Raw genomic sequence first — 285,968 nt, 5'->3', positions numbered from 1 at the left:
GCACAGGAGGTGATTCTTAAAAGGTGAGGAGGATTGGACGTGGGGAGATGAGGTAGGGAAGTACATGAAGAAAGCGGAGCATGAGCAGAGGAAACCTCAGGGCATGAACAGAAGCACTGAATAGTGCAGCCTGACTTTCATGGTGTGTAAAAGAGAGTGATGGGAAAAATAAAAGATTGGCAAACAGCCAATTCATCCCCCTATCCTTCTTTCTAGTTTCAGTTCATCCTACCTCAGCTTGGTCATGTGCTCAGCCCCTCCCTTGCAAACAATGATTAATCTAAGCCAATAAGAGCCATTCCCCTCTCCTCACCACTGATTGGATTAGAAAGTATCATGTGACAGTTCTGGCCAATAAAATATAAAGGGATAATTGTTGGGAAGCTTCTGGGAAAGTTTTTTACTTTTTGAAAAGAGATGTCTTGAGAAGAAACATTTTTTTTGTTTGTTTTTGTTCATGTGTGAGGAGGTGACAGCTGGAGCTACAGCAGCCATTTGGGGACAGTGAAGGGAGCCATTCCAAGAGGCCGAAGGAACCTACCAAGCAAAGATGGAACCATCTGTGTCCTTGAAGACGTGATTGGACCACTGAATCCCAGGCCCCACTTCCTACAGACTCTTCCTCTCTTTCCTCTGAACGGCCTCCCACCTGGCTGGGTCTTCCTCTGGGAGCCCTGTCATCTGTGATGAGAAGCTTGTGGAGGACAGAGACCATGCCTTTTCCTTCTTCCCTCTCCCCCCACCCCTTCTCGCAAAGACCTGGCAGAGCTGGGGCCTGTGAGGGACTCAGGACAGTCTTGCCTCCAGCAGATTTGGGGAGCTGCTTGGGCAACATGTCTTCCCTGTCACCGAGAAGCTGCCAACCTTGCCGATTTGCTGTGGCCTCGCCAAGGCTCTGGGCCTCACCGCCACTGTCCACACTGTGTCCTTCCAGAGCCTGGGCTGGATAGCCAGCATGTCCTTTCTTGATTTCTCGGTGCCTGGGTACCACTGCTGCCAAGGCTGTACGACTGCCAGCTCAGTGGCTCCAGGCCCTCCTTTGTCATCTGGCTGTCTCCCTGGGGACAAAGGAAGGGCTTCTTATCCTAGCCATTCCACATTGGTTTCCCAGCTCTCTCTCTGCCAAGACCAAGAAGAGGGGTTGGGCACGGGAACCCCCAGGCAGGAGAGACTTTATGGGGAGCCTGGAGCTTCTCATCCCTGCCTCCTGCGAACTTCCTGATAATCTTCTAGCCGTGTCTCTGGGGCAGAATTTAACATTCAGGGGACCTAAGACCATGGGATGGGGTCCAACGTCGGACCAGGGTTTGAGTTGAAATTCCACTGTTTGACTGTATGTATGATCTTGGTAATTGGCTCCATTTCTCTGAGCCTCAGTTTTCTCACCTGAAAAATGGGAATAATAGTGCTCATCTCCTAGGGCCAATGTGAGAACTAAAGGAGATGATGCATGCGAAGGGGTCTTTGGCAATAAATGTTAGCTGCTGGAATGATAATGATTCTTGGTATTATTATTATTTCTGGTCCCAAATATTACTGGATACTATGTGCAAAGTATTTTGACCAGGTGAAAGGGGTTCACAGATACTTGTCTACTCAGTCATGCATTTATTCAGTCATGTATTTATTTAACAGCTGCTATGAGGCCCATGAGTGCACCTCATCCCAGCAAGAGTGAAGACTTGTACAGGGCTGACCCTGTGGTTGCCTCCTGCTCTGGTGCTGAGCTGGTGTCTTGGGGGAGGGCGATGCAGGAAGAGGCAGTTCATTCATTTGTTCATTCATTTGTTCATTCACTCCCTCCCTGCACACTAGCTTGGCACGTACTAGCATGTCATGTCTCCATGCTCACCTGGCTCCCAGGTCTGCCAGTCTGGCTCCTGTCTGCCCTGTCTGAGTCCCAAGGGCACTGTGCCCGCTGGATCCTGAGCCCAGAGCTCACTGCACTGGCTGCTGCCTTCTCCCTGGGGAAGTGCTCTCTCCCTCCGGGCCAGAATGGACCCGTGCAGTGCGGGATCTGTTGAGCTATGGAGGGATGCTGGGCAGAGGCACCAGTCTCTGCTCTCCTCTCACTGCCCTGCCCCCAGTTACTACCTGGGCGTGCCTCAACATGCACAAGCATGTGTGCGCCTGAGCACGTGTGCATTTGCATCACTAGAGATGTGTTTAAGGGCAGGGCAGCACACATGTGCTATATCCCAGTACCTAGAACAACTCCCTGCACACAGTAGGTGCTCAGTAAGTATAGAGTATCTGCTTGGGGCCCTGTTCCATACGGGCTTTACATCTCTGAGTGTGTTTGTGTGTGAGGTCAGGATGTATCTGCCAAAGCTTATGAGCTTGGTAGCCAAACCACTACCCAGGGAGGCAAAGGTGGGAGGTCAGGGGAGAGGGGATGTGCAGCCTGGGGCCATACACACCCTATATACATGGTTATCCCATCTGCAAAGGCTGGTCCGAGGCTCCCAGTCTTGCCCCCGTCTATGCTGAGCCTGCTGCCAGGTGTGCCTTCACGAAGCCCAGCTTGATCTGTAATGTTCTCCTGTTTAAAATCTCCCGACTCCCTTTCAGCTTTAAGATAGAGTCCAGATTTGGACCTGGCATTCCTTAGTTACCATTCAGAGCAGCACAGGGTTTTTCATGCTCAATGACTCCACATATAGTCCTCTGAGTGGGTACTGTTATTTGCCCTCATTTTTCAGATGAGGAAACTGAGGCACAAAGAGTCCAAGTGACTTGCCCAAGGTCACACGAGTTGTATGTTGTGGAGCCAGGATTTGAATCCTGGCCTGTGGAGTTCCAAAGCCTGTACTTTTAGCGACTACCCACACAGCTGCTCAAGGCCCTGCAAGATGTGGGCCTGCCCACTGTGCTTATTGTCACCCCCATCTTCTCATGTATCCGTCTCTCTGGGCAGATGGAACCACAAACTGTTTACTACTTTCATGTCTCTGGGCCTCTGCTCCTGCTGTTCCCTCTGCCATGAGTGTCCTTCTCCCTTGTTGCCCCACTTCCAACCCTGACCCTCCTCTCAGGGCCCAGGCCAACTGCCCTCTCCTCCATTAGTCTCTCTGCCTCCTCCCCGTGACCCTACTGAGCTCACTCATGAGCCATGGCTCAGAACCACGCTCTCCCTGGGCTTGGTCTCAGCACCCAGCGTGGAGGTGCTGGCTGCAAGCACCTCCATGCCGCTCTCTGCCTTCAGCTCATACGTCCGTGCCGTGCTCAGAGTGGGTGCTACTGAATGTGTGAGTAACGGACAAAGGATGGGTGAATGGATGGATGGAGGACAGGTGATGGAGTTGCTTGGTTACTGCAACTGTAATGTCTTTCTTTGGTATCACTTCCTCCTGCTTGTTCCATTTATTGATTCATCAAATATTTATTGAGCACCTACTACTGGTATATGCCGGCACTGTGCTAGAGGCTGAGGATGTAGCAAGGCCTTCCATTCTGTGTGTGTGTGCACATGCGCGTGCATGCACTCACACGCAAGGGGGGATACATTTATTAATGCAATAATATCACAAGTGAATGTACAATTACCAACTGGCCAAGTTCCACAAAGAGAAAGTACCAGGGACCCCAGACTTAGTAGGAGACACAAGTCACTAGGGAGGGATGGGTGTGGTCAGTGAGGGCAATGGCCTGAGAAAAGGGTTTTGGAACGGAAACCAAAAGGATGCGAGACACAGATAACGAACGTGCAAAGCCACACTCAACGGACTGAATGTTCGAGGGCCAGAGCTCCGAGTGTGAGGGGGAGCGGCTGATACAAAGAGGCTTAGAGATTTAGATTTGGCTCGAGAACAGGAGGAAGGCATTAAGGGGTTTTTAGCAAAGGAGAGGTGATCAGATTTGTGTTTTTAAGGCGCTCACTGTGCTTGCCACTTAGAGGACAGACGCCACTCGAAGGACTGGAAGCAGGGGCCAGTGAGGAGGTGGGGGCAGTGTCTGGGAGAGAGAGTGGTGGAGGCGCAGATCAGGAAGGCCGCCGTGGGAAGGAGAAAAGGTGACAGGTTTGATATATTTAGGAAGCAAAATGGACAGGGCTGGCGATGAATCAGATGTAGGGAAGAGGGGGAGTGACATCGAGAATGACTCCTTGTTTGGGTTTTGGTCTTAGCCGACATGTACTGATCACCTACTCAGAGCCAGGCACTGTTCAAGCACTCTCTGTGCCTTACCTTGCCTACACCTCACAATTGTAGCCCCATAAGGTACACTGAGTATCACCCCGTCACAACTCCATTCCACTTAACTAAGAATGCTGGGGCAACGGGGCACAGTGGGGTCTGTCCCGAGCTTTGTTCCTTTGGGGAACAGCCTTGGCAGATCAAAGGAACAGAGAAGGAGGAAAGGGAGGCAAGGTGCGTATACTGAGCTGATTCTGCGTCAGTGAGATAGATAACATTTATAGAGCCTTTACCGTGTGCCAGGCATGGTGCCATCCAATTAGCTCATAATAAGAGGCAACACTTAGTTCCATGCAGGCGCTTTATATCAAAGGTCTGATTGAATTCTCACGACAGCTCTTTTTCAAATTTCCGTTACAGAATGAGGGACAGTGGCTCAGAGAGGTTGCAGGACTTGCCCAAGGTCACACAGCTGGTTGGTGTGGATCTGACATTCACACAGGCTGTGGCAGGAGGAGGGCAATGAGGATAAGCAGAGAGGTGCTTAGTGGCTGCTGGGAAGGAACGGCCTGCACTTGGCTCTGAGCATGAACCATGTCCCTCCTGCAACACCTGTTGACACTGCTCCCGGGCCTGACCTCAGGGCCTGACCTCCCAACAAGTTATGAACACACACATGTATGCATGCATGCGCGTGTATGCGCACGCACGCGCGCGCACACACACACACACACACACCCCTTGGCTGCCACTGCTCACCTGACCAGAGGTGGCCCGCCTGGCACCCTGCGCCCCAGGTGCCCCCAGCCTGCACCTGTCTCCCTGCCCTGCCCCCGCCCTGCCCGCCCGCCGGTGCCGCAGGCAGAGCCCGCTGTACATCATGTTGACAGTAGAAATTACATCCCGAGCTGCTGTTTTACACCGCGCCCTGTCAGAACTCACCGCAGCCCAGTGATCAGGACAAATTGAATACCATCCTGGCCGTGTCAATATTTATTCCATTTTACAAACGTGGCCGAATGGGGGGCAGGGCCCGCTGTGTTGCCAGCCAAGCAGAGCCCCAGGAGGCCCTTCTCCCTCTCACGGCTCCCTCCCCTCACCTTCCTCCTCTTTCTGGACTTCTTTTGTAATCAGTTAAAATGGTAAAATTCAACATTCATAATGAAAAGTGCATAAATCATAAATGCAGAGTTTAACAAATAATTACAAGATGAACCCCACGGATCCACCCTTTGATCAGAACACTGAAGATCAGCTCCTCTTCAGAAGTGCCCCACTACGTCCCTTCTCGACCATAACCCACTGCTTCCCTCCACCTGGCTTTGATGCTACCCATTGCCTGCCTTTCTGTATAGTTTACCACCTAATTATGCATTCCTACAGTCTTAATATAGCCGTGCTGTGTTAGAGCTTGACACAGCTAGAACCATATTGCAAACATTCTGTTGCATCTTGTTTGCATTACGCTTTTGAGATGCGGATTTGTTCTTGCATGCATTCCTTTTCACTGCTGTATTGTATTCCATTGCATGGCTGTGCCCCAATTTATGTATCTATTGTATCCGTTCTCCTTTTTCCTCTCCTTTCCCGTCTCCTGCTTTTCCTTCTAGTCAATCTTTCCCTTTCCTTCCATCTTCTTCTCCCCTGTTCTGACTCCTTGGTTGTCTGTCTCCCATTGTTCTGTCTGCTGCATCTGCTCACAGCACACGCACGCGCGCGCACACACACACACACACACACACACACACAATTCCAGCTCTTGGATGCTGCCTCTGGGTCGCTTCCTCCCTGACCCAGCTCCTGGAATACATAGGTCCCGCCAGAGGGAGGGCCCCCCAGACTTGAGTCTATTAAAGCTCATCTGTGCAGAGGATCCCTGGGGACAGAGATTGGGGGTCGTCAGCAGAGCCCTTTGCCCCTAGAAACCTTGGGGAGAAGGCCTCACCTCTCACCCTTACCCCAGAGGGTAAAACACAACATTCCAGTGGTCCTGCAGCCACCTGTTAGATGCACAAATGAGTGGGGAGGGGAAACGGGAACTTGGGCTGGACAAGGGCCAAGCCCCACCCTCAGCCCTGCTCGCTCAAAGTCTTGTGGAGCACCCATCTTGAGCATCAGGTCTCACCCAGGCCCCAGCAGAGGACACCAGCAGGCTGGTGGGGGTCCTAAGAGGGTGGGGCCCTCCAAAGAGTCATTCGAGAGCCTGCGTGGATACCCCAGGAGCATGTGTGACACATTTCATTTGTCTCCCTTAGTCCCCTCTCTTGGAGCTGCGTTGATGATGCTCATATTCAGGGTAGTTAATTTTTATTGCAACCTGAGCAGAGGACATTAGGAATCTGTCCCTCTGCGGTACAGGAGAAAGCTCTCTAGGCTGGAGGGCAAGGAGACAGGCTGAAGCCTGGCTCTGATCCAGCCATGCTGGGTGACCTTGGGCAAGACCCCTCCCTCGCTGGGCTTCTGTACAATGGGAGGTCAAACTGTGGTTCCTGAGGCTTGTCGGAGGGCCGGGGTCATGCTGGCAGCATTGCAAGGAGGACTTGTTCAAAACACATGTCCCCAGGTCCCCGAAGCATCTGATTCAGTAGCAATGATAACACTAAAAGGCACATTTATGGGTGCTTCTTTGTGTCAAGACTCAGATTTGATGAGCTCAAAATAAGAGGCTGTGCTTATTAACCACAGCACTAAGCACTTTACATGAGTTACCAGGTTTTGTCTGTGTCACAGTCTGTTTTATTATTCTTATTTTACAGATGAAGAAACTGGGGCACAGAGAGGTACAGTAACTAACCAACGTTACGGCCAGGAAGTGGGAATCCGGGACTCAAACTAGGAAAGTCTGACCCCGGAGCCGGCCCCAAGTCTGGAGGAGCTCCCTCGCAGACTCCCATGCTGACCGGGGAGCCCCCAGACCAGGTGGTTGTAAAACGGAGATCAAGCACTGGGCACCTGCTATGAGCGATACATCTTCATCGCGATTCATCAAGATGTATGTGAAGCGCTCCTTCCACACACAGCCAGTGAGAGGTCTTATTGTCATTATTTTAGGCAACCCTCACCCCATCCTCCTGAGATGGGCTTTACTGGTAGTCTCTCCAGTGACTGATGAAAAACAGAGGCCTGAGACCACGTGGCTGGGACCCAACTCCAAAGCTGTGAGCTTTCACCCCAGCACACTGCCTTCATTACCTACTCTGCCCTGCGCCTTGTGATAGATGGTGAATCACATCCCTCCCCAACCCTCTGGGCCTTGGTCTTCCCATCTGTAAAATGGAGGAGTTGGACTAGTGGGCCGGAGTCTGACATCCCTGCTTCTGCCCCTAATATCATGAGCTCCTGGATAAGCGTCTTCCTTCTCTGGGCCTCAATCTCCCCATCAGGGAAGAAGGCTTTGTGACCCTAACCCAGCATGACACACAGATGCTGCTTTAAAACAAGCCTCTTGCCCTAGACGGCTTGGCTCAGTGGATAGAGCATTGGCTGCGGACTGAAGGGTCCCAGGTTCAACTCCAGTCAAAGGCATGTATCTCAGTTGCAGGTTCGATCCCCAGCCCTGGTCAGGCATGTGTGGGAGGCAACCAATCAATGTGTCTCTCTCACATTGATGTTCCTCTCTGTGTGTGTCTCCCTCTCATTCACTCTCTCTTAAAAAAAAAAAGGAAAAATATCCTCCACTGAGGATTAACAACAACAACAACAACAAAAGCTTCCTGGTGATGGAAGGCCTTCGATCTGGCTCCCTGGAAAAGGTTCCTGGACAGAGATCCGCCTCCCGCAGGTTCACTGAGAAGAGTCTGGGCCACACCATGGAAGGGGCGAGGGAGACAGGGCCAAGCAGAGGGAGAAGCTGAGCTGTGAGGCTTCAGCTGGTCCCATGGGGCACTCTGTGGCTTCCAGGCCCCACGTTTGAGGCAAGGGGCCCAGCCTTTGAATCCTGCAGCTTCCAGACCCCTCCCCACCCAGGTTACCCCCACCCCCCATCCAGGGGGCGTGGCCTGAGTGAGACAGCTGACGCTGGCTGAGTGCAATCCCTGAGAAGGGGTCGGCTGAGGGCTGTCAGCAGCCACTGTCACAGCCATCTTGGGCTGCATGTTCCACTACATAAAATCTGCTGGAAAAATCAGGGCCTGACCTTGGCCCTGGAGATGACAGCAGACAAGCCGAGGCCTGAGCCCTGGGCTTAGCCAGCCAGGCCCTGGCCCCTGCTCTGAGCCCTGTGCCCCTGGCTGCCACCTGCTGTGATCACAGCGGGATCAGCTCCGGGATCTCGCTGAAAGCCTGGCTGCCACCGCCTGCCTCGCAGCTCATCTCCCACGGTTCCCTGAGGTCCAAGCGATTATGCCACTGAAAATTCTGCTTTCATGTTGTCAACCTCGCAGTAAATTACAGACCCCGGGAAGGCGTGGGCCTCCTCCTTAAATAAGATTCAATTCCACTTAGCTGCCCCACTTCCCGCCCCTCAGACGGGTTCGCTCCCTCCCGCCACCCAGGCTCAGGATTTATGGCCTCTCCTTTCAGGCGGCTGGTAACCATGGCAAGCTCCTTAGGGAGGCTTTGAGCTGGAGCCTGGTGAGCCCCAGACTCCAGGGTGTCCACTTCCTCCTAGGATCGGAGAGAGGAGAGGCCAAACAGTGGGAGGGGTTTCCGGAGGCCAAGGCAGAGAGGTAATAGTAACCCCAGCAAGAACAAGCGTGTCGATGCTGTCACATCTATTCCACATGCTCAACATGAAGCAGACACTGTCATCAGCCCCGTGTTGTAGATGGGCAAACTGGGGCCAAGGTCAACCACCAAGGTCACACACAGAGGAAGCAGCCGATTTCAGGGCTGGAGCGCTGAAGTCCCACTTAAGCCACTGCCTCTTCCTCCAACTGCTGCTTTTGGAGGGTTTTAGAGTCTCTTAGAGGGTTTCAGACCCCACAGCGGTTCTCAATCTGTGTGTCGCGACCCCTGAAAATACATCCTGCATATCAGATATTTACATTACGATTCATAACAGTAGCAAAATTACAGTTATGAAGTAGCAATGAAAATAATTTTATGGTTGGGGGTCACCACAACATGAGGAACTGTATTAAAGGGTCTCGGCATTAGGAAGGTTGAGAACCACTGCAGGCCTTGTCCCACCCATCTGATGTCTGAATTCTCTCTTGGGCCTCAGCCTCTGCTTGAATTCCTCCAGTGATGGGGAGATCACTGCCTCTGCAGAGGGGCCCATTATCTCTCTAATGATTGGACACAATCTGTAAATAATTGATCAAGCCCTGTCATCCCTTAGAAGCATTGTTTTATCATTTAAGGTCCTCCATGATGCAGCTGCTAACTCCCTTCTACAAACCGACCTTTTGAGGTTCATGGACACTGTAGGCTGCTTGGGGGTCTCCTCCCTGCTCCGTGCCCAGCTCTGCCCTGGGTCTCTTCCCTCTTCTTTTCTTTTCTTTCTTTCCTTCCTTCCTCCCTCTTTTTTATTGTTGACAGTATTACAGATGTCTCCCATTTTCTCTTTTTTTGTCCCCCTCCAGCCAACCCCCGCCCCACCCCAGGCCTTCCCCATACTGTTGTCTGTGTCCATGCATTATGTATATATGCATATATGTTCTTTGGTTAATCTCTTCCTGTCCCCCCACCCAAGGTCTGTTCTTCTGTCCCATGCATCCATACCTCTAGACCTATTTTGTTTGTCAGTTTATTTTGTTCATTAGATTCCACATATAAGTGAGATCATGTCTTTCTCTGACTGGCTTATTTCGCTTAGTATAATACCCTCCATGCTGTCTCAAAGGATAACAGCTCCTTCTTTTTTACAGCCCCATAGTATTCCATTGTGTAATGTACCACAGCTTTTTTATCCACTCATCTACTGATGGGCACTTGGGTTGTTTCTAGATCTTAGTTATCATTAATTACACTGCAATGAACGTAGGGGTGCATATATTCTTTCTAATTGGTGTTTCTGATTTTTTAGGATATATTCCCAGAAGGGGGATCACTGGTTCAAACAGCAGTCCCATTTTTAACTTTTTGAAGAACCTCCATACTGTTTTCCACAGTGGCTATACCAGTCTGCATTCCCACCAGCAGTGCACTAGGGTGCCCTTTTCTCCACATCCTTGCCAATTGGTTCTTTCTTATATCATCCCTCCCTCCCCTTACAATTGTCCACCCCCAGTCATTCATGTCCCTGAATATCAGAGCTGGAAATCTACTACTTGCCTCATTTTCTGATGGAGACAGGCTCCGAGAGGGGATGAATTTTCCTAGTGAACAGGGGAGCTGATAATGGACCCAAATCTTCTGCCAAGTAAATTAATACATAGTAATAAAATAGCTAACATCTATTGAATGCTTGATACCACCATTCTGAGCATCTCACATGTGTAGTCCACTTAATTTATGAGCAACCCAAATGAGGCAGGTCTTAGTTCCAGTAACATTCTGTGGAGATAAGGTCCAGAGAGGTCAGGTGCCTTGTCCAATGTCACACAGGCAACCTGGATAGAATCGAGTGCTGTAACCGGGGAGCTTGATTGTTATCATCCACAGCCATGCTCCTAACTCAGTGCTCCCCTTGCTCCACACTGCCTCCCTCCAGCCCACGCGTCTTGTTTAGATGAGCAGACAGAAGACACTCAAGACACGTTCACATACCAGGGAGACACGAGGGTGGCCAGGGAAACTGCTTGCCACTTGTATTCTTGGGTCTGGGGCCTGAGGTCAGCACTTGCCCTGCCCCAAGCCTGCCCACCAGGAGTTATCATGACCCACTTCCTCTGCAGCTTCCCATCCACATCCCCAAGGGACCTCCAGCTTTGTCACTTCTTCCTCCTGGATTGCAATCCTGAACTCTGGAGTCAGGGCCAGGATCTGATGCATAGCTATACCCCAGAGCCTAACCCATGGACCAACACATAGTAGGTGCTCAATAAAGGCTTGGTTTTATCTAAGGGAGTCAGTAGGGCTTCCTGCAGCAGGTAACATTTGAACTGCTCCTTGAAGAGTAAGTTGGAGCTCACCACATAGAGCGAAGGGGGAAGGGAATGCCAGGCTGAGGGAACTGCTTGAGCTAAGTTTTGGAGGAAGAAATATTCAGAGTGCGGGTGGAGGAGGGTAAGGGAGATGGGGAAGAGGGTAGAAAGTGATGTGGCCATGTTGAGCACCTCGGGGAGGAGCTAGGTCTTACTTGGAGGTGGGAACACTCATTATGACCTAGTTTTGCCTGAATAGATAGGAGGATGGAGGGAGAGAATATTTCTCACGGGTCTTACATCCCTAGGTCAGAACAGCTGGGGCTGCAGACTGCAAACTCCTTTGGCCAAATTGTGCCCCAAGACGGAGCAGGGCCCTGTCTGGGTGACAGATAGGCAGCAACTGCTGGCAGGTCTTTATTCTCTCTCCTGACAAGCAATGGAGCTGGCAGACAGGGCATCTTCTCCCCTAATCTCCCGCCCCAGGCTGAAACAAGAAGGCAAGCACCTTGTGCAAACCTTCATCCCCTCCTTCCTGAATTTAAAGCTATAGCTTCTAGTCTTGGATCCCTCCATCCCTTTATCCACGGGGCACTGCAAATATTGAGGAAAACGGAGTTCACATACCGGGCTGTACCGCAGGGGCCGCACAGTGGTGGGGAGGCTGCAATGTGCATCCATCTCTACAGAGAAGGCGTGGGAGAGCGTGGGCTTGGGAGTGGGACCTGGACTGAACCCCCGACTCTCCTGCTACCAGCTGTGTGACCATGGTCAAGGCGCTTCCCCTCTCTGAGCCGCAGCGTTCTCGTCCATAAAACCGGGAAAATAAATCTTCCCAGGTTTATTGTGAGGCGCAGGTAGATGACGAATGTGAAAGGAATCCTCTGGAGAGAATCAAGTGCTGTAACCAGGTGAGGCTTGATTATTATTACCCACAAGTGAGAGTGGATCAGAGCTGTGAGAATGAAAGATAATAACAGCAGCTGATGTTTGTAGAGCTTTTACCACCTGTAATTATCACCCTGGGCTGAGCCCATTATCAGCATCCATTCATCAAATCCCTACCCCGCCTGAAGCACGCACTATTATCCCCATTTTATAGATGAGGAAACACATCTGTGTCCGTCCTCCATTCTCGCCCTTTGCAACAGAGAAAATGCCCCTCCTCTTGTCTGAGGTCAGTCCCCTATCTGCGCTCAGGAGCCAGCTGACACCTTCTGGCATCTGTAGATTGTTCCTTCTCCTGCATGAACTTCACCTCTCTCTAATGGGCTCCTGAGCATCAGAACTTGCATGTGCTCAAGTAGACTCCATCTTAAAAACACAAAACAAAACAAAAGAAGCACATCCTTCCTGGCAGCTCCCAGCCCCTTCCCTTCACAGCAGAACTTCTCCGAAGACCGACTGCACTCACTCTCTCCTCTACTCGCCCCCACTCTCTCCTCCACCCGCTGCCACCTGGCTGTCATCCCCAACACGGCATCAAGATGGCTCACAGAGGTCACCGGTGACCGCCATCTTGCTACACTCAATGGATGTTCTCCACTCTTCCTTTTCCTCAACCTCTCAGCAGCATTTGAAACACACAACTAGACAACTGTTGTTTTTTCTCTACTGCTGTAATAATGCCTTCTGCAGCTCTTTTGTAGGCTCATCCTCCCCTATCCCACCTCCAAACTCCTCAATCTTTTCCTGGGCAATCTCAGCCCATGCCAATGGCTTCAATGACTATCAATACTATGGTAACTCCCAAACTTAGTCTCAACCTCCCTTCTGAAGCTCAGGTGTTATCCCCTCAATACCCCCACTTAGATGCCTCTGGGAAACCTCCAACCCAACCCATCCAAAGTCAAACATATGCTCTTCTTCCTCAAAACGTGCCTGTTCTTTAGGGTGCCCATCTCAGTGACCACATCTGTCAGATGATCCAACCAGAGGCTGGAAGTCATGATTGACAGCTCTCAACCCTGCACCCCACAATGGACAATCTATCAAGTCTAGTTCACTTTAATTCTTAAATAACTCTCTATGTTGACTACTCTGCATCATGTCTATTACTACCTGAATTCAAATTAGGGATTCAGGATGACTCAGATTTTTGGCTTGACACTGGATGGTGTGACACCATTATGGAGTGAATTAGGGGAGGAAAGGTTGGGGGAAGAAACAATACCTTTTCGGGTATGTTACGTTTCAGACATTCACGAGACATGAAAGCAGAGATGTGTAGCAGGCAGTTGGATGGCATAGTATGGAATCCCAAAGAGAGGGGATATAAATCTGAGGTTCATCAGCATGTAGGTGATATTTAATGCCGAGGAAATGAATGAGATCACTTGGGGAGAGATAGAGGGCAGGCCCAGAAGTGATCCTTGGGGCATTCCAACGTCAGAAATGAACTAGAGGAGAAGGAAGCAGAAAGACTGAGAGGAAACTGCCGGAGAAGTTGGAGGCCATCCAAGAGACTGTGGTGTCATGGAAACCAAGAGCGGAACTAGAGGTCAGCATGTTGTAAGCTGCTGGGAGGCAAGTAAACTAACGACAGAGAAGTGACTCTGCTGGGCAATGCAGGGATTCTTAGTGGCCTTGATACAAGGCCCATGAAGCCCCATGAAGCAAGGGACGTCATTTGTTTGCTTACAATATAGCTCTAGTGCTTAGCTCATTGTTTTCTGGAATGTCTGGTTATCTTTGACTGTGTGTTGGCCATTGTTCTTGGATTATTTATTTATTTATTTATTTAGGAAGAATTTCAAGCCCAGGATGAAGGTATTTTCTCCTAACAAGGATTTGCACTTGGCTGTGGGGTTACTGTTTTGGACAAAATTCAAGGTTGAAGATGAAAAAAGAAATTCAAGGCTTGAGGTTTCCTGACATACTCAAGTAGTGTGGAAGAGGCTGCCAATCCATGATCCAAGACTGGGTTACCTTTGGTTCACCCTTACCCTAAGGGTGAAGCCCTCTGGAGTCCTAGCTTCTTTCATTGAGGGTCTCCTACTTGACTGCACACTTTTTACAGGCCATGGACTTTGATTTTAATTCCCTTTTTGCTGTGAGATCATCAAAAACAAATTCAAAATTTCCAAGATCAGCAAATACCCTCAGGACAAAAGCAGATTCCATGTTCTTTAACTTCTCTGGGTTTCTGTTTTCCCTTCAGTTTTGACCTGATAATTCCTGGTAATTCCTTACAAAGAGCCTACTTGTCAGCTCTTTGATGCTTTAATAAGATGCTTTTTCTATTTTATCCAGCAGTCTTAGCTCTTTTCAACTGAAGTGTTGGTCCAGAAAACCTAGCCTCCTATTTCTAAGCATAGAAATTGCTAATCCCTAGGGTTTAGCAAATGCATGGCTCAATGAATATTTGTTGATTGAATGAATGAAGTGAACCCAGGTCTCCAACATCCCTGCTCTTCCTAATGCATTGAACATCAGATTCCCAGGCCAAGATTCCAACAAAGCACTGGTCAGAGTTCAGTGAGCTGTGCAGAGAGGCTGGGCTGTGAGCTCAGAGGACAGAAAGATCCCTGTGAGGTGGGGAGAGACAATGGCCAGAGGTAGTGGAGAGGACTAGAGTGAGCACGAAGATGGACTTGAATCTTAGCAGAAGAGCCATTGGGTTGGGAAGGGAGGACTCACAAGAAGTCACATTGTAAGTAAACGGCCGAAGTGAAGGCTGGAATGTATGACGAATCTAAGAGCTAAGAGTGGGCAGAGAAGCCAGGACTGGCCAGGGAAAAGTTTTGAAAGCCAAGGGAGGCCCCTGGGCCCTCTGTGAATGCAGAGGCAGAACCCAGGCAGGGGCAGTTTCCAAGGAGGGGGGAGGAGAACTGCTTTTGTTGAAATGCACACATGGTAATTGCTAAGAAGAGTATTTCCCCTGGTTTAAAAAGCTTTCTCCTCTGCATTTTCCTGGGTCCCAGTTTCAAAGGAATTTTAATTGCAAAGAAAATTTTGTCATCTCCCTGAGGGGAGAGGGCTCAGTAGCTTCGAACAGTCATGCTTGATGCTGATTCTTCTCCAAACTGGGGATTTTCACGCTTCGGCTGCGTGGCAGCTGTCTGGGGGTTGGGTGGTGCGGAGGGCGAGGTGGGGGTGAGACAGGCCTTCCGAGCCTTCGGGAGTTGGGAAGGCTGGGTTTGCAGGCGGGGGTTCCTTGGCCTGGGTTCCCCATGAGAGTCTTTGGTGCCAACCTGGTGACAATCCTAACTCCTTTCTCTTTGAGCCCAATGGGTTTATTTAATTAATTATGTTAATTAAACAACTGGTCTCTCAGCTTCCATTCCTGCTCCACTGTAGACTATTCTCCACATGGCAGCCCATTTGAAAAACAGTTAGGTAGGTTCTTTAAAAGTGAAACATAAATTTACCATATGACCCAGCAATTCCACTCCTAGGTATCTCCCCAAGAGAAATGAAAACATATGTCCACACAACGGAATACTATTAAGCAATAAAAAGGAACACACTGCTGATATATGCTATAATATGAACACATCTTAAAAACCATTATACTCAATGAAAAAAGCTAGATGAAAAAAACAGCACATATTCTATGACTTTGTTTATGTAAAATGTCCAGAAAAGGCAAAACTATATATATAGAAAACCGTTTAGTGGTTGGCTGGGGCTGGCAGTGGGAATGGAGACGGACTGCGGATGGGCATAAAAGATCTTTCTGGGGTAAAATAAACATTAAAGCTGGATAGTGATGGCGGCTGCACCACTCTGTAATTTACTAAAAATCATTGAATTGTATGCTTACAACAAGTGAATTTCATAGTATGTAAATTATATCTCAGTAAAGCTGTCAAAAGAAATGGCTCTCATTTCTCTGAGAATAAAAGCCAGCATTTCTACAAGGCCTTACATGATCTGTGCCCCCAGCCTCTTTGGCCTCATCCTCCCCCCCTACCCTCCCCCTCCCTCTCTCTGCTCCAGCCCACTGGCCTTTTGGGTTTTCCTTGAACACAGCCCACGTGCTCCTGCCTGACAGTCTTTGCCTTGGCTGTTCCCTCTGCCTGGGATGTGCTTCCCTAGACATCTGCAGAGCTCCCTCCCTGCCCATTTTAGTATCTTTGTTCAAATCTCACTCCATCTAAAATTGCAGCCCCTCTCCAAGGCTCCGCCAGCCCCCTCTTCTCATCTCCTGATTTTTCACAGCGTTTATCACTCTCTAACACACAGTTTTCTTATTTAGTGTGCTTATTGTTGGTCTCTCTGTTCACTTGCATATATGCTTCACAGGGATAGGATTCACGATGGTTTGATTCACTGATGTACCTGGCGCAGAAAGGTGATTGACAGATATTTGTTGAGCGGCTGAATTAGTAAGTGAATCAACAAATGTTTTCTGCATGCCCTCCTCTGGGCCAGAGCTGAGCACACAGCAGTAAACTGGGTGAAAGGCATCTAGTCCCTGGATGGCTGGCATTTTAGTGGTAGGAAAACCATAGGCAAGAATGAATTTTAAGTCAGAAATGGAGAGGAAACACTCACCAAGAAATTGCGAGTGTGATCAACTTTACAAGAGGCTGTTATGGGAGCAGGATGAGCGAGGGTCTTTTCGGAGCATGACCTGATGGGTAGTTAAGTAGGAATTAGCCAGGTGGGGAGGAGGGAAGGAAGAGCTTCAGGCCCAGGGAAGAGTATGTGTGAAAGCCCAGGGGTTAGAGAGAAAGTGTGTCCTGTTTGGAGACATGTAAGATGTTGGCTCCAGTTGAAACATGAACCATAAGGGGACCAAAGAGAGATGGGGTTGGTGAGGAGGCTGGTGGCGGACTGCACAGAACCTCGGGCCCGTCAAAAATATGACCCGTCAGTTCAGCAGGGCACTAACCAATCAGAAAAGACACTGGTCATAAACAGCTGGGACATTCTTGCTGGATCTCTGCTGTGCCCTGAGCCAAGGGAGTGACAGCGTGGATTTAGGATCATGCCAGATACCAAGAGCAGAACAGAACGGAGGGGCTGGTGAGGACTGGGGAGGCTGGGCAGAAGGCTGAGAGAATGGACAGTTGCGGGTGATTGAATATAGGTTGTTGGGCAAGGGAGGGGTCATGGGTAACAATAGTAATCACACCAGCATTTGCTGAGAAGATACTGTGTCCAGAAAGGGCTCTGACCACCAGCAGGAACTATCACTTCACAAGAATTCCCCAGGAATCTGAAGCACAGGGGGCTCTAATGACCTAAGGAACACACCCTGGACTCAGAGACAGACTACAGGTGACGTCAGTCTTTCAGGGGTGACTCTCAGGCTGCTAGCTTGGGTGAATGGTAGAGCCTTTTGGGGAAACAGGGGTGGGCGGAGCCGGGAGAAGTAAGATGTGGAGCCCGTTTGTGAGGGAAGATGCTAGACCCCCCAAAAGTGTGAGGCTCTGGAAGCCACCCAAGTGGAGATGCCAACCGGGCAGTTGAATATGTAGGTCTGGAACCCAGAGGAGAAATTCAAGCTGGCAACCAATGACTTGGGCGTTATGCCCACAAAAACACCACCATGGCTTGAGACAAGAATGGGGAATACAGAAAGGCTGTTAGTGTGATTGCTTCAGGGTAAATAAAAAGAACATACACACACATGTGCTGGAGTAGGAGCAAAACATTTTCTGGAAGGAATTATGGGAAATCATAAACAGGGTTTACCTCTGGAGAGCAGCTGGCAGGGTGGGGGTCCTGGGAGGCTCTGTACCCAGAGCACATGTGGGACACGTGCCACATCTGTTTCTTAAAGAATATCAGAGGGGGAATAACTGGTTGGTGAAATTGAAAGTCATTTGTGTTTATTTTTCTCTCAATACCTCTTTGTATTTTTTTAACTTAATAATGTGTTTTTAAACAAATTAAACAGGTGGAGGAGGAGATGGCAACTACGATGGAGAATGAGCAGATCAGGGAAGCAGAAGAGAAGCAGGAGACGGGGGAGGGGTCAGGGAGATCAGCGAGGAGGGATTTGGAGGATGGTGTGACCCCTGGGTTTCTGATGTTGTAAGAGACCAAAGGTGGTGACCTGAGAATGCAGGGACCAGAGTTGAGGAACAGAAGCATCGTGGTGTAGTGCCGGCCATGGTGGGGCCTGTGAGAGTTGTGATGGGGAAGGGGGTGGACACCAGCTTGGAGTGGGCTGAGGAGTGAGTGGGAGGGAATGAAAGGAGACACGTTGATAAGTTGGGCTGAGAAGGGAAGGAGGGAGGGGGCCTCCTGGAGAGGAATGTGGGGGGAGGGAGGGACTGTTTAAAGGAGAGAGGACTGTGTTCAGTGCTGATGGGGAGGAGCCGGCACGGCAGGAAGATGGTACAGAAGTGGAGAGCAGGGGTCTGGAGCCCAGGTAGAAAGGGGACCAGGATGGCTCCTCTGCCATAACGGGTGGTGAGGACAGGGGGATGGTTGAAGGTCCCGGGATACACCCCTCCTTCCCTTTCCCGTCTAGCTGTGGCCTTCTGGGACAGTGCCTGGCTTTGCTTCTTTTTTTTATTTTTATTTTTTATTGATTTTTTACAGAGAGGAAGGGAGAGGGATAGAGAGTTAGAAACATCGATGAGAGAGAAACATCGATCAGCTGCCTCCTGCATACCCCCCACTGGGGACGTGCCTGCAACCAAGGTACATGCCCTTGACTGGGTTCGAACCCGGGACCCTTGAGTCCGTAGGCCGGCGCTCTATCCACTGAGCCAAACCAGTCAGGGCTGGCTTTGCTTCTTGTGTTGGCCACTAACTCTGGACCAGGCTTCCAGGCTCCTTTGCTCAACTGCTCGGGATCCTGGACAGGGGCAAGGCAGCCTCCCAACCCTGCTCATCCCCTGGCTGACCATACAGCCTCCCCACCCCCACCCTACCCCTGGGCCTCAGTTTCTCCTCGTAGGTGGGCCAGCTCAGGATCCTAAGATTCCATGGTTCAATGCCCCTGCCAGTCCCCGCCTCTGCTGCCTCAGCCCCTGATGTCTGCCTCAAGAAAAACTCAAGAGAGGTGGTCCTCCCCGCTGACAAGATGAGTCCCCTGGCCCGGAGATGACATGGACACCTCTCCTATCCCCAGAAGACACAAGCCACTTGGCATGTTATGGGTTCTGGACTCTAGGTCCAGAATGGTCCAGTTAGTTTTTCCAGATATTCTGCCCTAAACCCCCATGAGCAGAGGGAGAGATGGCTGTTGGGGTAGCGGGTGTGCTGGGCTGAGAAAAGCCAGGTCCTGGTCCAGACTCTGTCCAACCTTGCCGTGTGGCTCCAAGTGAGTCCTGCCTGTCTCTGGGCCTTAGCCTTCTCATCTGAAAACTGGACATGATCACTGCTCCCACGTGGTCTTACTGCGAGGGTTGAATGAGATGATGTTCCTAGAACATGGGCAAAGCTCGGCATATGATAACTATTATCATCATTAATAAGCCCCACCCTGATCTATTACCTGCCCTGGAAATCCTGCTAGAGAAGCTCCGGCCTGCGTCCCAGGAGATGTGTGCGCAGACAGTCACCACGGCACTGCTGGCACTAAGGGGGACAGGGAAACAGTGTCCGCATCTGCTAGGAAGGGACCGACACACAAAAATGGAGTATGCTCATACGATGGAATACGGCACTTAAATGAATGAACCAGAGCTATATATATCAACATGATAGCTTTCAAAAACATTGTTGGAGAGAAAAAAGCAAGTTGCAGAGTGATGAAACATCTAGTATGAATCCATTTACATTTTAAAAAAACAACAATGCTGCTTATTTTCGGTGGGTACATATAATGTATGCTCAAGTATAAAAATGGTATGCAATCATGCACACCGAAGCTCATGGCCACGTGACTGCTGAGGAAGGGGGAAGAGACCAGCTTGGAGAAGGTGGTAAAAGGGGCTCAAGCGTCATTGAAAAGTGTCCTGATTCATGTATGTCTTACAAAATTAAAATTAATTTCTTAAACGAAATCAACTTTAAAAAATTCCTGCCTTGCTGGTTTGGAGGACTGAATTATACTAGTATGTGCATAGAGAATGTGTAATTCATTTTCTAGTTGACAGCATTTTTTGCCCACGTGACCTTACTCCATCCTTTCAATGAGACTTTGAGGGATGGGTTTTATTTTCTGTTCATTTGAGGAGGAAAACGGGGTGCAGAGACGTGAAGCGATTTTTCCCAGGTCACGCATGTGGTGTGTGGCCACAGAGCTGGGAGTCAAACTTGGGCCTGTCTGGTTCAGTAGCCCAGGCCTCTCTTTCTCCTGCTTCAGGCTCCTTTAATCCATTTCCCAGCCACTGCTGTCATTAGGGGCTCCACCCTGCCTCCGAGCTCTCCTCAGGGGCGCCCTCAGTCTCCAGCCAGGCGTCCCACAGCCCTACTTGGGCTGGCCCTGAAGACCTCGGCCACGTGGTCTGAGGCTGCCCTTTCTCTTGAGACCCTCACTCACTCGTTTCTGGGAGGCAGTATGTTGCTAAGGATAGACCTTGGATACCAGCTGGTGACCTTGAGCAAGCCACTTCCTTGTTTTACAAAATAATACCTAGTTTGCAGGTTGCTGTGGGCAAAGTGTACTCAGTAACCACTCCATGAACATTGGTTCCTGTTCATTCCTCATCCTACAGCTTTTTTTACTCTAAGCAGGGGCCAGACTCAACCCAGAACCTGTGCCAGACACAGTGCCCAACAGAAAATAGGTGCCCAGGAAAGTCGTGGCTTGGCTTAAATGATCAGTGGAGTTCAATTATCAATAAGAGCAGGAAAAGTCACCACAATCGAGCTGGGGTGGCAGACCCCACTCACAAGCCAGGGTCCTCTTGATCCCATGTGTTAGTTCACTAGGGCCATCTTGAACGTGACCTCTAGGGCAGTGGGGAGCCACTGAAGGTTTAATCAAGAGAGTGACATGGTTAGATAGGTCTCCTACAGAAGATGCTGCGTGAAGTATGGCTTTGAAAGGGAGGCAGGGAGACCTGTGATGAGGCCGTGGTGGATAGCTCAGGTGGCACGTGGGGCCCTGAGGTCCTTCTAATCTAGTGAGATGCCCGGGGAGCTGGAGGAAACTGAACTGGATTTTGAAAGATGCTAGGATTTTATAGGAGATTGACATAAAACACACAAGGCATATAATAATGTGTTGGATAAACTAAAAAAAAAAAAATCGCACACACACCTTTCGTGGGCAACAACACCCCTGCCTGCCCCTTTGTATGCAGAGAGCACTGATTGACACAGGTCTGAAGTTAATTCCCGGCTCCCTGAATCACTTGGCAGAAACAAGTTTTCATGTCAACTCACAGACCGACCCGCGTGAGCCCTCTGACAAACACGGGGCATTATTGGGAAAGCAGGTAGCCGGCACGAGGGAGGGGCCAGCTCTTCCTTTTCTGGTCGGTCAGAGACCCATCTGTTGACCTACACCTGGCATTCAAGATCCTATCCCATGTGCCCCAAACTTCAGACTCAAGGGAGATGCAGGAGGGGCAGGTGGGAATCTGAGCAGCATGAGAGAGGGGTTTTTATCTTAAAAATCACAGCTGCCATTTTTTGAATACTTACTGCGTGCTGGGCACGTGCACTCATTCTTATATTAATCTCTGACGAGGGTGCTGTTTTTATAGATGCCTTTTGCAGGCGAGGGAATGCGGACCTAGGGAGCTGAAGTAGCTTACCCAAATCCACACAGCTGCTAAGTGGCAGAGCTGGGGCTTAGGGCTTGTCTAGCTCTCAGGTCCACTGTGACAACCTATTCTCATCGCCAGACTTGATGAATGCCAATACTTTCCTTTTGTCCCCAAAGACACTGACACTGATGATTTTAATGATGCTTCTTCATTTATTCATTCACAAGATCATTGCTGAGTGCATACTTTATGGTTGGCAACGAGAAAGAAGGATGGAAGGGGAAAGGCAGGTGCAGAGGTCGGGAGGCAGAGATGTGTGCGCCCAGGAGACCCTGGACTCAGCAGATTAGATCCAGAGTAGACTAGCCTGGGTGGGTGGGGAGCAGCCTGGGGAGTGAGGGGTCTATAAACAGTGGGCGGAGAAGGGGGTGGGGCACGAGTGTACAGAGAGAGAGCCAAGACGGAGTCTTGCTTCCTTATTTATTACCTCTGGGCTCTCAGATGCAAGACTACCCAGCAGAAGTGACAAAATAAAAAGGGAAAGGAAAAAATGCCAGCTACAGCCAGAGTAAAATCAGGGCAAATAGAATAAAACCTGACAGCCAAGTATAAATAAATATTCGTAAAAGAGTTAAAGGACAGATTAAAATAAAAAACACCAAATGCAATTCTTACCCCTTGACAAATGCAGTGCGAATTGGGTTCTTTTAATCAAATGTTTGGCAGGTGTATGAATTATTTATAATTCAATACTGGGTGGTTAAATGGAAAATGGAAGATGTTCTCGGAGCTTATCCGCCTCCCTCAATGAGTTCTCCCCCAGGAGGGGGTGGGTGACGGCCCCTCCCCCACATCAGGTTCACAGGCCTGGGCTCTGGAGCCAGTAATCCTGGCCTCACTCTGGGTGTCACTATTTGTCAACTTGCTCCTTTGTTACAAGCCTTCATGCCTCCCAAGGCCTCGTTCAGGAAGGAGGCTCTCAGTGCTGAGGATGGGAGTGGGGACAGCTAGCCAGGTACAGAGGAGCTGGGGTCCAGATACCTGGGTTCTTGTCCCTGCTTCCAGACTCCGAGCATGCTCTGTGCAAGTCTTTGCCCCTCCCTGGTCCTCCTCCCTCACATGAGCTTCAACTTCACCACCCTTTCTTTGCCACCTCACTTCAGGTCGCGTTCAGAACGCATTCCAACATGCAGGCCTCCCCACACCCACCTATAGCAGGAAGCATGATAACTGTCCCCAATTTACAGAGGAGAAAACTGAGGCTCAGAGAGATGCTGGGATGTGTCTCTAGTCACACCACTGGCATGAGTTCGAATTGGGGTTGGAGCCCAGGTCTTCAGACTCCATGTTCACTGGGAGAGCCATCCTGGGGCACTCGCTGTCTGCGTGATGGAAGCACGTCGCCTAACCTCTCTGATCCTCCGATTTCTGCTGTGTACGCGGCGTAACGGTAATAGCTACCCTTGGGGCCACTGTGCGGATGAGGAGTGGGTGGGGTCGGCTGTGCAGTGCCTGGTCTCCCCGGGAGCAGGCATCACTGCACACAGTAACAAGAACTTAGAAAAACCACCGTCATTTTACCGACCAGGAAACTGAGGCCCAAAGAGACAAAGTGACTTCCTCAAAGTCATTCTGTGAGTCAGTGCAGGGAAGCTCACACCAGCACAATCCGGCCCCGACTCTGAATTGGATCCCTACACACACACACACACACACACACACACACACACACACACACAGCCTGTGAGTGGAAGCAGGAGCGGGGAATCCACCGCAGCCTGGTGCCAACTGACTTTCCTGAGCCGCAGATGAATGAGTCCTCTCAGCTAACAAACGGCTGTCGGAAAGGTGGGAGAATGAAGGTAATTAGTCCCCTTAATGCCGATTTCAGACTAATCTTCCACACTTAGGGAAATTGTTCCAATGATTTTCTTATTTTCAGGGGAGCACGTTAAGTAAGAATAAGAAAAATAGATATAGTAGGAGATAAGAAAATAGATTTTGTAATGACAAGCTGCCTAAACACACCGAGAGGGGGCCTGGCTGAGCCAGGATGGAGGGACAGATCCAGGTCCTCCCGGGATGGGTGGCAGTTTCAGGCCCCTGGGCAGGACAACGACCCCTGGGGGCAAGGCTCCAGGGCCCAGAGCCTTCAGCAGGGGCCTCTGCAGAGTAGTTCCTCAATGCACGTGGGGTGCAGTTGATGTATTTGGGTCCAGTGCACCTCTATCAGCCTCTGTGCTCCTCGAGCCTGGCCAGAGGGAGGCCGCTTGTTAGACAACTTTCCTCAACGCCTGGAAAGAGAGGTCTTTTCTGAGATCCGGGGCCCACTGCAGGGAATTCAGACCTGAGCACCTTCTGAATGCTCTGGGGAAGTTAAGGAGTATTTGTCAGTTGCCTGCAGTATGCAAGGTGCATGTTGGGTACCTCACTGCCATTTCACCCCCTTGCCCCACGGGGTGGATGTGAGTGTGGCCACTTTTATAGACGTGGAGATGAAGGCTCGGTGGCAGGGCTGCTCCAGGCTCAGCCAGCCCTCCTGGTTGTTCTCAGGTGTCGTCTCTTCTGACCCATCAGTGCCTGTGCTGTGCCGGTTGTTAACTATTTTGAACATCGCCCTTGGCCATGTGACTCGGCCAAGACCACAAGTTCCAGTGTGCGCTGGAGCCCATGGCGTCTCACACCAGAACATATACCACTTCTGCCCCTCCAGCTGCCTCTGTGTCATGAGTCCGAGGGAAGGGGGCTTAAAGGGAATTGGCTGGGAGCCAGAAGAAACTGTGTCCCCTGCTGAAGGGGTCTGCCCAGGTGGGAACATGCGAGGCTGTCCTTCTGGAACAGGCACAGGTCATTTCCCCCCTCACTCCTGCCTCCCCATCTTTGCATTGGTGGCACCAGCCCCAGACCTGCCTCCTGCTTTCTCTTTCCTCTTCAAATTCTCCAGAGCATCCCTAGAGCTCAGCCCTGCTCAGCCCTGGCCTTCACCCCAAAGAGCCTCTGATCTCTCACCTCTGAACTTAGTTGGGACCCCGTGGTCCCTGCTTTTAGATGCAGTTCATTCTGGGAAGCCTAACCTTGCATGTCCAGTGACCTTCTGTGCCAGTGTCATCAGCAGAAGCTGCCAGGTGATTGGCTCTGGCAAGGAGAAGAACTGCTCTCTAACAGCCAAGCAGGAAAATGGGACTTTCTGAAAATGTCAATGTGACATTTCCCCTGGGGTCACGGGCCAGGTCATGCATTCAAGTTTTGAATGCCCCCATACCTCCAACCACAACAGAAACCTCTGCTGCAGAATTTGTGCGACATTTGGAGAGAGCCCCCAGGACAGTGGTTCTCAACCAGCAGTGATTTTGCTCCCCCCACAGCACATTTGACATTTTCTACTTGTCACAACTGGGGAGAGGCTATGGGCATCTAGTGGGTGGAGGCCAGGGACACTACTAAATATCCTACTGTGCTCAGGATGGCCCCCCAACAGAGAATTATCCAACCCAAGATGTCAGTAGTGCCACTGACATCTCCCTGGAGTCATTTGATCCAACGTCCCCATTTAACTTATCTAACTTCTGACTGTGCCTACCCCTGGGACTAAACAGTGAAAAGGGCATTAGGCCTCCAAGTCAAGACTCTAGGTTCTGACACATTTTGTTTTTAATTCAACAAATATGTATTGTGCTCCTATCATGTGCCAGGTATGGAACAAGATGCTGGGTACACAGTAGCGGACAAAATAGACACAATCTCTGACCGTTTGCAACTCACAGTATAGTGGACTTTGAGCTAGGTCACCTTAGATTTGTCTTTCTCTCTCTTCGAGCCTCAGTTTTCTCATCTCTAAAATGGGCCCAATACTATGTCTCTCTCCGTGTTGTTGTGAGGCCTTCAAAAATGTAAATGTTAACTACAACGGCAGATCCTCAATAACATTTGAGTGGAGTGGATGCTTCTTTTTGGAGAGGGCTGGGCAGGTGGTGGGAATGACTTTCCACTGAGAAAAGAGAAGGGGAAAAACTAAGACCGTACTGAGCATTTACTCCTCACAGATCCTCCCATTAAACTGCAATGCAGGTGTTCTTTTACTCAGAGTGCAGATGAGGAGAGACATGCTTCAGCTGGTCAAGTGGAGCTGCGGGGATCTGGACCCAGCTCCCCTGGCTCTTTCTGCTTCCTCCTGTTGCCATCTCTAGGGCCTTTTAAGGGAGTTGAGGTCTGAGCCTGACCAGGTCTGGCTTTCATGCCTTATTCCCCAGCATCCCCTGGGGTCTTGGTCTCACCCCATTAGCGCTACTTTAAAAAGTGCAGACCGACCAGGGCACATTATTGCCCACATAAATCAGGCGGCTCTGAGTACGGAACACCTTTAAACAAACAGCTGATGGGAGTGAAGTTCCAGGATCATTATTAATAGCTTTTCATTTCGGTGGCCGCTGTGCTGTGACATGCCTTCCCAGCAGAAGCCCCGCGAAGCCAGCCCCAATCGGCTGATCCCCCGAGTCCACCAGTCAGAATGAATGACTGTACCTTTGTGTTAATTGTGGAGCCCAAGTCACATGTGGAATGCTAATAGGGCCAAGTGGGAGGGGGCTGGTGCCAGTCTTGCCTGGCTGCTGGGCAGGGAAGGAGCCCACCTCTGGCCCTCCTCCACCGCAGCCAGCAGCCAGAGCTTTCTAACACACTTATCTGAGCTCCACCCTCCTCTGCTCAAGAAAGCCCTGTGGTACCTGTGGCCCAGGGCCAAGTCTGGACTCATCTGGTGCCATTTGGGGCTCTTCATGTCTCATCCTATTGCTCCAGCCTCCTTGCTTGCACCCCCACACCACCAACTCTGTACTGCTCAGACTCCTATTCGTTCATTCACTCTTTACTGAGCCCTCTGAAGGATGCAGGGGATGAAGCTGTGAACAAAACAGACGTACTCCCTAGTTCCATGGGGGTTTCACATCAATTAGAAAAGACAGATGAGTATGGGTTCTGACCCAGGCTGCCCGGGTCCACATCCCAGCTTGCTCTTTATCTGTGCAACCTTGTGTGCAAGGTCTAACCTCTTCTGGGCCTCAGTTTCCTCCTCTGTAAAATGGGAATATTAATAGTCTCTATCACATAGGGTTGTGTGAGGAATTAAATGCCTAAAAATATATAAAAACACATAATATACTTATTTCACTTACTATTGAGCATGAAATAGTCAATAACTATTAGCTATTATTATCATTAACTTATGACTTCATTAAAACGTATGATAATGACCACAAAAAAAGGACCAGGGAGCAAGGACCAAAGGACCAGGGTGCTCCTCTTCCCACTTCCTCCATTTCAGTTGAGCCCCTGGCCCAACCTGGGGCTCTGGGAAGGGTTCCCTGAGGAAGTCCAATTTTCTCAGATTGGAGGGATGAGTGGGCGCTAACTGAATTGGAGGGGGAGGGAAGAGCATGTCAAGTGGAGGGAACAGCATGGGTAAAGGCCCCGAGGCTGGATGGGTTGCAGAGCTGAGAAACCTGAAAGGTAGCAGGAGGCTGGTGGTCAGAAGTGAAGGTGAAGGCGGACCGAGACTGGAGGAGCAGGCAGGGGGCCACACGCAGGGCCCTGTGGGCCTTGTTAAATTTTGAATTTTGTCCTGAAAGCAATGGGAAGCTGTTGTAAGCTTCTGAAGCAGAGGAATGGCATGAACCTTATTTTATATTTAAACCCAGGGCGCTGTAGGTGTGAGGCTGACAGATCCCCCTCATTGTGCTAGCGCCCCCAGAGGGAGGCTGAGAAAGAAACAGGAGATGGGAGAAGAGGCTGTTGTCCAGGTGAGTGATAATTGTGGCCTGGACCTGGGTAGGGGCATGAGGGTGGAAGGAGAGGGCTGTCCCTAGAGATACGCAGAAGGCAGAATCCTTGGGGCACAGTGGAGTGCTATGGGGAGGTGAGAAAGAGGGACCTGTTGAGGGGGATGCCAAGGTGGGGAACAGAGGGGGAACAGCAGATTTAGAGGGTCTGGGACCATGAACTCAGTTTGCATGCCCTCGTGGTCACAGGCCTCTGAGTCTCTGTATGTACTGTTCCTTCTCCCTGGAATGTCCTTCCTGATCTTGCATGATGGGGCCTTTTTTTATTAATCACTCAAAGCCAGGCTCCAATGTCACCTCCAGTATATGAAGCCTGCCTTGGCTATCCCAGATCGGGTCTCTCCCTCTTCTCTGTATCTACTTCTCTGTATCAACTCATGACTTATTAAAAGGTATGATAAAGACTGCAAAAAAAACAACCACCAAAAAACAGGAACAAGGGAACATCCCATGCCCCTCCCAGCACCCCGTCCTTCACTGACCTCGCGGCTCCTTCAGTCTCCTCTGCTGTTTCCACCTCAGCTCCTTCCGTATGTTGGAGGGTCCCAGAGCTTTGTTACAGGTCACTCCTCTTTTCTGTCTACACCCACTCGCTAGGTGACCATGTGCAATCCCATCCACTTGCTGATTCCACTCAGTGTGTAAGTCCAACTCAGCTCGCTCCCTGCAACCCCAGCGGCTATATCCATTGGCCCGTCAGCATCTCCACTTGGATGTCTGAAATGCACTTCAATCTCATCATGTCCCAAACCGAACTCCTGACTTCTGCATCCCTCCCAACACACACAAATAACCATGAGATAAAATAAAGTTAAAACTGCTCCTCTTCCCACTTCCTCCATTTCAGTAACTGGCAGCTCCATTAGCCCAGCTGCTTCTGCCAGAAGCCTTGGAAACGCTCTGGACTTTACTCTATCTCACACCCACGTCAGTCCATCAGCAAATCATGCCAGCCCCGACTTACAATAGACCCAGACCATTCTCACCACCTTTATTGTTACAACCTGGTCCGAGCCACTGTCATCTCACCTGGGTTATTGCAGCAGCCTCCTCACGGGTCTCCCAGCTTCTGCCTTTGCCCCCTACAGAATGTTCTCAGTTGTGGTGCTAAAACATAAATCAGATCATAACATGCTTCCTCTCAAAACTCCTTCAGCTTCTCGTCTTACTCAGAGTAAAATGGCTCATAAGACTCAATATGACCAGCCTCTCATTACTTCTCTGACCTCTTCCTACCTCCCTCCCCATCCCCTCCTTCCAGCCACACTGGCTTCTGGCTCTTCTCTAAATATAACAGCATGTTCCCACCTCAGGGCCTTTGCATCTGCTGGTCCTCTTGCCCCTGATATCTGCCTGGCTCCCTCTCTCCCTTCCCTTGGAGGGCTGAGCCCGTGAGGCTTTCCCTGACCACATGAGATAGAACAGCTCCTGCTTCTGCCAGTCCTCCCCACCCTCTCACTCCTTCCCCGTAGAACTCATCCCTGTCTGATATATCATACTCTTCCTTATCATTATTGCCTCCTTGCCCTTCAAGGGAAGCTCTATGTGTAGGGGCTTGTCTTTTGTGCTCGGCATATAATTGGTTGCTCAGTGGCTATTTCTCAGATGACTCTGAAATCATTGTTGTTAAGTATTTGCCTACTTGTCAATTTCTCTGTCTCCCCCAGTAGACTGTAGGTGGCAACTAGGTCCAATACTCAACTGCTTTCCTGGTGTCCTGCACAGAGCTCATTAAGTGTTTGAATAAACAATGAATAAATGATAGACTTTCCAGATGGGTTGCCTGAGGTGGTGTGAAGGAGGGGTGATGAGATAAGCAGAGTGGCCTCCTCGAGGCCCTTCCTGCCTCTCCCGGGGGACTTGGGGCTACCTTGGAGGGGAGGAGGCAGGAAGCCTGAGCCCAGGGATCTCCACAGACCAGAAGGGACAGGGATGGAGATTAGGAGCTGGTGCTGGATCTGAAGTGTAGGTTTCCTTTGGGGCTAACCTTTGGATTTAGAATTCTGTTTGACGTTAATGAATCTGAAGTTCTGAAACAAGTCAAGGGTTTAGGATGAGAATTGAACGAAGGCTTGAGTTTGGGGAAGAGATCCAAGTTTTGGATTTAAGGTTATAATTCAGGGTTTCTGGTTAGGGCTGAAAGGTCGGCAGTTGGGCCTGATGCTCGTGGCCGACTGGTTTTGAGAACGGGTCAGAGGTTGGAAACTAGGCAAGAAAATGGGATAGAGTGGAGGGTAGCATCAGGGGGGCCCAACTTGAGGGCATTCATTAGGTTTAAAAAGCTTCTCAGCCAGGGCACCGTAAGACAGAAACGGACATGGGATAGCCAAGTTCTAGAACAGGGGACATTTGGCAATATCTGGACACAGTTTTGGTTGGTTCAACTGAAGGAGGGAAGTTCTTGGTATCTAGTGGGAAGAGGCCAGAGATGCTGGTAAACATGTTGTAATGCACAGAAAAGCCCTCCCCAGCAAAGAATTACCTGAGCCCAATGTCAATAGTGCTGAGACTTTATTCTCTGAAGGGTTACCCAAAGGCTAATCCAGGTGAGCCAGGGCTCAGGACATGAATGTTTGGGGCTGAGAGCTGGTGTGATGGGGCCTGAGTTAAGAGTGAGGTGTAGGTGCTCACATGTCCCCTCCCTATGAATTCAGTTCCGGTGCTATCTCCAGCTCTGGCCTACTCAATGGGAGAGAAGGGTGAGGGCGGAGATAGAATACATGCGGTTGGGGGAGGGACTGGCCGAGAGCTATAGAGAGATGGCATCTGGAAAGGCCAGTGTCTAAGGCAACTTGTGTGAGTGCCTTGTTCAAGACAGAATCAATCCCATCTAATAAAAAAGTAATATGTAAATTAACTGTCACTCTGCAGCAAAGATGGCGGTACCCATAGTGGCCGGGGCGGGATGCTGGCAGCATTCGCACCCTGACCGCATAGAGGAAGGGGAGGGGCCCCAGCCATGTGGAGGGAGAGGGGGGCCCTGGCCGTGTGGAGAGAGGGGAGGGGCCTCGGGCCAGAGGCTGGGGCAAGGAATGCTGGCTTCGTTGCAGGCCTGGCTGAGGGACCCTGGCCCTCCCCCCCCCCTGCACAAATTTCATGCACTGGGCCTCTAGTAATAATAATAATAATCAATAGTAGCAATAGTAGTAGCTAACATCTATATAGCACTTATTCTGTGCCACTCTAATGCTTTAAATCTGTCAACTCATTTTACATCTTCCCACCAAGCCTATATGGTGGGTACCATTTATAACACAGATGAGAAATTAAGGCACAGAGAGGGTAAGTACATTGTCTGAGATCCAATAGCTCTGAGTGGCAGAGCTGGCTCTGGAGTTTGTGCTTAAAGGCTCATAGCTCCTATTTGCAGCAGAGGGACTACCAATGGGGGTCCCCAGGCCTGTGGCGCTGCCTTGTCCTCCATCTGCATATGTGATATCTCATCACACCCTCTCAACGCTCTCCTGAATGGGCGCTGTTACTATTGCCCTGTTCCAGTGACAAAGCAACCAAGGCTCAGAGAGGTTAAGTACCTCTTGGCACAGCCAGTCCACCTGACATCAAGGCCACTCTGCTTCTCTATGTTCCAGCGTGGGGGCACCTCTGCACAGCCCTCATCTGATCTTCACAAACAGGGCTCAGACTGCCAGGCTTTCCTCTTCGGCGCCATGGACACTGTGACTGGATAATACTGTGGTGGGCCTGATCTGTGCCCTGTAAGATGGTCAGCAGCACCCCTGGCCTCTCCCACTAAATGGGGGTAGATGAGGCAGGCCAGTAGCACACCTGCCTCCCAATTGTGGCAATCCAAACTTTGTCTAGACACTGCCAAATGTCCTCCAGGGGCCCAAATTGTCACCCCCCCCCCCCTAATTAAGAACAACTGCCCCAGAGAGTAGGCATGGAAGATGCCCCTATGATACAGATAATTGTGGAAATTAAGGCCTGGAGAGGAGTGTGTCTTGCTCAAGGTCACTCTGAGAATCAGGGACAGGACTGCAAGCAGGACGCAGGTCCACTCCAGCCAAGAGCCTGCCTGCTGGAGCCGTGCTCCTCCTGTGCAGGTGCTGAGTGCCAACAATGTGACAGGAAGCTGGCCAGGCTGCCTGTCCCACCTCATGGTCCCACTGGGCAGCCTGTCCTCGCCAGAGCCCTCTGCTCTCCAGCTCAGCCTGCTCCCAGCTTTGGTGCCATGAGAATAGTGTAGGCTTTGATATCAGATAGACCAGACTTCACATCCCACTCTGCCATATCCCGGGCACAGCACTGAACATCTCTGGCCCTCTGTTTTCCCATCTGAAAAATGGGCAGTTTGGACTAGAAAGAAATCTGTTTTTTAAAAAAAATCTTTTGATTAAAAAAAATCTTTCTGATTTTCTGACAAACGAAGTTATCTTGTGTTTCAGTCCTAACTGTGCCCCAACTCAAAGTGGCACCTTGAGCAAATTAGTGTCTCTCCAGAACCCGGTCTCCTCAAAGGCAGTCAACACTGGAGTCACACAGAACTTCTCACTGTTCTCTAACCATGAGGACTTCCCTGTCTTTGCTTACACTGTCCCCTCTGACATGTTATTCTCCCTCATTATCCACCTGGAGAACTCCTATTCATCCTTCAAGACTGAGCCCAAGCCATTTGTTCCAGGATACCTTCCTTATTCCTGCAGGCAGAGTCAATCACTCCCTCTCTGTGCTCCCTTAGTATCGGCCACCCTCTAACCCTCTGGAAGACTGGTGGCCACTGCTGCGTGTGCATGGGCGCGCGTGTGCGTGTGTGTGTGTGTGTGTGTGTGTATGTTTCAGTCCTGTAGACTGCAAGGGTCCTTGAAGACAGAGACCGGGTCTCCCTAATCCTTAAACCCTCATGGCCCACACAGTGCCTGGCATCAAGTAGGCGCTCAATAAATGTTGCATAAACAAGAATGAATGAATGAGGGAGAGTAGATGATTGCCAAGGACCTTAGCCCTTAGTGGTTCCAACACTCTAGAATCCAGGGAAGAAAGCCAACCTCTTGCCACCATCACCCAGTCTCACATTAAAAGGACTGCTCCCACCCCCAATCCTAGCAAACACCTGCCGTCCCTGCCACCCACACAATCTGCGGACCCAGCAAGTACCTTGGACAGCGACCAGACAGTTTTTAAAGAATGCTTTTATCCTCTGTGGCGCTGCCACTCCAGGGAGCTGTCTGTGCAGACCTGCATTTCCATGTGTGCACGGAGACATGTACTCGTAGGAGGGGCCCTGCTTCTTTCATTTTTCAATCCACCCCAGGAGAAGGACTGGGCAGGGATCTGCATTGTTCACATTTATGCCTCTGACTATGCAGCCTCTGACCCAAGCTAGGGGTCAGTGGGATCCGTACTTTAGAATTCATTCCCTCTCCTATCTCCTCCAGGAATCCCTCCTCCTCTTTCTCTAGCCACATGACCCCAAATTGCCCTCATCCCCTCTTCCAGAAAGAACTCTGAAAAAAAATAGGCCTCAGTTCCTGGTTGGAGAAAAGGGGACATGAAGAGAGAAAAAGGTGGTCTCTGCTCTTTGAGATCCATCCATTCAACAGGTATTTTCAGAGCAGTTATAAAGACACTACTATTAGACTTAACCTCTCAGGGCCTCAGTTTATTCACCTATAAAATGGGGTAAGGATTTAACAAGATCAAGTCCTTAGAAGGGAGCAGCTCTGTGGTTTTCTATCAACCCGTCAAGGCAACACATCAACTCCAACTTCTACGGAAAAACAGAACTGCATGTTCTATTCAGCTGGCTCCTTACTGTGCCACCCTGATGAAGCCCCTTCCTTCTCTGCACCGCTGGTTGCAAAAGGAGGGGGTTTCTGGTTTCTAAGTTCTGGGTCAGCTCTGGGGCCTGAGTTTCTAGGATTCTATAATTAAGCCACCTCCTCTTCCCCCCCTCCAGCCTAAGGAAGGGGTTGGAGCTGAGCTCAGAGAGAAGGTGGGGAGGGTCCTGGGGTGGGTGTTCGGAGAGGAGGATCTGTCCTAGCCTGGATGTGAGAGACGAGTTAACAGCTCAATTGTTGTTTCAATTACACGGATTATTTGAAAACAATGTTATGAGTTTCATCACTGACAACTCCAGGAAATGGCTGCTATGGCAACCAGGGAAAAGAATGGGTCTGACCAGCCAATCAGAAGTTCCAGTCATGCCCCCAGTTTGTACAAACTCTCCCTTCCTCTATGGGGCGGGCCCCTCTCATCCTCTGCTTGGAGAGACACCTTGGGAGGAGAAGGGAAAGGGCAGGTGGAAGGACCACCTGGCAAAAAGGAAGAGGACAAATGAGGAAACTGAGGCCCAAGGAGAAGAGGGACTCCAGGAATTGGCCATTTCTCCCAAGTTCCTCAATGCAAGGGCCATGTTCATTCCATTGTACCCTCCTGGCGCCTTGCTGGACACAGAGCAGACACTCAGGAACAGGGCTAGTTCTAGATTCCGCTGCGGTTGAGGAGGGGTTTCCAGGACACCCCCCTACACACACACACACACACACACACACACACACTTCCTGCTCTGCTGGACTGTGGGGGGAATACTCTGAGACCCCCTGACAAAGTGTCTTGGTCCCCTTTCAGCAATCGGCCTCACTTTCATTGACAGGGAGAGAATGGTTAATGCCAGGAGCTCCACTGGGGCAGAGAAAGGGAAGGTGAGAACTGTGGAGGCTCTGAGAACCCCAGATCCTTTCCCTGCCACTCTGTGCAGAGGCTGCCCCTGCGTGCAACCTCACTGGGCCCCTCCCTCTCCAAATGAGGCACCCTAGTGGCCTCCAGAAAAAAACATTTTTTACTTTGACAACATTCCATGCTCTCCTTATTCAAAATGAGGCCAATTTGACGGGCAGCTAGCTGGACTCTAGCTCTGTAAAATCCCAAATCTGAAAGCCCGTTTCTTATCTTGCTTGAGCTCCCCTGCTGTCCACTCCTGTGACCCAAATCTCTCATCAATTTTATTTGACAAATACTTTTATGGGGTTTACTAGTTGCCAGGCACTGTTCTAAAGCATTTCCTAAATATTCATGTAATTGTCACCACAACCCTGTGAAGCAGGTACTGTGATGATTATCCCCATTTTATAGATTAGGAAACTGAGGTGGTTAAGCAACTTGCATGAGGTTAGACAACGAGGCAGGGGCAGCACAGGAACTTGAACCCAGGCAGTCTGACTGGAGAATCCAAGCTCTTGGCTATTATCCTAACTCCTGACAGGAGATGGTCTGGCTTGAATTTTGCCTGATGGCCAGCAGACTCATAAAAATCCAACTTTTATTGCTGTATCTTCTTGTATCAGGAACCCAAGGGCTTGCCCTGAAGCTCATTCGGCCTCTTTGTGTATCTTCTTAGTGGGGGCCTAGTGGACAGGCAGGTGGGGACACTGCTGGAAAGTGATGTTCATAGGTAAATGCTGGCTCTCACAGCCCAACATTCTGATCTGTCTGCCAAGTGGGGCGGGCAACTTCATAAATTTCATGCCTACTCTGAGCAGGACACTGTGTGCCCGCGACCTCATTTGTTCCCAGAAACAACTCAGATGAAGAAACAGGCTCAGAAAGTCAAAGGGATCTGCCCAAGGCCACCCAGCCAATATGTATCAGGTGAGGATCGGTGCCCAGATCTGTCTGTCATTGGTGTAAGAGGTGGCTCCTGTCCTGGAGGGACCTTCAAAGAAACAAGACAGGTCACAATGGCTCCTGAAGGGCAGAAAGGGGGCTCTCAGACCAAAAGGATGGAGGAGCGCAGCCCAGCTGAGCAAAGCTCCGCAGGCAGGAGAGACCCTGAGAGCAATGGCTGAGCTGGAGCAGGTGTGTCGGGGCTCGGCAGGTGACCATGTCGGATGATGGGGCCTCGAATGCCAAGCAGATGGTTTAGAGTGGATGGGTGAGGCCACGGGGAGCAATTGCTGGCTCAGGAGCACCTTTCCTTCCCTCCGGAGGCGGCCTCCCTCTCACGCAGCAGAGCAATTTCCCAAAGCATTTTCTCTAATTTGTGATTGTTTTCCTAACCCAGAAGCGGCGAGTCTCCAGCTTCTCCCAGCCCACAAGGGGAACCAAGCTGCCAAAGCTGCTGGTCTCCACCCCCCAGTCCAGCCCACTTGGGGACCGATGCATCTGCCCATCCCAAAGGCCCCCTGGGATAGAGAGCAGGCTGCCAGGAGAGTCTTGGGGGATGAATGGGTTGATGGAGAGACGCAGGGGTGGCTTTAGAGCTGGAGCCATGGCCTGCTGGCTGACAGTACCTGAGGAACAGCAAGGTCTGGTCCCTGGGACCGGGGTGGCATGAGGCTCTGCAAGGGGCCTGGGGCACTCAGGAGGGAGGAGAGCTCCGTGAGGGAACTCGGCTCAGAGAGATGAGGGCTCAGAGAAGAGACAGCCTCTGTGGGAGCAGGGGCTCTGGAAGGGAAGTGTTTCCCAGAAAGGGGCTAGGCAGGGTGCTCTGAGAGGAGGCTTGTGTGTGTGTGTGGGGGGAGTTTAGGGGCTCTGCAGGGGCCCAGGGCTCTTGTAAAGGGGAGCAAGAGCTCTGTTGGGGATTCTGGGGAATGGAGGCTCCCCACCATGAGAAAAGAGGACCACAAGGTGAGGGGCCTCAGAGAAGAGGTGTGGGCTTTGTGAGAGAGTGGGAGTGTGGCAGGGGCTCAGCGGGGGGCCTGGGATTTGTGGGGAGAGTGGGGGTCTTGAGGGCACAAGGGCTCGGAGGAGAGAACATGGGTTCAGTGAGGAGACCAAGGCTAAATGGGCGGGGGCACGGCTGTGTAAGAGAGCGGCTCAGAGAGAAATGCTGGCTTCTGAAGAGATGGGAGCTGAGTGAGGAGAATGGAGGGGCCTCCTTCTAAGGCTATTTCTTCCCAACCCATCACCTGGGTGCCCTATTTTAGCCTGGCTCATTCTGGCCATAGGTTTGTCTCCTTGGCCCACACAGTCCTGTTCCCCGAAAGGTCCCTCTGCTCCTCCACTCACCCACCCCCACATTTCTTCAAGGCTAAGTCCCAAGTCCTAACTAACTACCTCATGAATGCCCCAGTCTGCACCCATCCCCTCTAAACCACCCCTATAGATTTTGTATCCCACTACAGCCCAAACACATGATCAGGTAGGCACTTCAGACACCAGAGATGATCAGTAAGGTAGTTCTCCCTCCAAGCTGACCTCAATCCCTCCAGCTGCCCATGCAGCCAATTTTCTTGTTCTGTCCTGGGAACAGAACAGGCAGATCTGCAGACCACCTTCCATCAGGGCTTCTGTCACAGCTTTAGAGACATAAAGTCTCCTCTCAAATGTCTCTCTTCTAGGTAAAATAATTCTGGTCCCTCCCAGAATTGGCTTTTCAAATGACTATATTTATTATCAGGCGTCTCCAAATGCTTGCAGCAAGATTTCAGCAGAACCTCGAACACTGTAGGGCTCACAAGAAATGTATCTTGGATGGATATTAAGTTGGTGGCTTCATGCATGAATGACAGTGGGCAGATGGGCAGCAAGAAAATGAAAAGGCAGTAGTACATGGTGGTGGCTGACAGGTGAATGGATGGAGGGGTGGAGGTGGGCGAAGGAGAGGTGGACTGTCGGTAGATATATGTTTAAACGAAGGTGGGTGATGAGGAGGAGGATGGATTGGATGATGGACGAATGATGGTTGAATGGATTGGATGATGGATGGATAAATGGATAAATGGATGGATGGATGGATGGATGGATGGATGGCTTAGATAGGATGCTGGATAGATGAATAATCTCAACTAGCATCTCAACTTTTCCCTACATTTCCCGAGTATAGATTCCCGTAACTTGGTTAATGGCACCCCAGTTGTCCTAGACATCCAGGCGTAACACCTGGTCATATTTCACTTCTCCCTCTTCCTCATCTCCCTCCACCAGCAAGCTCTGAGTCCTCTTGATCCTATCTCCTTGGTGCCTTTTCCCTCTGGCCCCTATTCTCTACTTATCTCCTGGATGATTTCAGCTGCCTCTGCTCCCTGCTTCCTTTCTCTTTCCTTCAAGTCAATCCTAAAATAGTGCCATCAGCATGATCTTCCTAAAGCTTACCTCTAGTCAGCAATCTTCAATAGCTCCCTATTGCCTGCGTTCCTCAGCATGGAGCTGCACACTTCTGAATTCAGCTGACCCTCCCCTTTCTGGGCCTCTCATTCCTTCCCTTTATGTACTCTGTGCTGTGGTCAAACCAGACACTGGCTGTCACCCCAAACATTCACCAAGCTTCTCCCCTTTTGGCCATGCTATCCCCACTACCCGGAATGCCCTGTCACCTCCAGCCGTAACAATGCCATTTCAGACATCAACACACAGCTCAAATGCTACCTCCCCAGTGAACCCTTCCCTGATCCCTGCACCAGATATAATTCAGTGAGCCACTTCATCAAGGCACATTTATTGAGCACCTACTATGTGCCCAACTGGCTAGAGGGCCCTGATGGTGGAAGAGGGAGGAAACAAGATAAGAAAGCCACGATCTTTGCCTTCAAAGGGACAGCTTGCTATGTAGGTGTGAGTGAGCATGCACACACACACGTATAGAATTCAAAGGAAAAATTAGGGTAAAATAGTGTAATAACAACAGTTAATACTTATAGAGTGTGACAATGGGCCAGGTACTGTTCTAAATGTTTTACTTCTATTAAATAATTTAATCATTTTAACAAACCTATTAGATAGGTACAGATGAGGAAACTGAGGCACAGGGTTTGGCAACTTACCTAAGATCACTCCACAAGTAAGTGGCAGTTTTGGCCCTGGGTCTGTGCTCTCAACAGAACTCTATAGTGTGGTGTAAATAAAATCAGAGGGAGGTGGACAGAGAAATGCATGACAGGCCTCTTCCAGATCGCCCAGTCCCCCTCCCCTGCTGTGCTGTAATCTCCCAACCCAGTCCCCTTCTTTTCAAGCCAGGTGAGAGGCTTCTTGGGAAAAAATGGAAATGAAAATAGATTGAACTAGGGGCAAAGGCCTCAGTGTGCCGCTGAGACACTGCAGTATCCTGGGCGAGCTCCCTTCTTCCCCTGGGCCTCAGTTCCCCGTCAATCTATCTAGCTACATAAACATATCTATTGATGGTTGGGCCCATCAACCCTCAAAGGCCCTTTCAACTCTAAAATGCATAATCCTCAACACAGCTGCTCGGTGATAGAAGACAGAAGCTCAGAGCCTCTTGGCCTCAGGGCCTGGCTGCACGTCCCCAAAACTCCCTGTAGTCTGTGATTACAGCATTTTAGTCCCTAGTTCCTGGGGGCCCCACTGTGTGGCCATCCTACGTCTGTCTGGTCACCTGAATCTGTCGGGCTCGTCACTGCCCATCATCTTGTCTGCCCACTGACCTGGATCCATCTGCCTCTGTTACCCATCCATCAGTCTGCCGGGGCCCATCCACCTGGTGTCTCCCGCCTGCCTGGTGTCTGTCACTCTGCCCATCACATAACAGAATCCCCATCCCCGGGTCCCTACTTTGCAAGCACCACAATGGTAACAGAAAGACGAGGTGGGGCTTTCCCCTTTTTCGATTACAGAGAAGTCCAGTCTTAACATCAGAACCTGCTTTCCAGGAGCCAAAACAATTCTCTGCCATCCAGCACCCTCTCCCTTCTCCAGGGACCCCCCAACCCCTCCTCGCTGGGCCCAAGGGCTTTCTACTTGAGGAATCTGGTCAGGGTCACATGCCTCCTGCCAAAAATGTCCAAGTGGTCCCCGAGGAAATCGTCGGACAAGAGCGTGGAGATGTGTGTACAAGGATGTTCATCACAGAATTGTTTGTAATCGCAAAGGATTGGAAACAGCCCAAATGGCCAGCAGTGGGGGCTGGTTAAATAACTTATGGCCCAGCCACACAATGGAGAAGCATGCAGCTCTTAAAAAATGATGATGTAGATGTATATTTATTGAAATGGCAAGACATTCACAATATATTAGCGAGTGAAAAGAAACAGGTTACAAAGGCATATATATAAAGCAAGATGCCATTTGTATTTTTTAAAAATCTGTATAGGTCAGGAAGGATATGCACTGAAGTGGTAGCCAAGGGGAGGTGGGATTATGGCTAATTAAAAATGCTTTCATATATAAAAAGACACATACAAATATATGCATCATATAAATTTACACACATACACACATATGTAGTCACTCTGGATTGAACACTTCCTACGAGCCCAGCGCCACGCTAAGCCCTCTGTCTCTATAACCTCATTTATCTTTCCTACGATCCTACAAGGTGGGTTCATGAAAACCATTAAACAGATGAGAAAACAGAGGCTCACTGGCCTCGTAAGTGGCAGAGCTGGGATTTCAACTTGCTCTCTCTGACTCCTGAGCCCACACTCTTAACCAGTAGTTGTCGCATTTCTCATTTTGTTTCTCTGTAACTTGCCTATTTTAAAAAATAACATATTTACTTGGGTGATAAAGAAGTGACAAGTTAACAGACAAGGGAAAAAATGAGGCGGGTGAACTATACGCAGCAACATGTCCTCAACCTCTGGGTGTTTGGCAGCTTTTCAGCAGGCTTTCTCCATGGGCCCCTCCTACCCTCCTCCTGCTCATCCATCCTCCATCGCCCTATACTGGCTATGAGGCTGGTCCAGAATATGGGGAGGGGCAGGGCAACACTGTGGAGGGCTGGGCCTTAAGCAGTGTAGGCTTCAATGTTACGTGGCCGAGGTCCCCTCCTCCAGCCCACATTTAATTCAGCAAGTACCTGCTCTGTGCCACATGCGGCGCTCATCACTGGGGAGGCCAAAATGAAAAAAAGAACAAAAACACAACAAAACCCAAGGCCTGCCTTCAGGGTCTTCTCACCCAGGACTGGGTTTCTCAACCTCCACACTATCAACATTTTGGGCTGCATAATTCTTAGCTGTGGGACTGTCCTGTGCACTGTAGGTTTAGCAACATCCCTGGCCTCTACCCACGAGATGCCAGTAGCAGCTTCCTACCCAGTTGTGACAATAGAAATGTCTCTAGACTTTGCCAGATGTCCCCTAGGGGGCAAAATTGCCCCTCATTGAGAACCATGGATCTAGTGGATGCTAAAAGGCAGGAAGTAAAAAAGAAAAAAAAAACTAAACTAATTACTATGGGGCTGAGTAGACAGTCACATGTACCTGAATGGGTCAGAGGAGGCTTCGTGGGATGCACCTGTCCTTGAAATTCCCTAGAGTTATCCTGGGTGATCTCATCCATCCTGTCACTTCCAAGATTGGTTTCTGGCCTAGAACTCTCAGGGTGAGCGCAGCATTGCTGCACACTGTCCAAAGGGTAGCTCCATGGCATGTCCCACCAGCATCTTGCATGCACTCTGTGCACAGCTGGTCTCCACCTCTCCTCCAAAGCCCTGCTCCTCACACCGCCCACACAGCCTCCCAAGTCAGAAACAGAGACCCCCCCCCCCCCACCCCACATCCACAGGATCTTCCAGCTCTGCCCATTCTATTCCAACCCTCACAGGGCCTCCTCTTGGCCCCCTGCAGAGCTGGACCCCGTCTTCCCCACCAATCCATCCTCCACCCAGCAGCAGGGTGAAGAGTCTAAAGGCAAATCACACCACGCCTCTCCCCTGCCTACAACCCTCCGGTGGCTCCCACCGCTCTCAGGATGAAGTCCAAGCTCCTCTTGCAGCCTTCAAGACTCACAGGATCCAGCAGCCACCCATCTTGCTGGCCTGGTTTCCTGTAACTCCCAGACCCGCACCCTAGGCTCTATGTGCCCCACTTCAGCCAACTAAACTTGTAGTTCCTCTAATATTCCCCCTCACCTTGGGGCCTTGGTCCTGCGAACCCCTTGGCCTGGAGCCTCCTTCCCCTGCTCCCATCCTCCCTCACCCACTTCAACCCTGAGATAGCTGCTACTCAACCTGCAGCACTTCCTCCAGGCAGCCTCTGCTGTGCCCTCCACTCGTTCTTTCGTGGCTTATGAATTGCTCAATTGTCTCCTTCCCAGGAACACCAGGCTCCTGTCGGCTGGGATCCTGTCTGCTCATTTAGCACAATGCTTAGCACCTAGTAAACACTTAATACGTCTGTGTAAATCTATATTTTAAACTGGTTAACGAATGGATGATCAGACAGACGGAAGCGTGGGTGCAAAGAACAGAGACTATCTGGGTTGGGTCTTTAGTGCATTGAAAGATCTCCAGGGAAAGGACGTTCAGGTAGAAAGAAGGTGTGGCTGAATGCAGGAGTCTCGGATTGGAGGCACAGTGGGAGATAAAGGAGGATGCAGACGGATTACAAAGACCTTGAATGTCACGGTGCGGAGTCTGGACTTAATTCAGTAGGCGATGGGGAGCCATGGAAGGGTTTTAATCAAGCAAGTGACATGATCCCACCTGCGTTAGAGAAAGATCGCTCTGGCTGCAAGCAGGATTGTGGAGGGGAGGGGATCAGAGGCTGGGAGGCCAGGTAGGAGGCTGCCACAGGCTTTTGGCAAAGCCACTGAGTTCTGAGCCAGCGGAGGGATCATGGGATGGATGGGAGGGGACAAAAGGTAGAGGCTAAGGTGAAATGAATCTGTGGGAATCTAGAACATGCTCTAACTCCCCAGCTGCTTGCAGGAACTGGGAAGTCCCTTGAAAAAGCCTGAGGTTAGAGACAGATTCTGGTGGTCCTGACTCAACTCTGCCCTTCTGCAGGGGTGCAGGCAGCAAAACCAAACAGGAGGGGCACCTTCAACCCCGTGGGAACCAAAGGACACAAGTAGGGATAATAACCATCACCATACCGCTTCATTTATGACGAGTCCGGTGTGCCAGGCACTATGCTCAGCGCCACACATGCTCACGCATATCCAATCTTCACAACCACCCAACGAAGTGGGTACTACTTCCCCCTCCATCTCACAGAGGAGGAAACTAAGGCTCAGAAAGACAAAACAACTTGCCCAAAGTCACACAGCCTTCAAGTCACAAACCCAGGCTGGTCTGATCCCAATGCCCATGCTCTTAGTCAGTTATTCATCGTACACAAAGGAGGGAGCTGGTGACAGGTGGATGGCCGATGAGGAAGCAGGAAGTTCTCAGCCTAATCCCAGTGGCCTCGCAGCACATTTCTTCTGTGCTGATGGGGACACAGAGGAAATGGAGAGGAGGAAGGGTATTCCTCCTGGTCCCTGATCCCCATGTGTTCAGACCCAGCCTTGCCTATTCCGATAGGTGTGTCCCCACTGTAAGAGAACTGGGCTAAGGAGTGAGCAGCGTGTAGAAGTCACCCCTGTGGGAATTAAGGAAAAACATCCTCCTCTGGGGACATGCACCCCCACAGGCCCGTGGCTGGTAAGTATATGGAATTTTTTTTGCCAATTAGAACAACTGCCCCTTCCTCTGGGAGGACACAGGCTGCTTTACGGCATCTGATTTGTGGAGTGGAGCTTAAGTGGATTCCAGCCCCTACTTCCCTTCCGCACTGAGTGCTCCTGGACAGTCAAAACCCTGCCCAACTGGACATGCCAGCCATGCCTTCAGCCCCATGCCTGTATCCTTGTTCCCCAGCAACCACTCTGCCTCATCCTCAATGAGAAAAATGTCCACTCTGGTAGATATACAGAGCTCAGACCCTTCCACAGACTTAAGTTTCTTGTTAGTCCTTGCTTCTGCCATGGGAGAAAAGTCGAAATCCTATTATGCCCATTGCTCTGATGAAAAAGTTGAGGTCAGAGCCTTTCCCGATGATGGGGGAAAAAATCCAGGCTTTCTCTAGAGAGGCCTATATCAAAACATGGGTTCCAGGAGGCAGAGGCCTCTAGCCAAGAGCTCCATCTTAAGGGCACTCTGAGGAATTCAGAGGTGGAGGGGACGGCCACCCTCAATGGGGACATGAACCTTCTCCCCCTGAGCCTGGCCTGAGGCCTGGGTCTCCTCTCAGCCTGACAGGGGTGGAGTCCCCTTCCTGTCCGCCTTGAGTAAGCTCTGGGGCAGGATGGGAAAGACCCCAGGCCTGAGACCCCAGCCCAAGCCTCCTCCTTAGGATCTCCTCTTCTCCTGGAGGCACCTGACTCCATCCTTGGCGCCCACCCCTTCTCAGGCTGAGCTGTGCTGGCTGCTGCCCGAGTTATATAAACAGGAATCGTCCTCTTTCGGAATACCTGAGGCTGCATTTCCAAGTGGAGCTTCCTGATGGAAGAAAAAGGGAAAGGAAAAAAAAGAACAGGGAGAGGAGAGATTTAATTGGCCGACTCCTGCAGCCCATGTGGTAAATAACGGCTGCTCCAAACTTTGCTAACTCCGGAGGAGACTGGCCCTCCTGGGGCCCCTGCCCAGCGCCAGCCCAGCCCAGGTGGCTGCTAATGGCCTCAGTCAGGAATTGGGGAGGAGGCTCCTCATCTCCAGAGAGCACTCAGGAGGGGCAGCTGCCCCTTGGCTGAGAGAGACAGGGCTGGCTTTGCAAAATGCCTGGCCCAGAAGGGCCGGCAGACGGCCCCAGGAAGCAGTGTTTCAATGTCCACAGTGGCCTTCCCTTTCAGAGGAATGGCAGAGGAGCGCCCCAGACACTGGGAAAGGAAGAGACACGGGGTGAAGTGGAGTGGGGAAGTAGCTGGGGCAGGGAAACGGGTCGGGAAGCGGCAACTGCCACAGAAAGAAACTGAGGCAGGCAGGATAGAAGAGTGGAGGAGGAAATGGCAAAGACCAAAGGATGCATAGAGGCCAAATTCAAAGGAGGCGGTAGAATCGGGGTGATTAAGGGTGACAGAGTGATCACTGACAGACGAGTAAAGGGGGAACTAATGAGGGACAGAGGGCATGATGGTCAGGGAGGCAATGGTGATGCTAAGATAGGGGATAGGGTAGTGGGCCGACTAGTGTGGGAAGAAGGTTGGAATCCAGACCTACACCCGCCCCCCTCAGTTGGAAGGGCCCACAGAGGGCTGGCAGCGAGCCAAAGGCTTGCTGGGGCACCTTGGCCAGTCCCGGGCCTGGACGGAGAGGGCTGAAGCGGAAGGTTGGAAGCCTTCGATGGCTTCAGGCGGCGATCCTCTACCCGCCACCAGGGGGTGCCCTGCAGCTCGGGGAGACCTCCAGGAACTCCGGGTTAGCTCCTCCCGCCGGGGAAGTGGGGGGTCTCCGAGCCAGAGGAAGGGAAAAGGGAGGTCTATCCAGAGCTCAAGAGAGACGGGTCCGGACAGTGCCCGCCGGGCGGCGCCCCGCACTCAGCGCGCCGGCACATCCACGCCTCCCCCTCAGTGCCCGGCCCAGAGAGCAGGTCCCAGTGGCGCTCCTTTGGACGTGAGGCCGTCGGGCCGGTCCTCCCGCGGAGAGGCGGTGCTCCCAGAGCCAGGTGCTGGGGACAGGGCAGCGCCGCCCCTCGCTCGCGGCCAGTCCCCCACGGACGGCCCGACGGCAGCGGGGTCCCCGCAGGCCAGCTCCCGCTCCCCCCGAGGTGGCCGCAGCCGCGCGTGTCGGCCGGGCCGGCGTCGGCCTCGGGTGTCCCCGGACGCCGCACGACCTCGCACACACACGCGCGCACACGCTCACGCCGTGCGGTATTTCCCGGCCGGGACCCCGCCTCTGGGAGGGGCCGGCGGCCAGCCCGGGCAGCGGGAGTGGGGGCGCGGGGGACGCCGGGTCCCGGCCCGTGTCGAAGCCGTGTGCCCCTTCCCCGCCCTTTTCGGCGCGTGGGCTTGGCCCCCGCGCTTGACCCCTCGGCCCGCGGGGGTCCCGGAGGCTCCGGGGCGCGCGGCGGGCGGGGAGGGGGTGCGGGTGGGGGCCGCGGGCTCCGGGCCGAGAGGCGGCTGGGCTCCGCGCCGGGGAAAGTTTGGACGTGGGAAACTCCCTCCCCGCCCGCCCCGCCGAGAGGAGGGGGCGCACGGGGGCGGACACGGGCACCCCGGCTCCCCCTGCGGCCGGAGGCTCGCCCCCCGCGCCGCCCGCTCCCGCGGGCCAGGGGGCTCCCTCCGGCCGGGCAGCCTCCCCTCGGCGGCGATCCGGCCGCCCCTCCCGCGGCACCCAGCGCGCTTACCTCGGGGAGCGGCCTGGGGCTCCCCCGTCCTGCCGCCTCGGGGCGCTGCGTGGGGCCGGGGCCCCGGCGCCGGCGGGCGGGCGAGTCCGGAGCCCGGCGGCGCCCGGAGGAGCCGGAGGGAGAGCGGGCGCGAGAGCGGGAGCCGCGGCGGCGAGTGCGCGCGTGTGTGAGCGAGAGAGCGCGAGAGAGCGAGGAGCGAGCGAGCGGAGCGGGAGGGTGCGTGTCTGACTAGGGGGGAAGTGTGCGAGGGACGGATCCCTTCCTTCCTCCGCAGCCTCTGGTGGAGACTCGGAGAATGCAGCGCCCGCCGGGCACAGGCGCGGCGGAGCCACAGGCGGCCGCCGGCCCCAGGACCCCGCAGCGGGGGAGCCCGGCCCCCACTCCTCGGATCGCGCCCTCCCCCGCGGGAGGGGCCGGCCTCTCCGTCCCACCAGCGGCCCAGTCCCAGGAAACCCAGCGGGCAGGGTGCCCCTCCTTCCTGCAACCCCAGACCCTTACAAAGGGAGCGCCCCCAGGAGGGGGACCGGCTCCCTCCCCGCTGGGCAGCTTCCCAGGAGACTCCAGACCCTTCACCACATGAATTACTGCGTCTAAGGTCCCCTATCCCCCCCGCCCCACCATGGGAGCCTGGCTTCAGAAGAGGGGGACACAGGAGAGGGTGGGGGCAGGCTTCTCCAGGGGCTGTTCAGAAAGGCCTCTGCAGACCCCCCAGTTTCAGAAGCAGTCACTGCCCATTGGGGGGGGGGGGGGTGCAGAGGCCCGCAGGTCTATAGACAGTTTCCAGATCAGGTGTCCCCAAAAAACCGTGTAGGCTTTTTATTGGGGGAATGGGGGAGTCATTCTGGACATCCCTGCAGCCAACAAAGCAAGCAGGCAAAACAGCCCCTCCTGAACTTAGTGCCACCTTGGCCCACAGAGCCTCCCAATGAGGTCCCTCCTTCCCTCCCCACTTCCCAGAAACACCTGCCAGGCTGATTTTCCGTTCTCTTTAAAATCCAGCTAACCAGGTGCCTGGGGTCTTTCCTCTTGGCTGCATGGCTTTCTCTTCGGTCTTTAGGATGAGGCCTAATTGAGAAAACCCCTGACCCCCATGCGAAGTTTTTGCTGGTGGGCTAGGACCTGTGACTTCCACAGGCCTACCCTTTGTCTTGGGGTGGAAGTCCCCTTAGGAGTCCCCCAAGGGTAGATGGGTGAAGCAGAACAAGAGACAGGACTGCCGTTTCCCTCTGTTCTGCGCTGCTGTGACTGACCAGACACAAGGTGATGCCTGGTCAGCTGCTGATGTTCACAGCAAAGAGAGCAGGCCCCTGGACTCCTGGGATTTCTCAGGGACCCAGCCTCTACCTCACCCATCCTGCTCCTTCCTCAGTCCCTAATTTCCCTCTGCATCCCCACACCCTGGTCCTTCTTTCTTCTGGATGATTACAATCTCCTCTCCTGCTGGGTGCCCCTCTGACCCTCCCACTAACTCCATCACTCTTTTATTTATTTTGAGATTTATTCTCCATGTGCCAGCCTGTTCCCTCCCCTAAGCCCTTCTCTCGGTTTATTCCCCTTCATTGATCTCTCCCAGCCCTGCATGTGTGTCCAAGTGCTCCTTCTCCCGGTCTCTCTCCTCCCCTCTCCTCTCTATTCTCAGCTTCCACTCTTTCATGCTTTCGGAAGCCAGCCCTTCCAGATGCATCTCCTCACTTGCTGCTCTCTCCCTCCCCTCAGACTCACTTTTGCCATTTGCTCCAGCTCTCCCTCCTCCCCACCCTCTCCCTCCAGCCAGGGAGTGTGCAGTTCATCTTAGGTGTCAGACCTGCTTGATGGTCCACAGGTTGTTCTGGCCTGGGACACTGTTGCTCTCACATCTGCATACACACAGTAGGTGTTCAACAAACATCTGTTGAATGAACTACTCACACATCTTTTTTGATCTTTTTCCCATGACTCTTTAGATCTCTCGCTTTTCCTCTCTCAACACCTCCTCTTCTCAGACTCACTTCCATCATTGTCTCTAATTCTCCCTTCCTCCAACAAACCTTCTCTGAGTGTCCACTCTGTGCTAGGCACTGTGTGAGGCTCTGAACTCACAATTATTGAGCACTTGCTATATGCTGTGTAAGTCCTCACAATTATCAGACACTGGTGTGAGCCCCCCTTTACAAATGAAAAAAAGTGAGGCACGGAGTGTTGAAATGTCAAGATCACACAGCTGGCAAAAGGTGAGGTCAGGTTGGTACATGGCACGTGGGCCTGACCTTGCACTCTGGTCTGGGAGAGGTAAGTGGGGACTTCTTTGCAGTGTGGCAGGTGCAGCAGGGGGCCGTGCAGTGTGACAGAGGAAGCGCTGGGCAGAACGGGGCTGAGGGCAGCTTTGCCTCCACGCGAGCTCTGTGACATCAGGCAAGCCACTTCCCTCAGGGTTGATGTACAGATAAGATGATAGGATAATAACCATAATTAGCATGTAGCAAGCACGTGCCATGTGTCAAAACCTGTGTTCATTGTTTTACAAGGATTATTTCATTTGATCCTCATAGTAACCAACATACAAATTTATACATGGGGAAACTGAGGCACAGAAAAGCTATAAACTTGCCCAAGGCCACACGAGGAGTTTGTGGCACAGCTGAGATTCAAACGGATGCACACTGAACCGGTGTGCAATACTGCCCCTGGGCAAGTACCAGGCCTAGGACATTGCAGGCGCTTAGTTAGAGGTCTGGACCTGTGCACAATTCTATTATAGCAGAGTGGATGCACAAATAAGGGAGACCCTGCTCTTCCAGGGGTGAGGATGGGGTGAGGACGGACTGGGGAGCTTGGCTAGAATGATTCTGGAGAAGGGGCTTATGCCCCTCTTTCGCCTCCATGGGAGGGAGTCCAGCTCCATCCTGATGCACTGACATGTTCTTCCTTTGGAGCAGTCTCCTGGGCCCATGGGTGTTTCCCTTCCTCTAGCCAGGCTTTCCCCACCATGGCACTGTGGACATCTTGGGCCAATTCTTTGCTTGGAGGACGCTGTCCTTTACAGTGCATAGTGGCATTCCTGGCCTCTACCCACTAGATGCCAGTAGCGCGTGCGTGCACACACACACACACACACACACACACAGTTGTGACAACCAAAAATGTGTCCGAACAGTGCCACGTGTCTCCTCAGAGGCAAAATCACCCCCCATGGAGAACCCCTGCTCTAGCCTGACCGCCTAATAGCAGGGTCTGCTCCAGGTCACCTTGAGAGTTTAAAGAGGTGAAGGGCATGGACGGGTGGCTTCTCGCAGCTCCACGCCCTGCCGTCCTCCTTACTCTTCTCTCCTCTTCTACACCTTGCTCCCACTCTGTCCTCACGAGCAGCCCTGTCTCTGCCTTTCTGTCTCCTTGTTCTTCTCTATGCCCCTGTCTGTAGTTCTCTCACCCACTGTCTGCTTGTCTCAACTCCCTCCACCTCTGCCTCCTTTTCACCCTCAGTGTTTCTGGGTTTCTCTGACCCTTTCTCTCTGAGGGTCTGTCTTCTTATTTTACTCTATGTCCCTCCATTCTTCTCTCTGGCTGCTCTCTCTCTATCTTCATCTATTTCCTTCTCCATTTGTCTACCTTTCTCCATTCTCTCTGTCTCCCTCTCCCTGTGTCTTCCTATTTCTGTTTGTTCCCTCCTTAAGTCTCCCCAGTGCCTGTCCTACTACGACTCTCTCTGGCCCCTTCCTCCCCCGCCCTCTCCTCCTGCTCTCTCTCCCTCCCTTTTCCCTTTCTACCTTCTCCCCACACTCCCTTCTACCTCTTTCCCCCTTCTTCCTTCCTTCCCTCATCCTTCTCCTTTCTTTCTCTCCATCCTCCTCCCTCCCGCCTCCTCTATTCTCCTCCCTCTATTTCCCCTCCTCTCCCTGCTTCCTACCCCTCCTCCTGCTTTGTCTGTGGAAGCTGGAAGTTAAAAGCTTTTCCGAACTTGCTCTCCAGTTGCTGTTCCTGGTGCTTTCATCTCGCCAGCACATTTGTAAAACCGCGCAGGCTGAAGGGCCAGTGACATGAACAACCAAAGAAATGTCAGCGCAGGTACTGGACTGCCAGCCCGCCGGGGGGTGGTGGTGGGCAGTCAGGGTGCACACCAGCCCCTCCCAGGAAGGGACCAGGGACAGAGACAAGGATGGAGGTCCCTCGCAAGGGGCTCTACACCTCTGCCAACCCTGGCTTCCTACACTAGGCAACCAAGCACAGGGGTGGGGAGGAAAGCGGACCCCCTGGGGGAGAGGGGGCTGCCAGCCCGGGAGCGATCCCACCGGCTGCCAGAAGAGGGGGCAGAGGGAGGGGAGCAGCCAGCCTGCAGGGAGCCACCTGCTCCCAGAGCTCAGCTTACTGTTCGCCTAAACACATCGCGTGCATTCTGGAGCCAGACAGTCTGGGTTCAAATCCCATCGCCCATTTACCAACTGTGTCATCCTGGGCAAGTGACTTTACCTCTCCATGTCTCCGTTTCCTCAAAGATACTAGGAAAATGGGGATGATGATAACAGTGCCTACATCCAAGTGCTGGGGGAGGACTGAATGAGTGAATCGATGTAGGACACTTAGAATGAGTGTCTGCTGTAATTATTAAGAATAACAACTCCAGCCCAGCCAGCATGGCTCAATGGTTGAGTGTCGACCTATGAACTAGGAGATCACGGTTCGATTCCCGGTCAGGGCACATGCCCAGGTTGCAGGCTTCATCCCCAGGGGAGGTGTGCAGGAGGCAGCTAATCAATGATTCTCTCTCATCATTAATGTTTTTCTTTCTCCGTCTCTCTTCCTCTCTGAAATCAATAAAATATATATTTTAAAAAAGAATAACAACTCCACAAAGTGGGGTTATTAGCCCTATGTTCCAGATGAAGACACCCAGATTTAAAGGGGGGGGGGTTGCCAGAGGACTCAGAACAAGTCAGGGACAGAACAGGGATTAAAGCCTGGGTCCCACTTTGGCCAAGTAGCTCAGTTGGTTGGAGCATCGTCCAGATACACCAAGTCTGTGGATTCATCCCCCAATCAGGACTCATACAGGAATCAACCAATGAATGCATAAGTAAGTGGACCAACAAATGTCTCTCTTTCAAAAATAAATAAATAAATAAATAAAAGCCTAGATCCCTCCCAGTGCTCCACCTTTCTCCTCAAGGCAGTGGGCACAGGAATGGAACACAGTTAAGGGGGATAAGGACTGAGTCTGTTTTGTTCACTGCTGTGTCCTGTGGATACAGCACATAGTAGATGCTCCGTAAAACCTTGTTGAATGAATGAGTGAAGGAAGGGGGAAAAATGGCTGAAAAGGTGCCAAAGCTACAAAATTGAAAGGCTGCTTAGTTTTCAGGGGTCTGGTGGGCTGAGGCAGAAGCAGGAGCCCAGGTTTAGGGAACTTCTAGGTCAAGGAGGGCAAGTCCAGCATGGCCATCTAGGACCCAAACTGCGGCAGCACCATGGACAGCGGACACAGCCAGGCAGGGAGCCCAGTTTTACACCTGGAGCCATCCAGCTGCTGGGGCACCCAGCCCTCCATCTCTACCTGCATCCCACCTCCCTGACGGGGCTCCCCAACCTTCTGCCTCCCACACACGCTCTGCCCCTCTTCTCTCTTTCTAGAACCAAGTCCAAAGCCAGGGCAGTCCACTGGGAAAGGCATGCCTCCCCTTCTTCCAGTCCCTCCCCCTCAGCCCAGCTAGCCTCTGGAGCCGAGTCTCACCCTCAGGTGGCTGCGTGGAGATGGAAGTAGGGCTCCTGGGGCATTCTTGAAGGGCCCTACAACACAATGAGAGGGGAGCAGGCCCTGAGTGCCCGGACCATCCCTCCTGAACCCCCTTCCCTGGGGTGCAAGGTGAGTCAGTCCTGCCACACTAAAGGCCTCCCCCCCACCACCCCAACACTTCAAACACTCCACTCTCCCTGCATTATTCAACTGCCTCTTCCCAGGGCTGCTGCAGAGCACCCAGCCCAGGTGCTGAGGAGGAAAAAAGGAGGAGGGCCCATTAAATTTAAACACCACTGAGATTGTCAGATGTGAGGTTCTATTCCTGGCCTGGAGAAGAGCAGGAGGGGAAGGGGGATCAGCAGGGGCCTGGGAGGGAGAGACCTGCCCTGGGAGGAGTGACTCGCTGAGTACCTGCAGGGAAAGGCCGTGATGCTGGGGAACCTGGCCTTCCCCCATGGCAGGCCCTCACCCACCAGGAAGAGGACCTCGCTTGCCTGCTTCTGATGAGACAGGAGGGCGCATCTAGAAATAGCTCCTCTGAGGCTGCCTGAAAGCCCACCATTATCGTTTCAGCGCGAGGAGCAGGGCATCACCTCTCTGGCTTCATTTCTCATTGCTTTCTTCTTGCCCCTTACATCCCAGTCATGCCAAATGCTTTTAGTTTGCTTATCACACACTGAACTTTTATAATGCCACTCCTGCTCCTTGGAGATCTCCTCCTTCCTTTCTCTTGCTGGAAAACTCCTATTTACTCTTCAAAACCCAGCTTAAGTATCACTGCACCAGTTGGCATTAAGCTCTCTCTCCCACCTCTGCCCTTCACTGGACCTGAAATACACATCCCTTATTGCTTCCCTCTCCCTGCCCCACATGGGTGGCAGAGTCCTTGGCTGTCAGGCCTGATGGAGCCACCAAGGATCATGACCCTTTAAGAAGCAGCAGAGAGGGGCTGGGGAGCTTGGGGGAAAAGGTGAAGGGATTAAGAAGTAAAAACTGGTAGTTACAAAATAGTCACGGGGCTGTAAAGTACAGCATAGGGAATATAGTCAATAATATTGTAATAACTATGTATGGTGACAGATGGGTACTTGAAATACCAGGGGGATCGTTTTGTAAAGTATATGATTGTCTAACCACTATGCTGTACACCTGAAACTAACACAAAACAATATTGAATGCAAACTATAATTGAAAAATAAAATTAAAAAAAGAAGCAGCAGCAGAGAGGTTACCCTGAGGAGTCTGAGCTCCCCTCCCAGTCCTGGCTCTGGCTCCAACTCTCTGCGTGTTTTGGGATAAGTCCCTGGCTCTCTCCTGGCATTGGTTTTCTATTCTGTGAAGTCAAAGAGAGAGGCAAATTCATAACGACTGAGGACCCTTCCAGTTAGTAGAGTCCAGGAATTCTCTGCTCCATATATACTTCTTCCAACCATTTCTTGCTCTTCCCCTATATGGATGCCATCTGGCCAGCACCCTTATTTGGTACCCAAAACCGCTGGAGCTGGCTTGAACTGGCTCATCAAAGCCAATTATTGGATTTTTCAGGAATTTTCCAAGCCAGTTTTCCAAGCCCTTGAAATTGGCCCTGTTGAGAGTATTTACACCATGAAAATTGGCACACACTACAAATCAGTGCTTCTCCCCTCCCTCCCCGAGAGCCAGTTTACCTCTGCCTGCACCTCCCCGTCCCCACCTCCAGGCCTTCGCTCCTGTGTTGGCCCCCACTTGAGAGGCTCTTGCTATTGGTTATCTCTCCCCACCGCCCAGGTTTCAGGCCCCAACTCACATGTCATCCACTGAAAGCGAGTGCCTCTGACTTCACTTGATAGTCTCCTCACTGTCACCTCCCTCCTCACCGAATGCTCATTTTCAGTGACAACACAGTTCAACTGGGGAAGAACACACACTGCGGAGCAGACTGATGTGAATGGAAATCCTGCTCTGTGTCCACAAGGCTTTATTCTCGTCAGTGGGGTCTCTGCTCAGGCTCCTTCTTACAGGGGCTTCCCTGGCCACTCAAGTAAAATGACCCCCCCGCCCCCACTCCACCTCACCCTGGACATCGCTCTCTATCTTTTCCCCTGGTTGGTTTCTCTTCTTGGCTCTTGATTAGCACTGACACTTTCACTGATTTGTTAACCAATGCCCAGGTCCCCCTCCAGACTGTGAGTGCTGTGAGGGCAGGGCTCTTACCTGCCTCGGTCACTGGTGCATCCTCATCTCCTAGAACTGAGCCTGGCACAGGGTAGTTACTCAATCATTTCGTTGAATAAGTAATTGTATGACCTTGGGTGAGACACACCATCTCCCTGAGTTTCAGTTTCCCCAGAATCCTGCCTGGATGGAGGGGATTCTAGTCCCCTCTCCATCACTAACTCATGTGTCACCTGGGCAAGTCAACCCCGACTGCCTGCACCTCAGTGTTGCCTACCTCTCAGGGGTCAGGTGAGCTGATGAGCTAGAGTGAGGTATCATTTCAATCCCTGGGCTCCATCGGGTCCGTCCTCCCATCCCATCCCCACCTTATTCATCCATTCACTCAGCAAATATTTACTGAGCATCTGCTATGTGCCAGGCCTGAGGGTACAGCAGTGAACACAGAGATAGAGCCCATGGACTTCCATTCCACTTGGGGAAGACAACAAGATAAACTAGTAAAACAAATAGTACATTAGATGGTGACAGTGCTAAGGAGGCATTTAAAGCGGGAAAGGGGCACAGAATTTCCAAGAAGGAATACACGTTTGGTAAGACATATAAAGAAAGGCACGAAGGAGGTGGCTCTTTAAAGAAAAAGCCTTTGCCCTAGCCGGTTTGGCTCAGTGGATAGAGCATCAGCCTCTGGACTCAAGGGTCTCGGGTTCGATTCCGGTCAAGGGCACATGCCTGAGTTGCGGGCTCGACCCCCAGTAGGGTGTGTGCAGGAGACAGCCAATCAATGAATCTCGCTCATCATCGATGTTTCTATCTCTCTCTTCCTCTCCCTTCCTCTCTGAAATCAATAAAAATATATATATATATATATATATATATTTTTTTTTTAAAGAAAAAGCCGTCCAGGCAGTGGGAACAGCAAGTGCAAAAGCCAGGAGCAGGGGTGGGCCAGGTGTGTTTGAGGAAGAGCCAGGAGGGAGGCAAGTATGTCAGGCCGGGGAGCGCGGAGAGCTGGAGACAAATGATGGAAGGGCCAAAAGAAATGACGGCAGGTTCTGTCTCCCCGTCCTTCCCCGCTGGGAGTGTGGCATAGAAAGCTCAAGAGGAGGCTGGGGGACTCCCCTTCCTCCTGCTGCCCCCCCCTCCCCTCCCTGGGCTTCTTCTGAGCAAGTGGGTGCCCAGGCTCCCTGCGTATGCCCACAGCTTTGGGGTGGGTCATTTATCTCCTGGTGCCAGGAGTTTCTGGAGCCGGGCACTTCCTCCCCACTCAGCCCCGCTCCCCTGAGTGGCAGAGACAGGTGTGAGGAATTAGCTGTGGGGACTAATGCCGTGACAGGAACCGGCACAAAAGAAGAGGACAGAGTGTAATGTTTATTATGTTTGAAGCAAAGCAAACACGCGGCCTATTTATGTATCTATAGAGAATTAATTGGCGAGCGGCAGCAAGAAGCAGATTATAAATTAGAATCATTTTCGCCAACTGAAACCCATTCATCTTGCTTCAGAATGGGCCTGTCACCTCCTCCTGACTAATTCCTTTTAAATTCATTGCTTTTTCTCACCGGCCCCCCGCAGCTCTCACCTTGAGGCCTGAACCCCACCAGATTGCACCTCCCTCAGGGAAAGGCCACGTTCAAGCTCTGTGCTTTTCGGGGCGCCCACTCTCTGCCCACCCCAGGCTCCTGGAGCCCCATCCCCACCCCTGGCCCATCTTGGGTCTGAGTCCCTAGTGCCCTGGTTTTACACTGTTTCCAGTGGCCCAGAGCCTCCCTGTGGCCCAGAGCCTCGCTCAGCTTCTCTCCTGCTCTGGCCCGTCCTGAGAACCTGGCAGGAGGGGAGCCCTGGCAGCGGCCCAGGCTGGGCAGGTGGAAGTGGGCAGCTTGAGGCTGCTGTCCTGGGGGCCCCGGAGCACTGGCCACCGCTGGCTGCTTATAATTCTGGGCTCAGAGCAGGCAGCCTCCAGGGAATCAGAGGAAGCCACGCTGCCCAGTCCCCGGAGGGCCTGGCTCCCTCTCCTCTCACCTGGAGCCCAGGGAGATGAGAGGCTAGCCAGGTGCCAGCGGCTGCCAGGCCTGAGAGTGGTGCCATGACTGTCCTGGGCTATGGCCCAATTCACTCTTCTCCTCCTCCTCCCACCCAGGCTGCCGACCTTTGAGCTGGAGACTGTAGCTGGAAGGACTATGTTAAGGCATTTGGGAGAATAGGAATACTTACAACATGAGTCCTCTGGGCTGGGACAGGGAAGTAAACATTAGGGGCCTAATAATGAAAAGTATGAGCCTGGAGTGAGCCCAGCCTAGGTCTGAATTCAGGTAGCCTGCCCTGACTAGAGGTGCAAGTCACCATTATCTCCCTGACCCTCAGTTTCCCTCACTGTGTAGTAGACACGATGCTGACAGTGCTGGTTATCGTGACCTGGTATTCCGCCGGGCTTGTTAAATGTTGTAAATACTTTCATGGTGGTTGGCAAATAGCCAGTGGGTCTAGTGCTCTTTCCTGTGACTACCCCTGTCCCACTTAGGGGCACCTCCCATCTCTATGACCCAAAACCTCAAGGTCAACCCCGCTGGGGGCCTCAAGGGTCTGCATGTTCTGACGGACCCACACATGCTGTACTGGCTCTTACATATTTTGCACCTACGCCCTGCCTGCACCCCAAAACAGCTTAAATAAGATCCTGGGAATACAGTGCCTGATGTCTACTAGATGCCCAACAGATGCAGGTATTAGTTGCCACTGTTATTAATTTGGACCAGGTTTCTAAGCCTGTAATCCTGGCATCCCAGGCCACCATTCTTTCCTCTGATTCCCCACCTTAAAAACAGACAATAAATAAACAAGCAATAAACAAATAAACAAAAACCCACCAATAACTTTCAGCCTCCACCAGGAGTCGCCCACTGCTTGCCGCCTGCTAGCCTCGGAGAATCACTGTGCTGAGCCGCCCAGCCTGCCTGAGCTTGGTGCTACGGGACCTGCAGGACCTTGGCCTTTGGGAATCTTGAGCCTCAAGGGCAGACCTGGGAGCCCGGAGAGGGCCAGACCCCAGGTTGACTGACCTCTGTCTCTCTCCTCCCCAGATGGACTACAGCTGGGGCCACCAGGGCCCATCATTGAAACAGAGGGACAGCCTCGGCCCAGTAACTGGCAGGGCCCAGGACCACATGTGACGTTCAGGTATTCAGAATAAACAGCCCTGGATCTTCTTGTCAAGTCCCTATCTAAAAAAAGTTCGAGATGTGAATGAAAAAAAAAAAAAAGATTAGCTCCAAAAGTAATGGCAAAATCTAAATTATTGAGTGTTTAAATATCTACACAACATAGCGCTGTGCCAACTAGTCAAGTGCAATCCAGATCATCTCTCCCATACTCATGCATAAAAGATGTGTGAGGTGGGGGGCTGGCGCATTTTACTGCATGTGGTGTGGTGTGGAGTGGAGTCCCCTCAAACTCCCTTGTCCTCTCCTCACTCACTTTGTGACCTTGGGCAAATTACAGTCACTCCCTGGGCCTCAGTTTCTTCATCTATCAAATGGGGAGAACCACTGCCTAGCTCTCAGGATTATGCGAGGCTGTTTCCAGATGGCATGGCAAGCCCTTAAGTGCTGGCCTCCTGCTGCGGGAATCCAGTAAGGGGAGAGAGCTTGCCAGAGACTGGCTGGGGTGGACTTGACCTTCACCTCTGGAGCCCTTTTCCAGCTCTTTCCCTTACACAGGGTCATGGACAAGGATGATATTCAAAATGTGTCACAGTCAAGAAAGGACACTGGGAACTGGAGCAGGACCCTGGAAGGCCTTGCCGGGTCAGATGTAACCCATTCCTTGCTGGATCCTGAGAAAAGCCAGGGGTTCTGGGAGGAGCTGGGGTTAAGGAGTTGAGGTGAGCCCTCAGGAGACTTGGATGACAGAGAAGCAGCTATTTACCCACCAGAAAGGAAGGATGTCAGCATTTTAACACCTGGAACAGCCCCACCCGTGCGTCCTGTCGCTATATAGCTTATGACTCTTGTGAGTGACATAGGATTTAGAGATCATTAGGTATACACTGACCCTAAGCCCCAGGGATCCTGCTACTGGGTATAAATTCCAGGGAGATGTTTGGCATGGCTCCTGGGGACAAGTATGGGGTGCTCATCTCAACGTTGTCCGTGGTGGGGAAGCTGGAGGTGACTCCGGTGTCCTCCCAGGGAAGATGTGGGGACACACCATGGAGGTCTGGGCAGCTGTTGGTGCAACAGACGTGTACACAGTGATGGTGTCTTTAAAACATGAAATGAAAGGAGTCGGAAACTGATGGGGATTTATAGTATAATATTATTTATGTGGATTCAAAGTGCAGTCAAATGGTAGTTACATGAATCTATATATGTATTGAAACAGAGCTGAAGACCAAAAAAAACCCCACAAAACAACAATCTTCTATATATATATAAAAAGCCAGCTACCATAACACCAGAACAACGAACGACCAGAGACCAGAACACCATGCCCCGCCCAGGCTGGCCCGCCCCCCAGGGAGCGGTTAGGGGCGCCTCTAGGCAACGCGATAGGGTGCGAGTTTGATGGGGAAAGTGGAAGAAACTGGGGGGAGGTCTTAAGGGTCTGCGGGGATGGGGTGCTTGGCCCGAGTAGGTGTGGAGTGTGCTGGGGAAGGAAGAAGAAGACCCGATTGGAAACGGCCCAGCACAGTACCTTTCTCCTTGCGAACCGGGACGTGGGCTGAATGGCGGTTGTTTCACGAGTGCGCTTGGGACCCACATGGTCACGGCAGCGGCAGGACTCCCGACACTTCACCGGTTCCAATAGTAAACAGCTACCAAGGCCAAAACAGGAAAGTCCTCTCCAACCAGAGGCCCTGGACGAAGGAAACACACTTAAGGAGGCGCTAGAAAAGCCAGAAGTACGCAAGCAGAGGATTGTGGGATTGTGGAGGAAGCCTGGGCACCTAGAGGATTATGGGATTGTGGAGGCCGCCTGGGCACCTAGAGGATTATGGGATTGTGGAGGCCGCCCTGGTGCCTAGAGGATTGTGGGATTGTGGAGGCCGCCTGGGCGCCTACCGCTAGACCGTGAGCTGTTACTGCGCATGCACAGAGTCAGCCTGGAGTCTTCAGTCTCCAGTATTTGGAGGTGGCTTCTGGCGGGAAGTTATTGGATTGAGGTTTGCTGTTCCCTTGCGAGAGGAAGATCAGAATTGAAGGTTTCCTTTGTTACCTTGCTTTGAAGCGGAGGAAAATGGGAGAATGACGAATAAGAAACCTTGGACATAGATAGTGAAGGGCAGTTTGTCCAGACTGTTGAGAGCTCAGAATTAGAGTTTAATTGGGATAGAAATCCTGCGAATAGCACCTGATGCCTGAAGTCTGAGCTCTCTACTCTTAGGTTTTCCAGTGCAAGCTTTTGGAGACTCCCTATTAAAACAATCCTGGTTGGGGAGGTCACCATGAAGTTCAACCCCTTCGTGACCTCGGACGCATCAAAAACCACAAATGCCACTTCAACGCCCCCTCCACGTGCCCCGCAAGATCGTGTCTTCCCCGCTCTCCAAGGAGCTGCGCAGAAGTACAGTGTCCGCTCCGTGCCCATCCGCAAGGACGACGAGGTCCAGGTGGTTGAGGACACTACAAAGGTCAGCAAGGCAAGGTAGTGCAGGTGCACAGGAAGAAACATGCCATCTACATGGAGCGGGCGCAGCGTGAGAAGGCTACGCACACTGTCCACGTGGGCATTCACCCCCGCAAGGTGGCTACCACCAGGCTACAACTGGACAAAGATCGGGAAAAAAATTCTTCAACGCAAAGCCAAATCTCGACAAGATGGAAAAGAGAAAGGCAAATATAAGGAAGAACTTATTGAGAAAATGCAGGAATAAATGTACCCTGTTGTGTAACCACGGTGTAGCTGTAGGTTTTTAGCCTGGTGTGTATTCCTTTAAAATTGTTCAAGATGTCTCTGGAATATTTTGTTACCTTCTTGGTTTGTTATTGATATGTGGCTCTGTATATCTATTGTTGCTGTTTGGATTAATTTTATGAATAAAAATTGGAAATGCTTCTTAATTCAAAAATAAATAAAAATTAAAAATAAAACATTCCTAGTTGGAAAGTGTTTGTATAGAAGCCCATAAGTATTAAGTATTTGCCGTGTTTACCATGCTTAGCTCTCTGTAAGGAATGTGGAATAATGTTAAACACCTCATGTTCTCAAGAAGCTTGAATTTTAAAATAAAAAATAAAGAAGAAATATAAATATTAAAAATAAAAAAAGAAGAAGCTTGAGTTTTAGGGGCAAAATCAGGCAGGCAGGTGAGCGGTTAGGGGCGATAAGGCAGGTAGGCAGGCGAATGGTTAGGAGCTAGTGATCCTGGATTTCGAGAGGGATGTCCGAAAGGTCCCAGATTGTGAGAGGGTGCAGGCCAGGCTGAGGGACCTCCCCCCCCCCCCCCCCCCTGCGCCCACTCCGTGCATGAATTTCATGCACCGGGCCTTTGGTGTTACTATAAAAATGCACTGTAAAAATGCATTCATGCAAAGTTATCCTCATTTGTGAAAACACATATAAACAAAGGACTTCTTGTCACCTTGCCCCTGCAGGAGCTCCCAAGCTAACGCAGGGGACAGACTGAAAAACAACAACAAACGAACAAAACCCTAATTCTAATATCCTCAGAGCTGAGCAAACGTAGGAGGCACTCTGGGACCACAGAGGAGGGAACAATTTATTCTGCCTGGAGGGCCCCCAGAAAGCTGCCCCTGAAATAAGATTATATGTAATTTGAGTCTTCAACGCTGAGTAAGAGAAGTTTAAGGCATAATACGATCTCCCATCAGAGAGCAGGCAATGCTTTACCCAGGGAATGAAGCTGCAATGGTGGGATTTGAGGGGCTTTTCAGGCTGGGGCACTTCTTGCCTTATCAGCTCCTGGCGGCTGGGCCCTACAGCCCAAGCTGGGGTTGCATCTGCAGGCTGTGAGGCCCACAAGGCTCCCAGGTGCCTGGGAGAAAGGCAGCCCTCCTCCTGTTCCCCTGGGCCCTGCTGGGTCCCACCTTCTGGGTCCTCCCTCTCCCTCTTCCAATCCAATCCATCATCAGCTCTGCCCACCCTTACCTCCAAGTCACTTATTGAATTTGCCTCCTCCTCTCCAACCCCAGCAGCACAGGGCCTGAGCGCAATCCCTGGCCAGCCCTTCCCTGGCCTATCACAAGTCTCCCGTGTCTCCCCTTCAATCCTCCTCCATTCTGTGACGGGGGTGGGGTTGGGGGCGGGGGGGGGGGGGTTGAGATGGGGGTGGGGAGTCGGGAGGCTTCCTACAGTCAGGTCATCTCTGCTGCCCTCTTGCATGGCTCCCATGACCCCCACATAACATCCAGTCCTTGCGGTCTTCCCAGCTTGGTCTATCATGGTTCCTCTTACCCTCAATCACCGCTAGCCCTTGAATTCTGCCCTTTCTTACCTGGGTACTTTGCTCACAATGACCTACCCTTTTGGAATTCCTTTCTCCACCCTTCTTCCCTTAGCTAACTCCTATGCACCCTTCAAGGCTCCCTCCAAGCTCACCTCCTCCTGGAAGCCTTCGATGATCACCCAAGACCACATGACATGCTTTCTCTGGGTTCCTGAAAGTACCCTATTCCGACATGGCTCACACCGAACTAAAACTATCTTTTTACTTCTCTGTTAGAGGTTTCATGGTCCTGTGGGCTTCGGATCCCCTGAGTTCACAGCCTGGTTCTGTCTTATTGTGACCGTGGACAAATTACTTGTTTTTTCTGTACCTCAGGTTTCTCACCTGTAAAATGGGGATAAAAAAAGTACCTACCAAAAACTAAAAATTCAACCCAAAAAAGTACACATCTCATGGGTTTACTGGAACCAATGAAGGCACATAAGTTCTCAGCACAGTGCCTGGCACATAGCAAATGCTCAATAAATGCTGGCTGTTAGTATCCATTTCCCATACCAAGCTATGAGTGCCTGGACATCGGGGCAGCATCTGATGTGTCTTTGGGAGCCCAGTACCTCCCAGGACCGGCCTGTTGAGTGGCCATCTGCCAGAGACCCAGAGCCCATGCACTAAGAGATTCTACATCAGTGCCTACCATCAGCTGCTTCTCAGTCCTGATCTCAGAATTGACTGTAGAGCACACTTGGTCCAGGATTTTCACTGGGGTCCTGCAGTGCCTGTGGTGGTGGCAAAGGGGCCACCACTAGCCAGAGCTCTTCCCCTGCCTCCTGGCCTGGTCCCAGCACCCCTGAACGATGTAGCAGATGGGGCAGAGGACAGAGTCCTCCATGGGAGGAGCTGTCCCTGGCCAGACCACTCTCAGTCCAGCAGGCAGACCCTTCTTGGTGCCACAGCCACGCCCGGCTCCCACCGACTCCCCAGCATAGCTACAGCTCTTCCACGGCTGCCCCCACTGGGCTCTCTCCTGCCTGGGTGGTCCTTGGCCTTGGTAACAAAGGCGTGTTTCTTGGCAGCGTTACTAATTAGCTGGGAAAGACGATTAGTGTCATTAACAGACTCAAAACGTTTGCATTATGAGCTCCTTGCTGGCTGCGGGGTGCCCTGTACAGAAGTAGGGGTGGGAGCCTCGGAGAGAGCAGGCTTGAGAGGGAGCTGCCCAGAGAGACAGCGAGACAGAGGAGGGAGGGAGGGCGTTGGCAAGAAAAAACGAAATTTAAAGTGGATGAATTATTTACTGCAGGAAACAATCCTGGACTCACTTACTCTCACTCGGAACATCCCAAACTGTAATCCACGGCATTTTTCACATCTCCCTAGCGTGCTGAGTGATTTTCTTTATGACTGGATACCAGAGGCCGGGTAATCTTGTAAGAGATTGGCTTAGTATCGATCATGTGTGTCTTCCAGGGCTCCCGCTCCCACCCATTCTGGATGCTTCGGTCCCCAGGTCCCCAGCTTGGGCCACACCCCAGGTGGGATCTTAGTAGGTGGTCACTCCCTGGTGAGAATTGGGAGCCACCAGGGTGGGCCCCTTGCCCACCAATGAACCGGGTCATGGCTGCCATGTTTGGTCTCGCCCAAGGTATTTTGCCAAATGCTTCAGACACATTGTGTCATTGCCTCCCAGCAAGAACCCTCAGGTAGATATGATTAAGCCCACTTTTCAGATAATAATAGCAGTCCGCTCTTAAAAAAAGTTAAATAGCAGTGACTCTTGATTGACCTCCCCATGTCCTAGGTCCTGTGCTAATACTTTTCATTTATTAGTAATTGCTTGCTCACAACACCCCCGTTTACCGAAACACTCAGAGAGGTTCCATGGCTTGCCTGGAGTCACACAGGAAGTGGCGGAAGCTGGCCCAAACCCTGACCTGCTCACTGCCAGCACCTGGCACACAGGCTCCAGCTCAGAGTCATAGAAGAGGAGTCGTTAAAATAAAGGATGTAGCCCAACCAGTGTGACTCAGTAGCTGAGCGTCCACCTACGCACATGCCCAGGTTGCGGGCTCAATCCCACGTGTGGGGTGTGCAGGAGGCAGCCGATCAACAGTTCCTCTTATCATTGATGTTTCTATCCCTCCCTCCCTCTCCCTTCCTCTCTGAAATCAATAAACACATTTTTTTTTTTAAAAAAGATAAAGGATATAAAGCACGTGGTGAAATAGAGCAGGTGTTCAGTAGTGCTTAGGTGCCCCTCCGGGCACTGCCTGAAGAGGGCAATGCTGCAGCGGAAGGGCCGAGTGGCTGAGAGATCAGGCAGGGGTGGAGAGCGTCCAGCTGCTCACTCAGGGCCGGGCTGGCTGTCTTCAGAGCAGAGACGAAGGGGGTCCAGCCGGCTGGGGGACACTGCTGGCTGGACCAGACTCGCCTCCTGCGAGGTGAGACCGCTCTGAGGGGAGGGACCCCCAGGGAATCAAGGAGGAGGAGAGGGAGACTGGGACGTGAGGACGCCGGGGCAGAGAACTCCTGAAACACAGGACCCCAGCTGTCCTGGCCTCTGCTTCTCTTTCAGGGAGAAAGAGGAGGAGTGCAGAGACCTGGGTTCTAGTCCTGACAGGGCTGAGTGGCATCCCTGCTCCTCTCTGAGCCTCTGGCTTTCCATCTGTAAAGTGGGATCTTTGTCCTGAGTCACCTTAAAGGCCTCCTTAATTGAGTTCCAGTTAATGAGGTCAGCAGCTGCCCTTCCAACTAGGGGTGGGGCAGCGAAGATGGTAGGTGCCAAATCCCCCGCTGCCACTCACCCCCACCCCTCACCCCCAGCATTGGCAGAGATCACACAGCCAGCCAAGGGCAGGGCCAGGCTCCCAGCCTAGCCCTTCCTGCCATGCTCCTCCTTGGTCTGCCCCATCCGAGCTGCAGAGGCAATTTGGTTTTAAGGTCACTTGCGTGGGACTCGGGGACCAGAGGCACAGGGCTGGGGGATGGGCAGGAAGTGGGTCCCACCATGGGGCCGTGGCTCTGGCATTTGGCCACCTTCTTCTGCTATTGTAACTGTAAATAAAGCATCTGGGAGGATTTCCAGCACTTTAACGGGTTTAACAAGCAGTAATGTGCGACCCACACCACAAATGGATCTTTTAATAATGAATAAGCCTTTATTTAACAAGTAATAACAGTTTTACCACCCTCCGGAGCCGCAGAGGTTCAAAGCTCTGGCATCAGCTCCTTAGATCTCCTTAGATTGGCATCTCCTGCTCATCTCTTTTGTCCACTTTTGAAAAATGAATGTTTGTCTTTCTCTTATTGATTGGTAAAAGCTCTTTGTATGTTAAGGCTATTAACCCTTTATCTGCTATATGCCAATATTTTCTCATAAGTCTGTACCTTTGTTCCCCCCTCAGGTTGTACAAAAATTTAAACATTTTATGTGGTAAAATCTGCTCCTTTTTTTTTTTTTTTTTAACTTGGAGGCTTCTGGGTTTTGAGAATTGCTACGAGCCTGATGGGGCGTCTGGCTGTCTTGGGAAGTTGCAGGGCAAGACCAAAGCACAGCTTAGGGGGCATGGTGGGCGATGCTCAGCAGAATTCCAAGACAACAGCCTGGCCCTGGAGTCTGATCTCCAGGAAGTCCCTATCTCTTTGGGGCTTCAATTGCCTTGTCTATAAAATAAGGGTGTTGAAATAGACAGTCCCTCAGATGTCTCCCAGCACAAAACTCCCAAGACTCTAAGAAGAGAGTAGTGTAAGAAAGATGCTGCAGTGCATTCTGGGAGGGGTCCCAGCCATACTGTCTCTCATGCATCCATCTCCCCCACCCGATCTCAGCCCTTGGAGATCAGGAACTGCAGCTTTTCATGGTGGTGTCCTTAGCACTTTGAGAAGGCGGCCCAGTAGGAAGCCTCCAGGTATGATCTACTGAGCTGATGATCACACCTGCAGGCGAACCCTGCCTCCAGGTCATGTCTCTCCCCAGGACGGAGAGTCCAGGGAATGAGATGGTGTGCTGCCTGAGTTTGAAAAGTGACTCTTGTTTGCTGGCTGTGTGACCTTGGGCAAGTCACTTCACCTCTCTGAGAATCTGTTTCCTCATCGGTACAACTGGGACAAGGCCTCCCAGAGATGTGTTCCAGCTTGAATGAAAACTGACCCAGGAGCAAGAAACACACACGCCAAACCTCTTGCTGCACCTCCATTGCTGACTGGAGTGCATCCCATCACGAGCTGCTAGAAAGTGCTTTGTGAGTGTCTTATCGCGGGTTCCTGCAGACAGGACCCACAGAAAAGGGCTCCAGGGCAAATCACTGATCTGGGAGGTGCTCAGAGGAAGCACCAGCAGTCAGGCCGGGAAGTGATGGGGCAGAAAGACAGCCAACGAGGGGCGCATGATCGAGCCCCTTAACAACTGGAGCTTAACTCCACTGGGGAATTCTGGGAGCCGGTGAAGAGCTCACAGCTCAGGGTGTCCACCCCCAAAGGTCAGCAGGTAAGAGCTGCTCCCTGGACAGTATTCCGTGGCTCTTCTGGCCGGGCAGCGGGCAGCGGGCGGCTCTGGAAGCCTGGGCAAGCCTCCGGTGAGGAAGTACCGGCTGGCAGGCGGGAAGGTGTGCGCCGCGATGCTGAGAGCCAGGGCTGGGCCCACACCTCTTCTGAAGGACAGGTGATGGCTGCTCTAGAGGGCTGCTCCCCTGGGTGGAGGGAAGGCTCAGGCGGCAGAAGGGGTTAGAAGGGCCAGCCTGGTTCTTCATTGCTCTCCACTCCGGTCACCGCCTGAAATTGATAGCTGGTCCCAAAGGGCAGAAGTGTCACCTCTCTATAAGATGAGATCTATGTCCCGGGCGGATGGAGGCGACAGGAAGATTTATCAAGGCCCTGGCAAAATTAACATTAGGACGGGGGACACGGCAGGAGCAGCCTCCAGAGGGGGCCTCTTTGCATTTATCCAGGCTGGTTCCTGCCAGCAGCTGGGCGAGAAAGGACTGCCAGGGTCAGTCCTCCAGCTGGCCTCCTAGGGGAGCGACGCCCCGCCAGACAGATGGGGACGCACGGGGCAAAAGGAGACCGGAAGGAGAACCATCACCCGGCTGGGCAGCGAGGCTGCTGGGAGACCTGGGCTGCGTCCTGGCCCTGCCACTCACTCGTTGCAACCCCGGGCCTCAGTTTCTCCATCTGAAAGGAGAGGGCGTTGCACGTGGTGCTTTCCCATGTGCTGCTCCCGCAGTCTTGGGAGGCTGGTGTGGGCTTTGTCCAGGGAAATGATGACCAGCCTGGACTGAACACCTACTATGTGTCAGGCACGTGATAAGTGCTTTGTTTACACTTCCTGTCATATTCCGTACAACCACCCCTCAGGTAGGTACTATAATTATCTCCATTGCCTTTGATCTCAGAGAAGTAAAGTACCACACACCAGTTTGGGGCCGAGTAGAGATTTAAATCCAGGTCCCCTGGTTTCCAGCCCGGAACTCCTTCCACTGTCGCCACATCCTTGGGGCCATGGTCCAGGGCCTCCATCGCTGGAACTTCCAGGTCCTGACTTCCCTCTGGCACAGGAGACCACAATGTTAAGAGCTCAGGCTTATGGAATCAGACAAACCATGGGTTTGAATCACAGCTCAACCAGGTCCTCACCGTGAGACCTTATACTAAGCTCTGCATAGGAGACTCAGTTTCTTTTTCTGTAAAATGGGCCTGGTTCTAGGGTCGCCAGGGAACAGGCTCCAGTGGAGGTCGGCTCTCTCTCCTCTCTGTCTTTCCACTCTGGATCTGCAGAGGCATGGGCTTTGCATCTGGGGGTCCTCTGGGGGTGGGTTTGTGCTCAGGAAGTGAGGCCCTCCCTCCACCTCAGCATAGGTGGGGCAAGGAGCCCCAGCAGGCCTAGAGGATGCTGGGGTGAGGCCTGAGGCAAGGAGAGCGGCCCGGCTGATGGAGGAGAGGCAGGTGTTGGGAGTGTGGACCCCTGTCCCACCTCAGATCCTGGCACCAAATGCACCATCTGAAAACCCAGCCTGCTACCCTGGGCCCTGAGGTGGGAGGGAATGGCAGGGAGCCTGCATGGGAGGAACTTCCTACTAAAACTTCAAGTAGCTGTGGACGGGGCCTCGGTGTCCCTGTTTGAAAAATGGGCACAGAGAGCTCTCCACACCCCACCTGGGTCTATAAGGGTGTAACTAGGATTTAAAAATTGGGACTCCAGGCACTTTGAAAGATTCATGGTGGGCACTGTCTAGTGGGCAGGTTACTGATGCCGCTGTGCCTCAGTTCACTCATCGGGACAGTGGAACATAATCCTTACCGCGCTGGGCTGCTGCGGGGACTAGAGGAGAGCTGACATGTGTCACACTGAGAAGAGTGCCTGGTGCCTGGGAAAGGCTGGTTGAGCAATGGGTGTGTTGTTGCTGTCGTCGTCATCACGGCAGATGAGGGAATGTGGGCATCCGGAGAGGGGCAGAGGCTTGCTCGAGGCACATGGCAGTCACTGTGACCAAGGGTCTGGACTCTAAGACCACAGCCACCATCACGGAGCCCAGCCCAGCCCAGGTCCCTAGCATCTCCTCCCCCATCAGGGCTGCCTCAGCCCATCCTTCCCGCCCCGCCCCCCACCTACCTTGCCCAGGAGAGAGAGAGGAGCCCAGATCCAATTAGCCTGGGAGCCAACTGTGGAGCATTCCCCTTTAACATCGCTGGAGAAGCTGCAGAGATAAATGGGAAATTAGAATTCTGCTGGGGTCTTCGAGACCAGCCTGGGGCCGCCCTGCACTGGGGCTGCAGTTCTCCAGGGGAAGGCATGGCTGTCTGAGCCGTAATGGAGGGGTTGCCCCTTGAGAGGTGCTGGTGAGGGTTCTGTCCACACCCAGCTTCTCCCACCAGCTGCCTTCCCACCGTACCCCCTCCCACTGCCTCAGCCACCCCCTCGCTCCCCCACAGACAGAATTAGCCTCTTCCCTCTTGGTTCCCCCTCCCCTCTAGTACTTGAGGGCAAGGGTGTTTGGGGGGAACGAGGGAGGGCATCATGTCAGGGGCTGACCCTCAGCTCCTGGCGCACCCCTTCCTCTAACCAAACCCAGGATCCTTCCCTCCTTGCCGTGTCTGGACCCTGGGAGGAGCAGGGCCTGGGTCAGAACGGACTCTGAGGCTGAAGGCTCAGTCACTTCGGGGGTGGGGGAGTGGGGAGGTGGGGGGTGGGGGGAGGTGGTACCTCTCTAGTCATCCTCAAGAAAGAAGGGTCCAAATAGGAGTGCCTTCTGAGGGTCGCAGAGGGGAACACAAATGGGGCATCGCAGCCCCTCCTCTAGAGGGGCCTGGGCTATCCCAGGAAGTCCCAGGTCACCGTGCCTCCTGCAGCCCCTGCCCTAAGGTTGGGGCCTGGACAACCCAGGCCGGGCCCTGGGAAGCAAGCAGGCGCCCCCTAGCATCAGCCCCGCCCCGCCCCTGCCTCCCAACTCTCTCCCTCCAGGGACACATTTGCTGCTGGGAAAGTTAATCCATTACAGTTTAAAGGCTCTGTTCCTCGCTGGCAGTAAATTACCTGCTTTGCATTTTGCAGCAACAACTTAACGGTATTAATTTATTGTGCTCTGTCTTTAACAAACATCATTATCATATTGCCAGCCAGGATTATGCAAATGGGAGGGACAAGGGAGAAAGAGGCCCATTCTTGTCCCTAAAGTCACCTTGATTTATTAACTTCACGGCCCTGCCATTGGCCAGGTCTGGGAGGCACAGGTGAGCAGGTGGCCGGAAGAACCTGGAAAGTCTGGGAAGAGTCCTGGAGCTGGTGGGGGCTCTCCGGGAGGTCCCCCTGGAGGGAAGGACTGGCTGGGCTTAGAGCAGTGGTTCTCAACCTTCCTAATGCCGCGACCCTGTAATACAGTTCCTCATGTTGTGGTGACCCCCGACCATAAAATCATTTTCGTTGCTACTTCATAACTAATGTTGCTACTGTTATGAATCATAATGTAAATATCTGATATGCAGGATGTATTTTCATTGTTACAAATTGAACATAAAGCATAGCGATTAATCAGAAAAACAATATGTAACTATATATGTGTTTTCCGATGGTCTTAGGCGACCCCTGTGAAAGGATCGTTCGACCCCCAGAGGGGTCGCGACCCACAGGTTGAGAACTGCTGGCTTAGAGGGGCTTCCTCGTCATGTGACTTCGGATAAGTTCATTCCCTCCCTGGACTGTTTCCCCACCTGTAAAATGGGGGTTTCATTAACCAGTTAACTGCCATGTGTCCAAAATGGAAACCATCCCCACACACCACAATATTTTGAATTTAATTTAAAAAATCAATTTGCAATGAATATTATAAAAATAAATATATTACTCACAATTTGGGAGTTCATGAATATTTTCAGCTGAAAATTCTCATGACAAATGATTTGAAAGTTGGTCAGGGCTGCCACTTAGGGAAAACATTTTTTTTATAGACGCACGTGGCATGTGGGGAAGGTCCCGCTGCTTGGGTCTACAGACGCTTATGGCATACAATGGGTTAAAAGGTCTCTGGAGCTGATAATATGTGAATTTGAGATTCAACAAGACATTCTGAATTATCTTGAAGGTGTGTGTGCGCATGTGTGTAATATGTGTGTGTACACGTGTGCGTGTTTGAGGAGAGTGGCTGAGTGGAGAAGGTAGGGCCATGACCTGGTCTTCCCCAGGTCCCCCGGCTCCTGTGACTGCCTGCCTGCCCACCCCAGGCACTGCACTAGACTAGTGATGGGTGATGGGCAGTACAAGGGGGTGGGAGGGTGAGCTGGGGGTGGGAGGGAGGCTGTGGAGAGAGGGGTGTGAGGGAAGGGGCTGATGCCGGTTAGAGGCCAGGTGCCCCTTCAAGAGAGAGTCCTAGGCTTTCGGTAGAGGGAGATGCTGGCGTGGGAAGGGGAGTCAGGACCAGCTCAGGCTGGGGCAGCAGCACCTTGCCTCTGATTTTCATCAGGCCTGGAGGCTGGCCTAGGCCGCGCCAGGGGCCCCAGTCTCCCGCTGACTCCTGCAACCCCTCCTGAGTTTCCTGGGCAACAAGCCCAGGCCCCAGGCCTGAGTGGGGCGCTGGAGGCAGGTGGGCTCGGCCCTCCCTCTGCTCACCCTGCTTCTGCTCTGCCCACCCCCTGCCTCCGGCTGGCCACTCTGAGAGCTGCCTGATTACACAGCTGGCTGCCCCCTGGCCACCCCAGCCCATTCCCCACCACCTGCACCCTGGCTCTGCCAGGAACTCACTGGGGCTGCTTCCAAGCACCCGCGGGCTCCCGCCCAGGGTTCTGCCCCGGCCATCAGGGCCCTGCCTCAGGCCCTGCAGAGGCGCCAAGGTAGGGACTGGAGAAGGGCCAGCAGGGATGAGAAGGCAGCAACCTGGCCAGCTGGGTGTAGGGGCAGGTAGGGGAATGAGCAGGACGGGGCCATCCTCCTCTCGGCTGAAGCCCCCGGTCACTCAGATGTCTCCCATCCCTGCCTTGTTTCTGCCTCTGCTTCCTGGTCCCCCAGAGCGTGTGGTCTCTGCTCGGCTGCTCTCCTCTCTACCTTGGTGTCTCCTGCATCTGTCTCTTGGTCTCTCCCAACAGGGCTTTCAGAGGGGGTGGGGCTGGGAGGGAACTAGGAGCAGAGGGAAGGGGGTAGTGGAGGGCAGGGGGGAGGGCGGGAGGCAATTCAATTTTCAGAGTTGGTCCTGGCAATTCAGGTTGTGTGGTGATAAGAAAGCCATTTCTGCGCAGGGCTCTAATCCACGCCCTCCTGCCTGCCTTTGCATTCTGAGGCTCCCTCCTCCCTCTGCCCACCTCTTTCCACTGCCCCGCCTCTCCCTCACTGGCCTGTTGGGTTCCACAGGGGGCAGAGGGGGTAGGGGGTGGGGGGGGGGAGGAGGTGGGAAAGGCTAGGGCTGGGACCTCCCTGCTGTGGGAGCTCAGCAAACAGCTGGCGGCCCTGAGGCCCTGAGCGCAGGGCCGTGGGTGGTGGCGAGTGGGGACTTGCTTAGCAGGAAAGCTAATCTCATTTGGTTGCTGCAGCCTACACAGCCGGCTGCATGCTAAGTGGCCAGAGGCAGCAGCAGGACACAGGACAGACCAGAGGGAGAGGGAAGTGGACACTGGCCCTGACCTGGATGAGGAGCCACACTGGGCAGTGGTAGGGGGCCAGTAAGGGGGCCGGGTATCCTGTGGGGTCAGAGGCTACTCCCTGGGGGGACTGGCCAAAGATGGGAGCAACAGGGTCATTCAGCTGCGTTCTCAATTCCATGTCCTCCCCACAACTAGCCCTCCTCCTGCGGGGTCCGGGGCGGGGGTGGGGGGGAGAGATCCACAGGACAGCAGACATCTGGAGAGTGAGCTGCAAGCGGCTCTTTGGGGGTGACTGCAGGGGAGCCGGCTGTGGGTGCAATGGAGCTGATGAGGGGCACAGGGAAAGTGCTGGAACAGAGGAGGAGGAGGGACACTGGGGGTGGGTGAGAGGGGCCTCAGAATCCTGCTCAGTCAGTCACTGCTCCGAGCCTCCAGGGCCTTGTTTGGAGAGAGGCCCAGTGAGGTCTGCAAAGGGCCCTGGCTGTTAAAAGATGACCAAGGCGACAGCTCTTGGGAAATGGTCAGAAACCATCTTTAGCTCAGAGGGGGAGGATGGAAGTGCCGAGATGTGGGGCCTGGGTTGGCGCCAGGCTGGGAGTCAGGGCCTCCCAATGGCATCAACACTCCCTCCCCAGCCGCCACCGCTCAGGGCTGCCAATCCCCTCCTCGCTCACTGGGAGAAGCCTGGACTCACTCAGGTAGCTCGGACAGTGGCTCCTACGTGGGGGGTGCGGCGCCTGCATCATGAGAAAGATGGAGACCCGTTGAGGACGTAAACCTTGACACTCACTCACAAGCTAGGGGCTGGGAGCCATGCATGGATGCTCTGTGACTGCTTCCCCATGGGCACCTGAGGGGTTGCTGCTGAAATGAGATGGTGCATGTCCAGTGTCTGGCGTAGGGTCCAGTATGAAAGAAGCCCGTTATCATTTCTCAGCATCACATCCCCCACAATGTGGGGCACCCAGAAGGTGCCCTAAAATGCCCAAAGTACCACAATGCTCCATCGCTGGAGTCAGATGGGCCTTTAGAAAACGGCTCTGCCCTCACTTGCTGTGTGCTGTGGGCAAATACCTTAACCTCTCTGAGCCTCAGATTCTCCATCTGTAAATGGGAACAGGAGTACTTACCTTACAGTAATGTTTTAAGGAGCTAAATAGAAATATAAACCTAAACATGAATAAGACAATAAATATAGAAAGAGTATCCAGTATGCAATAGGTGCTCAAGAAACATTTGTTCACTCCTGTAGACGCCCCCTAACGAACTCTCCGGGGATACATTGGGTCCAGAGAAGGCTCCAGGGCTTCCCCCTGAACCAGGGCTGGAACAAAGGTCTCCTGACACCTGCCAGGGGGACAAAAGTGGCGAAATCTCTGGCCCTCAGTTTGCCGCCTGTAAAAGAAGGCTGGATTGATCTACCGATTACAACGTGGCTCTGGGCTCTCGGGGTCCACCGTTGGGGTCATTGCCAAGCCCATGGGGCTCCAGGATCATCTTGTCTAATTCACCCAGACCACTTCCCTTTTGCTCATTGAGTGGCGGGGGAAGACTTGATTTGAAGGTGTTTTAGCTGCTTCAAAGACTCAGATATGTGTGAAACCCCTGACTTGTCTATGTTTAAGGGTCCTGACAGCTCAGCGTTCGTGGGATGGGACCACTCCCCACACCCCTGCCCATGCAGACCCTCCTTATCTGTGCCTGAGTCAGGGTTGGCTGGCCTGCCTGGGGCGGTGAGTGAAGGGGGAGAAGTGACCCCACCCACCCCAACCAGCTGGAGTCTGAGCCTTGGATGCCGGTTCCATTGGCAGTTAAAGTCCCCCTGGTTGTCTAATTTAATCACAGCTGTGTGCACGGTGACTCTATAAATAATTTTTAGTGCGACATAACCATTATTTCACTAATTGCTTCACGCACACCCCTGGCCTGTGAGATAAATTAAAGTTTGCTGAGTCAGCACCTTTGGCCGCTGCCACTTGGGGGCTTGGGAAATGCAGCCCAACAACTGGGTGGTTCCCATGGCAGCTCAAGCTGGGACGCTGTGGGGAGCTGCGGCTCAGGTGAAGGGGATGCCGTGGGATGGAAGGGGTGAGGGGGAAGGAGGAGAAATGGGCTAACAAGGGTTGCCATGGGATACTTGGCCCAGGGGACAACTGGGGGCTGAAATCCAGCCCACAGAACGCTTTACCAATTCACGTGCCCTGACAAGGGATGTGTTGACCCCTGAGAAGGAGGTGCCTTTTTGTAATGTGCTCAAAGGCCCTGCATGGCTAGGAGACCCGAACTAACCCCCCCAGCAAGGGGGTCAGGCTTTGCCTCTCAGAGGGAAGCACAGGACGCCTCTCACGTTAACAGTAACTCGAAGGCTGGGCTCTGGGCCTGGTGCTGAGTGACCTTGGGCAAGTCACTTCCCTCCTCTGGGTTATAACGTTTTGACGGTTTATCACGTGCAAATCACATCTAAGACTGGGCTTCGAACCCAGGCCCCTGGCTCTAGGCACTATGTCCTTCCCACTGCCCTGGCCTTGTCCGAAGTGAGTAGGTGTGGCTTGAAGTAAAGGTTCACTTGGTCAAGCAGGTGTGGGAAGCATCAGGTGAGGCAGGTCTTTCCTGCCTGGCTTTCCCGAGAGCCTGTAGCATGTGCCAAAGCGGCCTGACTCTCAGAGTGGCTTTTCCTGAACGCTTCTGGCCACAGAATCCTTCATTTTAGAGTTCTTGTTCATGCTAGGCTCCTCGTGTCTACCTCTGGGTTTATTAGTGATTTATCCCCAAGGGCAGAGAGCTCTTCTGTTCCTGACCTGCTTGCTGCCCCAGGTGGGCACAGAGCCGGGACCTGCACGCGGGGCACTTCCTGAGCTGTCACCACGAGCAGACATGGGTCTTCCTGCGATCAGTGGAGTGGGAAGAAGCCGGAGGCCGCCAGGCTCCAAGTTCCTCGAGAGCAGCGTCGTGTCTGCCCAGTCACTGCCGCATCCCAGGGCGCAGCTCGGGGAATCCATGTTGAATGAATACACACCCGAGTGGCTGATCTGAAAAGAGACAGCGACTGAGCCACCTGGCTTCCCAGCCCCCCGGAATCTCATGGCTGAGTGGCCTCCGAGCAGAGAGCTCTGTGAGTCCACCCCCACCTGAGCTCTTGCATCCAGTGGTCAAATGTGGATCAGACGCAGCCCTGTCCATCCTGAAGTGCTGGAGTGAGGCTCCAACTCATGATGGGTGTGAAGGAGGGCTCTCTAGCGTGTGAACGGCTGCACGGGCTGGGACTGTGATCCTGTACTCGCGGGCACTGTGGTGCGTGTGGGCCTCGGGGCAGGCCCTCTCCCTGCGGCCTTTCACACATCGCTCCTGTCCCATAATCCTCACAGACAGACGTGGGCACTAGGGGAAGAAGGCGCCATCCTTGTTTTTGGAACTGAGGTTCAGAGAGGTGATGCGGCTGACTCAAGGTCACACAGCTGGGCTTGAACCCAATCTGCTGTCTCCAGAGCTTGTTTTTTCCCTCCACTCTGGTCTTATTGGCTTCTGTGCCACCAGCTTACACTCAAGTGGATTATTATTACAGTAGTGCCAGCTAGCAGTAGAGGGACTACTGGCCCCGTTGGCCAATCATCTGCTATAGGTTAACAGTGACAGGGCAACCGTTTGTTGATTGTCTACCACGAACCTGGCATTGAGTCGGCTGCTTTAGATCCAGGATGTTCCCCATTGGATCCTCATGCACCCGCACTTACAGACGTGGAGAGGCATGGAGCGCTAGATGACTTGTACGAGAGCCTACGATTAAAGAGCAAGTGGCCATTCCAGAATTCCACCCAGTCGGTCTGATTCCAAAAGTTTGCTCTTCCCCCGGGTTCTTGGGTCGCCATAGAACCAACGGCCCTAAAAAGCCAGCTCAGTCTGGGAGCGGGGCTGGTCTCCTCCTTGGCTTCAGGGTCTGGCACACCAGGTCCCTCTGCGGTAGCGTGGAGCTGTCCCCAAGGTGAGCCATGAGCCTTTGGGGCTCCCCTTCTCTTCCCTTCTCTTCCCAGCCCCCACTGCCTCCTCAGCCCCGCGGGCCTGCCCTTGCTGCCTGGCACACCATTACTGCCCGGGACTCTCTGGAGAATGAAGACGGTGCTTTGGGCCGGCCTCTGCAAGCTCCCTGTGTAACATCCAGGAAGGCTGGAAGGAGGAGACAGGCCAGCAGAGAGTGAGGTGGCTGCCGACATTCACGATTGACGTGGTTTATGCCTGAGCCTCCCTCAGAAAGCTGTCTCCGAAGGCAGGCTCAGTCCACTCACCTCCCTGTCATCCTGTCAGCCTGGCTGCCCTGGGAACAGTGACCTGCCCAGGGCCCATCTCCCCTCCTGGGGTCCCAGCCACACTCCTGAGTGTGACATTCAAGGCCCTTCACATCTAGCTCCAGCCTCCCTGTCTCTCCAGCCTTATCTCTCTTGCTTGTTCATTTAAAAAAGAAAAAATATTTATTGATCACTCATGTGGTCTGGCAGTGTTCTAGGTACTGAAGAGACAGCAGCGAGCAGAACAGATCCAATCTCTACTCTCCTGGGAGACACTGACAGTAAGCAAGTTAACAAATAAATGTGTAATGTCAAGCAAAGAAAGAGACTTAAAAAATACACAACAACCCAGACTCCCCCCAAGGGATCCATAGACAGAATTCACGGAGTTGGTGAAGTTAGGTATGGGGGGGTGGAAGTGGGGGAGGAAATTAGCTTTTTGTTACATTAACCTTTAACTGAAATACAGCGTTTCTCTCCAATGATAAATGTTGGCCACACACCTTGGTCGTATTAGCAATGCCTGTGACTGTCGCCAGCAGAAATCAGATACCTCCTATCACGTTAGAGTTGTGGATGTTTCAAAATACCACTGACACTCATCATTGCTTCAAAATTGTGGTGGTTACGAGAGCTGCCTCCGGATCTGGTTATTTAATGCATTAATAAAGAAGCACTGTAGCACTACATCACACATTTGTTTTGCAAATGTTTTGAAAACTGTATTTCAATATAATTGATTTCCGTTGTAATTCTACATATTTTCTTCCCCGCATCTGGGAAGGGGTCTCTCGGCTTCACCAGAGGCCTAGGAGCCTGTGGTCCCAAATGGGTTAAATCCTGGAGAAGAGAGTGATGGTGGGGAGGGGGCTGGGTAGAATGGTCAGGCGGCCTCTCCGGGGAGGGGATATTTGACCTGGAGGAGGCAGAGGAGCCTCCACGTGAAGCTTCTGAATGATGTTCACTCGGGGCGTGTGAACAGCTAATGGCGTGGGAAGGAGCCAGAGGCAGCATGGCTGGAGTGAAGTGACCAACGGGGAGAGACAGAGGAGTTGTAGGCAGTTAGACAGACGTGAGCAGAGCAAGGACGATGGGCCAGGTACAGAAGGTCACCTGGGTGGAAAGCCCCAGGTGCCTAGCAACGGACAATCAATTGTAGGTGGGACCTCACCCCCAGGGTGACTCTCCTGACCCTTCCTCCCTAGAGATAACATCTAGGCCTCAGTTGTATTTCAGTTCCAAGCCCAGAAAAACAACAAAACCAGACTCAGGACCAGCTGCATTGAATAATCACCCCCTGCCCCGGTGCTGACCAATCAATCGGTGGAGACCACAACTCTGAAAGGACACTCCTGGCAAACTGCTGAATATTCTATGGAGACCTCCCCCTGGGACCTCCCCTAAAATCTCTACCCTTAAAACCCTTAGGGGGAGGACCCAGTGCCTCTCCCTCTTGGGAGCACACCTGTGCCTTCGCCTTCCCCTTAGCCTTCGCCTTCCCTGCCCCAGGCACTTACCATTAGCTTCCTCACTCCTCAAGGGCCCTTCCTCTACCTCTAGAACTTGTTTGCTAAGACCATTTCTTCTAGGACTTACTTTTTCTACCTCTGTAATTTATCCAATAATTGTTCTCTTACAGTTTGGGTCTAGACCAGCCGTGGGCAAACTACGGCTAGCAGGCCGGATCCGGCCCGTTTGAAATGAATAAAACTAAAAAAAAAAAAAGACCGTACCCTTTTATGTAATGATGTTTACTTTGAATTTATATTAGTTCACACAAACACTCTATCCATGCTTTTGTTCCGGCCCTCCGGTCCAGTTTAAGAACCCATTGTGGCCCTCAAGTCAAAAAGTTTGCCCACCCCTGGTCTAGACTCTGAATTCTTTCCTTGCCAGAACCTAAGTACTGAGGTTGCTGAACCCAGGTTTGTTCTGACCCCAAGGGTCAGACACCTGGTGCCATTCCAGCTGTCTACAGGAGAGGAAGCAGGGGTTATGTCAAGTAACCCCTTGCAGGCCTTGGTGAGGGCTTGGGGTCTCATTCGGAGTGAGATGGAAGCTACTGTAGGGTGTTGAGCAGGGAGCCAGTCTCCAATGTATGGATCAGGAGTCACTGTAAATGTTGGACAGAGAACCGGGCACTGGGCAGTGGGTCAGAAGGGAGCAGGGAGACCAGGTATAAGGCTGCTGCTCTGATCCAGGTGAAGATCATGGTGGCTTGGACTAGGGCAGGAGGGGAGAAGTGGTTCCTTTCTGGAGAAGTTTAGAAGCTGGAGCCAAGTGGACTTAGCCGGAATGTGAATGCAGATGCACCCGAGCTTTCACACCTCTGTGCCTTAGCATATGCTCTTCCCTGGGTGCACCTTCCTGCTGTGTCCATCCACAGGCCAGAACTCTCCTCTGACTCTCCACCCAGGTAGAGAGGCTGCTAGTTGCTGACTCTACCCAGTTCCCTTTTCCTCCTTACTAATATAATAGATCCACAATATTATCTGGGAATACTGTCCACACCTCAAAAGCCACATATCCCATGCCCTGGCTGATTTGGCTCAGTGGATAGAGCGTTGGCCTGGGGACTAAAGGGTCCTAGGTTTGATTTCAGTCAAAGGCATGTACCTTGGTTGTGGGCACATCCCCAGTAGGGGGTGTGCAGGAGGCAGCTGATCAATGCTTCTCTCTCATCGATGTTTCTAACTCTCTATCCTTCTCCCTTCCTCTTTGAAAAAAATCAATAAAATATATTTTTTTTAAAAGCCACATATCCCAGTCCCCTTTGCATCTAGGAGTTGCCAGGGAGATATAATTAAAAGTCACTGGGTGGGACTTCCAGGAACAGGCTTTCTATAGGAGGTTGACTCACCCTTCTGCCTCTCTTCTTCTTCTTTCTTCCTCTCTAGAACACAGACGTGATGGGGAGGCTCCTTCCCCCAAAAGCTCTTTTGAGACCATGAGGGAAAGATCAAGGGCATCACAGTGACCTCAACCCTGATATCCTTGGGGGCTATACCTCTATTAGAACTTCTTATCCTGAGAAAAAGAAAATGGATTCAAGCCATTGTAGCTGGGTCTCTGTTAGCAGCAGAATAAAACTCTTACCTGACAAAACCACAATTCGGCTGCTTATTGGATGTCTCCATCTGAATAACATAGACCCTTGAGATTCAACATGTCTAATGCTGGATCTGCCATCTTTCTCTGAAGGAACTTCTTATTGGGGAACACAGACATCTGGGGGGGTGGGGGGAAGAGCTGTACCTATCCACCTACCTGCCCACCCAGCCCTCCATCCATCCATCCATCCATCCATCTACCCACCCACCCATCCACTAATCCATCCATCCATCCATCCATCCATCCATCCATCCATCCATCCATTCATCCATCCATCTATTCACTCACTCATTCACCCATTCATCCATCTATCTCCCATCCATCCATCATTCATCCAACCATCCATTCACCCATCTATCCAGCCACCATCCATCCATCCATCCCTTCATCTATCCATCCATCCACCTACTCATCCACCCATCCATCCATCAATCCTGCATCCATCCATCTATCCAATCATTCATTCATCCATTTATCCATCTAACTACCCATCCATCTGTCCATCCACCATTCATCCATCCACCCACCCACTCATCCACCATCCACCTATCCATCCAACCTTTTGTTTGTGCGTCCATCTATCTGACAAAGTTTTATAAAGTATCTACTATGTGCTGGACCCTGTGCTAGACACAGGAGCTAGGCATGTGAATAATGTATTTGATACCCATTTGCCTCTATCTGAACAGAATATCTCTGGAAGGATACATTGAAAGCTGGAAACCATGACTATCCCCCAGAGGGAAAATGGGAATCAGAAGTCGTGGATATTTATTCCTTTAAAACCTTCTGAATTTTGTATCATGCATATGTATTCACTAAACATTTTTTAATTAAAAATATATGTACATCTTATCTGGATTTTCAGAATTTGCCTCGCTCCTGAAAGGATTTGAGGCAGTTTACAAGAATGCACAGGGATGAATAGACACAGCCTGCTGTTGCGGGGATGACAGTCTCATGGGGAAAAGGAATGAGTTAGCAATTCCAGTGCAATGGCACATAAGGGGCAGAGGGACACAAGGTACCACTTGGCTTCCCCCAAGCAATGACCATGACCACCTTCATCTCACTCTTGGCTGGGCTCCAGAACCAAGATGCCCACCTGTTATATGGCTGACCCCGTGGCCCCCAGGATCAGGCACTTCTGTGAGCTGACCCCTAAGTCACTGAGCCACACGCCTGTGCATATGGCCATGTGGCGGGGGGAGGGGGGGGGGGCTGGAAAAGCAGCCCAGGCCCGGGGAACATGGATGCTCCATGCGGCGTGAGCCCTGCTGGGCCTCGGGGAGAAGGCAGAGAGCACAGGAAGGAACTTGTCTTTGGTGCCCAGTTGTCCAGCACGGCTGTGACCATCCCCACTGCCTGGGGCTGGGCAGTGCGGCTGAGGGCTGAGGGGAAGCAGGACTGGGAACGCACAGCAGGCCAGAGGAGAGAGAGGACCAGCCGGGCTGCTTGGACAATGCAGTCCTTTTCAGAACAGGCCTTTGAAATGGAACAAGAATAACTTTAAACAATAAGATGCTTCTCTCTCCCCCTCAGCTGTTGCCCAGGCAACACCAGAGTGCTCAACACTGTTTAGTTTTTTAAGGAACCAAATCTCCCTTCTTTTGGTCAGCAACTGCCAGGAAGATGAAGAGGCAGCGGAGGCGCCCCTCGCGGCCCATTGTGTGGGGACCCGGGTCAGCCGCCTGCAGCAGTGACATTTAAATCTGACGTTACATATTATATATGAACCCAGAGCCGCACTCTCTCCCGGGGAGGCTTCAATCTCCCGCCCAGGACTCCTCGCCTACATGTGGCTCTGGCAGCTTGGGGGGAGGGGGGGATCACAGCAGAGAGGCTGACCTCCACCTGCAAAGCACCTGGTGGCCAGTGTGGGTTTCTGAAGGTGCTCTGTCCCCAACCCTCCACATCACCTGACCCAGGAGAGCCCTCCTCCAGGGTCATTGCATCCACCGGGGACAGCATTCAACCCCTCCCCCCTCTCCCCCGAGGCTCCCCAACATCCCTGCCCTTGGAGGGGCCTTGACCAGGAACACCTGCCGCTCGCCAGTTTCCAGGTCCCTGCTTGCCAGGCTGAGTGATGCCCATTATCTCCGCGGGGCTCCAGCAGACCAGCACGCGAGGCTTTTTGTGATCCCCGGGTTACATATAAAGAAACCAGGTGCAGAGTTCTGAAACAAGGCTACCAGATGTTAGGCACTTTCAAACAGAAATCCTTCGACTGCGAGAGGAGGTAGGTGTAATCGGGACCCCACTGTCAGAAGTGGAAGCTGAGGCTCCGGGTCCCTGTGACAGGTAGCGGGTGTGGCAGGATTTGAACTCGGCCAGGCTGACTGCAGAGCCTGTGCACGCTGGCGCTGCCCACCAGGCTGCCTGGGTGGGGCTGGGGCCTGGGCACAGAGGGCAGATCTTTCCTGGGTCCGGACTTGGTCAATGTGCTCTTCTAAGGGCGATTGACCGCCCCACTTTGCCCCCTTAGGAGGAAGTGATGAGCTTTGGCAACATGGAGTTCTGGGCTATGTGTCCTTAGGCAACAGAATGCACCCAAAACCTCACTCTGCTTACCTGTAAAGTGGCAGCATGGTGTGAAGATCATAATAGCTGCCGCTTAGGGAGGATTTGTGGTGGGCGGTGTACCCAGTACTTTACTTCGTCTAATCATCACAATAATCCGCACAGAGGTATTGCTATTCTAATTCCAGACGAGGAAATGGGCCCAGGCATGCAGTTGCTGGCCCAAAGTCACACAGCTAAGAATCGGAGCTAAGGAGCATGAGCCAGAGGGCCAGGTCCTGGCACATGGTAGGTTCGAAGCAGGTGTTGGCTCTGGGGTCCCAGGACGATGAACAAGGGGCTCCTGTCTTCTGGGAAACAAAACGTGGGAGGAAGTTACGTTTAGAAAAACCAAACCAGGTCAGAACGGCCCCTTTTCCAGCTCAGCGGCAAACGCAGGATGGGAAACTGGCTTCAGCCACAACTAAAGCCGAGGAGGGGACACCCGTCTCCGCACTGTGAAATGAGGAAGGCCATCACAGGGGAGGGGGTGCTCCTGTCCCCTGGGCCGCAGGAGGGAGCCCACACCTGAGCCAGGTGGCCTTGCCCTGTAGGGGACTCCCTGGAGGCTGTGCTGAGTCCCAGAAGTGATGAGGAACACAGTCTGGCGACCAGCTGCAGGAAAAACATCTCCAGCGGACACTTCCGCCCTGCCCCTCGGGCCTTTCTCTCCCAGGAAACTGGTGAGGTTCACTGTCCACATCCCAGCTCCACCCTGGGAAGGTCCCTGTCCCCACACCCCTCACCCCTGCATCTCCTTTAGCGCCGCTAAATGGCAAACCCAGAGGTGCAGCGATGGGAGGGGCTGGGTAATGAACTCCCATTGGCTTTTTCACGAGATCACTGTCTTAATTTACGAGGCCTGAGTGAGTCTCATTTCCCTAGTGCGCACTGAGTAATTAACTATTAATAAAAGCATTACTGAGTTAACCACGGGGGCATGTTTAATTCATGGGGCAGCCCTGCCACAGGACGAGGCTCTGGCTCAGGGGGGATTCCTCCCAGAGCAAAATAGGGCCCGCGGGATGCTGCCCCTGCCGCCCCTCAGCCACCACAGGGGGACACTCTTATGCCTGTAACCAGAGAAGCCCGATCCCAGGAGGGTGGAGAGCTGGCATCCCAATAGCCCTGTGCGGGGCACTGGGGTGGGGGTGAGCCCCGGGGAGGGCTCCGGCTGCTCTTGGGAGCTAGTGAGGTGAGTGACCTTGGGAAGTTGGCTAGCGGCTCCTGTTTGTCACCCGGAAAGAGGGCCAGCCAGTACCACCGAGTTCCCAGGGGTGGGCTGCAGGAGTGAGCTGATGCTGTCACTGGTGCGCTATTACCTTTAAGACCTCCCCTCCCCCACCCAGAGGCACTGGCCATCGCTGAATGTTGGGGGTGGGGGGAGAGGTACCTGCTTGCTTGAGAGCAACTTGGGAGAACAATTCCTATCAGGGTACCTCCGGGGGGACCTGGGGGCTTTACTCTCTCCTCTTACCCAGATGGACTAACTCCTAGTACAGCACCCAACACACCATCCTCGTGCCTCTGTCCTTCCCCTCCTCACCCCCCCGCCCCCCCCCCACCCCCGCCCCGCCTGGTATGCTTTACCCTTATGCCTGCTTGGCAACACTCATTCAGTCTTCAAGACTCAGTTCAAAATGGTCAGCTCCTCCTGAAAATCTTTGCTCTCCTGCCCCAGCCAGAATTGGTTTCTCTGCAAAAGCTCTGTAGTCTGTCTCCCAATAATTCTATGATGTCTATCCATCCATCCACTCATCATCCATCCATCGTCTATACTGAGCACCTATAGTGTTCATCCGTGATCATGTGCTTTTTAAGCTGTGGATAAGCCTGACTTTCCCTAGACCAGTGGTTCTTAATCTTTTGGGGGGGGTCAAAGGCACTCTTCCCCCACAAATGCACACATGCACGTTCATGTTAGATGTGGTTTCTACCCTTCTTCAGGGACCCCTGGTCATCCGTGAAGCCAGCAGTGGCCCTGGGTGTGGTGGAGGCTATGATGAGCTGTTCCGATCCCCTTTGGGAACGAGTGGTTCCCCTGCTGCAGTGGGACTGGGAGTCGGTCCTCAGCGAAATTCTCATTGGAAGAAAACAGCCTCAGCCAAAGTCACAGCTCCTGCCGGGGGTAGGTCCACTTCCAATGGCAGGTCAGAGAGGAAATGCATAGGCCGCAGCCTACCTTGGGACAAGTCTGAAGGGTTGGCTCAGCTCCAGGGCTCCTTGTGGGGTCTGGAGCCCTTTGTGGGGACTCAGCTTCTCCCGCTCCCAAAACCTGCATCCTTCTACTCCCTTCCACATGTTTTTCCCAAGACCGTTTCCTAAATGACATCCCGCACCCTAATCTCCTGAGTCCGCGTCCAGGAAACCCACTGGGTTAAAAGGTCCCGCAGAAGCTGCCTGTGGACAACGGCAGCGGCAGCGTCATAATGACTCCGACGTCTCCAGTAGCTCACTGGGCAGGGCGCGTTGTCGATGCTCTAGAACAATAGTCGCCACCTCACTGGTGGTCCATGAGGTCCGAAAGGTTGGCGACCACTGCTCTAGAATTTATTAAATGCATTGCAATGCACTTTCCCCTGGTTCTCTCTTCGGCCCCTCTGTCGTCCCAGCAGGAGAGTTCTCATCAGACATCCCGGAGAAAGGCACAGCCCCACCAGCAGGATGCCAGCAGAACCAAGGCTGTGGGTCTGTTCCTGGGAAAGGCACTAGTTGCCAACGAAACTGCAGATAACCATGGGACCAGGAGTCAAGCTAACTGGGTACTACCAAGCAGGGGCCAAGGGGCCTGACTCATGTCAGGGTGAGGGCTCAGGATGGCTGGGGGGCCAGGGGCTGGCGGAAATGGGTGGTGGAGGTGGGGAACAGCTTGTCCTGTCCTTGCAGGACAAATCATTTAGAAGTTAGGATGGTCCCCGGGACCCAAAAAATCCCAATTCCCACTGTTGGAAATTCCTTCACAGAACAAGCATCTATTCAGGCCTCCGCTGGGCCAGGCACTGGAGCAGGCAGCACTCCGTGCTTGCCCCTCCTCTCACTTGCTCTGTCACATGGGCAAGTTGTCACCGCCTCGTTGCTAACCTTTACTAAGTGGCTATTCCTATGTGCCCAGCACTGTGCTGCCGTTTAAGACATTTCATCTTCACAACAGCTTCATTAGGAGGTATTAGGGTTCCTGCTTCATAGACAAGGAAACAGGCTCAGAGGAGATCAGCAACATGCCCAAGACACACCGCTGTCACAGGGCAGAGGTGTGGTGTGTTCTCAGCCACCATCATGCTTAACCTCTGTGAGCTTAGTTTCCACAGCTGTGAAATGGGTGCAGTCAATTCCTACTGCACTGGGATTTAGGGATTAAATAGTCAACACAAGAGGCCTCGAAGGTGCGCAGTGACCGGTCCATTCTGTTCTCCCTGTTTCGCTGGTCCCCTGCCTCAACACCTCCCTGGGCTGGGAAGAAGGATGGCCCCATTTGCCATCTCTCCAAGGACTGTCTATCCCAAATTCAGCTCAATATCTGGCATGGGATCAGCACTCCCGGGATGCCGTCAACCCAAATGGATGATCTGCATCCCCACCCTCAGTTCTCTGCACACCGGGGACCCAACCCAGCCCATCAGGATGCAGCAAGCTGTGGCAAGCATCACAGACTGTTCTCTTGGTTCTGTGTAACACTACTCTCAAGCCACTGGGAGTTTCCTTTTTTTTCCCCCTCTCAGAAGAATGGAGCAGAAACAGATGGAGGTGATGCCCTGAGCCCTCACAGCAGAGAAGGGTACCAGAATGAAGATGAAGGCACTCCAGGCCCTGCCTGCCATTGCGGGTTTCTCCCACGGGCGAGCTCCAGCTCGTTCTCATCCCCACCACGACCTCAGCTACAGACATCCTCATATATTGGGGGCAATAACCTTCCTTCCGTGGTAGGCTCCCGGGAGAGACGGTGGGCATGTAAGCACTTAAAACTCAAACCTGCAGGTCAGCCCACATTCCCTCCCCGCTCCTCTGCAGAAGCCCTGGAGCTGTAGACTTCCTGGGGACAGACAGCACAGCCTTGGAGACAAGTCACAGCCTGAGCTTCCTGAAACCTGTGCAAGCACCGAGTTACCATGGCAACGATGCAACCCTGAGATGCAATGGCTGCAGACAGCATGGGTGCTTCTAGGGCTCCAAGCTGAAGGCGAATAGGGTCTGGCCTGGAAGGGGGGAGAGGCAAAGGGAGGGAGCCCTCCTCTAGGATCAGCTGGTAATTGCTGCTAAGTGAGGGGCTGTCATTGAACCTAACATGCAGGCGGCACAGCACCGGCCCCTGCTCTGCACCCTGTAATTACTGCACCAGACAGCAGCTTTTGCTCCCTGTGTGGGAAGAGGGGGACGGTGTGGGGAGGGGCAGGCAGGAAGCTCTCACCCACCTAAGCCAGGGGATTCTGGCAGGCTCTCGGCAGCCCAAGCATCCTGTATCCCAACCCGCCTCCCAAGCAGAGGCAGGAGGGAGGGGTCCTGGCCCCTCCGTTTTGCTAGCTCGCCCCACATCATCTCTCGTGGAACATGAGCTTCCTTTAATCCTGGCCTGAGCTTGCAGAATCCAGGGGAGCAGAGGTGCAGGAACCAGATAAGGCACCTTCGTGTCACACCTCCACGGACGGGAGAAGTCTGCGGTGAAGCTCAACTCGAGCCGGGAGGCTCTGAGGACCTCAGACTAGTCACGGCACCTACCCCCTGCCTCTGTGGACTGGGAGTGGGTGGGACTCAACAATTCTTAAGGTTTCTTCTTCAGCAGGAGTTGGCAAACTGCAGCCAACATGCCGGGTCCTATTCCTGTAAATAAGGTTCCACTGGAACACAGCCTGCCCGTTTGTTTCTGGATCTGTCTATGGCGGCTGTCCTGCTACATCGGCAGACTTGAGAGCCTGCAACAGAGACCAGATGGTCCCCAAATGGGAAATATTTACTATCTAGCCCTTTCCAAAGTTTGCCGGTCCCATTCCTCAAACACCAACGTTCTCCTAGGCTTAAAAGGGGCTCTCATGGCTCCAATCTATCAGAACAGTTCCCAACAGGCCGCCCCGCCCCCGCGCAGACCCCCATACCCTCCTGCCTGGGCTGGGGGGGTTTTGGTGGTTCTCCCAGTGCTGGCGTCACCTCATGGTGCGATGGCGCCACCTGCTGTGAAGGCCCACAAGCACTTGTGCTTGGGAGGATGTCACCCCATGGCCAGCAGTCCCTCCCAATCCAGGGGAACCGGCTTCCAGGAGCAGGCCAGGCCTCAGAACCAGAGCACATCAGAGCTGGGTGCTTGTCTCCTCCCTCCCCACTTGACAAAGACAGCAGTCTGTGTGCCTCGTCCAGGGCAGGTGATGGGAAGGCCTGGAGACCCATCACCCCATTCACATATTTTCACGGACAAACACTGGTGCTGTGAACCGTACGTCGGCCACTCATTTAGGGACTTGGATCCATGGTTGTTGAAAGGATTTTCAAAATAAACACTAATATGATATTTAAACTGTTTCCAATCTTCAGAACAACTCTGAGACAATTATTACCCCCATTTCACAGAGGTGAAGTAACTTGGTTCAGGTCATGGGTGGTAAGTGACAGTCAGGCTGTGAAAGCTTTAAGGTCCCCAGAATATGGTGCTCAGCGCATATTCACTTTCCTGCCTGCGGGTGTGCTTGGGCCCCAAGAGGGTCCTGGGCTCAAGCAGGAGTACATGTGATGGGAAGGCTGGAGTCTGGCCAGTCACCTGTGAGGCCCCAGGCAGAGGAAGGAGAGGCCAGGCCGACTGCCCCTCCCTGCCCCCACACCTCCAGGCAACATGAAGTGACTAGTGGACTGTAAACCCTTTATTTCCAAACTATAAATAGATCTGCTCTCTGAGCAAAGAGCTGTCCAGGTGGTAAGCCCCCAGCTCTCCATCTCCCCTTCCCAACTGCTCTGCAGTCCAGGCCCGGGCCCCTTAGACACCTGTGATGCCTCTGAAATCATGATCTTGGCAGCCAGAGCCTGGCAAGCAGTTGAGAACAGCCCTCCGTTCCTCCGCTGCGACTCCAGCACAGCGGGGCCTGTTCTGGCCTGGTGCTCACCCCTCGGACCAACTCTCCAACTCAGCCCCACCATGGGTCCCGTGCTACCCGAGGCCCAGCATGGACATTGCTGGCCCACTGCTCCCAGCTGCTGTGAGAAACCACCTGGTCCCTGAGCTCCGTCAGCATGAAGACTGGGAGCGGCCTGCTTCAAAGCTGCTCCCCGGGCTGGTCGCTGCTATCCCTGGGCCACAAAGTCCTCCTCCGCCGCCTCATTATCCCCTTCCTCTGGCTGGCTGCTCCGGAGCAGCAGCTCCAGGTCAGGGTTGGAGCCCAGCCCCTTGGAGAGTTTAGGGTCGCCATCACCTGGGGATGAAGAGACACCAGTTACAGCCCCAATCAGCGTCTTGTGCCCTGATGTGTGTGCTGTCAACCGGGCCCCCCTCCCCAGTCCCTTAGGGATGACTCCAGCATGCTGAGTAGAGCAGCAGCCCCTGCAGAGGCAACTGAACAGTGCAGACTGGAACTACTTGGGGTAGCCGAGGGCCACTTGCCTCTTCCCGGAAGGGCTGGGTTGAGAGGAAATCAGAGGGGCTGAGTCATGGGGAGAATGTCCTGAATGCAGGCGTAGGAAAGGGGCTCAGGTTACCTCTGGAGTGCAGGGCTTTGAGGGCGACATGCAGGGATATTCCCGAGAGGCAGAGGGCGAAGCCCAGCCAGTTCAGGAGGCTGATCTGGTCGCCCAGCAGATGAGCTGCCAACAGCAAAGTGCAGACTTCCTGTGGGCAGAGAAGCAGGAAGGGGAAGTGATCGGCGGGATGAGTTGGCCCCTTTGCAAAGAGGGCCAGGCACTAAGCACAACCACAGGAGAGAGCCAGACTCGCCCAAACTCCCAGGCCAGGGCGGCTGGCCTGCAGGGCAAAGAGAAGCTTGCATGGGGCTTGCTGCAATGCTTTCCTCCTTTGTGTTACTGAGATGAAACAAAGGAGATGCTTTCACAGAACTGCCAGGATAAAAGGAGACCAACCAAATGCAGCTGTGTCCACAGGAATAAAGGAGAGCCCTTCCGGAAGGTACAGCTGTGGGGAGCCCTCAGCTGCCGGGGGAGAACACAGCGTCATACAGGGCTTTGTGGGACATGCACTGGTCCTGGGGTTCTTTGCACACAATGGCTGCAAATGGCACTGTGAAATGACTCATTCTGAGAACCATGGCTTCTGCCTCATCATTTGGTTGGCAACCAGAAGACCCTTGGGGAGCCCCTACATTTCTGCTTTTAGGCAGCACTGCTCCAGGATCAAAGAGCAAACTCCCCCACAGCGTGTGGTGGAGGGAAGTGACAAGAGGAGAGGCAAGAACGCTGCCAGGGAGAGGTAAAGGCAGGCCAGGCAAGCACAGGGCACGAATGACTTAACTGTCCCTGGCTGTGCCCATGGCAGACATCACCAATCAATCACAGAACTTGTTACTGATGAGTCTGAATGGGGGCTTCTCAATCCATGGCTCCCTGCCGCTGCCACAGGACGAGTTGGCATTCCTAGTAAATGTAAATGTGTCCCAAGCCCAGTGGAGTCGGGGTACAGATGAGAGCATGGCACTGAGCGCCCTAATGAGGTACTTCCCTCTCTTCCCTATAGGCCCTGGGGTGCAGGAGCTGCTGGTGAGAAACACCCTCAGGGGCTCCTCTCTGAGACAGGACGGGGGTCACCTGAGTCTGTACCTTAAAAATGCCGGCAATGGAGAGAGTAAGGCTGGAGGTTCTGGAAACCAGGAGGAACTCGGAGAAACCCAAACCAAAGGCAAGAATCCCGCCAAGGAAGAGGCTCCCGAGTACCCGCAGGAGCAGCCCTGTGTCCTGGAAACGGAAGATTTTCTCAGATGTGGACAAATGGAGACCTGAAAGCAATGGGGGAGACAGGGGCGACCACGTCCTGGGTGTGCCTGCCGGGCGGCCTCACCCTCCCGCAGCCGAGTGAGAACTGCCCCTGGCGTGGGGCACACTTCCTAAGACAACAAGGATGGGAGAAGCTCAGGCAGACGGCCCGAGACGTGGGTAAACCAGGAAGCAAGGACGGCTGCCAGAGCCCAGGGAGTGATAGGAGGGCTTCGGAGCCCCTGCGCTAAGTACAGGGGACGGCAACACACAGACAACCCACAGGAGCACCCGGCTCTTCCACATGGTGTTTCCCTCCCATCTGCGGTCCGAATGGTGAGGGTGGACTTCCTATGGCCTTGGCAGCTGTGATAACCAATGGGCCCAAGAGAGGTGGGCAGGCATCACGTGAGGACTTTCAGCCCCTGGGCAATGGTGGGGAGGCTGCGGGGGAGTCCTCTGTTCTCAATTTCAGGCAGGCCACCTATAAACAGGGGCAAAACTCATCTTCATCCAGGCCTGACTATCACACAGCAGTGGGAATTGGCCGAGACACGCCCCCTTTTGGGAGCAGTTTCCCCACTAATAGAATGAACCGGTTGGGACTAGACCAATGTTTCTCAAACAGATGGTATAATCTGATGAACAGTTCTCAAAAAAACACACACTGCATATAAATACTCAACAAAAGCCACGGCCCCCCGCTCCAGACACCCACACAGGCATCCAGGCAGCGAACTTGCTTAGACTCTCAGAGGGTTCTTAACCCTCCAACACTGTCCATCTGGGAGGATGATTCCTTGGGTCCCTCCCTTCAGGACAGGCCCCGGGGAGTATTAACAGGATGGGAGGTGAGTCCAGTCTAGGCACAAAGGACACACCTGGGGGGGGCGGGGCAGGAGGCTGGCTAAGGACCCTGAGATTTTTGGAGGGAAGCACCATAGAAACACAGAGTGACAGCCCCCCACCCCCTCCAACCCCAGGCAAACAGCCTCCAATGTAGGACATCTTGCCTGGTGCTGGGCTCAGCAGTACTGCAAAGGCATGGGCAAATGGAAGGGACTCGGGGAAAGCAACATAAGTAATGAAGGCGCTTGGGGGATTAATTTACCAGAAAAGATTAAAGGAGCTAAATCCATGCAGCTTTGCTAAGTGACGACGGCGATGGCCAGGGGCTTTCAGGGGCTTTCGGGGGAGGGTTTGCAGAGATGGGGAGCGGTGTAAACACCCAGGGAGGGAGGGAGAGTGTGGCGTTTTTACCGGGGACACAATGAAGGAATGGGGAGAGATTGTAAAAAGAGAGAAAATGAGGCTGCAGAACAGAAGTTTCCCGGACAACGGGGCCACAAATAATTTTCTCAGAGGTTCGAGACGCTTCACTGCTTGCAACTTAAATGGATGCGGGACAGGATTTTCTGTAATGGCCCTGAGGACAGAAGGGGCTCTGGGAGGAAGGATACACAGACAGGGGACAAAGCCTAATCCCAAACATCAGAGGAAGGAGGATGTGGTACACCTCCCAGCCTAGACAATGCTCCCCGCTCTTCTCTCTGGGAGATGACAGTGGAGGGGAACTGCTCACCTGCCCAGACTCCCTGTACCTCCTGGCCCCTCAATAAACACTCCTGCAATCCAGCTCACGCTCCATTCCTCTGAACCTGTTTCCACTTCCTGGGATGCTCCCTCCTACCCCCCATCAGCCTGTCCAAGTCCCATTCATCCTCCCAGATACACTGTCTGGGAAGCCTTTCCCCCTTGCCTTTCCACCCTACCACCCTGAGACAACGCCTGACCCTCTCCTCCTAAGAGGCAGAACACAGCGGAATGGTTAAGAGGAGGGACTCTGGAGCCAGCTCCTGGATCCAAGTTCAGGCTCGTTTAGGAGTCATGGGACCCGAAGCAAGGTTATCTCTACTTCTCTCTGCCTCAGTTTCTTTCACCTGCAAGATGAGGATATTAATAGTACTGCCCCATGGTTTTTTGGGGGAGTATTATAAGAGGTGATATATGTAAAACGATTAGAACAGCCCTGGCCTACCTCCGGGGCTGGACACGTGCACTGTCATTATCGTCTACTATGTTTCATACGTTTTCTACGTAACGTTTATCATGCTGGATTCTAGCCATTTGGTTTAAGTGTCTGTTCAAACACACAAATCAGGCACTGCCAGGGGAGGCCGCACTTGATCTGTGTCCTCTGCAGCTGGGCTCAGAGAGGGGGTTGGGGCCTGCTGTACTGAAGTGCCCCGAGGTGGACGGCCCAACCTACCTTCAAATATGGCAAAGAGGGGGAAGAGCCCGAGAAACATGAGTGGCTGCAGGTGGAACATGGTGTCGATGGGGTTCTGGAGCCCTACGGAACGGGGACATGGTGAGCCGTCAGCCTGGCCACCGGCCTCCACCCCCTGGTGCCGGGCCTGCTCTCACCAAGATCCGCCTTCTGCAGGAGAATCTGCGTGAGGGTCCAGCGAATGCCACCGATGAACGAGGCCCCCAGCACCAAGGCAAAGCCCTCCATGTTGAACTGCGTGGACTTGTAGGTGAACATGAAGAGGCCCCCGGCGATGAGGAGGACCACCAGGACCAGCGCCGCCCGCTATGAGGAGGGGAGCAGGTGGCAGCTAACTGGGGAGTCTCCAGCTCATCCCACCTGGAGTTTGGGGGTCGGCAGCCACTTTGGCTGGCCCTTCTCTCCCCACCCACCACCCTGGGGGGCCCTGGCCAGCTCCTTCCCATGGAGGTGTGCAGGGCTGCATCCAGCTGGATGTGGCCAACCTCCCTGCCTGCCCTACATACTGAGGTGCTTCCCTATGCTGTCCTAGGCCCCTCCCCACTATGAAACCAAGGTGCTGCCTCGCACAGCAGGCGCCTCGGCCCAGCTTGACGTGACCTGGCCCCTCCTCCCTTGGCCTTTACCACCCCCCCCATCCCCGCCCCCTGCCACACCGCTTTCTAAACTTCCTGGTAGTGCCCAGTGCTCGGTCCTTCCTCAGCTTCTGTCGGGAGCTTCTGCCCCTGGGCTGGGCTCCTCTCTTCTGTCACAGACCCCCTTCTCATGCATACCACCTGAGGGGGGAGGAGGGACTCAGGGGATGATGGGGCCTCACCAGCTCCTCCAGCTTGAAGATCAGAGAGAAGATCAAGATGAAGAGGACGGCTGAGGATTTGGTCATTGTGTACCTGGAAGCGAAAATGACCACAGTGCACGGCTGGAAGCCGGGGCTCAGACCCGCCATCCGGAACGGACCCCACAGTACAGTCAGTGGGCTGGAAAGGGGGGAGCTTCCTGACTTCCCTGAGGAGCTTCCTAACTTCCCTGAGGGCCATGGGCTCTGCTCAGGGCAGCAGGACAATCTGGGTACAAAAGACCAAAGGAAGGTGCCCGAGTCATCTGGCTGATTCGTGACCTTTAATCGAAGGAATCTCTGAGGCCTGTAATTATCAGCAGGAGGAAAGGCTGCAGGTCTGACACTGAGCTCACCGAGGCCTATTATCACCCGCCCTCAGCGGAGACCAGGACGAGGAAGAAAGGATGAGAGGAGAGAAAGAGGAGGCAGGGACTGTGCTCTCTGAGGCACAGCCCCGGAGGTAAGAAGTCACTGCCGGCCTCCCCTCTGCACCTGCGTGCACTGCACGCGGACATGCCTTCCTCCCGGCCACGGCCGCCCGTTCTGCTTGAGCCCCTGGCTTCCCCAGGCCGCCCGGCAGCGGGCCCAGCATCGACTGTGCCCAGCGTAAGGAAGAGGCTGGTGAGTTTCTGGAAAGCTGCTGGGTGTCAGGGAGGAGCTCAGAGAGGACGGCCGGTCCCAGAGTGGTGCAGTGGCTGGCTTGTCGGTCAGGGGTGCAGACAGCCAGCCGGACAGACAGAGAGAACGTGCGCCTGAGGGAGGTGGCGGTACTCACAGTGAGACGGTGATATAGAGGAAGCTCCAGTTGGACAAGCCCACGTCAAGTGCCGTAGCCAGTGCTGTGGAGACACAGGGCGCCCACCGGACACGCCGGGGAGAAAGGGCAGGTGGCATGGGGGCACCAGTGATTAGAACTCACTTCCATGAGTACCCTCACTTTCTCTGGGGCCTTTAGGCCTTCCTTTCTACCCAGCAACTAAAAGGTTAACTCAAAAAAAAAGGAGGGGGCCCTGCTCCAGCATTCAGGCTATAGTGCATTCTGACTGGCTGGGGCCTGTGTCCGTCCCACTTGCTTAATTTTTTGCATACCCCCCTGCTGACAGATACAATCTGATCCTGCAAACTCTTCAGAGTGGTCACGGAGGAGGACCTGGCCCTCCAGGATCTGACCCCTTCCACCCTCTCACTTCCTCGCACCAATGTTGAGTCCTCAGCGCCCCAAGATACTTTCAGTTCCCTTGCAGACTCCCACATGCACTAAACCCCTCCCCTCCCCGGACCGCCCGGTCCCTCTCGCCCTCCAGGTCTCAGCCTACTCAGCCCTTGCTCTGGGGAGCCCTCCCTGCCTAGCACCGTGGGCAGGGACTACACACTCTGCTCACCACTACCTCCAGGCCTGGAAACACAGCTCAGTGTGCATGTTCAAGGTCAAGGGAGCTACAAGGCTACTGCTGCACTGGGGCTTCTGTGTGGCGTGCGTGGGGGAAGCGGGAAGATGGAGAGTACATACGGGGCAGATGTGGGGGCGGGGAGGGCAGGCAGAGAGGAGTGAGGAAACATGGGTGGGGCAGGGAAAGAGGGGCCTAAGCTTTAGGCCAGGAAGACTTCCTTTTGTTCTAGGCATATGGCTTCCCAAGCAGCCCTCCTCCTGCCGGGCCCTCCCCACAGGAACACACCTGTCGGAGCTACTCTTCTGAGGTAGTCGGTCCAGCTCAGCACCACGCGGGCCCTGTGGCTGGAGCACTGGACCAGCGCCCTGGACAGGGCGGAGAACAGGAAGATCACGGCCAGGTGCAGCATCGTCATGAAGAGGGGGAAGTGGAAGCTCTGTATGGGGCCCAAAGCACAGCCGGCCGGCCAGGCGCCGTTAGACAGCAGCCCTCACCGGGCTCCCGCCCTGGTGGCAGGGGCCCTAATTCGGTGCTTGCTGAGGGCTCTGCAGGGGCTTTCACCCACAGTACAATCACTTGGCATCAGAGACTTAGTCCTAATTTGGAGGTCACACAGGCAGCAGGTGGACAAATGGGGCTCAACTGTAGCTCAGTGCCGTCTCCACCTTCAACAGCCTGTTAGCTACCTGCTGCAGCCCCTCCCCATGGCCCACACCCAAGGAACAGCAGTGTGGGCCAGGATGGCTGTGCCAGCTATTAGAGCATTGAACTACTTTTATACCAGTTGGTCCACAGCTGTTGCTTAAGCTCCCCAAGTCTCCCCAGCTCATCCCCGTGGCCCCCTAATTTCCCCTCGATGCAAATATTTCGGGAGAATCCCTGGCATGGCAGTGCTGGCTGTGGGGTTCTGCCCCATCACTAACGTGACTGGCTGGAGCCCGTGCCTTCCTGCTGTTAAGTGTGAGGGGCACTGTGGCCCCGCCACTTCCCTCCCGGCCCCGCGGTGCAGGCCTCCCAGTCACCTTTGTCAGCCATTTGTTGTAGAAGGTGATGCCGATGGAGAAGCAGTAGTAGAGAAGGACCAGCCCCAGGGTCAACACTGCCCTCCACACAAAGGCCACGTCGAGGGCCCACCTCCCCATCTGGGGAAGCAGCTGCTCCCAGCTGGGGTCGGCGGGGGCAGGCACCTCTCCTGAAGACGGGCAGGAAGACGCTGGGCCTGCGCCACGACTTCAACAAGAACCTGGCTTGGTTAGAGGAGTTCTCTTCACTCCATGATCAGGACGGTTATCGGAGCCTCGGCGGAGTCCTCACCTCAGGGGCTGGTGGACCGAGCCAATCCTCTCCATGGTTACCGGGTGCAGGGCTCACGGTCCCAGGTCTGAGGCTAGAAGGATGAAAAGGCAGCGCTGGTGGCTTGGGCAGTGAGGGCCATCTGACCCCACCCACCCAGGCCTGTCCCGCGGGGAGATGGGGGCAGACAGGAGCAGGAAGGAGCCCACCCCCAGCACGGGTGCTGGCAGCCGAGCTCCTGGTCACATCCACTCTCTTGTCGTCTCAAGCTGTTCTCCATGAATTGCTACCAAAGTGACCTTTTTAAAACATAAATCTGATCATGTCAGACCACTGCTTAAAGCCCTTCTGCAGCTTCCAGTGCTCTTAAGATAAAGATCAAAACCCTTCTTTAGGCTAAAAAGGCCGGATCGGGCTCCTGCCAGCCTCAGCTCAGCTGCGGCCCTGGTGCCCCAGTTCCACTGGCCAGCCACCTTCAGCTCCCCGTCCTGCGCCTGGAGAAGCCAGCGTTCTGCCCTCCCTCCATACCTTCTCAGCGCATCTACTCATCTTCAGCTCAAATGCTGCTCCCTCAGGAACCCCTCCCTCCCAATGTGAGGGGTGCCCCTGACACACAAGCTGCTCTCATAGGTCCCCCATGATTCCTCCATCGGACCTGTGCAGGGCATGATGATCTGTGTCCATGGGAGGCGGAAAGCTCCACGAAGACAGGGCCCACCAGGTCCATGCTGGCCTTACAGCCCCACCTGGCATGTTATAAGTTCTCCATACGGTGATGACTCATTGCAAGAGAGTGGGCCTGTGGTTTCAGGGGACCAATCTGGTCATTAAGGTGTTAAAATGGACCAGGAGCCCAGTCAGTGTGGCTCAGTAGTTGAGCATCGACTCATGTACCAAGAGGCCACCAGTCAGGGAACATGCCTGGGTTACAGGCTCGATCGCTGGTGAGGGGCGTGCAAGAGGCAGCCAATCGCTGGTGAGGGGCGTGCAAGAGGCAGCCAATTGATGTTCTCTCTCACTGATGTTTCTCCCTCTCCCTTCCTCTCTCTCTAATAATAATAATAATAATAATAATCAGTAAAATGGACCAGGAAACCAACACCGACCTTGCCGTCAACTCTAACAGCCAGTGTCACAGACATGGAGCCTGCCACAGGGTCTTACCCAACTAAACCACTCCCTGCTGCCTATCACCCAGCCAACCCCAGTGAGTGCCCAGAGCATGCCAGGCCCTGGGGAGACGAGGCAGACCCCCCCCCCCCCGCCCCACCCCTCCGCCCAAGTCCAGCATTATCCCACCTGCTGCTTCAACTGTGTCCCTCCTCCCATCTTCTCCTTTGATACGTTCCCACCCGACAGAAATGCCACTGCCTTGAAGCCTTCCTAGAACCGTCTGATCAGAGGCACCCCAACTTCCCCTCCCAGTCCTCTCTGCAGGGAGTATCAACATTGTTTCTGTACTCTGGAACCTGAGGTGTCATTTCCCCTCCCCCAAGGCAAACTGGGAGCTGGCACAGGCTCATGTCCCAAGGGGCACCCTCAGGCTCTGGTTCTCTTCAGGGGAACTCTGGGAACCCATGTGCTGTTCTGCAGGGACACTCCTACCCTTTAGTGAGTGGGGCTCTGAGGGGGGCATGCACATAACTGAGAACTGTTCTGCAGCCTTCACGACTCCGAGATTCCTGTAGGTTAAAGATCTGCTTATAAAGAACCCAACTGCTTTCCAGGCAATAGAGCAGTTTTTCCAAGGTTCTCCTAAGTTTTAGGATCTATGTACACTGAGGGGAGGCTGAACTGTTTTTGATAAAAGGGTACCACGAGCTCCCAGTCTGGAAAAGCCACCTGCAGCCACGGCAGGCATGGGCTTGGAGCTGCCCACGGGCTGTGGCAGGCTGCCCTGTGGCCGTCACCGCCTGCAGGTTCCACAGGAGTGGTGCCGGCAGGGGCTGTGTCATTGTAGCTTCTAGTAGCCTGTGCTCAGGAACTCACGAATTGAAACATTTTATTACCAACTACTTTCCTTTTATTTCTTTTACATTATGGGTAGGGCATTGCCAATTAAAAAAAATTATGTGTTGGTAGTTTTTTGAACCATAAGTTTCATTTTAAGATAATAAGGGGGGGGGGGAGTTATCACTAAAATATTTGTCATTAAAAAGAGGGCGTAGCATCCACGAGGTTGGGAGCCACTGTGCTATTTTGCCTAACTCGGGCCCATTCCTTGAAATGCCTCTGTAAGCCGACATGACCCAATTCGCATCGCCCCCTCTCACCTCCCCGGCTCTAACGCAGGATACCCGACTGCCTCCTTGTCCTCTTTGCTTGGATGTCTAACACCAGGCGCCTCACACCCAGCCTGTCCAGAATGGACTTCTGTTCTCCAGGAGTCCTCCACCCTCCGTCAAAACCTGCTCCTCTTCCCACCCTGAGGTGGCACCACCAGTCACTAGTTGCTAGCTGCTCAGGCCAGAAACCTTGTTCTCATCCTTTATTTCTCTCTTTCCCTCAGCCCACATTCAATCAACAGGTACTGTCAGACCTGTCTTAAAAAATATCCCAAATATGGTCACATTTCCTGACCTCCACCACTACCATCCAGACACCATTCCCTTTCTCCCCCACCCGATGCATTAGTTTCCTGTATGATTCTCTCCTTCTCCCTGCACCTCCCACAGTCAGAATTCTAACACAGCTAGGCAGTGGGGTCCAACATATCTCAAGGCTCATACTCCTTCCTCTAGACCAGGGTTTCTCCACTTGGCATTACTGACATTTGGAGAAGGCCTGTCCTGTGCACTGTAGGGCATTTAGCAGCATTTGATCTCTAACCACTAGATGCCTGTGGCATCCCGGCCCCTCAGGGCATGCTGGCACCAAGAGATCTTTCTTCTAGCACTCCCTCCCCGTGGTCTTACCCATGGCTTCCGAGCTAGGGCAGTCTGTACTCTTCTGTGAATCAACTCCTACCTTCTGCCTTTGCTGCAGTTCCTGCTCCAACACTAATACCCTCCACCCTCCCCTCTTCCTTCAAAGAGCTGGTGCAGGTCCCCGACCGCTAGGAAGGCCCCATGACTACCCAGGCTCACAGGGAGCACTGTCCCAAGGTTAACAGCACTCCTTCTCTTACTACTTTCTAGAAGGTCACCTAACCCCAAACACAACAGACCTCGGCTAGGAGGGCTCTTGGAAATCACCTAGCCACTCAGTGTGCATTTATTGAGCACTCCTGTATACCAAGCACTGGAGACAGAAATCTGTAACCGATAAGGTCCCCAACCTTATTCTGCTGTAAGGGAAACCAGGCTTAAAGGAGCAAATGCTCTTTTTCAAATCTCACTTGCCCAGGAAAGGAATCCCATATTCTGCCTTTCTTTCCTCAGGGGCAGCGTAGCTCGGAGCAGTCGCCACATCAGTTGGTGTGTCACCATAGCATGTTCCCAACTAGAACATGGGCAGCGCAGCTCAGGGCTCAGAAGTGTGGGCCCGGAGTGAGAAAGACGTGGGATCCAATCCTGGCCCCTCCTTCCTATTTCATGACCCAGTTTCTGACTTCTGACCTCAGTTTCCCCAACTGTAAAGGAGGATAAAGTCATGAGCCTCCTGGGAGGGGAGTCAGTGGCATCAGGTAGAGCGCGGGGTGCTGGCTGGCTCTCGGTAGGCGCTTACCCCCTCCCGGTCCGCGAACCGTCCCCAGCCTGTGCCCACAGCCCCACCGAGTCACTTGTCCCTTCAAGGGCCAAGTCTCTAGTCTCACCAGCATCTTACACGACTGACCACATCCTCCTCCCGGGACGGCCTCTTGGATATCACACCACACTCTGCAGAGTTTCCTCTGCTTCTCTGGGCTCCTTCTTGGTCAACCCAACCTATACAAACCGGGAGCCTGCGGCTGGAACCTGGCTTCTGTTTTCTATCTTGATTCTCATCTTGCGTAATCTCATCCCATTGAACCACGTGCCAACGATTTCTAAGTTCCGTACATCAGCCCCACCCTTTCCTACTGGCTCCAGGCCAGTCCATCTAACTTGGGCTCCACTCAAGACACCTAACACTCACGGTGCCCCCAGCCGACTCCTTGAGTCACGCCCCCAGCATCACTAGTAAATGCCAGCATAGCACAGCTGATTCCTCACGTCGAACCCCCCCAATCCATGGCAGAAGCTGCCCTTTCCCCAACCCTGTCCTGTCAGTTCCGTCTCCAATACACTCCTCCACCATCTGTGCTTCTCTCTACTCCACCATCGAGTCTAACCACAATTACCTTTCACTACTGACTGCAACGTCTCCAGTCCCCACACCTCCGCTCCCCCAATCCCGCCGCCTGGAGAGAGGGCTTAGGCACAGAAAGCAGCCCAGCAGCCCTCGGGCGAACCCCAACTCCACAGAAGGTCCCCGGAAACGCCTCCCACCATCTGGCCTCCGAAGACTGCTGCAACCTCACTCCCACCGCCACCTCGGCGCCCAGCACGCTGGCCCCAGCGGTGGTGGGTCACGCACGTCAGCTGCGTCCTTTGCGCCTGCTGTTCCCTCTGCCAGGAACACTGTTCCACACACCCCTGCGCGCTGAGCTCTCCTCCAGGGCCTCCTCGTCCGCACAGCACCGCCCACCACCTGACGCTGCCCGGTTTGCCCACGAGTTTTCCGCGGGCCCTCACTCCCACCCCAGCGGGGGCAGCCTCGACCCGGGTAGAGCCGCGCGGGCTCCAGGCCAGCTTCGCGGGGCCCGGGAAATGCCCGGACAGCGCGCGCGAAGGGCGGCCCGCGAGGGCGCGCGAGGCCCGGTCCCCTCCGCGCGGGGCAGGCTCCCAGGCGCGCCCCGCAGAGCCCGGCCGGACGGCTCCCCCTCCCGCCCCCGGGAGCGCGCGGAGGCCGGCGGCGCGCCCACTCACCTCGGCCCGGGCGCTCCCGGCCGCGATCCTCCTGCCGGAAGTGCGAGGCCGGCGTTGCGTGGTCGGAGGAGCATTTCCGCCGAAGCCACTGGTGGGGCGGGGCGCCTGCCGCGGGGGCGGGGCGGCCCTAGGAGCTGGTTCTCTCTCCCGGGTCCGCCGTGACCCCGCGTGGCGCGTCCTCCCGGGGAGCCTCCCCGCCACCCCTTCCGCAGTCCAGCGCCCGGCACCCCCTCGTGCTGTGATCACCGGGTCTCGCTCTGGAGCCTCCGTGCCTGCTGGCTGCAGAGTCGGGGCACCCAGAAAAGTGTCACCTATTTACTTCTATTGAACCAGTTGTTTACCTCGTTCCAAGCCCGTGCTGGGCAATCATGGAAGGAACTGCAGAGATCGCTCTCACGGGCTTTTTCTTCTGGTTGCACAAGCCAGCTGGGGAGTGCTGCGTCAGGGCACTACACTTTACAGTGGTTCTCAACCTTCCTAATGCCGCGACCCTTTAATACAGTTCCTCATGTTGTGGTGACCCCCAATTTCATTGTTACAAATTGAACATAATTAAAGCATAGTGATTAATCACAAAAACAATATGTAATTATATATGTGTTTTCCGATGGTCTTAGGCGACCCCTATGAAAGGGTCTTTTGACCCCCAAAGGGGTCGCGACCCACAGGTTGAGAACCACTGCTTTAGGATTTAGAAGGTCCATGGAAGGTAGTAAATAATAAACGTTTGTGAACCATTTTCTGTGTTCCTGAAACTTTATAAGAATGATCTCCATTTCAATAGGTTGAGTAAAGGGAGACGGGAAACAAGGAGAGGAGGAGAAAGATAAGGAGAACAAAAACTGTGGTGGGAAAAGTAGCCAAGGCACAGGATGCAGTGGTCCAAAAATGCCAGCGGCGGAGTTTAGATCTTATTCATCTCACAGGATGGATTGAAAGGGGCAGAGCCAACAGAGCAGACAGGGAGATCCATTAGGAGGACAGAGCAGGGTAGGGTTGAAGACTGAGGCCCACTTTGGGGCTTTTTGTCCCCCTCTGACTCCAATCCCCTCCTGGGCTTTGGCTCTAAGACTGGCTACAAACATGGATCCTTACAAGTGACTCAGCTGGGTTCCCTGGCTGCTCTGGACACAAGGTTCAAGGCCAGAGTGTCAGCGGTTTATTATGCAAACCACTGCTGCCCTCACCACCAGCAGCTGGCATTTCACAGGCATGAGTTCATTCTGCGTTTAATCACTTACAAAGGCACCCATCGCTCCCAAGGTCTGCCTATTCAGTCCTCAAGGCCTGTACTGCATGCACTTCCTATGCAGTTTGAAAGAGCTTGTCCCTGCCCCCTTCTCTCTCAGAGGCAAGACAGAAGTATTTTCATCACGGCCCTCATTCAAGCCTCCCTACTACCAAGGCTGAGGTTTGGAGCAACAGCCTACAACGTCACCTGGAAGGCTGGGCACTAAGCATGGCGACACACAGGGTGAAGAACGTGTTTTCTTTGTAAGGTACAAGTACTCCAACTGTTCCCTGGCTGTGTCCCTGGCAGGAAGAGGGAGGATGTGTTCATGGGGGTGTACACTGTCTTTCCCTGATGCACTCAGCAGGCCCGAGCAGGAAACACTTTGTCCTGATGTGACAATCTGTGAGCATCTTTACCCAGCAGGTGGAGGCAGGGTGGTTGAAGAGGAGAAAGGGGCCCTTGGAAGGTGGCTGAGGACTCCGGTTGGCGCTCTCTCAAGTCTCCCAGACACAAAGAATGAAGGCTTGTCAAGGTGAAAGTTCCCTTGGGCAGGAAGCCAGTAACAGAGAAAGAGCTGTTAGTAGGAAGTAGGAATCAGTTTGTACATGAAAGAGTATTTATTGAAAACATGTTACTGACAGGAAGCTCCTGGCTGCTCGCACGTTACAATCTTGGCTCACAACTGGAAGTGTTACTTTTTTTTTTTTGCTTCCAATTTTATAATCCCTCAAACATTCCATCCTAGGATAGGTAGATCTTATATAAATATATATACACGTCTGTATAAGTATGGCCTATAGTAAAGAAAATATATAGTACACTCTTCATTGGGTAGTACCTACCATGCCAGGCTACCAAAACTGAATGCCACTGTGTTCACATATGTCCAAGGAGAGAGGCTGTGCGTGTGGTCTATAAGTGCGGCAGCACCAGGAAAGGCCATTGGCACAGCTGTGGCCTCCAGCCAGCTCCCTGAAATCATGGCCAATGGCAGGAACCACAGCACTGGGATGGGAAGGAAGGGAAGCCGAACTTCCCGAGGTCTGGAAGGCCAAAGGAAAGCCACCTGGAGGGCTGCACTTCAGGTTAGGTGGGAGGTCTCTCCCGGAGGAAGGGAAACATATAAGTGAGGGGAGGGGAGGTGACTCTAGTGACCTCACCACAGGCTAGGCCCAGGCTCACCCTGGCTCTCCCTGCAGAGTCTGGAGACTAAGAGGGTGGGACTCAGCCTTCATGTCTCTGACTTGCCAGGATGGGAGATTATGAGCTTGTAGGGAGACATTTCCATCTGCCCAGACAACTGCGTGGGCAAGAGAGACCTGGTGGATCCCGAGACGAGATGTTGGTGCCGAACCTCAGCAGCAGCCGCATGTTGGCGCTGTTTGAGGCCGGAGTGAGCCCTCACAAAGACGACAAAATCAAGGGCAAGGCCTCTACTTAGATCTGAGACACAGGCACGGGGTCACCCAAAGGCAGTCTCTGCAAGGCTCTCAACATGCCCAGCCCTGTCTTCTGCGGGCAGCCTTTCCTGGGCCAGCTCTTGCCCACATGGGAGCCGGCTAACCACTGGGGAGCAGGCTCAGGAAGAAAAGGTGAGTGGCTGTTGTTAAATCCAGCTCAAAAAGCAGTCTCTTGGCCTGAAGAGCAAGGGCATTTGCTGTTCATTCCTCATGGCCTGAAGCCAGGCTCCACAGTGATGGGGAGGGCAGAGCACCTGCCTTCATGACTCATAGTGGATGGGGACCAAGAGGAAGCTCTGGGTGGTCAGAGGTGGCCTGGAGGAATGGTTGGCATTTACTGGCCATCACGGTCCCTACGGATTCTGTACAAGCAAAAGACAAGGCACCAGACTGTGAGTGTTTCTCCTGGGTCCCAAATGCCTTCCTGGGTGCCATCGCCTCTGGCTCAGGCTCAGCCATAGTGATAAACAAAGTCGTAGCTGCTGGGCTCCTTGGGCACCGGTGGGGGCGCTTCCGGGATCTGGACGTTCTCCAGGTCCAGGAGCCGCAGCTTCATCTCCATGCTCAGCAGGGTGTCCAGGTCACTCTTGGTCAGCTCGCTGGACATGTCCTTCCCCAGAAGGGCACTGAGACCGTCAATCCAGATGCAGTACTGGGGGAGCAAGTTGCAGAACATCAGCAGGGGCCCTGGACAGCAGGAGGTCCTGCCAAGGTTCTTTTCCTAGGACTCACTCTGGTCTCTTTTGGAACTACTCAGTGTAGGCAAAACTGGCTTGGGATAATAGCAAAGGTAAACTGGGAGCTGCTCACTTTCTTAAAAGACCTTTGGGTTTTGTGTTGTTGTTTTTCTCAATGTCTCCCCATTCACAATACAGACCAGGCAAAGAGCCTGAGCTGAGGTGTATATGGGCTGGGTTTACTCTGCCTCCTATTTCTGTACAGTCAGTGTAAGAACACAGCCTGTGGTAAGTACCAGGAGGCCCGACCTTTTGGCTTTTATGGGAGATTGACATTTAAACTCCTTAAGATAATATAAAATATGATTTTGGAAAATACAATTAAAGAACACAGCAAAACCAGACCTGAGAACTGAGGCATCAACTACCTGAAATTAGTAATGCGGAGGGGAGAATACAAATTAGATGAAAAGAACAGGACACAAAAGGAACCACTGCGGGACTCACTTTTGTTTTTAAAAAAGTAAACAAAAACAACAACAAAAACCCCACCTGGTCAATAAATGTTGAAATTAAGTGCTAGAGAAACTGAACTGGAAGGCCTCACGATGAGAGGGAATGACAGGGACCGCTCAGCCCTCCCTGGCCTCCTGCTCCATCTTTCTCTGTGCCTTTGCTCCGTCTCCCTCCCCACCTGCTAGTTCTTCACTTCCTCCCAATAAAGCTCTGCTGGCAGCTCAGGCCCCTCCTAACGTCTCCTCTTCCAGAAGCCCCGCCTCCAGCTTCCTCTGATGGCTCAGAGCTCACCAGACACGTGTGGTCTCAACCGCAGTGACTCAGGTAACATCTGGTATCTTCCAGGGCTGCAATTGAAACTGCGAGCCGGTGTCAGCAGGACCAGGGCCATCTGGCTTCAAAGCCCAGGCCAGATCTACTACATATGGCCAGGAGCCCTGAGGAGGGGCATCTGTTAGGTTCCCTAGGTAGGTGGCCACAGAAACTGAAAAGAGGAAACTTTTCCCAGTCCCAGCAAATAAGTTAGCCCTAGTTGGCCCTGTCTTGCTAATGACAACCTACAGCTACTGCTGAAGAGTGACCCGGAGGGCCCGGCTCAGGGGAAAAGGACCCCGGGTGGCAGACCCTGTGTCAAACAGCCTTCACGACAGGCTATGGCCTCCTGCTTTAGGGGGACAGGACGTTCCTGTTGTGCCCGCTTCTGCCCTCTGACTGAAGAATCGCAGAGAGGGCTGGGCTGTGCAAGGCAGCGTCACATTGCTCACCTCATACTTATTAGGTGCAATGAAGTTTAAGGTCTCATCAGGGTCATAGAGGATGGAGAAAGCCAATTCCAACACCTCCTGAAGGAGAAAGGTTTCCGTTAGTGGAGCAATCGACTGGCCTGGGCCCTGCACACCAAGATCTTGGCCAAAGTCCTGGTGAGTTGGCACCATCACCAAATGTGCTGATTCACATGTGATGCCATCCAGCCCCAGGGCACGTGCACACAAGTGGCTGGAGATGGGGCCCAGTGGTGACTGATCAACCTGAACTCACCCCTCCCCACCCAAGTCACGCCTATGATGTGGTGATACTTATAAGATTGGAGAGAAGTTATTACTCAATACTCAGAAGCTTCAGAATGTCAGAGTCCGTGACTGTGTATTACCTTAAATATGTATCTTGGTAATTAAACTGAAAGGTGTTCACAGTTTAAAACCACAACATTGAAAACAAATTGTGGCCAAAGATGGGGAAATGTGAGCATCAACAACATAACTGTAATGGGTTGAAAAAAATGGAATTTGCTTAAACCCTGAGTTCATAATCATACTGGAAAATAAAACAAGACACATACACATAATTGGTCACTGTTGGATGATATCAGGGAACTAACTCTAGGTACACACTAGGAAAGAATCCAGCATTTACCCTCCTTTCTTACATAAACTGTATCACTGGGAAACCAACAGTAGGTGACAGCAAGTTTCTCTTTAGAGAAGTAGTTCAGCTAATAAATGAAAAGGACGGGCTGCATTAGAATATCACTAGCTATCAAGCCTCAATTTACTAGCGGAACGAGGCATTGAGCATTCTGGGAACTGATACCACAAAAAGAGAGACAGCCACATGGTATGTGTCTCTGATAGAACATAAGACCTTTAGGAAGTAGTCTTATTAAAAAAAAAAAAAAAAAGGTCACACCTGAACTGGATCAAGCCTCTCGATCTCTCCCTCAGTGTACAGATCTGGGACAGAGGAGCAAGTTAAACTGCACTGTGGGGAGACAATCAGCAAATTTCAAACTCTGGGAAACTACCAAACAAGCAACTTGGTTCCTTCAACTAATAAACTGCAAAGAGAAATAAAGGTGGAAAAGATGGAGGGGGAACTTATGAATTAAGCAATTTAAAAGGTGCTCGCTTTGGCAGCACATATACTAAAACTGGAACGATACAGAGAAGATTAGGATGGCCCCTGCGCAAGGATGACATGCAAATTCATGAAGTGTTCCACATTTAAAAAAAAACAAAAACTTAAAAGACTAATCACAAAGGGTAGCCTCTCTTTGGATGCTGACTTAACAAACAAAACGGGGCTGAGTGTTTGTAAGTCTATACGTATCGCATTTGCATATTTATACAGAGAAATTATGCTGTTTATAAAACAATTGTGGAAGTTCAAACATCAATGGAATAGTTGACATTAAATAACAATTTTTATTTCTTTTTAGATGTGATAATGCTGTTGTGATTATGTTAAAGGAGTCCTCATAATCTAGAGATACATTCTACATACTGACAGATGGAATGATGTAACACTTAGGGTTTTCTTCAAAGTAACAAAGGGGAGGAAGGTAGACACGTACTTTGCCATGGCTGTGGAGGCTGGGTGATGCATATATAGGGGTTCTACCTATTTTTCTGTATCTTCAAAATTATTCTTTTTTAAAAAATATATTTTATTGATTTTTTACAGAGAGGAAGGAAGAGGGATAGAGAGTTAGAAACATCGTGAGAGAAACATCGATCAACTACCTCCTGCACACCCCCTACTAGGGATGTGCCCGCAACCAAGGTACATGCCCTTGACCGGAATCGAACCTGGGACCCTTCAGTCCACAGGCCGACACTCTATCCACTGAGCCAAACCGGTTACGGCTTCAAAATTATTCTTAATAAAACATTCAGGCATTAGAGAGAGACAGGATGCGAGCGAGAGCATGCACCTAAAAGACTGCCACCACCGCCTGTACCCAGGAATCCCTGTGACAGCAGCTCAGACTCGGGACTGCCTCTCCACTCACCTTGTTCTGTTTCAGAGCGCTTTTCTCTTTCATGTGGGGACAATCTTTCCCAGTGACAATGGCCTTGATGTCTGCAACAGGAACTGATCAATGAAGGGAATTAGTTTCTGGGAGCTTCACGGTGCAAGTTGGTCCTTGCTCGGGTGCTCGAAGGGAAGCCTCAGACCCCAGACTCAAAGAGCTGTATCAGCTCAGGGTGTGTGGCTTTGTATTGTTCCCCCTCTGGGGCCACTGCCATGAACCATGGCCTGCAGGGCTGTGTCAAATCTGACTGGGCTTTTGGATTGTTTCCCCAGGCATGGGCCTCTGACACTCACCTCACTTTAACGTCACAGTAATGACAGTGACAATACCACCACAGCAAACAGCAGTGGCGGCAGCTAACAGTTTCACCTGCTACTGGTTCTAAGTGCTTTACATAGACTAGGCATTCAATCCTCTTATGAGGGAGATATGGTTATTATTCTCACAGAAGAAAAAAGGCAGAGAGGAGAATGAACTCGAAATTAATTAGAATTAATCAGAATTAATTAGAATTAGTGGCAAAGCCAGGATTTGAATCCAAGCAGTCTGCTCTTAACCACCACCTTTCAACTTTGTTTTGTATCACCCTTTACAATTTGCAAAGCCCATACCCCTCTGTGATCTCACCGAATTCTCCAAACAGCCCTGTGAGGGAGGCAGATAGAGATGACCTCTGACAGATGAGGAAACGGGTCCAGAGAGATGTCTGGCCCAAGACCAGACAATCAGCTTGAAACAGCCAAAACTAGAACTCTCCTGATATCGAGTCCAGCTACCAAGTCACAGCAATAGAGAAATGAACCTACTTTTCTCCTGCAGGGATTCAAATGTCACCTCCCCTTGAGGGTTGTCGTCCAAGTCACCATAGTGCAGGACCTTGTGGTTCAGTGCCAAGCGGCAGTACCAGAAACGTTCTGGAACACAAGGGAAGCCAAACAGGTGAGCAAGGACAGTCCTGGGAAAGGCCTGGGCACACATAGGCAGAGGATGCTGTGTTCCCTGCTGCTCCCTGCAGGCCCGCCAAGGCAGGCTCCCTCCCCGTGGAGTGGCTCTGGGCAGTAGGACCGCGCAGTGCCCCAGTCCCCTGTCACCTTGCCTTCGGCGATTCCCAATCTTCCGGAAGCTGCTGCCCTCACAGAGCCGGTTCAGACGCTGCTGCTTGATCAGCTCCAGGATCTCGGGCTGGATCTTCTCCCTCAGCTCCCTGAGGTGGCCATGTACCGGGGAAGGAGAAGGTCACAGTGAAGCTTTGGAAGGAAGACAGAGTGGGGCTGGGTTCCCCCACCTTACCCCCTACGGGATGGTACTTACACAATTGGCGGGGACTGGAAGTCATCCTGGCTCATCCTTTCGGACTGGCGCAGCCTCAGAATCTCAGAGTAGCTCAGGCTGCGCAGTTTGCTCTTGAACTGATCCAAAGAGTTGGGTTTAGAGGGCAGAGCACGAGTGATCTGTTCTCGGACGACCTGCATAACCTAAGGGGGAAGGAAGAAGGCAGCCAGCTCGACCCTGCTCTGCCACACAGACAAGCTGCCTCTGGGCACCAAGACTTGGCCCGTGCCCGGGTCTTGAGCACAGCAGGACTACAGATGTGTGCTGGGGAACAGAGCACCGACATGCTAAGGAACACCTCCTCGGGTGGTTATTAGGACAAATGACTGATGGTGACAAATGCCTTATTTCTCATACATTTCAATTAGTCAACGGTGTGGAATGAGCATAGGTTTTTGGAGTCAGAGAGGAATGGATTCAGATCTTGACTCTGTCCCTTCATCTGTTCCTTGAATAAGTCACTTAGCACCCTCCCCCTACAGTTTAAAGGGAGAGAGAAAGACACATCTTCTGATAGGTGCTGCCTGAAGGATTATGAGATGCTATATGGAGGCACAGTGCCTGGCACACTGTGATATGTTCAAAAAAATGTGTTACTTCCCCGAAAACAACAGTTAAAGGAAAAACAGAATATCACACTGCACATCCGGTCAGCTCTCCATCAATGAAGGAAAAATCTACAGGAAAAAAGGGCTACAGTGAAACACATAAAAAATGACCATCACTGTGTGGTGAAATTATAGCAAACATTTTCTTCCTTATACTGAATATACTTAGAAGTTCTTCCCAAACTTTTTACAATGAGATGATCAGCTTCAAAACACTCAAGTCTAGAGTACCAGCTTTTGAGGGCCCTGTGTGCTTCACCGAGATGGGTACTCAGAAAGCATGGAGGAATGACTTCTGAGTAGGTATCCATGACTTGCATATCATGCCAATCCACTCCGACCTCTCCCTGATGCTTCCTGTGCACAAACAGCAACAGTGCCTGCACACAGTAAGTGCTCAGCAACCACAGCTATTATTGTGCTTATTATCCTGGCCCCTAAGGAAGACAGGAGGGGTGAGTACTGGCTCCAGGGGCAAATGAGGGGCCCAGGGCACCAAGGGGAAGACATCTGCTCAAGGTGACAGAGGAAGCACAACCAGAGGGGACAATGCCTCAGTCTTGTGACGAATTGCTGCACACCAGGCTGGTTTCCAGTGCAGGCACCTCCCCGGCTCTGGCAGCTGTCACAGGCTGTCAGGTGATGGTCTCAGCCCATTGGACCTCAGAGCTCTGTGACACTGACCTTGTTGAAGTCCTCAGCTGTTGCCCTCATCTCCTTCCAGGTCTTGTTCAGCAGCTGGATGCAGATTCCAAAGAGTTCTTCAAAGGCTCGGTCGTGGGTAAAGAACATCGGGTGATAGTCGTTGCGTCCTTCGTTTGCTATGGGAGAAAAGAGGCAGGAAAGGGATGAGCTGGGTGCTCATGTCCAGAAACTTTGGATCCTCTGCACCAAAGTCCTGAAGAACAAAACGATGACGAGGACCAGGGCTAGTGATGAGTGTAGGAGGGGCCGTTCCCAATTCCTGAGCCTTTTTCTCCAGGGCACTTGCTCTTGGTCCACCTCTGCCCTGTGACAGACTCAGCCAGTCCTTGCACCTGGGAGTGGATGGTGGCATAGCTTTTGAACATGTTCAAACTGCCAGCTTGAACAAAGCAATACCCAAGACTCCCATTAACAAGGATAAGCTGATCACAGCTCACTCAGCCCCCAATTACAGGGCTGCTGTACAGACTTACGTAGTTCCCCAACCTGGAGGATTTCACAGAGCATTTTGGTAAGCTCAATCGCACTGCGGCCGAAGGGGCATTCATGTTTGTCTTCGCGGCTGCTGTTCTCCAGGACGATCTGGGGAGGAGAGGAAAAGGAGGTGAGGGAGGAGAGGACTAGGGAGGCGGGGGAGGGAGGCCAGAGATGTGGTACCAGGGCTGAGAAAGTTGGCCCCAGCCTTTACCCGGATGTAGGTGTCCTGATGGACTTTAGCCAAGTACAGCATGTTGTCCAAGGCCAGCATTCCAGGAGGAGTCTGCGTAAAGTCCATTGCTGGGTTGATATGGTTCTGGAGGAAGAAGAAACCTGATTTTAGACTTGGCGGTCTTTCTGTGTGCGGTGTCACCTGAGGGGAAGCCCTTGCCCCTCATCTGAATGCTGCTAGTGCTGCAGATCTACATCTATTGTAGCTCTTTCTGTGCCCGTCGCTACTATGAGACTGTGAGCCCTTGACCACTGGGCTGACTCACCTTGTAACCCCAGCATATAGCACACTGCTGGGCACTGAGTAGGTGCATAATAAATATTTAATTGAATTAACTCCATCCTCAAGCTGTATCCTATCACAAAATACCCACGCCTGCTTTTCAAAGAACCTTGCTGCTGTGGTGAGAGGTCTCCTCTCCATCCATACGGCTGACCTACCGGACCTGCTCACAGATGGCTTTTTTCACAGGGCCAAATGCTGCACATAAACTTGTGACTCTGCCATTGCATAAGCAAATTGAGCATCAAGGCCCTCCAGCTTCTCAGTGTCATCTACTCCAGGACCACTGTTATGAAGCAGGGGTTCCCAGGACTCACTTGGGTGGGCCCTCTGACTTCCTGTCAGAGCAGAAGGCCTACGCAGGTCTGTGCTTTGGGAAACTTACAGTAAATCCCAGCATTTTGTAGTCCTTGGTATACATGGCTTTGCGTTTTTCAGTCCCACTCCCGGGGACATTGCTCGGGTCAGACTCTGCATCAAATGCAATCCTCCTCAGTTCGAATATAATGTCTCTTTGAGCCTGAGGTGAAACAGACAGCCAGCAGGTGAATCAGCTAACCAAGGGAAGCAAGGAAAAGAGTGGGTGGGGCTTGGGCAGAACTCTGGCCCCGATGGATCTCTGAAGAGGCATCACCTCTTCCTTAGCAGGACAGAGGTGGGCTTGGCGCAGAGGGTCACCAGCAGGAAGAGGACATGGGAGGCACACAGCTAGATTTCTCAGAGCAGACCAAACCGTTTGTGCAGACACATCTAAGCAAGGCCCTGGCACACAGCAGGTGCTCAGTACACAGCCTGAGGGTAGAGCACAGCACATCCAACAGCACACAGCTTAAGCCAGGGAAGCTCTGCCCCACTTAGCGCCTACCTGGTCATTGGGGTCCATCTTGGTCATCATCCTTTCTTCCAGAAGGTTAAAGGTCAGGACTTGTAGGACATACAGTTGATGGGCCATCTCAGTTTTGATTGGGCGGTTCCCTCGGATCACATGCTGGAAAAAGCACAGGCAGGGAGCAGGGGGCTGAACTGATTTTCTTTCACTGAAGAGACACATCCATGCTAGTGAAAAAGTACACTGGGCAAGGAACAGGGCTTTCCTCCCACACACAAGGACTTCGTGTTCTCGAAGGGAATGGAGCATGAATAGGCTTGATTCAGGCAGAGAGGATTCACTGCAGGCCAGTGGGCACCATCCTCTTCTCTTAGCCCACTAAGACTATGATATGGGAGCTCAGCGGCTGGACCTTATTCCAATCAGGTAAGTAATTACTCGTTTTAATTTGGACTAGACACATTTCAAGTGTTCAACAGCCACATGTGGCTAGTGGCTACCAAACTGGACTGCAGGTCTAAAGAGATCCAAGACAATCCAAGACGATAGCTAGTGCGCACGGAGAAAGACTTGCTTGTCGAATTGGACAGTATGGTTCTTTGTTTTCCCTTAGAAAAATAAAATGTTTTGGTGAAGAGAGGCTTTAGAAAAGATCATTTTCTTTAAATGACATGGAGACACCTACATAAAGGGGGGCATCTAATGCTCCTGTCCAAACCTCCTCACCTGCCCCTCCCTCCTTTGTCTCCTACAACTGTCCCTCTTTTCTCTCTCCTCCCTGTGTTGTGTTCCCACCATGTCCCTCTCCCTCCTCTAACTTGTTCTCCCTGCTCTCTTTCCATGGCCCTGGTCCCCCCTCAGCTCATCACCTCCTCCCTCTGTCCCTCTGATGCCTACCCCTCTCCTATTCTCATGCTCGCTGTGTCTTTTCCCACACGCTCCAGGCTGAGCAATGCTGGTTATGTTCTTGTCTCAAGCTGTCCTGTTCTCACTCCCACAAGAGCCTGCTCATTCCTGCTTGCTTCCTGTATTTCTCGTTCCCCCACTTTATCTCACGACCATCTTGAATCCTGTCACCCTTGCTCTTTTCTCGGCCAAATGAGACTCTTGCCCAGTTTCCCACACGAACCACCTGTATCCTTTGTGTTCTCTTACTCAGTCTAGTTGTGTCTCTAGGGGCCTGTGCTGTCCAATGTGACAGCCCCTGGCCATATGGGGCTACTTGCATTTAAGTCACTTACAATGAATTTAAGTTGAAAATTCAGGTCCTTAGTAGCACTAGACACATTTTCAGCTCACCAGGCACATGTGGCTAGTGGCTGCCACCTGATGGTAGGGTAGATATGGAACATTTCCATTATCACAGAAAGTTCTATCAGACAGCTCTATAGAGCTTCTAACTCTAGATCAGTATCTTTTTCAAGCTCCCTCTAACTTCAGATCAGCTCTCTAGGGCCTGCTCGGCTGGAGAGCAAACTTATTAGACCTGTGAAGTCCACTCTGGTAGCCACTAGCCATATGTGGCTGTTGAACATTGGAAATGTGGCTAGTCCAGACTGAGACATGCTGTCAATGAAGGCACACCAGACCTCAGAACCTTTCTATGTAAAAACAAAATGTATAGTATCTCATTAATGATTTTCTTATTGATTATATGTTGGAATCATAGTGTTTTAGATAGACTGGGTTAAATGAAATGTTATTGAAATTAATTTCCTCTATTCCTTTTTCAACATTGCCGCTAGAACATCTATAATAATAAAAGCGTAATATGCAAATCGACCAAATAGCGCAACAGCAGAACGACTGTCCAGACGACCTTCCAGACGGAGGAAGCCAGGGCTGTGAGGGCCGAGCCCCTTGCACCAATTTTGTGCATCAGGCTTCTAGTATCAAATAAAATAAGCGGTCCCTATATTTTCATTGGACGGCACTGCTAGGCCTCATCTCCACACTGTGAGATGCCAGAGTGCTTTTCCTTCCTGTCTCTTTCTCTCTCTAGCTCTGTACAGCCCAAACAGTAACCACAAGCCACATTTCAATTTCAATTAAATTTAAAAAATGACAAATTAAGTTCCCCAGTCAGACTGGATACATTTAAAGAGCTCAACAGCCACGTGTGGCTAGTGGCTACCATTTGGGACAGCATTTCCACAGCTGCAGAAATTTCTACTGGACAAAGCTGCCCCTCTCTCTTGCTAGAGGGTGTGCTAACGCCCTCATCCCTCCCTCTGTCCCAAGTGCTCCCTCTTTGTTTCTCCTTTCAGCTCAGTCTCAGTGTCTGTCTCCATCTCCCCAAGCTTACTTTTTCATTCTCTGCTCTCCCCCTAAGCTTCCCTTCCCTCTCTCCCCCCAGACTCTCTTTGCCCAGGCTCTTTCTCTGTCACTGCTCTACTGTCCCACTGACACCTCTTCTTTGCCCCTCACTCTGAGCCTCTTCCTTTCTCTATATTCCCCCCCCTCTACCACTCCAATTTCTCACCACCTGTCTATCCCTACTCCTTCCGCCTCACCTCTCCAGAACTCATAAACCACTTTAAAGAGAGGTTAAAGTTAATGTGATGTTGGTTTTCATTCATTTAATCCCCTTTCTCAAACTCAGACACATCATTGTGGGAAGGTAATACTCTAGCCATCAATGGCTTAAAGAAGTACAGCTCCAGTTGAGTGAGTTTTACCTGACATCTTATTTGCTGTCAGATACTTCCAGGCCTATGTTCTTTGGCTGGACTCAGTTAACCTCCTGGATTTAAGTGAGCATGCATACCATTTCCTAGCAGACTATCTAAGTCCCTGACACTGAACTGTCTTCTGTAGTGGAATCTTAGCTTGTCATAACCTCATTCAAGTAAATAAAAAGTCTCAAAATTCATTAAATTTCCCTCACAAGGGCATCCTTGCTCCCACACACGAAGAGGAATGTGGATGAGAAGGCGTGGGCACTGTGTGCTCTCCATCACTTGCAGGCAGGGTGCTTGAGCATTTGCTCAGGTCCCTCCTGTGGGCTGCCCATGGGCTGTGACCAGGGAATGGCCAGTAGGCAAGAGCTAGTTCTGCAGTGAAGTCTGACAGGCTCCTCGTGTTTAGATCAGCTGATCACTGGACTTCACAGGTACTCGGAGCTTACTTTTTGAATTCTTTCAGCTGTTCTATCTTGTTCGCAAAGAACTGCCATATAAGCACAGCACTTACCACATGCCAGGCACCCTGCTAAGCACTGTATATATATTAGCTCATTTAGTTCTCACGTCCAGAGGAGCACATCGAAGCCCACAGAAGTTAAGTGAATTACTCAAGATCAAAGGTTTGGCTAATGGCAGAGTGGGTGCTGGTGATTCCAAAGTTCATGTTCAGAATTAGTAAGTCTTTCACACTTGACTCCGAATTTCTTCACTGTGCTCTCCCAGTTCTCCCTTGTTTTTGACAACTGATAAAATGGCCGTCTTTTAGTTTAGATCCTTGGTTCTTTCCCGCTCCCACTGTCCCCATTTCCCACCTCGGTTCCCTCCCACCCCACTTCACCACCCTGGTAACAAGGAATTAGACCTCTTTCCAGATGCCTCCCCTTCCCCACCACCTCCTACTCTACTTTTCTTGCTAACACACCCCCCGGGAAACACACAGATTTTGGAGCATGATCTTTCTAAAATGCTAGTCTGGTTACTTCATGATCCTGGTTAAATCCCCTCAACTGCCCTTAGGAAAAAGACTAAGACCCTACTTGATCTGGTCTTTGCTATCTGCAGTCTCACCACAGATCTGCTCCTTGCTTCACCCTCTACCCATCACACACTCCGTCTGGCTCTGGGCTCCCACCCCCCGACTCCTTTTCTCTCTGGTCTGCTTGCTTGTCCTCAGCCTCCGCTGAAGACGGTCCTCTAGAGGCTTCCTGACACCTCTCCTTCAACACAGGACTGACTGCCCTTCTCTGAAGTCTCCCAGACACGCATCTCTACGGAGCCTGACCACAGGAGCCATGACCACTCATCTTTCCTACTGGACTGGAAGTTCTTCGAGAGCAAACACACTGTCTTATTCATCCCTGCTGGTGCCCCACACACTCAGGTTTATGACCCGTGTTAATTCAATGAGTTACCTTCCTTTTTTGTGCTCATTTTAACACATTCCCTCTAGATAAACAAGTTTGGATCTGCCAGACAACAAACAGTACAGCTGGCCTCAGTGTCTCCTTTGAGGCTCTGCAATCCCTGGTGGGCCAGCAGCCTCCTAGAGACAACTCTGCCTATAGAGGATTACAAAAAAAGCTTTCACCTTGAGAGCGTTTAGTGCCTATTGGTAAGTTCTCTCTGAGTGCCCAATCCACTCAATAGTAATTTCAACAATAATACAACTATAATAATGGTAATAATTGTTATTAATAGTAACAAAACAATAGTAACAAAATACCGCTTGTTTCGGAAACTTACATTTAGGATTATGGATCGAAGGTGCTTCTGTGCAAATGCATTGGCCATGTCCTAGTGAGAAAACAAGGAACATGAGGCACGGTGGCAGGACACAGCTGTGACAACCATAGAGAAAGGTGATGTCACAGCGCTGGGGCTTTTTCTTTCACAATTTTTTTCCTTTCAAATGAAAAGTGGGCAAATAGAAAAAAATCCACAAACCATCACCTGTATCTTATACTCTAACAAATTCCCTCACATTTTTCCTATGTGAGTGCAAATGAACAAATAGGGTTTCTGGTCCCAATGGCACAATCCACCATACCATCTTCAAAGAGGGACGAAGACGCCTCAGGACAAGACATGGTATTACAAGGACGTTGGGCGATGGACGACGTAAATGGAGCACAGAGCAGCGTGATGGTCCCCAAGCCGCAGGCACTGTTCACTGTTCCAGGAAGGCACCCACTGCCTAGGCTGGAAGGGACTCCAAACCCAGGAAAGGGCTTTGGTCCCTGCTGCTCCCGGGGCTCACCAGCAGAGAGCTGGGTGGGGATCCCCTGAAACAGTGAGTAGTTCCCATTCACTTCCGACTGGTGGAGAGAACGTGTTGAGTGCTTTGGGGTAATTTTCATAATAGGGTTACTTTTTAAATTATATTTGGTTCTGATTTAACAAGAACACTTTATGTATTTAGTATCCTCCTAAAGTGAATCTTCCAGGGAGCGAAGCTTTAAGGGTCCTCTCAGAACCATTACTTTGACCATTCTTATGCAAATCTTTAAAAAATACATGTCTATGTCAGCAGAGACTGCAATGATGATAATTTAATCATTGCCGTGGACTTGGCTTTATAAAGACCATCCTTTATTTTTCTGGGTTGTGACACTAATACCCTCAAGGAGCTATTGAGATGTGAAGCTATTTTCTCCTAAACACAATGGCCCCAGATTACCATGCTTTTCATTTCTCTGACAGCTTTTTAGAATTCTTTTGTCTCTGCCTTCCAATGTCAGCCATCACTTCTTATAATGTTAACTGGTATGACTTCACTTTCTAAACTGCTGTCTTAGTTTAATTTTACAGAGAATTCTAAGTCCATCGGCCTGAGGGAGCTGTCACACCTCTCCCATGGAGCAATGTCCTCAGAGCTCAATGGCCTTTCTCTCACGCCTGGATTTTTGGCCATATTCCAAGTGGCTGGTGCTGCCAGGAACATTAAGTTTTACTATGCTTGCCCTGTGCATACACACCACCTGGAGGAGGAGGGTGGTGGCCTAGAAACTTCTTGATAGCTATAGGAGGTCAGCTTGAGATTAGATCTCTCTGTGGACAACTAACCATGGGAAACAGGCAGTGGTCTAATGCCAGAACATTAAGACCTTAGACTAAAAGCTTCTCTGTGGGGGGAAGCACTCATCCTCTTCCAGATCCTTGTAGAGCTGACCTCCCTAAGCTCCCTCTTAGGAAAAATGAGCATCCAAATCCCCTCTTGTCAACTGTCCAAACCTTTTCAAATGCCCACGGTCTAGGTAAACATGGATTGACCTTTACACTTTGCTGTATCAAGTTGGGAGGTGATGCGCCATGGTATCATCTAGATGAGAGCCACAGGCTATTTCTGAATCTGAACTTCGCTGGCTGAACCACACACCACGTAAAGGCAAGTTACAAAGGAAAGCCTGGGCCACATTCCCTGGGACAAACATCGCCTTAATCCTGCATGTGGCTCTACTCTGCAGGATGTCTTCAAGTGTCCTGACAAATGAGGTTTACAGCACACAACCTTTCCTGGTCCTGGAGTTCCCTGAACATCTTAGATCAGAGGTGAGATTCTTGCCCAGCTGTGACCTCCCCACCTGGATTATAGCGGGGCCCTTTCCACAGAGCGGTGCTACTTACAGTGGCAGGCAGGTCTAGAGGATTAAGGTGCTTGTCCTGCCGGCAGAAAGCAAAAGCACAGAGAGAAGCAGATGGAAGAATGAGCTTTCAGTTTACATTCAGAACAGGACCAGAAAGGAAGAGCTTAATGGAGCAAAGCCATCCAAGAAAGACAGGACAGACAGAAACACAGATGCTCCTGGTGTCCCACTGGCATCCACCAAGGGCTTGTTACCTGATCCCACATGAATTTCAACCTCCTGAGCCCAGGGTACTGACAGACAACTAAAAAGTCTTTCTTCTGCACACCACTCGGGCTTTTACCAGAGAAATCTAGAAAGTGTGTTGGAAGGGCCCCTAGGGGTCTTTTAAACTGGCCCTTTCATTTGACAGAAAGAGAAACTGAGACCCAAAGAGGTTAAAGCATGTGTCCGGCCAGTGGCAGGCCCTGGACTCTTAGGTCAGAGCTTGTTCCCCTGCCCATCCGATTCCTGGTGTCCTCACTTGTAAATCGGGGGTCTGGTTTGCCTCATGACATCCTTGTGAAGTAAACGGGGCAGATGTGGTAGCTCCCATATTACAGGTGAGGAAACGGGGGTTCAGAGAGGTAGAGCTGTCTGCATAATGTCACACAGATAATTCATAGGAGAAGGAAGTTTAGAACCTGGATCAGAGCTTACACACGAGACTTCGTGCTAAGTGCCTCCACTCTTGCTTCCTTAAGTAAGGCTCTCATTTGTTTCAATCTCCTCTCCCTTCTTGATGCTCTAACCTAGGGGTCGGCAAACTAAGGCCAAATTAGGCTTGTCAACTATTTGTGTAAATAAGGTCTTATTGCGAGACAGCCACATCATTCGTTCACCTACTGTCTGAAGTGGCTGGCTTTTGGCTACAACAGGAAGGGTGGACAGTTGCCATTCGGACAATATAGCCCACAAAGCAAACGTATTTACCCTCTGGCCCTTTAGAGGAACAAGTTTGCAGGCCCCTGCTCTGACCTAAGACCCCAGCTGGTTTCCCAGCTCGTTCTCCCCTGGGTCTTCCTTAGCAAAGCCACTCAATGGGCTCTGATCGCAGAGGGACAGGAGGAAGGACTCTTGGGAAAATGGCTGGGTTTCTGCTGTCTGCAAAGGGTGAGTGGGTGAGAATTCTTCTCTTGGAAGAGCCCAGATGAAAAGCTTGGAAAGGCAGCCACAGACCTGTCGCTTGTCCTCAGGAGCCTTCAGAAAAAGTGCATTAATCAGGGCAATGGCGTAGGTCTGAATTTCCTGGTTGGAGCTGTGTCAATGAAGAAAGAAGGCAGAGGAGATTAGAAGAATGACCAGCAAGATGACACTTAGACATGGTTCATGAAATCACTCACAGATTGTAATCAAATAATAACAGGGGGCTAAGCCTCAAAAGCAATTTTAAAAGTATTTGTTCAACAAATGCTAATTGGGCTTTTGCTTAAATCCAAGCAGAGGATACAAAAATGATCTGTTCCCAGAGAGCTCAGTTTAAAATGGGAGACAGAGCCCTAGCTGGTTTGGCTCAGTGGATAAAGTGTTGGCCTGCAGACCAAAGGGTTCCAGGTTTGATTCCAGTCAAGGGCATATGCCTGGGGTTGCGGGCTCGGTCCCCAGTAGGGGGCGTGCAGGAGGCAGCTAATCAATGATTCTCTCTCATTACTGATGTTTCTCTCTCTCCCTCTCCCTTCCTCTCTGAAATCAATAAAAAAATATTTTAAAAATGTATAAAATGGGAGACAGATAATAAAAAGTAGAGTATTTTATGTAAATATAACTGCTATAGGTACAAACAGATTGTTTGGCCCATAGAGAAGAAAGCATCTCATTTTGTCTGGTGCCACAGTGGTACAGGGAGGTTGGGGAAAACCACTTCATCCGAAGGGGCAAGAGAGTTACAGAGGGTTTTACACAGGAGATGACATGATCAGGTCTGAATTATGGAAGGAACTGGCAGTCATGTAGAAGAGGCGATGAATGGATGAACAAGCAGACCAGCAGCTTGGAATCCAAGCAAAGCAGGAGGAGGACGGGAAGACTTACGCAGACGGAGAGGGGAGAAGAGAAGCGACAGGGCAGGGAGGCAGGCAGAGTCTCTTACTCACACCTGGAGGTGAGAGATGAGCTGTCCCACAGTGATTTCCTCTGCTATCTTCTGGTACAAACTCTGGCTATTCAGGACCATGCTCTCCAGGATGGCCAGGGACCTCTGAAGGATGGACACGTCCACCATGGGCTGGCTCACATACCCTGCAATCTAAAGGCAGAGAGGGACAAATCAGGTAGGAAGTTCAGGGCCATGGGAGCTGGACGGCTTAGGCTTCTGCTGCTAGCCCACAGGCTCTCTCCTCTCAGGTGTGTTGACCACACTGGGGCAGGTGTCCCGAGCTGGCGAGTGCTATCTCTTTATGGCTACCAGGGCCAATGCCAGGGATTCCCTAGGCATGGAAAACTCAATTTCAAATTACAGTATCCAGTCAACTGTGTGTCCTCAAAATCTAAGGGCTTAATACTTCATTTTCAAAATAAGGACTCGGTGTGAAAAAGCTGACTATAGAAAGCAGAGGATCTTACTGATACTAGGATATTATTTTATTTCCAGGTACACTTCTCCTGACATGCACTGTGTCCCTATACACACATAGAACAGAGAGACTTAGAGAGGTAGACAGGATCTCAAAGTCTTGTCATCTAATCCTCCTCAATCCCTATTATAATATCCTTAACACATGGCCAGGTCACTTTTGCCAAAATAGCTTTAGCACTGGGAGGTTCCCAAAGTCCCAAGACAATGGCAGGTCAGGATATATTATTCACTGGTTTTAGTTCAGTTTTCTGAGTTGATGCTGTCCCTTCTTGTAAAAGAAAGGAAGGCAAAACTAGAAGTCTCCCCACTCCTACCGACTGAGGTCAATCTGACAGTCCAAACAGGCTACCTGGCAGATTTGTAAACAGAAGGCAGACTTGTAAATATAAGGCAAATGAAATGAACACTTTTTATCAAAGAGAAGGGAAAGTCAGGAAGCAGGTCAGAAGACTCTAGGATGGTACTGGCTGATGCTGGTGTTCTCCTAAGTCTCACTATTAATCCAGTGCTACTTTGGGCAGATTCACTCGGAGAGCCCAGTTCATCTCCGTGCAGGTCCTGAGAGTACAACAGGGTAAGTCTTGCAGGAACCACAGGAAGAGCAGAGCTCCAGGATGAAAGTCTGGCCTCAGAGATAGAAAGCCGCCCATACCAGAATGCGATATTGACTGCATCCCCACCTTAGCCTGGAGAACAACGGGTGACTGAGGAAGGAGAGAAAGATAGAATGCTGGAGGCCTCACCTGCTTAATGAAGGTGATGGAAACCATGTCCCAGGAGACAATGCCGTGGTCCATGAGCTCTAAGAAGGCAGTCAGGGTGAATGCCAGCATCTCACTGTAGCTGAGACATGTGCAAAACACACACACAACAATACAAAGATTCAAAACCAGGAACAGGTGTGAAGGCAGCCACAATGGAAGGATTTCAGTGTAGGCACTACATGAGCAATCAGTCGATGCAACTCTGAGTCAGCGCCCGCATGCACACCTACACAGACATGGAGCAGATCTGTCCAGGTATCCATCACTGAAAACATAAAGGCTGTTGGGGATTAGGCTTTCCTTCTCCATGTCACCTCATCTCAGGGAAACAGAATCACTTATCCATTTCCCAAGAACAAAACCACAGCAGACCTTTGTCAAACCCCAATACCTTGTGGGAGTACCTAAGGAAGCTTATGTACTATGTTCACCTTTAGGCCTGGAGGAGCAGAGTACAAACTTTGGACATGGGTTCAATTCCTGTTCAGCTATTTGCTAACTGTGCAAATTCTATATTTTCAAACTTTAATTTCTTCCTCTGTAAAATCATGTCAATCTCACTGGATTGTGGTGGGGGCAAGATGACAATAAATGCAAAGCCCCTTAGCATTGTGCTGATGGAAAATAAGGGTGAAAATGTTTTCTTCCCTTTGTCTCTCCTGTTTATACATTAAATCCTTTATACTTCTGTAGAGTGCCTTGCAATTAACAAACTATACTCCCATGGACAAAGCTTGCTCAGATCCATTCTCATTTACAATGCTCCTCATGACAATACTGGGGCATTATCCCCCGTTTAGAGAGGAAGAAACCAAGGCCCTTCTAATCTTGTACTCCTGGGAGACTGCAGCACTCTTGAGGGGTCAATGCTGATGACAGTGAAAGCTTTAGGATTTTCTAGGACTTAAACAAATACCCATGATTAGTTGCTTGGTTTGGCTGAAAATTTTAATGGCTGATCTGTCGGCTGAAAGATTTCTGACTCCCTCTCTGCCAGCTTAGGCTCCACAGGCTCAGAAGGCAAACTAACCATGTTATTCACTGTGGATCACGACAAGGCAGTTTCCCACCACATTCATCTTGGCGCTGGAGTAGCGTAAAGATGTTCATGGTGTATCTCAAAGTTCTGGACCTTCTCCGCCCTGTGAAAATGGGTGGCAGGGAGATGGCACACGGGTAGGGGGTAACCTATGATAAACACAGAGAAAGGTGTGTGTGTGTGTGTGTGTGTGTGTGTGTGTGTGTGTGGAGAGGGGAGGTGACTGGACAGGGAGGGAGCCAGGGGGTGGTTAAGAATAGACAGACACCTGTTCTAGTCCATAATGGATAGTCAGCACACTAACCTTCATCAGACCAATCGTTTTCCATAAAGGTACAGGACTGTCTTGAGCTGACCTCCCTCTTCCTGAGTTCAGCAACCCCTATTTTTACTACTCACTTGGCACAGTACCGTTTTGTGAGAGCCCAAGCAGACTATAAGATTTAGGACCACGATAGTGAATTATATCCCTCTGTGTGGACTCCTGTGCTTGGCACACTGCTCTGTATGCAGACGGTTTTCAAAAACCTCATTTGACTCAATGGAAATGAGAATAGGATGTCCTGTGGAGAGGAACAGACCTCCAAAGGCCCCAGACAAGACCTCAATAATACTCACTGGGACAAGAGCTTGGTTCCACTTTCCACGAGCCGCGTCAGCACAACAATGCCATCCATGTTGATGAACTCGGTGGCGAAGGTCACGTCGGCAGAGAGCTTGGCCAGCTCCTTCATGGCATCCAGCCGGGTCTCCATGCTGGATGACTGGGTCCTCTCCATCAGCTGGCGTGCGGCCCGGGACTGTGAGAGCAGGAACAAGATATTTGCCATCTGTTCCTTATGGCAGGTGACTGCTCGGTGGATAGCTCTAAGGCCCTTTCTGTGAACATCCACGCCTGAGGCAGAACTAGTTTTTTTTCACTGCTTAGAAGCTGTTCACTGGATAAATCTGGGAATTACCAATATGCCCAGACCAATTCTGTAGTATCTGTATCCTTTGTGTACCACTCTGGTCTATGGATTAAAGGAATTCCCACCCAGGGAATACAAGAGATATCTGGTAGATGACAGCCCACTAACTCTAGCAAGTCATAGAGAAACAGATACTGGTTCCACATAGGGCAGTTTTCTAGTAATTAAAGCCATTAGACAATGGAAGTGGTTGTCTCTTGAAGTAATAAGCTCTTAGTCACTAGACGCAATCAAGGAGAATCTGGACAACCATCTATCAAAGATGCTACAGAAGGGATGCCTGGGTGGAGAATTTAATCTGATGACCCTGAAGATCCCTTTCAATCTGAAAATGGGGGAAGCCTCACAATTTTTTTAAAACTTTCTCTTCAAGTCTACATCATTGTTCCTCAAAGTGATAGTCCTGGGGAAACTTTAAGAATATCAAGGAGCGGGAAGTAACTAATTTCAAAATAGCTTTTTGAAGATGAAGACTGGTGACAAAGCCTCCCAGCGTGGGAACTTTTCCTGGCAGAATGCTTGTCTCCACTCTGCAAGCTACAGCTACAGTCCCTGCTCTTGTGTTCACTGATCTTTCCTTTTGCTTATTAACTTTATAGTCAATGCCTCACAATTTACCGTTTCATCATTCTCTATTTCTGGTGTGTTCATTTAATGTTCTCAGTTGGAATGGAAGAATCTCAAGGGCAATAATGCTTCTGTAGTCTTTATTGTTTTTTTATAGTTGCTAAGCAAGTGACTGAAGCTCAGTCTTCTTGCCGGCCAAGGAGTCAGGCCTGTTCATCTCCCTCCCTTCCGCCTCTCCTCTTTGACTATTATAGATGGCCCTTTAACAGCACACTGCTCTCAATGATACAGAAATCCTTCAAGATCTCCACAGCAGGGAAAACGTCCCCCAGGAGAAAAGGTCACAGGAAAGAACAATTTGAAGAGCACTGGTCTACATCACACTTAGAAACTTCCAACTCCAAATGTTAATTTCCCTCTTGAGACAGCGTGTCTGGGCAGCTGCCTCCTGCTCCAGAGAGGTGTGCTCCTGGGAAAGTCAACTGCTCCGTGAGAGAGGTCTGTAGGATGCTTCGTGAGTCTATAAAAGTGATTAACTCCAAGACTGTCATATTAAATTAGCAGAGCTGAGGGGGGAATAACGAAGTCCTTAAGATGAGTTCAGGAAAAGAGAAGGAAGCAGAAGAATGGGACAGTAAGCATACTGGCCTAGAGTCTAACAGACCTGTAGCACTGTGACAAGTGACAAGTTAACCTCTCTAAGCTTAGTTTCTTTGTCTGCCAAATGAGGCTGTTAAGAGTGCCCATCTCATTGGGTGTTTGTCAGGATTAAAGAATATAACCTATGCAAAGTATTTAGCAAAATATGGGTGTTCAAGAAATGTTGGCGGTTATTACTTCGAGCCTCCCTTTCTTGCAGACAAACAAGTCTCTCTCTTTGTCAAGAAAATAGGTGCGCTCAATTTTCTGGTGGCCCTTCCGCAAATATACTGTCCTCCGCCTGGGCCGAGCAGCCAGGGCACATCCCTCCACCTGGGCTTTGGATTCCTCCTGTTCTGACCCAGGAGGGTCCTGTTCCATTCATTGCTCCCTCTTTTCTGCACTGTCAGCTTCCTCTTGTCCATCTTAACAAGATTTTCAAGGACACAGAAAAAGATGCAACATGCAACATTAGTTAACAACTCTGAAGGGTTGGAGGAAGTGGGGAACTGGGTAGATGAGGGAGGGTAGTAGGGGGGAGACCTTTCATTGTATCTTTGTGAAAATTTGTTGATTTTTTAAACACTTGAATGTTTTACCTCTTTCTAAAGAGCACATCTTTTGCACTCTACATTTCTGAGTTACTACCGTCTCCACCTATTTCCTTTTATAACCAAGCTTCTTGATAATGTGGTAAACTGGAGGTTCTCACTTTTTCACTTTTTTATCAACGCATGACAATCTGGATGTCACACCACCAAAACAGTTTGCAGGAAGCTCACCAGTGACTGACGTAACAGGCCAACAGCCAGCCTTTCTGCTCTATTTACTTTATCCCTCTGCTCCTTGTGGACACCTCCCTCTGTCCTGACACTCTGCTGCCCTCGGCTCCTGAGCCATTTCATGCTCCTGGTTTTCTTCCTGCCCTTCTGGTAGCTCCCTTAGTTACCCTTAAAGGGTGCTGTTGCAGAAAACAGGGGTCAGCCTGGAGTCTCTCCTTTCCTTCCACATCCAGTATGTTACCATGTTCATCTAGTTTGCCTCTAAGTATTTTTATGACCATCCTTTCGTCTCCATTGCCATTTGCCTTCAGGGGCTGTTAACATTCCTCATTAGTTTCTTAGAGATTCTGCCTGCCACCTATCTTCCTTTTCTTGGCCCATCTTCCACCCTATCACTAAAGTGATCTTTCTAAAATATAAATCTAAATGTAATATAACTTCCTGCTCAAAATCTTTCAGTGTTTCCACCTTCCCTTCTAGACAGAATCCAAACCCATAAGCAGACCATCAGGGACTTCAATATCTGGCTTCTCACTGATGGCCACAGGCCTTAGCCATCCTGCATCCCGCCTTCCCCAGACAAAGTACATCTCTCTGCTTGGGACACTTTTCATTTTCTTCTTTCTTCAGCTATTCTTGCACAGTCTTCGACATTCGGGCTATGTGTTCCCTTCTCTGGGAAGCCTCAGGTTGAGTCAGGTGGTCCCTTTTCTGAGTTCCTACAACTCCCTAAGCAACTTTCCATCAAGACCCTTGAGAAAGGCCATATATTGTATTTGTTGGTTTAATCTCAAGCAGACTGTTAGGGCAAAGACTGATTTGTTAATCTCCACAGTCTTAGTTTCTAGAACAGAGTCTGGCCCAGGATAGATACTCATACATGTTTGTTAAATAAATTAATTCCTAAGGAAAGCAGAGTACCTACCGGGGAGATGGCCAGCTGTAAGATTGTCCCATTCTTAATGTCACTGCGAGTCTGGGGAGCAAAGAGAAAAAAGAGTAACTAAAATAAAATATTAAAATTGTACAAGCTGTTGAGTCAACAAGAACTTTCTGTCATTTCTAAAGGAGTTGGAACAGAGACTCTCCAGTCTGGCCCTCTTCTCCTGCTGCTTGTTTCTTGGCACAGAACTTCTAAGGTCCTCTTTAAGCCTTGGGCTCTCAGGAAGTGAAACCATGGTGTTCCAGCCAGTAGTGGAGAACAAGGGCTGGTGCACCTTGTTCCAGCCAGGAAGCAGCTCTCCCAGTGAGTGGAAGCTACCCGGATGTGAGTAAGGTGAACGGCGTGGTATCCTTGGGTGACGCACTGCAAGGCAAGGCCTATATTGATTTGCTTCTCCCAGTACTGACCTGTTCAGTGATGTAAAGCTGGGGCCCATCTGCATAACGCAGGGTGTAATACTCCGGGTTTGGCAACGACCACCTGTGTAAGAGAAAAATAGTACAGCCCGTTTGGCTATGCCTCTGGACCTATCTAGAAGCTGCAAATAAATAATTTCAGCAGAGTTGCTCAAGGGATCAGGTGGCATGTTTAAAGGACTGGGACAAAAATCAAAGCTTTGGGTTGAGATGTTGAAAAATAACCTCTTCAAGGTTACAAAGAACCTTGTAAGGTTGACAGCACAAAAGGAGGTACATACAATTCATCGTGGACCTCAGATCCCACCAGGACCTCAGGCAGGGCATTCCTGGACTTAAAGGAAAAACTAAAGATTGATAAGAGGTCTAAGGGTCATCCTCATTAGCTATACTTCCTGCGTAAGGCAACGATGCACAAAGCCCATACTGGGGATCTGACTAACTGGAGACCCTTCAGCAGAAGTCCTGTCAAGACCTGGTAGTGCTCCTTTAGTCTCTAGCTTGCCATCATTCAAAACAAGGGAGTTTCAACTTACCCATCACAAACTTCTTTGATGATGGATGCCAGGGGCCGTTTCTGAAAGAAAGAGAGAGGTCCTTCAACCACATCTCCTCGTGCCATGGTTCTGACCAGGGGCTGCCAAGCAGGATTAACCTGGGGTCTGAGCACGGACTTCTCCCTTGATAGCTTGTATTGAGAGGCAGCCTCTCCCAAGCCATGGGGACCAACGTTCCGTAGCGGGGGACAGGCCTCAGCTTCCCTCTGGCTGGTTCTTACTCCTGATGCCAGTGGTCCTCATCCCTAAAGACATCCTCTGCCACACACTTCCCAGATCCCTCTGCTCGAATCACTGTTTGTCATTTCAGGAGCTTACCTGGTCGATTTCAAGGAGCTGGGCATTAGCACCTGGCCACTCAATGGCCACTTTGACAATATCTGATGGTGGTGGCATTGTTCCCAATGGACCCTACTTCTCTAGGATGCACACACAGATACGGCTGCCTGGGGAGAAAGAATCAGAAAGAAGGAAAAAGTCAGAGTTTGCTTTCACTTTTCACTCTTGTAAGATATTTTGGAAAACTAGAAGACAGACATTGTCCAACGGCTGAACTACTACACATGGAACTACTTAGTTTGAATTTTTCTAGATCACACCACAATCTCTCCTTGGGCTTTTTGTCTCTCTGGATTAAATCAGCAAGTAGAAACAGGACAATCCTGTCTATCAACTGCAGATCAGCCAGTAGGAAGATCTGCCAGCGTGGCACTTCAGTTTAAGGGTAAGGAGTGCTCCGTGGCAGAAGAACACATTTACTGCAAATTCCTGTCTTGGGACCAGAGAGGGAGAAGCATATGCTCTGAGATGGGTAAGAACAGACGCCGCCTTCTCTTGCTTGGGCAGTCAGCTGAAGGAGCCAGCCCACTTGCGTTGTGCAGTCAATCCAGGAAAATCCCAGCGTCAGCAGGGCCCGGCACATGCTCTCTTGCCTCCTCCCTAGTTATTGCTGCCACTCCTTCCCCTTCAAAGGACACAATGTGGAGCCTCCTCTGTGTGGGATGATGCAGAGTTCAGAATATGGGGAAGAGAAAGAAGACAGGAAATGCTATTTTAGCAGCTATTGCCAAGGGCAAGAGCTGCTGAGAACTCAAGTGTAGGGAGCTGAGGATACCCTTACACAGAGCCCTGTAGAGAAGGACAAGGTTTTGAAGTACCTCTGACCCCCTCCCCCACTTCTCTCCAAAACAAGGAAAATAAATCATTTTGAACAAGTCTGGAAGATGCGCCCATGTGACTGATATCCTAGGCAACTCTGCTAGCTTAGTGGTATTCCAAGCAGCAGCTAAAGCATTCTCTCTCCAAGGTCTGACAAAGGGAAGTCACTAGACCAGCCGTGGGCAAACTACGGCCCGCAGGCCAGACCTGGCCCGTTTGAAATGAATAAAACTAAAAAAAAAAAAGGACCGTACCCTTTTATGTAATGATGTTTACTTTGAATTTATATTAGTTCACACAAACACTCCATCCATGCTTTTGTTCCGGCCCTCCGGTCCAGTTTAAGAACCCATTGTGGCCCTCGAGTCAAAAAGTTTGCCCACCCCTGCACTGGACTAATGGATAGTTTCGTGTGTATTTACACTCCTCGCCTACAAGTTCAGGAGAGGCCTTTCTCTTAATGAAAAAGACTTTCTTCCTGCCCCCCAGGTTTAGCCCCTCACCCGCAATTCACCCCTCATTGATGGAGAACGCCTGCCTCCCGTGGAACATGCCGCAGAGCTGCTGCTGAGCTGTAGTTCCTGTATGCTATCCATTTTCCAGCCCAAACACAAAGCTCAGTTCTCCCAACCTTGTGAGCATGGCGAAAGGGTTAAGAGTCCCGTCCCCTTCAAACCAGAGGCCTCACAGGAGGGAAGCTTTCATGACTATTTCCTAACTAGGATGGGCCGCTTCAGAAGTCAATGATCACAAATACAAGCATTTCCAGAACATGACAATGTAAAAGAGATGGTTTCAAGGTGCTTTCACTTAGTTGTTGAGTCCTCCCAGCAGCCATATGAAGTAGGCAGAGGAGAATTATTACCTCCCTGTGAAGATGACAAAATGAAGCTCGGGTTAAGTTGCCCGAGTTCTCCCAGCTAATAAGTAATCAAGGAGACAGAAGTTGGATTTAACTTTAGCCATTACCCACCCCCCCCTCCCCCACCCAAGCTAGCCTGAATTTCTGTTCACTGCAACTAAATCAAGCCTAAAGGGACTTAAGGAGGCTGGCCTGATGGCCCCTAAAGCTTCCACAACTTTGGCAGCTCCGAGCAGAATTTTTCACGTGTAATTTTTATGTGCCTAGACACACAGCAAACCTCTGAATAGAAACTGGCCCCATGAGATTAACTTGTGGTTGAAATGCTCTGCTCCAGTGACACAGCAAAGCAGGGGCGGTACCACAAATATCTGGGTGCTAGGGCAGGCATCCTACTCTTATCGGTAAATCTGTCCTAATTAGGGGTGTGACTGTCAGCTGTGAGATCATTTTAGAAAATTGAGATGCCATTTACATACAATAAAATGCACAGAGCTTCTATATATAGTTCTATTATATGTATTTCTATTGTGTATATGTTTCTATAATGTAAATATATTATATATACGTATAATGGAAATACCCACATCTCTCTAATCTAAAACAAGACTTTGAACATTTTCATTACCCCAGAAAATTCCCTCCATCATTCCAGTCAATCCCCTACCTCCCAGCCCTCTGAGAGGCAACTTCTTTCTGACTTCTATCACTTTGCCTGTTTTTGTACTTTATATACATGGAACTGAACAGTATGCCTTCTTAGAACATTTGTTATTTAGTTCATTTTTCCTTGTTTTTAAAATAAGTAGACAGCCTAGGTACAACAGGAAGAGCAGCTTGCTGGGATGACTTTCCCTGCTGAAGTAGCAACTGGATTTAGAGCCAAAGGACCCAGGACCTAGTCCCAGTTCCATCACTAAGTGTCTGGGTGATGTGCACATGTCTCTTTTACCCAAGTTTCAGTTTGTTTTCTACTGTGAGATGTGATTGCTAATCTAAAGCATGTGTAAGATGCCTTCTAAGTCTAAAAGTCCATGATTCTAAAGTGGAACTTAAAACTTTGAATGCAGATTGCCCATTTCAAAGTCCTTACCGAAAGAAGCTACACCCTTATTTCGATGGTGCTGCTAAGAAACAAATAGTGTTTGGGGGAACTCTTTTCTAGGTACTGTTATTAGAGATAAACAAGCTAAAGCTCATTAACTTACAGTTCCACTTGACTTTGACCCCATATAGCAGTTCCTAGGTCGACTGTCCCTTTCCTTGTTAAAGTTAGCCCTGAGTGATTCCCAACTGTTCCAAGAATTTATATCCATTTTAAAGCTTGGAGATTTGCAACCATCAAGACTATTCCAGAGATACTATAAACCCCCATTCTCAGCAACTCCACCCTTTCCCACAAAGCCCAGGCAGCCCAGTGTGTTGAATGACCTCTTCCCAACTATGCCATAGCTGATGGCACCACAGTGAACACTCAACTTTAGCTGGACTAGTCCAATTCTTCCTCTTGAACTTACAGACACAGGCTAAAAGGGAGTTGGGTGGCAATGGCCCTGGAACAGAAAGGTCACAGTCAGCTTTAGAACAGGTATCATGGCAAGCCCAGGCCATTCGTAAGCCAAAGGTACAGAGAAGCAAACCCCAAGAGCCCTGCAGAGGGAGCTGCTCTGCAGAAAGAATCCAGAAATTTGCAGACGATTGGAGGCCAGAAACCAGAAGCCACAAGTCCCCGAAAGAGATGGAAGAGGCCACTGCCTGAGGACTTTTGAGATTCCATGGCTACACCTCCTACACTTGCGGCACCGGAAATTCCCTTGTATCATGCCAATAAAACTTGAAATTAAACTAGCCTGCATTTCTGTTCATTGCAGCTAAAAAGCCTAAGACTAAGATTGACCCAAGCTTTGAAACAGCTCTAATATGGAGGTATGAACAGACCACAGCATAACATGCATAAGATGATGCATCAAGAAGGCCCTTAATTAACACTGGCTGAATTAATGAAGAGTAGAAACCACTTAGAGAAGTCTGGCTTGTTTAAAACAGAGCAGTTATATGGTGACTTTATAGCAATCATCTGTACATAACAGTTATGTGTAGATGCCTCTTTATAATAAGTAGACAGCCTAGGTACAACAGCATTTTTATAGCTGATGCTCACAAAAACCCTGAAATCACCCCCATTTTATAGGTGAGGCAATTGAAGTTCGGACGAGTTGAGAAACTTGCCTTCCATACGCCTCCACCTCAGAACCGGATCACAAGGCTAGGTCTTAGGACTTCAAAATTCATTCTCTTCCCTCTACGTAAGAATCCCTTTGATGATGACATTAGCTAACAATTACATAGTGCTATGGTACTGTTCTAAGGGCTTTGCAAATATTAACTCATTTAATCCACACAGCAACCCTGTGTGGTACATTATTACCCTTACTTACAGATTAAAAAATGGGAGGCACAGAAAAATTAAGTTCCATGCTCAGTGTCACAGCAAGGATGTGGTGCAGCCAGAACTTGATCCTAGGCAGACTGGTGTTGTCTGAAAGCCATGCGAACACAGGAACCCTGTGCCTGGCCCATAGCAAGTGCTCAGGGGAGAATTCTAGTTTGCTGTACCTGAAGCTAGAATACACTGAAGCTAAGAGACCCACAAAACAACAATTCACTATTTTAACAGATAATGGTACTCCACCATCTAAACCAGTGGTTCTCAACCTTCCTAATGCCGCGACCCTTTAATACAGTTCCTCATGCTGTGGTGACCCCCAATTTCATTGTCACAAATAATTAAAGCATAGTGATTAATCACAAAAACAATATGTAATTATAAAGGGTGTCCCAAAATTCACGCAAGAAGTAATTTTAATAGAAAATACAGGTTTATAATTAAAAATTGTAAATTTTTTATTGATTCATAAAGTATACAATATAGGGTTATGTATGGAATAGCATATTGGGTAAATGGCCTCCACAGCTTTGCTGGCACATACGCACTCTTTTGTTATTGCCTGAGCGGCCGCATTTTCGAAGAAGAATGGTCCGATGATGCCTCCAGCCCAAAATCCGCACCAAACAGTGACACGTGGATGCATTTGTTTCTCAACAATCACTCGTGGATTTTCTAAACCCCAAATACGACAATTTTGTCGATTAACCAAGCCATCAAGATGAAAATGAGCCTCATCGAAATTCAGCCACATTTATGCAAAATGGTCATGGAAAATTTCAACAAAAGAGTGCATATGTGCCAGCAAAGCCGTGGAGGCCATTTACCCGATATGCTATTCCATACATAACCCTATACTGTATACTTCATGAATCAATAAAAAAATTATAATTTTTAATCATAAACCTGTGTTTTCTATCAAAATTACTTCTTGCGTGAATTTTGGGACACCCTTTATATGTGTTTTCTGATGGTCTTAGGCGGCCCCTGTAAAAGGGTCGTTCGACGCCCCCAAAGGGGTCGCGACCCACAGGTTGAGAACTACTGAAAACTATTCAGTCCTGCACAATCCCACCAGATCTCCCTGGACTACGTGCTATTTTTATGAGGTAGGTCATGTTCCTTCATTTCTTCTGTACCTTTTCACATTCTCTTCCTTCCTTGACTGTCAAATGAACTCCTATTCAAGCTTCAAAGCCCAGCTCAAATGTCACTTCCTCTCTGTACCATTCTTAGCTTTCCTTACCTTTCCTTAGTAAAAACACCTCTCTTTTCACTAGCTCCTCCTCCAAGGCAGGTGCACCCCTGTGGTCTCATCAGGCATATAGCTGTGGTTCAGTGAGCAGCTGTGTCTGCTTAAATCCACCAGCTCTGACTTCAACACCTATGCACTGGCTGGTTCTAAATGGAAAGAGACTGGCATGAATTGTCTTAGTTGCCTGATGTTCCCGTCATGTCTTACAACCTCCCAACTACACAGTATTTCCATTATTTAAAGTTATTTATTTCCATTATTTAAATCCACTCTAACATTAGAGTGGATTTCAATGGAAAACCAGATTTAGTACCCTGACTCTAGTTAAAAGAAAGGGAGAACTATCCCTCTGCTTTTCTCCCTATAGAAATATCGGGAAATAGGAGAATGGAAGTAATAACATTCTCCAGACCATTTTCCCAGGATAAAGGATCTCCTTGTGGGGAGCTCTTCCAGCACTTGTTTGCTTACTCTTTTCATTTTCATTTTAGAACGGAAGTGGAAATTAGGTGGAAGCAATTCAATAACATTGCAAAATTCTCGGGTTTATAAATAGCCTTACTCCGCCACTCAGCAATTGTATAGACTCAGTAGCAAACAGTCAGGATAAGGGAGCTACAGCTCTACATGCAGGCCCAGAGGCAGAGAAGGAAAATGCCCCTTCCAATTGATTACACAGCTCTCCATTCCTTGCCCTCCCATCCCTTTGGAACTATTAAGGCTATAAAGATGACATGGAAAACTCAAAATGCCAAAGAACAGGAGCGAGGTACACACTGATTTGAAGAAGATAATCCTATAAGGATTGAAAGCCCAGGTTTTCAAAGGCAAAGCTGGGGCAACAAGAGAAAAATAGCAGCATCGGTGTCTCCAATGAAGCATTCTCTCAGTGGCTTCTGGAAGGTGTGCTGATCAAATCAGCACCTTGGAGCTTTCCCATCAATCACCTATGCAGTGACTCCTTTGTGGAGCTGGATTCTGACAGGGGGTGGACAGCCCATCTTAAGAAAGGAAGTGAAAGATGATCCTTTCCGATTAGTAAGGAATTCAGAATGAAGAATGCCAGAGGTTTCCAGCTCCCCCTTCCCCCTTTCTTTTTAGGATAGGGTTGCCTAGTGCTCTTTGTTCTGTTCTGCTTTCCACTCAGTGGGGGAGGCAGGGGTAAGTTTGGTTTATGTTTCCTGCAGCAGAATAGCCACACCAGGAAGGCAACTAGAGGTCACACCATCATTCTAATCAAGAACACAATCTCAATAGAGGCTGCTCCCTGAGATCTTCTCATCTGAGAAGTGACTCAACTTCCCTTAGTTCTGACCACCAAGTGACGAGGAGGTTCTGAGGTAGAGAAGAGGGGAATTCGGGAGGCAGAGATTCATGTTCTGACATTCACTGCTAGAAACGCTGCGAAGGACCATCATACCAAAGGCAGCTGAGATTTCTCCTTTTTGTTGAAATTTGTTGGACACAAGACTTATTCAAACATGTGGTTAAAAACCACTAAGTTAGATAGAGCCCAAGTGTGGTGAGGAAGGGTGTGGAAACAGGGTAACTGGGCTTCTTCCGCTTAACACCTACCCTAAGAATCACCTAGGTCTCCTCTTATCCTGCTTAGAAAGCTTCTGCCGTGTTCCTGTACTCACATAAGGGAGCTGACACTCCTGCACAGAGCATGCCCTTACTCCAGTTCCTGTGGCTTTCAGACCCTCCCTTGTAGATGCTACATCCCTCACATCAGGCCACTTCGTTCCTTCAAACATCCTCCAAGTCTGAACTTTTGTTGCCTTCACCATGCTCAGCTGATAAACTCCTACTCATCCTTCAAGGCCCAGCTCAGACAATCACTCTCCCAAGTGGATTTCCTAGTCCTGCACCCCGTGTCCTCATCTGTTCTCCTCGTCTTTTAGACATACCTTCACAATCCCAATGACTGTGACTTCCCTATGAGCAGTGTCTGCTCTTGCTACTCTAAGTGTGATCTGCACACTGGCAGCACGGGCCTTGCCTGGGAGCTGCAGGAATACAAATCACCCACTGAGTCAGAATCTGCCTTCAAAAAGGTCCATCCAGGGAGTTCATGTACACCTCAAAGTCTGAGAAGCAGCTCTAGACCAGTGGCTCTAGTTGTGCATCAATGCCCACCCCACAGTCATGGAAATACTCTCCCAGGTGATTCTAATGGGTGGGTGGCCTGGGTTGAAAGCCACAGCAATTTGGGGATCAAGTCTGTGCCTACTCCCCAAAATTCATAGCACAATGCCCAGTACACAGTTGTGCCCACAGAATTCCACACCAAAAATACCCTTCAGGATGGCTCTCCACCTAACTGCCTTTAAAATAGAATATAAACACTAATGACAGAGGATTATTCATTGCCTAGAATTGTGAACCCCTAACTATAACAGAGAAAACGAATTTAGAAGGGGCCAGTGTTTACAGACCACTTGCTTCAGTCTTTGGCAATCAAAGGAACAGAAACTGAGATGGAAAATACAGATGAACTTTAAGAGACGGTTTTCCTTCAACAGACCACCATGGTTGCAACTGGGAGGCAGAGCTGTGTAAGGGAAGGAGTGTGGGGAGCTAAGAGTCCTGGGTTAGGCCTGAAATCTGGGCTGTGGGCCTGACTCCTTCAATACCAACCATAACAACACAGCATTGTTTTTGTAAAATCAGGCCAAGCCCTCTCATTTTACAAATAAGGGAACAGAGGTCCGAAGAAGTTGGCAAGGCCACAGCACCAGTTAGGGACAAAAGAAGGCGTGGGCCCTCATTTTTGGGTTAGTCTCCCCCCTGGAGCACAGGAGACCTCACTGCCTACAAACACAAGCCTCTCTAGACTTCAAGTCCTGATCTACTGAGGGGGTTGGACAAGATGTTTTTGAGGTCTCTTCCAACCTTGACCTTCTAGTGAGACAGTGCAGCTTAACAGGAGCATGTGTTCTGGAGTGGATTTCCTTACTTATAAAATTTCCTTAGCTATAAATGGGGATTAGCATCAATCAAACTTTATAAAGTTGTTGGAAACATAAGTGGGATAATATGTGTAAACCATTTAAGCATAATACCTGACACAGAGTAAGCAGAATTCCAACTATGAACTTGAAGAAGTTGCAAAAACATTGTAACCATGTTTCACCAGCATAAAAGGGCCCTACTTGCTAGGCTGAAGTATAATGATGATAAAATGAGGGAACATATGTGAAAGGGAGAAAAATCAATATAAAAGGCAAAGCACTGCTGGTGTGTTGTTCTATTATTATTATTATTATTATTATTATTATTTTCTTCTAGCAGAATAATGTTGGGGAGTTTTACAGCCAGTTCCAGAGCTGTGTCCAATACAATGGGACATAATAGGTGCTCAACAAATACCTTCCAGTAACTCTCGTCTAAAACCAGCATGTCTAATGGGGTTTCAAATTCATATGCCTTAAGCATGCCCTAGCCGGTCGCTCAGTGGTTAGAGCGTCAGCTTCCAGACGACAGGGTCCCAGGTTTGATTCTGGTCAAGGGCACGTACCTTAGTTACAGGCTCTATCCCCAGCCCTGGTCGGGCCCATGTGGGAGGCAACCAATCGATGCGTCTCTCTCACATCGATGTTTCTCTCTGTGTCTCTCCCCATCCCTTCTACTCTCTCTAGAAAAAAAATATCCTTGGGGGGTGAGGATTAACAAAAGACACTCCCCCCCAAAAAAACCATCCAAACCCCTAGATACCTTAAGCAGCCAGCTAAGTAAGTAAATAAGTCAAGTGGCATCTATGTCAGGATAGTGGCAAACTGCAAAGTACCCGCCCTGCATAAAGAAGTTCAAATTAAACACTTTCATGCACATTGCACTGTTTCGCTTAGAAAGAGCCACTTTGCAGTCCCTGCACATCACTGATCCTGGTTCTTCATCACCACGGTGTCTTGCACATCATCTAATCATTCTGTGATCACTGTTTTTGCAACTACACGATAAGCATCCTAAAGATGAAGGCTGTGACTTATACTCCTGGTCATCCTAAATGGCCTAGAACAGTGCCGGCCTCACAGTGGTGAGGACCTCACTCGGCGAGCAATTATGAAACTGAACAGCCTGACTGTTAACTCAAGCCTAGCACTCCCAGCACCTTTGAGATGCTGCAGGGGGTGCACATTGTTCTGTCCAGATCCTGAGCCCAGGCTGAGTGGGTGCAGGCTGTGCTGAGGTCTGGTGACTGGGTCAAAGAAGGACTTGCCAGATTTTTCCTTCAACTGCATCAACTATGCATTCAGACACATTATCTCTGCATGGAACAAGTTAGAACACCCAATCTGCCCGAAATACCACTGTTTCCAATAAGTTTAGTCCCCACTTCCTGTACCCTCAAACCTCCTTGGCACCTCCTAGAGGCAGCATAGGGTATTGAAAGACTCCATATTAACAGAGGGGAGTCCTCATTCTCATCATTCTAGGATGACTGCTGGCAGGCGAAGTAACTTTTAGGAGCTTCATCATTTTTGCTAGTCAAGTGCAGATACTACTTTATATACCTGTGGCATTTTATCCTCCTCTAGACTCAAAAAGGGACACAATGTCACAGGTATATAAAGCTCCAAGCACCGCACAGCCCAACACAGCAGCCCCTAGCACATGTGGCTACTGAGCATTTGAAATATGGTCACCACGAACTGAGATGGACTGTGAGTGCAAAACACACACCAGATTTCAAAGACTCGGTATACACACAAAAACGTGAACTATCTAATAAGTTTTTATATCGATTACATGTCAAAATAATAATTTTGGAATATATTAAGTATACATTACAAGAATTCATTTCACCTGTTTCTTTTCAATGTGGCGACTGAATATTTTTAAGTTATACGTATTGCATGGTATTTCTACTGGACCGCACTGCTGCAGCACAGGGCCCGGCATGCACAGAGTATCCCAGTGTTGGTTTCCTGCCCCCACTGGTAGGACATAAGGGACCACACCCTTCCTCCTGCCAAAGCCAAGTCCTCCATTCACTTTTTAAATAAATATACCCAGTGCCCAGCCCTGTGCACGATGCTGGAGGCACAAGGAGCCAAAAGCAGGGTTCTTCCTGGTGCACCTTGTCGCCTGGCGGGCTGGAGAGACAGGAGTGCTCTCCTAAATCAGTGCCGCTGCAGCTGTGCAAGTGCGGGAAGGAGAAGTGCACAGGGTGACGAAAGTGGGGGATTCACGGGGTGGGGGCGTCGGGCCGCGGATGCCGAGGGGAAGCGATACTTGAATGGCGATCTGAAGGATGAAGACTGGACTAAGTCAGGCGGGAAGAGAGGCCCAGGGAGCAGGAAGTCCAAGCGTCAAGACCCTGGGGGCTGAGAGCGTCCAGAGGGAGGAGAGGGTTGAGCAAGAGGGATTCGCAGCCTGGGAGGAAGGAGAGGCCGGAGGGGCCGGATCTCCGGGGCTGGGGTGAGGGCCTGGGGCTGAGGGCCGGGGCTGACCCTTCGGGAACCGGGAAGCCCGCCAGCTTTGAGGAGCCCAGTGTCCGGGTCTGATCTGCATTTTGAAAAGATGCCTCTGGCCACGGTGCGAGGCCCACGGGAGAGGGGAGAGGGCCGAGAGCATGTGGGCGGGTCAGCTGGACACCAGGAGAGGCCAGAGGCGAGAGAGGCCTGAGCCGCGAGGGCGGGCGGGCGGGGTGGTGACCAGTGTCTGAGTGTGCAGCGGGGCGGCGACGCCAAGGGCTCCCGGGCATGAACACGTGCCACCCAGCCCCGGACACTCTCCTACTGACCCTCTCCCATCCCGTCCCTCTCCCATCTCCTCGCCCCCCAGCTCCCGTAGCGCCCCCGGCTCCACCCTCCTTCCCCCGCCTCCCTCCGACCCAGCCCCCGCTCCTCACCGCCTGGCCCGCCCTCTTCCCACCCGACACCCCTTCCTAGTCAGGGACTCGGCATCCCCGCGAGCCGGGCGGACCTGCTGGGCCACGACCCCTTAGGAGCTGCGAGCCCGCCCGGTGCAGCCCAGGCCCGCCCGCTCCAGCCCCTCAGCCCCCAGGGCAGCAGCCCCCGGCCCCTTCCCAGCCGGAACGCGCTTCTCCTCGCTGCGTCCTTAGGGCCAGGCCCTTCTCCGCAGCCCGCCAAGACCCGGCCCCCGGCGCGGCCCGCACTCACCAGGGCGCGGACCTAGGCCCCGCTCCCCGTGCTGGGGTCCCGCTGCCGCCGCTCCTCCGGCCTCCGCCCGCCCCGCCTTCCCTGGGCCCCGCCCCGCGCAGGCCGACCCGGGCTTCTATTGCTCCCTTTCGCCGTCACGCTGAACTCTCTTCCTTCAATTCGTTTGTTGGCCTGTCACTCAAGAAAGGGCGGGCCCAGCTGTCGCGGGAAACGCCGGGGGTCTCCGCCCGGCTAGCGGAGGCCTCTTAAAGAAACAGGCTGCCTTTTTCCCCTCGGTGGGTTATGGGATCTGGAGGAACGGATTTCTCAGCAAATGCAAGAGGCAGCATTTTTTTCCCCCTTCAAACTCGTCTTTTGGCACACCCGGGAGTGAAGGAAGAGGCTTCGATTCCTTGTGAGGAGTCAGAGGCTTCGAGTGCCAGCTTGTCCTCTGTGGCACTCAGACCGGTGCCCGGAGTGGGGACAACCGAGCGGGAGGTGACAGCGGTGTCAGGCTGTGAGCATGCTCGCCACCGAGACGGAGCTAATTATACCGGCACCCAGGGCTGACCGTGGGCGCTGAGCCGAGGCAGAGGGTGCAGCTCAGCGGTACTGTTGATAGAGACCCGTGGGCGGTGGCATTTGTCACCGCCACTGCGATGGGAACAAGGCCGGCAGGGCGCCAAGGCCTCGCTCCTGCCGTCTCCCTTTACACTCGCAGCACCTCCGAAGGAGGAGCAATGCTGGACCCCTTGTTACAGAGGAGGACGCGGGTCTTCCGAGGGGGCCAAGATCACACAGATGGTAACGGGCAGAGCAAGACACCAGCTTGTGCCTGTTTGATTCCAAAGTTTATGCTTTCACCATTTTATTTCACGGGTCCGTACAACCACTCCGGGAGGCAGGTATTTAGCTGTCCGTTTTACAGATGCTCAGTGGAGACTAAAGAATGAAACGGATTGATACTCAGCAAAGGGACTAAATAATGACTGCCGTTTACATGGCACTTCCAGCCGGCAAAGCAGTTTTACATACGTTGTTTCATTTGATCCTCAAAACATCTCAGAAATGACGGTGATTCTTATTAGTCCTGGTTTACTGGCCAATAAAATGATGCTCAAGGAAGTTTGAGGCTGCAGTCCTTGCAGAGGTCATCAGCAACCTTTCCACAGAGGCCCAGATAAGAAATACTTTCGGCCACGCGATCACCGTCACGGCCACTCAATTTTGCATTTTAGCTTGAACGCAGCCACTGACAGCATAGGAACGAGTGATTGTGTCTGTGTTCTATTGCAACTTTATTTACAAAATCGGTGGTGGCCTATGGCAGTAGTTTGCCCACCCCTGGTCTACACTTTGCTGGATACCAAAGCCTTTCATAGACTATTGCGTTGTGGGATCCTCACATCCACATTGTTATCATTCATACTACCACTCATTATTATTGATGTATTATTATTGTTAATGATGCTATTATCAGCCTTATCATTTCAAAAGGAGCAATCTAAGGCGTGTGAACGGTAAAGACTGGCCTGAGGTTAATGCAGGAACGGGAAGTCAGATCCAGCTCCCCTCACCCCGCATCCTCTGTCTCCCACAGTGTGTTGTGAGATGGACATGAGAGTTCCCCCTTGGTACAGCGGTTCTCAACCTGTGGGTTGCGAACAATGAAAATACATCCTGCATATCAGATATTTACATTACGATGCATAACAGTAGCAAAATTACAGTTATGAAGTAGCAACGAAAATAATTTTATGGTTGGGGGTCACCACAACATGAGGAACTGTATTAAAGGGTCGCGGCATTAGGAAGGTTGAGAACCACTGGTAGCAGATCTCCTGCCTGTCCCATGGAAGGAGACTGGCTGCATTCATTTTACCGTTATCAACCCCAGGGGTTACTCCTCCTCAGGTACATTCTCCCCTGTTACCCAGCCCATGAGCACCTCTCCCTCCCTGAGCCACCATGGTGCTTCTACCCAGCAGCCTTTAATGTTACTGAGAATAGAAGCTGCTGGGAAATAGGTTCCCTGTGCATAGTGACTGCAGTGGCACCTGCCAGCTGTCCACTGAAACCCCTTCCTGCTGCCTTTTACAGTCACATGGCTGTCCAGCTAATTTCACTTCCCAGCCTTCCTTGCAGTGAGTAACTAAGTCCTTGCCAGTGGATACGATGTGTGAAACTCAGGCAAGGCCTTTAGTCAGAGGCCCTGCCTCCTCCCTGCTCTTTCGCCTTCTCCCTGGCTGGGCCCAGCCTTAAGCTTATGATGAGGATGTGCTGGGGGGTGGCAGAGCCACATCATAGAAGGTGCCAGTGTCCCAGAATGATCGCATGGAGTGCTTCATACTCTTCTGTGAAAGAGAAATAATCTGTTCTTTAAGTCACTAACCTTTTTTTGGGGGGAGGGGGGCGGGAACGGGACACCTGCTTGTTAGGCCAGCCCTGCACTTACACAACCCTGAGAGTGAAAGCCCCCCTAAGTTTGGTGCTCATGGTGCCTCACTTGCCTCACCTCAGTTCTGACCCTGCTCAGTGCATATTTTATCCAAGGAATGAATCGTTCACTTTAGCTTTACAATACTTTGTCTTTTCTTCTGATATGCCAGTGCAGAGTCTTTCATTGCAAGTCAGGAACCAATTCTGGCTTGCTGTAGCAGGAAAGGCGTTTATTGGCAGGCCAGTGGCGAATTCACAGAGGTGGCATGAAGCTGAGAACTAGGCTTAGAAAAGAACAGAGACTGGAGACACTTTGGGTGTTTAGATGGCCAACATGGATCAGTTCCATCTTTTTCTCCCCTTTATTGATCTTTTTTTGATCAATGTCGAAGTCTCTGGAACAGGTCCAATTGGTTGAACTCAGATATGTCCTCCCCTTAGCTAAAGAGGGTGGGCACTTTGATTGACAGCTCTATCAAGGCTGCACATAAGGAAAGAATTCCAGATCCCTCTACCTCCACTCCCAGCTTCTACCCCTGAACAGCTGAGGCCAGGTGCCCTGTTTTCAGGCTGGGCTCAAGTAGGAGAATTACCTGAATCTGAATGTCATGATTACATGAACCCAGCACAGTGTCTGGCACAGAATAGAACACAGTAGTTAAGATCCTTGGGCCTTGTAACCATACAGAGCTCTCTGCTACTTACCAGCTGTGCATTCTTGTGGAAGTTACTACATTTCTCTGAACCTCAGTCTTCTCATCTGTACAATGGGGATGATAACAGTACCAACTTTAATGCATAGTAAAAATTAAATGAGATACAGTAAAGGTATACTTAGCACAATGTCTGGCACATAATAAGTGCTCAATAAATTATAGCTGGTTTTAAAAATTATAACAGGTCTTCAATAAGTACTTACTGTGTGAGTGAATTATCTGTAGTATTTTGAGTTCCTCTAAAATCACATCTGAAACTGGAGTGTATTGAAACACCCCTCCCAGTTCTCTAAACCACTGACCTTCCACATTTGTATAGTTCATCATTCCCTTGGTGGCCTCACTTCCCTCCTTCCCCAGCTTAGAACCCTGGTCTTCACTATAATCACTCAATGTGTTCACCTTGAACCCCATGCCCCCTTCTCTCTCCATCTATTCACCTGGAAAATCGCAACAGTGCGTAGCCCCAACTCACTGCCTGTTCCACACATGTGTGCAGCCGTGGACTAGGCCAGAGATAAACAGAGAACCTTTCTGGCTCCAGTGGGCCCTCCCACCCTGCGATAATCCTACAGTACCTACTTCCATGGTCAGTTTACCTTCCACTCACCCAGAGCCTGTCTCATATCATCTCCTCTCTTCTGCCTTCGACTCTTCACTCTTAGTTAATGACCTTCTCTTATCTCTTTGACAAAAACAATACAAAACAAAAAACAATAAGGAGAAAACCATCTCCTCTTCTCATTGCCAACTCCACTGATCTACCTGCATCAGGACCCGAGTGCTCCGCCTTCTCTCCTGTTACCATAAATGTGCCTTCTCTGATCCTCTGTAAGAGCAACTCTGCAGGGGTCCCCTAGATCCCATCTCACCTACTCAGAAATTTTGCTCTTGCAGTTACCCCTTTGCTCCTATCACATCAGTGCTTCTGTCATTCCCATCGGCACCACCTCGGCCGTAATATGGCCCATCTGTAGAATACTGGGGGCTCAGAATGATGAAATCTTCATCATGGTCTGCAAGACCTTAGCTCATCTGGCACTTGACCACTTTGACTTAAGCTACTCATGTTCTCTCCCTAGCTCACTCTGCTGGAATCTTATGGGTCTAATTTCTAATTCCTCAAACAGAGTTTCTTCCTACCTCTGTGACTTTGCACTTGCTATTCCCTCTCCTGGGGTGCTCTTCCCCCTGATCACTACATGGCTTACTTCTTCACTTTGTGTAGGTCATGCTCTAATACCTCCTCAGAGAAGTCTTCCCTGACTCTATTTTCTCTAATCCAGCCCCTCTAACCCCACTCTGTTCCCTGAGCTGGCTCTAATCTTCTTCACAGCACATGATGTCATATTAGTGTTTTGTTTTCTGACTTCCACATTTGTTGTAAACTCGGCAGCAGCAGGAATGTTGACTGTCTTGTTCCTAACTGTATCCCAGCACGTAGTCGTAGAGCATATCTAGTACATAATATGTGATCAGTATCCTATTTATTGCATCATTGAGTAAACAAATTACAAGAAGGATTTCTGATATGGTTGCTCATAAATGTCAAAACCTATGTTTATGTGCTAAAAGAAAAGGAACCAGTATCTAATGAGTTGTGCTGGGGACTGTTAAATATATCAACTCTTTTAAAACTGTCAACTTCCTATAGAGCATGAGGAAGATTGAGGTTTAGAAATGCAAAGGTGCTTGCTAAGGTCACAAAGCCTGGCTGGTACCCAAAGAATGGGTAGGCTGACTCCAAAGTATGTGTCCTTTTCTTTATTCTACTCGCTGAAAACCCATATACCTGGGTAGTTCATTCTTCACATTGTTCTTATTTTAAAACACTTGTGAAGGCTGACTGTATGATACTTTGTGCTAAGGTCTTTACATGTTTTATCTCATTTGATCCTCATGTTCCTATTTGGTACATAGTCTTATTGCCTTTATTATACAAACTAGAGGCCCGGTGCACAAAATTCGCACAGAGCAGGTTCTCTAGGCCTGGCCGGTGATCAGGGCTGATCTGTGGGGCAACCGGCAGGACGATTGGGGGTCCCCCACTGGCACCTGCCTTGGCTGGCCTGGCACCGCCTGCTCACAGGCCCCACGCACCCCCTCCCCACAACCCCCCCACCACCACCACCGCCAGTCGCCTCCCTCTGCGGCACCCACCTTGGCTGGTCTGGGGCCTGCAGGCTGGGAGCAGCTCCTGGGTTGAGCGTCTGCCCCCTGGTGGTCAGTGAGCATTATAGTGACTGGTCATTCTGCCGTTTGGTCGATTTGCATCTTAGGCTTTTATTATATAGGATGAGGAAACAGGCACAGAAAGGGTGAGACACTTCCCCAGGTCTATTTGGTGGGGTGACAAAGCCAATATTCAAATCCAGTTCTGTCTAATTTCAAGGCCTGGGTCTTTTCTGTAACGTTGTGCTGTTTCCCTTAAGACAACTCTCTGCCTCTGCTAGAAAGAGAAGAAAAATGACTAACACAGGCGCATAAAGTATCATTAAGAAAATTCATGGTGACTTGGCTCTTTAAGTGAGAAGCAAAGGGCAGGAGGCAGACAGCCAGTCTAGCATGGGCTCTTGCAGGTTGGGGGGTTCACATAACTCATGATAACTTAATTTACGAAGATCGTTCTTCCAGGAACTGAGGCTTATCATATATTTGTGCGAGTAGAGGCCTGGAGAGAGATGGAAGTGGGGGGCAGGGACTGGAGACCGTGGTGAGCAGTCAGCTATCAGACCCAGCAGGGGTTACTTGAGCCTCCGGTGAGACCAGCACCTTCTGCTGGCATAGGGGATCATCTTCCAACATCTAAAGCTCTGAGTGTGTGTGTGCTTATGTGTCTGGGGGCCAGAGAGGGAGAGGGGAGGGAGCAGGAGGAGGGAACCTTGCTAACGCAGGGCCCCTCTGTCTCACCATCCCTTGTCTACATCCCTCTAATTGTAAGCCTGGCCCGAGAGATCAGAGCCTGGGTGGCAGCTTGGGGTTTCTCTGCTCCTATAGGCACCTACATGAGTTTTATTGATCTGGTTTGGCCAAAGCACCTGCCTATCTGTTGAGAAGCTGAGGCAGCCATCATGGAAGAAGTGAAGGCCCACACTTGCCAGAAGGCCTGGAGGTCTGGCTGGGGGCGGAGACCATCTGGAGAAGCTCCTGTTTATTGTAGAAGACCGCCTGACCCCCAGAGTTTATCTGTTCTTTTCATGAACATTTGTTGAGTGCTCAATGTAAGCCAGCCACTGGTTATACAGTGGTGAGCCAAACAAATGTAGTTCCTGTCCTCAGAGCATTCACAGCCCCACAGGGGAGATAGACAGCAAACAAAAACCAAACAAATCAGATATGTCATTACAGACTGTGATATGGGAAAATGATTAGGTTCACTTCTCTACATTCTGGCAGCTAAAGCAGAAGGATTGCATGATCATGGAGGTCCTCTCTGAGGAGGTGATGATGATGTGGAGACTTGACAGATGAATAGGAGTTTTCCAGGTGAAGGGTGGAGGGTAGGGTGTTCCAACAATGTGGGGAGATCTGGAGGTAAGAGAGATCCTGGCTTGAACTGGGTGGTTGGATCATAAAAGCAAAGGGAAGAGGAAGTAAGGAAGAAGCCAGCTAATGCAAGGCCTCTTGTCAGCTCTGCTGTGAAGAGTTTCACTTTTGTTCTCTGTGCACTGGGAATCCATTAGAGTTGTAAGCAGGGCAATAACACGATTTGATTTAAATTCTGAAAAAAGATCTCTCTTGGTGGCTGTGATCAGAGCTAGAGATGGTGATGGTTTGCCCTCTGTCACTGCTGAGGATGTCCTGCTGGGTTTGTGCTGCTGACTCTCATGGATCTAGGCTTCTATGGCCGACTAACCCCTTTTGAAGGACACCTTCTCCTTTGGAGGTTTTATGCCTGCATTCAGGTGGACGGTCTCTTCTTGTCCTGGGGGATGGTCTACTCCTTTAAGGGATGTGTTGAATAGGGTCTGGCCAGGAGATAGAAACGACACCAGGTATTTGAGAGAGAGAAATCATATAAAGAATTGTCAATTAGGATCACGTTGTTAAGTAGAGATCTAAAAAAGGATTAAAAGGACTCTGGTTTCACAGATTTAGTGACTGCAGGAAGCATCATACCCACCGTCTCTAAGGCCGAAGGAACAAAGGAAAGACATTGGAATTCTTAAAACTTAGAGACAGTCCCGAGGTTCCTGAAACTCAGCCCTCCGAGGGGGTCACTGGCCAGCTTGTGCTGGGGTGCTGAGCTCAGAGGAGGACCTGTGAGGAGCTCAGCCGAGGAGGGGCTGCTGCTCAGCCTGCGCTGGTGTCTGCAGGGGCATAAGGAGGCTCTCTGCAAATGTGGGGAGAACGGAACTGGATTCACCTGCCAAGGGGAATAAGTGATGCTGGGGTGATGCTCACAGGACTCCCACGGGAACAGGGAGGAGCAAGTCCGTTTCCTCCTCCAGGCTTGCAGCTGCCCACGAGCACCCCCATTAGCAGACACTGGGAGGGAGCTGCTGGCAAAGACGCACAGCAGTTCTCGGAAGCCCAGCTCCAGCATCACAAAGCAGGGGATGGCAAGGTGGGTTTGGAGTGGAGAGACCGCAGCTTAATAACCACACGGGTCCCATTCTAAATCTCTGTTTCCATCCCATTTTGTTTTATCATTTAATTATCAGAGGGCAGCCTTATTTCTAAGATTTTTGGGAAGTCATCTTATTGTCGCCTCCTGTGATTCTCTCAAGTCGCTCCCTATCTGGTGGTGGGGGCGGAGGCACACACAATGAGCTGATTTCCCAGCAAAGTCTGGTGCCTTTGGTGAAAGAAGGGACGAGGAAGTAGTGAAATGTGGTGAGAGGTTCACCCTGAATGGCTCTAACCCTTGGAAGAGGCCACAGTGCATTTGTCCTGGCATTGAGAGAAGAGTGATAGGTAGCACTTCAAAAGAATTGACAAAAAAGGCAACTATAAGGCCCATTATACAGAAGAAGAAACCGAGGCTCAGAGAATTCATTCCTTGAGTCAGAAAACTCCATCTGTCTGACTGCCTAGCCCACAGCCTTGTGACTAGAGCTTGCCATTTCTTCACGTTTATCCTCCTATGAAAGTGGGTAATGACGTCTGCCTTTCAGGGTGGGTGGTGAGCGCTAACTGGCTTCATGGATTAAATAGAATCACACAGCCATTTTTGGAGACAGATGCTGGGCACATTCACACTCCTACTCACCAGCCTAGGAACTTGTAGTTCAAATTCGTGCCTTTGCAAAGTCACAAAGCAGTCCATGTCGTGGATCTGGGGGTGGGAAGGCAAGTGGTGCTCTCATACTGAAACAAGAATGTAAAATCCTTGGATGCCATTGTCTCAGCGAAGAATGATAATGAGGATCATGATAATAATAGTAATATGCTTCCACTCAGTGAGCGCTGACTATGTGTGTGCCAGGTATTCTATATGTATGATTTTGCTTTGTCTTTTCATTATATATGTATTTCAGGGCACTATGTGCCAGGTTTCATGTTATGTTAACTCCAGTCATCACAGTGACGCTGAGCGGTAGGTATGATTATTCCTGTTTAACAGATGATGAACCTGAGTTAAGAGAGCAAATAGAACCAGACCGTAGAATAGGCATCATTCAAATCTTGGACAAATGAAAGAGTCTATTGCATCAAATTTTTTTAAAGCATCTACAGGTTTTAAAAACTACCAAGTTTGATTCTTTCTAAAGAAAAATAATTATTTTTAAAATAAAAAATCTCAATAGATGGGTTGGATAGCAAAATGGACTGAACAGTTCATCAGTGAGCTAGAAGATCAAACTAAGGAATTCTCCCAGAATTCAGTGCAAAAGAATACATAAATGGAAAGTCTGAACAAAGTGTTGAGACATGAAGGACAGATACAAAAGTTCCACTGTCCCTTACTGTGAGTTACAGAATGAGAGAAGAAAACAGAGGAAGGAGAGGCAGTAATTCAAGAAATTTATTTGGAACTTAGTCATTTTTCTTCTCCTTCTATTAGAGGCAGAAAGTTGGTCTCACAGGAGGCTCAGGTAACCTCTGCTGGGTCCGATAGCTGACTGCTATTACAATTCAATATAATACAAAGCTCTTATAGTGAGAGGACCTAGGAAGTAATTCCTGTAAGTGACAGAAAGGATGTAAAACAACCTACATCTAAGTACATGGTGATGAAATTTCAGGACACGAAGAATAAAAAAAGAAATCCTGAAAGCTTCCAGAGTGGAAAAAGAGGTGATCGAGGATGGAATGAGAATAAGATTGACCTCAATCTTTCTTCTCATTTACAACTTTGTAAGCAAGGCGACAGAATGCTATCTTCAAAGTTCTCTGGTGAAATACTTGTGAATGTAGGATTCTTTACCCAACCAAGCTATCAAGCAAACGTGAGAGCATCTTAAAGACATTTTAAGACACAAGTGGACTTCAAACGTTTAAACTCACAGTCCATGTAGAATAGCATTTCCCAACAGGGTACTGGTGGCATTTTGGGTGGACAGTTCTTTATTGTGTAAGACTGATGTAACCCACTAAATGCCAGCAGCATCCTTCCTTGTTCACTGTGACAACGTAAAACACTCCACATTAGAAAGGGGTGTGGTATAGCCTCTGGTTGAGAACCCGAGGGTGTAGAAGAGCAAATGAATCCAGGAAGAAAACGTGGGGCATAAGAAGCAGAGGTAAGTAAGGAAACCAGCAGTTTATTTATAAGTCTAAAATAAATATCTTTTCTTATAATGACTAACTAAAATGTGAGATGATCAAATGGGATGGAGAGGCTTGCAGTTTGGAAAGGAGGAAGGAGAGAGAAGTAATAGCATGCTAAAATTTCCATTCTATTTAGTAGGAAAATATAGATATTATTTACTCTAGAGTTGATTAAGAATATGCTTAACTATGTGTTTCAAAAATATACATATAATAGGAAGAGAATGAATATATATATATTTCATGTCATTAGAAGACAAATTAATTGGGAACAAATAAAATGCTATCGACTATTCAAAAAGGAGGGATGAAAACGAAACACAAAAACAGCATATCTAGTAGAAAAATGCATGGTAAATGGGAAGAAATGTGTGAATATGGCAATAATAATAATAATACATGTGAATATGTTAAATTCACTGTTAAACAATAGAGACTTGCATTTAGTAAAATTGTCAAAGTGTATGCTGTTTTATGAGACAGCAAAAACAAAGTAATAAAGACTGACAAAATACTGAAATAGAAAAAGATACACCAGGCAAATGCCAGCAAAGGGGGAGCAAGTGGTGCAAGCAATCTTAGCAATAGGCAAAATGGATTTCAAGGCAAAAATAATCAGTATTATTTGAAAAGACAAAAATATATATTGATAAGATATTCAACCTACCAATAAATTTAGCCTTTATGCTTGCCTGTGCCTAGTAATGTAGGATTGAGATCTGTGATGGGAAAACTGATAGAATTTCAGGAGAAAACAAACAATCCACAGCTTTGTGGGAAACTTTAATATATAGGAATCTACAGAACTAGGAGTCAAGAAAATCCAGTAAGGAACTGGGAGGATTTGAATATCATGATTAACTAGCTTTATTGAATAGATTAACATGGAGAAATTTGTTTGCCCTTTTCAAACACACATGATAACTTCGCAAAATCATCCTTACTTGAAATAATAGTTATTTCTTTTAACCTTTCCCCCTTTTTGCTTTTCTCCTAGTCTCATATTTTTCTTTCCTCCCCTTCCCATTTTTCTATCTGTACCACCTGCTTCTCCTCCTCCCCCCAGGAAATCTTGCCTGCAGAGTGACTATATCCTTCTTATCTTCCTTTATGCTCATGAAATAAGATGTACATATATACATACCTAAGTCGATTTCTCTCCCTGTCTCTTACAATAATGGAATCATAGTTTGTACATTTCTTTGCATCTTTTTAAAAATACCTTTTAATTTATTTCAGAGAGGAAAGGAGAGGGATAGAAACATCAATGATGACAAAGAATCATTGATTGGCTGCTGCTTGCATGCCCCACACTGGGGATCGAGCCCGCAACTGGGGCATGTGCCCTGACCGGGAATCGAACCGTGACCTTCTGGTTCATAGGTTGACGCTCAATCACTGGGCCATGCCGGATGCGCCATTTTTTTGCATCTCACAGAGATGGAAGATGGGAGCTCCTTCAAGTCAGTACATAGACGTTTAAGACATTCTTTGTGAATGGTGTTACAACACGCCACAATTTATTCATTCTACCTATGGGCATAGCACTTGGGTTTTAGGGTTTTATTGCCACAATGATCACTGTTGCTATGATCTACATACATTGCAGTGCTTTTATTTCTATGGGCTGGATTCTCGAGCGACGGACTGCTGGCTCAAAGAATACATGGAGTTGCTTTATTTTGATAAATGTTGCCAGATTGCTCTCCAACAAGGTCCTAACTACTGTGATGTGATGAAGACAGTCCCTGCCCAGCCTGTAGCAGGTGTTACCATGCTCCCAAATTGCTAGTCTGATGTGAATGAAGTGATATTTCATTGTTTTTTAATTTGTATTTCCTTGGCTCCTAGGGAAGCTGAACATCTTTTTAGGTTTATTCTGCGTTTGGATTTTTAAAAAAATAGTCTAGTGATAGCTTCTGACTATTCTGATTCTGATATGAATTTGCAAAGGCTATTTGTATATATAGATATTAACCCTGTACCTGCCATCTGAGTTGTAGATGGACAGAAAGATCTCATTGAGTGCTCAGTAGATGTAGTGTGGTATGTTTACTTCTAAGAGCTTCATGGCTTTATTTTTTAGATTTAAGTCTTTGATTCAGCTGGAATTTATTTTTGTGTAAATGACACGAAACCAGGTTCCGATTTTATTTCTTCTCTCTCTACACTCTCCAATGTGGTAGCCTCTAGCCGTATGTGGCTAGTGAGCACTTGAAATGTGACTGCTCTGAATTGAAATGGGCTGTAAGTTTAAATCATACAACGGATTTCCAAGACAAAAAAAGTAAAATGTTTTATTAATAACTTTTATATTGATTACATGTAAAATCAGAATGTTTTGGATATACTGGATTAAATAAAACATTAAAATGAAATTCACATATTTCTTTCTTTACTCTTTTTAATGTAGCTACCAGGAAAATGTTAATTATGTACACAGCTTGCATTATGTTTCTATCGAACGGCACTATTCCAGATAATCAGTTATGCCAGAACTATTTCCTACACAGTTTGTTCTCTTGCACTTATCTTTTATCTGCCTCACGAGGGGTATATCTATTTTATTGCTTGAAATAGACTTCTGTCTTATTCATCACTTCCCATCATCTTTTGAGTAGCTCTTTTGTGTTTGGAGAAATTAATCAGAACTCGAATTCCCAGCTTCCCTCACTATTAAGATTGTGGATTTGACCTTCGTAGAATGAATGGGAAGGAAGCTACGTGGGGAATCGAGTCCTGCATGGAGTTTCCATTTCCATAGGCCCAGGTGGCTGAGGCAATGAGCTTCGATGGTGGCAGTCCCAGCAGTGGTTTCAAGGTCAAGGTCCTGGCATTGGGGGGATGGTGACAGCAGGGGGCAGTTCCTTCATCAGGCAGCACTGGGTATGGTTTAGGGCAGTGGTCGGCAAACCGCGGCTCATGAGCCACATGTGGCTCTTTGGCCCCTTGAGTGTGGCTCTTCCACATAATACCACGTGCGGGCGCACACGCACAGTGCGATTGAAACTTCGTGGCCCATGCGCAGAAGTCGGTATTTTGTGGAAGAGACACACTCAAGGGGCCAAAGAGCCGCATGTGGCTCGCGAGCTGCAGTTTGCCGACCACTGGTTAGGGCACTGATAGACCTCGAGTCTGGCTGTTTAGCCCTCACAGCAATTTTGTGAGCTACTCAGTATCTCTTTAATAAACTTGTTTTCTGCTTAATCATTAGAATCAACTTCTATGGCAATATGTGTGAAGACAGAGCGCATAAGGAGTAACAGAGGTGGGGAAGAAGAGTGGGCAGTAGGGTGTGGCTACAAATTCAGAGCAGTGCTCAAACTGACTCAGGCACAAGTATTAGGTTCTTTGCATTATTGGCAGTTACTTAAGGCTATAAAATTTCCTTTGAGTATAGCTTTTTGCACCCCCCATACATTTTTTCAAAAAGTCTCTTAATGTTTGCTAGATAATTTGGAATTTCACTTTTGTTCTCCTTTGATCCGGGGGTTACCAAATAGTGTGTTTCCTATACTGAGTTTCCAAGTAATTTGCACATTTTGGCAACCTTTTAAATGATTTACTTCTTTATCGAATGACAAGCACAGAAGATAGCTTATGAAATATCTAATTTATTGAATTTTCCAAGAGTTTCCTTATGACCAAGCAGATGATACATTTTGGTAAATGCTTGAGTATGTATAAAATACATACTCTGTATTTGAATAAATATTTATTTGTTTGAGTTTGTAGATTATATTTTTAATTCTTTGATGTATCTATTTTTCCCTAACAGAGCAACTATTTTTAAAAGAGATATATTGAAGCCTCCTACTAAAGTTGTGTTTTCATGAGCTTCTCTTTTTATTTCTAATAATCTTTACTTTCTGTATTTACCTGCTAGGTGGCTTGGGGCTGAAGGTTTTATGCTCATTACACGCTCTTCATAAACTGTGTAGTAATAATGCCTTCTTTATTCACTTTGGAATTTTTATCTTGAAGTCCAACTTGTCTGATGTGAGTGGCGCTCCTCCTGCTTTTTTGTTTGCTCCCTGGTCAAAGCCAGTTTTTGAATCCCAAACACATGGACGCAGCAAGCGTATCATTGTGGCCCTGAGACCAGATGCATTGGGGTTGCAGCCTTCCTCTGACAAGTTTCCTTCAGGGAGGGTGCCCATTGGAATTCTGAGGAGTATCCCCTAGAACTGAAATGGAGGCGGTGGCACTGAATGGCAGAGGGTGGTCTGTAGCCGATACTGGATGCCCTGCCCACATCGACCATCAAGAGTGAGGGCTTATTCCCATGGTTGTTGGAGTCACTGCCAGCAAATAGTCCTCAGTTGTCAGCAGTCTCCAGGGTGTGCCTAGGCTGAAGAGACTTGCCTCACCTAAGGTCAAGCCCTTTCCCAGGGTAGCCCATGTCCAATTACCGGGTCACTTGGGACTGTAAAGGCCCAGCTCCCCTCATGCCAACTTGGCACAACCCTGAAGTGCCGTCATAGCTCCAGAGCCCCTCAAAGAGCGGGCTGATGCTCTTATTGACTCTGTATCTCAGCCCACTTCCTCCCTTTGCCCAAGCCTTCCTTCCCTTTCATAGATGTTGATCCCCAGGGTCCTTCACACACGCATCTTTGTTTCAGAGTGTTTCTTCTAAGGAAGCCAACTCTGACAATAGGAGATTGTGTTTATGATAACGAGATGCATGCTTAAGAGTGAAGCATCATAATATTGGTAACTTATTTTTAAATGATTCAGAAAAAAATGTGTACCACGTACAAAGAGATATAGAGATAAAGAGAATCATAACAACAGATGATGGTTTATATAGAAATGTTGATTGTAACATTCTTCTGCCTTATTTGGGGATTTAAAATGTTACAAAATACAAAGGTGGAAATAAAATCCCTGTATTCTATTTTTAATAGGTGTCTCAGTGTGAGCAAAATTAAACTTGAATGTCCAATCTGCTATCTTTACCTGGGAGCCTGTCATTATTTTAAATCTTTTTGTTTGTTATTCTAAGACAGTTATTTAAATCTGCATGCCTCCCTTTGAATTCTCCTCTGGTCTCATCTCATAGATTTTTATATTTTGTGTTCTCATTGCTAGTCATTAGAAATAATTTATAATTTGGATTTTGGTTTCTCTCTTTGACCCGAGAGGAGCTAGTTAAAAGAGTAGATTTTGGATATTTGTGTCTATAGGAGTTTTGTTGGAGGTGAGGTTTTTGGTTTGATTATTTGGCTTTTCAGGTTGATGAATTCCAGTTCTCTTGCATTGTGGTCTGTGAAATGGCTTGTGGTATGTTTTGCCTTTTGGAATATAGCAAAATTTCCTCTAATTTTTCTGGGGAGATGGTTGAGTCCATCCTTCCATTTAAAACCAGCTCCTGAGCCTTTGTTGAGCAAGCAGCTCTGAGGTTTAGGGCAAAAGCAAGACCTAGTGCATCTCGCAGGTCAAGAAGGAGGGAGTTGGCAGAGCAACGTCCCCCTCCAGGTCCGAGAGTGCTCAGGGACCAGAGGCCCAGGCCCAGGAGCCATGGTCAGAACCTGGGAACACTGGACTTAGGAAAATCTAAGGAGCTCCTGAGGGAGAAGCTGCACCTGCCCACATGCTGTTCGTGGGGCTCACTGCTCAGGCGCTCAGAAAGCTGTGGTGCCCAGTAAACAAATGTGTCGAAGCCTTTCTTCCCTGAGAAAATGCCATCTGAGGGGGAAGAGTGCAGAGGGGGTCCTTCGGGGACCAGCAGCTTACCAGCTGGGGCGCCGCAGACCCAGAGCGCAAAGACTGCTGTGCTGGCCATTACTCGGGGACGGACTCTGCCATCGATCCCTAGTGAGCCCGCAAAGGAAGATGCCAACGTGCCCACGGGGACCTCAGAGTGAGAGGAGAAAGAATGGGCACGTCTCAGAGAGCAGCAAGTACAACCTCCTGGAAGAGAGAGAGGACACCCTCAATAGCAACCGACGATGAAAGCAACACCTAAGGAGTTGTAGGTGCAGTGTGCACACGCTCACGCTCACACACACACACACACACCCGTTTTGGATCGAGGGGAAATCGCATGTTCAGACTTCAGACTAAAGTTCTCAGGAGATGAATCAAGGGACAGGAGGGTCACTGTTGAAGTCTGACCTGGAACACCACATGGAAAAATAAAACACACAAATCAGAAATCCACAGAGATGGGAATTCTGGGAAGTGAAATAAAAGAGGTTCAAGGGAACGATGCAGGTGACCAAATACTTGTATATTTAAATTATTCAGTCTTGGAATTATTATTATTATCATTATTATTATTGGAACGTTGGAAATTCATGAAATGAAGGACATGGAAGACAAGCAATAATTAAACAAAATAGTGGAGGAAAATTTTCCAATAAAGACTTAACCTGAAGATTTGAAGAGTTCCCTGAATTCCAAACAGAAGTGGTAAAATATGATACTCCCTTTTAGGCAGGTCCCGGGGAAAGGACTGAGCTCCGAGTATAAAGAAAAAGCTTTCCAGCTTTCGGCGAGGGAGGGTAGGTAACTTACAAAGACAGACAGTGAGGCTAGTATTGGACTTCTTATCTGAAAGACTGGGAGCAAACAATGATTTTTCATCTGCTACTGGAAGCAAATAATGATGTAATAATACCTACTGACTTCTGAGGGGGAAAAAAATCCCGAGGGAAAGACTAATAATATGGGACTCTAAGTACTAAAGGGTCTCAATCTGGTATTTGGAGAGATGGAGAATAAAAACATTTCCATTTCTTTGGGGGTTGGGAACACAGAGATGTAAGCGTATGGTAAATGGGTCACCTTACTGTGGAGAAATAGATGGCATTTTTATATAATGGAAGATCATATACGTGTGATTATGTATTTTATTCTGAACGTGCACCCCAGTGAGCCAGCAAAGGAAAATACCGATGTGCCTTCCTTAAAAAGGAAAAGTAACTGCTATTCTATAGAATACCAACATCCGAAAGAAAGGAAAAAAGATAATAAATGGCTATGTTGTCAAGCCAGCAAAAAACAAGAAAAAAGAAGAGAGAAATAACAAAGAAAAGTAAATAGGAAGCCTGGATTAAAGTGGAAGGAATAAAATAAAGCATACCATTTTATACTAATCTCAAATGAGCTGAATTGTCCCATTAAAACCCAAAGTCTGCTAAATAAGATTAAAGAACAAAACCCGGACAAGGGCTATTGTCAGGAACACTGTATTAGTAAGACTTGCATGAGTCACAGTGGTTTAAACACAAGGAATTCATTTTTCCTTCGCAACAAGAGGTAGGTAGGTAGGTGGTACTGAGCTGGGCGGCCGCTCAGAAAAGCTCTCCTCTCCACTGTCCTGTCTAGATTCCCCTCACCCTTAGCGCCTCTGCTCGTCCGGTAGCTCACTTGGTGGTGTGACCTCAGCTCATTCCTCAGGGATCTGAGCCCTCCCTGGTCCCAGGCCGTGATGGATGCGCGTGTCCACTTACCATCAAATCGGGCAACACATCCATCTACCAAGCGGAGGCTTCGTCCTGCTCTGTGGACTGGTCATGAGGGACCCTCATCTCTCCCCAGTCACCGGCCCGCAAAGGCTCACCAGCGGGGTGTGATTAAGTCTGTAATTCCAACCCTCAGCAACCTGCTTCCGCCAGAGGAGGCAGCCTGCGCCCTGGGCGAGGTCACCCCTGAGGAGAGCAGGGGCCTGTGGCTGCGACAAAGGTGGTTGAGAGCACAGGGGCTGAGGTTGGGGCCACACGAAGGCTCCAGGGTCTTCACGGCCGGGCAGGCCGCCCACGGGACCCCGCTCAGAGGAGAGGGACGCCGGCCAGGTGGGGAGGGACCCGGGTGCTGAGACGGCGCCCCTGGATCGCCCTGGCTGAGCCTGACTAGCTCACTTTGCTGGCATCGGCAAGGCCCCCTGGGCCACCGCATCAGACACCAAACAGGAGCAGATAAGCCGGCCCTCGGCTGGTCTCCCGTGCTGTGCGCTTCCTCCTCCTCCAGAGGGAGCCACCGAGGCGGAGGGGAGGGCGGTGCGCGAGGTGGTCTCACTAGGCGCCTCCCAAAGCAGGTGCTGGCTGTTCCGCTGGATGTTGGACGAGAGGTCCGGATCGTTCTTCCAAGAACACACAGTCCAGTGGCTCTTCGTCGTTCCCAACAACAGGAATGCAACTGAGACTAACACTCCGTTTCTCACCCCGCAGATGAGCACACCGCCCGCAGACCGGAGGCACTGGGCTGGGCTGGGAGCAGGTGCTGCTCCCCGAGGTGGGTGTGGAAGCGGCAGCATCGGGGAGGGATCTGTCTTGTCCCCACAGGAAGGGAGACATAGGGACCTGGCCTGCAGCCCCAGCTGGGTAACTCGGCCACACCGGCTCACCCGCTCCCAAGGCTCACTCCCTCGCGGGAGGGAGAGGCAACAGGTGGGTGAAATGGGGTCTGGTTGCTTGCTCAGGCAGCTCCCTCCTGCCCCCTGGTCCTCCTCTGCTCAGTCCTGGACGTGCTGGGGACACCCTCCTGGCATGCTGCCGGGTCCACCGATCTTATGAGTTGACCGATTGGACAGAATCCAGCTCCTTGTGGATAGTTCTGGCTGCAGTCATGTCTCTCCCATGGTCAGGGGCCCATCCCTACCCGGGCAGCAGCATAGCATCTTACAGAAAGGTGTGGGCGTCTCTGCTGCAGAGGATGTGGCCTGGCTCCAGAGCCGAGGGATCTGAGTTGTGGTTTCCCCACAAGACACGACCAAAACTCCACTCAGCATCTTATCTCTAACCCATAGGACCTGCGAGGTCAGATGGGCCAAGCTTGGGGGCTGCGTGCATTGCAGCCTAGACCTGCTGCGGGCTGTCTCCTGCCCCGGGCCTCTCTCTATGATGGAAGCCTTCATTCCACCCAGTACTCGGATCTGTGTGGTATTCCCAGGTTTGGACATGCTGCCTCCAGAATCCAAAGAGGTCTACCCAGCACAGTGCTTCCTTCTCTGTGGCCAACTTGGGTCCTGCGCCAATAGCTCTTAAGACGTTTGCGTATTTTCCTATCCCCAGCATATGGCTATCTGTCACGGGCTTTCAGAGTTCTAGGGCAGTGGTCGGCAAACTGCGGCTCGCGAGCCACATGCGGCTCTCTGGCCCCTTGAGTGTGGCTCTTCCACAAAATACCGACTTCTGCGCATGGGCCACGAAGTTTCAATCACACTGTACATGCACGCCCGCACGTGGTATTTTGTGGAAGAGCCACACTCAAGGGGCTAAAGAGCCACATGTGGCTCGAGAGCCGCGGTTTGCCGACCACTGTCTAGGGAGACAGCTGCCGCTGCTGCTGCTGCTTCTTCTTCTTCTTCTTTAAATATGTTTTATTGATTTCAGAGAGGAAGGGGGAAACAGAGAGACAGAAACATCAATGATGGGAGAGAATCATTGATTAGGCTGCCTCCTGCACATCCCCTACCGGGGGTCAAGCCCACAATCTGGGCATGTGCCCTGACCAGGAATTGAACCGTGACCTCCTGGTTCATAGGTCAACACTCAAACACTGAGCCACACTGGCTGGGGTGCCAGCCTCTCCTTCATTCAGTGTGTCTGGAATCCTAAAACTGGCTCGGATCTGGAAACTGAGTAAGAGATTGTGACTCTTGAGGAGTGGCCAACCACCTGACCAGGAAAGTTAGGTTGTGAAAACGTGAACTAGTGTGGAAGAGACACACCACACACTTCTGTGTGTGATATGCATGGGAAAAAGACCAGAGGAAACACCGCAGACTTAGCCTTCCTCACCTCTCGGTGGTCAGTATGGTGGTGGTGTGGACGGTTTTCATATTCTTTGTGGTACTTTCCTGAGTTGTCCACACTTTGGTACGTAGCAGGTGCACTCTGCCATGCCAGAAATTATGTGTGTGTGTGTGTGTGTGTGTGTGTGTGTTTGTGTTTTCTCTTCTCTGGAGAGAGGTGGCATAACTCATCCTGGCACAGTTGGAAGTGGCTGTCAACTCCCTACTCTCCAAAGGGTGGGTGTGGGTATTGGCATCACTTAAGAAGTCTCCCCTGGAAAGACTCCTGAGTCAAGGTGGCCTCTCCCAGTGGCATGGGGAAGGAGCCCCATAGCCTGGGGAATGGGACTTTAACCAGCCCCTTTCTTATAAAGAGCAACATACAACCCAGTAATTTCACTCCTAGGTATTAACTCAAGAGAAATGAAAACATATATCCATTCAAAGACTTGTACATGAATACACATAGCAGCTTTATTCATGATAGCCTCAAACTGAATACAACCCAAATAGCCATTAACGAGTGAATGAATGAACAAATTGTGGTATATCCTTACAATGGAATACTATTCAGCAATAAAAGGAATGGACTGTTAATACATCCAACAACATGGATGAATCTCACAATAATTGCACCGAGTGAAAGAAGTCAGAAAGAGAGTACATAGCGTTTGATTCCATTTATATAACAGTTTCTTAAAAAAGCAAACGAATCTTTAGTGACACAAAGCAGATCCGTGGTTGCTTGGGGATGCAGGGGCGGGAGATGGGAAGGAGGGAGTAAGGTAGGCACACGGGGAAACTTGTGGGGATGATTAGAATGGAACACTTGAGTTCAAGTTTAAGTTATAGCAAACCCCACCTGCAAGGAGACTTTTAAGATATTTTTTACTAATTGTGTCCTCTGCATAAACATTTAATACCATAGATATACCATATACCTGTTTATGTACTGTGGCGTTTTAAGGGCCACAAACCACTGAAATATCTAAGAATTTTTTTTGGGGGGGGGGGTAGGGGGTGGGGGAGCAAGTACTAATTTTCACCACCTTGGGTTCAATATTGCCCCTATTGAGAATGCATGCCTATTGCATAAGAAAAAAAAAAACACAAAAATTGAAGCAGGCAAGGAAGTAGTGGTATTATAATTAATTAAAATAACCTGATCTGACTCTTTGATGGAAACGTAGTAACACACATAACTGTGAAAAATGTCCCCCCAGCACTATGCATTGATATGGGTTAATGAAGATGGGTGGCTGAAATGAGAAGGTGGTTTGGAAGGCAGGAGCCTTTCAGAGCAGAGAAGTGGTAAAGCCTCTCATGTGCAACTAGAGCCCTCTGCTGGCCATTTTGGGAAACTGCCTCAGTAAGTTCAATAGCCCATTCATCTATTTCTCCAGCATCTGTAATATGCCATGGAGGAGCACTAGGCTTGGGTTTGAGGCTCAGCAAGGTTGAATAACGGAGTTAAAACGACACAGTGATAAATGGCAAAGCTGGCGTTCAAAGTCAGGGCCCAGACCGGGAGGAGCCTGCAACCAAGGTATATGCCCTTGACCGGAATTGAATCTGGGACCCTTTGGTCGGACGACTGACGCTCTATCCACTGAGCCAAACCGGCTAGGGCCTGCCTCAGTTTCTTGCCTATTGTATGCTGCAAAACAAATGAATTGTATTAAATCTAGCTACAAGAGAAAATATGACATACTACATAATAGTCAAATGACTATTACCTACTCATGGAAATTAGCAGTACTAACAAAAATACTAAGTACTCTCCGATAGGGGCCATCACTCATACACGCAGTTTTAGGCACTTGATACCAACCTTCCTGTATTTGTGAATCTGATAGCTAGGAAAATAGAATCTTTGTAGATGCAATCAAGTTAAGGGTCTCAAGATGAAGTTATCCTGGATTTGGGGTGGGCTCTAAATCCAGTGACTCAAATCCTTATAAAGAGAGAAAGGTTGAGAAGAGGGGAGACTCAGGGAAAAGGCCATGGGAAGCCAAGGCAGAGATCAGAGGGATGCAACTACAAGCCAAGCAACACCTGAAGCCCCCCGAAGCTGGAAGAGGTAAAGCATTCTCCTCTCTCCTATTTTCTCCTTCAGAGGGCACATGGCCCTGCTGACACCTTGACTTTGGACCTCTGGCCTCTAGAACTGTGACAGAAGGCATTTCTGTTGTTTCAAGGCCACCAAGCCTCTTACCGCAGCGCTAGGAAACTAGTATGATGCCAATATGAATGCATAGTTATTGAATGTGCACAAAACAATAATGCTATTCCAAAGAACTCTTCCCAAATAAAATTTTCTTAAAAAGTGAGTTTTAACTCAGTGAAGACTACGGAAGACACTCCAAATGGTTGGCTCTGAGGACTCGTGGACTCGCGCTGAGGACTCCAGCATGGTGAGCGCTGGGTGTGTGCTCTGGAACCCCACTCCCTGCCTGCCAGCTGAGCCACTGAGCTAAGTGCTATGTGCCTCTGTTTCATTTGTCTCGTGGCATCTATCCACGGGAGTACTGCGAGGGCTAAAAAGCTGCAAGCCTATACATACATGTGTATTACAATACTTTTTATATTCAACTACCTTTGGGTGTCTGAAGTAAAACTGAAATGAAAGGCCAGTGGGTGGGCACCAAAAGGCAAGGAAAATAGAAGTTGTTGGTTGATTTCACGTGCTGTTCACGGTCCTCAGATCCCCTATAAGACTCTTCTATTTTTTAAACTAAGCCTTGAAAGTTGGGAGGGCAATATAGCATTACTCCCTTTTCAGAGAGAAAAAAACAAACAAACCCACAAGAATTAGCTTATTGAGGCATTTTTAACAGAATTTATAGTGCAGAGTTAGAAGGAAGTTTCATTTTTATCCTTAATACTTTTAAGACAAGCTGTGTAGTTACAAATTTCATTCCCTCGTTGAGGCAAACACATATAGGTACCAACCAACATCCATGGCTTAACAGACACAATTTTATATGCCAGTTTAAAAACATTTATTAATAAATTGCTCAAGTCTTTTAAGGTTTACCCTAGGGTTTGCATAAATTCAGTAGCTCTAATTGTCTCTAGATATTTTAATAAGATGTATCAATTTACTTACCCTAATTCTGTGATAGAAGTCATGACTTTCAAATACCTTGGTCAATTTGATTTTTCTTCATTGGTTGATATCATCATGTGATAGCCACCAAAGATAATTTATTCTTTAGTTTGTTAATATGGTGATTACATTGATTTATTTCAAGTATTGAACCAACCTTGCATTTTTGCAATGAACTCTATGGTATATAATTCACTTTATATATGCATGTCTTTTCATATAATTAATAAATAATTCTATTTGCTAATAATTTGTTAAGAATTTGTATGTCTATTTTCATGAAGAATATTGGTCCATATTTTTTTTTTATGCTGTATTTTAAAATGTTTTTGGTTTTGGTGTCAGTGAATACTAGCTTTATAAATGAATTGGGAAGTGTTTTTGTTTGCCTTCTTGGTTTTCTGGAAGAAAGTGTATAGAATTGGTGTTATTTTTCCTTTGCACACTTGTTAGAATACTACAGTGAAAGCTGGGCCTGGAGAGTTCCTCTTTGGGAGTTTTAAATTAGTAGAGTGTGATAAGTTTTGAAAATACAACACTTAAAAAGCTATACAAAAAGATACATTAAAAAACACTATAAATAAGTAAAAGTGGAATTCTAAAAATGTTCAACTAATCCTCAAGAAAGCAGAATAAAGAAAACAGAAATTAAAAATTATGTCAAACAGAAACAAACAGAAAATAGAATGGCAGACTTAAAATCTAACATGGCAATAATTACATTAAATATAAATGGTCTAAATAAAAAGACAGATTGACAAAGGTATTTAAAAATATGATTCCACTATATATTGTCAAAAAGAAACTCATTTTAAATAAAATTATATAGGCAGGTTAAAAGTAAAAGAATGGAAAAAGATATGATGCGAAAAAAAATAAATCAAAAGAAAGCAGTAGTGAAACACAAAGAAAAGTAGTTTTAAAAGGACCTCTGCAGAGGTCCTATGATGGAGCTAGAGAGACCTGGGCTCAATGACAGGGTCTGCTAGTTGGCTTCCTTATCACTGTAGTAATCTCAAGGAACATCTAAATGCCTCGTTTTCCTCATCTTTAAAATCGGCATGGAAAGAGAACTTACCTCATAGGCCTATTTAAAGAGTAAACATGATCTGGCATATACACCCTTGCTTCATTGCTTGCAGTATAACAAAGTCCTATTAGGAGCCATTACAATAATAGCAACAATTATAACAACTGCTGCTACTGCTGCTACAGAAGGCATTTTGTTAGGTTCTTTTAATTAAACATCTCAATGAACCCTAATATTTACTGCAAGGTTAGCATTGCCATCCTTATTTTAAAAATAAAAAAATTAATAAATAAAAGTAAGAATATCGATGCTCAGAAAAGTGAAGTAAGTCCTCCAAGATCAAAAAGTATCTGTTGTAAGTGCTGGGACTAAATCCAAGAACTGCTTCCCTTCATTATTTCATCCTTTTCCGATATATCACATTATCTAGAACCCAGATGTCTACATCAATCAACTTTCAATTCTTCAGAGTTTTCAGCCCAATGAAATGCCCTTCATGACCTCAGGAAATACACTTTGAATTAAAATTGACTCCTGCCTTCTAGTCCTGGGACTTCTTGGTGTTTTTCTGGAGTTTGAGACCAAGCTGCATTCCTGCAGCTTCAGGATGGCTCATGGACTCTCCAGCCTGTTTTGTGTTTAGTGACCCTGGTTAGAGTTTACCAGAAGCTAGGCTTGAGATTCCAGGGGCCGTGGGTGCCATCAGAGACAGATATTGGTTACCAGGGCGAGGCAAAAGTAGATTGATAGTTGTTAGTATGGAGAATACAATAATAAATAATAATACAAGAATAAACTCTGTGTTTCATGTATTCACAACTGTAAACCTACATTGCCGCACCCTGTAGATTGTTGAGATTCAGAGACAGTGTGGATTTCAATATGAAAATCTGACATACATATAATTCATATTGTATAGCACACTCCTGTACTATGTACCTATACATAGCCCAATATACCTAAAAAAGTCTTCCCCTATCTAATTAGAAACCCTGTACATCTTAAGTGAAAATCCAGCAGTCGCATGACCTGTGCCCCAACAATTCCACTTCTAGGTACATACTAGTACATTAAAACAATAGTTTTCATCTGGGCATCCTAAAAGGTATTTGGAAATATTTGGGTGGTTTGGTTGACACTATGACTGAGGGTGTTTCAGGCATTCGTGGGTGGAAGGGCCACAGGTGCTAAACACCCTGCAATGTGTCAGTGAAAGGACGGGAAGAAGAGGCTCATCTGGAAGGCCAGGAGCTCCATCGCAGAAAAACACTGTCCCAGAGAAACGTGTACATCTGCAACCACACGTGTCACAAACATTTTCATTGCAATATTGCATAATTTTTATAAAATTAAAAAACAACAACAACCAGAAAGCAACAAATCCATTCATGATAGACTAGATAAATAAATGTTGGTATGGTGATACACTGGGGAGAAATATACACCAATAAAAATGAATTTATCTCAGTTAAACACATCAAGAATGTTGTATCTGAAAACAATGTTGAATAAAAAATGGAAAAATATAGATACCAAGTTATATAAGGTTCAAAAACAGAATTCAGCAGTATTATTGTTTAGGGATACACATATAAGAAGTAAAACTACAAAGAAAAATAAGTGGACGGTTAACAGAAAATCTAGGATAGCAATTACATCTGTGGAAAAAGAAGGGGCTGCCCTAGCCGGTTTGGCTCAGTGGATAGAGTGTTGGCCTGCGGACTGAGGGTCCCGGGTTCGATTTGGGTCAAGGGCACATGCCCGGGTTGTAGGCTCGATCCCCAGTTGGGGGCGAGCAGGAGGCAGCCAATCAATGATTCTCTCTCATCATTGATGTTTCTATCTCTCTCTCCCTCTCTGAAATCAATAAATATATATTAAAAAATAAAATAGAATAAGGAAAAGAAAAAGAAGGGGCTTACATTTAGAGAGCGTAAACTTCATAATGGGTCATGAATATATAAGTATTGCTTTTATTATCTTTGTATATATGCATATACATATATATTTCTTTTTATAAACTATTTAATTTTCAAGAAATAGGCTTGAAATGATTGCATTAGAATGTTAGCAAAAGTGATGTTTTGGTGTAAGGATCATAGTTAAGATTTTTTTCCTTTCATTTATTTTTCTGCATTCAAAACCTTTTTCAAGTATCTCCACCACTCATCATTTGGGCCTAGCCTTCTTGATTTTCTTGATTGTATTATTTTTCTTTGTTCCCTAGTATTTTTAGAAATAATATGAACCTTGACCAAAATATAAAAAGTGATGAAAGTGAAAGAGAAACAAAATCAAAGTAAACATAAATAAAAATAAAAAGTAATAAGTTACCACAAATAATATGTACAAGTTGAATTCACATATCTATATATATAAAAGCCCAGCAACTGGAACAGTGGAACGATCAGAATGACTGGAATGACCGGTGGCTATGACACGCACTGTGGCAGCCAACCAGCCTGATCTGGGCCCTGATCAGCACTCCCCCAGCTGGCCTGGCCCCCAATTGGCTCCCAACACCCCAATTGGGCTGGGCCAGCAGGACCCCACCTGTGCATGAATTTGTGCACTGGGCCTCTAGTCAGTTAATAATTGGATACAAAAGCTCCACATTTCACATTCCATTTAAAACTGAATATTTTCTGTTACCTTTTCTGTAACAAGTTTGGTGTTACATCTGAAATATGATCTCTAGTTAAACAATATTTCTACAATAACATTTTAATTCATATTCCTTAAAATGACATATTTCCCCTCAACATCTTTGAGTACTTGTTGAAAGCTTTCATGCACTCCAAGTATACAAAGGGTTTCACTCCTATATTAATCCTCTCACTTCAATTAGCTATAACCTATTGATAAAGACTTCCCTATGAATTGACATCCTAGCATTTCTGCCCTGCAACTTGCTGATGTTCAATAAGTTTGACTTGTACATGCAGGCTCCCTCCCATGGAGAGCGTTGACAGGAGTTTTCTTCTTGTGTGTTCTTCTTTGATGTTTGGTGAGGGCTGACCTCTGGCTGAAGGTTTTTCTACATTCATTACATTCATAGGGTTTTTCACCTGTGTGAATTCTCTGATGTTTTGTGAGTGCTGACTTTTCATAGAAAGTTTTCCCACATTCTGGACATTTGTAGGGTTTCTCTCCTGTATGAGTTCTCTGATGTACAACAAGGTTGGACTTCACACAGAAAGACCTCCAGCATTCATCACATTTATAGGGTTTCTCTCCTGTGTGGGTCCTTTGATGTTGAGTAAGGTTTGATTTCACACAAAAGGTTTTCCCACATTCATTACATCGATACGGTTTCTCTCCCGTGTGAGTTCTCTGGTGCACTGTGAGGGCTGACTTCTGGCAGAAGGATTTTCCACATTCATTACATTCATATGGTTTTTCTCCTGTGTGAGTTCTCTGATGTTCAGTGAGGTTTGACTTCACAAAGAAGGACTTTCCACATTCATTACATTCATAGGGTTTTTTCCCTATGTGTGTTCTCTGATGTTGAGTAAGGTCTGTTTTCTTATGGAAGACTTTTCCACATTTATTACAGTCATAGGTTTTCTTTCCTTTGTGAACACTCTGATTTTGAGTGAGGTCTGACTTATTACTTAAAGCCCTCCCACTTTCATTACATTTATTGGTTCTTTTCCTCAAGTGTGTTCTCTGATGTTGACCAAGTTTCAACTTCTTGCAGGAAGATTTCTCACACTTACTACCTTCAAAGCTTTTCTCTCCTGTGTTAATTCTCTGGTTTTGAGTGAGGCATGACTTCTTTATGGTTTTCTCACTTTCATTACACTCACTGTGTTTTTCTGTTGTATGAATTTTCTGATGTTGAGTAAGGCATGACTTTTCATGGAAGGATTTCCCACATTTATTACAGTCATAGATTTTCTCTCCTTTGTGAGTTCTCTCATCTTGAGTGTGGCATGACTTCTGCAAGGCTTCTGCACTTTCATTACACTCATCAGGTTTTCCTCCTGTGTGCATTCTCTGATGTTGAGTAAGGTTTGACTTCTTGCTACAGGATTTCTCCAATTTATTACATTCGGAGTGTTTCTCCCCTATGTGAGTTCTCTGATGTGCACGTTTTGGCTTTACCCATGAAGATTTCCCATTTTTACTGGATTCATGTGGCTTCCTTTCCCTAAGGGTTTTCAGATAAGCACTGAACTTTAACTTTTGCTTGAAGGTTGTTCTATGTTTTTTACCTTCAGAGGGGTTCTCTCCTGTGGGAACTCTCTTATATGTAACAAAGGCTGTTTTTTTGTGAAAGGCTTTCCCACAATTATTATATGTAAGAAGTTGCTCTGAAGCTGAATTCTTCTGATGTTGACTAAAGTAATCATTATGACTGTGGGACTTCTTTTGATCATTGTCACAGGGCTTGCTCATTGTATGAGTTTTCTCATGCATAGTATCAAGGAATACACATCCGTTGAAATTGTTGGGCTTGTTTATTGCATGGATTCTATTACTAAGAATTAATTCTGAAACACTTTTCAAGTTTGTTCCAAATGAGTCACATTTATGAGGTATTTTTCTTGAAGACACTGGGTTTGTGGCCATATTAAATTCTTCTCCTAAGGTTTTACTTCTCTCCTTAGTCATTGTTTTGTTGTTGCTGAATAAAGCTTGCTTTGGATATATATCTTCATTTTCTTGGCTTCTCTCTTTCATGTTATTGACTTTCTGGACTTCTATGAATATTAAAAATTAACATATATTATAAATCTTAACATATTCTTAAAGCAATGGGGTTGTATACAAGTGCCCTACATTGAGTTGATTCTTAGGTTTTAGACATAGTCTCCTGGGATGAAAGAACTCTTAAGCAAATATTTAACTCTTTTGTTTGGTAACATGAAAACAAAGACAAAAACATATACCATAGTAGAAAAAGAGAGAAAAAGCTGAAAATTAATCAAGTAGGTTTGGCTTGTTACAATATAACATTAAAATAGGTAGAGAGTTAGAAATAAAGCAGAAGGAATGGTGAACTGAGAACAAAGGATGTCAGGAAAACAATTGATCCAAGGATGGAGGTTAGTCAAAGAATGGGGCAAAGATAAGGGACACTGAGTAGGGAGACAAGGAAGACTAAAGGGTGACCAAGGGATGTATCAGAGCAAAGATTAAGTTTGGGGGCAGATTAAAGACTAGAACCTTATCCTCCTCTCCTTATGCTTTAAATAATGCAGCAGGATCCTTTTTACAGTCTACATGCTTCTAATCTCTTCCTCTTCTTTCCCATTCTGTATACCAACTCACACATATATTTATAAAATCATTCATTTCCTCTGGTCTAAAGGTCAGTCCTATAGTTCTGGCTCCATCTCTCCATATAGCTGTGATATGGAAAAACAATGTCCAAAGAGAATGTTAAAATATATGAGAGGACAAGCCATGCTTACAATAGGATCCAACTCCCCTCTGTGTTTTGATTGCTGGTGCTATCATTTGATCTATCAGAGTTAAACAATATAATCTGTCCTGATTTACACTCTACTTTTTCCACTTTCAGTCTGCAGTCACAATACTAATATTTATTTCCACGTTTATGTCATGTTTTCTTCCTCTCTGATTTCTCCTTGTCTGTGGGAGCTCAAGTACCTGGCTATTCAACTTGATCCTAGGACCAATACTAATTTTCATCTTAAAAATTTCTGGCTATGAGTAAGTATTGTTATCCTCTGCTATTCTCATTTTATTCAATAACATCAACTGTGTGTTTAAAAGTTTATGACTTTTCTGTAGCAGATAGAGGAAAATTTGATGTTGAATGTTTATACTTAAGAGTTGATACTAGTTTCATATGCCTAAATTCACAATACATGTTCAAATGATCATCCCACAAGTCTACAATATTGTTAGCTTCTACAAAATCAGGATATTTAATCCCATATATTGTGCATTTCCAAACACAAACCTACTTTCATGTTCTTTACTGAGTTAGCACACATTCCATCCTTAGCTCTTCTCGGAACCCAGGCATCCTTCAGGGCAAATATATATCCTCTGCCCTAACATGTTTGGCTCAGTGGATTGAGCGTCGGCCTGCGGACTGAAGGGTCCCAGGTTCAATTCCCGTCAAGGGCATGTACCTTGGCTGCGGGCACGTCCCCAGTAGGGGGTTTGCAGGAGGCAGCTGATCGATGTTTCTAACTCTCTATCCCTCTCCCTTCCTCTCTGTAAAAAATCAATAAAGTATATTTAATATATATATTAAATATATATATATCCTCACTCTTTTAAATTCCATTTGTGATAAATATTACAAGTAAATACTATCTGTACAATATGTTCCCACACTATTTCCTAAGCACTTCTACTTCCATGATCTACTTCCTGATTTCCATTGCTTTTGGCAGTTTTCCACCTTTAAAATTTGTTATTATTGTGTTTGAGATTTCAGCTGCCTCCCACCTACAACAAATATAGAGTTGACTTTTCTCCTTGTGGCCTTTGGGTAATTTTCAGGAAAAGAAGGGACAAGGCTGACTTTACACTTGCATCTGTATATTGGAATCCACTCCTTCCTTCAAAAAACACTGTTTATGTGGCTTCTGAACACCCCTGTCTCCTGACTCTCCCCCTATAGAGTGGGTGCTCCTTCTCAGTCTCTCTTGCTAGAATCCTGTGTCTTCCTGACTTGTAAATGTAGTGCTTAAGGGCATAGTTCTTGACTTCTTCTCTTACCCATTGTCTCCCTCACAGTAGAATTCAGTCTCTACCAGGACTGAAAGGTTTTGCCCCCAGGTAACTCTCTGCCATCACTTGCTAATTTCTCCTCAATAAACCCTCTCTGACTTCCTTGCTGTTCCCTGATTACACCAAGTGCACTCCTGTCTCAGAGCTCGGCACCGGCTGCTCCCTCCATCTGGAAATCTCTCAGGTAACCCATGTCTCCCTCCACTCCACTTTTCTTCCTCCTCAAAGAGGCCATTCCTGACTTTCCTGCCAATCTCTATCCCCTTCACCTGACTTTAACTTTCAGGGTGCTGATTACCACCAGGCATACTGCATATTTCTCTGCTCACCAGGTCTACTGATAGGACTAGAGACTTTGCTTTTGTACCCCTGTGCTTGGAATGTGACTGGTGCACAGCAGGCATTAAATAACTAAATATTTGTTGGATAAAAGAATGTATCAATAAATGCATCTCTATAGAGTGTGTAGCACCGGTGGGAAGGTGAACAATGGCCATTGTTGAACAGAGAGGAAAACAGAGAAATAAAGGTCTAAGATGAGGGAGGCAGCAAATGGATGCCACAAAAACCAAGCAAATCTCTCTCTATACATGTCAAACAGAAAATTTAAAAATTGTATATGAAAGTGAAATTTGGAGGTTTCATAGCTAAGGTATGGTACTTATTTGTCTTTAGTCATGTCTAAAAGTGGAGCCTCTATAAGATATTTCTGAAACATATTTCAAAGATACCAACCCTTGACCTGGACTCTTGGGATTCAGTTTCTACCAGTTGCTTTGGCCTGACTTCATTAACTCACCTGGATGGCTCTGACTCGGGAACTCTCCCTTTACTATCCATGGTTCTTCTCCTTGCTCCAACTTGAATATCAGCTCAGGTTTGGCGACACAGTGCCCTGTTACGGGAAATGACAGGGGACTTGGCAACGTTTCTTAGGGTTCAGGCCCTTTGAGGAATCAGACGGGAGAAGCTTTAGAAGCTGAACCATGATGGAGCCCTCGTCGAAAAAGACTCTTTCACTGGGGAGGTGAGAATACAATATTCTTTCAAGTTCCTTAAAAGGATCTTTTAGTCCGAATTCTCAAGCTGAAAACTCATAATATTCTACATTGATGTGGTTCCTAAGAAAGGAAGTGCAGGCTGTTGGGAGTTGCATGGGGCTGTGCTTACCCAGGGACAACAGGTGCCTGTAGTTCTCCAGCATCACCTCCCTGTACAGGTGCCTCTGAGCAGAGTCCAGCAGCTGCCACTCATCCCGGGTGAAGGCCACAGATATATCCTCGAACGACACTGACCCCTGTAATAGCCCAATGCTGCTCAGCCTGAAGTGCTCAAGACCAGAGGGCATGAGAAAGACATCTGGGAACCAATCCTACTGTGCTCACCGTTAAGAGTTTACCAGGTAATATTACAAGGGATGTCTATGTACTTGTGGGAAAGACAGAAATCAGAACAGAAATACTCTGCTGCCATGCTTGTTTATTAATTCATAGAGCAATCTGAGTTCCTCTGCCTGCCTAGAACTGTTCTGGTTTTGGAGGATGCCAAGGAGAATAAGACACTGGTCTTGTTCTTAAGGCATTTACAGACTGATGAGGTGAATTTCTACAGAAATAGACACGTGCAACAGTGAATTATGGGAGCCATGAAAAACTGTGGACAGAGTGAGGTCACAAAGGGGAGAGAGGGTTACAATTTTTTGTGGTTTTTTTTCAGGTTATGCTGCATTGAGGAGATAAAGATGTGGTTGCACACCAACAGTGAGTTTTGTGTGAATAAGAGACAACAGTATAAGCCAAGATATAGACACACTAAAAATGCACATTCGGTTAAGGGAATTGCAAGTAGTACAGCGCGATAGAATAAGGTGGGAGGCTTTGATGAGACATAGAATAGTAGGAGGTATTTAGTGGTCAGACATGGAGAAATTTTGGACTTTCCTCTATAGAGCAGTGGCCTCCAAATACTTGGTCACCCCAACAGTAAGAGTTACTGGGTCTTTCTCCAGGTTTGCAGGCTCAATCCCCAGTGGGGGGCATGCAGAAGGCAGCCAATCAATGATTCTCTCTCATCATTGATGTTTCTATCGCTCTCTCTTCCTCTCCCTTCCTCTCTGAAATCAATAAAAAATATATATATTTTTAAAAGTTACTGGGTATTCCTTATAAATCATACTCGATGTCTATGACTCTCCAGCCATACACCAAAAGTAAAGCTTAACTTTCCTGAGTTTTTTAGATACAAAAGAAACATAAAAGTGCATTCTAGTACTTTATTTACAGGCCACGTAAGACCTGATTGTGCAGTTCTCTGGGGCCAACATGCCTGCTTTGGAGATTGCTTCTGAGGACGATGGGGCCATGTAAACAAGTGACACATCAGAATTATAAATTGAAAGCAGTGTTCTAGAAGCCGAGTGCCAGGTGTTTCGAAGCTGTGGTTCTCAACCAGACATAATTTTGCCACTCATGGGGGATTTGGCAATGTCTAGAGACATGTCTGGTTGTCACAACTGAGGAAAGGGTGCTACTGGTATATGGTGGGTGGAGTCCAGAGATACTACTAAATATCCTACAATGCATAGGCCAGCCTCTACAGCAGGGACTTATCTGGTCTGGCTGGTGTGGCTCAGTGGTTGAGCATCGACCCAGTAACCAAGAGGTCACTGGTTCAATTCCTGGTCAGGGCACATGCCCAGGTTGCAGGGTGTACAGGAGGCAGCTGATGGGTGATGTTTCTCTCTCATTAATGTTTCTATCTCTTTATCCCTCTCCTTTCCTATCGCTCTCTAAAAATCCATAAAAACATGTTATTGTTTTAAAAAAAATAATTATCTGGCCCAAAATATTGATAGTGTTGAAGGTTAAGAAAGCCTGTTTCCAAGAGAAGTCAGAGAGGAAGGTAATAGACTACGAAAAGAGATGACCACCTACTTTAACGTAGCAGCAAAAGGATTTAGAAGTGGGAGCTGACTCTAAATGGAATTAGTCAGTAATTGTTTATGGAATGGGGGGGGGGGGGGGAGGAGCAGTAGTCCCAGGTAAGTGCCAGAGCAGCTGGGTCAATGCTGATGCCAGATACTGAGATTGGCAAAATAGGAGAGGGAGCAGATTGGGCAGGAGGAGAGAGAGCTGACTCTTGGACATGTTATACTGAAGGCGTCCGTGGCACCCACAGGTGGAGATGTTGAGGTGACAGCTGGGGCTCAGGAGAGAGGTGTAGGGTTAGGATGTATTTTTAGAAACCTGGAACATCTCAGTGGTAGCAGAAGCCATCCGAACAGGGACCTTGCTCACAAAGAGCATGGAGACCAAGCGGACAGAGCCTGGGGGCAGCAGGGCAAGGCCAGTGGGCCTGGTGACGACGAAGGAACAGGAACCAGGAGTTAGCAGCTGTATCTGCGGCATCTAGAACAGTCCTGGTCTGGTCCACTGTGGTGCCCCCAAAGCAGCCGTCAAATAAATGCTGTCTGGTAGTGACAATTTCAAGAATAAGTGCTCTCCTAACTCAATGCAATGGGCTGCGCGCGCGCACACACACACACACACACACACACACAATCTCCTCTGCCTCTGAAACTACAGCAAGGAGAGACATAAAAACACTAATATGTGTATCAGAACAGAGGCACATGGGAAAAGAGGATGGCGGCAAGTGAGAAACGCTGACTGGCTTCTGGAAGATGTAGAGGAGGGAGATAGAGGCAGCACTGTTCTACCCCTTAATACAGAGTGTGGCAAAGTCTCAGGCTCCATGCAGAGCCTGGCGAGACCTCCCAGCTCAGGAAACTCTAGTGGATGCGGGGCCGCAGAAGAGGGAGCAGGAGTAACAGAAGGCCCGCCTCCTCCCCGAGTGGGTCCTTCCCTGCTCAGGGGATAGCTGAGGGTTAACACTCAGGAGGCCAGGTCTCTATAACAGGCAGGGAACCTCCTCCACGTGTTTGCATGAACTTTGCAACCCAAGAGACAATCAGAGTACTGTGCTTAGCACCCTGATACGGTCACAGCTTTTCTTTTAAGGCAACTCTAGGGAAACAGACTGATATGCTCAGGTAAGGCACTGCCCCATTTGGCAGGCGAAACGGGGTCCCCTCAAGCTTTGTCCCCCTCTGTACAGACTAAAGAGAAGCCTGTCTGTACACATGTCCCAACTATTCACGTGGGAAACCCCGAGTCATCCTTTCATTCCAGTGAAAAGCTTGCCAAGGAAACAGGCCTCTGGTTGCCAAGTAACACACATCAGCTACCAAATTGATATAATGAGGGTTTTACCTTTCTTTTCACACAAAAGACAAAAAAGACCTCAATGTAGGAGGAAAAACAACCATCTGAAAAAGAAGCCTCAAGAACAGACTTGAAGACTGTTAAGCAAATCTCCTGTCAATAAAAATCAGCAGCCTGAAAGGTAAATACTGAGAACAGACTGAAGACTATGAAAACAAGCTTAATTCCCCTATCAAAGAGAATAACTTTGAAGAATTCCAATAGATGTTCCCAAATTGATGAAAGAATCTTCTATGAAATGAGAAAAGTGAGGTGTGAAAAAAGAAGTCCACAGACCCTAAATATTTTATTGCTGACTTATGAAAACAGAAAAACAAACTCTCAAGAGAAGGCTGGAAAACCAAACCATACAGGTGACAAAAATGAGCAAATCTCTCAACACAAAGAACAAAAAACAGAGAAAAACGAAAACGATGAAAGAAAAGTAAGAAATCACAGACGCCGGGTGGGAGAGGCACTGACAGTCTAATGGGATTTCTGGGCGACAAGAACAAAGAGCTGGAGGGAAGGAGAAACCATCTGAGAAGTAACGGAAAACATCCCGGAACGCACGAGTCTTCATCCTAACAGGACCATCCAATTACCGAGCAGGCAGCCTGAAAAAAGAACAAATAGCCAGGCACTGCCTGGTGAAACATCTGAAACCCCAGGGTAAAGACAAACTTGCAAGAAGGAAAAAAAACAAAACGGTTACCTACACACACACACACACACACACACACACACACACACACGAGAATAAACTGCTGCACGACTTCTCCACGTCTTTCCAAATGCCAGGAGACCATGGAGATGATCTTTTCTCCTAATGCTCTGAAGGAAAAGGATTTCAAACCCAAATCTTGTAAGCAATCAACCATTCATGTAACGGGGCAGAATAAAGGCACTTTCAGATACCTAGCCTCAGAAGGCATGTAACCACACAGTCATTCCATGCAACCCTCCAGGGGTCTCTATCAAAGCTCAGCAGAACCTGAGGAGGAAGACCTGGCTTCCAGGAATCATGGTGGAAGAGAGAAGGCTGAAGAACTGGTTCGGGTAGATCAGAAAGGACTGGCCGTGGGTGGCTTACAGGTGTGAAAGGGAAGCGTGCACGGGGCTAACTGAACAGGAAGCATTTTTTAAAAGCTATTTATAAAGGGTATGTGGGCAAAGTTTTATAGTTTTTGACAAAGCTGTGGGAGCCACGCCTGAGAATTCCTGAAACTTTGGAAGAGGAGCTGCTACAGGGATGGACGGTGATGCTACAGTGGCCTCGTCGGTTCAACGACAGGCCCTCTGGGATGGGGTAATGCAATCCGCCATAGAAGACAGGGAAGGTGAGGGCCCTGGTTGAGCTAGGACCGCCAGCTCCATTGGTCAGCACGGGTGCCTGAAACCCTTCCTATCGAAGCAGGGTTGCCAGTTAAATTTGAACTTCAGATAAGAAACAAATAAGTTTTTAGTATATGAGTGTCCCATGCAAGATATACTTTGTTTTATATGCCCTGTGTCTTCTCTGGCAACCCTACACCTAAGACATCTCCCAAGCTCTTGAGCAAGTTGAACCATAAGCAGATGATAACTTACAGCCAACAGTGCGTGGGAAGCTTGCAGTGAGTGTGGCCTCAAACTGTCTTTCTGGCCAAATGTCTAACGATGTGTCCTTAGAACTATTCCAGCTACAAGCTCTTAAAAGTTACTTAAATCTGTTACTTATATCCTCCCAAAGGGGCATAATAAAAGTACCCACCTAAACAAAATAGACAAAACAAAAGTAAGTACCTATCCCATAACATCAGCATTATCTGAGCTAATCCGGGTAGGAAAATTAACAGTGACTAGAACATAACAAGCAGCCCTAAATTGTAGGTAAGACTATAACTGACCAATTATTAGTATTTTGTCACTTTGCCTTCAACTTTGGGACTGCAAAAATAATCAGAAAATGGATGCTAAAGTTTAAATAATTGTTATCCAAGTAGTAAAAAGGTGTGATGCGACTGTTAACTAAAAACTCCCAAAATAATATTTATTATATTAAAAAAAGAGAAAAAAGAAAAGCATTAGATTATTTCCACAAAGCTTGAGATGAGGGAGGAGTCTATCTTATTTGGATGGTACTATAAAACCGTTCCTGATGTTGAGAGACACATATGTTTACATCTGTGCTAAACACATCAAAGGTAATCAATAGTAGAATAAAAAGAAAATGTAGACCTTGGCAACTACTTGAAGATTAAGAAAGGAAGGAAAATAATAATGCAGGAAATGATAAAAATAAAGAAAAACAGTTGATAAGAAAATGTGTTTACTGAAAATGCAAAGCAACTCAGATTTCACAGGAAAAAAATTGGTAATAAGTAAACAACTCACCTCGGATGTGTTCATTTTCTTCCGCCCCTGGAAGAGTGTGGAGAACCGTGAAGGCAGAGCTGGAGAAAGGGAAGGAGAAAAGGTATCATGGGAACTATGGTCTACCTTGAAGTCCTCATGGCGCTGTCTAGAAATCCACACGGATTAGTGCCACAGCGCACAGCAGGGGAATGTCTCTGACCCTCAGGAAGGGCAGGTATGTCGAGGGGCCTCTGGCAACCCTGGTCTAACAGGAGGAGCTCAGAGAGGCAGGCCTTTCGTTGGGGAGAGTACATATTGTTTCTTATTGGTTTCTTACAAGGTATAACCTCCCTCGATTCAATAGCCGACAAATATACAACAAGGCCAAGTCCAACTAAGAAAGACGTGGTTACACAAATCGTAGCATGGAAGGACAACATGCCACCCCTTTGGTCCATTATGAAACATGTGACATTCTGAATTATTTTGATATTTGGGATTTACTTTAAAATAATCCAGTAGAGGAAGGTGGAAGGTGGGGAGTGTGTGTGTGTGTGTGTGTGTGTGTGTGTGTCTGTTGGGGGAGTATAGATAGATGAAATAAAATGGCCCATATTTTGAAAATTGCTGAAGCTATGACAAGTATATGGGAGTCATTATATAGTTTTCTTTATTTTGTATGTTTTAAATATTTCCATTAAAAAATGTAGAAGATGACACAACAATAAAAACCTGATAGAAATCTGCTCATGTACTTTTTTTTTTTTTAAATATATTTTATTGATTCTTTACAGAGAGGAAGGGAGAGAGATAGAGAGTTAGAAACATCGATGAGAGAGAAACATCGATCAGCTGCCTCCTGCACATCTCCTACTGGGGATGTGCCCGCAACCCAGGCACATGCCCTTGACCGGAATCGAACCTGGGACCTTTCAGTCCACAGGCTGATGCTTTATCCACTGAGCCAAACCGGTTTCGGCTGCTCATGTACTTTTATACGTATGTTTTTAACTCCTTTTGGTTAAAGAATTCATAGGGACCTCTGACAACTCAATTCCTATGAGTGTGCTTTAAGAAAATCTTTTTTTTTTTTTTTGGAAAGGAGATTTGTTCTCCTCTGTTTGCAGTGTCTCCAAAGGACTTTTTATTAAGAAACTTGCTTTGATTTAACTGAGACATGGTGGACAAAACCGTGGCTTGGGATTTGCAGTCAGGGGACCTTGGAGCTCCTTTTAGTTCTGCCACTAATGAATAATGTAAATGGAGATAATAATGCAGGTGTAAGAACATTAATGATACTGACAATAGTTTAATAATCCAGATGTAATAACATTAATGATACTGACAATAGTTGCATATTGCTCACCATGTAACAGCATTGTTCTAAGTACTTTATAGATGTTACCCCGTTTATTCCTTAAAATAAAGCGAGATGTAGGTGCTCTTATTACTCCAACTTTATAGAGGAAATTGAGGGGGAGAACGTTAAAGTAATATGGTAGAGCCGGGCTCTGAACCCTGGCAGTCTGGCTCCAGAAACCTTATACTTAACCCTATGCCAATGACTCCCTCAGGCCCCATATTGTTCACTTTTAAAATGAGGCAGGATTATAGAACCCTTGAAAACCCTTCCTGTGCTGCTATGAAGGCAGGCATGGCAGGTGGGTAGCACAGCCCTAAATTCCAGATGTGGCGATGTGCATGGTTTAGGGCTGGGCAGGGTCCCGGGAGAGGGATGAGAGAATTGATGCGGGAGGGTTTTCTGGGAGGAGTAGAGATAGTGTCTCCCTGGCCTCCCTCCCAGACTATGTCCTCATCATCCTGTCCACAGGGTTTCCCTTCCCATGCAGCCTGCCTATTGCCCCATCCTCAGCCCCGCTGACCTCTCTCTTTGGAAAGTTGGCCCTTGCTTTCACTGACTGACAACAACAACAACAAACCACAGGACCAGTTCTCTGCGCCTTGACAACCTCAGGGCAGAAGGATGGGGAACTGCTCTGAGCAAGCGAATACAGACCCTGCTTGTTCCTTGGATCTCTGCCCTGGTGCCCATCTGGGGAGGGTGGGGAAACCCCAGGTGGGAGTCCTGCTCCTGTTCCCACCCTCTTTCCTCCCAAGAGCTGAGTGATTAGGGAAATTTGGACCTGGCTGGAAGGGGTAAATTCAATAAGCTGGAATCTTCAGCCCTGGCCCACTGTCTCTTGGAATTCACCACCCCCTACAACAGCTCTCAGGTGTGGTCCCAGACCAGCAGCTCCAGCAGCACCTGGGAACTTGGTAGAAATGCAAATTCTTGGGTCCCTCCCTAGACTTACTGACCCAGAAACGCTGGGGGTGGGACCAGGCCGCTGTTGGGTTTTAACAAGGCCTCCAGGTGATTCTGATGCATGCTGGGAACCACTGCCAGAAAGTGTGACTGAGGGGTCTGTAAACTGCTGAGGGTACAGGGCAGACAGACAATGAAGGAAGAGTCTAGAAGGCTCAATTGTGCAGTAACCCCAGGGTTCTGTACAGACACCAAGAATCCTCAAAAGCCTCTAGGGAAGACTCAGTCCTCACACACTCCAGGTCCTTCCTTGCGGCTCCAGGGAAGCGCCACTCGCTGAGCGCTGTGCAGGACGCGCAGCCGGGCAAACCCTGCCTGGGACGTGGAAATCAGGCTGTTTGAGGATCCCTCCCCAGCTCCTTCCATTTCTGGCCATGAAACGTCACCTCCGGCCTCGGCTTACTGCTTGGTTAAAACGGGGTGATGAACCCCGATTTCACAGGGGGTCTTTGAGAACAAATAATACACTTCATGGGAAGAACAGTGAAAAGGGCAGTAACATTTCCCAGGTGCTTCGTGACTGTCAGGACCTGTGCTGAGTGCCTTACAGGTGCTCCCTTGCTCGCTCCTCAGATCAACCGGGAGACAGGTTTTAGGAATGACTTCGTTTTGCTGACGGAGAGACTGAATCTTAGAGGCTCATCATTGTGCCCATGGAGACTCGGTGGCAAGGCTAGAGTCTGCACCACCTGTAGTTCCAACTCGAACTCTTGAGTCAGCCTGCGAGACTGCAGACCCACCGCCTGCCCTTGGCCGGCAGGCACAGCTACCTGCCACCAGGATGAGTCTCATCTCCACCGGGGTGGTGGGCTTCACTCCCTAATGAGTGGTTGGCCGGGGCCCATGCAAATTCGAGGAGCTCCTGGAAACAGCCCTGGAGCACGTGGATGCCTTTTCTCAGCGCACTTTATTCTGACCGGGAAACCCATGTCCACATCCCCTTCCTGGAACCCGCAGGGTCGCAGCCCAGCTGCTCGGTCACTTGGCTTCCTCTCGGGGCAAAGGCAGAGCCGAGCCGGGAACCTAAAGCTGGAGGGTGTCAGTCTGCATGCGACTCGCGCAGGTTGCGGCTTCCACCAGGCGCGGGCACAAACCTGGCCAAGCAACCCTCCAGACGAGGCTCTCACCTGCAGTGCACATCCTCCGTGCGGGACCCGGTCAGCGAGCGACGCGGACGCCGGGAGGCTCCGTCGTTATCTGGTGATCTGCCCGCGCGAAGCTGGAAACAAGGGAGCGGGCGAACAATGTGGAAGAACTGCACATGCGCAGAGGGAGCTGCGAGGACCAGTCCTCTGCGCCTCCTCCCAGGAATCCATCCAGTTCAGGACTCCGTTACCCATAAGTCTCCGAGCCCCTCTCCTTAGGGGCAGTCTTTAGAAGTCCCGCCTTATTTGGTGAATTGGGTGATGGTTGTCCAAAATCATCTCTACTTTTCCTGGGAGCCCTGGCTCCCCCTAAACCTTCAGGATCTGAAACTGGCTCCACCTACAACCAGTGTCACTTTAGATTCAAAGCTACCGTGAGAAAGACAGATGTCAGCTGCACGCATGAAAACATAAATATTTAACTAAATTACTAAAAAATACAGGCCTGCCATATAGTGAAAGATTAATACCCACTACCAGCAAGTTTCCCCCAAGGAATGCAAGCAACATCTCCAAACTGGATTTCAAAAGGGATGCTCTAAAACTAGGTAAAAGACCACGTACACAAAAACTCAGAGGAAGATCGGATCAAAGGCAAACACAAGTTCCTCTCCCAGGAATGACTACGTTAGGTGATACTTTTATTAAACTAGGATCCCAAAAGTTCAATGTATTGCTTTGATCTTTACATTAAACATGTGGTCAATCATTTTCTTACCCCTTTTACCTTTTCATTTTGAAAAATTTCAAATATAGAGAAAAGTTACAGGATGATTCATTTTGAATAAAACACCTGAATAAACTGTTTATTTAGATTCACAGTTGTTAATATTTTGCTACTTTTGCTCTCTCTCTTCCTCCCATCCTCTCTCTCTCTCTCATTTCCTCTAACTAAATTCAGGTTACACATTTCATGGCATAATATAAGGGCCGCTATGTTTTCAGTAAATCACACCAGATCAGTTTCATTCTCATGATGTCACTTAATCAACTGTTCCTCTTATGCCAATGATAGTAATAAGAAATAAGTTCCATTCACAGTAGCATTCAGAGTTTAGGGCTAGATTAACAAAAATTGGGCAGAACTTACACAAAAGAAGTGATGTGAATGGAGACATGTACTGTTTTCCTAAATAGCAAGACACAACATTCTTCAACAAAATCCAATCAAAACTTTAGTAAGCTGAGTGATGTGACTTCTTTATTTTTTGTTTTATTTTACTTTATTTAACAGAACACATCTAAATTTCATCTGGAAGGAGAAGAACAACAACAAACCACAGAATAACAGCCAGGTCTAAAAAAAATCAGTATTTTCTATAATACATGAATATGTATAATATTAATATAAAATTCAAAAGATTGCCTCTAGCTCCTTAGAAGTACAGACACAAACCCAAGAGTTCATAAGAATTTAGAGTCTGATGACGGGGGAATTTCCAAGTGGGGGGAGGGGAGAAAGGAGGTGGGCAGGAAACCGTGTCAGGAAACTAGGCAATGGGTGGAGAGGGGACGAGCATGCCTCTCAGTCAGAAATTTATCACATAAATTTCATGTGGATTCTTGATTTAACATCTTACAGTAAACCACCAAGAACCTAGAGAAAACATAAAATAATTTTCTTATTTAGTCTCTGGGTAGGGATAGCAAGCTGTCGAATCATAAAAGAAATGACTACCAGATTTTACTCTAGAAAAATTTAAAACCTTACTTCCAGGGGGGAAAAAATCAAGTGAAAATCACTTGGAAAATATATTTGTTAAGTATGTGAAAGAAATGGTTTATTGACTTCATTTAATTATCTCTTACACATTTATAAGAAGATCACACTACCATAAAAATGATCTATGGATACAAAGGGGAAAGTAATAAAAGAAAAAATGCAAATGAGGAATAAATATATGAAAGCAACTCATAAACTACGAATAAAAAATGCAAATGTTTTTTGGCTTTACCATTGGCAAAGATTATAAAGAAAAATGATATCCAGGGTGGGCATAAGTTTGGGAAGAATTCAGTCTCATAAATTTCTATTTGGAAAATAATCTATAAAACAATTTGGAGGCCACTCTACCAAGACTTAAAAGGAGCATGCACTGCAATGTAGCAATTCTGTTATTAGAAATATGACCTAAGAAAATAATTGCCCAAAGATACATGTATAAGTACATTTCTTATAACTTATATTAACAGCAACACACTGTCAAAAATATAAATGTAAAGAAAAAAAAGAATAGCTTGTAGGAATCTGTAAGGTGGGGCATCAGGTAACCATTAAAAATTATAATGCAGAGATATATTAATTAATATGGTGGAGAGTTTAAAATATATTTTCAAATAAAATACTCTTTACACAAGAATATACGGCATTTACTTATTTTTTGCAGGTAAAAAACATACATGTGTCCTAAGGGTATAAAAACAAATATAAAAACCAAATGCAAGAACAAAATTGAACCAAAACAAATTAAAAAAAATATTTTATTCTCATACATTAACAGTAGAGCAGTCTATGCAAAGATTTTCTTTATAAAGACCAGCAAGAATTCAAAACCTGCATCATTCAATACTAATATTCGCATAGGAATAGACATATAAGAGGAAAGGTATGTTCTCAGAGAGCATAAATTTACATCTATTGCGGAATATATCTGCTCTAATACTGCCTTTTTAATGTTCTCAGCATTAGCTCTGATGTTGTTTTGAGTTCTTCACTAAATTAACTGCACAGTGCATTATGCTGTTTGTCTAAGTGTCTTTGTAGTATATTATAACATCTAATTTCCATTTCAACATAATTCGTCTTTATGAATTTGTAAGACCCCCTTAAAAGTACTACTATTTAATGAATGTTTTGATGAGACTAGTATAGTAATTAAAATATGTTAAATTTTAATAACAGGGAATGTTAAAATAACTGTCAAAGTTACAAAATCATTCAAAAAATATTCTAAAGCATTAGTAACAGTGTGTTTAATCAAGAACACTAATAATCCTGGGCTTGACTACTAAATGTGTACATTTTAGCTCATTTACTAAGGAGATACAGTCAAACCTCAATAACACACAGTTCACATTTAGTGTGCTTTACTGCTGTAAGTTATATGGTTCCTTATAATTTTTGAAATAAAAAAAAGAACGTGTAGACACTAACAATATATGTGGTCCTAGACAAGTCATGTACTCATTCTCCCCTAATTTTATTGTTATTTTAAGCAAGGAGTAAGAGTTAGGCAACTTGCAAAGTTCACTCCAGTACTACCTTTCAGTTCTTCTGTAGCTAAGAGGAAACCCTTTTCTTCCTATTGGCCATAATTAAGGGGAAATATCAGTCAGGCCTGGTAATATTTATGGTATGGGACCAGCCCAGAATCTGGGAAGAAGAAAATAGAGTTGGTGTGTATTTAGGGAGGAGTTGGTGAAGTTAGTGAGCTATTATTCCAAGACCAAATTTTCAAACATCCTACAATCCTATATAATAAAAGGCTAATATGCAAATCGACCGAATGGCGGAATGACCGACACTGTGATGTGCACTGACCACCAGGGGGCAGACACTCAATGTAGGAGCTCATGGCTGGTGAGCGCAGTGGCAGTGGTGGGGCAGTGGTGGGAGCCTCCCCCGCCTCCACGGCAGCGCTAAGGATGTCCGACTGCTGGCTTAGTGGGGAGCAGGCCTAAACTGACAGTTGGACATCCCCCGAGGGCTCCCGGACTGCGAGAGGGTGCAGGATGGGCTTAGGGACGCCCCCTGAGTGTACCAATTTTGTGCACCAGGCCTGTAGTAAAGTATATTTCCCTATAGAACCTGTCTCCCTTTGCCCTGGCTTACCTCTCCCCTCTCAAGGTTTGCCTACAGCTTCTACTGTCACATAGTATTTGATGGCCCATGGATGTGGTGATATTATCGTAGCTTAGTTCACTATAAGCAGGAGAATCAATAACTGCTTTTCAGGCCCAGCTATCTAGGACCTAATTCTTCTAGGGATTCTTTTTACTCTGCCCTCAAAGGTCTCAGGTTAGGGAGGGTGCTCTCCAAGGTACTCAGAGGGCCATCTCCGTCCTTCTCTTGAGCTCGTGTTCCAGTGAATCTTGGACCTGGGCCTGGCGGGTCAGATAAACTTGATCTAGAACCTCTAACTTGGTCCACAAACTAAACCTTAGTCTGAGCTATAAATTCTAAAAAGCTACTGAGCACAGAGTGGGGCTAGAGAAGTAAGGAGAGGCTCAGAATCCTGACGCCTGACCCTTAGAAATGCAACCACCACATAGAAAGATTAATTCAATATTTTCTCCACAATGATTTGGCATGGGGTTACAGCTATACTAAGGATAAAATGATGCAGACATGTTTTCATTATTTTAGGCATAAGCATATATTAAACAGATAAAATTTGGAGTAAAATATCTGTTTGAATCTCAGTAATTTTATCCACTAGCTATATGACTGTCACTTCACATCTATGAGACTTCCTTTAAGTTATTTATTAAAATAAGTATTTAAGCCCTAACTTCATAGCTTATCAAAGCTGAGATACTTAAACAAAGAGGCTTGTGTTAACAATACTAACATTGATTGGATTACTAGGCAAAGTGCACAGAATTACCTGGGAACCTTGTTAAAATGCAGATTTTTATTCAGCTAATGTGGGTGGGGCCTAAGATTCTGCATTTCTAGAATATCAATAGAGATAGAAGTTACAAAAACTGAAAATACTGAAGTTAAAAGTACCTTAACTGAAGTGAATATTTCCCCAGAAGGGCTCAACAGTAGATTGGCTGGAACAAATTCCACATGGAAAAAAAAAATAGAGAATTGCACACCTACAGACCTCATGATCAAAATGTTGAAAGCCAAAGACAGAGAGAATATTGAAATCAGCACAAGAGAAAAATGGCCTATCACATATAAGAACAATATAATTTGCAGCTGATTATTCAAAAACAATGGAGTACAGAAGTAATGGAATTATACTTTCAGAGTGCTGAAAGAAAAAGCCTTTTGACCAGGACTTACCTATTATTTCTGGGAAGTATTCAGGCATTCTAGAAAATTTTCTCCCCTGAATTTAAATTTTTTCCTTTATTCTTAGGCTTATAGTTAGTAAAGAGCAGTACTTTTATTTTACATTTGTCTTAAAGTTAATATTCTTTTAAATCCAATCTGGAGTTTTCTAAATTATTCAGAGACTCCCCATTTTACTACTTGTCTTTGCCTGTATTATACTTCTATTTATGCCACCTACTGTATTCATACTTGGTAGTTCTACTTTATTTTTAAAGTTACTTCCTGATTGTGTTTTATGTTAGCAATTTCTCATCCATCCATTTGAGACTAGAGTAACATTATCCATGGTTAGGATGCAGGCCTAGTAACAGGAAACTATGCTAATTACATTTTTTTGTTGGTGGTGGAGAGTCTTACATTTACTTCTTAAATTTTTTTGTAATTTACTTTGTTTTATCTCATAAAATACAAACCAAACATATTTTTTTAGCCACTGAATAAATCCAAATAAAAATATAAATGATAACACTTAGTATCAGATTAACAAAAATATAAAATATAGGTAGAATGTAGAACCTATGGTTGTAGAAATTATGATAGTAATGATATACCCATGTACATATGAGAGTTTAGAATACAAATTGATAAGAACTTACTTGAGTTTTTGTGCTTTAAAATGTGGCAAATATGTAATTGTGATTTCTCTTTGAAAAAGCCAAATTCTAAGACTTTAAATTCATAAAAATCTATACACAAGTTAGTGAATCATTCTTTAAATCAACAAATGGACACAATCAAAATTCTATGTAATAAATCAATGGGTAAGTCTGGTATGGCACTCTAATTATTAGTATTCAAGTAGTATTAATGTCAATGTACTATATTGATATTTAACCTCATAGTAACTCATTAAAATCTGTGGTTAAAAGCAAAATTAAAGTAAAACCCCAATTAACACTTTGTCTATTAAGCATAACATTGTTTTAAGTGTAAAATTTTTAATAGGTAATTCTTACAGAAAAGATTATTTTTAGGTCAAAGAAAGAATTATGTCAGTGCCTTCTTATTATTTATAAAAACATAGATGTTGCTTTTAAATGATACCTTTAAAATGCATAGCTGCACTCTTTCCCCCCATACACTGCCACTTCTCAATGACATGCTGCCACCTCCTGAACCTACAGCCATGTATCCTTGTATTGTTCACACACTCACACACACATATAATAATTCATTGTGATTTATATTGTGGTGTGACAGTCTAATTTTATCTTATTTTCTCCCCACTAATATGCAGCCATGTGGATTTTTTCCTCCTGACCTTAATGAATCCATTAGTGCTGACAGAGCTCACACTTGAATGTACAGCAAAGACTTTACACTGTAATGTAAAGCCATGTGATGGCTATAGGATGGCATTCAGTCACACCTCACACGTTACTTGACATAAGAAAATTCATACAGAAGAGAACATACAAATATGATGTGATTCTTGGAACTATTCACCAGAAAAATGACTGAGAATATTCAGCCTAGGATTTGAAATAAGCCAAAGCATTGCTTTTATCATGTTCCCTATATTGAGAGCAGAAAGCTAAGAAGAATAATGAAATTAAAACACTTAATTTTATTTAGATTATTTATTTATTGAAATAAAATAATAAATTAGATCATGAATAAACTTTTTAAAACAAATAAAGGCAACATGTTAAATGACAAAAAAGATTTTGTGAGGAAAATTGTACACCCAATACAAGTAGACATAAATAAGTAATGTGAACTCTATCTCTCTGGGATTTAAACAATTGAAGAAAATTCCTGTATGCAGAGACAAAAAAAGGTGACTAATTTGCTTCTTAATTTTGAAACTGAAACTTACAGAGTGATTGGTGATGGGTATTGACATCGGCAATATAAATGAAAATGTTCAGGATGACAGAATGCTTCTACTTTTTTGTCTGCATGGCGGTAACATCTGTGACATCTGGTCTCATAGAATTATCATTAATCTCCTTAGATATATTTAGAGAAAAATGATGATGTTGACTTATTGCAACATAGGGCTGTTAGAATTCAAACGACAGGAAAGGAAGCAAAAACCAACTCCTGAATATAAGACTAAAGGAACTTGTTCTGAAAAGCTGATATTGCAAATAGGTCATCATTAGACTTGGTAGAGTAATTGGTCCCTCATTTTTAAAAAGCCAAAACTAATCTTCTTCTGTCCCTACATATTGCCATGTTTACTCGGGCCCTTCACTAACTGTGAGCCAATCTCAGCCTGTGAATTAAGTTTTGCATTTAACTGTTTAAGAAGCAAAGAAACAAAAAAGGCATCCATTATGAATTTTTGGTTGTTCAAAGACATCTTGATCAAAGAACTCCAGGTAAAATCATTTTATGTTTAATTTTTTCAATTTTTAATATATCCCTTTATAAATGACTTACATTGAATAGCACAGTGTTTTCAAAGCAATAAAAGTTATAGTCATGAATGATTTTACATAGTTATCTTGGCATATCTGAATATTACAGTATTATATACATGTCTAGTTTTCTTTCAATTTTTTGTCATTAAATCCTTCATACTAGAAACCCATGGCCACCTTTTTGAGGCGCTATTAAGCTGTTATCCAATAAAATTGCCCTAGTGGGAAAAGTTGGCCTGAGATTTTAGGAGAATGGATTTCAGATTCTAGTTTCATTACTAAGAATTGGGGACCTACACCATGTCACCTAACCTGTATGTTCCAACATTTCATCTAAAAGTAACATTGATCTGTCACTGTAACTTCTCACGTCAGAGTTTACAATATTTGCTTGCTCACCTCCATTCTTGCTGCCTCTGCCCTAGTCCCTACCCTGCCATCTATGGCTTGGATATTTGTAAGAATCACAGACTTCAAACTTTATCTGAGCAGTTCCTTTATTTCATTCTCTCCGGTTCCCCTTTCCATTCCCTTTAAAAAAACTGTTGCAACCTTTACCAGGTTTCACACACCGCTTTCACCTGCGAAGCGTTCTCTTTCACAGAAATTCAGATCGTAAACTCAGGCAGCCCCACACAATTTGACCTTCGACCCTCCATTTTCAACCTCATCCCCATCTTAACGTCTTTATTTTTAACTCTTCCATTGGAGAAAGACCTCCCCTCTTGTTTTCTACTGGAATATGTAAAAACCTCATACTGATAAACGTAGATGTGAGGAACGTGGATTTATTTCCCATAAACTTCCGACATGAGCTCTCATTTTCCTACTGTAATAAAATGCAATCTGATCACTTCCAGGGAACCTCCATCCAATTCAGTAAGTGCTTGTTTAAAACAGACTCCTACAGCTGTCAGTTGGTTGAGAAATTAAATCCCCAGATTCCAAATTTCACCAGGAGCTCTCCGGCACGTTCTCTCCTCTCAAAAGCCCTCTCCCTTTCCTCCTATTTTGCCTCAGAATTAAGTGTTCCCTTCATGAGGGCTGAACAAGAAATGGAAGATCAGGGAAAGATGACTCAGGCCTGGGTGCTGGCCCCTGGGCCTGGCTGGCCCCTGCCTGGGGCGTCCCACCCGGCCTGGGCCAGGGCTAGGGCTTCCGTCCTGCTACCGCGTTTGGTCCCCCTGGCCTTGGGGCACAAATGAGCACGTGGACCTGACATCCCTCCTTCGTCGTGGCCTCTGGTCTGGGCATCCCTGCTCTGTATCCACCTCATCCCCACCCAGGCCGTTCTCAGCCTCTGGGCCAGTTCCCCTTTGCCTCTGTAACATCCCCACAAACTGAGTGACTTAAACAACACAAGTTCACAACCTTACAGTTCTGGAGGGAAGAATTCTGAAGTGGGTTTTATGGGGCTAAAAATCAGTGGCAGGGCTGCGTGCCTTCTGGAGGTTCCTGGGAGAGCCTGTGTCCTTGCCATCTCCAGCGTCCACTCCTTCGCTTTGGGCCCCCTTTTGTCACGTGAAGTCCTTGCCTCCCTCTTAGAAGGGCCCTTTTGAGTCCATCAGGCCCACCTGGACAATTCAGGCTAATCCCCCATCTCGGGATCCTAACCTCAAACCTGCAAAGGCCCTTTGGTCATGGAAAGTAACAGATTCACAGGTTCTGGTAATTAGGACACGGACCTCTTTGGGGGAGTCATCATTTCACCGACCACACACTTCTGTCATTCCCAACCCAGCTAGGGCGATCGGCACATGCTGGATTCCCCCCGTCACCGATGGGCATGGAAAGTAGAGGTGCTATTTCACACCATCTCCCTGCCCCAAGCGCCAAACTGCCTCACCTCCTCCTGGCAGCTGCCTCTTGTGGGTGAAGGGCACCACGTGAGACCCCTCGTTTCCAAGATTCAAGTGTGCAGTAAGTACACAAAGCCCCTCTGGGGTGGGTATCATATGACCTCACGATGGGGTGAGCAGTAGGCGTGAATAAAGAGCACTCGAATCCTTGACCAGACAATTCTGCATCCCCTAATCCAGTGGTTCTCAACCTTGGCTGCACATTAGAATCACCTGGGAATCTTTGTAAAATCCTGATTTCTGGGCCTCATCCTCCAGAAATTCTGTTTCTTTGTCATGGGGTGGGGCCACAACATTAGTAACAAAGAAACAGAATTTCCGGAGGATGAGGCCCAGAAATCAGGATTTTACAAAGATTCCCAGGTGATTCTAATGTGCAGCCAAGGCTGAGAACCACTGGGCTAGAGCCTGCAGGCAGCAGCTGGCCTTGATGTCCTGCCTCTGATGATCTGGGCTCCACATAAGCAGGCTCAGCTGCGTGCGGGCTTGTTGGCCGCGTTGGGCTGACCCGGATGAGAGGGTGAGTCCGTGCTCTGTCCCACTGGGTCGTGGAGGGAACGTTTTTCAGGGCAGATCTGGGAAGTCGAGTCGCGCACTTTGGCCTGTGGGGAGAGGCCCCGTGTACCTGAAATCCCAGCTGCAGCAGCATCCCCTGTGGGCTCCTGGTGGGGCTCAGGAGGAAAGGAGCCCGGGGGTCCAGGCTCAGCGGCGGCTGGCACCCCTGGTTTCTTCCGTGCGTGCGTGCTTGAGGTGGAAGTGACGTGGGGTGGGGTGGGGTGGGAGGTTGGGGCGATTGACCTCACCCACCTCTGCCCTCAATTTTAAGGTGAGACTTCTCGGAACTCTGCTTTCCTCTGAGGACAGAAGCAGGAGGAGGAGAAAATGGCCCTTTCATTTCTTAGGGTGATAGCGCAGGTGAGTTGCTTGCTTATGATTTTCCTCCTAAAATACCGATTTGGAGGGCCTGAACATGGCTTCCTCTGTGGGGCTGTAAGGGAGAATCTGATCCAGGCCTCTGTCCCAGCTCCTGGGGTTTGCTGGCACCCGTGGCCACTCCTTGGCTGGAGGACGCGTTGCCCCATCTCTGCTTCATCTTCACCTGGCCTTCTTCCCATGTCTCTTCACATAGTTGTGCCTCTGTGTCCAAATTTCCCCTTTAGAAGTCCTGTAGGAGTAGGACTCACCCTAATAATCTCCTTTTAACTTGGTTACTTTTGTAAAAAAAAAAAATTCAAGTAGTGTCACATTCTGAGGTACTGGGGGTTAGGACTTCAATGTACCCTTTTCAGGGGCTGTTATGAATCCGTACAGACCGATATAGATTTATCAAAGCTTGTTATTTCTTCTGGAAGAGAGAAGTCACTAGTCATTCAATGTTTTCAAGTCTGAGTGGATAAGTTTATCTCTGCCTTCCTTTATATATAGATATATATTATTTCAGACAGAGGAAGGGAGGCGAGGGGAAGAGAGATAGAAATAACAATGATGAGAGAGAAACACCAATCGGCTGCCTCCTGCATGTTCCCTACTGGGGATCGAGCTGAAAACCTGGGTATGTGCCCTGACTGGGAATCAAACCATGACCTCCTGGTTCATGGTTCAACGCTCTACCACGGAGCCACACCGGCCGGGCTCTGCCTTCCTTTTCGAAGGACTTCTGCACTGAGTATAGAACTCAATATATGGCCTCAACTAAAATTGCCTGGCCACCCCCTCCTCCCCTCTGGCTGGAATCCTGCTTTCTTACCAGCTCTGTGTGACCTCCAAAAACTTCTGTTTGACTCAGTAGCCCAACAGCTGTCCCCCCACGTGTGGCCCTTTGCAGGCACAGTCTGTCAGCTCACACAGGTGGTTAGGGCTCTTTTGTAGCACCCTGCTCGCCAAGCCGAAGCTGTGCTGGAGGAAACTCCAAACTCTGATATCCTCCCCCTCCGTCCGGCAAGACCCTGCTTTCTGCTGGGGTTCCATGTCCCTGCACTGCCTCTAGAGATGCCATCAAAGACAATTCCAGGCTAACGGGCGCTTTTATTATGTCAAGGGTCACAGCCACGCACAGATTGCTTTCCAGGGCATAGAGATGGTGATTTGTATGCTTACCTAACTTCTTAAGTTCTTCACAGGGAGCAGGTAACTCGGAGCAACCACTCCATTATCGCTGGAACCAGAAGTGGCTGTCCTTGCATTTAATGTGCAGCTCAAATTTACTTCGTTTTTAAAGGCATCTCCTGATGCCTCAGCCTGTATCACCTTATCAATCTACACTGTAGGGAAGCTAACAAGTGGTATTAATTGGGGTTCTCCAGAGAAACGGCACACCGACAGGACATACACACAATTTGTTATAAGGAATTGACTCACATAATGACGGGGGCTGAGAACCCCCAGGTCTGCAGGCAACAAGCTGGAGGCCCAGGAGAGAGGGGGGTGTAGTTCTGGTCCAAGTCTGACAGCCTGAGGGCCAAGGGTGTCGGCTGCAGCCTGAAGTCTGGCAGGCTTGGGACTCGAGAAGGGTGATGCTTCATTTCCCGTCTGAAGGCAGGAACAGCTGAGGTCCCAGCCCAGCAGCCAGGCTGGGTTCACCTGGGTGGGATCCCAACTTCCAGGTTCATCCCACAGAAGCAGCTTCACCTCATTGGCTCCTCAGCCAAGCACGTACAACAAATGCATGTTTCTTTAGCTATGGCTTAAAAAAAAAAAAAAAAAAAAAAAAAAAGGATAGGTAATGTTGCCTTCCCAAACTCTACGAGGAGAAAGTATAGTTTTTACAGTTTCCACTTTCCATTATAGTTTTTGACCACACTTTCTAACATACTGTTTCCCTCCCAATTATGCCCAACTTGAAAGATATCTCAGGGCCACGTGGAAGCATGTACACATATAAAGTATAAAATGCTATTTCAGGAGTCAGCGAAGGTTGGAGATGTGGCTGTGGCCTTTTCTCCGGACCAGTGGGCTGGTCTGAGCCCCGAAGACAGAACACTGTATAAGGATGTGATGCTGGATAACTGTGATTACCTCGTGTCGCTGGGTAAGGAGAGCTTCCCTTGTTAGTTTGAAACCACCCTTGATGTTTTTCCTTCTGTGTGAATTACCTGCAAAGCCCCTGAAAATGCCTGACTGCACTTCAACTCAATATTTCTGGGGAAAGCATTGGAGCTGTGTGATGTTCGGAAAGGGCATTTCCATCTTGCGAGGACTCAAGTTTTACATTCTCTGCTGCCTCCCAAACCATCACAACTCCCTTCAAAACTGTACTTTTAAGGCCATTGTGTGCCTACGAAACAGGCGGGGAACTGTTAGAATGTAGATGATCTCCCCCCCCCCCCATTTTAAACGGAAACAGTGCTTTAGAGGTTCCTGGGAGATTTTGAGGTGAGATTCATCATCGCCGAAAGGGTGGGTCTAAGTTCCGTAATAACGCAGCATGCTCAAAGTCACTTGTTTTTCTTAGGACACTGGTCTTACAAGGCAGAAGTGATATCCTCTCTGAAGCGAGGGGAACTGCCCAGGATGTTGGAGAAAGAGGTGACAGGTCCTCCATGCCCAGGTAATTGACAAACAATAAGCAGGTGGAAGCCATCACAGCTCACACCCCAGCTGGTCAGAGCAACCGGGACCCCCAAGGTAACAGGAGAGGAGGCCTCCCCATGGGCCTCCAGAAAAATCTTATTTTTACCCCGTATTCACCACTCTCCCCTGTACCCCTTTTGTTATACCTCCCATCTCAGGACACTAAATATTGTGCCGGTAAATTTTTAAAATTTATATTACCACACGAAGGGACAGAAATATGAATAGCTGGTCAAATAATTTATCAGTGATTAGAATGGATGAGTGGGTTAGCTAGAAAAGTGTCATGAAATACCTTGCTTTTTTCTTTCCAAAAAAGAGTTATAGAGAGGGATTTTAAAAATCTAGATTAGATAACAGGTATATTAGAGATAAAATAACAAACCAGGCCCTAGCCAGTTGCTCAGCGGTTAGAGTGTGGGCCAGCTGACTGAAGGATTGTGGGTTTGATTCCAGTCAAGGGCAGATACCCTGGTTGCAGGCTCAATCCCCAACCTGGATCAGGGTGCATGGTGGAGGCAACCAAGTAATGTGTCTCTCTCACATTGATGTTTTTCTCTGTGTGTCTCTCCCCTTCCCTTCTATTCACTCGAAATAATCTAATGGAAAAAATATCCTCGGGTGAATTTTAACAACCAACCAACCAACCAGAAAAGCAATAAAATTTACTATCTAATTGGAGAAAGATGATACGCCCATCATTAACAGAAAGTAGAAATTGCAATGATCATCTAGGGATTTCATAGAAACTTATGTTTCAGTGCACAATTAAGAAGACAGCTTATTAACAGACTCCTGAAAGTCAAGGGATGAAAAGATGATTTTTAGTTTGGGCCATTATTAGATCTGAAGAGTAGAATAAAATGCCGTAGGCATGTTGGGAAGTAGTTCTGGAATCCAGAAAGAAATTCAAAGGTTTTATCAGAATTGTTCACAAGAATTCCAAGTAAACCTGAGCCTTCTTCTTTTTAAAAAAAATATTTTTATTGACTTCAGAGAGGAAGGGAGAGGGAGAGAAAGATAGAAACATCAATGATGAGATAGAATCATTTATTGCAGTGATTCCCAAAGTGGGCACTACCGCCCCCTGGTGGGCACTGCAGCGATCCAGGGGGGTGGTGATGGCCACAGGTGCATTTGGGGGCAATGAGTAACTGCTATTAAAATTTAAAAAAAAAATAATTTCCAGGGGCCAAGTAATATTTTTTCTGGAAAGGGGGCGGTAGGCCAAATAAGTTTGGGAACCACTGATTTATTGGCTGGCTCCTGCATGCCCCACACTGGGGATTGAGCCCACAACCTGAGCATGTACCCTGACTGGGAATCGAATTGAGACCTTCTGGTTCATAGATTGACACTCAACCACTAAGTCACCACAGCTGGGCTTACTCTTTAAAAACTTAAGCTAGCCCCAAATCCTCTCCCACTTGGCTAATTCATCTCTCTATATAAAAGGCTAATATGCTAAGTGTCCCTCCCACGTCTGACTGGTTGCTATGATATGCACTGACCACCAGGGGGCAGATGCTCAATGCAGGAGCTGCCCTGATGCACACTTGACATTTACAGAGAAACGGCATCGCAGACCTGGTGCCCACAAAGCAACACTTGGCTTCCCCCAAGTGGGACATAGGCCCCACCACTTTTTTTTTTTTTTAATATATTTTATTGATTTTTTATAGAGAGGAAGGGAGAGAGATAGATAGTTAGAAACATCGATGAGAGAGAAACATCGATCAGCTGCCTCCTGCACATCTCCCACGGGGGATGTGCCCGCAACCCAGGTACATGCCCTTGACCGGAATCGAACCCGGGACCCTTCAGTCTGCAGGCCGACGCTCTATCCACTGAGCCAAACCGGTTTTGGCCCCACCACTTTTTAGTACAACATTGTATTCTATGTGTCCACCGCATTTAACTTTGGAATCTTTTTCCCCAACAATGGCTAAATCTTCACAACTCTTTCTGACCAAATTCTCAAATGTTCCCTTGAGAATCTGTGTAATAATTTCTCTGGGTCACAGGACATATTATAAATTGTTTCACAAAACATTCCCATTGCCTTTGCACCTATGTAAAAAATCAGTTGTCTAAATGTGTTCACAATATTCCCTTACTCTTTTAATGGCTATGAATCTGTAGTTACATAACCTATTTCATTCCTAACATTGGTCATTTGTGTCTTCTCTTTTTTCTTGATCAGTCTGGCAAGGCTTATCAATTTTATGGATCTTTGTAAAGAACCAGCTTTTTGTTTAATTGCATTTTTTCCTGTATTGATTTGTTTTCTATTTCATTGATTTCTGCTTTAATTTTTATTTTCCTTATTTTGCTTACTTTGATTTAATTTGTCTCTTTAAATCTTAAGGTAGAAGCTGAGGTCATTGATTTGAGACCTTTCTTCTTTATAATATACTAGAGGCCCAGTGCATGAATTCATGGACCAGTGGGGTCCCTCGGCCGAGGGCCTGGCCTGCGGGATCGGGCTGAAACCGGCTCTCCGACATTCCCGGATGAGGGGCCCCGGATTGCTAGAGGGCGCAGGCCAGGCTGAGGGACCCTACCAGTGCATGATCAGGGCCGGGGAGGGACACGAGAGGTTGGCCAGCCGGGGAGGGATCACGGAAGGGCTCCAGGGCATGTCCGGCCCATCTTACTCAGTCATGATTGGCCAGACCCCAGCAGCAAGCTCACCTACTGGTCGGAGCATCTTCCCCCTGGTGGTCAGTGCACGTGACAGTGACTGGTCAACTGGTTGACTGTCTGCCCCCTGATGTCAGTGCATGTCATAGAGAGCACTTGAGCAGCCTTAGCATATCATTAGCATATTACGCTTTGATTGGTAGAACAGCCAACTGGACGATGGGACACTTAGCATATTAGGTTTATATTATATAGGATAGGCCTTTAGTGCTCTGAATTTTACCATCTACATTCCACAAATTCTTACATATTGGGTTTGCATCCAGCTCAAATAACTTCCTAATTTCTCTCTTCATTTTTTGTTTGATCTGATTGATTAAGTTTATTTGTTTTGAAAGTATATGGGGATTTTCCAGGGATTTTTCTAAGTTTTAATTTAATACTATTGTGATCTGAAAACATACTCTGTGACTTGAATCCTTTTAAGTTTGTTGTTTTATGGCCAAAATGTGGTCCATCTTGGGAAATGTTCTTTGTGCACTGGAGAAGAATGTGTATTCTGTTGTTGGGCTTCTGAATCTGTGTTAATAGTTTTCATTGTGGTTGGAAAAATTTGCACTGTTATTTCCTTAAACATTTTTTCTGATCTTACCTTCTACCTTTATCCTGTTTCAGAGATTCCAGTTGCCTAGTTGCGATTAACCAATTTTTATTTAGATTTACTTATTACCAAAAAAATTAATGCTAGAACTTATCTTTTGGTAAGTCTATGGGGGTCATAAGTTTGATAGAGTCTGGGGTTATCAAGATACCAAAAAATAATGATATGCTCATGCAATATAAGAACTTACCTGTGGCCGAAACCGGTTTGGCTCGGTGGATGGAGCGTCGGCCTGCGGACTGAGAGGTCCCGGGTTTGATTCCGGTCGGGGGCATGTGCCTGGGTTGCGGGCACATCCCCAGTGGGAGATGTGCAGGAGGCAGCTGGTTGATGTTTCTCTCTCATCGATGTTTCTGACTCTCTATCTCTCTCCCTTCCTCTCTGTGAAAAGTCAATAAAATATATTTAAAAAAAAAAAAAGAAAAAAAGAACTTACCTGTGTGTGCTTACCCAGTACACACACACACACACACACACACACACACACACACACACATACATACTGGGACTTCACTGTATTTTAACAATCTATGACTAGAGTGTATTTCAACAAATTAACAAAGATGTATATAAAGGTTATTCTGAGTGTTCTCAGCAATAACAAAAACAAATATTCAAATATCCAAACAGATGAGTGGCCTGATCAATAATGAGCCTTCATCCAATAAAATATCAAATATCAGTTAAATTGCTACACCAGATTTATATTTACCAATATAACTTTCCCCAATTTTGCCATTTAAAGGAAAATAGTTAAAATATAATCACCTTCACAAACTGTCATATCGATACAGAGATATTTTAAAAGACCTTAATGAAAACAAGATTTTAACTGATACTGGGACTTTCATGTGATTAATTTTAAATTCTTTAAGCTTTTTTGTTTTGGTAATTAAAATTTCAACAAGTCATTTTTTACAGTCACAAATATACATATTTCAAATTCAAAGAAAAATGTCAGTGGCTACATGTTGATCATTTAATTATTCTTGTACACTATTTGGAGAACGTCTCTCATTCCTCACCCCACACACTCTACTTCTCATGCTACCCTCTAAAGTCCCCTGTCACTGAACCCTTTCCTCCCCTTACCCCGCTTGCTAATTATCTTGATGTTTGTTATGCTGTCCAGATTTAATTTTAGTTTTCTCACTGTCTTCCTAATAGCATGTCAACCGGCAATGGTGAATTATCATGCCCTTAAAGAATCTGTGAATACCTTCACACAAAGCTCTCACCATGTTGAGGATCAAAAACCTTGTACTTCTGTCCAGCGTTATGAATGTGATGACTGCAGCATAGCTTTCAGCCACATCTCACAACTTATTGGACATCAGAGGATTCACAAGGTAGTGAAAGCCCACAGATATGGTGAAAATGCCTTTAGGCACCAAGCATCATTTATAACACTGCAAAGAATGTATATTCTAGATCAACACTTTGAATGTAAACAATGTTGCAAAACCTTTAACAGAGCTTCAAAGTTTATTCAACATCAGAACATGCACAATGAGCTGAAGCCATACAAATGTGATGTATGTCAGAAGGCCTTTAGGTTTCTCTCATCCTTTAATACACATCAAAAGTTTCATGCTGGCAAGAAACCCAATATGACTCGGCATAAAAAAATGCATACTCAAAAGAGAGTCTTTGGCTGTAAATCTTGTGAAAAGACCTTTCCCAGTTTCTCAGAAAGAAATCAACACCAAAAAATTCATATTAAAAAGAAATACTATACATGTAATTACTGCAAAAAGGACTTCAATCCATACTCAAAATTCATCATACATCTAAGAGTTCATACTGAAGAGAGGCCCTACAAATGTGATGGCTGTGAAAAGTCCTTTAAAACCACCTCAAATCTTAATTTACATAAAAGAATTCATACCGGAGAGAAGTCCTTTTCGTGTAATGTATGTAAAAAAACCTTTCACCAGCTCTCAGATCTTAATCGCCATCAACAACTCCATACTGGAGAGAAACTTTACATATGCAGTAATTGTAAAAAGACCTTCGTCCGTTTCTCGGATCTAACTCGACACCAAAGAACTCATACTGGAGAAAGACCCTACCAATGCAATGTTTGTGAAAAAACTTTTGGACATCATTCAAACCTCATTAAACATCGCAAACTTCATTCTGACGAGAAGCCCTTCAAATGTGATGAGTGTGAAAAGGACTATCGCTATAGCTCACAGCTTAAGCAACATAAAAAAGTTCATACTAAAGAGAAACCCTATCAATGTAGTGAATGTCAAAAGGTTTTTAACAACTTTTCAAATCTTGCTAGACACATGAAAATCCATACTGGAGAGAAACCCTTTGTATGTAATCAATGTGGAAAAGCTTTTAGCATAAACTCAAAACTTGCTCGACATCAGAAAATTCATGATAAATAGAAACCTTAAACATAGAAGACACAAAAAGGCATTTAAAAATCACTTTTTACTAGAAATTTGAAATTTAACCGACATCAGAAAATTCATGATAAAAAGAAACTTTAAAAATAGAAGACACAAAAAAGCATTTAAAAAAATCACCTGTTACCAGGAATTTGAAATTTAAACCTAAGAAATCAAAGCCCAATTCTTCTGCATGAGTTCATCCTGTATGAAATATTTTAGAAATGTAAATACATATATGTTGAAGAAACAGGGATCTATGATCAGAAATGTACTTTCTACATTGCATTGACTTGGCTCTTTGAGCAAAAATGGCTAAACATATTCAACCCAGACTTGAAATTGGATAAGGCAGTTCCTATTGTGAGAAGTGAGTCAAGGGGAAGCTGGAGGATACAGGGACAATAACAGGTTAATGCTGCCATTTGTTCATAATCTATTTTTACTGGATGAATACAATCATACTTTTAATGGAGGTAGCTCTCTAAAGTTGTTAACTTTTGTAGGGGGAGGATACAACCCCCATCTAAGCTTAAGTCAGGAAAAGAAAAGCCATCTCTTTGGAATCGGGAATTAAAATTATGAGAGAAGAAGAAACTTTGCCAAACAAAAAGATAATCGTGGTTCAAAGAACTGAAGTATAAAGGGTTAAGACGGTAGACACGAGAAATCCAAAGGTCATCGGTGGGCAGGTGATAAGATGGTTTCTGCTGCCTTGTCCAGATGGTTATCCTCCTGAGACACCCAGCCTCCCTGAAGAGTTCGCACCATTCAGAGATGTAGCTAGAGAATGAAGAGGAGATGGAGAAACTGCAATTCTAGGACTTTGATTCAGGACGTGGAGACTCTATTACTTGTAGTGTTATTTTATTTGCAATAAGTCGATTTCCTGTATGTCTTAATAAATGCTGAATTTCCTAGGATATGATAACACTGGTGTGTAATGTTGAATATATTTCTGGCCCCAAGTCAGAAATCGAATTACAATTTCCTGCATCTGTTCCCGTAATCACTGGTGGCCACTAAGCCCTGTTCAGTCAAGCAGGATGGGCATAGTCTTACAAGTTTCTTTAGGACTGGCCTCAATCCATAGCAAGTGATAGGAAGCTGATATTCAGTTTCTTCTTTGGGGGTCATTCTTGAATCTTTCTGCTTCCTCAGATATTACAATGTCTGCCACAGAGCTAAATTTTTGCATAACCCCCCAGGCATGGTCCCTCCTTGTCTGCTTTCATCTTTTTTTTTTCTTTGTTAATCCTCACCAAGGAGATATTTTTCCCCATTGATTTTTCTAGAGAGTGTGGAAAGGAGGGAAGAAGGGGCAGAGAGAGAGAAACATTGGATGTTGTCTCCCACATGCACCCCAACTGGGGCTGGGGATTGAACCTTCAACCCTTGGGTGCACAAGTCAATGCTCTAATCATTGAGCAACACTGCCCAGAGCTGCTCAACTGGAAAGGTGTATATATGGCTCACTCTTTGTAAATAACAGACACATTATAGGTTTCAAATTACATAAGTTAAAACATAACTGAAATAAGTTTTAAAATGAGTACAAAAATATGTAACCAATACAACCATGGAAACTGAATGGTTATTGGGATACAAAGAAAAAAATTGTGCATGAGATGAACTCCTAATTTTGGTCCTTAAAATACTAGATTAAGGTAAAGTTTAAAGGAAACTATTTTGTTTATTTCAAATGTATTAAGACTTTCCACCATGGCACCTATCGGGTCCAAACTGCTCATACTAAAGTCTATATTATGAGGAAAAGAGGAAAGAAAGAAGCTTAATAGGTCAGGCTAGAATAGCTTGTTCTGAACAGTCTAGAATTCCAAAGTTGCCATGAGCAGACTCAATAGAAAACTACATCCCAATAAAATATTCCCAACATACCACGTTTCCTAGGAGCTATCACAAGTTCTAAGCCATAAGTCTCCAATTATATACAATAGGATCAAAGGATAGCCATTATACAAAAGTTAGGCTATTCAAGACATTCTCACTGAAAAGTTCATTGTGCTGTCTGTTCATAATCTATTTTTACTAGATGAATAAAATATTTTTAATGGAGGTAGCTCTCTAAAGTTGTGAACTTTTGTAGGGGGAGGATGCAACCCAAATCTACTAGTAAGCTTAAGTAAGAAAAAGAAAAGCCATCTCTTTGGAATGAGGAATTAAAACTATGAGAAAAGAAGAAACTTTGCCAGTGAATGATGAAAGAACAAAAAGACGATGTGGTTCAAGGAACTACAGTATAAAGAGTTAAGAGGGTAGACACGAGAGCATCGGTTGGCGGGTGATCAGGTGGTTTCGGCTGCCTTGTCTAAATGGATATAATTCTGAGACACCCGGCCTCCCTGAAGAGTTCGCACCATTCTTAGATGTAGCTAGAGCTATTCTAATTCCTCAGTTACTAACTCACATAGTATATAACCCTCAAGGAGTGTACATTCTGAGAGGGTGGAATAAATAGAAAACACATCTTCAGTAAAGAGCAAAGACAGACACGTGTAAAAGATAAAGGGTGATCACAAAAGGAGAAAGCATGCTCTATTTTGTATTATCAGGCTTCTTGGAGGGGATAGTAATTTTATTAATGAAACATAAATAGTGTGTTTTATAGGGATATGAGCATTAATAATTATATGCAGGCATAAAACACGGGAAGTTCAGAGACTATAAACATCTCAGTATGAATGGATAATTAGGAGCTGGACAGAGGGCAGAGAAAAGAGGGACTTTTCCTGGAATTAAAGTCCACATTTTTTGGAGGTACAACATCAGTAAAATGTGTGCACATACAACTAACACACTTCTATCTGGAAATTATCATGTATCTGAGTTGTTTTAAGCTATATGTTAATATCAAATAGCTTCTTTTCTGATTCTTTTAGCCAAAATACCAATGTGAACAGAAGCCCAGTGGATCCTTGGGGGGTTCCCTATCATCCACTTTGGAGAACACTGTTGTGAATAATGTAAATCCATGAAGAGATATATGTTAGCAAGGACTGGAGTCTTGTGATCAAATCTGTATTTTAGAAGCAATGCTAGAACATAAAGGTTTGCCAAGTCCAACCCACTGACAGACAACTGCGGCAAGGCCCATTTGTTCACACATTATCTATGGCTGCTTATGCTATCGTAGCTGTGTTGAGTAGATTTGACAGAGACCCTATGACGAACAAAGCCAAAAGAAGTTATTTTCTGGTCCCTAAGGTAAATGTTTGTTGTCTCCTACTCTAGAAAAATGGGAAATGGCTTAAAGGTCAAATTAGAGGGGAAGAAAACTAGGATACCACTGTGAGATATGATCATGGGTAGTTCCAGTGGGAGTGGGAAGGAGGAGATCAATCCTACATGATGAGGAGCAGGAAGAGTTGACCACTAATAGGTTGTGTAGTGAGAGATGTAATGTCCAGTCTATATTGCAAGATCAGCTGGGTAGGTAGGTGCTAATGTCATGCTTAAATTAAGGGGGAAAAAGCCTTGAGCATAGGAAGCAAATGCATTGCTGTTCAGGATGCTGTGCTTGGGGTGACTGGGGAGTATACAATTAGAGATGCCCAGTGGGCAGTTGGATATTTGGTTCTGGCGCTCAGAGGACAGAGAAGAGAGAGTAGTGATCAAAAGCAATATCTGAAGGTATAAATAATGAGGGATCTCTGAGCTGATATGGAGAGATTTCCAGGCTACACTGATAAGTGGGAAAAGCAAAGTGCAAAGAACTCTCTAAAATAATGTGCTATCTTTTATGTAAGAAAGAAGGGGATAAAAGAAAGTATAGATGTAATTGCACATATCTACAAAAAGAATTACAGAACGGATAAACCAGAAACCAATAAAGATTACCATTAGGGAATGGGTGGGAATAGATGGAAAGGATGGGGGAATAGAAATGGGGAAAAGGGATGAGGAGGAAATGACACTTCTCTATGTGTATCTTTCTTTGCAGTCCTGAGTCTTAGAATTAAGGTAATGTCACATACCCCCAAAATAATTAAAATCAACCAGGATGTGGAAGGGAAACCCTAGATAGTATATAAACAGTAACAAATGAGCATAAGTACAGTTACCATTGATAGGTTCTGTGATTTAGGTGAAACAATCCATAACAAACCAATGTGCCCTAACCGGTTTGGCTCAGTGGATAGAGTGTCAGCCTGGGGACTGAAAGTTCCCAGGTTCGATTTTGGTCAAGGGCATGTACCTTGGTTGTGGGCAAATCCCCAGTAGGGAGTGTGCAGGAGGCAGCTGATCGATGTTTCTCTCTCATCGATGTTTCTAACTCTCTATTCCTCTCCCTTCCTCTCTGTGAAAAATCAATAAAATACACACACACACACACACAATGTCACTATAGGCTAATTCATATAAATAAGAATTAAGTTCCTGTGCCCTAGCTGGTTTGGCTCAGTGGACAGAGCATCAGCCTGTGGACTGAAGGGTCCCAGGTTCGATTCCAGTCAAGGGCACATGCCTGGGTTGAAGGCTCGATCCTCAGTAGGGGGCATGCATGAGGCAGCTGATCAATGATTCTCTCATCATTGATGTTTCTCTCTCTCCCTCTCCTTTCCTCTTTGAAATCAATAAAAATATATATTTTTAAAGAAGTTCCTATAGCATCTCATCAATATTATAATGAAAACATGTTGAACAATGTTATTCAAGGACCTGCTGTGTACTAAAATTAAATAACATAATTGCAGTGAAGGCGATGTATAAGAACTAAAATAATTTTGGGAAAGAGCATTTGACTACATTCTGTAAATCTAAAGATAAGAACTGCACACAAAGATACTCTAGTTAAGGAATTTGTTTTTCACATGGGGTGTGGATCAGTGATTTCTTGTTTGTTTCGTTAATCCTCACCAGAGGATATTTTTCCATTGATTTTTAGGGAGAGTCGAAGAGAGAGGGAAAGACAGAGAAACATCGATGTGAGAGAAACACATTGCACGAGCCCTGACCAGGGCCCAGGCCAAGGAGGAGCCTGCAACCAAGGCACAGGCCTTGCCCAGAATCAAATCCGGGACCCTTTGGTCTGCAGGCCGGTGCTCTATCCACTGAGCAAACCAGCTAGAGCTGCATCAGTGATTCTTAAACTACCTCATGCGCAAATAAGTAAATATAATGTAGATGATAAGAGCCATGTTCTCCCTATTAGACAGATCAGTTACAAACAAGGAAAAGGAAAGGCTAGGATGAGTCCTATAAAATAAGTGACCAGTAGTGTCAAGGTTAAAGACTGTCCTATATTGCAGGAGGCTAAGCAGACATAACCAAATGCAATGTGGGATCCTAGGTTGGATCCCTGAACTGAAAAAGACATTAGTGGGATAACTAGCAAAATTTAAGTAAGACAGGTAATAGTATCAATGCTAAGACCCTGGTTTTGATCACTGTCCTGAGCTTTGCCTTGGTGTAAAAGTCACAGGAAACCCATTGCATTTCTTTTCATAGCTGTTTTTGGCAAGAATGGTCTCTGTGTCACTAATTCAAAGATCATCTAAGAAAACTGTTCACAGTTAAATGACAGGAAAACCATACTAATAGTCCAGGTAAGACTTACCTCATATTGTCTGGGCCTTTCTGGCACAACTTGAATAAAGCTACAGGAACATATGATTTCTGTATGTCAACTTTTCCAGAGTTCATCTGATATTCTTTTCTCAAATGCTGAATTTTACATATTTCTACTATTTTCTCTGAACGTACAAACTACTATAAGCCTCTCTGAAATCCTCTGTAGAATATGGGAAGTAAATTCCTAAACAACTTACCTGGGATTTGTTCATTTTCAGATGTTCTTGAGAAAGGGCCAAGAGTGATGATGCCAGAGCTGGGAAAGGAAGAATGGGGGATGGAATCATGAGCAATCTAAGATAGCAGCTCTTAGAATCACCTATCAAGAAAATGGCCCTCTGACCAATCTGGCACTGGAAAATACAGGAAACAACATATGGAGGCAATATCCATGTGTCCATTTATAATTCTAAAATGATCATACAGAACTTTCATACTGAGTGAATGTAAACTGTTTCCTACAGCATTACTGTTAAGATATGCCTTTGAAAATATTAAAAACAACCTAAGTCCAATAACAGGAGGTTGGGAAAACAAAATATAGTATTAAATACAAAGTTTGGGGTACTATTCCAGCATTAAGATTGATTTTAGGATTAAAATATTTACTGGCACAGGATCTCAGTTTACCTGTTTTCCTATATTTTTAGCCACTTGCCATCAGAGAATCCAGAAGCTCAGAAAAAAGCAATACAAGCGTATCCTTTTGCGTGGTCCCCTTAGTTACAGTTTTTCAAGAGGATTTTTCCTTCTTCTAAGAAATGTGTTTTAACTTAAATGTGGTAGAGGACAGAGTCCCCATCTGGGAATCAAGACCTGAATTCAATTTCTGGCTCTCCCCCTAGCAAACTGCATGACTGGATAAGCTATTTATCTTCTAAGTCCTAAGTTTAAGGTAAAAGTAATAGATTAAAAAACTGTATCTCCACAGTGTGATTTTATAATGGGGAAATTTGTGGATTGGTGATGAATAGGGTTTGAGCAACTAAGAATTAACAGAAAGACAGAGTGCAGATTGTAAGGGCTGATGTGTTTAGAAAATGGTGAGGGACAATTTCCTTAGCTATGGGTGGTACCCCTTCCCTCCCATCCACCCCCTCACAAATCCTCCAATGAAGTGTCTTTTCCTGTCAGACCTGCACCCTGCCCATGCACTTCCCTTCAGTGGCAGCTCATCCTCCTTCCGCTTTGCTGAGCCACAATAATCAATGATCCCCGAACATGGTGTGACCACCCAGACTTTGCTCACAACGGAGAGGAAAATTCTGGCCCAGTAACTCTTGGATGTGTTCCTTTCAGGGATTCCTCTGCTTCCATGCTGGAATTGTAGGGCAAGGCTTCAGCTCAGAAGCATGTTCTAAGGTGTGGTTCCTGTTCCTGGGGGCCTTCTGCTTTTCACTTCACTGGAATGGTTTCGTTTCAACCTGGGCCCAGGAGCCACATTTTCATTGAATTGGAACCTGCCCTTGGAATCCCAAGGTTCAAGTGCCTGATGAGCTGGGCCTTGTCTAAAATCTAATGAGGGCTGCTTTGGAGCGAGACAACACTGCTGCAGGCAGGAAGGAACTAGAAGCCTCAATTTATGCCTTGTGACCAAGGGAACTAGGTCAAATGGTTTGGTTACCGAAATATATCACTAGTTGCTTCCTAGGACACACATAGAACAAGTCATTGTGTCAGAGAAAACCCAATGGGTATAGGTAGAGGAGAATGTATATTATAAAGACCATGAGACTAGGAGTAAATCTTGTTTTGAAACTCGAGTCATGCCCAAGTGAGTAAATCATGTTAGTTCTCTGCAAGTGAGGTTTTAACATATGCTACGATAGGGATGGTACTGCCGACCTCACAGCCTGGTTGGAAGGACCAAGTGAAGTATCTAAAAATCTTGGTAACACTGACAGCAGGGGATGATCGAGGGCATATTAAATTCTGGGCTTGATCCTCACAGGTGCTAGCTCATTCTACCTCAGAACAACCCTATGAGGCAAATATTATTTCCATGCTCATTGAACAGGCGAGGAAACAGGAGTCGTCTAATTCAGTGGTTCTCAACCTTCCTAATGCCGTGACCCTTTAATACAGTTCCTCATGTTGTGGTGACCCCCCAACCATAAAATTATTTTCGTTGCTACTTCATAACTGTAATCTTGCTACTGTTATGAATCGTAATGTAAATATCTGATATGCTATATGTTTTCCGATGGTCTTAGGCGACCCCAGTGAAAAGGTCGTTCGACCTCCAAAGGGGTCTCGACCCACAGGTTGAGAACCGCTGGTCTAATTCCTGTCCCCAGGGATGCTGTGCCGGTTTGTCGAAGGACCTGATCTGAACCCAAACATCAAGCTCTTAAAACTTCATGCAACGCTGCCAACACCTCCCACCCTCAAATCTTTCCCAGGCAAATCTACACCATGGCCATTCCCTTCAGCTGCAGTTCAGATCTTTGTTCTAATAAAGAAGTAGGATAAGATAATTAATATGATGGTAATATTTAACTCTCAATAAATAGTTGTTCCCTTCCCTGCTGCTCTCTAGTACTTTTCAAACCACCACACAGGCTGCAGATCCAAGTGCATCCGTAGAACTTCCGGAACCAGATTTTAGCCACATGGTTGCACAAACCTTTCACCTTCATAGAGCACCTTCTTCAGGCAAAGAAGGTCGGGAGCCCAGCTCGGTCCTCGCTGCCTTTCTCCGGCATCGAAACCCGCTCTGGGGCTCCCTCCAGAGGAGGTGAGGAGAGCCAGCCCCCGCCCACCGCGGACCCAAGCCGGGTCCGCCCAACCCTTCCCACCCCTCCCCTCCCCGCAAGCCCTTCCTCTGACTGGTGGGTGCACCCACTTCGCTTTGAGTTCGCACCAGGTCCGGTGAAATGAGGGGAAACCCCGCAAGAGCCTGGCGAACCGGAGGGGCGCCCAGGTAGAGAACCGAAGGGCACATGCGCAGAAGAGGCTTCCCGGCGCTCTTCCCAGGAATCCCCAAAGGGCGCCTGATGCCTTTCCGGACTACATTCCCCATAAGGCACCGCGGCGCCGCCTCTGGCAGAGGGATTCTTTGAATAGCTTTTGCTTTAATTATAGGGCTTGGTTGATTGGTATGAACCATTGATAAAAAGAAAAGTTGACTATTAATTTCACCCAACACTATAGATGAGAAACGAAGATTACAGATTAGCAAATGTCCACCAAAATGCTAATGATCCTCAACATGTTTAACGTTCCTCCGAAACCTAGCTTAAGAACGCCAGAACTAGGTTTTCCCACTAAGCATCGGAAAACAGCCTCTTCCTGCTAATCATTAGCAGCTAATGGAAGGGGGCCTCTGCCCAGCAACGGCCCACCCAGAGGGCGGCAGGAGCAAATACCTTGGCCTCTCTCTCCCCTCCCACTTTGGACGGCCTATCCGTGCCTCTCATTGACCGGGTCCAACCAAGGGCAAGGGAGCCAGGGTGTTATGACTCCCAGACTCACAAAGGTTAGACCCCTGTGAAAGACAGCAGGTGGGAGAATGGCAGATAATAATCTGGAGGGGAAAACAAGGGGTACCAAGCCCCCCAGGGAATCGCAATGTATTATAACTTGGATGGGGATCGCGTTGCCAGATAAAGTACAGGTTAACCAGTCCAGTTTGAATTTCAGACTCACAACCAATATGGGCACATTCTGAGGATGTTTAGCATAAGAGCAATATGTCGCAAGGACATTAAACCCATATTCGTTGTTTAGAAATCAAATGGAAGCTGGTGTCCTATATTTTCATTTGCTAAACCTGACAGCCTTAATTAAATGAAGCTCGTAAAGGAGTTTGAAGCAAAAGAGTAACCTAATCTAATTTAGGATTTAATAAATATATTATTTATAAAGTGAGGACACTTGTAGATTACAGTGGGTTCGGGGGCACATAAATAAGTTCCAGGCACATTTAGGCACATTCACAAGCGAAGTCTCCACTGACCAGGTAACGTTGATGTGGGTGAGAGCCTTGACCGACTCCCACCTGCCTGAGAAGCCCTGAGCCATTTCTGCACTTCCTTGCCTTCCGCTTGGCATAGCCTTTTCTTGTATGGGGGCCTTTCATGCCCAATATTTCATTCTGTCCTTCCCACATTCCCGTGTGGAAAGTAGCTCACATCATTGTCATTATGTGGCTGCCGAAAACGAGGCTCAGAGAGGTGCAGCCACCACCCAAGGTCACACAGGGAGGCGGCAGAAGGGCCAAGATGACAACTTAGGTCTGTGTGACTCCAAACATCTTTCCCCTCTTCTCCAGGGCTCTCTGTCCTTCCAGGGGTCCAGTACGTCCAGGCACGTCTATCCATGTTGGGTGCTGGCTGGCAGGTCCAGGTGTGGGGGTCAGGAAGGAGCCTGCAGGGGCAGCTGCTGGCCTCGGTTCCTGTCGTATCTCCGCTGGAGCCGGGCACGAAGGTGGTGGACCCGCCTCGCCTCCTGGGCCGTGAAGAAGGACGCTGCGATGGTGTGCCGCAGTCGGCGGGCGTAGGTCTCCAGGAGGACCGTGGAACAAGCCACGAGCTGCAGGACCCCTGCGGCCAGGGGGGCGGCCATGAGGGGGCGCTGGGCGGGCAGCAGCGGGCAGCCGGGGGAGGTGAAGCAGAGCTCCCACTGGAAGGACTTGTGGGCAGAGTGGAAGGGTTTCTCCAGAGGCCGCTGGTTGAAGAGAAAGGGGACAAAGTCCAGGACGGTGTAGGCAGCCTTCGTAAAGGAGAAAAAGGCCAAGTCAACTGACAGATGCTCTAGCCATTCCCTGCCCCCCACCACTTGCCGCTTTCAGGGCCCACTCAACTTTCCCTGCCCTCATCTGCAAAATGGGCACAGAAGCAGTAGGGGGTGAGAACAGAAACACTGTGTCGTGTTGTAGTGGGAATTAAATAAGTTCATCTGCGGATGCCCCAGGTCCCACAGCCTATCCCAGGACTCTGACTTGAAGGTAAGTAAAATTCAATTGCAAGTCAGGGATTTCACGAACCCTACCCCTTCCCTCAAGAAAATGACTCTATGACCATCTTCCCATCACACACTTACATCATACTTGACCATGAGCGTAACGGGCACAGCAGGCAGCTTCTGAGCCCAGTTCACGGCTGCCTGTGCCAGGAGGAAGGCCACGTGGTCTGTGGCCACGGTCACCGCTGTGGCCACCAGGAGCAGGGTGAGCAGCCCCAGCCTTAGTAGACAGCTCAGCAGCTCCCCCTGGGACAGCCTTGGCCAAGCCGCCCTGAGCAGCCAGGCTGGTGGGGAGGCCAGCAGGTGTGTGGCCCCGGCCTCTTCCAGCTGCTGGGCTAACTGCCGTGTGGCGTAGACATTATCAAACCGCAGGTCAGTCAGGTAGCCGTGGAGATACCGGGCTGAGTTTATCAGGAGGCCCAGCATAAAGAGCCCTGTCACCACCCGCTGGATGCCCAGCGCTGCTGCCTGGGCCAGGGACTCCAGGCCAGAAAAGTCCTCCAGGACCTGCTGAGTGACCTTGAGCATGTGGAGCCGGAAGACAGAGCCATTGCCCTGGGCCTGGAGTGTCAGTCCTCGGCCGGTGGGATTCAGAGCCCTGGACGCTGTGTGTAGCTGGTGAGTGGTGTTGAGAAGACTCTCCAGGGAGCCCTCGGTGACACACCTCAGCACCTGTCCAGCTGCGCCCACGTTAGCCAAGACGTTGGGCACCACGGTGACAGTCAAGGTGGCAGTGCTCCAGGATAGGAGCAGGCGGCGGCCCTGTGCTGTGCCCAGAGTTGGCACGCTGAGTGCAAACAGGCAGCGAGCTGGAGGCACCAGGCCCAGGCCTAGTAAGACCAGGAGGCCACAGAGAGAGGCCACCATGGCCGAGGGCCCCAGAGGATAAAGCAGCGAGGACACCAGCCAGTGGTGGGCCAGACCTGCAGCAGCAACAGCTAGGGAACCACACAGGAGAAGCTGGATCAACAGCTGGTCACAGCTGGCTGGGACAGGCTGAGAGAAGGCAACCCAGGTAGCCTGCAGTGGGACAAGGGCCTTGCAGAGCCCCAAAAGCCAGAATCTCCACCTGCACACAAGAAATTGGGGGAACCTTTATCAGGAGGGTGGGGGTTGGGTGTCTGCCCAATGTCTCTGCTCCACAAACCCTTCACCTACTAACAGGCTCCACCCCTTTAACCCAAGGAGTGGGCAGTCTTCCCAAGTGGGCCAATTAGAATAACCCACCCCAAACCCACCTGACCCAAGCTGAACCAATCAGAGCCTTCCCCAGGATTATTCACACTAGAGTTGTCAGGGAAGAACCCAGTTTCTATGCAATTCCTGAGGATGGGAGGATGCTTGCATCCATAATCCCAATTTTGTGAGGGCAACTGTCCCAAGGAAATGAAAGAGTCATGAAGAGAGAAGCACAAGTAAAAGAGAGAGAATGAGAACGAGAGAAATAAAGACACGGTTTCACTGTTGGCACTGTGTGACACTGAACATGCCTTCTTTCTAAACCTCAGTGTCTCTTTTATAATTTGGGGGGAGAAGAAAAAGGGAGAGTGGATCAGTTGACCTCTGAGAAACTTATCTATTTTCCTTATATTGATTTATTCAACAAATATTTTTAAATCAACTACTATGTGTCACCCATTGGAGAAACAGGTATGAATAAATGGACAAGAATCCTTGCCCTTACAGAGCTTACATTAAAGAGTGGCTGCGGAGGAATTATAAGAAGAGGTTGGCTTCAGGATACGTTTTATTGGGAGAGTCAATAAGATTGACAGACTGATTGGCTGTGGCTGTGAGAGAAAGAGGACCATGAGGTTTGGTGGCCTGAGCACTGGAAGCATCGAGGTGTCATTTCCTGAGACAGAAAAGTCTGTGGTTCAGGCAGGTTTGAGTGAAGTGGGGAGAGGAGGAATTCAGTTGAAAGTCTGAAATTTAAGTTGCCAATTTAGCCTTTCAGTGGAGCTGTTGAGTATGTGGTTGGAAACACGAATCAGGAATTTAGAGGAGAGATCAGGCTAGAGATAGAATGTTGGGTGTTGTTGGTTTATCGATGGTATTTTAAATCAAGGGGCAGGATGAGATTCCTCAAGACGTGTGTTGAGGAGGAGGAGGGAGATCCAAGGACTGAGCCCTTGAACTCTAGGGTTAACAGTTTGGAAGGTGAAGAACCAGCGAAGGAGACCGAGAAACCAGGCAATGTGGTGCTTGAACAGCCAAGTAATAAAATGTTCCAAGAAGAAGGGAGCGATCAACTATGTCAAATGCTGCTGATGGGTCAAGAAAGATGCAGTAGCCGATGGGTGAAATGTGACCAAGAGAATTCACTTAAGATGGAAGAAGCTCTGGCAGGCTTGCAGATAGGAGATCCACTAAAGAGGGGGGACAGTGATGAAGGGGAGGCTCCCTGCAGTGATGTTCATGGGTGGCAGGGATGAGACCAAGAGCACAAAAGGTGGGGCTGGTCTTAGGAAGAAGCAGGGGCCATTCGTTCTTAATAGCAGGTGGGAAGGCAGAGGAAATGGGTACAGATGATGGTAGGTGGACAGGCAAAGTGTGGGCAATTATATATCAGCATCATCAGATATGCACAGAACACTGCAATTGTTAAAGGCATGACTCCAGACTGCCTGGATTCAAATCACCACTCACCATCTGTGTGGCCTTGGCCAGGTTTCTTAACCTCCCTGTACCTCAGTTTTCTCATCTATAGAATGGTACAATAAAAGTAGTACAGCATAGGGTCATTTTGTGTCTGGCAACTTGTATCATGTTAGCTATTGTCTGTTACTAGAGCATCCACCAGGCAGGAACTTGGTCTCTTTTGATCACTGATATGTCCTAGTGCCCAGAATAGTGCCTGGCATGTAGTGAGTGCTCTGTAAGTATTTATTGACTACAGCATGTTTGCTTCTGTTTGCTCAGAAAGGTCAGCGCTGATGGTGAGGATGCCAGAGGAGGCAATGAAAGCTTGAAGATCCAGGAGAAGGTAGTTGTCCAGGAAAGTGGGAAAGTAAATGAATAAAGGAAATGCTGGGCACCATGGAGGACCCATTGAGGTCGGAGTTAATGAATTATGACCTCCCCGGCTCCTGAAGGCATTTTAATTTGGGACTAAACCACCTCCTACTGTATCATTAGTATTCAAAACCTGGTAGCTGTGAGAATAAATAGCTGCTGTAAACAATATTGGAATGGAAAACCAGTTCTAAGTCATCGGGTGCCAAGGCCTGTGTTGAGTGTGGTCACTGAGGATTTTAGCTGCCATTTATTGAGTGCTTACTCTGAGCCAAGCACAATAGCAAGTCCTACACGAGCACTTCCTCATTCAATTCTCAGTACAGTCTTACAGACATCATTGTTACTCTCATTCCATAAATGGGAAAACGAGGCTCAACGAGGTGAGGATTTACCCAAAGGCATGCAGCCAGGGAATGGCAGAGCATGAGACCTAGGCGCAACCTCAGATGCCTGACACTCCCAGTATCCAAGGTCTCCAGACCTACCCGGTCCTGATGAGGTGCGCAGCTGTCCCCTGGAGGGTCCTCATGCCTCCCGAGTAGCAGCGGAGCCAGCCAGGAGGCCTTAGGCAGCGGCAGCAGGTGGAGAGGAAGTGTGGGGAATTTCGTCCTCTGAGACTTGGGAAAGCCTGTCACTTCTGCTTTTCTGCCCTTAATTAAGTCCTCCTGGCCGCCTGTCCCGCCCTGCCGGGGCCCACCTCCCAGGAGGTTGAGCAAGCTGCCTCATCCTCTTCGGGTAGGCAGGAGTGGGTAGAAGGTGTGGGAGGAGAGAACGGGCCTTTCCCAAGCAACATCTCTAGTCCTGATAGTCCTGTAACAGGAAGATGGAATTAGTCCCATTTCACAGAGGAGGAAACTGAGGTTCAGGGAAGCCATTCAGCTCATTAGTGGCAGTGCTGGGACTAGAACTCTGCTCAGCTTTCTCTTTCCCTTTCCTTCCACAGTTAGGTGTCCCAGGAGCAGCCTGAGCCCACCTCTCAGAGGGTGGGGACCCACGGGAGACAACTGGATTTCTGCGAAGACTTTTCTCTAACCATCATTGGCTTTCGTCTTTCTCTCCAGCTCCCCTCCTGTCTTTAGGCAAATGGGGACCTGGCTTCAAAGCACAGCTCTGCCCCTCCCTAGCTGTGTGACCTTAAGCAGGTGACCTCATTTCTCTCACTCTCAGTTTTCTCCTCTTGAAAGAGAATAATTGTGATAATAGTTAATATTTATTGAGCACTTGCTTTGCATCTGAACAGCTTATAAATGAATTTATTGAATCCTAACAACGTACAACCCTTTGTGGTAGGGGCTATTATTGTTTCCGTTTTTCAGTTTAGGAAACTGAGACCCAGAGAGTTAAGTCCCTTAACCAAGCCACTCAGCTGCTAAGAGGTGAAACCATAATTTATACCCCACAGTCCTGTTCCAAAGTCAACTGGTCAACCACCGTTCTCTACTAGTGTGGAGGGAAGGAGTCCTAAGACTCATGAGGACCTTGTGATGCTTCTGGCACTGCAAATAGTAGGTGCTCGATAAATGTGTGTTCCCTGTATGTGCGAGGCTGCAGTCATTACCCTGAGGTACGCTTCCCGGCTGTCTTCTCCCAGCACCTCTGTGCCCCATCACTGCCTGTAGGACTGCCTCCTCCAGAAGGCCTCTCCTGAGCCTCTGCTCTCCCCCCGCCCCCTTCAGGATGGGCTGGTTAGGGGACATTTAAGCTGCATTCCAGACTCTCTGCCATTTTCCCTTATAAGGACATGGTGCCTGGGTCACTTGCTCAGGCCTCAAGGAGGATGTCTTGTGGCCCAGATAGGAGAAGTGACACAATGGAATGAGACACTGTGGGCCCACAGGGAGCCTAACATCCTTCCCAGATCACAAATTCCTCCAGGAAGGCAGGCCAGGCACCCAGTGTGCAGAGAACGGGGCACCCAATGGACCGGAGCAACAAAGGCACGTGCCTGTGGAGCCATCCAGCCAAGGTGAGGAGCACCGCGGTCCAGGTGGAAACAGCGGTGCCCGTCACGTGGAGACACCTTCACAAAGGGCAGCTTCTACTCTGCTCCAGCTGAAGGTTGAAGCCCCTTGAAAACGAGGCCCAATGTTTCCACATACTGTGTGTGCTGTGTGATCTTGGACAACACACTATCCCTCTCTGAACTTGTGTGGACTCTGCTGTAAGGAGAATATTTCTTGGGTTGGCCTTGAGGATTTAATGAGGTAATGTATGCAGAATGCCCAGTAAACAACAGCTCAATGCTCCTGCTTGCTCCTTCTCACCGTGGCTGACAGCTATGCCTGAGTGTGTTCCGGGCTGCTGAGACCTGACTGTACAGGCCTCTGTGATGTCCACTGGGCAAGATCCCTGACCAGGGTCCCATCACCTGGGAAATTTCAGGGGACTGTGCTGGTTGGAGATGAGCAGCACAGTGCCCTGGAAGACACCAGCATTTGCCCAGTTTCTGCACTGGCATCAGGGAACTGACTGGTTAAGGCCCATGTTGGTCATTGCCCAAAGGCCTCTGGGTGGATGTGTAAGATTTGGGGGGATGGGGGCAATAGGCAGGGAAAGGGCAGAAGATATTTTTGGCTTTTCTCAGCACTTGTAGGCAGCCACTTCTGCCTATATAAGGCCGGCTTGACTTCAAGGCCCACAACATCCGGAAACGGCTTCTGAATCACCAAAATAGAATCAACGTAGTTGAAGGGAATTTCTGCATAGAGGATTCATAGCCATAAGACAGGACAGGAAGAGGAAGTGGTAAACCCTCAGATCTGGAATCAGAATCAGAGGCCCATACACTATGGGAGTCATTGAACTTTATAGCCTGTGGGTGTAGCACGTCACTGCCATGTACTTGATTTGAGAATATGCAGAGGTGGCTGAAATCTTCCCAAGTAGACAGTGCTCTCCAATAGAAGCAGAATGGGAACCATTTAAACATTTCTGGCAGCCACTTAAAAAAGTGAAATTAATTTTTTTAAATCTTCACCTGAGGATATTTTTTTCCATTGATTTTCAGAGAGAGTAGAAAAGAGCGAGGAGAGAGAAAGAGAAAGAGGGAGGAGAGAAAAAGAAACATCAAAGTGAGAGAGACACATCAATTGATTGGTTGCCTCCCGCACTGGAACCAGGGATCGAACCTGCAACCCAGGTACGTGCCCTTGATCAGAATTGAACCTGCAACCCTTCGGTGCCCAGGCTGACACTCTAACCACTGAGCCATGCTTACGAGGGCGTGACATTGATTTTAATAAAATATTTTACTCAACCTAATATATCCAAAATAATATCCTTTAAACATGTAGTCAATATAAAAAGTGTTAATAGGATATTTTGCATTCACTTTTTTGTACTAAGTTATTAAAATCGGTGTGTGTTTTATACTGACCGCCCATCTCAATTCCAATTAGCCACACTTGAGTTGCAAGTGGCTACTGTACTCTATAAGGCAGATATAGACCATTTCCAGCACCACAGAAAGTTCTACTGTGAGCACTGCTCTAGGTCATTAGAAACTGTGAACGAAAGCTAAAATGGACCTTCTAGGTCAGCGGTTCTCAACCTGTGGGTCGCGACCCCTTTGGCGGTCGAACGACCCTTTCACAGAGGTCGCCTAAGACCATCCTCCATATCAGATATTTACATTACGATTCATAACAGTAGCAACATTACAGTGATGAAGTAGCAACGAAAATAATTTTATGTTTGGGTCACAACATGAGGAATTGTATTTAAAGGGCCAGAATGTTGAGAACCACTGTTCTGGGTCATGTTGCTCAGGAGTCATAGACACAAATGCCTTCAGAAGCCAGGAAAGTGCCAGAGTCTAATGAAGGGAGCCAGTGTAGTACATTAAGGAGTGGTGGGAACTGTGGCAAACCAGAGGTTCACCTTCCAACTTAAGTTCTCCCACCACAATTACTCAACTCCAAACAATTGTTGCCAGATAGCAATAAGATCTGGTATTTTCCTTTCCAGGAGAAGCATAAATCCAGGTTTTAATGTGAAATCTCCTGAATTGAAAATGTTAGCAATAAATGAATAGTTTAAAACTCACGGAAGCGGGGGATGGGAGGGGACAGAACCTGTGGTCTGGAGGCAATCCTGGGGACTGCTAGTTGCAAGCTCTAACATGATCTAAACCGTCCATGACCCCTTTTCTCAGTTTGCCCTCCACACTCAGTGTTCTCTCTGCCTGTGCCGCCAGAGGTAGACCAGGTGAGGAAACCAGTGTACTAGTATATTTGGGAGCAAAGTGTTCTGGGCAGAGGAAACAGCATGTGCAAAGGCCCTGAGGCAGAAGGTGTTGAGTGTGTGGCTGGAGTAGAGCAGAGAGCAGTAAGAAAGTGAGATCGGGGAAATCAATTCTGTGAAACTCCCTCCTCAGGAATTTGGGGCTTGGAAGCTCTTCGATGCCCAGAACAGCAAAAAAATCTCCAGGGCCAGTGTTGATTAACATTCTTTATTTTATAGCATTTTCAATCAAAAGTACTTGAAATCACGGTTCATCTGGTTATAAATTCCATGGGTTTCTCTGTGAATGAACTTCTCTCCTGCCCTGTCCCACAGGGAACACACCTTCCCCCACTCCTCACCCCCGGGGCTGTAACTGTGACTAAATACTGACATTCTACTCAGTTGGGAAGGAGCCGGCTTCCAGGGAAACATCCATGACTCACTCCTGCTGTACCGAGGGTGAGTTCAGTCTCTGGGGACTGCCTTCCAGGCCCAGGCTTCTGCTCAGGGAACCTCATCCCTCGGAGGTGCAGGAAGGGGAGAGGTGAGGCTTTGGGGCCCTCGGGGGTGCCTTTGCCGGTGCTATGCTAATGCTGGGCCACTCGTTCCACAGACACTTGCTGAGCATCCGCAGGGCCCAGGACTGTGTTGCTCACTTGGAGATGCCCAGATACTTCTGCTTGAAGCCAGCAGTGATGGAATCCCCGAGGAGAGCCTGCCAGCCACTGGCTCTCGGGAAGTCTCAGTGTCCCTGTCTGTAAAGAGGATTGTGATACTTGGCCTGCTCGCGACATGTCACCCTGGCCCTTTTCAAGTCCCCAGTTTCTCTCTTGACCTTCCTCTCCTCTGTGGAAAATATGGCCTTTGCTAATCAAACATGCTTGCCACTTGGGGTAGGGTTGGAACCAGCTGCTGAGTAAGCAGCAGCCAGCAGCCACACGGGCCTCTGCGGGCCACAGGCAGGTGGGTTCTGGCTGGAGGAGCCATGAGTCACCTGCAAGGGGGCAGGGCCCAGGCTTGGCCCAACTCCAGAAATATGGCCACAGTGAATCAGATTAAACAGGAGAATCATAACAGCTTGGGTAGAGATGTCAGCGGGGACTCTAGAACTCCCCCGGTGTGCTTGGGAGCTCGGAGAAGCAGGAAGGAGGCTCTGCAAGTCTCCATGTCCTCAGGAAGCCATCTGTCCCTTCTGATCCCTGCTCCCCTTCCCCCCAGCTCCATGGGTTGAAAATTCCCCTGGCTGCTGGGTTTCAATAGGGGAAATAGTCAAACAACTGGTGTAGAACGGGCACCCACTGAACTGAACATGTATCGGCTGTGAGCAGCTGGGACAGGTCTCCAAGGAAGGTGTCCCCTAAAGGCGAGATGGGCCCTAACCGGTTTGGCTCAGTGGATAGAGCATCGGCCTGCGGACTCAAGGGTCCTGGGTTTGATTCCGGTCAAGGGCATGTACCCTGGTTGCAGGCACATCCCCAGTGGGGAATGTGCAGGAGGCAGCTGATCAATGTTTCTAACTCTCTACCCTTCTCCCTTCCTCTCTGTAAAAAATTAATAAAGGCGAGATGGTCTGTCCAGAGTGCCACCTACAGTAGTCAGTGGGGAATGTGCACTGTGCCCATGGGGATGGGTAGATTCCCATCCCAACTGTTCAAGACAAATGCAATTCTAGATTTATTTATTGTTGCTGGAGTTGGGCCCTCTTGCATCCTAAGCACATTCCAGCTCAGAGATAAAGGAGCTTGAGATCTGGGAGATATCTGGGTCCTGAACGGCATGAGCGAGGAGGTGTCCTAGGTAACGAACTTGTTGACCCAAGTGGACCACTGGAGGCTACCTTTGCTTGTTGCCTACTGGATCACAGAGAATTGCTCGATCATCCTGTCTGATCCTAAGAGCAGATACTGGTAAAGCCTTCTGGGAGGGCCCGGCCCAGAGTCTCCAAGGAGGACTCAGAGGGCAAGTAACGTGTCGTTGGCCACCAATGAGGGTGGCTTTCCTGTGACATTGGTTAAGTGGTCTTGGGCCCAGTCCGGGAAGGAGCCCAGCTGGAAGATGGGCTGTGCCCAAGTATTGATGGCCATGTTGAGTATCATGATGCCGAGCAGGTTCATCAGGAGGCCTGTCCGCACCTGAAATAGAACACAGACTCGAGGCCCATTGTATACATGGAAAAACCCCAAAGTCATTCACCCAAACCCAGCTCGGTGGATGCCCAAGACCCTCCCATCTTTACACACCCTAGGCTGTCCCTCAAATGTCCTCATTCACTGAGTGGCTTGTAGGGGCCAGGTACTGTGCCGTGCAGCTGTCATAGGGTCATTTAACCCTGAAAGCAGCCCTATAAGGGTTATTGTTATTGTTATTCATATTTTACAGAAGAGGAAAATGAGGCTCCGAGAAGTTGGCTTACCTAAGGCTACACAACTTGAAAATAGTCTGATTTGATCATTAAATCACCCCCGCCCCCCGCCCCCGCAACAGTTAAGGCTATAATTGTTTATTGGGAAGATTTCTTCTCCTGGAAATGTTTACCTCTTTAAATAGCTGGAAAGTTGCCCACTTGCTCCCTCCCCAGGCTGACTCTCATACTATGCAGTCCAAACGTGGGCTGAAAACACCTGTTTCCCAGCTCAGTTTTCTGTTTGTTCCTCCCTAGCATCCAGCTGTGAGAAAATTACTCCCTTTAGGTTGCTTTTCAAATCGCTTCCTCAGAGCAAGTCTGCTTTAGGGGCTACCATGCCCTTCCTTAACGCTTCTCTCCTCTTCTCCCACTGCACCCCCTCCCCCCCCCACCCCCCACCCCCCCGCGCCGGCCCCCGCTTTTTCTTAAAAATATTTTTGTTACTTTCAGAAAGGAAAGGAGAGGGAGAGAGATAGAAATATCAATGATGAGAGAGAATCATTGATCGGCTGCCTCCTGCACGCCCCCCTACTGGGGATTGAGCCCGCAACCCAGTCATGTGCCCTGATCGGCAATCGAATGGTGATCTCCTGGACTTAGGTTAGTGCTCAACCACTGAGCCACACTTGCCAGGCTTCCACTTTCTTTTTTTTAACAAGACCCTTCTCCAGGCAACTGTAATTGGGGAGAATTTCATTATTTTGCTTTTCCCCTTTTTGCATCTATTTTTAGACTTGCCATCAATGGCATGCATTACTGGTTTTCCATTTACATGTACATTGGTAACTTTTCTTTTTAAATACTGTTATTTACGGTTTTTTGTTTGTTTGATTTTGCTAATCTTCATCTGAGGAGATTTTTGTCATTGATTTTTAGAGAATGTGGAAGGGAGGGAAGAAAGGGGGGGGAGGAGAGAGAGAGAGAGAGAGAGAGAGAGAGAGAGAGAGGAGAGAGAGAGAGAGATGAGAGAGACACATCCATTGGTTGCTTCCCGCTTGCTGCCCCAACCTGGGCTGGAATTGATTTAACCCAGGTGTGACCTTTTGGTGCGTGGGCTGATGCTCCAACCACTGAGCAACACTGTCCAGGGCTCTTATTTAAGTTTTTAAAAAATGTAAGTTGATTTAGTAAAATTGTGAAATGAGTATTTCCCCAGATGGTTCATGGAAAGGGCATAGGCCGGGAAACCGCTGTGCTGGCTGCCTCTGTTCTAGGGAGTCTTAAAGCCCCTGACAAGTGTGGAGGATTAGAAGGAGCCCAAAGCTTTGGGGGAGCTGGGAGGAGGGCGGGGTCTTCCCTTGCCAGGGTCCTGGGAACCTGGCTCAAATGCCTGCTTAGTTCCACTTGAGTTACGTAGTTAATTCACACCTGTGTGTTACACTCTGTTTGCTCTGGATCGCTTTCTGCCTCTCACTCTGGTTCTCTGGCCACTCATCCTGCTGAGTCCCTGAGCCTGGAAGCCAGCATCCTGAACTGGTGAAGCACATCACCCCTGGGGTTGCACCAGTTTAGGACGAGTTATTTACATTCTGAGCGTCCAAATGCCCCAGTGGGGCCCAGGTGGGGGTGGAGGGAGAAGAGGCAGCAGGAGGTAGGAGGAGGGGAGAGGGTGGGAGGGGTGGGTTTAGCAGGGAGCATGGGGAAGAGGGAACACACTGCCCCATAGTTGAGCCCTGCTGAAAGCTGGAACACCCCTCCCCCCGCCCAAACTCGGGGGGCTTCTGTCACACTCCTCAGCTGGCCAGGCATTGAGGCCACCCAAGTCCCAGGGTGTGGACTGGCATTTCTCTTCCCTAAAGATTCTGGGCACAGTGCAGTTGGCCCAACAAGCAAGAACAGAGAGGGGAAATTCCCTTGTCCCCAAAGCAAACTTTGGAAAGTAATCACTTAAGCAGTGTTTCCGGAAGTTGTCTAAACATAGAGTGTTTGCTAAAATGTATCTTCCTGGCCTCACTCAGAATGACTTATGTAGAAATTGGGGGATGGTGGCTGGGGGAGCAGGAGCCCTGCCCAGATGCCTAGCCCACCACCTGTGTCCACCCACCTCTCTGGGCTCTGCTAGAAAATGCCCAGACTTGCCTGGCCAGAGTTGCTCAGTGGTTGAGCATCAGCCCAGCACCAAGAGGTCGCTGGTTCAATTCCCCATCAGGGCATGTGCCTGGGTTGTGGGCTCCATCTCCAGCAGGGGGCATGCAGGAGGCAGCCGGTTGATGTTGATGTTTCTCTCTCATGGATGTTTCTAGTTCTCCCGTCATTCCTCTCTCTCTGAAATCAATAAAAACTTATTTTTAAAAAAAAAAGAAGAAGAAGAAAATGCCCAGGCTCACCATGTCTTTGACCAGCAAGTGTCCAGTGGCGAAGGCAATCGAGTTGGGGGGCGTCGAGACGGGGAGCATGAAGGCGTAGGAGCAGCCCACGGTGGCAGGGATCATCAGGTACAGGGGGTGCACTTTCAGGCGGATGGCCTGGGCTCCGGAGCGGGTGGTGAGACCAAGACACAAGAGGTAGAGACAGTTGGAGGGAGAGCAACACAGAGACAGATTTAGAGACAGAAAGAGAGACAAAGACACATGGATAGAGAAAGGCAGCGTGAGAGTGCGCAGTCGAGACAAACGAGAAGACAGATGTAGAGACAATGAGAAACCAGATATACGAACAGGCAGAAATGAGAGATACGATACACAGAAACGGACAGAAGGCGAGAGCCAGACCAAGGGAGAGATGGAGAAGACATTCTCAAGGTTAGTGACATTCTGGGGCCGCACTGCAGGGTCACCAGGGAGGCTGGGCTGGGGAGATGTGCCTAGGACACTCCTCCGATCTGAGCCCGCAGGAGCCACCGGAGGCTTGTTAAAGCGCAGCGGGCTGGCCCCCACTTACCCAGAGCTGCTGACTCAGCAGGCCTGGGGTGGCCCCAAGAATCTGCATGTCTGACAAGGTCCTAGCTGAAGCAGATGCTCTAAAATAACAAGCCCTCTACCTGGTCCTAACAGTTGGGAGTCTGGGCCCCTTGGGTTGGGGCCTCACTGGACTTCAGGGATAAGGAGAGCTCAAGGTGGCAGCTGTTGGCAAACATTTCCAAACTTCTAAGACTGGGGGTCAAACGCGTCTGTGGGTTGGCCTCAGTCAGTGGGCCGCTGGTTCTTCACCTCTCTCCAACGACATATTCGCCTACAATCCATGTCGATTACTTCTCCAGCATTTTATTTTAAGGCAGGACATCTTGGGCCCCTCTAGAGAATTTTTGCAACCGAGAGGATATATGTTTTCTCAAAAGGTGCTAAAATCATCCCCTTGTGTGTCAGATATTTTGATTTTGATGATAAGCACCATCTGGAAGAATGTGTCGTTTGCTAGTGTCTTCTCCAGTAAAAGGCTCTAAGCTCCCTCTCCCCTCCCACCCTCCATCTCTCTCAATGGCCAGATCCCTCAGATCCCGGGGAAAGGCCTGATTCAATCCCATCACACTCAGCCAGGGGAGGGAGACCCCGCCCCTCATGGCAGGTGCCAGTGTAAAGTGGCCCATTCACTTTGGAGGGCAATTTACCCACATCTAACAAAACTGTGGGTGTCCGGGCTCTTTCATCCAGGGATCAATGCTGCAAGTATCTCCAGATGTCATCCAAGGTGCACAGACAGGAAAAGTTCCAGGCAGCCTTGCTGGATAATAGCAAAGCCTGGAAGCAGGTGCTTAAACAAATCGACAACTATCGATCCTAGTGGAATATTCTCCGGTCATTGACAAAGAACAGAGTGTTTCTTTGTGTATGGGAATACAGCAGGATCTCTATTATAATTGACTAGAGGCCTGGTGCACGAAATTTGTGCACTTGGGGGGGGGGTGGGGGGGGGGGGCGGTGTCCCTGAGCCCAGCCTGCACACTCTCACAGTCTAGGAGCCCTCAGGGGATGTTCAACTGACGGCTTAGGCCCGCTCCCTGCAGGGAGCAAGCCTAAGCCATTAGCTGGACATCCTTAGTGTTGCCACGGAGGCGGGAGAGGCTCCTGCCACCACCGCTGTGCTCGCCAGCCATGAGCCTGGATTCTGGTGCACTGACCACCAGTAGACAGTTCCTGTGTTGAGTGTCTGCCCCCTGGTGGTCAGTGCACATTATAGCGACCGGTTGTTCTGCTGCTCGGTCGATTTGCATATTAGCCTTTTATTTTATAGGATGCCTAAGTAAGCAAAGAAAAACAAAGTGGTTCAGACGAGTGCCTGGTCTGTCACTGTTTGCATACAAAGCATATACTCGCAACATTGACTTAATTCCCTAGATGTGGGGCTGCGCTGAGGTAATGACACCCCTTTAATCTATTCAAATGTAAAACTCAGGATAATCAGTTTTGAAATCCCAAGTGTAAACTCTTCTTGTCTGTGATATGTTGTTCATGGCATACGATCCTGGATTCATTTTGCTATTTGCATCTTTATTTACACACGAGGTCGAGTTAGGACATTTTTCTCCCCTGGCTTGCATTTGGTTTCGGGGTCTTGCTAACCTAACACGTGGGTGGGCTGGCTTTCTCTGCCTGTCTGTGCTCCGGGACGCTTTGGGCAAGTTGAGAATTCTCTGCTCCTTGAAGGCTCCAGCTCTCACCTCGCCAGCCCTCCAGGACTGGTGACCTTTAAAGCAGTAGTTCTCCGCAGGGGATGAGTATCCCTCCCGGCCACACTTGGCAAAGTCTGAACACATTTGTGATGGTCACGATTTAGAGGGGGCGCTATTGGTGTCTAGCAGGTAGGGGCTAGGGGTGCCGCTAAACACTCTGCTGTGCACAAGGCTGTCCCCACCACTTGCCCCACATGTCAGGGTGCCAAGGAGCCCGGGTTTACAGGGAGGCTAGAGCTTTGCTATCATCAGAGTTCCTCCTGTGGTTATTGGACTAGTCAGACTTTCTACTTCTGCTTAATCCAAACCTGGAAATTATATCTTCCTAGAAAACTTTCCAAAGAAGGGCATTTGGTCACTTTAAAAATATTTACTTTGATTATGCATTTTTTTTAAAGAAAAAAACTCCACAGTATTTTTGTTTTTGAATCTGGGTTCTGCCACATTCACACATTTTGGAAGAGAGCAGTGACTCCTGGGGCTGCCTGCAGGAGACCCCGCCAGCAGGGGAGAGGTTTCTGACCTGGGTGGTTGGAGGGACAGGTGCTCCTCCTTGCCTCCCCCTCATTCCCAGAAGGGCCCTCACCAGCTCTGACATGACGGGCAGGAAGATGATGATGGTGGCCGTGTTGCTGGCAAACTCGGTGAAGAAGATGACGACGCAGGTGATGGTGAAGACGGCCAGCGCAGGAGACACGTTCTCCAGCGGGTGCAGCTGGTCACTGATCCACAACGACAGCCCGGACTGCTGCGGGGGGAGGGGAGGGGCGAGGGCACCTCTTCACACCCAGCCCACCCCAGTGCCACCCCTGAGGGCTGGCCCAGGGGGGAGGGTTGGGATCAATCACAATGATGACAATGATCCCTTCGTAGATGGGGAGTCTGAGGGTCAGCGCGGTTAGTGACGTGTCTGAGGTCACACATGGAGCCTGGACTTGAATGAGCATCTCTGCTTCTTGAGCTCTTCTCTGTTTCGTATGCTACAGGCCCAGGACTCAAAGCCTTGGATCCTCAACTAACCCATTTGGTTCTCTAGACAATTCACTTGGGTCTAGCACCCTAAGCTCCAATCTGAATGGGAGAGGGGACTTGGGTCCTCCATGATAAATCTCATTCCTCCAATGACAGTAATGAATTAAAATGATATGAACATAAACATTGCACAAAACATGAACCTTGTGATTGTTATATATTAATATGCATCAAATGTATAATATATAGAAGATATACTCTATATCACATGTCATATAAAACATGTATCAAGTATCTATTAAATATGACACTGTCAATATGATTATAAATAGTAGATACTTATGATCAATAAAAAGGAAGTTTATTACAATATCACACAAATATTAACGGTTAACACTGTATTATTCATTATCATAACAATCACCATCAATGTGGCTCTACAGGGTGCGAGACACCGGCATGCCTTAGCTCCCTGAGTCCTCCCAACCATCCCATGTGGACACTTGTCCCTGCGTCACGGAGGAGCAATGTGAGCCTGGCAACGCTTCTGTGACATCCACAGTTGCCAAAGTCATGGCCGGGATGCCTTTCGCACGTAGGGCCATGCGCTTCTGTGAGCTAACGTGCTCCTGCGAAGCTCCCTCGGGAACTCCAGTCTGCCATGGCCCCTCTCAGTGAAGGGCAATGCCCAGAGCTCACCAGAGCCCAACAGGACAGAGAAAGGACCAGTTAGAGCAGTGGTTCGCAACCTTCCTAATGCCTCGACCCTTTAATACAGTTCCTCATGTTGTGGTGACCCCCAATTTCATTGTTACAAATTGAACATAATTAAAGCATAGTGATTCATCACAAAAACAACATGTAATCATATACGTGTTTTCCGATGGTCTTAGGCGACCCCTGAAAGGGTCGTTCAACCCCCAAAGGGGTCGCGACCCACAGGTTGAGAACCGCAGAGTTAGAGGGTTCCCTCCCTGGCCCCAGACTCCACGCTGCCGTCTATACTGCAGAATCATCCCCAGCTCCTTCCAGGACTTCTCCGGGAATGACTCCATTTACAAGTGTACAGTATGTATACTCTCCCCAGCTACTCCCTCCTATCATCAAATGTATCCTAAACGACCAGGCGTCCAGCACACCGTCATTAGGACTCCGAAGCAGAAAAGCTGAAGATGTAAAATTTGTGCTCTCTTTTGCCCCCTGGTGGTGCCATGCAGCAACATCTCAAAAAACCCCACAAGGTCTTGTCTGGCAGGTTTTTTTTTGTTTTGTTTTGTTTTGTTTTTAACAAAGATAACAAAACCATAGGCTTAGATGTTGGTCAAGGCAGAGTTGGGTTAGTCCCCTACCATCTAGAATCAAGTGTATGTCTACCACAGCCCTTTTACCACCCCGTGCCATCTGGTACCAATACACTCTGCTTTATCAAAGAAACTATACACATTTCTTTTATGTTTAATAGAAAATTTACTGCTTATCCCGAACTTAAAATTTCCATGATGGATTCCAGAACACAGCGCCCTGTTTTTCCATAAATAAAATAGTACACATGTCCCTACAACCTGCCTTGAAAGAGACTGTGTAAAATTGAGGTTTCTTTTACATCTGCACTGCTTGTCTGATGGCCTAGAAAGTATGGCACATGGCAGCGTCGAGGCCCCCGCTTCTCCCCTGGCCCCGGGCACCCTTCACAGAAAAAAATGGGCCGCTGGTTTCTCCCAGCGGCCACGGCTTTGGCAAAGAGATGGACAGCAGTGTGTGCCATTCAACGGAAAGAGGCTGGAGAGAGGGAATATTAATGACTTGGGTGAATGAGAAGTCAAGAACTTCCCTGTGGCCAGACCTCTGGGTGACGGGCTTCCTGCCAACGTCCCAACGGCCACTCATACCCTTGGCTCAGCCTCCACAGCCACAGGGAGGTCTGGCAGCTTCGTGAGCGAGGAGAGCCTCCAGCCGCCTGGGGTTCTCTTGGGGACTCCTAAGGGCCTCACCTGCCCACTCCCAGGCCCCTCGGAACCAGAAGCTCTGTTTCCTCGGAACACAAAGCCCCGCAGTGTCCCTGGGACTCTGGGATCAGCAATAGGCAAGGTCAAAGCGGAAAGGCCAGAGGGTGAGGAGAAAGAGCTCTGGACTGAGACTAAGTCTGTTCTCCATCTTAATCCTTCCTGGCTGTGTCATCCTGGCCAAGTAACTTAACCTCTCTGTGCCTCAATGTCCTTATCTGTAAAATGGGGATATAACAGTACTTGTCCCAGATGGTTATTATTGGAAGAAAAAGAGCTCACCCATAAAGCATTTAGTGAAGGGCTTGGGCATCTATGCCCAGGGCATGCCAGCTGTCATTAGGAGCACCAAGTCAGGAGATGCCAGAGGTGGCAGAACACTCAGGAATCACCCAGCGCAGTGGTTGTCAAGCTGTGTTCTTTACCATCCTCGGAAACGCCAAGAGGGGCCTGAGGTCATGTTGCAGGATGGGAAAGGGAGGCTGAGCAGGCAGGATGGTGCTCCCCTCTTCCTCGTCCTGTCCCGCTTCTGCCAGGCCCTCTTCTAGATCTCTGTGATAATAGTAGGGTCGCATCTTACAAGGAGGGTGTTATGGTCTAAGTCAGTGGTTCTCAACCTTGGCTGCACATTAGAATCACCTGGGAATCTTTGTAAAATCCTGATTTCTGGGCCTCATCCTCCGGAAATTCTGTTTCTTTGTTACCAATGTTGTGGCCCCACCCCATAACAAAGATACAGAATTTCCGGAGGATGAGGCCCAGAAATCAGGATTTTAAAAAGATTCCCAGGTGATTCTAATGTGCAGCCACGGTTGAGAACCACTGGTCTAAGTGAAATGCTTAACGTTGAAACCTCAATGGGAAACACCCTTGAAAATCTCTTATAACACTCATAGAACATAGTAGGTTCAGCTGTGTGTGTGCAACTCTGTATAATAATTCTTAGGTAAAGAGAGCCAGTGAATTTGATTAAAAGAAAGAAACAAGAGAAGGCTGCATACATGAGGTGAACATTCATACCAGGGTACCACTCTGGCCCTCGATTTCTTCAAGGGGCTGTGGTAAGGATTAAACAAGCACTCGTAGAAATAGTTCTGGTGTCATAGTAAGCCCTGGATGTGATTTATTTTTAGTTATTTTACTTAACAACACTTAGAGTGTTTACTCTGTGCTGGGCTCACTTGTCAGCATTTTGCGAACATTAACGTATTTAATCTTCATGGCAACCCCAGGAGGTAAGGAGTAGAATTCTCTCCATTTTTGTGGTTGAAGAAACTAGGGCACCAAGAAGATGTGATTTGCCAATTAGGTCAGATGACTTGCCCCAGGATTGGAATTTTGAGCTCACAGTCTGGCTGGTAAGCACTTCAGTGGCTACTTTCTCCAATTAAACTAACAACAACAACAACAAACATCCTCTCCGGCAGGAAATGAGGGACGGGGAAGAAGACCATGTGTCTACTCGGCTCTGAGGGGATGGAGCCTCAATCCCCTCAATATATTTGTAGAGAAGTTTGTTGTGGTGGAGACTAAAAGACTACACACAAAGGTGCCAGGATCAGGCCAGGTTTTTATCCATGAGACAGTAAGATTGTAGTAACAACAAAAGTGTGAGGTTGATAGTGGCCCCCGTGTTAGCACCAGGTGGGTATGCATCACCCCTCTCTGGGCACTTTCCATACATCCATCTTGTCATCAGTCCTCAAAACCACCCATCTGCTAGGTCCTGTCCAGCTAATGTGTATTCAGTGAGCAGGGGACACGCGGATAAGACAGATGTGACTCTTGCCCTCACAGAGCTTATATTCTAGCAAGAGAGACACCTGTAAACAAACAAATGACCGGGATCCTTTGAGGGGCAGACACGGTGTGAGCAGAGTGGTAAGGGGGAGAGGGGCTGTGTTGGTGGGGAGACTCCTTCAGATACGCTGGCCGGGAGGCCCCTTCTGTGGTGGTGACCTTGGAGCTGAACCTGAAGGGTGAGGACCCCGAGATCTCAGGGGGAGCAATCGGTGGGGAGAAAGCCATCCGGAGGTCCTGGGTGCGAATGAACATGGTGTGGCTGAGGAACGCTAAGGAGGCAGTGGGACTGGCCTGGAGCGGATGAGAGGAGACAGATGGGGCTTGTGTGTAGGCCAGTGGGAGCCTTCAGCCTGAGTCTAAATACAGGGGGCGCCATGGATTTAGTCTGAAGCAGGAGAAAGCTGGTGAGAACACTAAGTGGGTGTAAGCGAGTTGCCCAAGTTCAGAGTCAGCCCTGGGATCTGATTCCAACCCTGCGGAGCCAGCATGTGGGAGTCCACACAGCCAGACTCACCCTGGGTCCCATCCAAGGGCCTCTGAGCCACAGGAGGCCACTGTGGCCTGGCAAGGGCACTGGGCAGGGACGAGGGAGCAGGAAGTGCCGTGGGCATTCTGGTCCCTCTGGGGCAGGCTGTGCTGCCTGGGGAGGGGATGGAACCAGCAGGAGCTGGGGAAAGGGGCAGCTGCTACACAAAACCCTCCTTGAACAGAAATCCCAGCTGCTGCCTGGGGCCGGGCCAGGGGCCAGACTGGCCTCCCAGCATGCTCAGCGGTCCTGCAGCCCAGCTCCTACTGAGAGAGCTCTGAGCTCAGAGAAGCCTCTGGGGTGTGGGGTCACCCTGTGCCTCCTCCCTCGGGGTCAGAATAGGTGCATCTCAGTAAACATCTATTTCCACAGGGTTGCTCGGGGTGAGAACCTCTGTGTCATTCTTGATCCTGAATTCCCCTCTTCCCCAACATCCCTCATAATAACCAGCTATGTTGGCTATGCTCTAAGTTCTCCATACGAATAGGCTCACTTAATAATTGCAACAACTCTATGAGATGGAATCCGTGTGTGTGTGTGTGTGTGTGTGTGTGTGTGTGTGTGTGTTTTAATATGTTCTTATTGATTTCAGAGAGGAAGGGAGAGGGAGAGATGGAAACATCAATGATGAGAGAGAACCATTGATCAGCTGCCTCCTGCATGCCCCCCACTGGGGATCAAGCCCGCAACCCGGGCATATGCCCTTGACCGGAATCAAACCTGGGACCCTTCAGTCCACAAGCCGACGCTCTATCCACTGAGCCAAACCAGCTAGGGCTAATTTTTTTCATTTTTTATTTTTTTTGAAAGAGAGACCGATTTGTTGTTCCAATTATGTATGCACTCACTGGTTGCTTCTTGTATTTACCCTGACTGGATATTGAACCTGCAACCTTGATGTATTGGGACAATGCTCCAACCAACTGAGCTACCTGGCCAGGTGAGATGGGTTCCATTTGAATCCCTATTTTGTAGATGAGGACACGGAGGCACACAGCTAAGAAGTAGGAGATATGAGACTCTAACTAGATGGCCTGGTTCCACAGCCCATGCTTTCTACCGATGCATTGCGTGATCCTCTTAAGACCTGGATAGCATGTCACTTCCTCTGGGAAGCCTTCCTTAATACAGCTTCAGTAGAAGACAGTAGTGAAAGGAGTCAGAGAGACACCAGTTAAAAACCCAGCTCTGTTACCAACGAGTTATGTAACCTAGAGTCAGGCAGTTAACCTCTCTGGTCTTTGGGATTCCTTAAAAGAAGACAACAGTACCTTTTCTCATCCATCCCTTTGCTCTTTTTGAAATCTGTACCATTGTAACTGTGTTATTTATTGGGGGGAAAAAGAATAAAATAAAAACATAGTTTGCAAAAAAAGAGTTGCTGTGTAGAGAACCTAAGTGTGCTACCCAGACCGCCTTCCCTGAAGGCCTTGTTGCCCCAGCACAGGGAGTGTGGGCAGCGGACAGCCTGCACTGCCAGCCCCTGACCCCAGGGTACCTTGCCAAGGTCACCCCTGCTCCCGGGGAGGCCATGTCCACAGATGCCGGAGGGAAGCCGGGGCCATCCCTAACCAACGGGGTATCTCTGAAGGGCCGTCTCAGCTTGGCGCTCTCTGTGGGGTGGGTGGAGGCTTCGCAGGTCTGCCTCGCAGCTGTATTGCGACCCCTCAAGGTCACCGAATGACCTCAGAGTCTGCTTCCGGGAAGCAAAACCTACACTGAGCGTGGCCTGAGGATGCACAGGGCCTCCTCAGCACTTCCTGTTTGCTATGGATTGCGTCAGCATGTCTTCTTCAATGACTCCCAACAACCCCAGAGTAAGAACTTGGAGCCGATTCATAGAGAGAAAACTGGTGCCCAGAGAGGTTAAGGAACTTGCCCAAAGGGCCCCCGGAAGGGGTGATAGAACTGAGATTTGAATCCAGGTTCTCGGGTCCCAGACCTGGGCTTCTGACTGGTGTATACCTTAATGGGTGACTTGCACTGTAACACTGTTCGAACCTGAAATTTTAAATTGAATTTTAAAAGAGAGCAATCTGAGGAGTAGTTTCAGGTTTCCATTACCTTAATTTCAGATTGACCTTTAGCTGGGTGTGGTTTTAAATGCATGGGCTTACAGGGAATGATTTGGGAGGGGGCGCACAGCAGCATCAGCTATGGGTTCAAATCCTGGCCCTGCCACCTGTCTGCACAAACACAGGCAAGCTATTTAGCTTCAGGTGCCTCTGTTTCCTCATCTTTGAAATGGGGCAGCAATAGAATTTCCTTCAGTGGTGTTTATGAAGATGAACAAAGTCAGTATTTGCAAAGTGCTTCAAGCAGTGCCTGGCACTTGGGAAGTCCTGGAAACTGAGCCATTAGGAGCCTGGACTCCAAAATTACATCGACAGGAGTTTGAGCCTCAGCTCCTAAGCAGAGTGTGATGTTATGATCTTAAGAGGGTTGCTTAATTTTTCCTATTTGCTATGGATTGCATCAGCATATCTTTAATTACTCCCAACAACCCCACAGAGTAAGAACTTTGAGCCTCGGTTTTCCTATCTGGAAAATGGGGGTAAAATATTACCGAGAGACCCTAGGGTCCTGTGAGGGGTCAGTGAGGTAATACACTATGACACATGGTGGACACTGAGGCTGCACTTCCTCTGAGCAGGGCCGACGACCCTGAGCGTGAGCGCCTCCTGGAAATCCTGCACCCTCGGTGCCTCACTCGCCTCACTCTAGTCCCAGACCTGCCTCTGAGCTCACAGAACCCTCTAGAATAACATTAATGACTAATTGAATAAATAGTATTAAAAGTACCTTACATTTATATCATAGTGGCTAAGAGCATACACTCTAGAGTCAAACTACCTGGATCGTAATCCGGAGTACATAGCTGTGTGCCCTTGGGCAAGTGACTTTGCCTCTCTGTGCCTCCATTTCCTAATCTATAGAATGTGAATAACAATGGCATGTATCGTACAGACTTGTTTGGAAGTTTAAAGCAGTTACTGCATGTAAAGCACGCCGGACAAGGCGAGCACTGTATGTGGTAGTGGTCCCCTGTGCTCACAGAACCCTCAAGTCGTGATGTTATTGGTACCAGCAATAGTATTGAGTCCCCTGTGAGCTCCTTGAGGTTCCAGATCAGACCTTACTCCTGTCTTTCTCCTCAGCACCGGGCACTGAGAGGGGAACTATGATTATCCTAATTGGCAAAGGAGGTGGATGGTGTCTATAGGGCCCATGGAGTCTCTGGCTCTTCAGCTGCGCCTGCAGCTGGGACTGGGACCTGCCCACGCCGCCCCGGGCGCACGCGCAGCCCTCCTGCCCATCTTACCTCGCAGGCCTTGGCCATGGCGAAGCCCCCGCCCAGGAGGAGGATGATGCTCCAGGGGATGGTTTCCTCCGCCCTCTTCCACGTCAGCAGGGGTTTTGTCTCTGTGTTGGGAGCTGGGCAGAGAGAGAAGACACTCTGAGGAGCGGACACGGGTCCCTGCAGGCCCTGTCTTTGTGGGGGCACTCGGGGTTCTCCAGGAAGCCACGATCTGGCTCCAGCATCTGACTTTGGAGCTGCAGGGGAAAACCCACACCACCATGGCATGGCATCTGCTCTATTCAGAATGAAAATAGTGGGGTCCTGCCGCTGGGGCGTGTCCTGGAAGCAGGCCTCCATGCCAGGACACCTCTCAGCCTCTCACAGTCCTTCTGGGCAAGTGTTACTTTCATCCTCACCCAGGGCAGAAGGTTCTCTCTGTAACTGGATGTGCAAGGGAGGAAGGAAAGAGGAAGGCTATTCAGGAGAGAAAAAAAGCTATGGGAATCTTTGGCCCGTGGAACTATGGGGTGGTTTTTATGTTTTCAAAGGCGGTGGTGTGTGCAGTGGCCAGAACAGGGGCCAGCACACTTCTGTAAAGGGTTAGGGACTGGATAATTTAGGCTTTGCAGCCTCTGTTGCAACTAGGATGCTGTGATGGCACAAAGCAGCCTTGGACAAAACATGCATGAACGGGCATCCCTATTCTCCACGGGGCCGGGCACTTGCTATTTTCATGTAAGACAGAAAATGTTTTCTGTTTCAAAAATGTGAAAGGAATGATGAACAGGGAGGGCCTTGTTTCCTGAAACACATTGCCCTGCACCCAATCCGCTGCCTCCATACATGTCACCTCCCTGTGCACTAGGAAAGCCAGAGGCGAGAAGTGTCTAAGGGACCTACTCGGGAAAGCCAGTTCCAGAGAATCCAGGGACTCACTGGGAGGTCACCCAGCAAATCAGGGACAGAGCTGGGGTACCAGACATCCAGGTCCTGGTGCCCTTCCCGCAGCCCCAGCCCGAGAGGAAGCTCAGGTCTTATGAGCCCACTCCCAGGTGACAGAACCCTGGACGGGACCGGTCAAGAGCAGCCAGGCCACGGGCTGGTCAGGAACCGATGAGGCACAAGGTAGCCTGGTGGGGGGAGATCTGCCCAAATAAGAATAACAATTCCCGCCCTGGCTCCGTTGGCTGGAGCGTTGTCCCACACACCAAAAGGGTTGGGGTTCAGTTTCTGGTCGGGACACATACCTAGGCTGTGGTTTCAATCCCCAGTTGGGGTGTGTGTGGGAGGCAACCAATCTCTCTCTCTCTCTCTCTCTCTCTCTCTCTCTCTCTCTCTCCCCATATCCTTGGGTGAGGATTTAAAAACAAAAGTAGTAGTACTGATTCATGTTATTACAACATGGCTCATCCTTAAAAACATCATGTTAATTAAAAGCAGCCAGTCACAAAGAATCGCATATGTAACTATGATTACATTTATATAAAATATCTAGAATAGGTAAATCCATAAAGAAAGTAAACTGGTGATTGTCTAGGGCTTGAGGGGAGGGGCATGAGTGACTGCTAATGAACTAGGGTTTCTTCATGGGGTGGTGAAAATGTTCTAAAATAGTATTGATGACTGTACAACTCTGTGAATATACTGAAAACCATTGAATGTACACTTTAAACGAGTGATTTGTACAGTATGTAAATTATATCTCAATACAGCTGCTATTATAAAAAGAAGAATAAACCAAACCAACTAGATTCTTACTCTCAGAAGCATCAATGGGAAATAGAGAGACAACTGGGCAAAGAGAAGTGATAATTGAAGGTAGAAGAATGGACAGAGGTCGCATAATAATATAGGAGGGGTGCTAGCAGCTGAGGTTCTGTGGGGAAACAGACACTTTGAGGAAGTAGATGCTCCCAGGAAGCAGAAACTGCGAGGAAGTGGGAGTCATGAGGAAGCAGACATTATGAGGAAACAGATGTCAGGAGGCAACAGAGGCTCCGAGGGAGTGGACTCGAAGGAGCACACACTAAGACGGGAAGCCAGAGGGACAGAGGCTGAGGGGACAGGAAGTAGAAGCCGTGGGAGCAGATACTAAAAGAGAGTGGGCACCAGCAAGGTGAAGACAGAACCTACAAAAAGGCAAGAACTAGAATGAAGCGGAAACTATAAGCATTCAAAAGCTAAGGAGCAGTAGAAACTATGAGACCAAGAAATGACACACGGAGCGGATTGTGAGGAAAGCGCCTGAAAGCAAGACAGAGAAGCAGAGATGGAGGAACAAGGGAACCCTGTTTGGTTTTGCAGAGGCCAAAGCCCACAGCCTAAGCCCCTCGGACCCTGTGCCAGCCTCCTCCTGGCCCAGCTCTGCTCCAGGAACTATTGGTGGGACCGAGAAATCCTCTCCCTCCTGATCCTTACTCGGTACTCCCCACTCTCCAACCCCCATCCTACAAAACTGGAACTATCCTTCCTAATACTCCATTTTTTTCTACAATAGAAAATAGTGCCTGGCCGGTGTGGCTCAGTGGTTGAGCGTCGACCTATGAACCAGGAGCTCACGGTTCGATTCCCGGTCAGGGCACATGCCCAGGTTGCCAGGCTCCATCCCCAGTGTGGGGCATGCAGGAGGCAGCCGATCAATGACTCTCTCTCATCATTGATGTTTCTATCTCTCTCTTCCTCTCTGAAATCAATAAAAATAAATTAAAAGACACACAATAGAAAATAATTAGCTTAGGACCACTGTTTCCTGACTCCTGGTCCAGAGCTCATCTCACTCCCCAGATAGCGATGGGCCAGGCACACACATGGCTCATCTGTGACAGGTGGCAGGTGTTGGCACCTTCTCAAGGCAGACTGCTGGAAACCCAGTGGGGTCACATGTTGGATGGAGCTCTGAAGGCCAAGGCCGGACTACAGACAGTTTGGTTTGGAGGGCTCTGTGATGCTTTTAAGCTGGATTTGAATGTTTTTCAGCAGTGTTGCCTCACTCCACACCGCTTCCTATTCATTTTAACCCAGCTTGAGATGTTCACATCTGGTCCTGTGGGCAATTGAGTTGCAAGTCCAGAGGTGGCAAAGCTTTTCTATAAAGGAGCAGAGCGTAAATATCTCGGGCTTTGTGAGCCAACAGGCAACAATGAGGCTATTGCATAGACACTTGTATAACTAGAGAAATTAAAAGCCCACAAATTTCTTATTGGAGAAATTAAAAACTTTATGGACACTGAAATTTGAATTTCATGTAATGTTTGTGTGTCATATTTTTCTCTTGATTCTTTTCAACCATTAGAAATGTGAGAGCCATTCTTAGCTCATAGGTTGTACAAAAATAGACCGGCAGCTGGATTTGGCCCAGGGACTGTATCTAGTCGCTAGCCCCTGCCCTGGACAGTCACCTCTGGCAGCCCCAAGTGCCCAGACAAGGTAGCTGCTCAGACAGGAAACGGGGAACAGGGGGTGGGGAAGACTCAGGGTGGCTTGTGGCTCGTACAGTAGGGCTGGCTCTCAGGTCCCAGGTGTGGGGCCCACCTCACGCCACCGATTACCACGCTCCACGCCACAGAACTCACTGAGCTCACCGACACCCCAGCCCTGACCACCTTACCTTTAAAGTCACACCACCACTTGAGAGAGGGCCTTTTGGATGGGAAGAAAAACAAGATGGTGACAATGCTCACGCCGGTGACAGCATCAGAAGTAAACCTACAAGGACAGACAAGGCCCTGAATCATGTGACCCTGGGCCTCTCAGCAGGCCAAGGCTTGGCAGATCTACCCGTGAGGATCTGTGGGAGGGAATCAGGGCCCCTGTGAGGGGCCTTGTCAGAGGTCTCTGGATTCTGTCTTGCACTGAACTCAGCAGGGATGCAACCACCCGTGGATGCAAAAGCCCTCTGCCCGCAGCCCCCCGGGGCTTTTAGATCCTGCTTGAGCCAAACAAATACTTTTCCTCCCAACTCAAGGACACGAGGTAAAGGGACTTGACCAAGGAGGAAAGAATCTGAGAGCCACAGAATACCGGGGTCTGTGGAACCCCCATGGATCACTGTACCCAGGGTTCCTGTAGCAGCTCGGTATTTGCTCAGCTTCTGTTTGCATTCCTCCTGGGATGGGCAGCTTACTACATGGACATGGAGCTCACTCACATCAGCAGAGCCCAGATGGAGCCAGCTTCATGGCCCCACAAAACCTAACTACCAGCTTGCAAGGATCCACAAGGTGTCCAGTGGAGGAGATGCTAAGCTCTCAGAAGCCTGGGGTAGGCCTCTTCCACTTCAGATGAGGAATCCAAGGCTCAGAGAGCAGAGCAACTGGCTCAAGGCCAGACCATGGTCTATGGGGAGATGGGTACTGAACCCAGATTTTCCCAGCTGCAAGTTCAAAGAAGCTCAGAGCCAACTGCTAACAAAAGCATGTTTAGCCCACACATTTGGGAAGAAGAGTATTCAAATGGCCAAGAAACTGGAAAAGGTGGTCGATACCACTATACTAGAGAAATACAAATCAAAACACTAACGGAGTACTACTCTGTTTTTACCTCTGCGAACAGACAGGCAAACTTGAAAAGGGTGGTAATACCGAATGAGGATGTTGGAAAACATATAGGGCTGGTGGGAAAATAAATGTTTAACCTTCCAGAGGACAGCTGGCATCATGCTTCAATACTTTCCATGTGAATACCCCTCGATCCAGTTATTATACGTCTAGGAATTTACCCTCAGGAAATAACTGGACTCTTGTACACAGATTATGTACAGAGATGTTCATTTGATAAGAGTGAAAAATAGAAGATGCTTAGTAGAGACATGTTTAAATAAAGTGTTTTTAATAATATGTATAATATGTACATAATGAAATACCTTACATCTTTTTTTAATATATGAGATAATATCAATTTTTATGTGTAGACATACAACCAAGAAACCTTGTAAATAAATAAAAAAGTTTTTATTTGCAGTATTGGACACAATCCAAAAGGAATTGATAAACTAAATTAAGATACTCCCATTCTATAGGATACTATGCAGTGTTTAAAAAGAATGAAATAGCCCTGTCAATGTGGCTCAGTGGTTGAGTGTTGACCTATGAACCAGGAGGTCACAGTTCAATTACCAGTCAGGGCACATGCCCAGGTTGCAGGCTCGATCCCCAGTAGGGGGTGTGCAGGAGGCAGCCAATTGATGATCCTCTCTCATCATTGATGTTTCTCTCTCTCCCTCACCCTTCCTTCTCTGAAATAAATAAAATCAATAAAATATTTAATATGAAGAATGAAATGGAAAACTGTCCATGATCCTATTATTATATTTCCCAATTTTTTGTTATATGTCTCTGTGTGTGTATTAATGTGCATGTGTGTGTCTACAATATTACACACCAACTTTAATTGTGAATATCACTGGGGAGTGGGACAGAGGGGAGATGAAGGGCAACTAAATTTTACTTTTTCACTTCAGCATTGCTTGAATTTTTTATAATGAGTAAACATAACTTTTATCATGAAACAAAAAACAGCAGATCACAAACAATTTGTTCACTGTAATCACACTTCCGTCAAAAAAATCTTGTGTTTAGATAGGTTTCTTTTTAGTCAGTTTGCTTGTGTTTTAAAAATTAGTTTTACTGAAATATATACTTAACATGGAATACAATGCACCCATTTTAAGGATATAGTTAAGTGATTTTAGCCTAATGTACACAGTCTTATAGCCACCAATCCAATCAAGTTGTGGAATGGTTCTCGGAGAGGCATTCCTTTTAAGTCAGAAAGGATGTCCATCAGATCTGGAGACAAAGATTCTAGGTGTTTTTCACTTTCTTTGTTTCATTCAAGCCATTAAAGCCTTCGCCTAGATTGGGGTCCATAACATCTTCTATAAAAGGCCACACAATAAATATTTTTGGCTTTGCAGGCCATGTCGTTTCTGTCATGGCTCAACTTTGACATCATAGCACGAAACCAGCCGTAGACAGTATCTAAGGTATGGCTGTGGTCCAACAGAACTTTATTTGTAGACACTGTCCTTTGAATTTCATATAATTTTCATGTGCCACAAAATACAGGGTGGGGCAAAAGTAGGTTTACGGTTGTTCATATGGAAGATAATACGAAAATTAATAAATAATGATGCGAGAATAAATTCTGTGTTTTGCTTACTCACAACTAAAAACTACTTTTGCCCCATCCTGTATTGTCTTTTGATTTTTCCCTAGCCATTTAAAAATGTAAAAACCATTCAAAAACAAGGGTGGGCCAGATTTGGTCCATAAGCCTTAGTTTCCTGACCCCGGTCTCAGATGACAGGGCCATCTGGATGGTGTCATAGCTCCTAACTGTTCTCTCACCTGTATTTTTGACCCCGCTATCCATTCTCTAGTAAATGTAATGAATGTTTTACTGAGTTCTTCCTATGAGCAATTTTAATCGTTTGACAAGTATTAACTCATTTATCCTCAGAATAATCCAGTGAGAAATGTGCTATTATTATACCATTTTACAGATGAAGACACTGCGACACAGAGAGGTTACGTAACTTAAAACCCTCCTATAGCTTCCCATTACTCTTACTAAAAAATACCAAAATGCTTAACATGTCCAACAAGACCTCCATGATCTGGCCCTCACCTGCCCTTCCAGCCACGTCTTGCCCACTTCCCTCCCTTCCCACCAGGTGTGGGTCACACTGGGCTCCAAGTGTCCTAAGTTGGTTCCTACCTCAGGCTCTTATAGACACGCCCAGTGTGTCTCCAGTTTTTATCTCCACTCTTTCTAACTTCGGTTCTTCCCAGAACTATCCGAAGTCAAGGCCCCCACTCCATTCGTTTATAATTCCACCCTCTCACTCTTTCATTGCACTCATTACAATGTTATTTTGTTGTCTAACTACTTGTTTTTGTCTGTGTCCCCAGCATCTAGCATAATGCTTAGCACATATTAGGCTCTCAAAAAATGTTGACTGAGTGCATGAATGAATGAATGAATGAATGAATGACGTGATTGGGGCTGCACAATTTGTAAGTGACACAGCTGCCCATGAAACCCAGTTTTGTCTGATTTCAAAGACAAAGCTCTTAATACATGAGAACCCAAATGTCTTATCCTCCAAACCACAACTCTTTCCAGAGCAAAAGAAGGAGCCATTAATAATGACCAGGGACCAGAGGCATGAACCTCGCCCAGGTCACCCCGCTGCACTGCCTCTCCAGCTCCACGTGGCCCATCCCAGAATCTTCCCTGTTGGACTCCACCTGTGGGTCCCCAGAGGCTCACCCAGGTTTGAAGAGATTGGACCAGCCAGGGATGAACTTCGGGTCCCGGAAGAAGAGGAGGATGGCAAACATGCAGAAAAGGACGAAAACGGCCCGTTCAGCAAACCTGTGGTATAGATATGCAGGCACGTGGTGACCGTGGGCTCGGGCCGTCTGCGGGGTGGGAAGGCCTCGGGCAGGTGCCCACAGTGTGACTGGGCCCCGACTCTGCCTCTGAGAAACTGAGAGGAGGAGTTCGCTCCCCAGGAAGCCCCCCCGCGTGAGGAGAGGGCTGTTCCGTGGTGTGAGTGGTTCCTGCCTGGGGCTACCACACTCGCCAGGGTCCTTCCTAAGTATCAAGCAGCCCCTCACCAAAGCTATTTATATCGTTTTTATTGGGAATTTCCCAGAGTCCTAGGGAGAATCCAGAGACAGACAGAAAGAGTGAAAAAGAGAGAATCAGAGAGACAGGAAACAGAGAGGTAGGCAGAGAGTCACACACAGGGATGAACATGAGCGCAGAGTGGGACCAACACAGAAAGGGACAGACATGAAGAGAAGTAGAAAGAGAGAGAGTATGCAAATGTTGGGGGCAAATATCTACCCAATGTGCCCATTTCACAGATTGGGGAACAGAGCCCAGAGAGGGTTAGTGCCTTGCCCGAGGTCGCACAGGAAGTGAGTGGCAGAGTCAGCCCTTGGGGGCAAGCCTGCTGACTCCGAGTTATTGTTACCACAGGAAATACACACTGTAAACAAGGTCCTGGAAGCTGCCATGGGATACATGTTGAGTATCCCATGTACCAGAAGGGAAAGGGTGCATTTGGCAGGAAGGAGGCAAGTCCCCACCCCAAGTACACCCTGAGGAGCTTCCTAGTATCTACCCCAGCACCAGGGCAAGGGGCTGACGGTGTGAGCCACCTCCCTACCCTCCATCTCCATGACCCCATTTCAGGCCACTGGTCCTGATATTCCCCTGGGACTCAGCCCACGGGGACCCAGGGATCAGACCAAGAGGTAACTCTCTTGAAAGTCTACCGCCCAGTTTTCTCTCCACCCCATGGATCCCTGGATCGCGCACACCATGTGCCCCAGACTCTTGTATTCCTCCTGAATCACAGCTCGAGCCCTTTCTTCTCCAGTAGCATTGACCTCTGTGTCCTTCTTCCAGCCCCTGAAACAGAAAGTAGAGAAGTTAGGAGTGGCTACTGCAAGGGTGACTAACTTCGCCCCAGCCCACCACCACCTGGCCAGGCCTCATTATCTCTGTTCGGGAAACTGCAGTGGCCTGCTGTTCTCCCTCTGTCTTCCCTTCCTAAAAACTGTTCTCCCCACATATAGCCTGGGTGTTCTTTTTAAAATGTGAATCTGATCATCTGACGCACAGGGGATCCTTTAGGGGCTCAAACAGAAACATGAATAAACAGACAAATCAATGGAATAAAATAGAAAGCCCAGAAATATAGCCAAATATAAATGGGGATTTATCTGTGATAAAGTTGGTATCACAGCTGGTATGCAAAAGATGGGCTATTTGTTCAATGGTGTTGGACATATAGTTCAATGGAACAGAATTGGGAGTTCAGAGATAAACCCATACACATCTGTGGTCAATTGATTTTTGACAAGGATACCATGACAATGAATTTAAACCTCATAGCACCCTAAAGATAAACTCCAAATAGATAAAAAAGAATTTAAATGTGAAAAATATTAAAATATCAGAAGAAAACTGTGATTGCTTTTTTTTATAACTCCTTTAATGGGAAGGCCCTTTTAACTGTAATGGAAAATTCAGGAGCCATATGAGAAAAGATTGATAAATAGTCTATGTAAAATTTTCTCAAAAATCCTACATGAAAGAAAGCACTGTAAGCAAAGTAAAAAGCAAGTTAGAAAAATATTTGCAACTCATATTGCAGAATAATCACTAATCTTTCAATATATAAAGAGTATTAGAAATCAATAAGATCAACCAACACCAACAGTCCATTTGAAAAATGTACAAAGGATATAGACACACAGTTTAGCAATTCACAGGAGAGTGAATACCAATGGTCCCCATGAATATATAAAAACTTTTCATATTGCCCCCCAATGTTAAAAGGTGTTCAAAATTACTCTCAATAAAGTAAATGCAAATTACTTTTCTCTTATCAGATTGGCAAAAATCCACTTTGCTGTATGGTAACAGACACTCTTATAGGTGGTAAATGGGAGAACAAATTAGTACAATTCTTATGGAGAACGACTTGACAATATTTATTAAAATAAAAATGTGTTTTTATTAGTGGTTTAGAATTGATGACGAGTGAATTAACGGAGGGTCTGGGCATAGCAGGCAGGTCACACACCACCCACTATCCACACACCACCCACTATCTGCACACGGTAGGGAAGTGAGATCTACTATAGTCACCAAGTGAGAAGATAACATGACATTATAAAGACAATCCTCAGTGTATGCAGAAGACCAAGACTCAAGCCGCCATTCCCTAGTGAGAAGGAACCTGGGTCAAACACAGCTCAGTCTGGCCCAAAGCTCAAGTGAAACATGAAGGTGGTACCTCGTGAACATTCCCCCATACAGGAAGGAGATCCAGAGCCAGGCGATCAACAGGAACAGCACCATAAGAGGTAAGGCGAAAATGAACCAGGAGCCGAAATTCACCACGTCGCTCTGTGGGAAGGCACTGGAGAAAAGAGGGAGGTGAGAGCCAGCCAAGATCAGCCATGCCGGGGTGTGTGTGTGTGTGTGTGTGTGTGTGTATGTGTGTGCGCGCACGCATAGAAAAATGAGAAGTATGTTAAATATTCACAGTAGCATGAAAGGTATTTCAAATGTTTATTTTTCTATATTATCTGAGAGTTCTATAATGTACCCACCATTAAATGTATAATCAGAATAAACTAATGAAATGAATTTGGGGAGCAAAGCCCCAGGAGGACACTCAGGGCAACTATTGCCCTGCCTCCTGGGCTCCCAGCTGGAGAACTGGAACTCCATATTACTTAGCATTCCTTCTAAATCCTCTCCTCCAAGACCAGAAAGTCCAAGCCTGAGCAATTAAATGTTGCCGATAACATGCATGTAATTTATATACAATTTACTCCAAATCCTTCTTGTTTGATATTTTCACTTGCAACTCCAGCATTTCCTCCCTAATTTCTTTAAAAATTTTTTAAATTATTGATTTCAGGGAGAAAGGGAGAGGGAGAGAGAGAGAAACATCAATGATAAGAGAGAACCACTAATCCGCTGCCTCCTGCACACCCCCTACTGGAGTTCGAGCCCACAACCGACCGGGTATTGAACCATGACTCCCTGGTTCATAGGTCGATGCTCAACCAGTGAGCCATGCCGGCCGGGCCCTCCCTAATTTCTTTTAAAGTTGGGACAAAGTTCTGCTCGTGTCAGCGTGGGCAGGCTGCCTGAAACTTCTCTGATAGCAACTGCCACCCCACCCAGTCCCCGCATCCCCCACCTCAGGACCTGCCCTGAGGCTCCCAGAACCCACATCTTTCCTGTCCAGCCTCTTCGGGTTGAAGAGACTACAGGGCCAGCCCAGGCTGTTCCCACATCGGAAACAGGGCCATCTAGGTTTGCTAACCAAAACCTAAGTCACAGCCAGGTCTTGCTCAGAGAATGGAGCTGAAAAGACACCGAAGGTCTGCAGCAGCTGAAATCAACTGGCAAAGTGCTGACGCCTGGCCCATCTCACCCCCCTGAGTCACACTCTGCAACTGAGACCCAGCTGTATTTTTTCATCTCCCCCAGTGACTCTAACAAGCACCCAGTGGCTGAGAATCACTGGTTTCTACCACCAAATCATACACTCAAGGAACTTAGGCACCTGATATAATATAGTGGAGGCTTAAGGTTTTAAAATCAGTTTGTGGGGCAAAACTGGAGTGTACTTAAAATTTCTCATAAAAATAATTTCAATTACCCACAAGTAGAGGACCGATTTATGTATGCCAAACCTGCTCTCAGGAGACCACCACCAGCTTTCCCTCACCCTCCCAATTTGACTCCATGGTTGAGTAGCAGGAAAAGAAGCTGGTCAGCCGCTGGGGCCATGTGGGACATCAAAGACTTTTTGCTGTTATCTGCTTGCCAAATGCTTACGTGTGCATTTGTGAAGATTAAATCAACGCAGGCCGTATCTCCACTGCACAGGAATCTGAAAACCTCTCAGAATCCTAGAATCTGAACATCTTAGGATCTTGAAATACAGGAATTTTTTAAATCTTTGAACTAAGAGGTTTGGAATGACCGAGTCGACAAGCCATGCTGTCTGAGAAGCCTTCTCTTGTTCTCATGCCGGCCTCTGTTGGAACAGATTCAGAGATGGGGACACTTCACCTCCTGGCAGAACCCGCTGCCCCGCTGGCCGGCGTGCGTGGCTGCCAAGCTTCTCACTGGACAGGACAGCGCAGACCAACGCCTCCAGTTGGGGTGTTTTCAAAGCAGATGCCACATCATGTCGCCCTTCTGCTCTCCGCTTCCACGGACTCCCCACTGGGTCTTACAAGAGCTGCCTTAGTCTGGCCTCTTCTTACCGCATCTCCTCCCACAATCCCCTGCACCTTCTACACTGCAGCCTAGCGGGCCTTTATGCCGTTCGCCTTTGCTCAGGCTGCCCCTCTGTCTGCAAGGCGCTTTCCTTCTGTGTCCACAGAGCTCACTCCCTCACTTCTAGGCCTCTGCTCAAACGTCATCTTGTTAGAAAGGTCGTACATCCGTGACCGACTCACCCCTGTGCCTCCTACCCCTTTATCCTGCTTAGTGTTATTTCACAATTTATCACATGGACATCTCCCATATTCATCTGCTGTTTCCTTTACTGCGCGTCTCCCCACCAGAATAAAAGTCCCACAGAGCAGAGACTTGGCTGGGTTTTATGCTGCAGCCTGGCCAATAGAAGGCACTCAAGATACATTCCCTGGATGTTAGTTAACTGAAGGGGCGGGGACGGGGGCGGGGGGGGGGGGGCGGGGGGGGAGAGGACAGAACAAGGACGACACTTGCTTTTACCTCTTGATCCCACCAAGTAGGATGAGGTTGGGAGCCGTGCCGGTGAGAGTGGCCGTGCCCCCAATGCTGGCTGCGTAAGGGATGGAGATGAGGAGGCCCTTCCAGATGTTTTTGCGATATTCTTCCGCCTTCTTGTTGCTGTCTGCAAGAGCCGGCGGATCCTCTGCCTCCTCAGGGAAGTCTTTGCTTTAAACAAACCCAAAGAGATGCCATTCAGCACACACACAGCAATCCTGGGCTCACACGGAGCAGCTCACACATTGCTGGGGTGTGGAGAGCTCCGTGGTCTCCTGAGAAGGTAATTCGGCACCGACATCAAAACCTCTAGAGCTGGGCACCCCTTCAGCTCAGGTGTTCTCTGCTAAGAATTAGTCCCAAAGAAATAATTGGGCAAATGTCTCAGGTATGGGTACAAGAGTGCCCCATAGTGTTAAATACCATTTTATCATTTTAATTTAGGATAACTTAAATCACCATCAAAAGGGGATTGGCTAAATAAAGATGATCTCCTTTCTGGATGCTATTTAAAAATTGTGATTTAGATGAGTGTATTAAGATGAAAGATATCCATTATGTAAAGTGGATAGGTAACAGCAATAGTTTTTATGTTATTTTAACAATATTCACATTATTTCATGAATATTTGAGTTTTAAGAAAAGTTAAAATAGTAACAGGCAAAGTCATTTTGGTACCTTTCTCGGGGGTTGAACTACGGATCCTTTTTCTCTATTTGTATTTTTTCTGGGTTGTTTTCCTCGCACAGTTAGAGTTTTGGGAAAGAATGAAATTAAGAATTATTAATTATATAATTTAAAGTTAATGATGTTGACACAAATGTGATTGAGATAAAAAGATGTTCACTACACTCCATTAAGTGAGATAACAGTTTCCAAAACAGCATATATAGTATTGTCAGCATTTTTATTTAAGAAAATGTGTGTATGTATATATAGAGATATCAATAAATAATCTAGATTGGTATTTGCCTAGCTGTTTTAACTTGTCTTTGAGAGTGAGATGCTGAATATATTTTTTAAGAGTGTTTTTTTTACTTGTGCAATTATAAAATGTTTATAAGTGAATGACATTAAGAATTGCTTCTGTGCAATTAAAAAATCAAATGTTTTAAAATAATAAAAGATCCATCAAATACTGTCTGGTTTTAATTGCTACAATGAGGGGCCCCGTCTCCAGTGGACAATGGGGACATGATCTGAAGTCTGAAAGGGACACAAGGAAGCAGCTGGAGACCCATGTCATCATGGTCTGACAGGGGTCCTCAAACTACGGCCCGAGGGCCACATGCGGCCCGCCGGAAACATTTATCCGGCCCGCCGGCTGTTTTTGCCGCCGCTGCCTGTCCTGCTTAGCAGCCGACTCGTCCCGGGCCCGCAGTGCGCATGTGTGGAATGTCTGAGGGACAGTGAACTGGCCCCCTGTTTGAAAAGTTTGAGGACCTCTGGCTGACTTCTCAGGTGAGTGGCCTGGTCGGGAACTGTGGCCTCTCAGATCCGGGAACCCAACCAGGCTGAGCCTCCCAGTGAGAATGAGAGAGCAGATGGGCCCTAGGGTTCATTTAGTGCAACCCCCTCTTTGTTTAGATGGGGAAACTGAGGCCCAGAGAGGGGACAGGGCTTGCATCCAGTGGACACAGAGTTTTCCTCTAATGGACATGGCGTTCCAGAGAGTAGCATCATGTATTTTCCAATAAACTCTGCATAAACTCTGCAGAGGCAGGAGGTAACAATTGATCCCCAGGTTGCATGGTAGTGAGTGGCTGGGCCATCACAGAACCCGTGATCTCAAAGCTGGACTCAAGGCTCCCAAGTGGTGCTGGGAAGGAGTACAGTCCCTGGGATAAAACAATCAGGTGTAAAATCATATTCCTCCTCAGCTATCCCTCCATCAGCTCCCCTCCATTCAAAATCAAAGCTACGTCAGTGGCCTATGAGGTCCCACATGCCCTGTCCCACTACTACCACCCTCACCATACAGGCAATCTCTCTAACATTATCTACCATCCACTCTCCCAACTCCAACCACGCAGGAAGCATACAGGCTTCTTGTCTGCTTTGGACTCCCAGGAACTTTGCACCTGCTGGTCCCTCTGCTGAGAACACTCTACAGAACCTCCACGATCCCGCATCTCCTTCAGGTGTCTGCTCAAGCATGACCTTCTTAGAGAGGCCTTCCCTCATTACCCATTTTAAAGCTGCCCTTTCCAGCTCCAGGCCCCCGCCCTGGCCTCTTTACTGCCTTATTCTCCTGCATAACACTCGCAACCATGGGACATATTATGGATTCTACTTGTGAATGAAATAGACCTGATCAATGCCCAGCAATGCTGAGAGCAAATCACTTTACTTCCTACTGTTCCATCTCCATTAAATCAAGAAAACAATGCCATTAATAACAAGCGCTACCATCGTGCATGTAGAGCTTAGCAGCTGGCTTTGTCGACATTATTCCACTTAATCGCAAAACAACCCTTTAAGCTGGGTTCCAATATCATATCCAGTTGTTAGGTGAACTTAATTGAGGCTCAGAAAGGTTAAATGACACAGCCGGTAGGTGGCAGAGCCCGGGTTCAAAGTCAGATCTGTGTGGCTCCAAACCCCAAGATCTTAACCATATTGTTATACACAAAGTACACCAAAGACTGAACATGCTATTGATGTGACGGTGCTTCTGGACTCACAGAAGTCACGATTATTACTGTCTCATAGGACGTCTTTGTCCTTGGCGCCTCTCTACCTGGTCTGCATCTGCTCTCCTTCTTGACTATCATGTGGCTTGTGCTCTTCTGCTCTTCTGGGCCTGGCCTGGAGACCCTCCCCTTACTAAAACTCTAGGGATTGAATGTACTCCTCTGCCTGACCACATCTGCATTTTTAAGGATTCTGTGGAGATCTATGCATAAGCAAAAGGTGGAAACTTGGGCAAGTATGTCATTTGGAGAAATTTTCAGAGATTGGAGGGAGGTTGCTTGCAGCACTGAGCTCTCGTTCATCATCTCCTTGGACCAAGAATTGGCTCCTCAATGATTTTTACCAGGAACTCACTCTTCTCTTCTGGCAAGAAACTGCATCTCCATGGGCACAGGGTTCATGCCGTTTGTCCCCACAGCAACTAGGAGAAGAAAGCATGATGTGCTTAGTGTCATGTGGGGGGACAGGAGTGTGCCCACCCTTTGGTAGGCAGTCAAGAGTACTTCTTCAGGGTTCACTCTTGGCCAGGAATCCCATACTATTCATTCAATCAAATAAATAAATAAAATAAGTCACTCAACATCCCATCTTCCTGCCCCACCCGTGTCTATTTGGAGACCCCAGACTTGAGGGCAGGGAGTTAGCTAGCTGTAAGACTGCTTGACAGCCCAGAACTCAGCCTAGGCTTACGTGAGCAGCCATTGCCAAAGGGATGTTTGGGAAAGACTAGTTATGAGTGGTAATGGATCAGCAATGGAATGGGTGGCCCCAATCTCCCAGTTATTCATTCAAAAAGTATTTATTGAGCACCTACTATGTGCTATTGACTATGAGCGTGGGGTACACAGTGAAAAGTATACAACAAGGTCCCTGTTCCCATGAAGTTTATGTTCTAGAAAGGGAGACAGACAGTGAACACAGAAAGAAAATTTCAGGTAGTGATGAAAGTGAGGGAGGACATAAAACTGGGCCAGGTGATGGAAAGCAATTACAGAGTAGGGAGAGGGAGCAGGTGGCCTACTGTAATCAGTCAACAGAGAGACACCATACGCTGATGGCATTGGATGTGAGACCTTATGGATAAAAAGGAGCCAGCCACATGAAGAGTCTTGAGAAGAGAGTTTCGAGCAACAGAAACAGCATGTGCAAAGGCCCTTGGGTAAGAAGCTTAGAAGAACTGAGGAACCACGAGAAGGCCAGTGTGCTGGGAAAGTAGAGAGTAGGGAAGCCCTAGGGGAGATAGGGAGTGGGACTGCACTAGGCTAGTGGCCATAAAAATGCTGAGAGTGAATAAGTTGTGTGTTTCTGTTCTTCTTAGATAAGAGCTTGGTGCAACTTGGAGTCCTGGACCAGAACTGTCCGTGAACCCTAGCCGATCACTCCATCAGTGATGTCACTGAGTGACAAGACATGAAAATCTATGTCCTTGTGGAACTTACCTTCTGGTTAGGGAGACAGACCATAAACAAATAAGTATAATATACAGTATGTCAGATGGAAATTAGTGTGATGGAGAAAAATAAAGCAGGGAAGGGGCCCGGTATTCTTGGATCTGACAATCTTTGTAAAGGATGGTCAAGAGAAGTATGACTGAGAAGGTAACAGCAAACAGACACCTGAAGAAGGTGAGGGGGTGAGCCATGCAAACCTCTGGGGAAATTAAGAGCAGGTGCAAAGGCCCTGAGGTGAGAGGGTGATAGTGTATCCAGAAGCAGAAGGGAGACCAGTGGGGCTGGAGGGGCCTGAGGGAGTAGGAGAGGAGTAGGAGGTGAGGTGAGATAAGTGGCAAGGGGTGGGGGTAGCAGAAAGTGGGCTGGATCATACAGGAGACTTGGGGATCACAGTAAAAACTTTGGTTTCTCCTCTGAGTCACATGGGAGCAGAGGCGGAAGAGTGTTGGATCAGAGTCAGGACAGGATCTGACTTTATTTTAAAAGTATCCCTTGCTTGATAGTGTTTTATAGACAAGAAAAATGCAAGAGATTGAAAGTTCTTGCTGCTGAAATCATCACCAAGGGCAAAAGAAACCATCCCTAGGTATTGAGCATGTGACTGGGTTCTGGGTTCAAATCATACCTTCATCATTTACTATGTGACCTTAAATCAGTGGCTCTCAACCGGGGCTACTTCTCCCTCCCATGGACGTTGGCAATGTCAGGACACATTTTTGGTTGTCACAACTGGGGTGCAGGGGGTGCTACTGGCATCTAGTGGGTAGAGGCCAGGAATGCTGCAAAATAGCCTACAATGCACAAGTCAGCCCCCCACAAAAAAGAATTATCCCACCCATAATGTCAATAATGCTGAGGTTAAGAAACCCTGGTTTAGAGATATCTCTGAATCACTTGGCACCTCAATTCTTTAATTCACAAAATGAAAGTAGTAGTTTTCCTAGGGTTGTCAAGAGGGTTAAGGAGTTGACTCATTTGCTACAGACTGAATGTTTGTATCATCCCCAAAATGCATATGTTAAAATGTAATCCCTAATGGGATAGTATTAAGAGGTGGAGCTTTGGAAGGTAATTAGGTCATAGGGGTGGAGCCCTCATGAATGGGATTAGTGCCCTTATAAAAGAGACCCACAGAGCCCTCCTGTCCCTGCAACCATGTCAGGACACAGCAAGAAGACAGCCCTCTCTGAAGAGGAAGTCAAATCTCACTAGACACCAAATCTGCTGGCTCCTTGATCTTGGACTTCCAGCCTCTAGAACTGTGAGGAGTAAATGCCCAATCGGGGATATTTTTTATAGCAACTAATGGGCTGAGGTACCATTTAAAGCAGGGACTGGCAAATTTCTTCTGTAAAAGGCCAAGTGGTAGATATTTTAGGTTTTGGAAGTCACATGGTCTCTGTTGTTAACTACTCAACCCTGCCATGATATCACGGAAGCAGCCATAGACAACACGTAAAACGTTATCTGGGGCTAAACCTTTATTTGGGGGCACTGAAATTTGAATTTCATATAATTTTCACATGTCACAAAATATCCAACTTTCGATTTCTTTCAACCATTGAAAAATACATCAACTATCGTTAACTCACAAAAAAACAGGTAGTGGGCTAGAGTTGCTGGGCCGAAGTTTGCCAGACTGTGATTTAAAGAATGTCACAGGAATCTGAGTACTAGCCAGGAGTTAGTTCACATGGGTGGCTCTTGAGAAAGAATATCGAAGTGGCCCCTGGTGTCTACCTGCGTTACGTTGTTCTCTTGTTGGACCTAAAGAATCTTACACGTCACTGGCCTCGAAGTCACTGATAAAACGGTGAGCTGAAGCAAGGATGCTAAAGTTGCCTGAGCACAAAGCCGCTTGCCTCCCACAAAATGCCAAGCACCCCCCACTCTTGCCAAATGAATGGCTGCCACTTCCTTACCCAACCATTAAGCTGCCCCTGACTTCTGACAGCAACTAATCTAGAGCAAAGCCTGCTCCCTTAGATGCCCCTTCACACGACCCGGCCAAAGCCCAAGCCTTACGAGAGGTCCTTTCACACACCCTCTTACTGAGACAATCAAGCCTGTCCCATGTGCACCCCCCCTCACGGCAGCAGCAGAAATGCACTCAGCCTGTTCGACTACAGATATATTTCTGGGATCTTCGCCCACGTGGACTGGGAAGAAGGGTCTAGACTCCTGTTTCTGCTCTCTCCCTGCCTCACCCAGGGACCTGGGGAAGGAAGTTCCTTCCTCTCTCCACTCTGGGCTGCTCCTTTCCTGTTTGTACCAGGACTTAAAGCCCCCGGAGCCTGGCCTGCTAACACAGCCTCCACTCCACTTTCTCCACCCCTGTCCTCACCTCACCTCACTGACACAGCAACTGGGTGAAAGGGAGCATCTCTCTTTGCACTGGAATGAGCTTTGTTTCAGGTCTTGGGGTTGATCATTAACCAACCCCAACTGTCTGATCCCACTGCCCACAAAAGCAGGCGTCTACCCCAACCTCCCAGGGTCTCCTACCTCCTGACACCCTGCAGTGTAAATAAGAGGGAAGACTGAAGTTCGCTGTGTGCTATTTTTACTGTGTCTGACCACCAGCCAGGGTCTGAAGGCTAAATGCAGGTCAGTTCACCCTGGGCCAAGGGGACGAGGGCCTAGGGGCTCCTGTGATGGGAATACATGTCCACATGCAATGCACAGGGCCAGAGGCCAGGGCACTGAAGCAGGAAATGAAGCTGTTAATAGGACACAGATGCCGGGAGGCAAAATCGCTCCCCAGGGGATGGCCGGACAGGGAGAACTCTGACCCAGTGACCCCGAACTCCCACCCATCGCTAGCTCTCTCTCTGTACCCTTCCCTCTGCACCCCTGGGGAAATGGCGGCATTTCCTGGGAGTGCCTGAGTCCCACCCTGGAGGTTCTGGTCTAGTGATTCTGGGGCCGCAGTATTTTTGAAGAGTTCTGCAGGTGAGTATTCTGGGAAGCCCAGGTTGAGGATGACTCCCCTGAAGTTACAGATGGGGGAACTGAAGCCTCCTGAGGCTGCCCACCCCTCAGAGGGAGCATGTGTTCACCAGTTGACCTCAGTCCCTCCAGCCCCTGTCACTCATCCATGGACCCTGGTTGCTGCCAGCATCTGAGCTGGGACCCCCGATATTAGACTGTACATGCTATATACAAGGCTGGTTAGAGGTTGGGGTTTATGTAAAGTCTTATTCAAATAATACCAGTGCCTGAGTTTGTATCAGGCGGGGCAGGGAGAGCTGGGCAGGGGTTATTACCGTCCTCTTTACACCCAGGGAAACTGAGGCCTAGAGAAGTGGATTAGGGTTGGGATCAAGATGACCCAAAGGGTTAGTGGCAGAGTCAGGCTTGTTCCAGGACTATTGATTCGCCCCACCCCCTCTCCCTTGAATCTCACTCCATCTCCAATGGTGCCCACCTGGCCCTTGGTAGGTCTGACCTGGAACTGTTAACCCTCGTCTAACCTTGACGTTGGGAACACAGAAGCCCCGCAGGAAAGAGTTCTTGCATCAAATTAAGTAAAGAGAACCCCAGGGAAAGTCAAAGGGCCCAGATGAGGCAGGTTTACATCCATGCATTCAATTGGCGCTCACAACAAACTAGACGGCAAGTATAAATATCCCCATTTTATCTATGAGGAAACTGAGGCTTGGAACAGTTAAGTAACTGGTCTCTTCATTTCTTTCTTTCTTTTCTTAAATATATTTTTATTGATTTCAGAGAGAAAGGGAGAGGGAGAGAGAGATAGAAACACCAATGGTGAGAGAATCATTGACTGGCCATTTCCTGCACGCCCCACAGTGGGGATTGAGCCCACAACCCCGGCATGTACCTTGACGGGAATCGAACCTTGACCTCCTGGTTCATAGGTTGACACTCAACCACCGAGCCACGCTGCCTGGGCTGGTCTATTCATTTCTTAATTCCACTCATTTATTGAACACCTACTATGTGCCAAACAATGTTGTAGGGAAACAAGACCACAGCAAGGAAAGAGATTGACACAAACTCCCCTTCTGCTTAGCGTTTACAAGGAGACAGATAATAAACAAATGAATCCCTCTCAACCAGGAGGCACAGGAAACTTCAACTGTGCCTGATGGTGTGAGGTTTATTACCAGCTCCTCCAATGCCTGGAAATCTAATGGTTTTTATACAACTTCCACATAGTAACAAACCCCTTTCTGTGTTCCCTGTTCTCATTTCTCATGTAAACTTCACAAGAATATATTTGAAATGGGAGGTATTGCCCTCATCTTAGAGTTGAGAAAAGAGCCCCCCGCTCCTGGCCTCATGAATGAAGAGCAAAGGAGGGAGGTGATGCTTAACCCAGCCTCAAATCTGGATTTTTGAATGGTGGCCTCTTGGACACTCCTAAAGGAAAGACATGGTGGCAAACTGGGCTTCTTTGGGCAGAGAAATGCAGGAGAAAGGATGGTAGAGTTTAGACCAACAGCCAGGTGGGCCCCTTACTGGTTGAGGGAACTGGGCAGATACTTCACTACTCTGAGCGACAGTTTCCTGCTCTGTGACATGGGCATGATGAGAGGGCACCCGCGGGGCCGCGGTGGGGGATCTAATGAGAATGTGCAGGTAGAAGGACGCTCCTCAGTCCCCTGGGCAGCGCTAGGAGCAGAGCTGGTGAAGGAACAGACGAGAGGAGCAGGCTGTCCTCCAAGTCTGAGGACTCCTGGGGTCTTGTCCAGCAAGCACCACCCTGTCCTCGGCTCTGTCCTGCTCTGACGTGGTGCTCAGAAGCACAGGTTCCACATCCCAACAGAGCTCAGCACTTTGGACAAATCACTTTGCCTCTGAGCCTCAGTCTCCTCATCTGTGAAATGGGGGTCATCTATCTCACAGTACTGTTGGGAAGATTCAATGGGCTGATGGGTATGAGGATTTTAGCACAGTGTCTGGCATGTGGTGGGTCTTCAAAAAGTGAAAGTGCACACTATCATTGTGGTTGCTGCTTGGCTGTCTCTCATGGACTTACAGCCCCTGGAGCCTCCTCACCCCTGTCCTGACCCATGAGCACAGCCTCCACTCCCTCCACCCCCGTCCTCACCTCACCGCACCTCACCTCACCGAGCAAAGGCACTGGGTGAAAGGGAGCATCTCTCTTTGCACTGGAATGAACTTTGCTTTAGATCTTAGGGTTAATTGCTAATCCCACCTCCCAGGTGTCTGCCCCAACCTCCCAGGGTCTCCTACCTCCTGACACCCTGGAGCACAAATTGGAGGGAAGACAGAATTTCGCTTTGTGCCCAACATTGTGTGTGACTTGGGCAAGTCCCTTCTGTTTCCCAGGTCTCAGATGTTTCATCTTTGTAATAAGGGACTTGGCTTTCAAACCTTTTTTTGGCCACTAGACTCTTTGAAAAGCTCTTGTGTTGGAGGCAGAATGACAGGGTCAGGACACGGGCTCTGAAATCAGCCAATCTGGGTTCAAAACACCAGAGCAGCTGTTTGAAAGTGGGGTGACCTGCTTTCTTTTATTTTATGTATCCTGTTTTGTTTATTCCTCCCTCCATTTCCATTCTTCTGAATGGGGCCCATGCTAGCTCCTCATTCAGATGTCAGACCCTAAGAAGAGTCCTTGCATAAAGTAAGTGCTCAGTAAACACCTGTGACTGTTACTTGGCAGCTCGGTGTATAAAGCAGATCCAGCAGAGGCAGCTGGAGTTGAAATGGGAGGAGCGAGCCTTCACTGCTTGCTGCCACCCAGGGTACTTACCAGGCAGCTCTCTTGGAACCCAAGACTCAGGGGACACAGTTTGAAAACCAACTACAAAATAGGGATCCACAACCTAGGAATCCAGCCCGCTGCCGGCCAGCGTAGAATGATGCTAACGTTTTTAAATGGCTGGGAAACGTCAGTAGAAGAAGAATATTTCATGATGTTTACGGGTTCGGCACCATAAACAAAGCTTTCTTGGGACATAGGTGCACACACAGTCATTTATGTATTGTCTCTGGCTGCCTCCTCTGGGCAAGGGCAGAGTTGATTGGCTGTGATTGAGTGGCCAGCAAAGCCTACAGGGATTATCTGATCATTCACAGAAAAGACTTGCCAACCCCTGCTCCAGAGCATTTCTTCCCTTCCACGTGGAAGCCCTTGACCTGCCTAGACCCTGGCTCTGTCCTTTACCAATAAGGTGCTTGGTTCTTTACCTCTCTGAACCTCCTCTATAAAGTACTTACAGTCATTTCTAGGTTTCAGGGCTGCTGCAGAAATAAAGTAAGCAAGGCCCCTTATTACATGATGGGGAAGTAACCATACCACAGTAAATGAGATTGAATGTAGATGGTCAGTGGGTGAATATGTATATTTTCAGCATGAATATGTATATATTTACTTGAACAAATATTCGAAAAAACATAACTAGCACACAAAACCCATGGTGTCCTGGGTAATGTTTGTTGTGTTAGGTGGGGTAAAGGACCCAGAGTTTCTGGGGTGCATCTACCACCCATTTTTCAATATGTGGCTTCCATCTTTGGGTGCCAGGCAGCATCTCTCACCCCCTCCATCATATTCCCATTCCCATTGGCTAAACTTAGTCACATCTAATTGCAAGGGAGGTTGGGAAATTCAGCTTTTTCCCTGCCCAGCCATGTGCCCCAATAGGGGTTCTATTACTAAAAGAACAAAGGGCCTGGCCGTGGTGTCTCAGCGATTGAGTGTCGACCTATGAACCAGGAGGTCAGGGTTTAATTTTCTGTCAGAGCACGTGCCCAGGTTGCGGGCTTGCTCCCCAGTGTGGGGTGTGCAGGAGGCAGCCAATCAATGATTCTCTCTCATCATTGATGTTCTCTCTCTCTCTCTCTCTCTCTCTCTTTCTCTCCCTCCTTCCCTCCCTCCCCCTTTCTCTCTGAAACCAATAAAAATATTTTTTTTAAAAAATAAAAGAATAAAGGAAGAATCAATACTGGGTATAAATTTTCAATCTCTGCCCACATGTACTAATGTAAAATTTCTGTTTAAAGATATTTATGTAAATAAAAAGGAAGATGTTTTGAAGCAGACAGGATGTGGTATTTGAGTTAAAAAAAAAATCTTATTCTTTAAGCCACCTGCAGACAGGTATTCTTTTACCTGCAGCCAAACGAATCCTCCATGATTGCAGCTGGTTTCATGGGTGAGAGAGTGGACTCTGGAGCCAGACTGCCTGGGTGCAAAGTGGGGCTCAGCCATGTGCCTGCTGTGTGACTTGGGGAAGTCACTTCCCCTCTCTGAGCCCTCGTTTAATCATCTGAAAACATGGCAGCTACTTGCATCTTGTTTTATTTAGAACACAGAGGTTTCAGAGGCTTGAGTGACCCCTCAGTTGTGGCACATTCTCATTTGTTGCAAAGGCCCCTCTTTTGTTGTATTTATTCACTTAGTCCTTTTATCTCCATTTCTCACTCCCGTCTTTCCCAGAGCAGCCACTCTGGTGTGTTTATTGTGTTGCTCTTCATTTGTTTATGGTCTTGCAAAATGTTTGGTCGTTTGTGTGTGATTTTAATTTGCATTATGGTATTTACACAATGGAGATGTATCCTGTATCTCCTTCTGGCTATTTTTTCAATCACAACTATGTTTTATGAGCTCCATTTATATAACTATATTTGCTCCTAAAAGCAGCGGAGTGCTCCGTGGTGTGCACCCGCCCCACTTTCCCTTCCCTTTCACTAGTGATCGCACCCATGTGGCTACCAACTCCCACCCCACTGAGAATGCTGATGTGAACATCGTCACATGCGTCCTCTCATGGTCCTTTGTCAGAATCTCTTTAACATTTACATTCAGGAGCAAAACGGCTGAGTGGCAGGGTATGTGCACATTTAATCTGATTAAATATTTGCAGGGCGCCCTTAAGAAAGACCGACCCAGTTTCCCCTTTCTCTAGCAGTGCTCAGAGTTCCAATGGCCCTCATTCCTGCCAATACTTGGCATTATCCCGCTCTCTCATTTTTTGCCAGTCTCATCGAAGTCAATCTCATTGTTGTTTCAATTTGCGTTTTTCTGGGCATTAATGATGTTAAGCATCTCTTCAAATGCTTTAAAAAAAATGGTTTAGCCCGGCCAGCGTGGCTCAGTTGTTGAGTGTCGACCTACAAATCAGGAGGTCACACTTCAATTCCTGGTGAGGGCACATGACCGGGTTGTGGGCTCGATCCCTAGTGTGGGGCATGCAGGAGGCTGCCAATCAATGATTCTCTCTCATCATTGATGTTCCTATATCTCTCTCTGTCTCCCTTCCTCTCTGAAATCAATAAGAATATATTTTTTAAAAAGGGTTTAATGATAGTACCTATTTCATAAAACTGTTTTGAGAGGTGGAGATGGTGTATGGAAAGTGTTTAACCCTGCTTAATATATAGTAAATTCTCAATAAGTGCTATTTTTTAAGTACCATGGTTTGACGTGGTTACTTTTCAGTTGTTGTTATTATTGTTACTATTATTAAAATACTGGGCACATAACAGGTGCTCAATAAGTGCCTTCCCTTTGCCTTCCCTGACACCCTGTGGATATCCCCACCCACTCCTTCACCTGCGGGTTGGCCCCGCCCTTTTCCACAGCCTCACCTGTGTTCTCTTCCTCCTCACCAAAGAGGTTCTTCAGGATGGCGCTGGCGATGGGCAGCATCATGGCGGTGGAGGCAGTGTTGCTCAGCCACATGGACAGGAAGGCGGTGCTCACCATCATTCCAAAGATGAGCCTGGGAATGAAGGGAGTTAGAGGCAGCGCTGGAACTGGGGTCCAGGAGGTCCTCTGGTCGGAGTTGGCCACACCGGAAGCACACAGCCCCCTCATTTTACAGATGGCCCCCCTTGTATAATAAAGTTGCCTTGGTTTAGCACCAAGAACCTCTACCATCTCACCCCTCAAACAGCCTTCCCAGCCCCCTCTTCCCCTCCCCTCCCACTCTTACCAACCCCCCCACCCCCCTCAGGCTCTGCCGAACTCCTCCCCAGCACCCAAGTGGGCCCTCATCTCTGCCTCCCTTCCATTGCTTGGTCCTCCCAATAGAAATTCATGTTTCATGACCTGTTTTCTTGCATTCCACTTTTAATCCACCTTAAATTACTTAGATATATATATAGTATGACGTTAGCTCTAAGTCGATCTTTTTTCGAAGAATAAGCTGATTATTTCAACACCCACCATTTATTGAATAACCCTTCCCTTCCCCACTGACTCAGATTTCTTCTAGATTATTTATTCTGTGTTGTTATGTTTCTCTTAATCCTCACCCGAGGATATTTTTTCCATTGATTTCTAGAGAGAGTGGGAGGGAGGAGGGGGGAGAGAGAGAGAGAGAAACATTGACATGAGAGAGACATAGTGATTGGGTGCCTCCCGGGGCTGGGGAACCCGAAACTGAGGTACATGCCCTTGACCGGGAATCGAACCCAAGACCTTTAGGTCTGAGGGCCGACACTCTAATCACTGAGCAAACCAGCCAGGGCTATTCTGTTTTAAAATCTATGTCTGAACTAGTGTCACATTGTCGGAACTTTAAAATATGTTTGCAGGGCCCCACCCATTCTTCAAGGTCAAATGTAAGCTCCTCCATGACATGACCCCTACCTCTCTTGTGGGCTCCCACAGCACGTGTGTTTCTTGGGTATCAAATTCCATGATAGATGGAATCTCTCCCCAGGACTGCAGTTCCTCCAAGAGGAAACACAACTTCAGAGCCTAGCAGAGTGCTAGGCCCAAAGCAGATGCTAAAAACTTACATGTTACCCAGAACCTTCTTCACTCTCACCCTTCCCCCAACCCCATCACAAAAAGAGCTCTCACATTCTGTCCATCTCCACTGCCACCACCTAGTCCACGCTGTTACCATCTTTGGCCTGGACCCCTAGCACAGTCTCCTAACTGGGCTGCATCCACCTTCTCACTGATTATCGGCTCTCCACTTGGAAGCCAGGAGGGATTTTTTTTTTTAAATGCAAATTTCATCATGTCCCTCCCCAGCTTAGATCATTTTAAAATAGAGTTTCATAATTAGGGTGGGGCCATGGATATCATTCAGGATGAAAAGGAGGGAGAAAAATCCATCTTTATTTTGCTAACATCTAATAGAAATTTTTCCCTCTGTGATAAACAGAGGCCACAAAGTTCTGCGGTATTAGAAGTGCCTGGGACTTGGTTACCAATGAAGACCACGGATACTTTCATATGGCATTACTGTATAACAGGTGTGACATCTGGGAATATCATTGACACTCAAAACTGCCTCAAAATGACAGCTGTTGCCTCACCCCTGCCCAGTGTGGCTCAGTTGTTGGGCATCATTCAGTATATCAAAAGGTGGCGGGTTCGGTTCCCGATCAGGGTATACCCAGGTTGTGGGTTCCGTCCCTCGTTGGGGCACATGCAGGAGGCAAACTGTGAGTATGAGGACACGAAAAGGCCTCTTTTTCTGTGAGGTAGCCTTCCACAATTTAGAAAAGCACCCCACGACCGTTAGCTCCTCTGATTCCCACAGCCCCTCTATTCAAACTGCAAGACAAGATAAGTTACTTTCAAGGCTATGTTCTTGCATACCCCTCCTCCCTGCTATTCTACAACTCAGGGATAATTTGCATCAAGAAGTCTCTAGTTAGTAGAAAGTTCCCTTCCCCCTTCCTCTTCAAAGGAGCCTCTTTTGATCTCTTCATAACTTTTACTCTAAGCATGTTTTACAGGTTTGGGAAAAATACTGATAAGACACTTCCCTGGGACATCTGCCCAGAATGTCTCCTGAAGAACAAACAAATTACAACCCCTCTGATATCTGCTCAACTCCGGCCCAGGATTCCTCTCCCTCCCTTGTTGCTTAGCAGCAGCCAGGGCTTAAAAGGGGAAGCCACTTTTGTTTTCTGTATTGATTAGCAATGCACTGGCCCTTTACCTTTCAGGGAAAGTAAAATAAACTTTCTCTTTGCATCTATCTCTTCTCTCAGTTGTGAATTCTTTCACAGCCCAAGTCACCAGCCAAAACCCTAACACAACTCATCTATGTTTCTCTCCCTCCCTCCCTCCCTCCCTCTCTAAAAATCAATTTAAAAAAAGAAAAGAAAAACAAAAGTACAGTTGTTAGGACAGTAGTTATATCCTATCATTTTTACTGGAAAGAGGTGCATACATATGATATTATATCATGGATTTATGTGTTTTAAAAAAGTATTTGGATGACTGCCTTTTGCTGTAATTGTTGTGCTTATTGTTGTTTTAAAGCCCATGTGTTGTGCTTTATGATTTAAAAACATTATTCCCGAAGGAATACTTAAGATTCACCAAATTGGAGGGGAAAAAATGCAAAGAACAACAATGGCCCTATTTGAAAGGCCACTCAATCCTCTTAGAATAAAAATTCAAATCCTGAGGGCCTACCTGCAGGAATAGACCTGCCTCCTGCATCACTGAGGCCATTTCTCCCCATCCCCCACCCTCCCTTCTCCTTGGCTAGTAAACACCAAACTGGGATGCTTCATGGGCAGCGTTTGCTGTGCAGGTCTCGGCTATTATATCGCCATTTTACAGGCAGAGAAAGGTTCAGCCCTTCCCCAGAGCAGGAAAGGTAGAATTCATACTGCTAAATGGCCCCTTCTAAAACCACTGACCACAAATCCCGGGGATGGAGCCTGGGAACCAGCATTTCAACCGATTTCCCAGTGGTTCTTATGCACTTTTGAAAATTCTCACTGTGTCTGCCACACAGACGGGCTCATTAAATATAGGAGGAATGAATAAGTATGTGGAAGGTGGGACATGCGTTTGTTAGCCTGGATGAGTAACAAGGAACAGCAAATCTGGGCTCCAAGAGATGTGGTCCCTCTAACGCCCCACCTTTGGGCTGGACCCGTTACCTGGCCTTACCAGACCGGCCGGACCCCCACAAATGTGAGGATCTTGAGGGCGATTCTCCGGTGCAGGTTCCACTCCTCGATGGCGCTGGCCATGATCAGACCACTGAGGAAGAGGAAGTTGGTGTCCACGAAGTACTGGGGGCAGACGTCTTTGGACTTCAGGATACCCAAGAAGGGGAAGAGGATGATGGGCAGCAGGGCTGTCACCGACAGGGGCAGCGCCTCCGTGCACCAGTACACGGCCATGAGCAGGATGACAAACAGACAGCGGCCTTCCTGCAAGAGGCGGGGGGAGGGGAATGCAGGCTCAGCACAGCTCAGGGGCAGGGAAGCAGGTCCTGCAGCAGGCCCATCGGGCACATTCCATGGGGAGACAGAGGAGAGGGTACGTGCCCAAGCAGGTGGTGTCACCTGTCTGAGCCTCATTCTGCTCAACTCTAGAACAGGGAGGCCATATCTGTCCAGTTTAGAGGACTTTTTGAGGGTTCTATGAAATACCCCGTTGTCTTAAAAGTAGACCCTGAGACGAGCATGAGACCGAAAACACTTGACTTAATAGGGGATCTCAGAAAGTTCCAGCAGGGTGTGGCGAAGTGAAACAGATAAAGAAGCCAATGCAGAGTGTTAATGAGGTTACCACTGTGGGCAGCCGGGGTCAAGCCTGATGGGGACCCTGGGAGATGGTGTAGATCAGGGGTCCTCAAACTTTTTAAACAGGGGGCCAGTTCACTGTCCCTCAGACCGTTGGAGGGCCAGACTATAGTTTAAAAAAAAAACTATGAACAAATTCCTATGCACACTGCACATATCTTATTTTGAAGTAAAAAAACAAAACGGGAACAAATACAATATTTGTATTTGCATGTGGCCCGCGGGCCGTAGTTTGAGGACCCCTGGTGTAGATCATGCCTCCTAGTTGTCCCCCTGAGGGGCAAAGAAGTTGGGCTATTCACCTGCCCATTCCCTGGTCATCACTGACTGAGGGCTGCTCTTGGGAGCATTGCTGCCTCTCCCTTCCTGCCTGCCCCATGTGCAGCAGGAGGCCTCCTGCTGAGCAGCTCAGGGGCAGTGAGAAGCTATGAGCATGCGTAGAATGGGGAGTGTCAATGGGGATGTGGAGGGAGCATCAGTAGCATCTCTACCTGGCAGGCAGCATGATGCCGGACACTCAGTGCACACGCCATCCATAATAGTAATAACAGCAAGGACTTTACTGTGCCCTGTTCGTTGGGAATAAAATTGGTATAGCCACCATAGAAAACAGGATGGTAGCTTCTCAAAAAATGAAATAGAATTTCCATATGACCCAGCATCTCCACCTCTGGGTATTACACCCCTAAGAACTGAAAGCAGGAGCTCAAAGAATATTTGTACACCCATCATCACAGCAGCATTATTCACAAAAGCTAAAATGTGGAAGCAACCCAAGCATCCATTGACAGATGAACAAGAAAACTGTGAGATATAGACATGTATACAATGGAATATTATTCAGCCTTAAAAAGGAGGGAAATTCTGACATTGTACAACATGGATAAACCTTGAAGACATTACACTAAGCGAAATATGCCAGCCACAAAAAGAGGAATATTGTACAATTCCACTTATATGCGGTACCCAGCACTGTCAAACTCACAGAGACAGAAGGTAGATTAGGGGAGAAGGTAGAATCGTGAGCTCATCAGATCCTGTTCCTGTGAATTTTAACTTCTGGAGTTCAGAGGCTGCAGGAGGTGTCTGACCTTGCAGGCTCTCTCTCTGGGTCATCTCCGAGTCAGCACTTGGCCTCCTGACCACCCTGCTCTGTCCAGAGGTTCCCCTTCAAGAAGGTGGCCCAGGGTAGGTGGAGTCCTGGCCCCAGGTGAAACATTTCTCAGCTTCCCAGACTATCCCTCCCTTGGCCCTCAGAAGTTGGCATGACTCAGCTGAAGCTCCCAGGGCTGGATAAGCCTAAAGGAGGCTGTACCCAAGAAGACAGAGCCTGAAGCAAGAAGCCTGGTCCTAATTTTAAAGGCCAGATTTGAGAACTTGATGTCCAGTGATGGCTGGAGTACAAGGGAAAAGAGTGCCAAGGACGTGTCCATAGCTGAGCTGTCCAGATGCAGTAGCTTCAGGCCACGTGGAGCTATTCAAGTTTAAATCCATGCCACTTCAATGAAACTTAGATTCCAGTTTCTCAGACACACGAGCCACAGTTCAAGAGCTCAGTAGCCACATGAGACTTGTGTCTACCATTCTGGACAGAGAATGCTGAACATTTCCATCATCGCGGAAAGTCCTGCTGGACAGAGCTGCTCTAGAGAATCCAGGCCTCAGGGCCAGGAAGCCTGGGCATAGCGGTTTTGCTACTGACTTTTTGTGGCAAGTCACTGACCCCTCTGAGCTTGAGTTTGTTCATCTGAAAATGGAGAATAATAATCTGGGGTTGTCTACATCACAGAGAATCCCACTGAAATAATTTCTTTTTTTTTTTTAATCTCATGGAGAAATATCTGTTCAGTAGTTTCTCCAACTTCATGACGCAGCTCTTCAGTGTTTATTCTTTACTTTTATTTGATGTCCCCTTTCTTCTTATTTCTCACACTGGCTTTTTGGGGGTCCCATGCTAGTCATTCGTCACAGGATTGGGGTTGCTTCTCTCAGACCCGTTCTTTGTTAAAGGCAAGTGTGGGGAGAGGGGCCGGGAGGAAGCTGACAGCAGGTGCCTACCCCTCACCGCAGAGTCCCTGGTCACAGGCGCTGCCCTGGGATGTGTCTCCACTCTAAGTGCAGGGCTTACTGTGGAGACTCAGTGTGAAGACCCAAGAAGGTCCTTTGAGGGGTCTCTCTGAGTTTTCATGTCTCTTAGTCTGACTGAGAAAGAAAACTAGAGCCGTATTCCAATGACAAATTGATCATTGTCCATCCTCTGTCTTCCACCCACCTCCCAACATCCTGCATCTCACCGAGGGGCTCCGAGCCTCCTCCTCCAGTTCATCTGAACTCCGTACTGCACGGTACTCCGCGCCTCCCCTCCCCCGCTTCTTCTCCAGGCTCTGCCAGGATTAGGACGAGCTCGTGGAGCTGAACAATATTTCTGGAGCAGCCTGCGTCCTGCCTGGGAGCTGCAGAGCAGGCACGGCTCTTGGTTTCCTTCTGCCATTTGGCCCCAAATCCCATCGCCACTGTCACTTCTTCTTCACACACCAGGGGTGGGACTGTGGTCCTCCTTTCTCATCAAAGATGGCATTTCTGCCGAAACCGGTTTGGCTCAGTGGATAGAGCATCGGCCTGTGGACTAAAGGGTCCCAGGTTCAATTCTGGTCAAGGGCATGGACCTGGGTTGCGGGCACATCCCCAGTAGGAGATGTGCAGGAGGCAGCTGATCGATGTTTCTCTCTCATCGATGTTTCTAACTCTCTATCTCTCTCCCTTCCTCTCTGTAAAAAATCAATAAAATATATTTTTTAAAAAAACACAAAACAAAGATGGCATTTTCTTCTCCTTTGTTACCCTGGGTTGCTGCTGTCAGGCTGCTTTAGAAAAGTGGATGGAGTAGAAAAGTCTGGGTTCCACCAGCTTCTACCGAAGTGCCTTCCCCCTGGCAGTTGGGGCCTCAGGAAGCACTGTATGTCCTAACCTTTCTATGTGAAACATGCACACTAGAAACAGCAAGGCTTTTGGAATCAGATAAACCTTCCACTCTGGCTGTGTGATCCTGGGCCAGTCACTTGTGTCCTCACCCTCCGTTTCCTTACATGCTGTAGGCCCACGATAACAGTACCTGCCTCGGAGAGTGGATCATTTCATATACAGTGATGGACACATGGGGATTCCCAATAAATATGAGCTATTATGTTGGATAAATTATTATTTTTTAAAAATGTATTTTTTATTGATTTCCGAGAGGAAGGGAGAGGGACTGAGTTAGAAACATAAGTCATGAGAGAGAATCATTGATTGGCTGCCTCCTGCATGGGGATCAAGCCTGCAAACCGAGCATGTGCCCTGACTAGGAATCGAACCTTGACCTCCTGGTTCATAGGTCGACGCTCAACCACTGAGCCATGCTGGCCAGGCTGGATAAATTATTAATAATCATATATTAATGTACTTTGTTATTAATAGTTCAAGTTCTTAAATACTCTTCATAAATCTTTAAAAAAAAGAAAGAAAACCTTAAAATATGACAGCCAGAATGAATCTGAGATCATTTAACCCCATGGTTCTCAACAGGGTATGATTTTGTCGTCCCCGCCCCCCCTCCCCCCCCGCCTGGGGACATGTGCCTGGGGACATTTTTGCTGGTCATGATTAGAGGGGGGAAATCTAGTGGGTAGAGGCCAGGGATGCTACTAAACTTCCTGAAGTGCCCAGGACAGCCCCACACAGAGAATTACTCTTTCCCAATAGTGTCAATAGTGCCGAGGTTGAGAAATCCTGGTCTAATCTCACCCCTAGTACAATGGCTGCCCAGGGAGGGCAAGTGGCTTGCCGGGGGCCGGGGGTCACGCTGGGCGTCAGAGGTAAGGACTTTCTCTACCTTGAAAGCCCGCTGTGCTGCAGGAGTGGGTAGCAGGGCTGAGACCAGGGGAAGGCAGATGCACAACCCTGACAATAGCCCAACTTGAACTGTGCTCCCCGGGGGCCTCCCTGGGCTTACTAGAGTCCTGGCCCTGGTTGGGAGCAAGAAAGGAAGGTTCCCACAGCCCCTGAGCAGCCCTATTCATGCAGCCCAACCCAGGCAGTTCTTTCGGGAGCCGCATAATCCCCCACTCCCACCAAAGAAGTCCCAGCTTCTCGGGCTTAGCCAGTCCATTACCACAGGGATTAAAGTCTGCAGGCAAAGCACACGGGGGGGGGGGGGGGGGGGGGGGGAGGGGAGAAAATGCTTTATCAGGCAGTTAATTTTTGAGCTGGGGAATGACTTCCAGGCAGACACAAGGCATCTTTCTTCCCATTGCCCCAAGCTTGCCCGCTTCACTCAATCCGGACAGAAAGAGAACTGGTTTGTTCTCTGAGCCCTGATCTGGAAACTTGATCCACTACCATCCTTCCCACCCACCCCCACTTCCCCCCCGCCAGCTCCCTGGTGGGCAGTAGCAGGCATATTTTTCAGGCACTGGGCGGCACCCAGGCTCTCCGCAGGCCCCAGTGACTCCATGCCAGGCCCTTTGGGGAGCAGGACTGGGGCCAGCTGCCCACTAGAGACCTGTGGGAAGCCCTGAACTTTGAACTCTTAGAGAGGCAGAAGCCATGCCTTAAACAGCTCAGTATCCCCTCACCACCCTCAGCCCAGAGCCGGTATCAGCCAGGGTCAAAGCCTCCGGAGTCACCAGGGTTGGAAGCATCATGGCTCAGGCCCCATTACCGGTGTAAGTGACCTTGGGCAGGTGGCTCCCCGGCTCGGAGCCTCAGTTTGCTCAGAGGTAACCGAGGGATGATGGCATCGCGGTCACCAGGGTGGGGCCGCACCAGGAGGCTGGCCAGCGCCGGGGAAGCAGAAGCCATTGGGATCGGGGGACGGGGAGCTAGGAGGAGGGAGCTGCAACCTGGACCCGATGCCAAGAAGCAGAGTGCCTGGGTTCAAATCCTGCCTCTATCGCTTCCTGGAGTAAGTGACGTAATTCTGTGCCTCAGTTTCCTCTTCTGTAAAATGGAGATGGTGATCATGACGATAAGAATTTCCACCTTTGCCTGGCTGGTGGGCTCAGAGGATGAATGTTGACCTATGAACCAGGAGGTCACGGTTTGATTCCGGATCAGGGCACATGCCTGGGTTGTGGGCCCAGGATGAGGCAACTGATCAATGATTCTCTCTCATCATTGATATTTCTATCTGTCTCTCTCCCTTTACCTTCCTCTCTTAAAAAACACTTTTAAAAAAGAGAGTTAAATGAGTCCAGCTGAGGCTCAGGTGACAAGGCCACTAGGAGTCACAGAGTCCACCACTCACAAGCTGCAAGCTTTGGACAGACGGTGCCCTTTCTGAGCCTCTGTGTCCTCATCCCTAAGTCAGGGTGCGTATGACAGCATCTGAGGGCGCTGGGAGGGGCAGCAAAGGGGATGTGGACGGGCTGTTCTCTGAAAGCCTGTGATTCTGGGGGCTTCTCCCCACCCAAGCAGATCTTCCTCCTGCCTCAGAGCAAGACCAGCATTTGCAAGCACTGAGCATTCACTAAGCACCAGGCATGGCTCCTATAGATCCCCTTGTTAAACCCACCCACAGCCCCGTGAGGCAGCTAGGACCGCTATCCCCAGTTTACATGCGGCTCAGTGACCGCGGCTCAGAGAGCTTGAGTGACTTACCCACGGTCACCCTGCTCTACTAGGAATGGTAGGTGAGAATAAGAAAGCTACCTTTCACGGAGGCCTTACACTGGCCAGGCACCACGCCTTGCCTTTGACCTGCTTTAGCTCACCTACCAAAGGAAATGAAAGGACAGACACTCAACACAAAAGCACCTGACAGGCCCCTTGGCGTCCCCTCTGGCCTGTTCAGTCTTGGAGAGGAGCAGAGGTGACTGTCGTGTGTGCCCGCTTTCCATGGAGGGAGAAGCCAGAAACTGCGCCAGGGTGACTGAGAGGGAGATAATTAGGGCCACCCCAGAGTCTGGTCTCTGATTCCCAACCAGGGCTCCCCCTACCCTGAAAACACTCTGAGAAAGCAGTTCGGTGCCACCTGTATCCATTGGGGCCGAAGACTCAAGGGCAGTGGTTCTCAACCTTCTGGCCCTTTAAATACAGTTCCTCATGTTGTGACCCAACCATAAAATTATTTTCGTTGCTACTTCATAGCTGTCATGTTGCTACTGTTATGAATCGTCATGTAAATATCTGATATGCAGGATGGTCTTAGGAGACCCCTGTGAAAGGGTCGTTTGACCACCAAAGGGGTCGCGACCCACAGGTTGAGAACCGCTGCTCAAGGGGGAAAGAGGAGAAAGTAGAGAGGGTGACTTGCCCCAGAAGACCTCTGAGTCCAGTCACCCCTATCCTCCCCCCTTTCCTCTCGACTGGAGTGTGTTAGTCCGCTGGACTCATTAGCAGATGAGGTATAACTTCAAGCACAAGTTAAAGTTCTCGGAGCCATTCATTAAAAGTGTTCCCGGGGTGGCTCACATGCCACAGCTGCCCAGGCCTCACTAACCATTCCTGCGCCAGACAGGTGGGTGGGGCTGGGTGGGAGCCCCACCGGATGCAGGAGCCCCCTGCGGCCTGGCTCAGCCCCAGGAGGACAAAACAAGTTGTTCAGAAAAAGAGGCCAAAAAAAAAAAAAAAAGGTCAACTCACTGTGTGACCCTGGACAACTCCTTCCCCTCTCTGGACCCCAGTGTCCCTGTCCACAGGGCATCTCAGTTCCCATCAGGGGTGGGAGGGGGTGCAGTTAAAGCCCCACTCAGGGCTTCTCCACCCCCACCCCCCCCCACCCCCGGCTCCCGACAGCCAAGCCCACACCTTTGGAGGCCTTTCTCTGGTTGAAGTGAATTCCAGTCCGAAGGCAGAGGGTTGGGATCTGCCTTTAAATCTCCTCAAGGCTCTTTGACTTAGTTTCTCTGTGGCCCGAGGACCAGAGGTGATCAGGAGGGGCCGTCATGAGGACCCAGGAAGATCTTGGATGTTTTCTTTTAACACCAGCCACACGCCCACCTCAGGACCTTTGCACTTGTAAAGTGCCCTTTGTATGTGCTCAGGGCTCCAGCCGACCTCCTTCAAGTTAAATGTCACCCTTCGGGTATTTATTCCAAGGTTCCCTTCCCAGGAAACCTCCTGACTGGAGTTGCACTATCCCATTCCTGACTCCCCGCCCCTTCTCTGTGTTTTTCCTCCCTGGCAGGTATCATTACCCGACACCAGAGTTCTTGTTTGTTTTCCGTGTCTCCCCTAGAGTGCCAGCCCCATAAGTATAAGGACTTGTGAGTACTGGATACACTGCCATGTTCCCCGAGGATAGTGAATGGAGTGTCAGAGGTGCTCAATTAGTTTTTGACCGGATGTGCTAACTACTTGTGGACAATGCCTATGGCAAACACTGAAGAAATATCCTTTTGATTCTGGGTTCATTCTGAAGATATTTATTAAGCACCTACTATGTGCCAGGTGCTGGGGGCACACTGGTGAACAGGACGGACACGATACCTATTACTTTACTCTTTGCAGGACACTTCACTGTTCACAAAGCACTTGGGTTCCCTGGCTCCTCGCAGCAGCCCCGGGAGGTGGGTAGGCCCATGGGACAGAGGAGGAAACCGGGGCTGGCAAGGGAAGTGCCTCGCTCCCCCCACTCACAGAGCAAGTTCTTGGTCCAGCCGGGATTCATCCTGGGTCAGCTGAGGCCACATCCTGGGTGCTGACCACTCTACCTAACTTCTCTCGGGCACTGGGGGGTCCGCCCTGCCCCTGATGTTTTCAATTCTCTACTGTTTATCATCACCCCCCTGCATCCCCCCCCCCCCCCCCCCCACCACCACCACCCACTCTGGTCCAGCTGGCCCTGCTGCAGGCATCCCGGGAGCTGATACGGTTGGTTAGTAACAGGGAAGTGGACCCTGCTCCTGAGACCTGACCTGACAAAGACTTTCCAATGCCCATAATCCCTCACTTCTCAGGCCTCGGAGGCTCCAGGCTTCACGCCAAGAATAAGAATGGCAAGGGAACTTTCACTGAGGTTATTCTCTGAATAAGCACTATCTCATTTAACCTTCCCAGCAACTCTTCAGAATGACCTTCCTTCCATTTTATAGGAAAGGAAAGGGAGGCTCAGAGAACAAAAGAACCTACACAATAAGTGAAGGGAGGTCGCCAAGAGGACTCAGAGACAAGTTCCATCCCCTATAAAGCCCTTCTGGACTCCTGGATCCATGGGCTCATTTGTAAAGCAAATAACAATATTACTACTACTACTAACAATGCTAACAACAAACATTTACTCAGTGCCTCTTATATACCAGGCACAGACCAAAGTATTTTCGGTGTATGAGCCAATCTTCACAACACCCCATGAGGTAGGTCCTATCAGTGTCCTCATACTATAGAAGAGGAAACTGAGGAACAGAGAGGTTGAGTTGCTTGCCCAAGGTCACACAGACAGGAAGTGGGAGAGCAAGACTGGAATCCAGGAAGTCTAGTACAGGGCTCATACGCTCACCCTTCTGCCCCTTCCCCCCACCCCCACCCCCAGAAAGTTACTCTGGGCAGACCCCTCTTCCAGAGGAGGTCGAGGTCCCACAGCAGAAAAGATCAGGAGCAGGAAACCAAGCCAGATCTCCAAGGTGGAGGGCCAGGTTAGCGGGGGTGAGATGGTCCTCTCAGAACAGGCCTCAGTCTCCCTAACACCCCAAAAGCAGGTGTTAGGTTGCAGCAGCCCCTGCCAGGCTCCACTAGGCCTGGACACCCCTGGTCTAGTCCTGGTGTGAGCACAGCAGACCACATTCCCAAGACGCACGTCTCAGTAAACTGCTTGCACTGCGGTTGTTTGGACTCTGCCAACACCCTGCTTGAGCGCCATGGGGAGCTTGCTGAGTCCTAGCCCGTTCCAGAGAAGTCCAAGGGGGCAGCAGAAAGGGGCGGGAAGTGGTTGAAAGGAGCAGGAAGAGTTGTCCTTCTCTCTCTTCCTCCCCCCCAGACCCCCAGAGAAAGGTGCTAGCCAGCCCATGTGACATCAGAGGACAATCCAATCGGGGCTGTGAGTGGCAGCGAACAAGAGCTTCTCTTGTTACTTCTCTCCTGCAGGGGACAGACACCGTTTCTGCCACTGCAAGCCCAGAGGGCAGAGAGGGCGGTCAGCACCGTCCAGTGGAGCCCAAAGCTGGTCTCTGAGCCCAGCTGGGAGGCCAGGGTGGTTTGTCTTGCCTGAAATGCCCTCTGTTTCCAAGTGGTCTCCACCCTGGAGGCCTTCTGCCAGGCTGTGTGCCCAGAGGTCAGCATCTCCCTCCCGGGCCTCCGTTTCCTTGGCAGGAAATGGGAGCTGACCGTGCCAGCCTCACAGCCTTGTTGGGGGATCGAGGGATCGAATGCGTTTAGGACAGGGGTCCTCAGCCTTGGCACCACTGACACCTGCGGCTGGGTAACTCTGTGATGTGGGGCTGGCCCTTTTGTTGTGGGGTGTTTAGCCGCAGCCCAAGCCTGTTCCCACAGATACCAGTAGACCCTCCCTCCTCCTGCCAATTGTGACCATAAAAAAATGTCTCCAGACATCGGCAAAGGTCCCCTGGGGGCAAAATGCTTGCGAACCACTGATGGAAAGCGCTTCCCAGAGCTCAGAACACAGTAGGCGATTTGTCCCTGAAGGCAGCCAACATCTGTTCAGCCCTCTGCAAGCATCATCAATTATCAGACCCATTTACAGATGAGGAACCTGAGGCACAGAGAGGTTAAGCAACTGGCCTAAGGTCACACCGCGTGCTACAAAGCCAGAGTTTGAACCCAAGCAGCCAAACCCAAGCTCCTGTGCATCATGCTTAACCACCCCTGTTAGTCCCTGTCTTCAGAGAACTCCCCAAGGCTTCCAAACAGCGTCAGCATGACATGTCTCTCCCCTGAGAAGCCTTCCCTGAGGTCCCCCGCCCCATCCAGCCTCCACTGAAGCGTGGAGCATGGGCTTTCCACAAGGCAGACCTCGGCTCCAGTGCCAGTCCCACTGCTCATTCAGTGGCTGTGAGGTGCTAGGCAAGTGGCTTCATCTCTCTGAGTCTCAGCCTCCTCACATGTAAAATGGGTCCATCACCCCCGTGTCCACAGCATGGCTGAGAGCACGTATTCTAGAGCTAGGATGTCAGGGTTTGAATCCCAGCTCTGCCACTTTCAAGCTCTGTCAGTAACCCACTCTGTGCCTCAGTTTCCTCACCTGTGGCTGTGGATAATAACAGCGCTTGCCCCACAGAGCCGCGGTGAGCATAAGTGAGCCAGCAAGCAGATCTTCGGTGCCTTGGACCCTGCCCGACACTTCATAACCACTAGAGAGGTCTTGACTGTGGCTCTTGGGGGAAGAGAAGGGGGCATGAATAAGGCATGTGGCCCAGGACACCAACAAACTTGAATTCACTTCCTGCAGCTTCCCAGGGACCAGCACATTCCTACAGGAGAGCTTAATTCTGTTGGAATGAAATTCCTTTTGTAGCCCAGACTGCTGATGAGGATCCCCGAGGGAGAGCCGAGCCGAGCCGAGCCACGGGGACTGGGCAGTGGGCTGGCTGGCAGGGGCATGCTGGCCTCCCCAGCCCTTTCCCAGTGTCTTTATCCAGCTGGGAGCACTGTTCTGTTCTGGGTGTCAGTGGCCGCTCCCCGCCGGCACAGGTTCATTCCCATGGACCACCTTTCCCCCTGCGAATTCCAGGGACAAGTAGACAGAGCCAGGACCCCGGTGCTCCTATTTTGCAGATAATAGCAGCCGCCACCATTTTTTATGGAGCACCTGCTAGGCATCAGGCACTCTCCTATCTGCCCACTTTGCAGCGGGGAAATCGAGGCTGGGGACGGGCAATGGCTTGCGGGAAGGCAGTGTGGCTGTGTCTCTTCCGGTGGACTTCAGCTGGAGAGAGTGGTTCGGGCACACGTGTGTGCCGTGTCGAGCCTAGCTAGGGTGCTGACTTCGTGGCTTCAGTGTCTGGGGGTGTCAGAAAATGCTACTCATCAGCCCAGAGGGCACTGTCCCGTTGAGTCCGGTCAGGAAACATGATCTTGGTCCCTGCGGCATCCCGGGGAATCATGTTGGCCTGTTTACACGCCTGGCAGGAGCTCTGAGAAAGTGGAAAGTTGGCAGGAGCTCAGAGGAGCCGCTCCGAGGCCAAGGGGTCTGTGTGAGCGATGGGTCCCAGCATGGTGGGGGCACAGGTGAGGGTTGTGGGACCACCTGGCTTTGGAGACTGGGAAAGGCCTCCTACCTTCCGGGCTTCAGTCCTCCCAGCTGAGAAACGAAAGGGCTGGAAACACTGGTTCCAGCTCAGAGCTCCCGTATGAATTGATAGTTGTCTAGGGCAGTGGTCAGCAAACTGCGGCTCGAGAGCCACATGCGGCTCTTTGGCCCCCTGAGTGTGGCTCTTCCACAAAATAGCATGTGCGGGCGCACACGTACAGTGCGATTGAAACTTTGTGGCCCATGCGCAGAAGTCGGTTTTCAGAAAGGAGATAGATGAAACAAGTATACAAGACGAGTGTGGATGGGAGAGTTGGAAGGGGTCAACCTCAGCGAACATACCTCAATCAGATTGAGGACGTTTTTAGCAAAGGCCAGCTTAGGAGTATCCTAATTAAGTTAATAACAATGTACCTACCTATATAGTTTAAATTTTAAAAATTTGACTCTCAAAAGAAATTTCAATCGTTGTACTATTGATATTTGGCTCTGTTGACTCATGAGTTTGCCGACCACTGGTCTACGGTTTTAAGAAGTACATGTCTTCTGAAATCAGACCTACCTGGGTTCAAGTTCAAATTCATTCCTTCACTTATGGTATTTACTGAATGCCTACTATGGGTCAGATGCTGTCCTAGGCACTGGGGATGCTGCGGGGAACATGACAGGCCTGGGCCCTGCCCTTAAATTGCTCACAGCCAAGTGGAGAAGGCAGACAATGAACAGATAATGATCATTTCTGATTGGGATAAGCCACGAAGGGAATAAAACAGGAGGCTGTTTTAAAAAGAGTTTTGTGGGTAAGTGTTCTTGAGAAGGGAGCCCTTCTAGGAGGAAGTATCATTGGAGCTGAACCCTGAATGACCAGAAGGATCCAGCTCGTCAAATGCAAAGGCCCTGAGGCAGCAGCAAGCTTGGCAGCCTAGAAGAACCGAGAGAACTCAAAGCTATTCTCCTAGTTTTACAGGCTGGAAGCCTGCAGTCCTTCTCACTGGGCTGGTCTCTTCCCTTTATAACAAAGAAAGGGCAGGTCTCAGGCCCTCAGCTTCAAGCAGGCTGTGTGGAGCTGTGTGGAGCCAGAATTAACCAGCACAGTATTTACTTATGCACCGCTAGTGTTCTTCTGTTAGTCATTCGTGATCCTTATTTTACATACATGATCCCGTAATAACGTATTTTTTCTAAGTCACTGTATTTATGTTTGTTTGTTTGTTTTTAAGGTGGGGGCAGTAAGGCATTAACATAAAAAATAGGGAAGTGATAGGAATGGGTAATTAAGTGGTAGGAGGATCTGGCAAAAATGTTGTGAGTGGTATTTGGGTGATGGAAACCAAATCAGACCCCACACCATTTTGGGGGTGCATGTGGACAAATTCCCCGTCCGAGCTCTCCGGGGTTCAAGGAGATGATACAAGTTAAAAACACGAGGCAGTATCTGGCCAGAGGTGTTCGATCCACAAGGCTGGACTTGTCGTTTTCTTGTTGTTTCCAGGGAAATATTTTTAGGGGAAGACTGAAGGGCATCTCAGAACCCCGGCCACCCTGTCCGCCAAAAACCTAGGACCATGAGAAGAGGAGAACTGATTGAAGTAATATTTAGTAGCTGTGTGACTTCAGGAACATTACCTAACTTCTCTGTGCCTTACTCTCCTCATTTGTAAAATGAGGATAATCATTATTCCTGCTTCTTATGGCTTATGTGAAGAGTAAATGAAATAAAATGTGAAAGGCTTGTAAAATAGCACAAGATAAATGGGGGAAAATCAGAAGTTATTATTATTATTAGGGAAAGGGGGCAAGATTTCTCTGCAAACACACAGGGCATAAATAAATAGCATATTTATTTGCAAGCCTGCGTTAATAGTCTCATCTGTCCCTGCTCGCTGTTCAAGGCCAGTCCCCAAACCTCCACTGCCAGGATGGCCATTTTGGAAAGCACTCTTCATAGCGAGAGCCGGAACCCTAATGGCACATTCCAGAAGTGCACCCCACTCCTTTTGTCCCTGCTGACAGCATTTGGAGCCAGGAAGACATAATGTGGGAATTGTTCCTCCCCCACCCATCTGCCCTTCAGATTAACCCCAGCCTCCCTGAAGACCAGCTCACCAGCCATCAGGGGACAGGTGCATGAGAACCAACCCATTCGACCAGTCAGACTCCTAGGACCTCGGAGCCACAGTGGCCTGGAGACGTCATCCAGCTGGAAAACCCAAGTAAGAACCACGCACCCTAATAGTGCGGGGCTCGATCTGCCTGAGGAAGAGCCCCTTCTCCTAACTTGTACAAAGGTATCAAGTCTGGCAGCCAGCGGACTTGTTTGGGGATGGTGGGCCTTTATAGGGGATGGTAGTACAGACCCACATAGGGGCCCAGGGGAAATGCCGGAGCATCTCAAACTTCTCTGCTGTTCTGATACCTGCATTTTTGCACAAGTTTTTGGGAACCCATATCTGTGCAGGACAGCCTGCCTGGTGCTTCCAGAATTTCTATGTGAGAGAGGCCTAGAAGCGGCAATCTGATGTTGAGAGTGGGGGCAGGCGTTGCGGACACTTGCCTTGAAGCTGCATGTGCACAGCCAGCATATTTTTGTCAAAGCACCAGACTTTATTTGGAGAAGTTAACGGTGGTGGTTAAGATTGTCCTGAAGCTGTGTTTACCTGGCAAATCCACTGTTTGTTCTCAATGTATGTCACGGATCAATAAAAACAGCAATGTTCTCTGTTCAATATTCTCTAAGGATGCTTTTGTTCACATTGTGCATTAGATTGAAAAACATGTCAGTCATTAACTCCAAAAATATAATAATGATAAATGTCTATATTTATTAAGTATGCCAAGCATGTCAAACTCAAGGCCCACGGGCCACATGCAGCCCACAATGAATATTTTTGCGGCCCAGCCAATATAACGGTATGTGAGAAATGTTTTTGCCCTGCTTGGTTTGGCTCAGTGGATAGAGCATCGGCCTTCGGACTGAAGGACCCTAGGTTCGATTCCGGTCAAGGGCACATGCCTGGGTTGAGGGCTCGGTCCAATGTGCAGGAGGCAGCCAATCAATGATTCCTTCTCATCATTGATGTTTCTATCTCTCTCTTCCTCTCCCTTCCTCTCTGAAGTCAATAAAAATATATATTTTTTAAAAAAAGAAATGTTTTAATAAAAATTTAGTAACTTAGTTTTTACAATATCCTGTTATATATAATTATTAATAATGAACTACAACGTTCACTAATGGCTGATTACTGTAATCGTGTTGCATTCATTTCCCTTATGCGCCTTATGCACAGGCGCACCATTTCTCTCCACTAATACTAGCAGCCGATTGCCACGTCATTAGTCTTGGACTGACTTGTTTGGTGTGTGCAACAGGAAATATTTCACTTTCGGAGAACAAGAAAAATAGGTTTATTTGCGTTATGCTTATTAATTTGTGCAGTTATTCAGTGTCTGTTAAGTTAATGTTCAATAAAAAAATATTAATTTTTATTAAAATGCTCTATGACAGTGGGGCCTTGACTTAAGAATTTAATTCGTTCCGTGACGGAGCTCGTAACTCAAATTACTCGTATGTCAAATCTTAAAGTGAACGAGTGAGACACGTGATGCTGGGCTGATGTTGTGGCGTTCACTGTGATGTTCGCTACACCAACTAGCGGTGGAGTATCTGAAGCTGGCTTGTAACCCGAATTTTAGCTCACAACTCAAAGCAAAAAATCGGCCGAGAGACGGCTCGTATCTCGAAAAACTCGTTAGTCAGGACACTCGTAAGTCAAGGTCCCACTGTATTTTATTATAACGATGACTCATGTATTGCAGCCCTTTGTATTCAGCATGTCTCTATTGAAATAAACCTACGTTTCTATAAAAATTGAAGCTTTTGTTTTTTTGTGGCCCACATACACTTAAACCTTGCTTATTTGGCCCGGGTTAGCCTTTGAGTTTGACATGCTTGAAGTATGCTGATAGAGATTGTGAAGGAGGCTAATATCTCCCAAAAGGCCAGCCCTGCCCCTTATAAGTTTGTCAGCCACGTAAAAGGTAGTGAAATCTAGGGCCACCAGACGGTCCTCCCCAGAGATCTGTAGGGAACCTGGGGAGGTTTTCATTCATGTATAACTAAGGGAAGAGGATAAAATGCAGTGATTAGAAGTACAGACCCTGTGTAGAAGTTTTTAGTTTGATAGATAGTCCCACTCATTTATTTTTGCCTTTACTTCCCTTGCCTTTAGGGTCAAATCTATAAAATGTCCTCTACGACCAAGCTCTATAAGTTTGGTACCTATATTTTCTTCTATGTAACTTATTATTTCAGGTCTTATGTTTAGGTCTTTGATCCATTTTGAATTAATTTTCGTGCATGGGGACAAACTGTAATCCAGTTTCATTTGTTTGCATGTGGCTTTCCAGTTTCCCCAGAACCATTTATTGAAGAAATTATCTTTACTCCATTGTGTGTTTCTGGCTCCTTTGTGGAAAATTATCTGACCATACACATGTGGCTTTATAGCTGGGCTCTTTATTCTGTCCATTGATCTGTGTATCTGTTTCTCTGCCAATAGCATGCTGGGTGTTTTTTGCTTTTTTTTTTTTTCTATCTTGTTCATCAGTTTATCATGCTGTTTTGATTATCATAGCTCTGTAGTATAATTTGAAGTCAGGTAGCATGATACCGCCAGCTTCATTCATTTTTTTCTCAGGATTGTTTTGGCTACTTGGGGTCTTTTGTGTTTCCATACAAATCTGACAGTTTTTCATTCTATTTCTTACAAAACAAAAAGGCAGCCGAACAGATGGGACATGATATTTGCAAACAGTAGTTCAATAAAGGTTTAATTTCCAAAATATATAAAGAACTCATAAAACTCAATACCAAACAAACAAATAACCCAATCAAAAAGTGGGCAGAGGACCTGAAAATACACCTCTTCCAAGAAGACATACAAACAGCCAATAGAAATATGAAAAGATGTTCAACCTCACTAGCAATTAGGAAATGCAAATGAAAACCACAATGAGATACCAGCTCTCACCTGTTGGAGGGGCTATTATCAACAAGACAAGCAATAACAAGTATTAGAGAGGTTGTGGGGGGAAAAGGGAACCCTCATTCACTGTTGGTGGGAATGTAGACTGGTACAACCACTATGGAAAACAGTCTGACAATTCCTCAAGAAAATTAAGAATAGAGCTACCATATGACCCAGCAATCCCTCTCCTGGCTATATACCCGAATTGAAAACATGTATTCACAAAGGTATATGCACCCCTATGTTCATTATTCACGGTAACCAAGGCATGGAAGTAACCTAAGTGTCCTGTGATAGAGGACTGGGTAAAGAAGATGTGGTACATATACACAATGGAATATTACTCAGCCATAAAAAAGGGTGAAATTCTGCCATTTGCAACAAGATGGGTGGACCTTGAGAATACCATGCTAAGGGAAATAAGTTGGTCAGAAAAAGCTAAGAACCATATGATTTCACTCATATGTGATATATAAAACTGAAACTCGTGAACACAAACAGCAGTGTGGGGGTTGCCAGAGGGAAGGAGGGGTAAAGGGGGCCCTAATATATGGTGGCAAGAAAAGATTTATTTGACTTTGGGTGGTGGGCACACAGTACAAAATACAGATCTTGTAACATAGAAACCCACATCTGAAACCTATATGATCATATTTACCAATGTCACCCCAATAAATTTAATTTAAAAAGGAAGAGATAAAAGAAGTACAGACCTTGCATTCTTGGCCTTGTACAGGCTGTATGACCTTGGGCAAGTCGCCTAACCTTGCTGAGCTTCCATTTGCTCATATGTTCAATAGCCATGCTGATAGCAGCTGCCTCCCTGGTTATAGGACAATGCCTGCGAAGCTCTTAGCATGGTGCCTGGCATATAGTAAGAGTCAAGCATTCCATAAGACATCTTGCTCATCGGCTACCACCATGGCAGGGGTTAAAGGCACTTCCATTTCCTGTCCACGCTGGGGTTCACAGGGAAGCAGATTCAATGTGCAGCTAATGAAGTTTTAAGCTTCATACCTCCTTCCCAAACCCCATACTCAATCTTGCATGTGTAAATCTGAATGCTTTTTCTTAAATAGAGCCCCTCAAATACTACACACTTCAGGCCCCATAACACCTGAATCTGCCTCTGGGTTCACAGATCTTGCTAGAGGGCAAAGTAGAGAGAGAGAAGCTTCCAGAACCCTCTGCTGAGGAGAGAGACCCTGTACATTTCATCTCTTCTTCCCTGGAGCTTCGCCTAGGACATAGCAGACCCATCCATCCTTCTACTAGGCAGGCCACTTCCTCTCTCAACCTTCTCATCTTAGTTCTTGAAACTGGCAAGGTAATCGCCTCCTTTTACAGACAAGAAAAGTGAACGCCAAAGAAGAAAGGAAGTTGGCCCAAGGTCCTGAGGTCAGCCAGTGGCCTAGGATGGAATGCTTTTTGAAAAAGTGACCTAAATCCTATTCCAGCATTTATTGTTTTTTCTTTTCTATGTCAAGAAAGTTTAATTGGAAAGTCTAGTTGGATAATTCCACACTAAAGGGCTTGCCTGAGGATTAGCTCTGGATCTCCTTGGCACCACCTAGTACCATCTCCCCACTGCCTAGGCCCAAGGAGGGACCCTTCCTCCAGGCAGCTCTCTCTGAACAGCTGCCCCAGCTCCCCTGGCCTCTGCTGGTGGGTGCTGGAACACACCACTAAATCATACCCTCTCATTACTTTTATGAATGTTTAATACAGGGGTCCTCAAACTACGGCCCGCGGGCCACATGCAAATACAAATATTGTATTTGTTCCCGTTTTGTTTTTTTACTTCAAAATAAGATATGTGCAGTGTGCATAGGAATTTGTTCATAGTTTTTTTTTAAAACTATAGTCCTGGTCTGAGGGACAGTGAACTGGCCCCCTGTTTAAAAAGTTTGAGGACCCCTGGTTTAATATCTCATTGAGGGATGGCGAAACAACTTAGTGCCCTCCCATGATGCTTCAGATGGACTGGGCACAGGTTCAGGACCCCACAGGGACCTAAGGTCCCATCTCCTTTCAGCCCCCATTGATGGTGATTTTCATCCAACACTCTTGACATCAATCTGGATCTCCTTTGATTTTTAAGACTTTCTTTGAGAGTCTGAAAACAGCTTGGGGTCTGGATTCTGAGAAGCTAGGAACTGAACCCCCATTCAGCTGCTTGCTGTGTGATTCTGAGAAAGTCACTTCATCTCTCTGAGCCTCACTTTTCTTTTCTGGAAAGGGGTAAATAATCCTCCCCCTGTGAGGGGCACTGAAAGGTGAAGGGATTAAGAAGCACCAAATGGTAGTTACAGAATAGTCATGGGGATATAAAGTACAGCATAGGAAATATCTCTCTATATAAAAGCCCAAGTGACCGGCTGACTGGCTGACCATTCAACCGGCTGACCGGTAGCTATGACACGCATTGACCACCAGGGGGCAGATGCTCAATTCAGGAGCGGAAACCACAGGCATAGAATCATGGAACAGACTGATGAATCTCAGAGGGAAGGGGGAGGGGGAAGGGAGGAAGAGATTAACCAAAGATCTTATATGCATACTAGAGGCCTGGTGCACGGATTTGTGCACCAGTAGGGTCCCTCAGGCTGGACTGCACCTTCTTGCAATCCAGGACCCCTCAGGGGATGTTGGAGAGCCGGTTTCGGCCTGATCCCTGCAGGCCAGGCTGAGGGACCCCACTGGTGCACGAATCCATGCACTGGGCCTCTAGTAGTCAATAATCTATATAATAAAAGCCTAAGCAACCATTACAGCAGAAAGACCAGAACAACCAGTCGCTATGATGCACACTGACCACCAGGGGGCAGACGCTCAATGCAGGAGCTGCCCCCTGGTGGTCATTGCGCTCCCACAGGGGAAGCGCTGCTCAGCCAGAAGCTGGGCTTATAGCTGGCGAGTGCAGCAGCGGTGGCAGTAGCCTCTCCCACCTCCACGGCAGCACTAAGGAGCAGCAAGCCAAATGGTAAGGAGCAGCGAGCTGGTGGGTGGTTAAGGAGTGAAGGTTCCCAGACTGTGAGAGGGATGTCTGCCAAGGGATCCTGGACTGTGAGAGGGCACAGGCCGGGCTGAGGGAGCCCCCCACTCCAGTGCATGAATTTCATGCACCAGGCCTCTAGTCCTATATAATAAAAGGCGAATATGCAAATAGACCAAATGACGGAATGACCGGTCGCTATGACACGCACTGGCCACCAGGGGGCAGACGCTCAACACAGGAGCTGCCCCCTCATGATCAGTGCACTCCCTCAGGGGGAGCGCTGCTCAGCCAGAAGCCTGGCTCACCGCTGGCGAGCGCAGCGGTGGTGCGGGAGCCTCTCTTGCCTCTGCGGCAATGCTAAGGATGTCCAACTGCTGGCTTAGGCCCGCTCCCTGCCATCAGTTGGACATCCTCTGATGGCTCCCGGAATGCGAGAGGGCACAGGCTGGACTGAGGGACCCCCAAGTGCACAAATCTCATGCACCAGACCTCTAGTATTATAATAATTATGTATGTATGGTGGCAGATGGGTACTGCATTTATCAGGGTGATCACTTTATAAGTTATATACATGTGTAATCACTGGGTTGTACACCTGAAACTAGTATAATATTGTATGTCAACTGTAATTGAAAGACAAAAAAATATTTTAATAAAATTAAGGATTAAATGGCATGAAGCACCTAAGGCAAAGCTTAGCGTTGCACCTTGCTCCTAGCCAGTGTTTGTTAAACTTGGCTGTCCCCATCATGCAAGGCTCCTGGATTAAAATCCACCAGTATATTATTAGGCACTTACTGTATACCAGGCTCAGTTCTAAGAGATTTACATATACAGTCATGCACCACTTAACAACGGGGATATGTTCTGAGCAAGGCGTCTTCCGGCAATTTCATCATTGTGCGAACATCACAGAGTACACTTACACAAGCCGAGGTGGTATAGCCTACTACACACCTAGGCAGTATAGCCTACAGTACCAAACAACACAAGATTAAATCAAGCACATGGAAGTCAATACAATCAAGAGACTAAACATGAGACATATGAAGCTACTGCTGGCATAAAACAGCTTATTGTTTACAGCAAACTTCTTTTTTTTTTTAATCCTCCCCCGAGGATGTTTCCTTATTGATTTGAGAGAGTGAGAAAGAGAGAGAAACATCGATGTCAGAGAAAAACATCAATTGGTTGCCTCCCGTACACACCCCGACCGGGATTGAACCCATAACCTTTCGGTGTACAAGACGACACTCCAACCAACTGAGCCACCCGGCCAGGGAGCAAACTTCTTTTTACAAGTAGAAAAAGTACACTCCCAAACAGCAATAACAAGTATAGTCTAGTATGGACGAAAATGGGGCCACATACTAAACCTGACCAGCTCCAGGGAGGCCTGCATGGAGGCTTACAAACTCAGAGACTGAGAGTAACCACATAAGGCGGTCTGAACACGAAAGTTCTAACTAGAAGTGAGTCACGGCAGGTAACCAAGTCCTGGGCACGTAGCTTCCTTGACTAAGGCCGGCATTTACCTGTTTACCTCAAGTGAACCTGTCTACTGTCTTTTTGCATATCTGATAAGATGCCTTTGGAATATGTAATTCCCCCTTTTCCAGACCCCTCAGGGCCTAATTTCCCACCAGACCATGGGACCACCGAACCCTCCTGTTATCTTGTTCTCCCTCCTGTTATCTTGTTCTCCGAATACCTTCTCTATGTGCTGTCAGTGTTAACTGTTAACTACCCCATAGCCACCAATGTAGAAATACGTGGCTCTCCATCTCTGTCCAATCTCAGAGATTTCCCCGGTTTGCTCTCTCCCACCTCCCCAATCTACCACCACATGAATTTCATGTAACCCGCTCACGTCTACTCCTTTGATTCTAAGCTACAAAATAAACTGTAAGATGACCATTTCTCAATCTGTTGAGGTTTTGCTTCCCAGCAATTGTCGTCAGTTTGGCTCAAATAAACTCATAAAAATTCTCTATCTAATACTACACAACCATAAAAAAGAGGGGACTCTTCCCTTCTGCAACAGCATGGTTGGACCTGGAGATTACTCTAAGTGAAATAAGCCGTCAGAGGAAGACAAACACCATACTATCTCACTTGTATCTGAAATCTAATGAACACAATAAACTGATGGACGAAATAGAAACAGAAACATAGATACATGGGACAGACTAGCAGCCGTGGTAGGGGAGGGAGGTGGGGGAACTGGATGAAAGAAGAGTGAAGGGATTAGTCAAAAAAACATACAGCATATGCATAACACAGACAACAGTGTGGAAATAGCCAGAGGGAAAGGAGGGTAGGGACTAGAACAGTGATGGCGAACCTTTTGAGTTCGGCGTGTCAGCATTTTGAAAAACCCTAACTTAACTCTGGTGCCGTGTCACATATAGAAATTTTTTGATATTTGCAACCATAGTAAAACAAAGACTTATATTTTTTGATATTTATTTTATATATTTAAATGCCATTTAACAAAGAAAAATCAACCAAAAAAATGAGTTCACGTGTCACCTCTGACACGCGTGTCATAGGTTCGCCATCACTGGACTAGGTGGAGGTGGACAAAGAGAGGAAGAAATGGGGATGGAAAGAGACTTTGCTTGGGGTGATGGGTGCGTGATGCAGCGTGCAGATGTTTTATTGAGTTGTGCACTTGAAACCTGTATGGTTTTGCAAGCCAAGGTCACCCCAATAAATTCAACTAAAAAGTTCTCTACAGGTTTGCACATTTCTTACATTGACAACAGGAAATGCGCAAACCAGTAGCATACTGTTTATTATCAAGTATCATGTACTGTACATAATGGCATGTGCTGAGGTTCTTGTTCCGGCATTAAGAAGGGTTCAGCAATCTGGAAAAGGGGCTGGTGTAACTTAGGTAAGAGTCCAAAGACGAAGCATAATTTTGAAAGGCATTTGGGGGTCAGAGGAGCCTAGTTTAAAGGAAACTAAGATCTCCTTGTCTCAGGACCCTATGCTTTTTATTAACACAAATTGTCCTGAGGCGAGGTGGAGATATACACTTCAAAGGGCAGGGTTTCCTATACAGAGTCCATCCTCAGATTGGGGAGAATTAGCCTACGGCTGTTCAGGTGTTTGGCCAGTAGGAGGCAATAACATGTAGATTAAGATGCCCTGAGCTGTCTGGCAGCAAGCAATCATTTCTTTTCAGGTTTTGGGAAATGCCTTTAGCCATTCCCAACAATAACATATGTGACTCAGCCCTTGTTGAGTCCCCAAGTTCCATCAACCTTTTGATGAAACTCTTGCAATTACGACATGCTGGAATTGGCTTCCGGCGTGCTGCACTTTAATGGGACTGGGAGCGCAGTGGGCTCGTTTACACCTGCATCACCACAAACACGTGAGGATGGGTACAGACTTATCACGGTGATAACTTCACACGTCACATAAATATCTATTCACTGGGTTGTACACCTGAAGCTAGTATACTATTGTATGTCCACTGTCATTAAAAATAAAAATATTTTAATTTAAAAAAGGATTCAATGAGATGAAACACGGGAGGCAAAGCTTAGCGCTGCGCCCTGCTCCTAGTAAGTGTTTGTTAAACGTGGCGTGTGTTTTGTTACATCAGGATGGCTACATGTCACTTCGGCAGTAGGAATTTCTGCAGCTCCATTATAATCTTACGGGACCACCATCGTATATGCCATCAAAACATCATTCATTATGTGTATGACTGCATTGCCTCATCTAATAGTCACGACAACCCTACGGATTGGCCCTATCATTCCCCCCCCCCCCCCCCCCCAGAGGTGTTAAACTCCGAGAGGTGAACCGACTTGCACCGCTGGTCATGAGTGCTCATTGTCATTACCAGGTGAAATGTGTAACCGCAACAAGCCTGTGGTTAGCGCTCAATAAGGAGAAGTCGTTCCCTAGAAGTGAGAAGATCCAGAAAGCTGGGTGGGACTCAGGCGCCGAGGAGCAGCTGGGAAAGGGGGCAAGGAGTCAGGGGCGTGCACAGCAGCAGGAGAAAGAGAGAGAAGAGGGGCGTCCGTCTAGGCTAGGACCTCAGCGTCCCCGGCCTCTGAGCTTGGGAAGAGGGGGTCCTGCGGGGGGCGCTGCCTGGGAGGAGGGACTGCGGGCTCGCGGGCGGAGGGGCGTTACCTTGGGCGGGAGGGCGAACACCACCGGCAGCAGCAGCAGCGGCGCGATGAGCAGCACCAGCAGGCGCCGGCTGCACCACACCTTCTTGGCCAAGATCGCCAGCACCGCCATCTGTGCGATCGAGCGGGTCGGGGAGCCGGCCAGCCCCGAACTGCGACTCCTGGCCCAAGCGCGCGCTTAAAGGCTGGGGGAGGGTCCAGAGAGGGGACTCCGCCTTCTCCCGACACTTCTGGGCGAAACAGGACGCTGCCAGCCCCCACCCCCAGCCGGGAACTGGATGAAAGGGGCCGGGAAACGTTAGGAAAAGTCAGGCAATAACTAAGCAACCGGACTCCAACCCTGAAGGCAGCTTGGCCCCGGGGTTTAGCCTGCCCTTTCCAGGGCTGTGGCCTGGGGCAGCGGTCTTGTCTTGCGTTGATTCCCCTGTGAACTGTGCCATAATGACACTGTGAGGACTACAGTATGTACTTACTAGTACTCCCAGGTTCCGATCCAGGCTCTGCCTCGTGCTAGCTGCGTGGTGGGCTCGAGCGCCGGTCTCTGAGCCTCAGTTTAGGCCTCCAGCTGGCGGGGGTGACGGTAAGACGGCCACTACCAGACAAGAGGTCCGCGGGGCAGTTTAATGGAGATCATGTACATAATGGCCTTAGCACAGTGCCTGGCACAGCGCAAGCCCTCAGTGAGAATTATTGTGTGACTGCCACAGCCGTCGATATTGTTTTTCTGATTTCCCCCCAGGTGGGTCCGCGCGTGGAGGGGTCCTTCCCTTCCCCTCGGATAAACGCACAGGAGTGCAGTTGCTGGGTGTGTGGTGGTTGCATCCTTCGTTTTCTAAGAAACTGCCCAGCTGTTTTCCGCAGTGTGTGTACCACTGTACATTTCTACCAGTGATCCAGTTTCTCCGCATCCTTGTCAGCATGTGGGGTGTCACTAGTGTTCAGCCTCTCTGATAGGGGTGCATTGTGGTTTTCATCCGCATTTTCCTAATGGCTGATGGTGTTTAACATCTTTCTGGGACCCTCTTGGCCATCTGCATAGCCTCTTTGGTGAATGATCTCTGCTTGTCGGTTACCATTTTCTAACCAAACTGTTTGTTTTCTGCTGTTGCATTTTGAGAGTACTTTGTATATTCTAGACAGCAGTCCTTTACCAGATATGAGGTTTGCAAATATTTTCTCCCAATCTCGTCATCCTCTTAACAGCCTTTCACAGAGCAAACATTTGTGATTTTGGTGGAATCAAATTTATTGGGTTTTTTTTAAGGGGTTGGGGTTGGGGGATCATGCTTTTGGAGTCAAACTCTTTGCATAACCCTGGATCCTGAAGATTTTCTCACTTTTTCTAGACGTTTGATAACTTGTAATTTTGTTTATATTTAAGTTCATATGTTCATTTTTACATGAGGAGTGAGACTTAGGTTGAGGATTTTGTTTTTTTCTTAATTTCCTTTCTTTCCTATCATTGACCAATTGCTGCAGCATCATTTGTTCTACAAGTTTTCTTTACTCCGTTGAATTACTTTTGTACTTTCATCAAAAATCAATCAGGCATATGTGCTAGATCTATTTCTGGATTCTCCATTCTGTTCCATTGATCTAATTGTCTGTTTCTTTACCAATACCCCGTAGTCTTCATGACTGCAAGATATAGTCTTTAAATTGGGGAAACTGATTCCTCCCATTTTATTCTTTCTTGAAAAATTATTTTAAGAAAAAGCAACAGGAGAAAACTTAGGTGGGGCTGCTCTGGCTCACTGAGAAAAGTGACAGAGACAGAAGTAAGCCAAGACATTAAAATACATATCAAAACACATGCAGTCGCCAGAGTCCTGAGACGGTCAGGGAACTCCTCACAGCAACCAAAAGCCACACATCGACCAAAGCTGAAAACCTGCAGCTGCTGCATCGCAGGCCTATGACTGCTGTTGAGATCCAGCTGACGGTGGAAGAGAGTGAAGAACGGCTCGTAGAGGAGCAGATCGAAGACGCCTCCACCGGGTCACAAGCCTTCTGCCTGCAGGGCCAGAGGCTGAGCAGAGGAACACTCCCGACCACGACAATGGATGAAGAGGACCCCGCATAGGCGAGCACAGCCGGGCCAAGCATCTCGGGAAGTTCAAAGGCCAGCAGCTGTTTCTCAGAAATAGAGGATTGTTTGCTTAGTTTCCCCCTCTACCCCAACTGACCTGATTTCATGGTTAGTTGGGTAAGTCATAAAAATAAGCCTTTCTCCAAAGTAAGCTGAAGAGAAACACTTTGCATCCGGGAGAAGAAACATGGTGAAGACAGGCTGAGGTTGTCAGGGCAGAGAGCTAAAGAAAGGAGGGCTCGGTGGTTGAGCATCGACCTATGAACCAGGAGGTCACGGTTCGATTCCCGGTCAAGGCACATGCCCGGGTTGTGGGGCTCGATCCCCAGTGCGGGGGCGTGCATGAGGCAGCAGATCAATGATTCTCATCATTGATGTTTCTCTCTCTCTCCCCCTCCCTTCCTCTCTGAAATCAATAAAAATTAGAAAGAAAGGAGGGCAGAGTTAAAGAGGACAATGACTGGGGGACCCTCTGTGGGAAAAATATTTCTTCTGTGGCTTTTGCCACAGTTGTGGGGAAGTCCTTCATAGGCAGCTAGTACAATACCTGCGTTGTCCTACTAATTAGCTCCATCTGCTTCCCTAGGGACTTCCCAAGGGGGGCGGGGAGACAGTGCTGTTGGGAGGAGAACCGAGTTAGCAGAGTCCAGTTCGATGGCTCATCCTAGAGCAGCTCTAGATTAAAATGAGCCGCTGAACTTGGCTCACCTCAGAGGAATCTCTCTCTGGAGAACAGCAGTGATAAGAAAAGAACAGGTCTGCCAACTCTTCATCGGGTCTAAAGGCCCTTTTCCTCTATGGCATGGGCTTTGTTTACTGGCCCGATAGTTAGTCTTAAATGTTCTGGCTCAGCTCATTCCAACTGAGAAGGCACTTCAAACTGAATGACTGGCAACAGAAATGCAGTGCTGGTTGCCTTTCTGACTGCCCTGAGCAGGTGCCTCCTGATGAGACCAGGTGAGCTTCATTTGCACAATGGGCAAATTATCTGCATCTTTAAAAAGGGCACAATTATTTACCTCTTTTCACAGACTAAGAAATAGAGGTTGATTGATAAGAATTTGAATTTATTGGCTATTGCAGGGTTGTTTCCGTGTTTTTTTTAAATTTAAAATATTAAGATAATTATTATTGGAAGAGCTTGTTGATA

The 285,968-nt window shown here is 48.6% G+C and overlaps 6 protein-coding genes, 1 long non-coding RNA gene, 2 other non-coding genes and 1 pseudogene across 18 annotated transcripts in view; 2 read left to right on the top strand and 8 right to left on the bottom strand.

The window, feature by feature from the left end:
- Positions 1 to 45,556, bottom strand: part of CDH22 (cadherin 22) — a 122,941-nt gene extending 77,385 nt beyond the window's left edge. Inside the window, exon 1 of the mRNA XM_070421596.1 lies at positions 45,464 to 45,556. The gene's annotated coding sequence lies outside the window, so the exon portion shown is untranslated. The remainder of the gene's footprint in view (positions 1 to 45,463) is intronic.
- A 13,211-nt stretch (positions 45,557 to 58,767) lies between these two features.
- On the top strand, positions 58,768 to 59,196 carry LOC139014644 (ribosomal protein uL24-like pseudogene; annotated as a pseudogene).
- A 27,367-nt stretch (positions 59,197 to 86,563) lies between these two features.
- SLC35C2 (solute carrier family 35 member C2) lies at positions 86,564 to 99,394 on the bottom strand. Of its 3 annotated transcripts, none has more exons than XM_070420818.1 (10): positions 99,336 to 99,394; positions 94,176 to 94,540; positions 93,439 to 93,589; positions 92,538 to 92,601; positions 91,742 to 91,814; positions 91,062 to 91,230; positions 90,904 to 90,987; positions 88,482 to 88,657; positions 87,411 to 87,540; positions 86,564 to 87,127 (listed from the first exon to the last, which is right to left on the bottom strand). In XM_070420818.1, the coding sequence occupies exons 2-10, from the start codon at positions 94,293 to 94,295 to the stop codon at positions 87,000 to 87,002; spliced, it is 1,095 nt and encodes a 364-aa protein (XP_070276919.1). In that variant the 5' UTR covers positions 94,296 to 94,540; positions 99,336 to 99,394; the 3' UTR covers positions 86,564 to 86,999. The 3 variants fall into 3 exon arrangements, with proteins under 3 accessions (XP_070276919.1, XP_070276921.1, XP_070276920.1); XM_070420820.1 differs by lacking the exon at positions 99,336 to 99,394 and adding an exon at positions 99,001 to 99,137; XM_070420819.1 differs by lacking the exon at positions 99,336 to 99,394 and adding an exon at positions 98,201 to 98,692.
- Positions 99,395 to 101,167: 1,773 nt separating this feature from the next.
- Positions 101,168 to 138,002, bottom strand: ELMO2 (engulfment and cell motility 2). Of its 5 annotated transcripts, none has more exons than XM_070420813.1 (22): positions 137,909 to 138,002; positions 126,378 to 126,505; positions 126,039 to 126,079; positions 125,494 to 125,566; positions 125,069 to 125,119; positions 121,803 to 121,984; positions 120,125 to 120,224; positions 118,900 to 119,051; positions 117,986 to 118,064; positions 116,808 to 116,843; positions 114,927 to 114,977; positions 110,536 to 110,658; positions 110,056 to 110,190; positions 109,368 to 109,472; positions 109,153 to 109,261; positions 108,659 to 108,795; positions 107,346 to 107,509; positions 107,126 to 107,238; positions 106,841 to 106,948; positions 106,011 to 106,093; positions 103,987 to 104,064; positions 101,168 to 102,681 (listed from the first exon to the last, which is right to left on the bottom strand). In XM_070420813.1, exons 2-22 carry the CDS (start codon positions 126,453 to 126,455, stop codon positions 102,481 to 102,483), a joined length of 2,199 nt encoding a protein of 732 aa, XP_070276914.1. In that variant the 5' UTR covers positions 126,456 to 126,505; positions 137,909 to 138,002; the 3' UTR covers positions 101,168 to 102,480. The 5 variants fall into 5 exon arrangements, with proteins under 5 accessions (XP_070276914.1, XP_070276915.1, XP_070276916.1 ...); XM_070420814.1 differs by lacking the exon at positions 137,909 to 138,002 and adding an exon at positions 131,772 to 131,926; XM_070420815.1 differs by lacking the exon at positions 116,808 to 116,843 and having other exon boundaries at positions 137,909 to 138,001.
- Positions 102,880 to 103,011, bottom strand: LOC139014774 (small nucleolar RNA SNORA51). Its single transcript, XR_011472326.1, has one exon. It is a non-coding gene; the product is annotated as a small nucleolar RNA SNORA51 (small nucleolar RNA).
- On the top strand, positions 105,120 to 105,226 carry LOC139014839 (U6 spliceosomal RNA). The gene has a single exon (XR_011472364.1). It is a non-coding gene; the product is annotated as a U6 spliceosomal RNA (small nuclear RNA).
- Positions 138,003 to 164,153: 26,151 nt separating the features above from the next.
- Positions 164,154 to 171,758, bottom strand: ZNF334 (zinc finger protein 334). The gene is given in 5 exon segments (XM_070419513.1): positions 164,154 to 164,627; positions 164,629 to 166,340; positions 169,151 to 169,246; positions 169,522 to 169,648; positions 171,597 to 171,758. Coding segments are annotated over 5 exon segments (2,202 nt in total). The 3' UTR covers positions 164,154 to 164,522.
- A 25,434-nt stretch (positions 171,759 to 197,192) lies between these two features.
- Positions 197,193 to 205,520, bottom strand: LOC139014643 (uncharacterized). Its single transcript, XR_011472253.1, has 3 exons — positions 205,431 to 205,520; positions 202,783 to 202,841; positions 197,193 to 197,776 (listed from the first exon to the last, which is right to left on the bottom strand). It is a non-coding gene; the product is annotated as an uncharacterized lncRNA (long non-coding RNA).
- A 1,421-nt stretch (positions 205,521 to 206,941) lies between these two features.
- On the bottom strand, positions 206,942 to 211,097 carry OCSTAMP (osteoclast stimulatory transmembrane protein). The gene is made up of 3 exons (XM_070421595.1): positions 211,054 to 211,097; positions 207,629 to 208,619; positions 206,942 to 207,298 (listed from the first exon to the last, which is right to left on the bottom strand). The coding sequence occupies exons 1-3, from the start codon at positions 211,095 to 211,097 to the stop codon at positions 206,942 to 206,944; spliced, it is 1,392 nt and encodes a 463-aa protein (XP_070277696.1).
- A 3,921-nt stretch (positions 211,098 to 215,018) lies between these two features.
- SLC13A3 (solute carrier family 13 member 3) lies at positions 215,019 to 282,827 on the bottom strand. Of its 4 annotated transcripts, none has more exons than XM_070420809.1 (13): positions 282,731 to 282,827; positions 258,728 to 258,993; positions 255,442 to 255,575; positions 245,762 to 245,828; positions 242,699 to 242,884; positions 240,228 to 240,353; positions 238,742 to 238,834; positions 237,683 to 237,787; positions 234,018 to 234,115; positions 230,432 to 230,544; positions 222,392 to 222,553; positions 219,524 to 219,661; positions 215,019 to 216,924 (listed from the first exon to the last, which is right to left on the bottom strand). In XM_070420809.1, the coding sequence occupies exons 2-13, from the start codon at positions 258,961 to 258,963 to the stop codon at positions 216,745 to 216,747; spliced, it is 1,638 nt and encodes a 545-aa protein (XP_070276910.1). In that variant the 5' UTR covers positions 258,964 to 258,993; positions 282,731 to 282,827; the 3' UTR covers positions 215,019 to 216,744. The 4 variants fall into 4 exon arrangements, with proteins under 4 accessions (XP_070276910.1, XP_070276911.1, XP_070276912.1 ...); XM_070420810.1 differs by having other exon boundaries at positions 222,392 to 222,550; XM_070420811.1 differs by lacking the exon at positions 219,524 to 219,661.
- Positions 282,828 to 285,968: the final 3,141 nt, after the last annotated feature.

This window comes from Myotis yumanensis, unplaced genomic scaffold (genome assembly GCF_028538775.1).
Source record: "Myotis yumanensis isolate MYYU_CA2020_CCGP unplaced genomic scaffold, mMyoYum1.0.hap1 SCAF_7, whole genome shotgun sequence".
Lineage (NCBI taxonomy): Eukaryota > Metazoa > Chordata > Mammalia > Chiroptera > Vespertilionidae > Myotis > Myotis yumanensis.
The sequence above is the reverse complement of the archived record's forward strand: the minus strand, read 5'-3'. Positions and strand labels throughout refer to the sequence as shown.

Excerpts from the sequence above, each read along its gene's own strand:
- ELMO2 (XM_070420813.1), bottom strand. The coding sequence starts at position 126,455 with ATGCCACCACCATCAGATATTGTCAAAGTGGCCATTGAGTGGCCAGGT. Across the intron at positions 126,080-126,377 it reads AGCTCCTTGAAATCGACCAG|AAACGGCCCCTGGCATCCAT; the intron begins GTAAGCTCCTGA and ends TCTTTCTTTCAG. Across the intron at positions 119,052-120,124 it reads CCATCACCTTCATTAAGCAG|ATTGCAGGGTATGTGAGCCA; the intron begins GTGAGGCCTCCA and ends CTCTGCCTTTAG.
- SLC13A3 (XM_070420809.1), bottom strand. The coding sequence starts at position 258,963 with ATGGCCGTGTACTGGTGCACGGAGGCGCTGCCCCTGTCGGTGACAGCC. Across the intron at positions 242,885-245,761 it reads TTTCTTGCCAGAAGAGAAGA|CAAAGACTTCCCTGAGGAGG; the intron begins GTGAGTTCCTGG and ends GTTTGTTTAAAG. Across the intron at positions 238,835-240,227 it reads TATGGGGGAATGTTCACGAG|GGGCTGGAAGAAGGACACAG; the intron begins GTACCACCTTCA and ends TTTCTGTTTCAG.
- OCSTAMP (XM_070421595.1), bottom strand. The coding sequence starts at position 211,097 with ATGAGGACCCTCCAGGGGACAGCTGCGCACCTCATCAGGACCGG. Across the intron at positions 208,620-211,053 it reads GCGCACCTCATCAGGACCGG|GTGGAGATTCTGGCTTTTGG; the intron begins GTAGGTCTGGAG and ends TCTTGTGTGCAG. Across the intron at positions 207,299-207,628 it reads CGCTCATGGTCAAGTATGAT|GCTGCCTACACCGTCCTGGA; the intron begins GTAAGTGTGTGA and ends TCCTTTACGAAG.
- SLC35C2 (XM_070420818.1), bottom strand. The coding sequence starts at position 94,295 with ATGGGGAGGTGGGCCCTCGACGTGGCCTTTGTGTGGAGGGCAGTGTTG. Across the intron at positions 91,815-92,537 it reads CTCTATATCACCGTCTCACT|GTACACAATGACCAAATCCT; the intron begins GTGAGTACCGCC and ends TTTCGCTTCCAG. Across the intron at positions 87,128-87,410 it reads CAAAGCCCTGCACTCCAGAG|GTGATGGCGACCCTAAACTC; the intron begins GTAACCTGAGCC and ends CTTCATCCCCAG.